The sequence below is a fragment of the Chlamydotis macqueenii genome, chromosome 8 (genome assembly GCF_036417535.1).
Source record: "Chlamydotis macqueenii isolate bChlMac1 chromosome 8, bChlMac1.mat, whole genome shotgun sequence".
Taxonomy (NCBI): Eukaryota; Metazoa; Chordata; class Aves; order Otidiformes; family Otididae; genus Chlamydotis; species Chlamydotis macqueenii.
This window is the reverse complement of record NC_141563.1, coordinates 38,102,970-38,391,327: the sequence shown is the minus strand read 5'-3', so window position 1 is coordinate 38,391,327 and position 288,358 is coordinate 38,102,970. Positions and strand designations below refer to the sequence as shown.

At 45.2% G+C, this 288,358-nt stretch overlaps 5 protein-coding genes, 3 long non-coding RNA genes and 1 other non-coding gene across 13 annotated transcripts; 1 reads left to right on the top strand and 8 right to left on the bottom strand.

Moving 5' to 3' along the window:
* Positions 1-64,826: 64,826 nt before the first annotated feature.
* LOC147600022 (uncharacterized) lies at positions 64,827-68,808 on the bottom strand. The gene is made up of 3 exons (XR_015259232.1): positions 68,610-68,808; positions 68,338-68,438; positions 64,827-65,062 (listed from the first exon to the last, which is right to left on the bottom strand). It is a non-coding gene; the product is annotated as an uncharacterized LOC147600022 (long non-coding RNA).
* A 3,557-nt stretch (positions 68,809-72,365) lies between these two features.
* Positions 72,366-75,600, bottom strand: LOC147600021 (uncharacterized). Its single transcript, XR_015259267.1, has 2 exons — positions 75,314-75,600; positions 72,366-72,962 (listed from the first exon to the last, which is right to left on the bottom strand). It is a non-coding gene; the product is annotated as an uncharacterized LOC147600021 (long non-coding RNA).
* A 4,334-nt stretch (positions 75,601-79,934) lies between these two features.
* Positions 79,935-81,778, bottom strand: LOC147600020 (uncharacterized). Its single transcript, XR_015259226.1, has 3 exons — positions 81,585-81,778; positions 80,244-80,387; positions 79,935-80,142 (listed from the first exon to the last, which is right to left on the bottom strand). It is a non-coding gene; the product is annotated as an uncharacterized LOC147600020 (long non-coding RNA).
* A 976-nt stretch (positions 81,779-82,754) lies between these two features.
* Positions 82,755-89,992, bottom strand: LOC147600019 (N-alpha-acetyltransferase 20). Of its 4 annotated transcripts, none has more exons than XM_086753520.1 (7): positions 89,751-89,972; positions 89,393-89,417; positions 89,217-89,307; positions 87,906-88,041; positions 86,685-86,830; positions 85,228-85,315; positions 82,755-82,918 (listed from the first exon to the last, which is right to left on the bottom strand). In XM_086753520.1, exons 1-6 carry the CDS (start codon positions 89,801-89,803, stop codon positions 85,230-85,232), a joined length of 537 nt encoding a protein of 178 aa, XP_086609646.1. In that variant the 5' UTR covers positions 89,804-89,972; the 3' UTR covers positions 82,755-82,918; positions 85,228-85,229. The 4 variants fall into 4 exon arrangements, 3 of the variants coding, with proteins under 3 accessions (XP_086609646.1, XP_086609645.1, XP_086609644.1); XM_086753519.1 differs by having other exon boundaries at positions 82,755-84,132; positions 89,751-89,970; XR_015259206.1 differs by lacking the exon at positions 82,755-82,918 and adding an exon at positions 86,439-86,586 and having other exon boundaries at positions 86,675-86,830; positions 89,751-89,982.
* Positions 89,993-96,145: 6,153 nt separating this feature from the next.
* On the bottom strand, positions 96,146-125,026 carry MSH4 (mutS homolog 4). The gene is made up of 18 exons (XM_086753244.1): positions 124,882-125,026; positions 122,052-122,162; positions 120,885-121,000; positions 119,444-119,617; positions 115,099-115,271; positions 114,265-114,332; positions 109,989-110,063; positions 109,510-109,574; positions 108,793-108,962; positions 105,077-105,213; positions 104,569-104,672; positions 103,717-103,841; positions 101,717-101,917; positions 100,398-100,516; positions 99,727-99,855; positions 98,064-98,238; positions 96,679-96,767; positions 96,146-96,347 (listed from the first exon to the last, which is right to left on the bottom strand). Exons 1-18 carry the CDS (start codon positions 124,951-124,953, stop codon positions 96,162-96,164), a joined length of 2,289 nt encoding a protein of 762 aa, XP_086609370.1. The 5' UTR covers positions 124,954-125,026; the 3' UTR covers positions 96,146-96,161.
* A 7,035-nt stretch (positions 125,027-132,061) lies between these two features.
* On the bottom strand, positions 132,062-162,450 carry RABGGTB (Rab geranylgeranyltransferase subunit beta). Its single transcript, XM_086754120.1, has 12 exons — positions 162,285-162,450; positions 161,975-161,990; positions 147,553-147,916; positions 146,840-146,947; positions 145,592-145,789; positions 143,086-143,191; positions 141,686-141,738; positions 141,469-141,579; positions 139,349-139,474; positions 138,252-138,401; positions 135,347-135,478; positions 132,062-134,443 (listed from the first exon to the last, which is right to left on the bottom strand). Exons 1-12 carry the CDS (start codon positions 162,448-162,450, stop codon positions 134,435-134,437), a joined length of 1,539 nt encoding a protein of 512 aa, XP_086610246.1. The 3' UTR covers positions 132,062-134,434.
* On the bottom strand, positions 146,623-146,705 carry LOC147600018 (small nucleolar RNA SNORD45). The gene has a single exon (XR_015259300.1). It is a non-coding gene; the product is annotated as a small nucleolar RNA SNORD45 (small nucleolar RNA).
* A 1,257-nt stretch (positions 162,451-163,707) lies between the features above and the next one.
* Positions 163,708-245,335, top strand: SLC44A5 (solute carrier family 44 member 5). 2 transcript variants are annotated; one of them, XM_086753243.1, is made up of 22 exons: positions 163,708-163,891; positions 202,633-202,681; positions 205,558-205,631; positions 211,080-211,164; positions 215,365-215,449; positions 218,280-218,408; positions 219,169-219,229; positions 222,023-222,146; positions 222,868-222,951; positions 225,578-225,690; positions 226,783-226,914; positions 229,417-229,516; positions 232,265-232,357; positions 233,829-233,916; positions 235,141-235,403; positions 236,446-236,540; positions 237,675-237,778; positions 239,025-239,098; positions 240,935-241,005; positions 242,416-242,504; positions 243,156-243,240; positions 245,138-245,335. In XM_086753243.1, the coding sequence occupies exons 1-22, from the start codon at positions 163,855-163,857 to the stop codon at positions 245,248-245,250; spliced, it is 2,148 nt and encodes a 715-aa protein (XP_086609369.1). In that variant the 5' UTR covers positions 163,708-163,854; the 3' UTR covers positions 245,251-245,335. The 2 variants fall into 2 exon arrangements, with proteins under 2 accessions (XP_086609369.1, XP_086609368.1); XM_086753242.1 differs by lacking the exon at positions 163,708-163,891 and adding an exon at positions 164,107-164,219.
* A 19,481-nt stretch (positions 245,336-264,816) lies between these two features.
* LHX8 (LIM homeobox 8) lies at positions 264,817-276,336 on the bottom strand. Its single transcript, XM_086753672.1, has 8 exons — positions 276,256-276,336; positions 275,885-276,031; positions 273,178-273,299; positions 271,467-271,687; positions 270,908-271,011; positions 267,519-267,614; positions 266,283-266,466; positions 264,817-265,060 (listed from the first exon to the last, which is right to left on the bottom strand). Exons 1-8 carry the CDS (start codon positions 276,334-276,336, stop codon positions 264,984-264,986), a joined length of 1,032 nt encoding a protein of 343 aa, XP_086609798.1. The 3' UTR covers positions 264,817-264,983.
* Between the last annotated feature and the right edge of the window lie 12,022 nt (positions 276,337-288,358).

Here is a 288,358-nt window from a genome sequence, read left to right as displayed (position 1 = left end):
TGCTCCCCACCGCCCACTCCCAGAGCATCTACAGCACCACAGACGTCGGGGCTCCAGGCTTTCCCTGACCAACAGAGTTCGACAAATACCACCAGCTGCACCTGGGCGCCCACTGAAAAAAAATCCCCAGAAATCACAAACGTCGGACGATTACTCCCACACCTTAAGTGCCAGCAGCTTAAGCTCTTGCTGGTACTGACTGGCCATTTGCAGCGCATCTACAGCACCACAGACATCTGGGCTCCAGGCTTTCCCTGACGAACAGGGCTTCGACAATTTCCACTAGCTGCACATGGGCGCCCACTTGGGAAAAACCCCGAAAAATCACAACAGTTGGACGATTGCTCCCACACCGAAAGTGCCAGACAGTCAAGCTGTTGCTGCTCCTCACCGCCCATTCCCAGCGCATCTAGAGCACCAAAGACATCGGGGCTCCGGGTTTTCCCTGACCAACAGAGCTTCGACATTTACCACCAGCTGCACCTGGGCGCCCACTGAAAAAAAATCCCCAGAAATCACAAACATCGGACTATTACTCCCACACCGAAAGTGCCAGCCAGTCAAGTTCTCGCTGCTCCTCACCGGCCATTCCCAGCGCATCTACAGCACCACAGACATCGAGGCTCCGGGCTTTCCCTGACCAACAGGGCTTCGACATTTACCACCAGCTGCACCTGGGCGCCCACTGAAAAAAAATCCCGAAAAATCACAAACATCGGACGATTGCTGCCACACCTTAAGTGCAAGTTAGTCAAGCTCTTGCTGCTCCTCATGGGCCATTGGCAGCGCATCTACAGCACCACAGACATCGGGGCTCCGGGCTTTCCCTGACTAACAGGGCTTCGACGATTACCACCAGCTGCACATGGGCGCCCACTGAGAAAAATCTTCGAAAAATCACGAACGTCGGACGATTGCTCCCACACCGAAAGTGCCAGCCTGTCAAGCTCTTGATGCTCCTCAGCGGCCATTGGCAGCGCATCTACAGCACCACAGATATCGGGGCTCCGGGCTTTCCCTGACCAACAGGGCTTCGACATTTACCACCCGCTGCACCTTGGCACCCACTGAAAAAAAACACCGAAAATTCACGAACGTCGGACGATTGCTCCCACACCAAAAGTGCCAGCAGCTAAACATCTTGCTCCTACTTACTGGCCATTGGCAGCGCATCTACAGCACCACAGACATCGGGGCTCCGGGCCTCCGCTGAGGAACAGGGCTTCGACGTTTACCACCAGCTGAACCTGGGCACCCACTGAAAAAAAATCCAGAAAAATCACAAACATCGGACGATTGATCCCACACCGAAAGTGCCAGCCTGTCAAGCTCTTGATGCTCCTCACTGGCCATTGGCAGCGCATCTACAGCACCACAGACATCGGGGCTCTGGGCTTTCCCTGACCAACAGGGCTTCGACATTTACCACCCGCTGCACCTGGGCACCCACTGAAAAAAAATTCCGAAACATCACCAACGTCGGACGATTGCTCCCACACCGAAAGTGCCAGCCAGTCAAGCTCTTGCTGCTCGTCCCCGGCCATTGGCAGTGCATCTAAAGCACCACAGACATCGGGGCTCTGGGCTTTCCCTGACCAACAGGGCTTCGATGTTTACCACCTGCTGCACCTGCGCGCCCACTAAACAAAACCCCAGAAAAATCACAAACGTCGGACGATTGCTCCCACACCTTAAGTGCCAGCCAGTCAAACTCTTGCTGCTCCTCATGGGCCATTGGTAGCGCATCTACAGCACCACAGACATCTGGGCTCCAGGCTTTCCCTGACGAACAGGGCTTCGACAATTTCCACTAGCTGCACATGGGCGCCCACTTGGAAAAAACCCCGAAAAATCACAACAGTTGGACGATTGCTCCCACACCGAAAGTGCCAGCCAGTCAAACTCTTGCTGCTACTCACGGGCCATTGGCAGCGCATCTACAGCACCACAGACATCGGGGCTCCGGGCTTTCCCTGACCAACAAGGCTTCGACGTTTACCACCAGCTGCACCTGGGCGCCCACTGAAAAAAAGCCCCGAAAAATCACGAACAGCGGACAATTGCTCCCACACCGAAAGTGCCAGCCAGTCAAGTTCTCGCTGCTCCTCACCGGCCATTCCCAGCGCATCTACAGCACCACAGACATCGGGGCTCTGGGCTTTCCCTGACCAACAGGGCTTCGACATTTATCACCAGCTGCACCTGGGCGCCCACTGAAAAAAAATCCCGAAAAATCACAAACATCGGACGATTGCTCCCACACCGAAAGTGCAAGCTAGTCAAGCTCTTGCTGCTCCTCACCGGCCATTGGCAGCGCATCTACAGCACCACAGACATCGGGGCTCCGGGCTTTCCCTGACGAACAGGGCTTTAACATTTACCACCAGCTGCACCAGGGCACCCACTGAAAAAAAATTCCGAAACATCACCAACGTCGGACGATTGCTCCCACACCGAAAGTGCCAGCCAGTCAAGCTCTTGCTGCTCGTCCCCGGCCATTGGCAGAGCATCTAAAGCACCACAGACATCGGGGCTCTGGGCTTTCCCTGACGAACAGGGCTTCGATGTTTACCACCAGCTGCACCTGCGCGCCCACTAAACAAAACCCCCGAAAAATCACAAACGTCGGACGATTGCTCCCACACCTTAAGTGCCAGCCAGTCAAACTCTTGCTGCTCCTCATGGGCCATTGGCAGCGCATCTACAGCACGACAGACATCGGGGCTCCGGGCTTTCCCTGACCAACAGGGCTTCGACAATTACCACCAGCTGCACATGGGCGCCCACTGAGAAAAAACCCCGAAAAATCACGAACGTCGGACAATTGCTCCCACACCTTAAGTGCCAGGCTGTCAAGCTCTTGATGCTCCTCAGCGGCCATTGGCAGCGCATCTACAGCACCACAGATATCGGGGCTCTGGGCTTTCCCTGACCAACAAGGCTTCGACACATACCAACAGCTGCACCTGGGCGCCCACTGAATAAAAACCCCGAAAAATCACAAACATCGGACGATTGCTCCCACACCGAAAGTGCCAGCCAGTCAAGCTCTTGATGCTCCTCCCGGGCCATTGGCAGCGCATCTACAGGACCACAGACATCGGGGCTCCGGGCTTTCCCTGACCAACAGGGCTTCGACGTTTACCACCACCTGCACCTGAGCGCCCACTGAAAAAAAACCCCGAAAAATCACGAACATCGGACGATTGCTCCCACACAGAAAGTGCCAGCCAGTCAAGCTCTTGCTGCTCCTCACCGGCCATTGGCAGCGCATCTACATCATCGCAGACATCGGGGCTCTGGGCTTTCCCTGACCAACAGAGCTTTGATATTTACCACCAGCTGCACCTGTGCGCCCACTGGAAAAAAAAACACCAAAAATCACGAACGTCGGACGATTGCTCCCACACCGAAAGTGCCAGACAGTCAAGCTCTTGCTGCTCCCCACCGCCCACTCCCAGAGCATCTACAGCACCACAGACGTCGGGGCTCCAGGCTTTCCCTGACCAACAGAGTTCGACAAATACCACCAGCTGCACCTGGGCGCCCACTGAAAAAAAATCCCCAGAAATCACAAACGTCGGACGATTACTCCCACACCTTAAGTTCCAGCAGCTTAAGCTCTTGCTGGTACTGACTGGCCATTTGCAGCGCATCTACAGCACCACAGACATCTGGGCTCCAGGCTTTCCCTGACGAACAGGGCTTCGACAATTTCCACTAGCTGCACATGGGCGCCCACTTGGGAAAAACCCCGAAAAATCACAACAGTTGGACGATTGCTCCCACACCGAAAGTGCCAGACAGTCAAGCTGTTGCTGCTCCTCACCGCCCATTCCCAGCGCATCTAGAGCACCAAAGACATCGGGGCTCCGGGTTTTCCCTGACCAACAGAGCTTCGACATTTACCACCAGCTGCACCTGGGCGCCCACTGAAAAAAAATCCCCAGAAATCACAAACATCGGACTATTACTCCCACACCGAAAGTGCCAGCCAGTCAAGTTCTCGCTGCTCCTCACCGGCCATTCCCAGCGCATCTACAGCACCACAGACATCGAGGCTCCGGGCTTTCCCTGACCAACAGGGCTTCGACATTTACCACCAGCTGCACCTGGGCGCCCACTGAAAAAAACACCGAAAAATCACAAACATCACACAATTGCTCCACACCGAAAGTGCCAGCCAGTCAACCTCTTGCTGCTCCACACGGGCCATTGGCAGCGCATCTACAGCACCACAGACATCGGGGCTCCGCGCCTTCACTGACGAACAGGGCTTCGACGAATACCACCAGCTGCACCTGGGCGCCCACTGAAAAAAAATCCCCAGATATCACAAACATCGGACGATTGCTCCCACACCAAAAGTGCCAGCCAGTCAAGCACTTGCTGCTCCTCACCGGCCATTGGCAGCGCATCTACAGCACCACAGACATCGGGGCTCCGGGCTTTCCCTGACGAACAGGGCTTTAACATTTACCACCAGCTGCACCAGGGCACCCACTGAAAAAAAATTCCGAAACATCACCAACGTCGGACGATTGCTCCCACACCGAAAGTGCCAGCCAGTCAAGCTCTTGCTGCTCGTCCCCGGCCATTGGCAGAGCATCTAAAGCACCACAGACATCGGGGCTCTGGGCTTTCCCTGACAAACAGGGCTTCGATGTTTACCACCAGCTGCACCTGCGCGCCCACTAAACAAAACCCCCGAAAAATCACAAACGTCGGACGATTGCTCCCACACCTTAAGTGCCAGCCAGTCAAACTCTTGCTGCTCCTCACCGGCCATTGGCAGCGCATCTACAGCACCACAGACATCTGGGCTCCAGGATTTCCCTGACCAACAGGGCTTCGACGATTTCCACTAGCTGCACATGGGCGCCCACTGAGAAAAAACCCCGAAAAATCACAACAGTTGGACGATTGCTCCCACACCGAAAGTGCCAGCCAGTCAAACTCTTGCTGCTACTCACGGGCCATTGGCAGCGCATCTACAGCACCACAGACATCGGGGCTCCGGGCTTTCCCTGACCAACAAGGCTTCGACGTTTACCACGAGCTGCACCTGGGCGCCCACTGAAAAAAACCCCCGAAAAATCACGAACATCGGACGATTGCTCCCACACCGAAAGTGCCAGCCAGTCAAGCTCTTGCTGCTCCTCACCGCCCACTCCCAGCGCATCTACAGCACCACAGACATCGGGGCTCCGGGTTTTCCCTGACCAACAGAGCTTCGACATTTACCACCAGCTGCACCTGGGCGCCCACTGAAAAAAAATCCCCAGAAATCACAAACATCGGACTATTACTCCCACACCGAAAGTGCCAGCCTGTCAAGTTCTCGCTGCTACTCACCAGCCATTCCCAGCGCATCTACAGCACCACAGACATCGAGGCTCCGGGCTTTCCCTGACCAACAGAGCTTCGACATTTACCACCAGCTGCACCTGGGCGCCCACTGAAAAAAAACCCCGAAAAATCACAAACATCGGACGATTGCTCCCACACCGAAAGTGCCAGCCAGTCAACCTCTTGCTGCTCCCCAACGCCCATTCCCAGCGCATCTACAGCACCACAGACATCGGGGCTCCGCGCCTTCACTGACGAACAGGGCTTCGACGAATACCACCAGCTGCACCTGGGCGCCCACTGAAAAAAAATCCCCAGATATCACAAACATCGGACAATTACTCCCACACCTTAAGTGCCAGCCAGTCAAGCACTTGCTGCTCCTCACCGACCATTGGCAGCGCATCTACAGCACCACAGACATCGGGGCTCCGGGCTTTCCCTGACGAACAGGGCTTTAACATTTACCACCAGCTGCACCTGGGCACCCACTGAAAAAAAATTCCGAAACATCACCAACGTCGGACGATTGCTCCCACACCGAAAGTGCCAGCCAGTCAAGCTCTTGCTGCTCGTCCCCGGCCATTGGCAGTGCATCTAAAGCACCACAGACATCGGGGCTCTGGGCTTTCCCTGACCAACAGGGCTTCATGTTTACCACCTGCTGCACCTGCGCGCCCACTAAACAAAACCCCAGAAAAATCACAAACGTCGGACGATTGCTCCCACACCTTAAGTGCCAGCCAGTCAAACTCTTGCTGCTCCTCATGGGCCATTGGTAGCGCATCTACAGCACCACAGACATCTGGGCTCCAGGCTTTCCCTGACGAACAGGGCTTCGACAATTTCCACTAGCTGCACATGGGCGCCCACTTGGAAAAAACCCCGAAAAATCACAACAGTTGGACGATTGCTCCCACACCGAAAGTGCCAGCCAGTCAAACTCTTGCTGCTACTCACGGGCCATTGGCAGCGCATCTACAGCACCACAGACATCGGGGCTCCGGGCTTTCCCTGACCAACAAGGCTTCGACGTTTACCACCAGCTGCACCTGGGCGCCCACTGAAAAAAAGCCCCGAAAAATCACGAACAGCGGACAATTGCTCCCACACCGAAAGTGCCAGCCAGTCAAGTTCTCGCTGCTCCTCACCGGCCATTCCCAGCGCATCTACAGCACCACAGACATCGGGGCTCTGGGCTTTCCCTGACCAACAGGGCTTCGACATTTATCACCAGCTGCACCTGGGCGCCCACTGAAAAAAAATCCCGAAAAATCACAAACATCGGACGATTGCTCCCACACCGAAAGTGCAAGCTAGTCAAGCTCTTGCTGCTCCTCACCGGCCATTGGCAGCGCATCTACAGCACCACAGACATCGGGGCTCCGGGCTTTCCCTGACGAACAGGGCTTTAACATTTACCACCAGCTGCACCAGGGCACCCACTGAAAAAAAATTCCGAAACATCACCAACGTCGGACGATTGCTCCCACACCGAAAGTGCCAGCCAGTCAAGCTCTTGCTGCTCGTCCCCGGCCATTGGCAGAGCATCTAAAGCACCACAGACATCGGGGCTCTGGGCTTTCCCTGACGAACAGGGCTTCGATGTTTACCACCAGCTGCACCTGCGCGCCCACTAAACAAAACCCCCGAAAAATCACAAACGTCGGACGATTGCTCCCACACCTTAAGTGCCAGCCAGTCAAACTCTTGCTGCTCCTCACCGGCCATTGGCAGCGCATCTACAGCACCACAGACATCTGGGCTCCAGGATTTCCCTGACCAACAGGGCTTCGACGATTTCCACTAGCTGCACATGGGCGCCCACTGAGAAAATACCCCGAATAATCACAACAGTTGGACGATTGCTCCCACACCGACAGTGCCAGCCAGTCAAACTCTTGCTGCTACTCACGGGCCATTGGCAGCGCATCTACAGCACCACAGACATCGGGGCTCCGGGCTTTCCCTGACCAACAAGGCTTCGACGTTTACCACGAGCTGCACCTGGGCGCCCACTGAAAAAAACCCCCGAAAAATCACGAACATCGGACGATTGCTCCCACACCGAAAGTGCCAGCCAGTCAAGCTCTTGCTGCTCCTCACCGCCCACTCCCAGCGCATCTACAGCACCACAGACATCGGGGCTCCGGGTTTTCCCTGACCAACAGAGCTTCGACATTTACCACCAGCTGCACCTGGGCGCCCACTGAAAAAAAATCCCCAGAAATCACAAACATCGGACTATTACTCCCACACCGAAAGTGCCAGCCTGTCAAGTTCTCGCTGCTCCTCACCAGCCATTCCCAGCGCATCTACAGCACCACAGACATCGAGGCTCCGGGCTTTCCCTGACCAACAGGGCTTCGACATTTACCACCAGCTGCACCTGGGCGCCCACTGAAAAAAAATCCCGAAAAATCACAAACATCGGACGATTGCTGCCACACCTTAAGTGCAAGTTAGTCAAGCTCTTGCTGCTCCTCATGGGCCATTGGCAGCGCATCTACAGCACCACAGACATCGGGGCTCCGGGCTTTCCCTGACCAACAGGGCTTCGACGATTACCACCAGCTGCACATGGGCGCCCACTGAGAAAAATCTTCGAAAAATCACGAACGTCGGACGATTGCTCCCACACCGAAAGTGCCAGCCTGTCAAGCTCTTGATGCTCCTCAGCGGCCATTGGCAGCGCATCTACAGCACCACAGATATCGGGGCTCCGGGCTTTCCCTGACCAACAGGGCTTCGACATTTACCACCCGCTGCACCTTGGCACCCACTGAAAAAAACACCGAAAATTCACGAACGTCGGACGATTGCTCCCACACCAAAAGTGCCAGCAGCTAAACATCTTGCTCCTACTTACTGGCCATTGGCAGCGCATCTACAGCACCACAGACATCGGGGCTCCGGGCCTCCGCTGAGGAACAGGGCTTCGACGTTTACCACCAGCTGAACCTGGGCGCCCACTGAAAAAAAATCCCGAAAAATCACAAACATCGGACGATTGATCCCACACCGAAAGTGCCAGCCTGTCAAGCTCTTGATGCTCCTCACTGGCCATTGGCAGCGCATCTACAGCACCACAGACATCGGGGCTCTGGGCTTTCCCTGACCAACAGGGCTTCGACATTTACCACCCGCTGCACCTGGGCACCCACTGGAAAAAAACACCGAAAAATCACAAACATCACACAATTGCTCCACACCTAAAGTGCCAGCCAGTCAAGCTCTTGCTGCTCCTCACCGGCCATTGGCAGCACATCTACAGCACCACAGACATCGGGGCTCCGAGCTTTCCCTGACCAACAGGGCTTTAATATTTACCACCCGCTGCACCTGGGCACCCACTGAAAAAAACACCAAAAAATCACAAACATCACACAATTGCTCCACACCGAAAGTGCCAGCCAGTCAACCTCTTGCTGCTCCACACGGGCCATTGGCAGCGCATCTACAGCACCACAGACATCGGGGCTCCGCGCCTTCACTGACGAACAGGGCTTCGACGAATACCACCAGCTGCACCTGGGCGCCCACTGAAAAAAAATCCCCAGATATCACAAACATCGGACGATTGCTCCCACACCAAAAGTGCCAGCCAGTCAAGCACTTGCTGCTCCTCACCGGCCATTGGCAGCGCATCTACAGCACCACAGACATCGGGGCTCCGGGCTTTCCCTGACGAACAGGGCTTTAACATTTACCACCAGCTGCACCAGGGCACCCACTGAAAAAAAATTCCGAAACATCACCAACGTCGGACGATTGCTCCCACACCGAAAGTGCCAGCCAGTCAAGCTCTTGCTGCTCGTCCCCGGCCATTGGCAGTGCATCTAAAGCACCACAGACATCGGGGCTCTGGGCTTTCCCTGACGAACAGGGCTTCGATGTTTACCACCAGCTGCACCTGCGCGCCCACTAAACAAAACCCCCGAAAAATCACAAACGTCGGACGATTGCTCCCACACCTTAAGTGCCAGCCAGTCAAACTCTTGCTGCTCCTCACGGGCCATTGGCAGCGCATCTACAGCACCACAGACATCTGGGCTCCAGGATTTCCCTGACCAACAGGGCTTCGACGATTTCCACTAGCTGCACATGGGCGCCCACTGAGAAAAAACCCCAAAAAATCACAACAGTTGGACGATTGCTCCCACACCGACAGTGCCAGCCAGTCAAACTCTTGCTGCTACTCACGGGCCATTGGCAGCGCATCTACAGCACCACAGACATCGGGGCTCCGGGCTTTCCCTGACCAACAAGGCTTCGACGTTTACCACGAGCTGCACCTGGGCGCCCACTGAAAAAAACCCCCGAAAAATCACGAACATCGGACGATTGCTCCCACACCGAAAGTGCCAGCCAGTCAAGCTCTTGCTGCTCCTCACCGCCCACTCCCAGCGCATCTACAGCACCACAGACATCGGGGCTCCGGGTTTTCCCTGACCAACAGAGCTTCGACATTTACCACCAGCTGCACCTGGGCGCCCACTGAAAAAAAATCCCCAGAAATCACAAACATCGGACTATTACTCCCACACCGAAAGTGCCAGCCTGTCAAGTTCTCGCTGCTCCTCACCAGCCATTCCCAGCGCATCTACAGCACCACAGACATCGAGGCTCCGGGCTTTCCCTGACCAACAGGGCTTCGACATTTACCACCAGCTGCACCTGGGCGCCCACTGAAAAAAATCCCGAAAAATCACAAACATCGGACGATTGCTGCCACACCTTAAGTGCAAGTTAGTCAAGCTCTTGCTGCTCCTCATGGGCCATTGGCAGCGCATCTACAGCACCACAGACATCGGGGCTCCGGGCTTTCCCTGACCAACAGGGCTTCGACGATTACCACCAGCTGCACATGGGCGCCCACTGAGAAAAATCTTCGAAAAATCACGAACGTCGGACGATTGCTCCCACACCGAAAGTGCCAGCCTGTCAAGCTCTTGATGCTCCTCAGCGGCCATTGGCAGCGCATCTACAGCACCACAGATATCGGGGCTCCGGGCTTTCCCTGACCAACAGGGCTTCGACATTTACCACCCGCTGCACCTTGGCACCCACTGAAAAAAACACCGAAAATTCACGAACGTCGGACGATTGCTCCCACACCAAAAGTGCCAGCAGCTAAACATCTTGCTCCTACTTACTGGCCATTGGCAGCGCATCTACAGCACCACAGACATCGGGGCTCCGGGCCTCCGCTGAGGAACAGGGCTTCGACGTTTACCACCAGCTGAACCTGGGCGCCCACTGAAAAAAAATCCCGAAAAATCACAAACATCGGACGATTGATCCCACACCGAAAGTGCCAGCCTGTCAAGCTCTTGATGCTCCTCACTGGCCATTGGCAGCGCATCTACAGCACCACAGACATCGGGGCTCTGGGCTTTCCCTGACCAACAGGGCTTCGACATTTACCACCCGCTGCACCTGGGCACCCACTGGAAAAAAACACCGAAAAATCACAAACATCACACAATTGCTCCACACCTAAAGTGCCAGCCAGTCAAGCTCTTGCTGCTCCTCACCGGCCATTGGCAGCACATCTACAGCACCACAGACATCGGGGCTCCGAGCTTTCCCTGACCAACAGGGCTTTAATATTTACCACCCGCTGCACCTGGGCACCCACTGAAAAAAACACCGAAAAATCACAAACATCACACAATTGCTCCACACCGAAAGTGCCAGCCAGTCAACCTCTTGCTGCTCCACACGGGCCATTGGCAGCGCATCTACAGCACCACAGACATCGGGGCTCCGCGCCTTCACTGACGAACAGGGCTTCGACGAATACCACCAGCTGCACCTGGGCGCCCACTGAAAAAAAATCCCCAGATATCACAAACATCGGACGATTGCTCCCACACCAAAAGTGCCAGCCAGTCAAGCACTTGCTGCTCCTCACCGGCCATTGGCAGCGCATCTACAGCACCACAGACATCGGGGCTCCGGGCTTTCCCTGACGAACAGGGCTTTAACATTTACCACCAGCTGCACCAGGGCACCCACTGAAAAAAAATTCCGAAACATCACCAACGTCGGACGATTGCTCCCACACCGAAAGTGCCAGCCAGTCAAGCTCTTGCTGCTCGTCCCCGGCCATTGGCAGAGCATCTAAAGCACCACAGACATCGGGGCTCTGGGCTTTCCCTGACGAACAGGGCTTCGATGTTTACCACCAGCTGCACCTGCGCGCCCACTAAACAAAACCCCCGAAAAATCACAAACGTCGGACGATTGCTCCCACACCTTAAGTGCCAGCCAGTCAAACTCTTGCTGCTCCTCACCGGTCATTGGCAGCGCATCTACAGCACCACAGACATCTGGGCTCCAGGATTTCCCTGACCAACAGGGCTTCGACGATTTCCACTAGCTGCACATGGGCGCCCACTGAGAAAAAACCCCGAAAAATCACAACAGTTGGACGATTGCTCCCACACCGACAGTGCCAGCCAGTCAAACTCTTGCTGCTACTCACGGGCCATTGGCAGCGCATCTACAGCACCACAGACATCGGGGCTCCGGGCTTTCCCTGACCAACAAGGCTTCGACGTTTACCACGAGCTGCACCTGGGCGCCCACTGAAAAAAACCCCCGAAAAATCACGAACATCGGACGATTGCTCCCACACCGAAAGTGCCAGCCAGTCAAGCTCTTGCTGCTCCTCACCGCCCACTCCCAGCGCATCTACAGCACCACAGACATCGGGGCTCCGGGTTTTCCCTGACCAACAGAGCTTCGACATTTACCACCAGCTGCACCTGGGCGCCCACTGAAAAAAAATCCCCAGAAATCACGAACGTCGGACGATTGCTCCCACACCGAAAGTGCCAGCCTGTCAAGCTCTTGATGCTCCTCAGCGGCCATTGGCAGCGCATCTACAGCACCACAGATATCGGGGCTCCGGGCTTTCCCTGACCAACAGGGCTTCGACATTTACCACCCGCTCCACCTTGGCACCCACTGAAAAAAACACCGAAAATTCACGAACGTCGGACGATTGCTCCCACACCAAAAGTGCCAGCAGCTAAACATCTTGCTCCTACTTACTGGCCATTGGCAGCGCATCTACAGCGCCACAGACATCGGGGCTCTGGGCTTTCCCTGACCAACAGGGCTTCGACATTTATCATCAGCTGCACCTGGGCGCCCACTGAAAAAAAATCCCGAAAAATCACAAACATCGGACGATTGCTCCCACACCGAAAGTGCAAGCTAGTCAAGCTCTTGCTGCTCCTCATGGGCCATTGGCAGCGCATCTACAGCACCACAGACATCGGGGCTCCGGGCTTTCCCTGACCAACAGGGCTTCGACGATTACCACCAGCTGCACATGGGCGCCCACTGAGAAAAAACCCCGAAAAATCACGAACGTCGGACGATTGCTCCCACACCTTAAGTGCCAGGCTGTCAAGCTCTTGCTGCTCCTCAGCGGCCATTGGCAGCGCATCTACAGCACCACAGATATCGGGGCTCTGGGCTTTCCCTGACCAACAAGGCTTCGACACATACCAACAGCTGCACCTGGGCGCCCACTGAATAAAAACCCCGAAAAATCACAAACATCGGACGATTGCTCCCACACCGAAAGTGCCAGCCAGTCAAGCTCTTGATGCTCCTCCCGGGCCATTGGCAGCGCATCTACAGCACCACAGACATCGGGGCTCCGGGCTTTCCCTGACCAACAGGGCTTCGACGTTTACCACCACCTGCACCTGAGCGCCCACTGAAAAAAAACCCCGAAAAATCACGAACATCGGACGATTGCTCCCACACAGAAAGTGCCAGCCAGTCAAGCACTTCCTGCTCCTCACCGGCCATTGGCAGCGCATCTACAGCACCACAGACATCGGGGCTCCGGGCTTTCCCTGACGAACAGGGCTTTAACATTTACCACCAGCTGCACCTGGGCACCCACTGAAAAAAAATTCCGAAACATCACCAACGTCGGACGATTGCTCCCACACCGAAAGTGCCAGCCAGTCAAGCTCTTGCTGCTCGTCCCCGGCCATTGGCAGTGCATCTAAAGCACCACAGACATCGGGGCTCTGGGCTTTCCCTGACGAACAGGGCTTCGATGTTTACCACGAGCTGCATCTGCGCGCCCACTGAAAAAAAATCCCGAAAAATCACGAACGTCGGACGATTGCTCCCACACCGAAAGTGCCAGCCTGTCAAGCTCTTGATGCTCCTCAGCGGCCATTGGCAGCGCATCTACAGCACCACAGATATCGGGGCTCCGGGCTTTCCCTGACCAACAGGGCTTCGACATTTACCACCCGCTCCACCTTGGCACCCACTGAAAAAAACACCGAAAATTCACGAACGTCGGACGATTGCTCCCACACCGAAAGTGCCAGCAGCTAAACATCTTGCTCCTACTTACTGGCCATTGGCAGCGCATCTACAGCGCCACAGACATCGGGGCTCCGGGCCTCCGCTGAGGAACAGGGCTTCGACGTTTACCACCAGCTGAACCTGGGCGCCCACTGAAAAAAAATCCCGAAAAATCACAAACATCGGACGATTGCTCCCACACCTTAAGTGCAAGCTAGTCAAGCTCTTGCTGCTCCTCATGGGCCATTGGCAGCGCATCTACAGCACCTCAGACATCGGGGCTCCGGGCTTTCCCTGACCAACAGGGCTTCGACGATTACCACCAGCTGCACATGGACGCCCACTGAGAAAAAACCCCGAAAAATCACGAACGTCGGACGATTGCTCCCACACCTTAAGTGCCAGGCTGTCAAGCTCTTGATGCTCCTCAGCGGCCATTGGCAGCGCATCTACAGCACCACAGATATCGGGGCTCTGGGCTTTCCCTGACCAACAAGGCTTCGACACATACCAACAGCTGCACCTGAGCGCCCACTGAATAAAAACCCGGAAAAATCACGAACATCGGACGATTGCTCCCACACCGAAAGTGCCAGCCAGTCAAGCTCTTGATGCTCCTCCCGGGCCATTGGCAGCGCATCTACAGCACCACAGACATCGGGGCTCCGGGCTTTCCCTGACCAACAGGGCTTCGACATTTACCACCACCTGCACCTGAACGCCCACTGAAAAAAAACCCCGAAAAATCACGAACATCGGACGATTGCTCCCACACCGAAAGTGCCAGCCAGTCAAGCTCTTGCTGCTCGTCCCCGGCCATTGGCAGTGCATCTAAAGCACCACAGACATCGGGGCTCCGGGCTTTCCCTGACCAACAGGGCTTCGATGTTTACCACCTGCTGCACCTGCGCGCACACTAAACAAAACCCCCGAAAAATCACAAACGTCGGACGATTGCTCCCACACCTTAAGTGCCAGCCAGTCAAACTCTTGCTGCTCCTCATGGGCCATTGGTAGCGCATCTACAGCACCACAGACATGGGGGCTCCAGGCTTTCCCTGACGAACAGGGCTTCGACGATTTCCACTAGCTGCACATGGGCGCCCACTGAGAAAAAACCCCGAAAAATCACAACAGTTGGACGATTGCTCCCACACCGAAAGTGCCAGCCAGTCAAGCTCTTGCTGCTCCTCACTGGCCATTGGCAGCGCAATTACAGCACCACAGACATCGGGGCTCCGGGTTTTCCCTGACCAACAGGGCTTCGACATTTACCACCAGCTGCACCTGGGCGCCCACTGAAAAAAAATCCCGAAAAATCACAAACATCGGACGATTGCTCCCACACCGAAAGTGCAAGCTAGTCAAGCTCTTGCTGCTCCTCAGGGGCCATTGGCAGTGCATCTACAGCACCACAGACATCGGGGCTCCGGGCTTTCCCTGACCAACAGGGCTTCGACAATTACCACCAGCTGCACATGGGCGCCCACTGAGAAAAAACCCCGAAAAATCACGAACGTCGGACGATTGCTCCCACACCTTAAGTGCCAGGCTGTCAAGCTCTTGATGCTCCTCAGTGGCCATTGGCAGCGCATCTACAGCACCACAGACATCGGGGCTCTGGGCTTTCCCTGACCAACAAGGGTTCGACACATACCAACAGCTGCACCTGGGCGCCCACTGAATAAAAACCCCGAAAAATCACAAACATCGGACGATTGCTCCCACACCGAAAGTGCCAGCCAGTCAAGCTCTTGATGCTCCTCCCGGACCATTGGCAGCGCATCTACAGCACCACAGACATCGGGGCTCCGGGCTTTCCCTGACCAACAGGGCTTCGACGTTTACCACCACCTGCACCTGAGCGCCCACTGAAAAAAAACCCCGAAAAATCACAAACATCGGACGATTGCTCCCACACAGAAAGTGCCAGCCTTTCAATCTCTTGCTGCTCCTCATCGGCCATTGGCAGCGCATCTACATCATCGCAGACATCGGGGCTCCGGGCTTTCCCTGACCAACAGAGCTTTGATATTTACCACCAGCTGCACCTGTGCGCCCACTGGAAAAAAAAAACCCCAAAAATCACGAACGTCGGACGATTGCTCCCACACCGAAAGTGCCAGCCAGTCAAGTTCTCGCTGCTCCTCACCGCCCATTCCCAGCGCATCTACAGCACCACAGACATCGGGGCTCTGGGCTTTCCCTGACCAACAGGGCTTCGACATTTATCACCAGCTGCACCTGGGCGCCCACTGAAAAAAAATCCCGAAAAATCACAAACATCGGACGATTGCTCCCACACCGAAAGTGCAAGCTAGTCAAGCTCTTGCTGCTCCTCATGGGCCATTGGCAGCGCATCTACAGCACCACAGACATCAGGGCTCCGGGCTTTCCCTGACCAACAGGGCTTCGACAATTACCACCAGCTGCACATGGGCGCCCACTGAGAAAAAACCCCGAAAAATCACGAACGTCGGACGATTGCTCCCACACCGAAAGTGCCAGACAGTCAAGCTCTTGCTGCTCCCCACCGCCCACTCCCAGAGCATCTACAGCACCACAGACGTCGGGGCTCCAGGCTTTCCCTGACCAACAGAGTTCGACAAATACCACCAGCTGCACCTGGGCGCCCACTGAAAAAAAATCCCCAGAAATCACAAACGTCGGACGATTACTCCCACACCTTAAGTGCCAGCAGCTTAAGCTCTTGCTGGTACTGACTGGCCATTTGCAGCGCATCTACAGCACCACAGACATCTGGGCTCCAGGCTTTCCCTGACGAAAAGGGCTTCGACAATTTCCGCTAGCTGCACATGGGCGCCCACTTGGGAAAAACCCCGAAAAATCACAACAGTTGGACGATTGCTCCCACACCGAAAGTGCCAGACAGTCAAGCTGTTGCTGCTCCTCACCGCCCATTCCCAGCGCATCTAGAGCACCAAAGACATCGGGGCTCCGGGTTTTCCCTGACCAACAGAGCTTCGACATTTACCACCAGCTGCACCTGGGCGCCCACTGAAAAAAAATCCCCAGAAATCACAAACATCGGACTATTACTCCCACACCGAAAGTGCCAGCCAGTCAAGTTCTCGCTGCTCCTCACCGGCCATTCCCAGCGCATCTACAGCACCACAGACATCGAGGCTCCGGGCTTTCCCTGACCAACAGGGCTTCGACATTTACCACCAGCTGCACCTGGGCGCCCACTGAAAAAAATCCCGAAAAATCACAAACATCGGACGATTGCTCCCACACCTTAAGTGCAAGTTAGTCAAGCTCTTGCTGCTCCTCATGGGCCATTGGCAGCGCATCTACAGCACCACAGACATCGGGGCTCCGGGCTTTCCCTGACCAACAGGGCTTCGACGATTACCACCAGCTGCACATGGGCGCCCACTGAGAAAAATCTTCGAAAAATCACGAACGTCGGACGATTGCTCCCACACCGAAAGTGCCAGCCTGTCAAGCTCTTGATGCTCCTCAGCGGCCATTGGCAGCGCATCTACAGCACCACAGATATCGGGGCTCCGGGCTTTCCCTGACCAACAGGGCTTCGACATTTACCACCCGCTGCACCTTGGCACCCACTGAAAAAAACACCGAAAATTCACGAACGTCGGACGATTGCTCCCACACCAAAAGTGCCAGCAGCTAAACATCTTGCTCCTACTTACTGGGCATTGGCAGCGCATCTACAGCACCACAGACATCGGGGCTCCGGGCCTCCGCTGAGGAACAGGGCTTCGACGTTTACCACCAGCTGAACCTGGGCGCCCACTGAAAAAAAATCCCGAAAAATCACAAACATCGGACGATTGATCCCACACCGAAAGTGCCAGCCTGTCAAGCTCTTGATGCTCCTCACTGGCCATTGGCAGCGCATCTACAGCACCACAGACATCGGGGCTCTGGGCTTTCCCTGACCAACAGGGCTTCGACATTTACCACCCGCTGCACCTGGGCACCCACTGGAAAAAAATCCCGAAAAATCACAAACATCACACAATTGCTCCACACCTAAAGTGCCAGCCAGTCAAGCTCTTGCTGCTCCTCACCGGCCATTGGCAGCACATCTACAGCACCACAGACATCGGGGCTCCGAGCTTTCCCTGACCAACAGGGCTTTAATATTTACATCCCGCTGCACCTGGGCACCCACTGAAAAAAACACCGAAAAATCACAAATATCACACAATTGCTCCACACCGAAAGTGCCAGCCAGTCAACCTCTTGCTGCTCCACACGGGCCATTGGCAGCGCATCTACAGCACCACAGACATCGGGGCTCCGCGCCTTCACTGACGAACAGGGCTTCGACGAATACCACCAGCTGCACCTGGGCGCCCACTGAAAAAAAATCCCCAGATATCACAAACATCGGACGATTGCTCCCACACCAAAAGTGCCAGCCAGTCAAGCACTTGCTGCTCCTCACCGGCCATTGGCAGCGCATCTACAGCACCACAGACATCGGGGCTCCGGGCTTTCCCTGACGAACAGGGCTTTAACATTTACCACCAGCTGCACCAGGGCACCCACTGAAAAAAAATTCCGAAACATCACCAACGTCGGACGATTGCTCCCACACCGAAAGTGCCAGCCAGTCAAGCTCTTGCTGCTCGTCCCCGGCCATTGGCAGAGCATCTAAAGCACCACAGACATCGGGGCTCTGGGCTTTCCCTGACGAACAGGGCTTCGATGTTTACCACCAGCTGCATCTGCGCGCCCACTAAACAAAACCCCCGAAAAATCACAAACGTCGGACGATTGCTCCCACACCTTAAGTGCCAGCCAGTCAAACTCTTGCTGCTCCTCATGGGCCATTGGTAGCGCATCTACAGCACCACAGACATCGGGGCTCCGGGCTTTCCCTGACCAACAGGGCTTCGACGATTTCCACTAGCTGCACATGGGCGCCCACTGAGAAAAAACCCCGAAAAATCACAACAGTTGGACGATTGCTCCCACACAGAAACTGCCAGTCAGTCAAACTCTTGCTGCTACTCACGGGCCATTGCCAGCGCATCTACAGCACCACAGACATCGGGGCTCCGGGCTTTCCCTGACCAACAAGGCTTCGACGTTTACCACCAGCTGCACCTGGGCGCCCACTGAAAAAAACCCCCGAAAAATCACGAACATCAGACGATTGCTCCCACACCGAAAGTGCCAGCCAGTCAAGCTCTTGCTGCTCCTCACCGCCCATTCCCAGCGCATCTACAGCACCACAGACATCGGGGCTCCGGGTTTTCCCTGACCAACAGAGCTTCGACATTTATCACCAGCTGCACCTGGGCGCCCACTCAAAAAAAATCCCGAAAAATCACGAACGTCGGACGATTGCTCCCACACCGAAAGTGCCAGCCTGTCAAGCTCTTGATGCTCCTCAGCGGCCATTGGCAGCGCATCTACAGCACCACAGATATCGGGGCTCCGGGCTTTCCCTGACCAACAGGGCTTCGACATTTACCACCCGCTCCACCTTGGCACCCACTGAAAAAAACACCGAAAATTCACGAACGTCGGACGATTGCTCCCACACCGAAAGTGCCAGCAGCTAAACATCTTGCTCCTACTTACTGGCCATTGGCAGCGCATCTACAGCGCCACAGACATCGGGGCTCCGGGCCTCCGCTGAGGAACAGGGCTTCGACGTTTACCACCAGCTGAACCTGGGCGCCCACTGAAAAAAAATCCCGAAAAATCACAAACATCGGACGATTGCTCCCACACCTTAAGTGCAAGCTAGTCAAGCTCTTGCTGCTCCTCATGGGCCATTGGCAGCGCATCTACAGCACCTCAGACATCGGGGCTCCGGGCTTTCCCTGACCAACAGGGCTTCGACGATTACCACCAGCTGCACATGGACGCCCACTGAGAAAAAACCCCGAAAAATCACGAACGTCGGACGATTGCTCCCACACCTTAAGTGCCAGGCTGTCAAGCTCTTGATGCTCCTCAGCGGCCATTGGCAGCGCATCTACAGCACCACAGACATCGGGGCTCCGGGCTTTCCCTGACCAACAGGGCTTCGACATTTACCACCACCTGCACCTGAACGCCCACTGAAAAAAAACCCCGAAAAATCACGAACATCGGACGATTGCTCCCACACCGAAAGTGCCAGCCAGTCAAGCTCTTGCTGCTCGTCCCCGGCCATTGGCAGTGCATCTAAAGCACCACAGACATCGGGGCTCCGGGCTTTCCCTGACCAACAGGGCTTCGATGTTTACCACCTGCTGCACCTGCGCGCACACTAAACAAAACCCCAGAAAAATCACAAACGTCGGACGATTGCTCCCACACCTTAAGTGCCAGCCAGTCAAACTCTTGCTGCTCCTCATGGGCCATTGGTAGCGCATCTACAGCACCACAGACATGGGGGCTCCAGGCTTTCCCTGACGAACAGGGCTTCGACGATTTCCACTAGCTGCACATGGGCGCCCACTGAGAAAAAACCCCGAAAAATCACAACAGTTGGACGATTGCTCCCACACCGAAAGTGCCAGCCAGTCAAGCTCTTGCTGCTACTCACCGGCCATTGGCAGCGCATCTACAGCACCACAGACATCGGGGCTCCGGGCTTTCCCTGACCAACAAGGCTTCGACGTTTACCACCAGCTGCACCTGGGCGCCCACTGAAAAAAAGCCCCGAAAAATCACGAACATCAGACGATTGCTCCCACACCGAAAGTGCCAGCCATTCAAGCTCTTGCTGCTCCTCACCGCCCATTCCCAGCGCATCTACAGCACCACAGACATCGGGGCTCCGGGTTTTCCCTGACCAACAGAGCTTCGACATTTAACACCAGCTGCACCTGGGCGCCCACTGAAAAAAAATCCCGAAAAATCACAAACATCGGACGATTGCTCCCACACCGAAAGTGCAAGCTAGTCAAGCTCTTGCTGCTCCTCATGGGCCATTGGCAGTGCATCTACAGCACCACAGACATCGGGGCTCCGGGCTTTCCCTGACCAACAGGGCTTCGACAATTACCACCAGCTGCACATGGGCGCCCACTGAGAAAAAACCCCGAAAAATCACGAACGTCGGACGATTGCTCCCACACCTTAAGTGCCAGGCTGTCAAGCTCTTGATGCTCCTCAGTGGCCATTGGCAGCGCATCTACAGCACCACAGATATCGGGGCTCTGGGCTTTCCCTGACCAACAAGGGTTCGACACATACCAACAGCTGCACCTGGGCGCCCACTGAATAAAAACCCCGAAAAATCACAAACATCGGACGATTGCTCCCACACCGAAAGTGCCAGCCAGTCAAGCTCTTGATGCTCCTCCCGGACCATTGGCAGCGCATCTACAGCACCACAGACATCGGGGCTCCGGGCTTTCCCTGACCAACAGGGCTTCAACGTTTACCACCACCTGCACCTGAGCGCCCACTGAAAAAAAACCCCGAAAAATCACAAACATCGGACGATTGCTCCCACACAGAAAGTGCCAGCCTTTCAATCTCTTGCTGCTCCTCATCGGCCATTGGCAGCGCATCTACATCATCGCAGACATCGGGGCTCCGGGCTTTCCCTGACCAACAGAGCTTTGATATTTACCACCAGCTGCACCTGTGCGCCCACTGGAAAAAAAAAACCCCAAAAATCACGAACGTCGGACGATTGCTCCCACACCGAAAGTGCCAGCCAGTCAAGCTCTTGCTGCTCCCCACCGCCCACTCCCAGCGCTTCTACAGCACCACAGACATCGGGGCTCTGGGCTTTCCCTGACCAACAGGACTTCGCTGTTTACCACCAGCTGCACCTGGGCACCCACTGAAAAAAAACCCCGAAAAATCACCAACGTCGGACGATTGCTCCCACAACAAAATCGCCAGCCAGTCAAGCTCTTGCTGCTCGTCCCCGGCCAATGGCAGCGCATCTACAGCACCACAGACATCGGGGCTCCGGGCTTTCCCTGACCAACAGGGCTTCGACATTTACCACCAGCTGCACCTGGGTGCCAACTGAAAAAAACCCCGAAAAATCACGAACGTCGGACGATTGCTCCCACACCGAAAGTGCCAGCCAGTCAAACTCTTGCTGCTCCTCATGGGCCATTGGCAGCGCATCTACAGCACCACAGACATCTGGGCTCCGGGCTTTCCCTGACCAACAAGGCTTCGACGTTTACCACCAGCTGCACCTGGGCGCCCACTGAATAAAAACCCCGAAAAATCACGAACGTCGGACGATTGCTCCCACACCGAAAGTGCCAGCCAGTCAAGCTCTTGCTGCTCCCCACCGCCCATTCCCAGCGCATCTACAGCACCATAGACATCGGGGCTCCGCGCCTTCACTGACAAACAGGGCTTCGACGTTTACCACCAGCTGCACCTGGGCGCCCACTGAAAAAAAATCCCCAGAAATCACAAACGTCGGACGATTACTCCCACACCTTAAGTGCCAGCCAGTCAAGCTCTTGCTGCTCCTCACTGGCCATTGGCAGCGCAATTACAGCACCACAGACATCGGGGCTCCGGGCTTTCCCTGACCAACAGGGCTTCGAAATTTACCACCAGCTGCACCTGGGCGCCAACTGAAAAAAACCCCGAAAAATCAGAACATCGGACGATTGCTCCCACACCGAAAGTGCCAGCCTGTCAAGCTCTTGATGCTCCTCAGCGGCCATTGGCAGCGCATTTACAGCACCACAGACATCGGAGCTCCGGGCTTTCCCTGACCAACAGGGCTTCGACATTTACCACCCGCTGAATCTGGGCACCCACTGAAAAAAACACAGAAAAATCACGAACGTTGGACGATTGCTCCCACACCGAAAGTGCCAGCAGCTTAAGGTCTTGCTGCTACTGACTGGCCATTGGCAGCGCATCTACAGCACCACAGACATCGGGGCTCCGGGCCTCCGCTGACGAACAGGGCTTCGACGTTTACCACCAGCTGCACCTGGGCGCCCAATGAAAAAAAATCCCGAAAAATCACAAACGTCGGACGATTGCTCCCACACCATAAGTGCAAGCTAGTCAAGCTCTTGCTGCTCCTCATGGGCCATTGGCAGCCCATCTACAGCACCACAGACATCGGGGCTCCGCGCTTTCCCTGACCAACAGGGCTTCGACGATTACCACCAGCTGCACATGGTCGCCCACTGAGAAAAAACCCCGAAAAATCACAAACATCGGACAATTGCTCCACACCTAAAGTGCCAGCCACTCAAGCTCTTGCTGCTCCTCATGGGCCATTGGCAGCGCATCTACAGCACCACAGACATCGGGGCTCTGGGCTTTCCCTGACCAACAGGGCTTTAACATTTACCACCAGCTGCACCTGGGAACCCACTTAAAAAAAACCTAGAAAAATCACGAACATCGGACGATTGCTACCACATCTTAAGTGCCAGCCAGTCAAGCTCTTGCTGCTCCCGACCGCCCTTTCCAAGCGCATCTACAGCACCACAGACATCGGGGCTCCGGGCTTTCCCTGACCAACAGGGCTTCGACAATTACCACCAGCTGCACATGGGCGCCCACTGAAAAAAAATACCGAAAAATCACAAACATCGGACGATTGCTCCCACACCGAAAGTGCAAGCTAGTCAAGCTCTTGCTGCTCCTCAGCGGCCATTGGCAGCGCATCTACAGCACCACAGACATCGGGGCTCTGGGCTTTCCCTGACCAACAAGGCTTCGACACATACCAACAGCTGCACCTGTGCGCCCACTGGAAAAAAAAACCCCAAAAATCACGAACGTCGGACGATTGCTCCCACACCGAAAGTGCCAGACAGTCAAGCTCTTGCTGCTCCCCACCGCCCACTCCCAGCGCATCTACAGCACGACAGACGTCGGGGCTCCAGGCTTTCCCTGACCAACAGAGCTTCGACAATTACCACAAGCTGCACCTGGGCGCCCACTGAAAAAAAATCCCCAGAAATCACAAACGTCGGACGATTACTCCCACACCGAAAGTGCCAGACAGTCAAGCTCTTGCTGCTCCTCACCGCCCATTCCCAGCGCATCTACAGCACCACAGACATCGGGGCTCCGGGCTTTCCCTGACCAACAGGGCTTCGCTGTTTACCACCAGCTGCACCTGGGCACCCACTGAAAAAAAACCCTGAAACATCACCAACGTCGGACGATTGCTCCCACAACAAAAGCGCCAGCCAGTCAAGCTCTTGCTGCTCGTCCCCGGCCATTGGCAGTGCATCTAAAGCACAACAGACATCGGGGCTCCGGGCTTTCCCTGACCAACAGGGCTTCGCTGTTTACCACCCGCTGAACCTGGGCACCCACTGAAAAATACCCCGAAAAATCACGAACATCAGACGATTACTCCCACACCTTAAGTGCCAGCCAGTCATGCTCTTGCTGCTCCTCACCGGCCATTGGCAGCGCATCTACAGCGCCACAGACATCGGGGCTCCGGGCTTTCCCTGACCAACAGGGCTTCGACATTTAACACCAGCTGCACCTGGGTGCCAACTGAAAAAAACCCCGAAAAATCAGGAACGTCGGACGATTGCTCCCACACCGAAAGTGCCAGCCAGTCAAACTCTTGCTGCTCCTCATGGGCCATTGGCAGCGCATCTACAGCACCACAGACATCGGGGCTCCGGGCTTTCCCTGACCAACAAGGCTTCGACGTTTACCACCAGCTGCACCTGGGCGCCCACTGAATAAAAACCCCGAAAAATCACAAACATCGGACGATTGCTCCCACACAGAAAGTGCCAGCCAGTCAAGCTCTTGCTGCTCCTCACCGACCATTGGCAGCGCATCTACAGCACCACAGACATCGGGGCTCCGGGCTTTCCCTGACCAACAGGGCTTTAACATTTACCACCCGCTGCACCTGGGCGCCCACTGGAAAAAAAAACCCGAAAAATCACGAACGTCGGACGATTGCTCCCACACCGAAAGTGCCAGCCAGTCAAGCTCTTGCTGCTCCACACCGCCGATTCCCAGCGCATCTACAGCACCACAGACATCGGGGCTCCGCGCCTTCACTGACGAACAGGGCTTCGACGTTTACCACCAGCTGCACCTGGGCGCCCACTGAAATAAAATCCCCAGAAATCACAAACGTCGGACGATTACTCCCACACCTTAAGTGCCAGCCAGTCAAGCTCTTGCTGCTCCTCACTGGCCATTGGCAGCGCATTTACAGCACAACAGACATCGGGGCTCCGGGCTTTCCCAGACCAACAGGGCTTCGAAATTTACCACCAGCTGCACCTGGGCGCCCACTGAAAAAAACCCCGAAAAATCAGAACATCGGACGATTGCTCCCACACCGAAAGTGCCAGCCTGTCAAGCTCTTGATGCTCCTCCCGGGCCATTGGCAGCGCATTTACAGCACCACAGACATCGGGGCTCCGGGCTTTCCCTGACCAACAGGGCTTCGACATTTACCACCCGCTGAATCTGGGCACCCACTGAAAAAAACACAGAAAATTCACGAACGTTGGACGATTGCTCCCACACCGAAAGTGCCAGCAGCTTAAGCTCTTGCTGGTACTGACTGGCCATTGGCAGCGCATCTACAGCACCACAGACATCAGGGCTCCGGGCCTCCGCTGACCAACAAGGCTTCGACGTTTACCACCAGCTGAACCGGGGCGCCCACTGAGAAAAAACCCCGAAAAATCACAAACATCGGACGATTGCTCCCACACCGAAAGTGCAAGCTAGTCAAGCTCTTGCTACTCCTCATGGGCCATTGGCAGCGCATCTACAGCACCACAGACATCTGGGCTCCGGGCTTTCCCTGACGAACAGGGCTTCGACAAATACCACTAGCTGCACATGGGCGCCCACTTAAAAAATATCCCGAAAAATCACAAACGTCGGACGATTGCTCCCACACCAAAAGTGCCAGCAGCTAAACATCTTGCTCCTACTTACTGGGCATTGGCAGCGCATCTACAGCACCACAGACATCGGGGCTCCGGGCCTCCGCTGAGGAACAGGGCTTCGACGTTTACCACCAGCTGAACCTGGGCGCCCACTGAAAAAAAATCCCGAAAAATCACAAACATCGGACGATTGATCCCACACCGAAAGTGCCAGCCTGTCAAGCTCTTGATGCTCCTCACTGGCCATTGGCAGCGCATCTACAGCACCACAGACATCGGGGCTCTGGGCTTTCCCTGACCAACAGGGCTTCGACATTTACCACCCGCTGCACCTGGGCACCCACTGGAAAAAAATCCCGAAAAATCACAAACATCACACAATTGCTCCACACCTAAAGTGCCAGCCAGTCAAGCTCTTGCTGCTCCTCACCGGCCATTGGCAGCACATCTACAGCACCACAGACATCGGGGCTCCGAGCTTTCCCTGACCAACAGGGCTTTAATATTTACATCCCGCTGCACCTGGGCACCCACTGAAAAAAACACCGAAAAATCACAAATATCACACAATTGCTCCACACCGAAAGTGCCAGCCAGTCAACCTCTTGCTGCTCCACACGGGCCATTGGCAGCGCATCTACAGCACCACAGACATCGGGGCTCCGCGCCTTCACTGACGAACAGGGCTTCGACGAATACCACCAGCTGCACCTGGGCGCCCACTGAAAAAAAATCCCCAGATATCACAAACATCGGACGATTGCTCCCACACCAAAAGTGCCAGCCAGTCAAGCACTTGCTGCTCCTCACCGGCCATTGGCAGCGCATCTACAGCACCACAGACATCGGGGCTCCGGGCTTTCCCTGACGAACAGGGCTTTAACATTTACCACCAGCTGCACCAGGGCACCCACTGAAAAAAAATTCCGAAACATCACCAACGTCGGACGATTGCTCCCACACCGAAAGTGCCAGCCAGTCAAGCTCTTGCTGCTCGTCCCCGGCCATTGGCAGAGCATCTAAAGCACCACAGACATCGGGGCTCTGGGCTTTCCCTGACGAACAGGGCTTCGATGTTTACCACCAGCTGCATCTGCGCGCCCACTAAACAAAACCCCCGAAAAATCACAAACGTCGGACGATTGCTCCCACACCTTAAGTGCCAGCCAGTCAAACTCTTGCTGCTCCTCATGGGCCATTGGTAGCGCATCTACAGCACCACAGACATCGGGGCTCCGGGCTTTCCCTGACCAACAGGGCTTCGACGATTTCCACTAGCTGCACATGGGCGCCCACTGAGAAAAAACCCCGAAAAATCACAACAGTTGGACGATTGCTCCCACACAGAAACTGCCAGTCAGTCAAACTCTTGCTGCTACTCACGGGCCATTGCCAGCGCATCTACAGCACCACAGACATCGGGGCTCCGGGCTTTCCCTGACCAACAAGGCTTCGACGTTTACCACCAGCTGCACCTGGGCGCCCACTGAAAAAAACCCCCGAAAAATCACGAACATCAGACGATTGCTCCCACACCGAAAGTGCCAGCCAGTCAAGCTCTTGCTGCTCCTCACCGCCCATTCCCAGCGCATCTACAGCACCACAGACATCGGGGCTCCGGGTTTTCCCTGACCAACAGAGCTTCGACATTTATCACCAGCTGCACCTGGGCGCCCACTCAAAAAAAATCCCGAAAAATCACGAACGTCGGACGATTGCTCCCACACCGAAAGTGCCAGCCTGTCAAGCTCTTGATGCTCCTCAGCGGCCATTGGCAGCGCATCTACAGCACCACAGATATCGGGGCTCCGGGCTTTCCCTGACCAACAGGGCTTCGACATTTACCACCCGCTCCACCTTGGCACCCACTGAAAAAAACACCGAAAATTCACGAACGTCGGACGATTGCTCCCACACCGAAAGTGCCAGCAGCTAAACATCTTGCTCCTACTTACTGGCCATTGGCAGCGCATCTACAGCGCCACAGACATCGGGGCTCCGGGCCTCCGCTGAGGAACAGGGCTTCGACGTTTACCACCAGCTGAACCTGGGCGCCCACTGAAAAAAAATCCCGAAAAATCACAAACATCGGACGATTGCTCCCACACCTTAAGTGCAAGCTAGTCAAGCTCTTGCTGCTCCTCATGGGCCATTGGCAGCGCATCTACAGCACCTCAGACATCGGGGCTCCGGGCTTTCCCTGACCAACAGGGCTTCGACGATTACCACCAGCTGCACATGGACGCCCACTGAGAAAAAACCCCGAAAAATCACGAACGTCGGACGATTGCTCCCACACCTTAAGTGCCAGGCTGTCAAGCTCTTGATGCTCCTCAGCGGCCATTGGCAGCGCATCTACAGCACCACAGACATCGGGGCTCCGGGCTTTCCCTGACCAACAGGGCTTCGACATTTACCACCACCTGCACCTGAACGCCCACTGAAAAAAAACCCCGAAAAATCACGAACATCGGACGATTGCTCCCACACCGAAAGTGCCAGCCAGTCAAGCTCTTGCTGCTCGTCCCCGGCCATTGGCAGTGCATCTAAAGCACCACAGACATCGGGGCTCCGGGCTTTCCCTGACCAACAGGGCTTCGATGTTTACCACCTGCTGCACCTGCGCGCACACTAAACAAAACCCCCGAAAAATCACAAACGTCGGACGATTGCTCCCACACCTTAAGTGCCAGCCAGTCAAACTCTTGCTGCTCCTCATGGGCCATTGGTAGCGCATCTACAGCACCACAGACATGGGGGCTCCAGGCTTTCCCTGACGAACAGGGCTTCGACGATTTCCACTAGCTGCACATGGGCGCCCACTGAGAAAAAACCCCGAAAAATCACAACAGTTGGACGATTGCTCCCACACCGAAAGTGCCAGCCAGTCAAGCTCTTGCTGCTACTCACCGGCCATTGGCAGCGCATCTACAGCACCACAGACATCGGGGCTCCGGGCTTTCCCTGACCAACAAGGCTTCGACGTTTACCACCAGCTGCACCTGGGCGCCCACTGAAAAAAAGCCCCGAAAAATCACGAACATCAGACGATTGCTCCCACACCGAAAGTGCCAGCCATTCAAGCTCTTGCTGCTCCTCACCGCCCATTCCCAGCGCATCTACAGCACCACAGACATCGGGGCTCCGGGTTTTCCCTGACCAACAGAGCTTCGACATTTAACACCAGCTGCACCTGGGCGCCCACTGAAAAAAAATCCCGAAAAATCACAAACATCGGACGATTGCTCCCACACCGAAAGTGCAAGCTAGTCAAGCTCTTGCTGCTCCTCATGGGCCATTGGCAGTGCATCTACAGCACCACAGACATCGGGGCTCCGGGCTTTCCCTGACCAACAGGGCTTCGACAATTACCACCAGCTGCACATGGGCGCCCACTGAGAAAAAACCCCGAAAAATCACGAACGTCGGACGATTGCTCCCACACCTTAAGTGCCAGGCTGTCAAGCTCTTGATGCTCCTCAGTGGCCATTGGCAGCGCATCTACAGCACCACAGATATCGGGGCTCTGGGCTTTCCCTGACCAACAAGGGTTCGACACATACCAACAGCTGCACCTGGGCGCCCACTGAATAAAAACCCCGAAAAATCACAAACATCGGACGATTGCTCCCACACCGAAAGTGCCAGCCAGTCAAGCTCTTGATGCTCCTCCCGGACCATTGGCAGCGCATCTACAGCACCACAGACATCGGGGCTCCGGGCTTTCCCTGACCAACAGGGCTTCAACGTTTACCACCACCTGCACCTGAGCGCCCACTGAAAAAAAACCCCGAAAAATCACAAACATCGGACGATTGCTCCCACACAGAAAGTGCCAGCCTTTCAATCTCTTGCTGCTCCTCATCGGCCATTGGCAGCGCATCTACATCATCGCAGACATCGGGGCTCCGGGCTTTCCCTGACCAACAGAGCTTTGATATTTACCACCAGCTGCACCTGTGCGCCCACTGGAAAAAAAAAACCCCAAAAATCACGAACGTCGGACGATTGCTCCCACACCGAAAGTGCCAGCCAGTCAAGCTCTTGCTGCTCCCCACCGCCCACTCCCAGCGCTTCTACAGCACCACAGACATCGGGGCTCTGGGCTTTCCCTGACCAACAGGACTTCGCTGTTTACCACCAGCTGCACCTGGGCACCCACTGAAAAAAAACCCCGAAAAATCACCAACGTCGGACGATTGCTCCCACAACAAAATCGCCAGCCAGTCAAGCTCTTGCTGCTCGTCCCCGGCCAATGGCAGCGCATCTACAGCACCACAGACATCGGGGCTCCGGGCTTTCCCTGACCAACAGGGCTTCGACATTTACCACCAGCTGCACCTGGGTGCCAACTGAAAAAAACCCCGAAAAATCACGAACGTCGGACGATTGCTCCCACACCGAAAGTGCCAGCCAGTCAAACTCTTGCTGCTCCTCATGGGCCATTGGCAGCGCATCTACAGCACCACAGACATCTGGGCTCCGGGCTTTCCCTGACCAACAAGGCTTCGACGTTTACCACCAGCTGCACCTGGGCGCCCACTGAATAAAAACCCCGAAAAATCACGAACGTCGGACGATTGCTCCCACACCGAAAGTGCCAGCCAGTCAAGCTCTTGCTGCTCCCCACCGCCCATTCCCAGCGCATCTACAGCACCATAGACATCGGGGCTCCGCGCCTTCACTGACAAACAGGGCTTCGACGTTTACCACCAGCTGCACCTGGGCGCCCACTGAAAAAAAATCCCCAGAAATCACAAACGTCGGACGATTACTCCCACACCTTAAGTGCCAGCCAGTCAAGCTCTTGCTGCTCCTCACTGGCCATTGGCAGCGCAATTACAGCACCACAGACATCGGGGCTCCGGGCTTTCCCTGACCAACAGGGCTTCGAAATTTACCACCAGCTGCACCTGGGCGCCAACTGAAAAAAACCCCGAAAAATCAGAACATCGGACGATTGCTCCCACACCGAAAGTGCCAGCCTGTCAAGCTCTTGATGCTCCTCAGCGGCCATTGGCAGCGCATTTACAGCACCACAGACATCGGAGCTCCGGGCTTTCCCTGACCAACAGGGCTTCGACATTTACCACCCGCTGAATCTGGGCACCCACTGAAAAAAACACAGAAAAATCACGAACGTTGGACGATTGCTCCCACACCGAAAGTGCCAGCAGCTTAAGGTCTTGCTGCTACTGACTGGCCATTGGCAGCGCATCTACAGCACCACAGACATCGGGGCTCCGGGCCTCCGCTGACGAACAGGGCTTCGACGTTTACCACCAGCTGCACCTGGGCGCCCAATGAAAAAAAATCCCGAAAAATCACAAACGTCGGACGATTGCTCCCACACCATAAGTGCAAGCTAGTCAAGCTCTTGCTGCTCCTCATGGGCCATTGGCAGCCCATCTACAGCACCACAGACATCGGGGCTCCGCGCTTTCCCTGACCAACAGGGCTTCGACGATTACCACCAGCTGCACATGGTCGCCCACTGAGAAAAAACCCCGAAAAATCACAAACATCGGACAATTGCTCCACACCTAAAGTGCCAGCCACTCAAGCTCTTGCTGCTCCTCATGGGCCATTGGCAGCGCATCTACAGCACCACAGACATCGGGGCTCTGGGCTTTCCCTGACCAACAGGGCTTTAACATTTACCACCAGCTGCACCTGGGAACCCACTTAAAAAAAACCTAGAAAAATCACGAACATCGGACGATTGCTACCACATCTTAAGTGCCAGCCAGTCAAGCTCTTGCTGCTCCCGACCGCCCTTTCCAAGCGCATCTACAGCACCACAGACATCGGGGCTCCGGGCTTTCCCTGACCAACAGGGCTTCGACAATTACCACCAGCTGCACATGGGCGCCCACTGAAAAAAAATACCGAAAAATCACAAACATCGGACGATTGCTCCCACACCGAAAGTGCAAGCTAGTCAAGCTCTTGCTGCTCCTCAGCGGCCATTGGCAGCGCATCTACAGCACCACAGACATCGGGGCTCTGGGCTTTCCCTGACCAACAAGGCTTCGACACATACCAACAGCTGCACCTGTGCGCCCACTGGAAAAAAAAACCCCAAAAATCACGAACGTCGGACGATTGCTCCCACACCGAAAGTGCCAGACAGTCAAGCTCTTGCTGCTCCCCACCGCCCACTCCCAGCGCATCTACAGCACGACAGACGTCGGGGCTCCAGGCTTTCCCTGACCAACAGAGCTTCGACAATTACCACAAGCTGCACCTGGGCGCCCACTGAAAAAAAATCCCCAGAAATCACAAACGTCGGACGATTACTCCCACACCGAAAGTGCCAGACAGTCAAGCTCTTGCTGCTCCTCACCGCCCATTCCCAGCGCATCTACAGCACCACAGACATCGGGGCTCCGGGCTTTCCCTGACCAACAGGGCTTCGCTGTTTACCACCAGCTGCACCTGGGCACCCACTGAAAAAAAACCCTGAAACATCACCAACGTCGGACGATTGCTCCCACAACAAAAGCGCCAGCCAGTCAAGCTCTTGCTGCTCGTCCCCGGCCATTGGCAGTGCATCTAAAGCACAACAGACATCGGGGCTCCGGGCTTTCCCTGACCAACAGGGCTTCGCTGTTTACCACCCGCTGAACCTGGGCACCCACTGAAAAATACCCCGAAAAATCACGAACATCAGACGATTACTCCCACACCTTAAGTGCCAGCCAGTCATGCTCTTGCTGCTCCTCACCGGCCATTGGCAGCGCATCTACAGCACCACAGACATCGGGGCTCCGGGCTTTCCCTGACCAACAGGGCTTCGACATTTAACACCAGCTGCACCTGGGTGCCAACTGAAAAAAACCCCGAAAAATCAGGAACGTCGGACGATTGCTCCCACACCGAAAGTGCCAGCCAGTCAAACTCTTGCTGCTCCTCATGGGCCATTGGCAGCGCATCTACAGCACCACAGACATCGGGGCTCCGGGCTTTCCCTGACCAACAAGGCTTCGACGTTTACCACCAGCTGCACCTGGGCGCCCACTGAATAAAAACCCCGAAAAATCACAAACATCGGACGATTGCTCCCACACAGAAAGTGCCAGCCAGTCAAGCTCTTGCTGCTCCTCACCGACCATTGGCAGCGCATCTACAGCACCACAGACATCGGGGCTCCGGGCTTTCCCTGACCAACAGGGCTTTAACATTTACCACCCGCTGCACCTGGGCGCCCACTGGAAAAAAAAACCCGAAAAATCACGAACGTCGGACGATTGCTCCCACACCGAAAGTGCCAGCCAGTCAAGCTCTTGCTGCTCCACACCGCCGATTCCCAGCGCATCTACAGCACCACAGACATCGGGGCTCCGCGCCTTCACTGACGAACAGGGCTTCGACGTTTACCACCAGCTGCACCTGGGCGCCCACTGAAATAAAATCCCCAGAAATCACAAACGTCGGACGATTACTCCCACACCTTAAGTGCCAGCCAGTCAAGCTCTTGCTGCTCCTCACTGGCCATTGGCAGCGCATTTACAGCACAACAGACATCGGGGCTCCGGGCTTTCCCAGACCAACAGGGCTTCGAAATTTACCACCAGCTGCACCTGGGCGCCCACTGAAAAAAACCCCGAAAAATCAGAACATCGGACGATTGCTCCCACACCGAAAGTGCCAGCCTGTCAAGCTCTTGATGCTCCTCCCGGGCCATTGGCAGCGCATTTACAGCACCACAGACATCGGGGCTCCGGGCTTTCCCTGACCAACAGGGCTTCGACATTTACCACCCGCTGAATCTGGGCACCCACTGAAAAAAACACAGAAAATTCACGAACGTTGGACGATTGCTCCCACACCGAAAGTGCCAGCAGCTTAAGCTCTTGCTGGTACTGACTGGCCATTGGCAGCGCATCTACAGCACCACAGACATCAGGGCTCCGGGCCTCCGCTGACCAACAAGGCTTCGACGTTTACCACCAGCTGAACCGGGGCGCCCACTGAGAAAAAACCCCGAAAAATCACAAACATCGGACGATTGCTCCCACACCGAAAGTGCAAGCTAGTCAAGCTCTTGCTACTCCTCATGGGCCATTGGCAGCGCATCTACAGCACCACAGACATCTGGGCTCCGGGCTTTCCCTGACGAACAGGGCTTCGACAAATACCACTAGCTGCACATGGGCGCCCACTTAAAAAATATCCCGAAAAATCACAAACGTCGGACAATTGCTCCCACACCGAAAGTGCCAGCCAGTCAAGCTCTTGCTGCTCCTCACCGCCCATTCCCAGCGCATCTACAGCACCACTGACATCGGGGCTCCGCGCCTTCACTGACGAACAGGGCTTCGACGTTTACCACACGCTGCACCAGGGCGCCCACTGAAAAAGTCCCCAAAAATTCACGAACGTCGGACAATTGCTCCCACACCGAAAGTGCCAGCCAGTCAAGCTCTTGCTGCTCCTCATGCGCCATCGGCAGCGCATCTACAGCACCACAGACATCTGGGCTCCGGGCTTTCCCTGACCAACAGGGATTCGACGTTTAACACCAGCTGCACCTGGCCGCCCACTGAAAGGAAACCCAGAAAAATCACAAACATCGGACATTTTCTCCCACACCGAAAGTGCCAGCAAGTCATGCTCTTGCTGCTCCTCACCGCCCATTCCCAGCGCATCTACAGCACCACAGACATCTGGGCTCCAGGCTTTCCCTGACGAACAGGGCTTCGACATTTACCACCAGCTGCACCTGGCCGCCCACTGAAAGGAAACCCAGAAAAATCACAAACATCGGACATTTTCTCCCACACCGAAAGTGCCAGCAAGTCATGCTCTTGCTGCTCCTCACCGCCCATTCCCAGCGCATCTACAGCACCACAGACATCTGGGCTCCGGGCTTTCCCTGACCAACAGGGCTTCGACGATTACCACCAGCTGCACCTGGGCACCCACTGAAAAAAAATCCACAGAAATCACAAATATCGGACGATTACTCCCACACCGAAAGTGCCAGCCTGTCAAGCTCTTGATGCTCCTCAGCGGCCATTGGCAGCGCATCTACAGCACCACAGACATCGGGGCTCCGGGCTTTCCCTGACCAACAAGGCTTCGACATATACCAACAGCTGCACCTGGGCGCCCACTGAATAAAAACCCCGAAAAAATCACAAACATCGGACAATTGCTCCACACATAAAGTGCCAGCCAGTCAAGATATTGCTGCTCCTCACCGGCCATTGGCAGCGCATCTACAGCACCACAGACATCGGGGCTCCGGGCTTTCCCTGACCAACAGGGCTTAAACGTTTACCACCCACTGCACCTGGGCGCCCACTGAAATTAACCCGAAAAATCACGAACATCGGACGATTGCTCCCACACCTAAAGTGCCAGCCTGTCAAGCTCTGGCTGCTCCTCACCGGCCATTGGCAGCGCATCTACAGCACCACAGGCATCGCGGCTCTGGGCTTTCCCTGACCAACAGGGCTTCGACATATACCAACAGCTGCACCAGGACACCCACTGAAAAAAACACAGAAAATTCACAAACGTCGGACGATTGCTTCCACACCGAAAGTGCCAGCCAGTCAAGCTCTTGCTGCTCCTCACCGACCATTCCCAGCGCATCTACAACACCACAGACATCGGGGCTCCGGGCTTTCCCTGACCAACAGGGCTTTGACATTTACCACCAGCTGCACCTGGGCACCCACTGAAAAAAAACCTAGAAAAATCACGAACATCGGACGATTGCTCCCACACCTTAAGTGCAAGCTAGTCAAGCTCTTGCTGCTCCTCAGGGGCCATTGGCAGCGCATCTACAGCACCACAGACATCGGGGCTCTGGGCTTTCCCTGACCAACAGGGCTTCGACGCTTACCACCAGCTGAACCTGGGCACCCACTGAGAAAAAACCCCGAAAAATCACGAACGTTGGACGATTGCTTCCACACCGAAAGTGCCAGCCTCTCAAGCTCTTGCTGCTCCTCACCACCCATTCCCAGCGCATCTACATCACCACAGACTTCGGGGCTCCGGGCCTTCCCTGACCAACAGGGCTTCGACATTTACCACCAGCTGCACCTGGGCGCCCACTGAAAATAAACCCGAAAAATCACGAACATCGGACGATTGCTCCGACACCGAAAGTGCCAGCAGCTTAAGATCTTGCTGCTACTGACTGGCCATTTGCAGCGCATCTACAGCACCACAGACATCAGGGCTCCGGGCCTCCACTGACGAACAGGGCTTCGACGTTTATCAACAGCTGAACCTGGGCGCCCACTGAAAAACATTCCGAAAAATCACAAACATCGGACGATTGCTCCCACACCGAAAGTGCAAGCTAGTCAAGCTCTTGCCGCTCCTCACCGGCCATTGGCAGCGCATCTACAGCACCACAGACATCGGGGCTCCGGGCTTTCCCTGACCAACAGGGCTTTAACATTTACCACACGCTGCACCTGGGCACCCACTGAAAAAAAACCCGGAAAAATCACGAACATTGGACGATTGCTCCCACACCGAAAGTGCCAGCCAGTCAAACTCTTGCTGCTCCTCACGGGCCATTGGCAGCGCATCTACAGCACCACAGACATTGGGGCTCCGGGCTTTCCCTGACCAACAGGGATTCGACGTTTAACACCAGCTGCACCTGGCCGCCCACTGAAAGAAAACCCCGAAAAATCACAAACATCGGAGGTTTTCTCCCACACCGAAAGTGCCAGCCAGTCATGCTCTTGCTGCTCCTCACCGCCTATTCCCAGCGCATCTACAGCACCACAGACATCGGGGCTCCGGGCCTTCCCTGACGATCAGGGCTTCGACGTTTACCACACGCTGAACCTGGGCGCCCACTGAAAAAAAATCCTGAAAAATCACAAACATCGGACGATTGCTCCCACACCGAAAGTGCCAGCCAGTCAAGCTCTTGCTGCTCCCCACCGCCCATTCCCAGCGCATCTACAGCACCACAGACATCGGGGCTCCGCGCCTTCACTGACGAACAGGGCTTCGACATTTACCACCCGCTGCACCTGGGCACCCACTGAAAAAAACACCGAAAATTCGCGAACGTCGGACGATTGCTCCCACACCGAAAGTGCCAGCAGCTTAAGCTCTTGCTGCTACTGAGTGGCCATTGGCAGCGCATCTACAGCACCACAGACATTGGGGCTCCGTGCCTCCGCTGACGAACAGGGCTTTGACGTTTACCACCAGCTGAAACTGGGCGCCCACTTAAAAAAACCCCGAAAAATCACAAACGTCGGACAATTGCTGCCACACCGAAAGTGCCAGCCAGTCAAGCTCTTGCTGCTCCCCACCGCCCATTCCCAGCGCATCTACAACACCACAGACATCGGGGCTCCGGGCTTTCCCTGACAAACAGGGCTTTGACATTTACCACCAGCTGCACCTGGGCGCCCACTGAAAAAAACCCCGAAAAATCACAAACGTCGGACAATTGCTGCCACACCTTAAGTGCAAGCTAGTCAAGCTCTTGCTGCTCCTCATGGGCCATTGGCAGCACATCTACAGCACCAAAGACATCTGGGTTCCGGGCTTTCCCTGACGAACAGGGCTTCAACGATTACCACTAGCTGCACATGGGCGCCCACTGAGAAAAAACCCAGAAAAATCACGAACGTCGGACGATTGCTCCCACACCGAAAGTGCCAGCCTGTCAAGCTCTTGATGCTCCTCACCGGCCATTGGCAGCGCATCTACAGCACCACAGACATCGGGGCTCCGGGCTTTCCCTGACCAACAAGGCTTCGACATATACCACCCGCTGCACCTGTGCGCCCACTGAAAATAAACCCGAAAAATCACGAACATCGGACGATTGCTCCCACACCTAAAGTGCCAGCCTGTCAAGCTCTGGCTGCTCCTCACCGGCCATTGGCAGCGCATCTACAGCACCACAGGCATCGCGGCTCTGGGCTTTCCCTGACCAACAGGGCTTCGACATTTACCACCAGCTGCACCAGGACACCCACTGAAAAAAACACAGAAAATTCACGAACGTCGGACGATTGCTCCCACACCGAAAGTGCCAGCCAGTCAAGCTCTTGCTGCTCCTCACCGACCATTCCCAGCGCATCTACAACACCACAGACATCGGGGCTCCGGGCTTTCCCTGACGAACAGGGCTTTGACATTTACCACCAGCTGCACCTGGGCGCCCACTGAAAAAAAATCCCCAGAAATCACAAACGTCGGACGATTACTCCCACACCTTAAGTGCCAGCCTGTCAAGCTCTTGATGCTGCTCACTGGCCATTGGCAGCGCATTTACAGCACCACAGACATCGGGGCTCCGGGCCTCCGCTGACGAACAGGGCTTCGACGTTTACCACCAGCTGAACCTGGGCGCCCACTGAAAAAAACACCGAAAAATCACGAACATCGGACGATTGCTCCCACACCGAAAGTGCCAGACAGTCAAGCTCTTGCTGCTCCTCATGGGCCATTGGCAGCGCATCTACAGCACCACACAGACATCTGGGCTCCGGGCTTTCCCTGACCAACAGGGCTTCGACATTTACCACTAGCTGCACATGGGCGCCCACTGAGAAAAAACCCCGAAAAATCACAAACATCGGACGATTGCTTCCACACCGAAAGTGCCAGCCAGTCAAGCTCTTGCTGCTCCCCACCGCCCATTCCCAGCGCATCTACAGCACCACAGACATCGGGGCTCCGCGCCTTCACTGACGAACAGGGCTTCGACGCTTACCACACGCTGCACCGGGGCGCCCACTGAAAAAGTCCCCAAAAATTCACGAACGTCGGACGATTGCTCCCACACCGAAAGTGCCAGCCTCTCAAGCTCTTGATGCTCCTCAGCGGCCATTGGCAGCGCACCTACAGCACCACAGACATCGGGGCTCCGGGCTTTCCCTGACCAACAAGGCTTCGACATATACCAACAGCTGCACCTGGGCGCCCACTGAATAAAAACCCCGAAAAAATCACAAACATCGGACAATTGCTCCACACATAAAGTGCCAGCCAGTCAAGATATTGCTGCTCCTCACCGGCCATTGGCAGCGCATCTACAGCACCACAGACATCGGGGCTCCGGGCTTTCCCTGACCAACAGGGCTTAAACGTTTACCACCAGCTGCACCTGGGCGCCCACTGAAAATAAACCCGAAAAATCACGAACGTCGGACGATTGCTCCCACACCTAAAGTGCCAGCCTGTCAAGCTCTGGCTGCTCCTCACCGGCCATTGGCAGCGCATCTACAGCACCACAGGCATCGCGGCTCTGGGCTTTCCCTGACCAACAGGGCTTCGACATTTACCACCCGCTGCACCAGGACACCCACTGAAAAAAACACAGAAAATTCACAAACGTCGGACGATTGCTCCCACACCGAAAGTGCCAGACAGTCAAGCTCTTGCTGCTCCTCACTGGCCATTGGCAGCGCATCTACAGCACCACAGACATCTGGGCTCCGGGCTTTCCCTGACCAACAGGGCTTCGACATTTACCACACTCTGCACCAGGACACCCACTGAGAAAAAACCCCGAAAAATCACAAACATCGGGCGATTGCTTCCACACCGAAAGTGCCAGCCAGTCAAGCTCTTGCTGCTCCTCACCGGTCACTGGCAGCGCATTTACAGCACCACAGACATCGGGGCTCTGGGCTTTCCCTGACCAACAGGGCTTCGACATTTACCACCAGCTGCACCTGGGCGCCCACTGAATAAAAACCCCAAAAAATCACAAACGAAGGATGATTGCTCCCACACCGAAAGTGTCAGCCTGTTAAGCTCTTGCTGCTCCTCACCGCCCATTCCCAGCGCATCTACAGCACCACAGACATCGGGGCTCTGGGCTTTCCCTGACCAACAGGGCTTGGACGATTACCACCGCCTGCACCTGGGCGCCCACTGAAAAAAATTCCCGAAACATCACCAATGTCGGACGGTTGCTCCCACACCGAAAGTGCCAGCCAGTCAAGCTCTTGCTGCTCCTCCCGGGCCATTGGCAGCACATCTACAGTACCACAGACATCGGGGCTCCGGGCTTTCCCTGACCAACAGGGCTTCGACATATATAACCAGCAGCTGCGCCTGGGCACCCACTGAAAAAAAACCCCGAAAAATCACGAACATCGGACGATTGCTCCCACACCGAAAGTGCCAGCCAGTCAACCTCTTGCTGCTCCTCACCAGCCATTGGCAGCGCATCTACAGCACCACAGACATCTGGGCTCCGGGCTGTCCCTGACCAACAGGGCTTCGACGTTTACCAGCCGCTGCACCTGGGCGCCCACTGAAAAAAAATCCCCAGAAATTACAAACGTTGGACCATTGCTCCCACACCGAAAGTGCCAGCCAGTCAAGCTCTTGCTGCTCCTCACCAGCCATTGGCAGCGCATCTACAGCACCACAGACATTGGGGCTCCGGGCTTTCCCTGACGAACAGGGCTTTAACATTTACCACCAGCTGCACCTGGGCGCCCACTGAAAAATTCTCGGAAAAATCACGAACATCAGATGATTGCTCCCACACCGAAAGTTCCAGCCGGTCAAGCTCTTGCTGCCCCTCACCGCCCATTCCCAGCGCATCTACAGCACCACAGACATGGGGGCTCCGGGCTTTCCCTGACCAACAGGGCTTCGACGTTTACCACCAGCTGCACCTGGGCGCCCACTGAAAAAAAATCCGCAGAAATCACGAACATCGGACGATTGCTCCCACACCGAAAGTGCCAGCCAGTCAAGCTCTTGCTGCTCGTCCCCGGCCATTGGCAGCGCATCTACAGCACCACAGACATCGGGGCTCCGGGCTTTCCCTGACAAACAGGGCTTCGACATTTACCACCAGCTGCACCTGGGCGACCACTGATAAAAAAAAACCCAGAAATCACGAACATCGGACGATTGCTCCCACACCAAAAATGCCAGCCTGTCAAGCTCTTACTGATCCTCACCAGCCATTCCCAGTGCATCTACAGCACCACAGACATCGGGGCTCCGGGCTTTCCCTGACCAACAGGGCTTCGATGTTTACCACCCGCTGCACCTGGGCGCCCACTGAAAAAAAACCCCAAAAAATCACGAACATCGGACGATTGCTCCCACACCGAAAGTGCCAGCAACACAAGCTCTTGCTGCTCCTCACCGCCCATTCCCAGCGCATCTACAGCACCACAGACATCGGGGCTCTGGGCTTTCCCTGACCAACAGGGCTTCGACCATTACCACCAGTTCCACCTGGGCATCCACTGAAAAAATACCCCGAGAAATCACGAACATCGGACGATTGCTCCCACACCTAAAGTGCCAGCCAGTCAAGCTCTTGCTGCTCCTCACTGCCCATTCCCAGCGCATCTACAGCACGACAGATATCGGGGCTCCAGGCTTTCCCTGACCAACAGGGCTTCGACGTTTACCACCCGCTGCACCTGGGCGCCCACTGAAAAAAAATCCCGAAAAATAACGAACGTCTGAAGATTGCTCCCACACTGAAAGTGCCAGCCAGTCAAGCTCTTACTGATCCTCACCAGCCATTCCCAGCGCATCTACAGCACCACAGACATCGGGGCTCCCGGCTTTCTCTGACCAACAGGGCTTCGATGTTTACCACCAGCTGCACCTGGGCTCCCACTGAAAAAAATTCCTTGAAAATCACAAACGTCCGACGATTGCTCCCTGTCGTAGTTCAGCCCCGATCAGGACCAGACTACGCAGTCTGTCTCTCACTCCCCCCACCCTCCGAGAGAATAGGAGGAGATGATATAAAAAAACAGCTCGAGGTTTGAGATAAGGACGGGGAGAAATCCTTAAAGTTACCGTCACGGGCAAAACACACTCGACTTGGGGAAAACTATTCATTTATTTCTAAAATTAGCAGGAGAATGAGACAGGGAACAAGATAACCTCCCCCCCCCCCTCTTTCTTCCCGGGCTTAACGTTATCTCTACTACCTTCCCCTCCCGAGCAGCACGGGGTGGGGAAAGGGAATGGGGGTCGCGGTCAGTTCATCACGCGTTGTTTTACTCCACTGTATCATCGTCGGGGGAAGAACTCCTCGCATTCCTCCTCTGCTCCAGCGTGGGGTCCCTCCCACGGGCCACAGTCCTTCGTGAAACTGCTCCAGCGTGGGTCATCTCTTCCACGGGGTGCAGTGTCTCCAGAACAGCTGTCCCAGCGGGCCCTCCACGGGCCACAGCCTCCTTCAGGCCTCCACCTGCTCCGTCGTGGGGTCCTCCATGGGCTGCAGGTGGATCTCTGCCCCTCCATGGACCTCCATGGGCTGCAGGGGGACAACCTGCTCCACCATGGTCTTCACCACGAGTTGCAGAGGAATCTTGGCCAGAAGCCGTATTACTCCTCCCCCTCCTTCTTCACTGACCTTGGCGTCTGCAGCCGTTCCTCACAACAGGCTGGCAGACGCCTCTCAGGATCCTTTTTACATCTTATTCACTTCTCATCTCCTCTCCACTTCTTGCAGCCAGGCCGGGCCGAGTTGGGCCCAGTCGGCTGCCCGGCGGGAGGCCAGAGGGTGAGGCCTGCAAGGCCCATGAGGCTCGCGCCTCCCCCTCTCTGCCCCCCGCTCAGCTGCTTCACATCTTCTCCTCCTTTTTTTCCTGTTTTCCCCTACTTAAATACGTTATCGCAGAGGCATTATCATGGGACATTCTGCTACCAATTGGCTTGGCCTTGGCCAGCAGCGGGTCCACCCTAGGCCCGGCCGAGTCCACTGAACAAAGGGGACTTCTAGCAGTTTCCTACAGAAGCTACCACCTTAGGCCCCCCCCACTAACAAAACCAGAACATTCCACCCGTCGCATCTGCGAATTACGTATTTAAGTATTATAAGTAAAATACACACACATCAACAGAAGAAAATAGAATTCCCCGCACCAAAATCAAAATAATATCCTCACAACACCAACAGTGGGTAGACAATTAACAAACAATTCACCACTTATCCCTTCACCACAATCAGAACATAAATTCCCCATAATCATTTTGCTCTTTTGTCAAGTTCAATCCCTGTTTTGCCCGCTACTGCTCCCAATTAAACTCAATCCTTATCTCAAATTCCTCGAGCCCCACGTTGGGCGCCAAAATAACTGTCGTAGTTCAGCCCCAACGGGGACCAGACTACGCAGTCTCTCTCTCACTCCCCCCACTCTCCGAGAGAATAGGAGGAGATTTGACAAACAAAAGAAAACCAGGGAAAAAAAAAACCAAACACGCGGGTTGAGATTGAACAAAAAGTAAATTTAACAGTAATGACAGAAGAAAACAAGACAGTGATGGAACACAAATACAGCACAATAACTCACAACAGAACTCCACATCCAGTCTCTTCCAACTAGCAGGGGGCCTCCCTTCAGCAGCCTCCTCACTTATATACTGAGCATGATGTCAGATGGGATGGAATAGCCCTTTGGCTAATTTGGGTAAATTAACCCCAGCTGTTAGCTAATTAGTTAACTATCCCAGCCATAGGGGCTACCGGCTTCAGTTCTCCACCCAGCTCAGGTAAATATTAACTCTATCCTGGCCAGAACCAGGACACTCCCACACCTAAAGTGCCAGCATGTTAAGCTCTTGCTGCTCCTCACCGGCCATTGGCAGCACATCTACAGCACCACAGACATCGGGGCTCCGGGCTGTCCCTGACCAACAGGGCTTGGACATTTACCACCAGCTGCACCTGGCCGCACACTGAATAAAAACCCCAAAAAATCACAAACGAAGGATGATTGCTCCCACACCGAAAGTGCCAGCCAGTCAAGCTCTTGCTGCTCCTCACCGGTCACTGGCAGCGCATTTACAGCACCACAGACATCGGGGCTCTGGGCTTTCCCTGACCAACAGGGCTTCGACATTTACCACCAGCTGCACCTGGGCGCCCACTGAATAAAAACCCCAAAAAATCACAAACGAAGGATGATTGCTCCCACACCGAAAGTGTCAGCCTGTTAAGCTCTTGCTGCTCCTCACCGCCCATTCCCAGCGCATCTACAGCACCACAGACATCGGGGCTCTGGGCTTTCCCTGACCAACAGGGCTTGGACGATTACCACCGCCTGCACCTGGGCGCCCACTGAAAAAAATTCCCGAAACATCACCAATGTCGGACGGTTGCTCCCACACCGAAAGTGCCAGCCAGTCAAGCTCTTGCTGCTCCTCCCGGGCCATTGGCAGCACATCTACAGTACCACAGACATCGGGGCTCCGGGCTTTCCCTGACCAACAGGGCTTCGACATATATAACCAGCAGCTGCGCCTGGGCACCCACTGAAAAAAAACCCCGAAAAATCACGAACATCGGACGATTGCTCCCACACCGAAAGTGCCAGCCAGTCAACCTCTTGCTGCTCCTCACCAGCCATTGGCAGCGCATCTACAGCACCACAGACATCTGGGCTCCGGGCTGTCCCTGACCAACAGGGCTTCGACGTTTACCAGCCGCTGCACCTGGGCGCCCACTGAAAAAAAATCCCCAGAAATTACAAACGTTGGACCATTGCTCCCACACCGAAAGTGCCAGCCAGTCAAGCTCTTGCTGCTCCTCACCAGCCATTGGCAGCGCATCTACAGCACCACAGACATTGGGGCTCCGGGCTTTCCCTGACGAACAGGGCTTTAACATTTACCACCAGCTGCACCTGGGCGCCCACTGAAAAATTCTCGGAAAAATCACGAACATCAGATGATTGCTCCCACACCGAAAGTTCCAGCCGGTCAAGCTCTTGCTGCCCCTCACCGCCCATTCCCAGCGCATCTACAGCACCACAGACATGGGGGCTCCGGGCTTTCCCTGACCAACAGGGCTTCGACGTTTACCACCAGCTGCACCTGGGCGCCCACTGAAAAAAAATCCGCAGAAATCACGAACATCGGACGATTGCTCCCACACCGAAAGTGCCAGCCAGTCAAGCTCTTGCTGCTCGTCCCCGGCCATTGGCAGCGCATCTACAGCACCACAGACATCGGGGCTCCGGGCTTTCCCTGACAAACAGGGCTTCGACATTTACCACCAGCTGCACCTGGGCGACCACTGATAAAAAAAAACCCAGAAATCACGAACATCGGACGATTGCTCCCACACCAAAAATGCCAGCCTGTCAAGCTCTTACTGATCCTCACCAGCCATTCCCAGTGCATCTACAGCACCACAGACATCGGGGCTCCGGGCTTTCCCTGACCAACAGGGCTTCGATGTTTACCACCCGCTGCACCTGGGCGCCCACTGAAAAAAAACCCCAAAAAATCACGAACATCGGACGATTGCTCCCACACCGAAAGTGCCAGCAACACAAGCTCTTGCTGCTCCTCACCGCCCATTCCCAGCGCATCTACAGCACCACAGACATCGGGGCTCTGGGCTTTCCCTGACCAACAGGGCTTCGACCATTACCACCAGTTCCACCTGGGCATCCACTGAAAAAATACCCCGAGAAATCACGAACATCGGACGATTGCTCCCACACCTAAAGTGCCAGCCAGTCAAGCTCTTGCTGCTCCTCACTGCCCATTCCCAGCGCATCTACAGCACGACAGATATCGGGGCTCCAGGCTTTCCCTGACCAACAGGGCTTCGACGTTTACCACCCGCTGCACCTGGGCGCCCACTGAAAAAAAATCCCGAAAAATAACGAACGTCTGAAGATTGCTCCCACACTGAAAGTGCCAGCCAGTCAAGCTCTTACTGATCCTCACCAGCCATTCCCAGCGCATCTACAGCACCACAGACATCGGGGCTCCCGGCTTTCTCTGACCAACAGGGCTTCGATGTTTACCACCAGCTGCACCTGGGCTCCCACTGAAAAAAATTCCTTGAAAATCACAAACGTCCGACGATTGCTCCCTGTCGTAGTTCAGCCCCGATCAGGACCAGACTACGCAGTCTGTCTCTCACTCCCCCCACCCTCCGAGAGAATAGGAGGAGATGATATAAAAAAACAGCTCGAGGTTTGAGATAAGGACGGGGAGAAATCCTTAAAGTTACCGTCACGGGCAAAACACACTCGACTTGGGGAAAACTATTCATTTATTTCTAAAATTAGCAGGAGAATGAGACAGGGAACAAGATAACCTCCCCCCCCCCCTCTTTCTTCCCGGGCTTAACGTTATCTCTACTACCTTCCCCTCCCGAGCAGCACGGGGTGGGGAAAGGGAATGGGGGTCGCGGTCAGTTCATCACGCGTTGTTTTACTCCACTGTATCATCGTCGGGGGAAGAACTCCTCGCATTCCTCCTCTGCTCCAGCGTGGGGTCCCTCCCACGGGCCACAGTCCTTCGTGAAACTGCTCCAGCGTGGGTCATCTCTTCCACGGGGTGCAGTGTCTCCAGAACAGCTGTCCCAGCGGGCCCTCCACGGGCCACAGCCTCCTTCAGGCCTCCACCTGCTCCGTCGTGGGGTCCTCCATGGGCTGCAGGTGGATCTCTGCCCCTCCATGGACCTCCATGGGCTGCAGGGGGACAACCTGCTCCACCATGGTCTTCACCACGAGTTGCAGAGGAATCTTGGCCAGAAGCCGTATTACTCCTCCCCCTCCTTCTTCACTGACCTTGGCGTCTGCAGCCGTTCCTCACAACAGGCTGGCAGACGCCTCTCAGGATCCTTTTTACATCTTATTCACTTCTCATCTCCTCTCCACTTCTTGCAGCCAGGCCGGGCCGAGTTGGGCCCAGTCGGCTGCCCGGCGGGAGGCCAGAGGGTGAGGCCTGCAAGGCCCATGAGGCTCGCGCCTCCCCCTCTCTGCCCCCCGCTCAGCTGCTTCACATCTTCTCCTCCTTTTTTTCCTGTTTTCCCCTACTTAAATACGTTATCGCAGAGGCATTATCATGGGACATTCTGCTACCAATTGGCTTGGCCTTGGCCAGCAGCGGGTCCACCCTAGGCCCGGCCGAGTCCACTGAACAAAGGGGACTTCTAGCAGTTTCCTACAGAAGCTACCACCTTAGGCCCCCCCCACTAACAAAACCAGAACATTCCACCCGTCGCATCTGCGAATTACGTATTTAAGTATTATAAGTAAAATACACACACATCAACAGAAGAAAATAGAATTCCCCGCACCAAAATCAAAATAATATCCTCACAACACCAACAGTGGGTAGACAATTAACAAACAATTCACCACTTATCCCTTCACCACAATCAGAACATAAATTCCCCATAATCATTTTGCTCTTTTGTCAAGTTCAATCCCTGTTTTGCCCGCTACTGCTCCCAATTAAACTCAATCCTTATCTCAAATTCCTCGAGCCCCACGTTGGGCGCCAAAATAACTGTCGTAGTTCAGCCCCAACGGGGACCAGACTACGCAGTCTCTCTCTCACTCCCCCCACTCTCCGAGAGAATAGGAGGAGATTTGACAAACAAAAGAAAACCAGGGAAAAAAAAAACCAAACACGCGGGTTGAGATTGAACAAAAAGTAAATTTAACAGTAATGACAGAAGAAAACAAGACAGTGATGGAACACAAATACAGCACAATAACTCACAACAGAACTCCACATCCAGTCTCTTCCAACTAGCAGGGGGCCTCCCTTCAGCAGCCTCCTCACTTATATACTGAGCATGATGTCAGATGGGATGGAATAGCCCTTTGGCTAATTTGGGTAAATTAACCCCAGCTGTTAGCTAATTAGTTAACTATCCCAGCCATAGGGGCTACCGGCTTCAGTTCTCCACCCAGCTCAGGTAAGTATTAACTCTATCCTGGCCAGAACCAGGACACTCCCACACCTAAAGTGCCAGCATGTTAAGCTCTTGCTGCTCCTCACCGGCCATTGGCAGCACATCTACAGCACCACAGACATCGGGGCTCCGGGCTGTCCCTGACCAACAGGGCTTGGACATTTACCACCAGCTGCACCTGGCCGCACACTGAAAAAAACCCCCAAAAATCACGAACGTCGGACGATTGCTCGCACACCGAAAGTGCCAGCCAGTCAAGCTCTTGCTGCTCCTCACCGGCCATTCCCAGCGCATCTACAGCACCACAGATATCGGAGCTCCGGGCTTTCCCTGACCAACAGGGCTTTGATGTTTAGCACCAGCTGCACCTGGGCGCCCATTGAAAAAAACCCCCGAAAAATCACGAACATCGGACAATTGCTCCCACACCTTAAGTGCCAGCCAGTCAAGCTCTTACTAATCCTCACAAGCCATTGGCAGCGCATCTACAGCACCACAGACATCGGGGCTCCGGGCTTTCCCTGACCAACAGGACTTCAACGATTACCCCCAGCTCCACCTGGGCACCCACTAAAAAGAACCCCGAAAAATGACGAACGTCGGACGATTACTCCCACACTGAAAGTGCCAGCCAGTCAAGCTCTTGCTGCTCCTCAGCGGCCATTGGCAACGCATCTACAGCACCACAGACATCGGGGCTCCGGGCTTTCCCTGACGAACAGGGCTTCGACGAATACCACCAGCTGCACCTGGACACCCACTGAAAATAAAAACCTGAAAAATCACGAACATCGGACGATTGCTCCCACACCGAAAGTGCCAGCCTGTCAAGCTCTTGATGCTCCTCACCGGCCATTGGCAGCGCATCTACAGCACCACAGACATCGGGGCTCCGGGCTTTCCATGACCAACAGGGCTTCGACGTTTACCACCAGCTCCAAATGGGCGCCCTCTGAAAGTAAAACCCCAAAAAATAACGAACGTCGGACGATTGCTCCCACACCGAAAGTGCCAGACAGTCAAGCTCTTGATGCTCCTCACCGGCCATTGGCAGTGCATCTACAGCACCACAGACATCGGGGCTCCGGGCTTTCCCTGACCAACAGGGCTTCGACGATTACCACCAGCTGCACCTGGGCACCCACTGAAAAAAAACCTAGAAAAATCACGAACATCGGACGATTGCTCCCACACCGAAAGTGCCAGCCAGTCAAGCTCTTGCTGATCCTCAACGGCCATTGGCAGCGCATCTACAGCACCACAGACATCGGGGCTCCGGGCTTTCCCTGACCAACAGGGCTTCGACGATTACCACCAGCTGCACCTGGGCGCCCATTGAAAAAAAACCCTGAAAAAACACGAACGTCGGACGATTGCTTTCACACCTTAAGTGCCAGCCAGTCAAACTCTTGCTGCTCCTCACCGGCCATTGGCAGCGCATCTACAGCACCACAGACATCTGGGCTCCAGGATTTCCCTGACCAACAGGGCTTCGACGATTTCCACTAGCTGCACATGGGCGCCCACTGAGAAAAAACCCCGAAAAATCACAACAGTTGGACGATTGCTCCCACACCGACAGTGCCAGCCAGTCAAACTCTTGCTGCTACTCACGGGCCATTGGCAGCGCATCTACAGCACCACAGACATCGGGGCTCCGGGCTTTCCCTGACCAACAAGGCTTCGACGTTTACCACGAGCTGCACCTGGGCGCCCACTGAAAAAAACCCCCGAAAAATCACGAACATCGGACGATTGCTCCCACACCGAAAGTGCCAGCCAGTCAAGCTCTTGCTGCTCCTCACCGCCCACTCCCAGCGCATCTACAGCACCACAGACATCGGGGCTCCGGGTTTTCCCTGACCAACAGAGCTTCGACATTTACCACCAGCTGCACCTGGGCGCCCACTGAAAAAAAATCCCCAGAAATCACGAACGTCGGACGATTGCTCCCACACCGAAAGTGCCAGCCTGTCAAGCTCTTGATGCTCCTCAGCGGCCATTGGCAGCGCATCTACAGCACCACAGATATCGGGGCTCCGGGCTTTCCCTGACCAACAGGGCTTCGACATTTACCACCCGCTCCACCTTGGCACCCACTGAAAAAAACACCGAAAATTCACGAACGTCGGACGATTGCTCCCACACCAAAAGTGCCAGCAGCTAAACATCTTGCTCCTACTTACTGGCCATTGGCAGCGCATCTACAGCGCCACAGACATCGGGGCTCCGGGCTTTCCCTGACCAACAGGGCTTCGACGTTTACCAGCCGCTGCACCTGGGCGCCCACTGAAAAAAACCCCGAAAAATCACGAACATCGGACGATTGCTCCCACACCGAAAGTGCCAGCAACTCAAGCTCTTGCTGCTCCTCACCGCCCATTCCCAGCGCATCTACAGCACCACAGACATCGGGGCTCCGGGCTTTCCCTGACGAACACACAGCTCTCTCTCTCTCTCGCCCACACGCTCGCTCTCTCTCTCTCTCTCGCCCACTCTCGCCCGCTCTCTCTCTCGCTCACGCTCTCGCACACTCGCACGCTCTCGCACACTCGCACTCTCTCTCTTCATCCACCTACTCCCATTTTGGTAAACATCCATTCGTTACTTCCCAAATCCAACAGGGAAGATTATAAAGGATGTTGTAGTTTAGTCACCCCGGTAGTTGTGGTAGCCAATTTGTTCGTCACATGTTACTAAGGTAGCTAAATTTGGGTGACCGTCTCTGGAAGAACGTCCTATAATGCTGTCGCATCAAACGAGACCTTGCCGTTATGTATTCTTTCAGTTACACATTACTGCTAAGATGCAGAAAAATATTACAAGGCCGATCATAAATCCAGTTAAACGATTGATCACTTTTAAAATTTAGGCTTCCAAATTAATTATCAGGCCTGTGCAGCTCACTCAGAATTCCTGTGAAAGACAAAAGAAAAAAAAAATATGCTCGGTTGAGGATGCAACAAGCAGTTAAAAGGAGGGTATTATCCACTGGGTACTGATGGGGTGTATTTTTCCTGCTTCCATGAAAAAAAGCCCACTGTTTGTGTTGCCCATCTCCCACAAAGTTGGGGCTGTCAGCAGATGCGTGACATTTCTTTTCCTTCAAGTGAATATCATTTCCGGTTAGACCACGTTGATACCACCTTGCTCAGCTCCTCGAGGGATAAACTGTAAAGACAGCATTGCTGACAGGTGCCTCGCAGTCCTCCTTCTGCAGTTTTCAAACAAGGACTGGATTGACTGACTGGCTAGGCCGGGGGGTGAAGCACAAGTCCCTACTTCCTGGACAGCATCTATGCGGTTATCTTAGCAGGCCAGCTCCTTCCCTGGTAATGGAGAACGGACAGTCTGCTGTCCCCGCTGCAGGACCGTTACGCCTCTGGCTTCCACAGAAACTGCACTCCACCCGTGGGAATAGCAACCGAGGCTTACTGTGAAACCTGCATTCGGCTCATGAAAGCAGCAACTGCAGACGAAATCAAAACGGAACAAACATTGCATCTTAGGGCCAGGAAACAAATACAGACATGGCTAGAGGGAAGACAGAACCAAACTGCTAGCCTGCATCAGAGATGCAGACTCCACAACTCTGCTGAGGAAATGACAGAGAGCTCTGGTGGGGGCGAGAGGAGTGTGGAATTAGAGGCAAATGAAGGACCGCTGACACAACGAGGTACTAGGGATGAGATCCAAACAGAGTACAGATATCCTTGGGGAACTGATGATGAAACACAGACACTGGATGGGGCGGAAGAACAGTATGAACGCTCTGACACAAATTGAAAGCCCGAGGAAGACTTGTCTCCTCAATTAACAAAGACAAAAAACTTGCCGCATACCTGAAGGATGGCCAGAGAACACAAGGACGCTTACAGGAGGCGACGTGCGAGAAACAGAGGGGAGCCGAAATACGCGGAGAAATAGAAAGCGGCTTGAAGGCGCAAAGGTATTGGGAAGAAATTGGAACAGACGGCACAGGATGCGTGAGGAAGATTAACAAAATGGAGGGTGGGACTAAATTACATCTCTGAGCATAAGGAATGACCCGATGAGATGTTCTGACAAACAAATATACAAATTACGTTCCAGAGGTAAAAGCCAGCCGAGGAGACCCTCTGAAGCCTCACAAAGAAATGGAGACAAGAGAAAAACCGTCTGAGACAAAAATAAAATTTTTAAAAGCTCAACATGAGTGACAGACATAAAAAAATAAAAATATGCAGCTCAGTAACAGTAGACGTAGAAATAAAATCCTAAAGTCAACGTGGTATAAAGCAAAAAGGAAAAAAGAATGCAAGTAGGGACAGAATGCTAGATAAAACTGGGCATAGAACAAAACAAATAGAAAACAGCACCATAAAAAGATGAAAAAATGAATAGACAAGCACAAGATGCAAAGTAAACAGGGAAGCGGAAATACAATTGAAAAATTGAGAGAGTAGGTGGGACATGAGAAAAAATTAAATAGACATGGGACCTGAATAAAAGCAAACATAAAAAAAAAATTTTTAAAACTGCAAGAAAAAAAGAAATGAAAATAGGAAAAAGGATAACAGACATATCAAAGTAAACAAACACATAGATAAAAAAATAAACAAAACAACAAGGTACACTACAGACTAGAATGGAAAAAAAAAATTACAATGACCCAGATAAAAAGACACAGAAAAAAAAAAAACGACACAAGGACCCACAAAGACATGAAAAAATAAGGAACCAATAAAAAATCATGAACCTGAATAAAAGTAGACAGAAAGAAAATGTTAAAGGTGACAGTGTACAGGACTCATAGAAAAAAAAAAAACAAAAATAAAGACCAAAAAATCCAAAAAAGGGAATGTATGAACAAAAATTTAATAGCAAGGGCATAAAGATAAAGAAAAAAAATTAAAAACAGCCAAAAAAATTGAACAGAGAAAGACACAGAAAGAAAATGTAAAAAGCAACTGGGTACAGGACAAACTACAACATTAAAAAGTAAATATGAAAAATCAAATGAAAATAAAGAGGAGAAAGGTAAATTTACAAGGTCACAGCATACAAGACATACGGCGGAACATGAAAAACCAGAGAGAGACATCCTGATAAAAGTAGACGTAAAACAAAAATTTTTAGAGTGACAGCACACAGTAAACATAAAAAAAATTTGAAAGTTGACATAGAAAATGAAATAAACAAACACCAATGGTAAGAAGTTTGAAAATAAAAAAAAACACAGACAGACAAAAATGGAACGATAGGAACAGTTACCTAGAGAAAATTACACATAACAAGAAGAAAATTTGAAAACCGACTTGGTGACAAACAGGTAATAAAAAACACAACGAGGACTGAGATAAGATTAAACATACAAAAAAAAACAATTTAAAATCAAGAGGAATAAAAAAAATAAAGGCAAAAAAAAAAAAAAAGGACACCTAACAACAACAGAACAATATTGACAAACACACTGATATTATTACTTCTTCGGATACAAACCAAGCCCACTATCTTAACACTTTCTATACATAGAAAAAATTCCAAAAATCACCGTGACTAAAGAAAATTAAGAAACGATTTGGTTAAAAAAAAAACCAGTGACTGCTATAAAAGTAAACAAAGGAAGTGGATCTTACAAAGAAAAGATTAGGAAAATAGAAAAAAAATTGAAATGTAAAAACAATGTGTTAAAACATGAACAACGGGGTAAAAAAATCACAAATAAGTGGTGTATAGCACAAACCAGAAAAACACTACAATAAATATTAAGCTGAATAAAATGAGACAGAAAATACGAAAACCTATGGAGTTTAGAGAGATTGTTCTAGTTTCATCTAAGATGGACTTACATTTCCTCTCAATACCTAATGTGTTTTTTTTTATTTCCTATCAGAACAATATTGACAAACACACTGATGTTGTTACTTGTTCTGATACAGACCAAGACCACTATCTTGTCTTTCCAGGGTCCGCTAATGTGCGGGTGCAGGAAACTGAGACGGATATACCTGGAACAGCTGACCCCATCTAGCCAGAAAATACAACCCCCCAACCCAAACCTACACAAATGAATAACGACATAAAGAAAAAATTTTAAAAAGACAAAAATGGCAAACCAAAACACATCTGTGCAAAAAAATTTAAAAGCTAACAGCAGCACCAAAGGATTAGAAATAATTGTGTAAAAACAGGGAACAGAAATAAAGTATGCATAGAAAGAGTATTTAAAAAACATGTGGTAACAAAGAAATAAGGGAAAAAATGAAAGATAGGGACAGCTAACCAAAATAAATGTAACAATAAATGGAAAAATCAATACCTCTAAGGAAACACTGAGACTAAGTAAAATATGAAAGAGCAATTTAAAAACGGGAAATGGGATAAAGGTAGAAAACATAAACAACTGAGATAATGGAAATAAATGAAAAAAAATTTGAAATCAACACAGGGAGCTAAACACATGTACAAATAAAATCTAAAAAGCGAGGAGGCTAACAAAATTCAAGGTATAAAAATAGATACTGCAAAATGAATAAAAAAAAACCAATAAAACTAGACAAACTTTTTAAAGCAGAGATGGGGGAAATAACAAAAAAATTAAAAAACATTGAGGGCAAACTAAAATGTAGATGTAGAAAAAAAATTAAAAAGCAGCAACACTAAGGAAGGTTGATAAATAATGAAAACTAACCAATGCAATAAACATAAAAAAAACTGAAAAAAGCACAGGGCATTCCCAAAATAGACAAAAACAAAAAATAGGAACAGCACACTAAAACCAAGATAGAACAAAAGCTACAAAAATCACAGCACTGGATAAACACTATACTGTTTTGGTTTTTTTTAATAAAAGTAGAGTACACATAGAATAAGCAAGGAAAAAGCAAGATCATTCAAGTAAATAAATAGAAAAATTAAACCGTAAAGATGACAAACTCAGTCATGTAGAGATACTTGAAAAAGCAAGGTTGCAAATGAAAGGCAAAAAACATTGGCAAAAAAGCAACAACATAAAGACAGCAAACAAGATAAATGCAGAACATTCAAAAAGCAAAATGATTTATAGAAACAAGCATGAAAAAAAAACCTGATGAAAACCTAAACCAGAAATGCAAAAAAAAATGTGAAAAGCAAATGCTCCAATAAATACAAGAAATGCTTCAAAAATAAATACAGCAAGGAGATTAAAAATCATAATATGTTAGAATACAGTAAGATTACAGAAATAATGAAAAAAATAACAAATAGCAATATCAAAATAAAATAGAAATAATGAAATTGGGTGAAAAATTCCCAAATAACAGAGTCCACCTAAGAGACGTACAAAATTTAAAAATCAAGGACACTAGACATTGTTGGAATGTAATTAAAAAAAAAATAAAGATAGCAAAATAAAGACGTAAACCAGATAGAAGTAAAGACAACATATCAACATCAATTGAAGATTAAAGAAATTACAAAAAAAAAATGAAATAAAACACTCAATGTCAACCAACAAAAATAAAAAAGGAGAAAGAGAATTTTGAAAGTCAGGATTCTGTGGAACAACAAGAAATTATTATTTTAAAACTGCAAAGGGCGTAAAATTAGCCACTGAAATGCTGAAAAAGGAACGGGGAATAGCTGATAAAAGGAAATCTAAAAAAATAGGTACAGCACGGCAAAAAAAGAATTAGGAAGAAACTATCAAAATCAAGAATGCTAAGGAAATAAATAGTTTTTAAAAGACAGCACACAAAAGAAAAGTAGGTACGAAAAAGTGGTGAGTGTTAGAGAAAATAAGACAAAAAGTAAAAAAAAAAAAAAAAAAAAAAAAAAAAGGCAGACAGCTACCTAAAACAGATGTATTAAAAAAAAAATGAAGAATTCGGACGCTAAGGAAACGTGACAAAAAATTTAAAAACCAATAAATAAAGACAGCAAGCAATATAAATATACAAAGTTTTTTAAATTACAGGCACTACGGAGAATAATAAAAAAAATATTTACATCAAAATAAAACGAAGACAAAAAAAAAAATCTAATGGGGAACAACATTAACAAAACACTAGACATACCAAAAAAAAAAAAAAAAAAAAGACGTGGAAGGAAAAATACAGCCACAGAATAAACATTGCAAAAGCGACAAGAACACAGAAATAAAAGGGAAAAAAAAAAAAAAACTGACCCCAAACTTAACCAGGTGTGTACAAAAATGTAAAAAGCAAGGATGCTAATAAAAAACAAGAAATAATTAGCATAAACACATCAGGACAGGGAAAAAAAGATGATGAATGAATACACCTTTTAAAGTGAGGCAGATCACGGAAAGACATGTTAAAATTTCAAACTAAAAATGATAAACTAACATAAGCATATAAAAAATTTGAAATGTAGAGACGCAAACACAACATAATATCTAATTAAGGGACAACAAAATACGGAAAAGACATAAAAACAGAAAATTTAAACAGTAAAACATAACACCAATAAATAGAAAAATTGGAAAATACACACCTACCTAAAACAATAGTAGAAGGAAAATTTATAAAATAAATGCACTTATAACAAAAAAAAAAAAAAATTAAAGACAAAAAATAAAATAAAAATAAAAATAAAATATCACAAGCTACAGGGATAAAGAAAATGAAAAAAAAAAACCAACAAAAAATAATGGTAAACTGAAACAAGAAAAGTAGAAAGAAAATTAACCATGCAAAGGGATGAGGAACAGAGGAAGAACCAAATACGTGTAGTAAACTAAATAGATGAAATCACCGAAACTTAATTTAAAAGGTAGAAGACAGGCACAAAGAGATAAAAAACACAGGCAGAGAACACGAGATGAGTGGAGCTGTAAAGGCAAAATTTAGAAAACAACAGAGTACAATTCCCAGAAGGAACAATGAAAAAATAAGACCAAGGGGCTTGTCAGAGGTACACATATATATAAATAAAAATTGAAAACTAAGGGGATAAATCAAGGAGCAAGAATATATAAAAAATATGAAAAGAGAGGGAAATGGAAGGAGATAGAGATATTAAGTTTGTGAAATTTATGTACTGAAGAGCAGGGGAATGTACTAAGAAACGGCGTCCAGAAGGGAGATACATAGAAATATATTTTTTTAAATTATTGCGGTACAATGAAATGTGGGAAGACTAAACTAGGGACAGAGCTCCAGTTAGAGAGAAACATAAGAAAAAAATTTAAAGACTAGACAGTATGGGGCAGAGTGGGCAAAATAACATGTTTTTGGGAGCCATACAGATATGTGGATGGAGAGAGGAGGAGACAGGGGAAAAGAGGATGGGAGGCAATTGCAGAAGGGATGCAAACCTGAACCCGAATGCAGAGAACAGGACAAGCAACTGACCGCAGCTCCTGGTGCTGGCAGGAGACCCTCACCGCCATGACTCCTCTCTCCTTCTCTGACGCTTGGTCCTGTACTGTGCCACCTGCCCGACCCTCAGCTGTTCGGCAAGCACACAGTGGACACCTCGATGCTCCTCATCTGTGAGGCTTCCCTGATACGTGTTGGCTCATGCGCGTGGTGGACAGAGCTACTGAGCTCCCAACACAGCGTGGTGGTGTGTGCTCTGAAAAGGACAGCTGGGAGGCACCTGCCTCTGAAACCCTCTTGGACTCACTCCTCAGCTGGTTCCCCTTCATCAGCTCCCTCAAGCACTCCTGCCCTCTCTATCCCCTTTATAGCTGGAGCCCCTTCACACTGCAGGACCAGCCTCACTGGCTCCACCTGGGGCTGCCCCACCTCCAGCCCCAGCTGGAGCCCATCAGGAGCAGGGGCCCTTCCCAAAGCCCCGCAGCCCATCACCCCCTCCCCTGCAACTGTCTTCAGCCAAAAGCTGTGCCCTCAGGGGCTGCAAACACATCCAGGGGCACAGAGGAGGCAGGAAAAGTCTATTCATGAATGCACATTGAAAAAATCCCAGCAGTGAGTTAGCTACAAGGCTCCATCCAAAAAATGCAGCAGGACACAGGGAGAAAGAGGAAAGAGAAAAGCAGGAGGAAGGACATAGAGAAAAGGTGGGGGATGAGGAATTGGAAAACGGGATGCTGCAAACGAGAGATGTGGAGCCAGAGAAGTGTGTATAGAGAGGAGAGCCAAGACATTGTGTGAATACACAGAAAGACGGGGATAGGGCAGTGAATAAGAGACAGAGGGCAGGAGAGAAATGCAGAAGGAACCACCAGAACACCAAGATGAAGACAAGACAAGGAACGGTGAAAATTATAAAGGGGGGGCGGGAACATTGGCAAAAATCAAAACTAGAAACAGAGAGATAGATAGAGGTGGATGTAGAAAGGAAATTTTGAGAAGCAGCAACCTACAACAAACATAAGCAACCAGGAACTAACAAATTAGTGACAAAGAAACAGAAAGTCTTAAAAGTATCAGGGCACAAAACAGAGGGAAGAATTAAGAATTACAGACAGGGAGATGGAGAGTGGCAGACATACCAAGAAAATTTTGAAATCACCAGGATACAGGTAGCATACTCAAGACTTAAAAAGTAGAGGAGCTGATCAGAGGGAGACATAGGAAGAAAATCTGAAAAGGGACAGGGTACGAGAAACACTATCAAAGAATTAGAATTAGGTCAGAGAAACAGGATAAGGTGGCAAAAAAAAATGTACCTACCTACTGAGTTGGAGCGACTTAGGCAAGAATTAAAAAGATAGGGTTGGAGAGATAGAAAGAAAATTACAGAAGTGGTCGGGTGCAAGAAACATAGCCAACGATTACAAGAAGACAGACAGGGAGCCCGATGGGAGGAAACTGCAGTGACTTAATATTGGATGGCTGCCGTGTGCCCTCAGAGCTGCTCTATAGCTCCCGCTCCTCAGCAAGACAGGATGACAAAATACAACAAAAACCTTGTAGGCGGACATACAGAGAGATCGCTCACCAATGACCATCACAGGCGTAAACAGACTCAACTTGGGGAAATCCATTAAATTTATTGTCGCTCAAAGTCAGAGTAGAATCAACAGAAATAAGACCAAATCTAAAAAGAACAGCTTTCCCCCACCCCCTCTCCCTTTTCCTGGTCTCACCTTCACTGCTTACTGCTGTACATGTTAGCCCTGAGCAACGCAGGGTGACACGGGATGAGAGGTGCAGTCAGTTCATCGCATGTAGTCTCGGTCGCTACTTTGTCCTCAAACTCTTTTTATTGCTGCAGCCTAGGCTCTTCTCCACGGAGTCGCGGATTCTGCCAGGAGATGCCTCCGGCGCAATCTCTCTGCACGGTCACGCCTTCCTTCAGGCACATCCTCCTGCTCTGCTGTGGGGTGCTCCACGCGCTGCCGGACGACAGCCTGCCTGAGCGTGGTCATCACCACAGGCTGCAGGGAAACCTCTGCTCTGGCATCTGGAGTGCCCCCCCCAGCCCCCTTTTTCACTGACCTTGGCATCGGCAGGGCTGGTTCGCATTTTCTCTATCACAGCTTGCGCGCAGCATTTTTTACCTGCTCTAAAACGTTCATCGCAGAGGTGCTACCGGTGTTGCTGACGGTCTCGGCTTTGACCGGCAGCAAAGGGGTCTTGGAACTAGAAGTGGCTGTGTCCAGCGCGGAGGCAGCTCCCAGTGTCTTCTCACAGAACCCATCCCTGCAGCCCCTGCCCGGCCCTGCCGCCACAGCTAACATAACCTTGTCACGTAACCCCAATACGACAGCAATCAGCCCCAGGACAGAGACGTGGGCTTGAGAAATAGGGCAAGGGAGCCACAGGGAGGGGCCCAGATGGAAAAACAATATCAACGGACTACAGGCCATACAGGAGGGAGTGGCAGGGAACCAGACGGACAGAGATGAACAAAACCAAAGAATATCAATTAGTCCCGGGGCACAGGGGGAAGAATTGAAAAAAAAAAAAAAAAAAAAAGACAGAGAGGTGGACAGAGAGAAACTGAGAAATACACAAAAAAAAAAAAACCTTAATGATCTAAACAGGAAGAGACAGATTAAAAAATAGGGTCAGAGAGCCAAATGCAGACAAAATGAAAAAAACACAAGAGTGGGCTATGGGACAGAGTGGGAAAAAATTGAAACCTAGGGACTTGGAAGAAGTCTCTCTACAATACAGGTCAGAGACAGAAGAAGGAAAAAAACAGGGACATGGAGCCAAACAGATAAAGGTGGTGGGGTGGGAATTGTAAAGTGCTAAAGTGCAGACGGGGAGAAATTTAACAATTTGGGAAAAGAACACAGACAGAGATGGAGAAAGACAAAAACAGTGTTGGGCTATAGGGCCAAACCAGAGGATAAAAAAAGAGGGACAGGTAACAGGACACAAGTGCAGACCAAAAAAAAACCAAACAAAGAAACAAAAAAACCAACAGAGAGTAAAACAACAGAAAGAGGTGGACTTGGAGCGGGAGAGAGGCAGAGAAGCAAAAAAAATAAAAAAAAAAAAATAAAAAAAAAAACCAACAGCGGTGAGAAAAAGAGAGGGTGCAGGCAGTGATGCTGAACAGATATGACACGACCCCAGGCAGACGGGACTCGCCGCAGTGCCGAGAGCAGGTGCTGCTGCGAGATTTTGACGGTTCAACCGTCTCTGTCCATCTCTCTCTCCCCCTGCCTTCTTCCTCTATACCTCTGATCACTTGACTGTCATACAGCTAAGAAAACAGACTGGCATCTTACAGTGCTTACAACACAAGGTGTCCAAGATTCAGAGCCTCACATGCACGTACCCTGCCACGCACTTCGGTGAGCGGAGTTGCTGAAGACTGCGCTAAGAGCGATTGATCCTCTCCCGGAGAGGGGGATTGTCTCATATCTGCAGCAGGAGGCAGCTACTGTCAGGACTTACTTTGTTTTATTCTTCAGCTGCTTTACCTTTCTCTGGTCTCTCCAGCTTCAGCTGCGGCGGGTCCCGTCCACAGCCAGTAAGCATCCGGCCGCGGTCCTGCCTTTTCGCCCGTGCCGCTGCGACGATGAGGACAAATGCGCCCCTGCAAACCTGAGCCAGATGCAGTCGACAGCATCCCTGGACAGGAACTGACAACCCCAGTCCTTAGTGCTGCCTCTGGGAGAGGGGAAAAAACAACCGTTACCCACAGCGATGACTGTAGCTCTCCTCAGGCAGGAACGCCTCCTTCTGTAAGAGCTGCCAGAGACACTGCTCCTCCCCTCAACTCATGCTAATGGCACCTGCATTTAGGGAGAATATCGCATGTTTAGAGAGCGTTGAGGCCAGTGGTGCTGTTAAAACAGAGTTTAGAGCCTTTCTGTAGCTACAGAACAGACTTCAGGGGAGAGGCTGGAGCTAGGTGCAGCTGCACGGGGTGAGCGTGGCTGAAGGAGTTTTGCCGAGTTAGCGAGGCACCCAGCGCCTTTGCCAGGGGCTGGAACGTCTCTGGGTAATCGGAGGGGTGGAGGCAGCCCTATCCCACCTATCTTCCCCTTTCCTCTCCACCAGCTCTCAGGAAATGACTAGAAGCTGCCCCGACAGTGTCGACTCCGACTCGCTGTCAGCCTGTTGCACCGGTGGATTGAAACCGTCCTGACGTTCTCAGGAAGACATGCCCCAAGCAGACCACGTCCTGAGGCTACAGCCCCGCAGTGTACACCAGGCCATCGCCAGCAGCCTCTCCAGCCCCCCTGTCGCTCCTCGGGCCCCAGCCCACAGCTACAGCCGTGCCCCTGACGCCTGCTGTGTAACCTGCTTCCGTGGACTCTCTGACAGCTGCTCACCAAGCACAAAGGACTGCAAACACAGCCATGAGTGCGAAAGAGATACCGAGCATTTACTTGTGACTGTGTATAAATCCTGGGAGCCCACTTTGAGGCTCTCTGCCTGTATCCTCACCCTTCCCCTGAGACAATTCGGTAGTCCTTACCAGAGGAGAATATACAGAAAACCAATACACACCCATGCGGGACAGGACACAGGAAGAGAATCATAGAATCATAGAATGGTTCGGGTTGGAAGGGACCTTCAAAGGCCACCTAGTCCAACCCCCCTGCAAGAAGCAGGGACATCCCTGACTAGATCAGGTTGCTCAGAGCCTCATCCAGCCTGACCTTGAACGTTTCCAGGGATGGGGCATCCACCACCTCTCTGGGCAACCTGTTCCAGTGCTCTACAACTCTCATTGTAAAAAATTTTTTTCTCATATCTAATCTAAACCTACCTCCTTCTAATTTAAACCCATTACCCCTTGTTCTATCGCAACAGGCCCTACTGACCAGCTTCTCCCCATCTTTCCTGTAGGCCCCCTTGAGGTATTGGAAGACCGCTATCAGGTCTCCCCGGAGCCTCCTCTTCTCCAGGCTGAACAGCCCCAACTCTCTCAGCCTGTCCTCATAGGAGAGGTGCTCCAGCCCTCTGATCATCTTTGTGGCCCTCCTCTGGACCCTTTCCAACTGGTCCATGTCTTTCTTGTGTTGGGGACTCCAGAACTGGACGCAGTACTCCAGGTGGGGTCTCACCAGGGCAGAGTAGAGGGGCAGAATCACCTCCCTCGACCTGCTGGCCACGCTCCTCTTGATGCAGCCCAGGATGCGGTTGGCCTTTTGGGCCGCAAGGGCGCATTGCCCACTCATGTTGAACCTCTCGTCTACCAACACTCCCAGGTCTTTCTCCTCAGGGCTGCTCTCAATCCATTCCCCACCCAGCCTGTATTTGTGCCTGGGATTGCCATGACCCAGGTGCAGGACCTTGCCCTTGGCCTGGTTGAACTTCATGAGGTTGGCACGGGCCCACCTCTCCAGCCTGTCCAGGTCCCTCTGGATGGCATCCCTCCCTTCCAGCGAGTCGACAGCACCACTGTGTCATCAGCGAACTTGCTGAGGGTGCACTCTACCCCACTGTCCCTGTCGCCGACAAAGATGTTGAACAGGGGCCGGGCCCAACACGGACCCCTGAGGGACGCCACTGGTGACCGGTCTCCACTTGGACATTGAGCCGTTGACCACCACTCTCTGAGTGCGGCCAGTGAGCAGGACACTGAGACAGTGAGCAAACAAGACCAAAATACATGGACCACAAGGAAAAACAAGGACAGAGAGGTGAAGCAATAAATAATAAGGACAAGGAGTGATACAAACAATTGCGGCAAGTAAGAAACAAAGAGGAATGAACGCAGGGACAGGCAGATATATAATGAAAAAAAAGCAGTGACAGTGAGCAAGACAAAGGGATGGAGTGAGAAAGAGAAGACATTAAAAAGAGAGATAGGAGGGCAGGGACACAGGCCAGCACATACAGGCACAGAGAAGAAAACAAAGCCAGGGAACACACCAGAGAAATGGGGAACACACCACACACCACAAGAAAGAGGGAGAACTGCAAAACCACAAAGAAAGAAAGAGAAAAAGCAGTAGTAGAAGAAGAGAAAGGGAGACAGAACAGGACAGAGAAACAGAGACAAGAGAAGCAATACAGGGAAACAAACAAACAGAAGCGCAGCAGTCTGAGAAACAGAGGGGGCAAGGGGAGGGACAGAAAGGGCGCAGGACGCAGAAAAGCGGATTTGGGGCCCCGAGGGCCTGAAACTCCCCGCACCTCTCGCTGTCAGCCAATTCAGACGCTTCTTTCTCCTTCTCTCTTCCTTTCCTTGAACTCCAGTCACTTGGCTGTCTGCCACCTAAAAGAGGGTATCTCACAGCTCTTCAGAGACAAGATGTCCTAGACACGTGGCCTTGCTCGCTCACGCACTACACATCCGTTCCATGCTTTGCGTTACACGTACAGACCCTGCACTGCACGCTGGGGGTCTAGGCTGCTGCACGCTACAGAGACAAATTCTTCATCACACGGAGAGGCAGCTGCCGGCCAGGTAGCCTTGGGTTTCTTCTTTTTTACCTTTCTCTGGCCTCGCCAGCTTCAGCAGCTCCTATCCAGAGCTAACAAGCGTTCCGCCTGTCTGTCTTCGTGAAGTGCCACAAAGACAGTGATACTGGGCAGAGACAAACCACGCAAGCCTCAGGCGACCACAGTCAACAGCATGCAAGAGCATCTGGAGATGCCTCTCTTTCCACGGACTGCTGCTAACAGCACCTGCGCTAAGAGAGAATCCAACGCATTTGATGACCAACTTAGAGACTTCAGGACAGGGCTTGTGAGCAGCCCAGGGCTACAGGACAGGATTCAGGGGAGGTGCTGGAGCTGGGGGCAGCTGCACAGGACCAGCGGCGCTCAGGGAACCTCAGGTGGAGCTGTGCTGTGTTGGGGGAAGCACCTGGCATCTGTGCCTGCAGCGGGGTCCGCCTCCTTCCCCTCTTCCCTTCTCTCAGCTCTCGGGTAACTCCCCGGGGCTGCCCTCACCCGGCTCCAGCAGACCGGGACCCTGCCGTGGTGGGCGCTTCGAAGCTTCCCCTCCCGCCAGCCCCAGGTGACCAGCGGGCAGGAGACAACCCCGCACCCGCCAAAGGGGCTCCCTCACCTCACTGCTGCTCCTGGCCCCCACCCGCCCCCGGGCAGTGCCCCCCGCACACCGCCCTGCCACGGCACTGGCAGAGGAGCTGCTCTGTCCCTGTGCAGGACTGGCACACCAGTTCTGTGCTTTGCACGCCGAGGGCCCGCCAGCAGTGTGCCCGTGGGGCGGCAGCGGCGTTTTCTTACCGGGAGGCAGCAACAAGCGCGGCAGCACTGCACCGCAGCACCGCATCGCCGGTACTGGCAACCGGCAGCAAGCAGCACGGCAGCGCCTGTGTGGCTCGCACCTGCAGTACCGGGTTTGCTTCGCCAGGCGGCAGCACTGAGCACGGGCGAGTGCCAAACCCCGCACGTGAGGCGCCCCAGAGTGTCTCTGTTCAGTCGGCTTGAAGCCCACAGCAAACCACACAAAAACGAGAACAAAACTACACCGGGGCCGCAGGAGTAGCACATGCTCCACATAAGCCCGAGAGCAATGCGGCGGCGTGGCAGCAAAAACTAAACCTACCTGCACGCACTGGCAAACACAGGATGGGTGCTCGGCCCTGAGTGTGGAAAGACTACACCTCCCAGGATGCTCCGCGGAGCCATCATGGCGGAGCAGACGCCTCGTGCCTCAGGACTTCAGCTCCCGGCATGCTCTGCGAAGCCATAACGGCCAACCGCAAGCCCTGTACCCCAGGACTACAGTTCCCAGCATGCCGCACAAAGCAGCCGTTCCTGTGGGGCACACCGTTACCCCTGCGCCGAGCGCCACTGCAGAGCCTCGCAACCCCCAGCGCGGACGCTGGCAGCCCCCACCGCTGACTGCAGCACGCCGCAGCACGGCCGCGCCCCCGCCACTTCCTGTACCCGCACACAGACCGCGCCAGCCCGGCCGCTGCGCTCCTCGGGGCTTTTTCCGAGACCCGCCGGTCCATCGCCCGGCCCCGCTCACCTTCTCCATCGCTGCAGGCGCAGCCGCAGCCCGGCGGCGCTCGGGACCGCTCCACGCCCCCCGTGGCTCGCACTGGCCCCTCCACGGCCACCCGGGGCGGGGCAGCACCAGCCCCTCCAGCAGCACCCACCCCTTTACAGGGAGGGGCCGCCTCCATCACCCTCACTGCCCGCACCTGGGGCTCCTCCAGCCCCAGCCCACAGCTGGAGCCCGGCAGGAACTGGGGGCCATCGCCTGACCCCCACACTGCATCACCTCCTCCCCTGGGCTCCTCACCTCCCATGGCCCCCGGCAAAGGGAGCAGAAACGCAGCCATGAAGTCAAAGGAGACAGCGCGTGTTTATTCAGTCACGCACATAAGTCCGAGCAGCGAGTCTGCTCTGGAGCTTGCAGCCTCCGATCCCCTCTCCGTGTCACTGGAACGACTGCCAAGTCATTCCAGGAGCCACGCTTGTTGGTTCGGCAGGGAACGTATGGTGGGTCGGCTGCGTCCTGGAGCGCCAGGCTGCTGGGCAGACTTGGAGGCTGCTAAAAACAAAGAGCAGGGCACGGAACACTACAAGAGAAGAGAAGAGGGGCAGCTTGCAAGACAGAGGGGCGTAGCGAGAAAGCACGAGGCAGGAAACAGGATAGCGAGAGAAGGATGGGGACAGAGAAGGACAGGGAGCCTGACAGAGGTGGGCAAAGAAGCAGTGGAGAGAGGAAGAGAGGCAGCAGAAAGAGGGAGAGGGAGCGGGACAGAGACCAGCAAAGAAGGATGGGGAGCAGGATGGAGATGCAGGAAAAACCTGAGCTGGGCAGTACGACAGGGAGGTAAAGACAACTAGGTGCAGGAAGCCAGACCGAGAGAGATGGAGAAAGCTAAAGCCATAACAAGAACAGGGCAGAGAGGGAGGAATGAAACAACAGTGAAACAACAGGGACAGGACGCCAGGACATCAAAGGTTGGACAGAAGAGGTGACAGCAAGGGGACAACACAAAACAAATCATACAGCTGCATGCTTAGAGGGCAGAGAGGGAAGAATTAAGAAACAGGGTCAAGGAGCCTGAAAAAAAGAGAGAGCTGGGAAAAAAAAACAAACAGTGTAGCAATGCATACAGAAAGAACAGGGGCAGAATGGAAAATCAGGTGCATCGGGGAGCCAGAGACGGCAAGCTGGATAAAGGAGAAAAGCGACAGGCTAGAGGGCACAGAGGGAGGAAATGGAAAACCAGAGACTGGGAGCTGGACAGAGAGAGAGGCAGAAATTAAATGGGCAAGTGCGACAGGCCACAGGGCAGAGAGGGAGCAATGGATAAATACGGACAGAGGACCAGGCAGAACACAATGTGAAATAATAGGAACAGGACCAGCCTACAGGGAAGAGGGAAGAATTAAAAAACGGGGACTGGGAAGCTAGACAGAGTGACATGGAGAAAGAAAAAAACAACAGTGACGGCTTACAAGACAGATAGGGAGCCGCAGGCAGAGAGAGATGGAGGGGAAGCAATCAAATAGCGTGCAGCTGCAAGACAGAGAATGTAGAATTTAAACTGAGCATTACAAGCAGGTGGGCTAGCTTTGTGGGTTTAGCCCCTAGCACCCATCACTGTGCAGAAATTACAGAAGTAAATACCTCTGGTCCATGCGTAAGCCTGGCGTACTGCACACTGGGTAAACAAACCCAGATTTGGGACAGCAAGAGGGATAGGGAGCAGGACAGAATGGGAAAGGAAAAAATGCTGGGAGGCTGAACAAAGGCAAAGAGAAACAAAGACAGAAAGCAGGGCACGGGAACGGAAGCAAAATAAAAAAGCAATGGCCTGCAGGACCGAGACGGAGAAATTAAAAAACAACCACGGGGAGCAGCACAGAATGACAGAGAGAGAATAAAAGGACAGAGAGCAGGACAGCTCTGGAGGAAAAATCAACTGTGATAGGCAGTGGGAGAGAGATACCAAAAAAAGAAAAAAAAATAGCGAGGGAAAGAGAAAGGAAAGAAGAGACACCCAGCTGAACAGGGGAGCACAGTTAGAAAAGACAGGAGAGCAATCGGGACACAGAGAGAAAAACAGAAAATAAAGTGGGAGGAAGCAGGGCAACAGGACAAAACCAGGAAAAAATAGGAGTGAGATCTGGACAAAAAAGGGAAAAAAGAAACTGACCAAGGAAAAGAGACAGAAAGAGGGACAGGGAGATGGCAGAGAAAAGAAACAGCAGCAGCAGGATGGAGATGGGAAAAAACCATCAACCTTAGATTGTCAGGAGGACAGAGAAGAACATGAATACAAGCAATGGCCTGCAGGACCGAGACGGAGAAATTAGAAAACAACCATGGGGAGCAGCACAGAATGACAGAGAGAGAATAAAAGGACAGAGAGCAGGACAGCTCTGGAGGAAAAATCAACTGTGACAGGCAGTGGGAGAGAGATACCAGAAAAGGAAAAAAACAGTGAGGGAAAGAGAAAGGAAAGAAGAGACACCCAGCTGTACAGGGGAGCACAGTTAGAAAAGACAGGAGAGCAAACGGGACAGAGAAAGAAACAAACAGACAATAAAGTGGAAGGAAGCAGAGGAAAAGGACAAAAAGAGGAAAATAAATAGGAATAGGAGTGAGATCGGGACAAAATGGCGGGGGGGGAAACACTGACCAAGGAAAAGAGACAGAAAGAGGGACAAGGGAGAAGGCAGAGAAAAAAAATGGCAGCAGCCAGACGGAGATGGGGGTGGGAAAAAAACCTTGGATAGACAGCCGGACAGAGAAGAACATGAATATGAGCAAGGATCGGGACCTCATTGCACTCTATAGCTTCCTGAAGGCAGGTTGTGATGAACAGGGGTTTGGCCTCTTCTTCCAGGCAACAAGCAGGACCCGAGGAAATGGCCACAAGTTGTACCAGAGGAGGTTTAGATTGGACTTGAGGAAAAACTTTTTCTCTCAAAGAGTGGTAAGGCACCGGAACGGCCTGCCCAAGGAGGTGGTGGAGTCTCCGTCCCTGGCAGTGTTCAAGAGGCGGCTTGATGAGAAGCTACAGGATATGGTTTAGTAGCTGTGGCAGCAATGGTAGTGGGAAGACGGTTGGACTAGATGATCTTATAGGTCCCATCCAACCATGTGATTCTATGATTCTATGATTCTATGAAAGGGATATAGCAAGAAACGACAAGACAGGGAGCAAGACAGACAGAACAAAAAAACATTGAAAGAGAGAGAGCATGCACTTGTGAGAGCCACAGGGGTTGGAGAGATAAAGATAAATCTTGAAAGAGCTACAAAGGCACATCAACTTAATAAAAAGGGCCAGGGAACAGCATGAAGGCCCAGAGACAGCAAGGGATGAACAGGATGGAGTGAGAGGCAGAATGGAAGAAAAACAGCAACACCAAGCAAGACAAAGGGATAAAGCAAGAAAGGGAAGAAATGAGAGAGACAGGAAGGCAGGGACTCAGAGCGGCACGTACAGGCACAGGGAGGAAACAAACGCCAGAAAACAGACCAGAGAAACTGCAAAGAAAAAAAGAGAAGGATGCAGACCAGCACAAAGGGAAATAAAAGGAAAAAACAGCGATGGGCTGCAGGACAGAGCCAGAGGGTGGAAAAAAGGAAGAGGAGAGGGGAGAACAAGAGCCCAGATAGAAAAAGAAAGGGTGCTGTACAAGAAGAGAGAGAAGGGGAAAGAGAAAGACTGAGAAAACAAAAAGAAATAGAACAAGAAGAGAGATACAGGGAAGCCAAGAAAATCACAGCAGCGTGAGAAAGAAAAAGGGAAAGAGAGGCAGCTGGGGGAGGGCCAAGGAGGCCCCGAGATGGAGAGGAGGGGAGAAGGGGCCCCGAGGGCCCGGGACTCACCGCAGCTCTCGGCGCTCCAGGGAGAGTTTGCCAGTTCAGCCCCTTCTTTCTCTGCTCTTCCCTTCCTCTTCTGTCACTCCAGTTGCTTGACTGTCCCCAACCTAAGAAAAGAGGGGGATGCGTTACAGCTCTTAGGAGACAAAGCTCCCTAGAAACGTAGCCTCGCTCACCCAGTACTTGACCGTGCCCCCTTTTTAAATTATGTGTACAGACCCTGCGGCGCTCTTTGGCGATCTAGCCTGCTGCGGCCTTCAAAACGGGATCTTCCTCACCCAGAGAGGCAGGCTGTCTCTTGCACACAGCACAGGCAGCTGCCGGTCAGACGGCCTTCAGTTACATCTTCCGGAATACCGATCCACAGTGACAGGTGGCTGCCTTCGTCCGACCGGACTGCGCACCAGCTTGCGGCTTTGCCACCCCCTTGCCCTTGAGAGAGTGGCTACCTGGAGCGGCTCCACAACCACCGCTGCCCAAAACAGCAGAGGAAAGGCACTAAAAAGCAACAACAAAGAACAAAGACAAACTGTCAAGACACTAGGAATGACATCGACAGCCTAAAGCATCAGCCAGGCAGGGCTTGCAGCTGACCTTGTGCCGCGGTTTAACCCCAGCCAGCAACTGTGCTCGCTCACTGCCCCCGACCCTGTGGGATGGGGAGAGACTCAGAAAGGTCAACGTGACAACTCTTGGGTCTTGAGATAAAAACAGTTTAATATTAAGGAAAAAAACAACCACCACTGGTAAGGAAAAGCGGAACAAAAAAAAAAAAATACAGCAAAAGAAAACCCAAGACATGCAACTGATACAAATGAACACACTTGTAAGTTTCTAACGAAAACATTTAGAGTGTTTTCATTTTAGAATGGAAACAATCTCCATAAAAGTTGGGGGTGGGGGCACTGGGCAAGTTGGGGAACACAGGCAGCGCCCCCAGGATCCCAAGACAGAGGGGTCATGGGGAGGCAGCGCCAAAAAGGGGGGCGTCGAACAGGGACACAAAACAAGAGCACAGGGCACGCAACGGGCAAAACACAGGGGAAAAAAAACTCACAAGGGAGGAAAACCTCACACGGTGGGGGGGTGTTTTAGTGAAAAGCATTTGCAAGTGATACAGGGAATTAACGGTCTGCTAAATATTGCTTGATTTAGAAGACTGACTGTCTGCATACTGCTTGATTTAGGAGACTAACTGTCTGCTAGACAATGCCTAACAATCCTCTTGGCCTTGAAACTCACTTAAGCTTATCAGGGACTGGTACTTGTCAAGAAACTGGTATTCAGTCAAGGACTAATATGTCAAGCAAAGGACATGATAACAGGAGTCGTTCAGAAACTGCTGAAATCCCCAGGTGAAAGGAGAGCATGGGTGAATGACTGAAGTTCATCTAGAGGAAGATCAGACCCCTGAAGAAGTAAACGACCACCAGAGACAGATCTGAAATGCTAACGCAAGTGGTTTTTTAATAACCCCGCCTCGCTTATGCACATGTATGTCTACAACTCGGAGAGAGTTATAAAGCAGGCATGTTTATTTGGCACCAGGTGCGTGGGGGATTGCTTCTCCAAAAGCATGCACACTGACAGCACATTTTTATCCGGTGCAGGTACACACATTCCTAGGATGCGCATCGGGATGCCGGCACCTGCGCATGCGCGTCCCCGTGCCGTTATTCGGGCGTGCACGTTCGGTGTCCGTTACCCGCGCATGCGCTGTCGGGTAGCTGTGCCTGCCAGGGGAATGGCAGAGCAACACGCGTGCGCGGTATGGTCTCGGCTCCTGCGCATGCGCGAATCACGAGCTGCAGTTCCCCCTTTTAGTCACCAGGCGGCAGCAGCGAGCTTGGTGACGTGTGGGCACTGCGCATGCGCGACTCCCGAGCTGCAGTTCCCGCTTTCCGTCACCAGGCGGCAGCAGCCCCCTACCGCTCCGGTCCTGGGTGTTCAGCCGGACGAGCCACGGCCGGTTCCTCCCTCCCGTTCGCGCCGTCCGCAGCCGGTCACCACTTACTGGGGTACTGGGCTTGCATTTCTCTGCCCTTTTCCCCTGCCCAGCCCGGGCAGTGACGTTCGTGGCCTCTCTACCAGAAAGCGCCCCCGCATCTCTAGAGCTGCGTGACGGCACCGCCCTCCCCTCCAGCGCCTGCAGTGGACGCGGAGCAGAGACGGCGCTGCTGTTCGGTGGCCCGAGCAAGTGACTGCAGCGCCCTGCAGGCTCCATCTCCGCTCCGCACTGGAGCTCTGCGCTCCTTGCCGCTCCTGCCAGCACGCGTCACAGCGTCACTGTGCTGCCTGCCGCACACGGCATGGGGCGGCTGGAGGGGCTGTTCTGCCACTGCACGACGAGCAGCTCAGCGCCTTTGGCTGCCTCATTTGCCTCCTTAAAACAATCACTTCAGCGCTCTGTCTCCTTATTTCAGACACCAGCGCTGGGAGAAATCCAGCTGTCATCTCACTTTGACGCAAAAGGCTTTTGGAGTAAGAGGCGAGAGAAAGGGGCCTGCTGGGTGCCTTGAGAGGCAGAATGGCTGTGGATTGTGCTGAGGCTGTTTTGCTCTGTCTTTGGCAGAATTATTTCCCTGAAGCTGGGGGACAGGTACGTTTGCACAGCACAAGTACTGCTGCTCATGGAGCAAAAGGCACTGTAAAGCAGGAATGAAGAACGAGGCGGGGCTATCAAGATGGGGGGAATAACATGGGCAGCCTAAAGCACCAGCCAGGCAGGGCTGGCAACTCACTTTGCATTGTGGTTTAACCCCAGCCGGCAACCAAGCACCACTCAGCTGCTCGCTCACTGCCCCCGCCCTTGTGGGAGGGGGAGAGAATGAGAAGGGTGAAAGTGAGAAAACTCGTGGGTTGAGATGAAAAGAGTTTAATAACTAAAAAGAAACAAACCACCACCATAACTTGTGAGGTAAAGAGTAAAAAAAATAACAAAGACAGAACAATAAACCCCCAGAAAGAGAAGTGATAAAACTGAAAACAATTGCAAATTATCAATTAAAACAACTGAGATGGAGTGAGGTGCAGGGAAGCAGGTGGGAGGTTTCAGTTTGGGGGTGGTGGGGGGCAGGCATCACCCCAGGGTCTGCAGGCAGAGGGGTTACGGGGGGCAGGGTCAAATATCAGGAGGCAGAGCAGGGGTGGAGGGGGGAGTGAGGGCATGAGACAGGAGGGCAGGGGGTGCACGGGGGGGGGCAGTCACAGGGGAACGTTTTGGCAGAAAGCATTTGGGAGGGTGCAGAGCCAGAGGTGGACAGGTGGGACGGACATGAGGCGGGGACGAATGGGGACGGACGGGGCGGGGGTGCAGGTAGAAAGGTGCATGGGGGGAGGTGCACGGGGATGACGTACACCAGGGGGTCCGCTTGGGATAATCCACAGCAGACAACTCACCTGGGATGACCTGCAACGGATAATCCACTCCAGGTAACTGACTCAGACCGGGTAATCCACGCCGGGTAATCCCCAGGACTGTCTCCATCTGCCAGCCTTTCACCCCAGATTATCCCCAGATTGAGGTGGTGTTTTTCTTTTTTGCTTTCCCATAATATTATGTCTGGGTTTCCGGCATTTTGCCAAAATATTCAACTTCGGGGTTTTTCGGCACTTTTCCACAGCACAACAATTGGCAATTTTTGCTTTTGGTTTTGTGCATGAAAGTGGGGGGATGTGAGGGGGTGCTTTCCAGCTGCACAAATCCAGGCTGATCTGGCTTTCCTGGGAGCCTCAAATTAGGATTTTTTTTTTCCCCTCAAACTGATTTTAATTGGGTTCCCCCCGATTGCAGACCCAGATTCAGAGTTTTGGGTTATGTTTGTGCTGCATTGGCAGCTCCCTCTGTGTGCATGGCCCCACAGGTGAAAATCCCCAAATCAAGATAGGAAAACGAGGGAAAGGAGAAGGGGCAGCTTTTGAAAGCACTTTTCTCTCTTCAATAGCGATGGGAGGGAGCAAGTTTTTAAATCTTTTCTGCAAATAGGGTTTCTTTCTATTTTAAAAACCTTACCTAGCACAGACATTCATACGTATCTATTTACACACACGTTTCATATATATTATCTATTTACACTTATATATAATATCCATTTAGACCTCTATATTTACACTTCCATACATTTACACTTATGCATCTATTTAGGCTACTATCTCTTTAGACTTCTGTACCGTGGCACTCCAATACCTTTTTGGACTTCTCTATTTAGACCTCTATGGCTACTTACAATGATACCCATTTAGACTCTGTTTTCTGTTGACACGTACGCATCATCTCTACTTAGATGGCAGATAACATCTGCTTACACTTACTATGACAGACACAGTAAGCGCAGACCGCTCGCCCTGTAGGTGCCACGTCTCTCGCTCTGGCTCTGCTCCGCAACCCTCCCCCTCCGCCCCCATGCCAGGACGGGCTCCCCAGGCCACCAACTGCCCCTGGTCCCTGTTGGCCCCGGGCTCTCCTCAGCAGCCAGCCCTTGCTGCTGCACCCGCGGGGCACTCGCTGAAGAGAGAGTTGGGAGCCTCCGGACGTAGGGCTGGGACCTCACCCTCAGTACGCTGAATGACTGGCAGGCAAACCTGGGCTGGGGGGATCTACCGAGCACCATGAGACGCTGACAACCAGACACCTGAAAAACAAAAATCCCAAATTGTATTTCAGCAGGTTAAAAAAAAAAAATGTAGCACAGAAGAAAGTAGAGGAATTCAGTCAGAACAAGGGATAGGACAGCAGTTGAGCTAATGGAGGATTCTACGTAAACAGGTCAGCTCAAAATACAACACATCTTTAAAAGCTAGAGCGATCTGAATGCTTAAAATCAGTATTAAGAATAATTGAGATTATTTTGAACACATTCATAGCGTAACAGTAACAACTCTTACTGGTGTTGGAAAACATCTCCCCCTTCCTCTCAGCACCGCTGCAGAGAGCCTCACCCCTGCCAGGCTGCAGGACAAAGGTGTACGGTCAGCAGTATCTACGCTCACGGATCCACCGCAACAGCCCTTGCGCTGCTGCTGCACATCTTGTTTGCTTGGACAATAAAGCTGAAAGTAAATCGTAAAACTCTAAAGAGTAAAATGTAAAATAAAGAACATATCTCATTAATTCACTTTATGCTAAAAAGATGTGTTTATAAAGTTTACATAAATCCAATTTAAATGCTTGTACTAGAAAAGTATGTGATGTTCCTTTCGCATTAATTTAACTCATGGAGCCGTGAACGGATATAATTAAATTATCTGTCTCTGAAATACACAGTTACCACTTGACTAGGGTTTTTTTTGTGTGTTACAGAATTAGGAGGGGCATCTGCCCTAGGGCTGCACTGCCCAGGAGAGCTGCTGCTGAACCGCCAGGGAAACTCGCAATTGAAAGTGAGATGGAATTAAAGTACTTCAGAGCGCTCCATCAAAAGATTGGGAAAAGAACCCTGTAACATTCAGTTGCCTCTTTTTAAACACATAGAACAAATACCTAACTGCTTAAGTACACCCAATAAATTGTATGCAGTTACAGTTTAAACAATGCAAGCCCATTTGTAGATTACACAATTTTAACTTTTTTTTTTTAAGTTTTATTTACAAAAGAAAAAGGAGTGAGAGAAGAGATTCCTCATACAGTTTTACTTTCAAAATAAAAGAAAAAACAAACAAACCAAATCCCTAGTTCTGCAATACATAAGGCTACCAAAAAGGACTGGCAGATTTGCCAATGCCTTTGGCCATACCGAAGCATGCAGAGGAACTCATTTTTACGTCATCTCACCCGTTACAACCGAGAACCCAAAAACCTGTGCTGCCATCAACTTTAGGAAGACAGTGCTGTGCTTAGGTGTTTGGAAGGAAATTGACTTGCTTTAGTTTTTCCGTGTTTTCTTTGTTGGTTGGTTGGTTTTGATTTTTTATTTTTGCTGTGTCTGTTTGGCTGTTGGGTTTTTTTTTTTAGAGTGAAAAGTCTTGTTGCTGATGACTTCTACCGTCAAATGCACCACCTCTGAAGATCCGCTCTGATGGGAAGTTCATAAAAATGCAACTTCTTTGAATGAGAAGGATTGATGAGAAGGATTTTTATTTCTAAACCACCACAAAAATCCTTAGAAACTCCAGCTATTTGCAACAGTCTGGGCTTTTGATAAGGTCATAAATCGATTGTTGTCATAACTTGAGTCTTACTATTAAGTGTCATAGATGCACATTGTAGAAATATTAATTAGTTTGTATGACTAATTACTTAATAACTCTTCTAAGCAGCATACAAAGAAGAGCGGACTTGAAGAGGGCATGTGGAGTCTGAAAAGCACCCTTCTCTCTCAGAGACCACCTCAGACGTTGAATTCTGTATGGTGCATGCCGGCCTCCTGAATTTCAGGGTCTTAATAACCAGGCCCCAACCTCCAGAGAGCGTCCACAGACCCTGCCCACCCCCTGCTTATCCCCACAGCCCTCCCATCCCCCCGTACAAGCAGCTGCCCTGGCTTACGCTTTTGGCGCCCACACCAGCTCACTTAGTGCCCATTTCTGAGCCCAAAAACCCAGCTTCTGAGCCTGTTCTCAAGCAGCAAAAGTGCAGGACTGGATCTCTGTTTCTGAGCCCAAAGCCACACAATTCAGTCTGTTTCTGATCCCTAAAATCAGCCACAGGAGCCTCTTTTCAAGCCCCAGAAACAGAAGACCTAGTCTCCATTGTCAGGGCCCCAAATCAGCCTTCTGACTCCCTTTGCAGTCCCCATGTGGTATGTGAGGAGTGCAGCCACCCCACAGCCCTGACCCCCAGGGCCCCACATGCAGTTCTGGGAGTGCCTGGGAACAGAAACTAAAACAATGGCCTGACTGGTGCTATGCCAAAATGCTATTGCAAATCACTCATTACTTTGCACCTTCATATTAAAAAAAAAAAAAAAAAAAAGGAATCTCATAACGTAGTCATATAGCCACCAGTCACACCTTGCCTCGAATACCACACACCAACCCACCTTACCTCGCTCTACTCACCTCTCCTCCATCGCCCTACACAGCTCGTCCCTCTGCATCTGTAAGAAAACTGATATCAAACAAGTCACCCGGATGCAGAGTGACAGCTTAACAACTCCAGAGGTCTTCTTTCGATTTAAGAGTAGCAACTAGACTCCAACTAAAGCCTGCCATTAAGCAACATAGAGAATCCAAACATTAGGCCTGACACATACAAGCTTGGACACCTTTGACATTCCATCTGCTTAACTAGCACTCTGGCTGCCTCTCCCACGCAGCTCTGGTCATCCCCTCAGTGCCTGCAAAATGCTACAGAAACCACCCTCCTCACCCGCTGCCGACAGCCACTCAATCTGAGATGACTGTACAACCTTTGCCTCAACAGTCTGGCACATCAATATGTTCTCTATAGACTCTTATCACCAATCCACCTAACACCTGACTGGGAAGGGCAGCTCCAAGCCAAACACACACGTGCACAGATCGACACTACACAGAACACTGCAAACAACGCATCTCTAATGTGAGAGAAAGCCCTCAGCAACAAGAACGACACCCGGACGGAAATTATTGTCAATGAAGAAGACCTGCAGGACCCGTGACATGAGGAGGCTCTGGGCCAACGCCAGAGAAAGAGCAGAACGTCACGGGCTGTGACAAGAAGCCTTACTGCTATTCTTCCCCTGACTAACATCACTATGCCCCCAGGCAGAGCAGCTCCAACCCAGATACATGTGCAGAATGACACTGCACACAAATGATGTGACCCAGAGACATAAGATGACTCTCGTCAAGAAGAAGGACTCCCGGAGGGAAGACAGCTTCAGGTGAGAAGACCTAAGGGGTCACGAGGAAAAATCTACAGCTCCTGCAGAAAAGTCCAACACCAGGACCCATGACAAAAAGATACTGCCACAACAGCAACTGTGAATACGCGAGAAGCCAGGCTGTAAGAGCCAAGATGAAAAGGATATAGACAAGAAGTAGTCCCAGAAAAGAGCTCTGGGAAACAGATCACTTGCCAACAGATACGCGGGTGCATCCTCGATCACTGCAGAGAGATGGCTACCCATAAACTTCAGAGATGCGAGACGCTCAAGGCAGCTCTGTGCACTGAGCTTTTATCACAAGAAATGAAGCGCTCAGCGAGAATTATGCTCATGAGTTGAGGCACACGAGACCCTCCATACAGCGACCAAAGTGCCTGCCTGGCACAAAGAACAATGGGAACATCGAGACGCGAGTAATGTATGGTATACTACACAGAACACAAACGACACAAACTTCATAGTAACACACACACAGGCTGGAACTGCCCTGCCCGGCGCACGCTTGCAATCTGCATTAAGGATCCCAGACCCTCCCCATTCTGACGCTCTCTCTGCCCAAACGCGTCCTACCCTGAACCGCCCTCTCCCCTGCGCCAAATGTAAAACCCCTCCCTAACACCCTGTGCAGAGATCGCATCAGGCCCTCAGCTTCCCTTAGAGAGGGCTGGGGGTCCGAATCCATCCTCATCACAGACCCCCTAGGCTAACAAGGATGTCACTACGATCATCCAGTTCCTCTTCATCGCCTGCAAAGAGAGAGAGGACCATCAGGCAGTTTCATACCAGTCAACACCAATCTCCTCCACAACGATAGCCTCCTTGAAAGCGCCAGTGTTCCGATCGCTCCATTTAACCGTGGATGTTGTGGCCAGTGTCACCTAGAAAACCTAACACACAAAGTGACTGTTGCATCCAAAAGTGGTCATTCGCCCGCAAACAACTCCAGGGCTCAAAAAAACCCCACTGCTATAGTTTGGTGTCACACCTTGCCTGACACACTTGGGAGCAGATGCCCCGCTACACACACAATTTTGAGAGAGTTGATTTGCCCCTTCAAAACACAGAGGGTTAACAGGTCATATAGGCACCCACAACAGAACCGTTCCCTCCATCGTCTCAGGCCACCTGACCTTCTTACAGTGCTCCGCTCCACGTCTCCCTTTGGTGGCTGGCTCCCTACTGTGCATCTGCAACAATGAAATAGATCAAAGTCAACTGGATGCTAACAAATACCCCAACAAACAGTTAACCCTCCCCATTCTGACTTAGTCGCACCACCAACCTTGTGGATCTGTGCTCTGCATTCTGATCTGCCATGCTGAGTCAGCTACATCAGCAAGTTCAAGAAAAAGAAAAACAGTAATAGCCTCTTACGAGAGGTATAGCCCTGTCACTCTTCTTTCCCTCACCCCAGCAGTCACGTCCCAGTCTCACCCTTTCCCCCAGCAGGCTAACACGGCTCCGCTCTCCTCCTGTGCCGCACCTCTGGGGTCAGTGGCACGTGAGGTGCCCACTTGTACAGTCTGTCAATCTCCAACGTCTCAGGACCCTTGCACGTAGGCAGCAACCTTTGATTGCTACATAGCAGATAAGCTTTGTGCAGGAGATGGCTGATTCCATTCTCATGAGCAGGAAACTCTGCAAGACCCTGCTTTGCCTTTTGGTGACAGCGGCCCTTACCAGGGTGCCTCGAATCTCTTCATGCATCTCTAGGAAAATCAGATACAATTACTTAAAAATGTCTGGCCAATACGATATGATCTCAAAACATGCATACCCCATGCTATCCCAAAACCAGTCAGATGCAGGCTTCCTCCCCGACAAAACTCACATCCTTGACACACACACACACAAAACAGAACAACATTACACCAAACAGCACAAAAACCTTACCCTCTGACACACTCTGAAAGGCATCGGTACACACCCACAAAATATACACTTGCGCTATCAACCCACGTCCTGGTCTTGCTCTGGGTCAGCCCTGCAAAGACGGGAGGAAGCCCAACACTACCTCCCCAGGCAGCCCCCTTTACAGGGCCAGCCCCACCCTCAGCCTCACTGGCCCCACCTGGGGCTGCGCCAGCTGGAGCCCATCAGGAGCAGGGGCCCTTGCCGAAGCCCCACAGCACATCACCCCCTTCCCTGTGCCTGTCCTCAGCCATCAGCTCTGCACCCAGGGGCTGCAAACACATCCAGGGGCACAGAGGAGGCAGGAAAAGTCTATTCATGAATGCATATTAAAAAAATCCCAGCAGTGAGTTAGCTACAAGGCTCCCCGACCAAACACTGCAGGACAGACGGAGAAAACGGGAACAGAAAAACAGGAGGAGCGACATAGAGAAGAGGCAGGGGACAGGGAGCTGGAAAACGGGATGCTGTGATCAAGCGAGGGATGCTGAGACGGACAGGTGTGTATAGAGAAAAGAGCCGAGAGATGGTGTGAAAAAAAAAGGGAGGGAAGGATGGAGGAGTAAATAAGAGAGACAGGGAGCAGGAGACAGAGGCAGAAGGAACCAGCAGAATACAAAGATGAACACAACACAAGAGACAAGGGAAAATTCTAAACTGATAGGGGAAATGAAACATAGGCATAGGCAAGAAATAAAAAAAAAAAAAAACAGAAAAAGGGAGACAGATAGAGGTAGATCTAGAAAGAAAGTTTCAAGAAGCAACAGGGTACAAGAAACATGGGCAAGAACTAACAATTAGGGACAGAGAGAGAGAAAGAAAGTGTAAAAAGTGACAGGGCACAGGACATAGAAGGAAGAATTAAGAATTACAGACAAGGAGATGGATAGAGGGAGACGTAGAAATAAAATTTTGAAAGCGACATGATACAAGAATTATATTCAAGAATTAAAAAATAGGTACACAGAGCTGCATAAACAGAGACATAGGGAGAAAATCCAAAAAGCGACAGGGTACCAGAAACACGGCCAAGAAATTAAAATCAGGTCAGAAAGACAGAGAGGGGGAAAGACAGCAAGAAAATGTACACAGCAACTAGGTTCAAGAAACATATGCAAGAATTAAAAAGATAGACATGGAGAGGTAGAAAGAAACTTTCAAAAGCGATGGGGTACAAGAAACACAGGCAAGAACTAAAAAGTAGGAACAGGGAGCCCGACAGAAGGAAACTGCAGTGGGTTGACCTTGGCTGGCCACAGTCCACCCACCAAGCAGCTCTATCGCTCCCCCTCCTCTGCAAGACAGAGGCAGACAATACAATGAAAGAGGCTGTAGGTCAAGATAAGGACAGATATCACTCACCAGTGACCGTCACAGGCAAACCAGACTCAGCTTGGGGAAACTGATTTAATTTATTGTCAATCAAAACTATAGAAGGATAATGAGAAACAAGAACAAACCTCAAAAGAACACCTTCCCCCTGCTCCTCTCCTGCGCTCACCTTCACTCCTTACTTCTCTACATCCCTACTCCTGAGCAACACAGGGGGACAGGGAGCGGGAGTTGCAGTCATAGAATCATAGAATCATAGAATAGTTAGAGTTGGAAGGGACCTTCAATGGTCATCTGGTCCAACCCCCCTGCAAGAAGCAGGGACATCCCCAACCAGATCAGGTTGCTCAGAGCCTCATCCAGCCTGGCCTTGAACGATTCCAGGGATGGGGCACCCACCGCCTCTCTGGGCAACCTGGGACAGTGCTCTACAACTCTCATTGTAAAAATTTTTTTTCTCATATCTAATCTAAACCTACCTCCTTCTAATTTAAACCCATTACCCCTTGTTCTATCACAACAGGCCCTACTGAACAGCTTCTCCCCATCTTGCAGTCAGTTCATCACACGTTGTCTCTGCTGCTCCTTCCTCCTCACGCTCTTTTTCCGCTCTGGGGTGGGGTCCTCCCCACATGGCCACAGGTCCCGCCAGGAGCCTGCTCTCCATGGGGTCACAGCTTCCTTCAGGGACATCCACCTCCTCGGGAGCTGGGTCCTCCACAGGCTGCACGTGCACCTCTGCTCCAATGTGGACCTCCACGGGCTGCAGAAGGACAGCCTGCCTCACCATGGTCATCATGGGCTGCAGGGAAACCTCCGCTCCAGCATCTGAAGCACCCTCCACCACCCTCCTTGTGCACTGACGTTGCTGTCTGCAGCACTGTTTCACACTCAGTTTCTGTGCAGCACTTTGTCCCCCTTCATAAACGTCCATCACAGAGGTGCTATCAGCACTGCTGACGGGCTCCACTTTGACTGGCGGCAGATCCAAGTCGCAGCTGGAACTGGCTGGGCCCACCACAAGGGCAACTGCTAGTGTCTTCTCACAGAACCCATCCCTGCAGCCCCTGCCCTGCAGCCCCAGCTAACATAGCCTAGCCACATAAACCCAATACAACAGCAATTAGCTCCAGGACAGGGAAGTGGGCTTGAGAAACAGGGAAACAGAGACCCAGAGAGAGAGATGGGGCAGGAAAATCTAGTGACGGGCTACAGGCCAGAGAGGAGGAGTGAGAAGGAACCAGACTGAGAAATGAAGAAAAATAAAGAATAGTGATTGGCCATGGGGAAGAGAGGGAGGAATTAAAATAAGGGGACAGTGAGGTGGACAGAGATAAATGGAGAAATACAAAAAAAACTTTAAGAGCTAAGGGCAGGGACCGAGGGAGCCAGACAGAGAGAGAATGATACAGACAAAAGTGGGCTATGGCACAGAAAGGGAAGAAATTAAAACAAAGGGACAGGGACCTGGAATAACTTAATCTAATGTCAGAAGGAAAAGGTGTATGTAGGACACAGGGCAGAGAGAGAGGAACTGAAAAATTAGGGACGTGGACTTGGACATAGAGAGATGGGGGGTCGGAATTGTGAAGGGCTAAAGGGCAAATGAGAAGAAATTTTAAAAGTCGCGATAGGAAGACAGACAGATAAATTAAAAAAATAAACAAAATAGTGATGGGCAGTAGAAAGAAAAAGAAAGCAAAGAGGTAGAAGGAGAGAGGGAGAGGTATAGGGAAGCGTAAAAAAAATTACAGCAGTGAGAGAAAGAGAGGGAGAGGCAGGGAGGGATGAGGATGCAGAAGAGGGATGAAACAACGCTGCTGGTCCAGGACCCATTGCTTCTCCTGCTCTCAGATCTGCTGCGAGAATTTGACGGTTTGGATGAGTTTTTCTCTCTCTCTCTCTCTCCCCACCCTCCCTTCCTCCTCTGTACCTCTGGTCACTTCACTGTCATCCACCTAAGAGAACAGATTGGCGCCTTACACTCTTACAACACGCGGCTTTGAGGACACACAGCCTCACGCGCACACGCTACGTGGCTGTACCGCGCTTCTGGCTGCGTACAGACCCTGCGGTGCACATCGCCGGTCTGGCCTGCTGCTGGCTATGAAGACGCCCCCCCTCCTCACCTGGAGAGGGAGGCTCCCTCTGGGCTGCAGCAGGAGGCACACACCAGCCAGATGGCATTTGTTTTTTCTTCCTTACCTTTCACCAGCCTCTCGGGTCACTCCGCGGGGCTGCCCTCAACCGGCTCGCCTCCAGCAGACCGGGACTCTGCCGCAGCGGGCGGTTTGAAGCTCCCCGTCCCACCACACCCCAGCGGGAAGCAGCCAGGAGACGGCCCCGCACCCGCCAAAGGGGCTCGCTCACCTCATCGGGCCCTCGGCCCTCACCCGCCGCCGCCGGGACCCGCTCCCCGCACGCCGCCATGCTGCTGCCGGGCACAGCGCATGCACTGGCGCGCGGGAGGGGCCAGAGCCGGCGCGCGAACGCCGGGCTGCGGTACCGCGCTCCGGCCACGGGGCGGCAGCAGCAGCGAGCACCCGGCGGGCGGCGCTGGCAGTGGGGCGGCACGGACGCTGCAGTCCCGCGCTTTGCGCGCCGAGCGCCCGCCGGCACCGCGCCCGTGGGGCGGCAGCGGCGTTTCCCTACCGGGAGGCAGCAACGAGCGCGGCGGCACCGCACCGCAGCACCGCATTGCCGGGACCTGCGGGAGGCAATGTGGCGCACGGCGGCGACTCTGCGCATGCGTAACGCCTACTCGCAGCACGCGGGAAGCTCGAGCTGCAGTACATTTCCGTCGCAGGGCGGAGCGCAGCCCAGAGCAGCGCGGCCGCCCGGCCGGCAGCCCCAGGACTACAGCTCCCAGCGTGCCCCGAGAGGCAGCCCCAGGACTACAGCTCCCAGCGTGCCCCGAGAGGCAGCCCCAGGACTACAGCTCCCAGCGTGCCCCGAGAGGCAGCCCCTGCGCGGCCGCTCCGTGCCGCCGACAGGGGCCCTGCCGGCCCGGCCGCCGTACGGCCGCGCTCCTCGCGACTTTCCCGGGACCCGCCGGTCCATCGCCCGGCCCTCGCTCGCCGCAGCCCAGCGGTGCTCGGCGACCGCTCCACTCCCCCCGTGGCTCGCACTGGCCCCTCCACGGCCACCCGGGGCAGGGCAGCACCAGCCCCTCCAGCAGCACCCACCCCTTTACAGGGAGGGGCCGTCTCCACCACCCTCACTGCCCGCACCTGGGGCTCCTCCAGCCCCGGCCCACAGCTGGAGCCCGGCAGGAACTGGGGGCCATCGCCTGACCCCCACACTGCATCACCTCCTCCCCTGGGCTCCTCACCTCCCATGGCCCCGGGCAAAGGGAGCAGAAACGCAGCCATGAAGTCGAAGGACACGGCGAGTGTTTATTCAGTCCCAGAAGTGAGGTGCAGCCAAGGCTCCCCCAGCCCCTGGAACGCCTCGGCAGCCGTTTCCAGAGCCACGCTCGTCGGCTCGCACGGTCGGTTCACTGGCTCCTGGTGGGCTCGGCTGTTGGGCAGAGGTGGAGGTTGCCAAAAATGAGGAGCAGGGCACAGGACACCAGACGAAAAGAGAAAAGTGGCAGTCAGCTGGACAGCAGGGCATTGTGAGAAAGCTTGAGGCAAGGAACGAGATGGCAAGAGAAAGACAGGGACAAGAAAGAGGACAGTGAGAGGGAGGAAAAAAAAAAAAAAAAAAAACGAGCAGGACAGAGACCAAGAAAGAAGCACAAGGACAGAGACGAGAGGCAGAGAGAGAGGAGAGCAGGACAGAGAAAAAAAGAATGACAGGGAGCAAGATGGAGATTAACTAAAAACCAGGGATGCACAGCACGACAGGAGAGGAATTGAAAAAGAACAGTGGAAGGGAGCAGCACAGAGGGATGCTGTGAGAAACAATGGCACGGGCAGCAGGACAGAGAGAGAATTTAAAAGGAAGAGAGAGCACAAGAGAAACAGGGTGAGGGGCGAGGAGAAGGACAGATAAAAGGATACAGCAACAGAGGGAAAGAGGATCAGGGAGCAGGACACTGGAACAGAATGAGAGAAAGAGGGGCAGCAAGCAGGACAGAGCAGTAGAGAGGGATAGAGAGACAAAGAGGGAGACAAGGACAGAGGGAGATAAATAATGACTGGGGAGGGGAGATAAAGACACGGGCAAGGAGCAGCAGAGAGGGATGGTGAGCAGGACAGAGGGTTATAAAGACAGAAATAAGACGAGGGAGGAGGACTGAGGAGCAGAGACAGAAAGGTACAGGGAAAAGGACATTGAGATGAAGGAAGAAATAGGGTTAGGGAACAGTACAAAAGGACAGAAAAAGGAGAGGAAGAAGGAAGGAAGAATAAAGATGGGGACAGGGAATGTGACATATGGAGAGAAAGAGTAGGACAGAGAACAGGGGAGAGGGACTGAGAGATAACAGAGAGAGATGCAGATTGGGACAAAGAGATGGAGAAGGTAGAAAACAGAAATGGGCAGAAGGACATATTTCTGACAACCTGTCACTCCTGATGTCACTTCCATGGACCCAGAAATGGGACATGGCACAAGACAGAGGAATGAGGGAGTGAAAAGGAAAGAAAAAAAAATAAAGGTACAGGGAACTTTTTAAAAAGAAAAAAAAAAAGAAAAGAGAGAGCAGAATAGTGATGGAGAATTGGATACAGCTGGGGAGCAGACAGAGTAAGAGAAGATGAGAAACAGGATACTGGACAGAAAGTGAGAGGAAAAAAGGGATGGAAAGCTGGATATAAGAATGGAAGAAAATCAGGAAAAAACAACAGTATTTATTACACAGTGTGGCTCATTAAAACGTAAATAGTCTATCACCTTGAACAGAACTGTTTACCATAGTGGCTTAGCCTGTGTCTCATCTAAGCTACCGTCTTTCTTGACAGGGTACACAGGACTATAAAACCCGTGATAAAACATGCTTACAGAACTAAACTAAATGGATTATGTGTGCAAGATTTGATATTACTTGGTCTTAATCCTATCTGTACAGTCAACACTTTTATCTCCAAATTTCATTGCTGCAAATTCCACATTTATCCATGTTCCTCCATTAAAACAAGGGAAAAAAAAAAAAAGCATTATCTCAGTGTTAGATATAGGGCTGTTTGAAGATGCTGTGAACATAATGACAGACTTCTCTTTTGCAGGTTCTTGGGAAATCCTACATTGACTTTGAAATTGAGCAAGAAAAAGTATGAGAAAACAAGAAATCTTCACCACAGATTACTCCAGCGGACACAGCATGTTAAGGTATGTATGGGTACCCAGAACACATTCGTCTTGAATCTGGTCCACGGTGGAGGGGAAGCCTTGACTGCTTTGATTGTGTGGCTTTTTCAAATCAACACAACAGTACATTTAGTACTGTGCCTGTGCCGTGAAAGGGGGAAAGACATTTCTACATTGTGTATAACAGGTTTAACTTTTATGCAAGTATTATTACATTGCCCACTCTTGCTGTCTTTCTTGGGTATTGTACACTATTTTCATTGGTCATGAATAATTGCATCTGAAGAATTTTTACTATTACTAACCTCAGGTATTTTTGATTTGAAAGAAAAACAAGAAAACACCATACACTAGGTAATCCCATTTTAATAGTCTCTCACTTGAGAGACTATTTTCAAAGGAAAAATAATGGGCTAAGTGCAGGAGTATGCAGACATTACCAACAGAACTGGCATTAGTACACTTCTTGGTATTGCTTTTTGATATTTCATGGTGAAAAACATCGACCCTAAGATTTCTTATCTGTGAGTTCTTGGGGGCTAGGGGGAGAAGGAACCTGACACTCTCAGTAAGTTGCCTGAGAATCACAGCTTACAGTTACTCAATGTCTTCTGGTCTCACAGGATGAGGCAGAGGTATAATTGACTTCTTCTCCGTATCTCTGGAAAGAGCTTTTCTCATATCTGTGGCAAAAAAAAAAAAAAAAAAGCTATTACAATAAGACAGTCGCTGTGCAAAGCCATATTTTCTCTTACAATAAGACCGTTCTTAATCAAGAAGATTTCATAGAATATCTCAAGTTGGAAGGGCCCCATAAAGAACATCAAGTCCAACTGCCTGCTCCTTGCAGGACTACCTAAAACTAAACCATACGACTAAGAACATCGTCCAGACACTCCTTCAACTCTGACGAGCTTGGTGCCGTGACCACTTCCCTGGGAGCCCCGTTCCAGTGACTGACCACTCTCTCAGTGAAGGTCTTTTCCTAATGTCCAATATGAACTTCCCCTGATGCAGCTTTATTCCATTTCCTGGTGTCCTATCGCTGGTTACCAGAGAGACGGAGATCAGCCCTTCCCTCCCCGCTGCCCGCCTTGAGGGAGTTGTAGGCTGCAGTGAGGTCACCCCTCAGCCTTCTCTTCTCCAAGTTTAACAAAACAAGTGACCTCAGCTGCTCCTTGTAAGTCTTGCCCTCGAGATCTTTTACTATCTTGGTCGCCCTCCTCTGGACACACTCTGATAGTCTGATGACCTTAATGTTCAGTGGCAACATTATCAATTGGAGTATAACACTGCATGAAACTCAACCAAATGGAAAGGAAATGGTAGGCTAAAGGGACAAAAGGCATCTGCAGCAACAGTAGATATGTCTGTCCGCAGCCCCTGCGTATCAAATGAACAGTGCAAGAACAGAAAAGATACACAGCATGCTCATGTAACTCTTAGGGGAGAATACGTTAAGGAAAGAAGATCTAGAAAGACGAAGCAGCTCGTACTTCAGTTTTATTAACAGAATTAACATTAACATACTTGAATTTCCATGTTCCTTCCCTTTTAAACTGAAAAGGCCACCCAATTCTCTGCCACTGTTGACCACTGACACTTTTAAATTTGTAGTCAGACATTTGAGTAAAACTTTCAAGTCCCTGTTATGGGAAGAAACAAGGAAAGCACTGTAATTCCTTCCCCCAATAACATCAGCAAAAAGCCCAGCCACTGGGTGTGAGCACCTCAGAAAGAAAAATTAGATTAAAAACTGCATTTTAATTTTCACCTTACCTACAGAATAAATGTCTTTGTACTTACTAACTTATTCTTGTTTTGTAGTTTATTTTGCCACAGATGCTACAAAATGTGTAAATTGCAAAGTTAAGTTTTGCAACTGATGTAATCTTCAGTATGAAATGCTATCTAAAGGAGTATGCAAAATCCCGTTCATCAACAACTATCTGAACTTGCTTCACATTAAAAAAAAAAAAATCATACAAGCAAGCCCAGGAACCCTCGACATGACACTCTTTCCATCCAACTTGAGGCAGAACAAGTACTTACCATAAGCATCTTCATCTGGCTCTCCACTGCTAGCAGAGTAGTACTCCAATACCGTACGGTACACGCTGTAGCCTAGTTGCTTATACATATTTACTGCAACCTGATTTGATACTCTCACAAAAAGATCCACGAAAAATCCACCCTTTCTTTGAAAAAAGAAAAAAACAAGAAAGCACAGTAAGGAATAGTACATTAACGTATTTCTGAATAATAGCCCCTAACTCGTGATCAGACCAAGACAGGTCTGATCACATGGTGCGCTAATCAAACATCTTTCACGCTGCAATAACAACAGGCGCACTCCTTTACCGAGGAACAAATCCAGTATAGGCACAAATTTCATTTTATTTTTGTCACACGACCATTCTTCTACACTAGCCAGTAAGTTCCGAATTACGAACAGGAAGAACAGGACAAGCTAAACACCCACACAAGCCTCATATCTGTGAGAAATTATTTTTTTTAATCTCCATTTTAGCATAAGAAATTAATTTTTTATATATATATATATACACACACACAGACGTGTATAAAAATCCACATTTTAGACTGCATCAGCTTAAGGAGTACCTCCTTCAAAGTGCATAGGTGGGGCAGTGGAATCAGCTGCAAAATTCAGTTGCCTAACAGGAGACAGTCCTTCTTCTCACAAGGCAGATTTTTCAGAATATCATACTATTTTCTGATTTTGCCAACTACAGTGGTGTTGCCCTACTAGCGTGAGGTGCGGACACTCCCCTGTGGGTTCATTTGACGCGAAATTAAAGTTTCTGCAGGTACATGTAACCAAGCATGAGATTAAAACTAAGCTCAGATTCTGTCTGCCGTATAAAGTTTCTTCAAGCTTGCGCCAGAGGTAATTGCAAAAAGCCCACAATTACTGAACACGTATGTTGGAGACCCTGTGGGAAACAGTGCTGATGCTTAGGGAAGCTCTTTTCCTGCCAAGAAAAGCATTTTTTATATAGTATCTCTATTAGAATTCAGGCTACTTCCGACTCATCCTAGCAAGGTAGCTTTCAGAGAAACCCTGAGATTTTAAACCACCAAGCAACATTCATAATTCTTGTTCTCCAACTATGGGGAATTTCAGCAAATCAGAACACTACTTAAGGCAAAATTCTGTGTCTGTTTCATGCAAATCAAATATCTATGCCACAGACATGCATCTGTAGAAAGACTACTTTAAAAGACAAATTTAAAGATAAGCACAGTACTCACTTTTCTGAAATTTCTTCCAGTAGTTCCATCAATTTAGCGGCCAAACCCAGCCGTCGAAATTCTGGTGCAACAGAGAGAGCAGTAACATGTCCGTGCCATTCTTCCCTAGCCACAGAGCCTTCCGCTTTACCCATGACTGTGAACATACAGAGCATCAGCGCGGTAGCGCCTCTGGAATAATGCACCACCCACCGCTATACTTTACGAAAGAACCAAACAGTGTAGAAACAAACATTGCAATGATGGTGGTAAAAGCTCAAAGAGGGATCTCTACATTATCACTCTGATTCAGCGACCACTAAAAACGTCATTTTGCTCAAGTATTACAGTGGTCTCTTGACCAGTTGTCGTAGTTCAGCCACCTAGGCTACCACCTTAGCCCCCCCCCCCCTTACTAAACAAAACCAGAACACCAGTGTAAAAAAAAAAATTTTTTTTGCAAACTCATTGTTTGAGGAATGACTTCCGAATCCGAGTTTTAAGCAAGTCTCATGAGTCTTTCCCTGAGCTGAATTCAAGACCTGACTAAAGTAATGGAGGACTAGAGGCCCAAAGCTAACTCACCATCCAGACAACTATTGGAGAATTCTGGTGACTATGAGAGCGTGGGACATTTTGCCAAGCTGGCAACAGAAAGCCAAGGCTTGCAAACATGGTATGTTTGGGGGGGGGGGGGGGGGAGAAAGAGGGATGTTGTTCTGGGGGGCTTCTTTGCAGACCTTTTCCTTTCTACACAGAGCCAAACCACACGGTACTCTCATAAACATCACAGTCACTGCTAATAAGCAACTGATGTGGTGGGTACAGAGAAACCTTCTGCACAGCAAATGCTGGAAGGAATAAACAGACCACCAGCTCTATTTGGAATAATTTCTGAGAAACACAAGTATTCCACGGCAAAGAAGCAACTGACATCCAGACCCAGAGCTCTCCCTCGCAGGCCCATGCAAAACCCCAGCCCAGCATCTGTACTCCCTGATGGCTGACAGCGCGCGAGCCCAGCGCGGGGTGCAGGGGCCCAGTTCCAGGATGGCAGAAAGGCGCACACGCGTTCACCTGCACGACCCTGGGCGGAGGTTACCGCAGTCCCTGCTGCGCTGGGCACGTCAAACCAGAAACTGCTGCTGCGAGGCCTGTGGACACCCTCAGACACGTATGAAGCGGGAAGATGCTACACAAGGCTCCTTTTCCCCGCCGGCTATTTGGAAAACGCGAAGAGCACGAAAAGCTCCCGCGCTATCCCCCCCCAAACACGCAACGCCGCGGGACGGCCGCGCCGGCCAGCCCGGCGCCGCACCGCACCGCACTCACTGTAACCCATCAGCTCCCCGCCGGGCGCCTCGGCGACGATGAAATACTCGGGCCAGTGGGCCAGGTACTGCAGGTAGAAGGGTGTCCCGTACTGCGGCGCTCGGTTAAGGAGCAAGCTGTCGCCGCGGCCCGCGCCAGGCCCCGCGCCCCCTCCCCGGCGGCAGCGGGAAGGATACGGTCTCCGTCAGCGGGTCCAGGTTGCTGCGGGGGGAGAGCGACGCTCACCACGGGCCCGGGCCGGGGCCCGAGCTCCCCCGGGGAGGGGGGCGGGTGGGCGGCGGGAAGGGGGAGCCGCCAGCGCGCGCCCACGGGCCGAGCGCGGCGGGGAGCGAGCGCGGCGGGGAGCGAGCGCGGCGGGGAGCGAGCGCGGCGGGGAGCGAGCGCGGCGGGGAGCGAGCGCGGCGGGGAGCGAGCGCGGCGGGGAGCGAGCGCGGCGGGGAGCGAGCGCGGCGGGGAGCGAGCGAGCGCGGCGGGGAGCGAGCGCGGCGCTCGGGGGCGGGGAAGGCAGGGGAGAGAAAGGCAGCTGGCGCTCACATGTTGTTGAAGCGGAAGAGGTCGTCGCAGGTGAAGGCGCGGAGAGTCGTCATGCTGCTGCTGCTGCTGCCGGTGCCGGCTGCCGCTGCAGCTCCGGAAGCGCTGCTGCCGCGCAAAGGCTCCTTCCGCCACGGAGGGGCGGCAGCGGCGCGGCCCGGCTCCGCCCACGCGGGCCGTGCCGGGCCTAGGCGGCGGAGTGCGGGCACCGGGAGCGACAGGAGTGGGGAAGGAACGCTAAGCCTGCCTGCGGCGGAGCGAAGAGCGGTGGGGGGCCAGTGCCGGGGGGCAGGGAAAGCTTGTGCAGCGCCCAAGGACAGCCCCGTGGCGGCCCCCAGGCAGGACAGCTCCGCCCCAAGCACAGACAGGCCGATATTGCACACCACACCACCGTAATGTGCAAGAACCACACACGCAAACGAACAGCTCCCGGAGGACGGAACCTGCTGCCGGGCACGAAGTGCTACGGTGCCAGAACAGCATAGTACAGATGTTCTACCGCGGACCTGGGAAACGCAGTTAAACACTGTGTCCTGTGACAGAAAGTTCCTCTCAAAACTGGGACAATGGATGCTGTCGTAGTTCGCCCCGCTCGGGACCAGACTATGCGGTCTCTCTCTCACTGCCCTCACCCTCCGAGAGAACAGGGGGAGATAACGTAAGAAAAAACGCTCAATGTTAGAGATAAGGACAGGGAGAGATCCTTAAAGTTACTGTCACGGGCAAACCAGACTCGACTTGGAGAAAATAGTTTATTATTAAAACCAAAGCAGGATAATGAGAAAGAGAATAAGACAACCTCCCCCCACCCCTCCCTCTTCCCGGGCTTAGCATGATCTCTACCTCCTCCCCCCTGAGCGGCACAGAGGGGAAGAGGGAATGGGGGTTATGGTCAGTTCATCACACGTCGCTCCTTCCTCCTCGGGGGAAGAACTCCTCACATTCCTCCCCTGCTCCATTGTGGAGACTCTCCCACGGGCTGCAGTCCTTCATGAACTGCTCTGGAGTGGGTAATTTTTTTTCCATGGGGTTCAGTCCCTCCAGAATGGCTACCCCAGCAGGTCCTCCATGGGCTGCAGGGGGATCTCTGCCCCTCCGTGGGCCTCCACGGGCTGCAGGGGCACAGCCGGCCTCGCCGTGGGCTGCACCACGGGCTGCAGGGGAATTCTGGCCAGGAGCCGCATTACTGCTCCCCTCCTTCTGCACTGCCCTTGGCGTCTGCAGCTGTTCCTCAAAATAAATTCTTCACAACTGGCTCAGGCAGATGCCTCTCAGGGTCTCTTCACATGTCATTCACATCTCATCTCCTCTCCATTTCTTGCAGCCGGGCCGGGCCCAGTCGGGCCCAGTCGGCCGCCCAGCAGGACACCAGAGGGTGAGGCCTGCAAAGCCCACAAGGCTCGCGCCTCCCCCTCTCTGCCCCCGCTCCAGCTTCTTCACATCTTCTCTTCTTCTTTTTTTCTGGTTTGTTTTTTTTTTTTTTTCCCCTTCTTAAATACGTTATCACAGAGGCGTTATCAGGGAACATTCTGCCACCAATTGGCTGGGCCCTGGCCAGCAGCGGGCCCAGCCAAGTCCACTGGACAAAGGGGAACCTTCCAGCAGCTTCTTACAGAAGCTGCTACCGTAGCCCCCCCTCACTAAATAAAACCAGAACAATGCCCAAAAGAAGCCAGGCACTGAGACCTAACACTGTAAGGATGCACAGAAGAAGCTCCAGAAGAGGACCCCACGGAAACTGAACACTCAAGAGAAGAGCTGCTGATGCAGCCTGGATCACCGCTGCAAAGACGACTGTCCAGAAACAACTATGACGCAAAACACGCATGACGGACCCACACTTCTGGTTTCTACTGCTGGACAAGAAGTGCACAACTGGCACTATGACAGTGAGACAATGCAGTCAAGACCCTACCGATGCCTACAAAGATGCACACGAAGCTCATTCAGCCCAAAGGGCAAGGGGTGAGCATCAAGACCTAAGAAAAGTATGGTCCAGGACACAGAACACAGACTACACAAATGACACCACAACACAGACACTGGCTGGAACTGCCCTACCCAGCACATGCTCACCTCATGTGGAATGAACTCTACACCCTCTCTCTGTACCAAAACATGACTGATGCTGAACATCCCTTTCCACTGCACTGACTTTAAACACCTCGCCTATCCCACTCTGGTATCTCTCTCCACTCCATCCACCCATACCGTTTGCATTTCCACCTTGCTTTCAGAGGGCTGGGGGTCAGAATCCAGTCTCAAGAAGGACCACGTCATGTAACTGGGATGTTGCTGCAATCAACACATGCCTCTTCATCATCTGCAAAAACATAGTGCTGGAGGTCACTGCCATGCCAGCCAACACCAACCTCTTCCACAAAAACTCTGTCCTCAGAAGCACCATGGACTCCACTCACCTGTTTAGCACCCAGAACCAGATGATGTGGCCAGCATCTCCTGTGCCACCTGGAAAACCAAAGAGGTAAGATGACCGCTATGCTCGTAAGCATTCACCTACTCCCGAGTGCCACTCCTCTTCCCTCCACCAGCTTACCTCAAATGCTCAGCCATTTCCGAAGAAAGCCCACTGCTGCACCTGCAAAACCAAAGGGAAACACATTACTCCCTGCCTGGGTCTCCATCCATCTTTTCTGCCCTGTATCTATCTGCTCACCTCTACATCCCTCTTTTCCCCTCTTCCCCTCCCTGTCCCTCTGTCCTGTCTTCCATTCTTCTTTCTGGCAATCCATCCCTTCCGTTCTATTCCTCTGCCAGATCCCCTGTCCACCTGTCTGGATACAGAATTTCACAGAATTAATCCCTCAATATTGTCTCCGATTCTGCCTTTGTGGTCAATGTGATACAATGTGCTGAATGGACAATGTTAAAGGAAATTAATAATCGTTTGTTGTATGACCAGTTTAAAAAAAAAAAAAAGTGTTGGAGTGAAAATAAGAATCTGGAAACAGGTAATTGGGAAGGACCATTCCCTCTTATGATGTGGGGGAAAGGATACGCTTGTGTCTCTACAGGAGCAGTGAACAAGTGGATCCCTGCACGATGGGTACGACCAGCGCTCCAAGCTGCCTTGCGTTCGTCGGATTGTTAACAAGCTGTGTGGCAGCTCCATGGACATCAGTCACGGAAAGAACAAACGTGTGGGTAACTATGGCTGGTACCACAGGGCGGGGTGCCATTTGTCTGTATCATCTTCAAATAAGCCTTTCAGAACATGCTTGGTCAGCCTGCCAGACAACGGTAGGATGGCAACTATGTGTAAAACAACAGCAGCCGCAAGTGCTGAGTGCTAAATTACAAAAGATGGAACTTTTGGGGTCACTAAAGATGGACTTCTGCCTATTTTCTTTAACTATTCAGGAGCTAATGTTACTAGAGGGGTAATGATTGTAAATGCTTTAAGACCTATACATTGCAACATATAAAAATCCAGACAGCATAGAAGACCTAACTCACCTCTTTTTCTCCATCCCTTCATCCATCTCCTTATACTTCTCTTTGTGCTTCTTTGTCTAGCTCCACATCCCACTTTTTCTCTTTACATTCCTCTGCCAAGCTTCTTGGACCTCTGTCCCCCTGCAGTTGCCCATCCCACTGTCACGTAGGCAGGACTGCCATGTAGTGCACCTTGAGTTGTGATTGTGATGCCGTCACTGAGCCACACTTCCTGATGGATCTGCCGTACTGCAAATTAGTGTCATCAGCCCCATTCTGCTCCTCTCCCACGTGTGTGCAGCAGTAACCTGCACTTGACTCTGCTTTCTGATACACTGTTGTGTCATGGGACTTTCTAGCAAGGTCTGTTTGACATGGACCCCTTGTATGTGGTAACTCATGAATAGTGGCCAAAACCAAGCCTATAAACAGCAATGGTGAAGTGTTTCTGGTGTGTGTGTTAGAACCATAGAATCAGATATCATAGATCGCAGACAGGTGTGATCAGGAATTTTTGCCTCTCAAATACCAGAACTGAATCCTGTCCCCGAAGGAAAAAGCAGAGAGGAGTCTGGCAGTTAGTTGTCACATGAAGAGCAGCAGCAGGAGCTGAAGAACCCACCAAACTGAAGAGTACTGCTCCAGTAATGACTCTGAAGGTGTCACGGGAAGGGCGAGGGTACTGGCACTGGAGGCCCATGGCAGTCACTCCTGAATGTTGTTTATGTGCACTAATTAAACAACGGTTTTATTCCTTGCAGTCATGCCTGTGGTTCCTTAATACTCTTCCTTTTTGTGCACCCCTGGGCTCTTCCTTTAGCTCTCAGCAAGTTACTGTCAGGATCTGGGATGCACCTCTGCTGCCTGAGCAGTCCTGGTTGTCTCTTTTGGGGCTGGAGGCCATGGCCTCGTGTTCCCCGTGGTGTCGCTTATGGTGGTGGCTGCTCTGTGTCCCACAGGTCAGGTCTGAGCACTGCACAGGGGGCAGGCCCGCGGGAAACCGTGGGGATGGTCAGGAGGGGGTGGGTTAAGGAACGCTTCGGGGCTGTGCCGGAGGCGTGGAGCAGTGCGGGGAGGGACAGGGGCCGTGCCAGAATCGAACCGGGGCCGCTGGCGCGGGAGCCTCCGGCCTTTGCGCAGGAACCAATGGCCGCAGTGCGGCCTCCGCAGGCGGTTCCGGTCGGGGCCCAGGCGGCCAACCGCATCCGGGGCTGCACCCCCAGCAGCGTGGGCAGCAGTCGAGGGAGGGATTCTGCCCCTCTGCTCCGCTCTGGTGAGACCCCACCTGCAGCGCTGCGTCCAGCTCTGGAGCCCCCAACATCAGAAGGACGTGGAGCTGCTGGAGAGGGTCCAGAGGAGGCCACGCAGATGCTGAGAGGGCTGGAGCAGCTCTGCTGTGAGGCCAGGCTGGGAGAGCTGGGGCTGCTCAGCCTGGAGAAGAGAAGGCTCCGGGGAGAGCTGAGAGCGGCTCCCAGTGCCCAAAGGGGGCTGCAGGAAAGGTGGGGAGAGACTCTTCAGCAGGGCCTGGTGTGACAGGACGAGGGGTAATGGTTTTAAAATAGAAGGAGGTAGATTCAGACTGGACATAAGGAAAACATTTTTTACACTGAGGGTGGTGGAGCACTGGCCCAGGTTGCCCAGAGAGGCGGTGGATGCCCCATCCCTGGAAACATTCCAGGCCAGGTTGTCCGGGTCTCTGAGCAACCTGATCCGGTTGGAGATGTCCCTGCTCCTGGCAGGGGGGTTGGACTGGGTGGCCTTTGAAGGTCCCTTCCAATCCAAACTATTTTATGATTCTATATATCCCTTGTCCTCTGGTTCCTGTTGTTAAGAAACCTGATCAGAAAATACTTTTTTCTGCCATGATCCTCACTGAGGTAGACAACAAACATGTTATTACTGACGGATATAAGCAATACAATCGGCAACGTTCCGGGCCTGAAGAGAGGGGAATTGTCTTTAATAGCTTAAATCAATAAAAGAACTTCTTAGGTAAAAAAGCACAGTGCGCCTACTACAAATGTTATTCTGTCGCATTGGTGTGTTTATAAAGGTAGATACATAAAAAGGAAATATATAACTATATATAAAATGTACTTGTTGTTATTAATTAGATATTGCACTGTTGTGTATTACCTATTTTATAGATTATGCATAATAAATTATATATACACACAGACACATATATATATAAAGGAAATATATAAGAACTGTTGAACAAAATTGGTTAGAAGGAAGTGAGAAAAGATAAATTCCATCAAGCTCGAATACATGGCTGCAGTCACTCAATGAAGTTATAGTGAAAAAAAAATATCAAGGAAGAAGGATATTCAACTTTTTATTGATTTCCTGTTACTCACTTTCTAAACAAACACTGATGAACAGCATCAGTACCACAGTAACTCGCTGTTACTGTGTTACAAAAAAGCTCTGTCTGCCCAGTCTGGAGAGGAAGCAGTCCTGGACTGCCTATGTTATGTTGGATTAAACAGAATGACTGAGAAAGCTAGAACCCTCCTTGAGTAGGGAACAACAGAACTTATGGAGGCATATTCAACAGAGCAAGTAGAGCTTGCCTATGCAAGACAAGTGGACCATCTGTTTCAAAGACTGCTTTTTGTTAGGCAAGATCTTTAGTATCTGATGTAAGAGCTATAGTGCCAGATACATCACACAGAAAATATGAAATATTATACAACTTTTTTTTTGTCTCTAAAATAATGAAAGGGATATAGTTCATTATCAAAAAGATCTGTGTTCCTCATACAAAGGAAATGCTTTTATTTTGTATGTTCTGGGTGAAAAGAAACATGAAGGATATGCATTTCAGTAGTGAGTATAATTTAGACTAAAAATTAAGAATTTACAAACATGTGAAAAGCAGTGTTTTCTAATACCATGGAAAAAATAGAATCATCTTGCAGTCATAAAAATTATAGCAACAGCCTATGTTACACATTACTGTTGCTCATCCTTTCGTCCTGGCGCAGGACAACTGGCTTCATACTTTTTCTTCAAGCCTTTCAAATATATACGCAAACTGTCTGGATCCAATCGAGAATTTCTGGCAGTCTGAACCAATCTCATTGCTAAATGGTATACAGCTCTCTGTTTCATCATCTCAGGAGTGCTTTTCTGCCTGTACTGTTCTTAAAAACATACACATGCATTAAAATATTAAATCAATTATGCTCTATTATTGAAATACTAGTATTAGCTATTTTCCAGCCTATTTCTGATCTTGGCTTTTACACCAACATTACATCCAATACTCCTTAACCCTAAGGACTGCTTTGTGTTGTAACCTTCAGTATAATCTTTTATAACTGTTTCCAGAAATACAAATTTTAATGAAATCTAGTTTCATAAAACCCTAGGCAGTGCTTATCCTATATCCTTTCAGAAACTGAAAAAAAAATATATTTGAGTTTTATAAAAACTGTGAATTACAGTATTATAATTTTCTACTACATACCAAAATTTGTTTTGCAATGCGATTTGTGATTTCCTTTGCATCCAGAATTACAGACGATGGTAGGGAGGAAACTTCTGCAGCTTTTAATCCTACACGTATAAAACACAAATCAACATTTTCGATGCATTTTTTTTTTACTACCTTCCACACTATGTCTGCCAGAATTAACTTAGCCTGTTTTTGAAGGGCGAAGTTTTCATTTTTACTGAAATAATTTTGATATACATTTTCTCTTTGTGTCTTTTTTTTTTAAATAAAAATATGGTTTTGAGTGTGTTGTAGTTCAGCCCCGATCGGGACCAGACTACACAGTCTCTCTCTCACTCCCCCCACCCACAAAATAAAATGTCTACTTTGTTGTAATGCTACCTCTAAGATACACTTCCACTTGAAGTTACTGCTAGTAATACAGTAACTGGATAGGATGAGACACATTAGGGGTTAAAGGAAAAAAATGGCAGTGGTGTTAACAGCATTCTCTCTTTAGTTTTGTAATTTGGCAGGCCAGAAAAATACTGAGATTGTGCTAAATGCAGTCTCCAATAAATACAGACATCCAGTGGATACGGATGTCATGTTCCAACTTCTTCTCTGTTGTCAGTGGCCAAAGAGATGTAAAATATTTTCCTCTGCCCTAACATTACTTTTTTTTTTTACTTTTTCCTTTGCCTGTAGCCCTGGCTGTTCTGACAAAAACCTGTGCTTTAATACTGTAGAGCTAAAAATGAAAAAGTCAAGAAGAGCCCTTGCACTCTTTTTTAGAATATAACTTTGCTCAAGTAAGGTAAAGCCAAGACACCAACACTGAGTTACTAAAGGTTTCCTGTTCTCTGAGAATACTCTGTAAATACGATTTTTTAGTGGTGTTGTAGCATCTAAAATTGAGCTTGTGCTGCCGAAGGCAAATAAACTTGTTCTGAAATTCTGATAAACGTTTTAAGTCCAGTTAATTGAAGCTTGACTGGAATAATTTTTAGCCTTCAGTTATTGCTAGCTTGCAAAAGTAATGTGTAGCTAACTTTCTATTGATTAAATGTCACCTAAATCAAGGATCCAACTTCAGGATGTAGTATTTGGAAACACATAGATTTCTGTAACTCTTTAAAACATGTAGTTATGCTGTACTGTCACTCATTTCTTTAGGGACCCATAATCTGTCAGTACGTACAGTCATGGAATCATAGAGTCCGAGAATGGTTTGGAAGGGACCTTACAGATCACTGAGTTCCAACCCCCCTGCCATGGGCACGGACACCTTCCACCAGACCAGGCTGCTCAAAGCCCTTAGCAGAAATCTTTCAGCAGAAAAATAGTTAGATGCCTAATAACTGAAATATTATATTATATAATCTTTACCAAGTGAAAGTCATAGTGGAATCCATTACCATAGTTCTTTTCCTCTGTATATCCTTTAGAGAGTGTGTAAGTGTAAGCAATTTTCTCCTTATTTCCAGCACTGCTTCTTACATGTTGCACTTCAAAATGGTAATTTTCCACATTGGGATATAAAGCATCTATATGACACAGTTCCAGGAAATGTGTGGCAAACAATGTAAACGCCTAAATAAGGAAACAAGAAAGAAAATTTATTTTTGAAATAATCCTAGAATAAATTACAATAAATAAGAGAAATTAAATAATCTCACAGATGTCCAGATTTTCCTCCAAAACACTGAAAACCTGTCTTTAAATTACTAAAGCAAATTAAAATCTTTAAGCAATGAGTTCTACCGCTGGCAAGGATATATCTTCCAAGTGGAGCTTCTCCCACTCCTTTCTCAATAGAAGGAAAAGAATATCAGAAATAACAGGAAATCCATGATGCCTACAAAATTTGACTAGGGTTAATTTGAATGATTGTCAAATGGTTGCCTTAATACTCGCAAGGAATGTTTTGCTATAAGTACGAGCTACAGAAAATACGTGAGCTTTTCAAACCAAACCAGAGAAGTACTCTGAATAAACTCTGATGAGAAACTGAACACCTATACACTTACTTCAAAAAGCTGACAACAAGCTGAGTTTGATCACATAACTAGTAATAGAGATGAAACTTCCAACTCATCTAAAACCATCTTCCAGTTTTCTAAACAAGCTTCTAACCTCTAGGACCAATTTGTAAGTTGTGTAGAACTACCACTGCACTTTGGAACGATAACAGCTGGGCAAAGAAATTCACCTTTAACATTCAAGCATCCAAAGCTGTACTAAGCAAAACTAAAGAGACTGGGTTATTCTCTTTCCGGACAGAAATGCAAGCTTGCGAGCAAGTTGGAAAGAGATGGTGACCAGCGTACTGGTTTTGGCTGGGACAGGCTGATTTTCTTCATAGTAGCTTGTGTGGTGCTATGTTTTTGATTTGTGAACAAAACAGTGTTGATAGCACACCTACGTCTTAGCTATTGCTGAGAAATACTTGTACAGCATCAAGGCCTTTTCTCGTTCTCACGCTGCCCCACCAGTGAGCGGGTGGGGGTGCACAGGAAGTTGGGAGGGGACACAACCAGGACAGCTGACCCCAACTGACCAAAGTGATATTCCATACCGTACGACGCAGCAATAAAAGCTGCAGAGAAGGAAAAAGGAGGGATGTTCAGAGTTACGGTGTTTGGCTTCCCAAGTACCCGTCACATGTGATGGAGCCCTGCTGTTCTGGAAATGGCTGAACACCCCTGCCAATGCACTGAATGAACTCCTTATTTTGCTTTGCTTGCATGCGCAGCTTTGCTTTCCCTATTAAACTGTCTTTATCTCAGCCCAGAAGTTTTTGGACTTTTACCCTTCCCTCACTCACTGTGGGGGAGTGAGCAAGCAGCTGGGTGGGGCTTGACTGCCTGCTGGGGTTAAATCACAACAATTAGTGAACAATTTATGTCAACATTTTTTCTCTATCACCGTAATTCTTACTATTCACCAGTTGTGAAAAATATCGTACTTTAGGCAAGAGACCTCTACAACACTGAAGTTAAATTATGAGAAAATACTATATTTACTTTCAGTATGACAAAATCATTAAAAGGTTTAATCTTTTTTTCAAAACAGAGTTACCTTTAAACTCAACAGATATTCACAGGCAGCATAACAAATGCCAATACCTTCTTCAGCACTGGTACCTCTGCCAAGTTCGTCAATTATGATGAGCGATTTGTCGTTAGCATTTTGTATGATGTATGTTATCTAGGAAAATATTTAATGCGTTATCATTCCTACAAATGCGTTTTTTTAAAACTGTATGCTGCTGCTAATAGGAATATTTTGTGTTACTCAGATGAAACAATGCAGAAATTTAAAAAAAAATATTGTCAGATCCTCATATTTTACTGTTTCACAGCTTTCAAATAGCCATCATTTCTAATTAAGCTCACACTACAGCACTTTTTCTTCTTTCCACTGAACATATCACTTTCCCTTAAAATCGCATCAGTTTGGGAGAGGGAATTGAGAGGATTTAGGTTGTTACACATAATCATTTAAGGTGTAAGAAATAACAAAATGTTGAAGCTACTGTCCAACAGAGCATTGATTTTTACTTGTACTGGGATATCTCTTCATTTAAGATATGCCTGGCTTTCTGTGGTTTATCAACAAGGTAACAGATGAAAGCTGATTTTTGGACTACTTTTCAAAGTACACTCTTTCAGTTGAAACATACTAGTAAAATTTCTATTAGCTTAAGAGTAAAAATGGGCCTTGGACCCTGGATTAGCTATGTTTAATACCTCTTTCATTTCCTTCATGAATGTCGATGCATTTGTTTCTATATCATCATCCATACCTATTCTGGTAAAAATTTGCTCTGCAATTCGAAAAGAACAATACTCTGCTGGGACATAAGAACCTACAAAACAAGTAAAATACAGGTTTTCTTGTATCAGTATGACAAACGCCAATTTACCTGAATATGTCAGTGGAGAAAAAAAAATTGGTCTTTATGCACTGTAGAGAATGTATCTTATTCTATAAAGTTTCATAAGAGTACATTCTATGATTATTTTGTAAGAAAAAATTATTACATAGATACCATAATTAAAGAAGCTTATCAGTAAAACTGTAAGAAATCATATGTCTGAAGCTATGTGTCAGTCTAAAGGGATGCAAAAGTGAGAACAAACACTAGGATTAATTTACATTTCTGTCACCATTGAGTTACTAATCCCAGGGAATCTTAGTTTCCCAAAAACAAGATTATATTGCCTTTATCAGACTTTGAGGCTTATCAGTTTTATCAAAGAGAAAGAATAGGAAACTTGCCAAAAAGACTTTAGAGTCATCTTTATTCACATTAAACTCATGTTTTTGAGAGCAATTTTGAAGAACCTACAGTTGTTGGCAATTGGACCTACAAAGACACAGTGGACAAATTTTATTCTCTACTGCTAGGAAGTTTCATTCTAGTAGAGTGAGAGTCAGACCACTGTCTTGTCTCCTATGCTACCAGCCTTACCTTTAAGGTAAAAATCACGAGGAATTCCTGAAGTATAGGGACGAGTGTAAATTAGACTTTACCAATACTTGTTTTACTTGTACAATTTTAGTGTTAGAACCCTGCAGTATTTATTATTACTTTTATTTGAAGCAGTTCATTATTTACCTATTAATTCTACTTGGCTGCAAGCATGTTTCCCTACATAACTGAGGTATGCTCAAGTCCATCTGTTCCTTTTGGATGACTAACAAATACATAGCTCGATGGACATACTTCAAGGACACTTGCTATCAATCTAGCATAAAGTGCTAGACGGGGTTGAGGCGCTCCAAAGAATTAAAGCATACAACTGTGCTTCTCCTAAAGACAGACTAGGGAGGCTTCCAGATATACAGACAGGGCCGCGTAAGTTTCCAATGGCAGACCCAAAACCTTGCAGTGGCTTCTGTCAGCAACATAAGAAGTGGTAGAAGCAAACAGACTACAAATTACCTGTTACTACTTAGATGGAATCTTATTCTAACGCCAAATCATATAACTTCAAAAATGTTTTTAACTAGGGAACAATAAACATGCTGGAGAAGATTACGAATATGGTACACTCTTACTCACCAATCTGTGCCATAATTTGGCAGAGCGCGATCTGTTTTAGGTATGTTGATTTTCCACTCATATTTGGTCCTGTAATAACGACAAAATTGTTCCCCTCTGTCAGATATGTGTTGTTAGACACAGGTTTTTCCATAGCTATCTTTTCAAGAATGGGATGCCATCCCTGCTTGATTGCTAAAGTATCCGTAAATTCTGGACGAACTAAATGAGAAAAAGTATATAAAATATTGCAGAGTTAGTATGGAAACCTTTACGTTATTAAACTAGTGCCTTTTGAAATAAAGTAATTCTTACAGAACAGAAGTCAAACTCTGTGGTCCCGACTCCCTGATTTTTACTTTCCTATAGTGAGCAAGACTAACATGCAGCACTTGGGAAGAATTACTAGCCACTTACAGGTATCTATTCTGACTATCATGCAAGTCTTCATGATTTATTACTACAAAAGAATCCCATAACTACCGCTTCATTTCTAAATTAACATTCAGTGTTTGTGTTCTGTAGTAAGTAGGGCTGGACTCCAGCAACAAAGAAAAACACAAAGAGCAAAACTTGAAAAGTAAATAAAACAGAAAACCCAAAAGCCAGTCTTATAGTTAATATATTTTTAATAATTTACTTTTATACTGCTATGAACATATAAAATACAGGGGTCATGAACTCTGTTATTACTACTTATGTACCTTATTATTTAAGCACAGGAAACAAGGAAGTAGCATTCCTTGTATTTTTGTTATATTTTATCATATTGACTATCTGGGTGTACACTATTCCTACATAGATCCATTTGATACTGTGACTATCTGTATGTATTTATGTCAAAATACAGTTATTTTCTGAACCTATTCCGTATGCCTCCTCTTTGTCTACCTCAAAGGCAGTACCCCAGGCTAACTGAGTTTTATTAAATTTAGTGGTCTGTTACAATCGAGCAGCCTTCAAGAAAAAAGTACCCAAACCGGGTTTTTTTGGGTTTAAACACCGGGGAACTCCAATTACTTGGTGTAGATTTTAGTCATTTAATGATTTAGATGAGAGAGTCATGTGGCAAAGGTGACTGAAAACTACAAATGGCAATCCTTTTCTTTTGGTGGATACATATTCACACCTGGCTGTGTAAACTGCAGGTGTAGATTTACGGGAGAAGCGAAGTGGCTTTGGTCTTATTATTACTGCTGAAGAAAACCTGTGCTCTGATTCATTTGGCAGTAAAAGGTTGTGATACCTCAAACGTATCAGTTACAGTTCAGTTACATCTCCATTCATGTGCTATGACTGGAATCATCACCACATGAATATTCACAGTCCATACTGTAAAGTAAACTGATCCTGCTCATGAACTGCAAATTACATAGCAGCATCAGTAATGAGGAGCTAATACACCTCCTTAGAAGGTTTCCAGACCTGATTTGGTATCTACAGCGTACCGTACTTTAGATAAGTATCTCAGGTCAGCATTAATTGAAGACGATGTGCTCATTTGTACACGGCAGAAGTGGGCTAGGGAAGCAGGATGAACAACATACAGGTAAGCACATGATCCTGGATTCTTTAGAAAACTCGTACTTCCAAAAATGTCTACAAGTGCTACAGAAATTGAAGGAGATAAACAAAGGTAGCCACATATTTTGTTTTATGGCATATACTTAATGTTGATCTGCTTATATTATCTTGTGCCCTTTCAGAACAGAAGTGTAAACTCAGAATGGCCACAGACTTTGTGTTTTTGAATAGGATATGCTTAAACTGGTCTTGAAAAGACTGGCTGTGAAGGCTTACAGCAGCTAAACGGCAGACTGTAAATTCAATCAATGGAAACAGAAAGAACATCAGCACAAAACTGGCAAGGACAGACCAGAGACACTCACCTAAAGCCTACTGTGACACAGAAAAATAAATGACATGGGCTTAGCAATTGGAGAACCAGACAAAACAGCCTGGATGTTCTCCACCAGGAGGGTCTTTATCTGGCCTATGATGGAATCAAAGAAGAAACTTACCATAATCAGAAAGAGTGCAGGCATGGGCAAATGAAAGCAGCATATCTAGCATTGACACAATGTCAGACAGCTTGTATAGGCAATGAATGTGTTCATAGATCTCGTTCAGTAGTTTACACACTATTCTGAAATAAGACACTGATTTAGTTGTTGCACAGTATGCACTCACGTTATACAACTTACAAGCAAATGTATAAATTTCTTTGAAGCAAATTAAGATCTTATACCATCATCTCAGATCAAATTTTGCTATCAGACACAAGATATATAGCTCAAATACCAACAGCTCAAAAGAAAGCTTCACAAAGAATGAACTAAAATTACAGCTATGGAATCAAGTATGTTTTATTAACATGACAAACACAACTCTAATTCCCTTAGGCCTTCATGTTAATAAAACTCCCATATGCTTTCTAGAAACAATTTCCGTAAAATTGACACAAAACATGACACTCAGTAAGTCTTCTGAAGTAGACAGCAGATCAATGTGACATGCAGCAAGGACAAATTACAGAAATAGTTGTACTGTAAATGTAATGAACTGACTATAAGTAACGATTCCGCATTACAAAACTAATGCCTTCATTGTGTAGATAATTCACTCATAAAAATTTACAAATATGATGGCCACTCTTAGAAAATGCCTATATATTTGTAATCATGTTTAATACAACAGACATTTCACGGGAGTTTTTTGTCTCAGGAAGTACACTTGATAATTGTTGCTTTGGATTATTTCTATAAGTAGCCACAACTTAACAGAGAGACAGCTTTAAGAAAACGTGTAATTAACTGTTAACTGGGCAAAATAAATGTAGTTAGTAAATACTAAATACTTTTAAATGGTCTTACAGGTAGGTCATGTGATATATTTCTCTCAGGGACTCCTGACATCTTTCATTCATTTTTATTAGATCTGCTGAAGTGAAGCTATATGTGTTTTTCATTTTAGTGATCTACAGGGAATTCAAGCCAACAATAAGAACGTGCTGTATTATCAGACACAAAAACAGTTTCTAAAAGCAAACTAGGAAAAATACAGGGGGGAAAAAAAAAGCCTTGTTTCATTTTTCCCGTATAAATTTTTATGAAAAACCCATATAAGAGAATGCCGTTATCAGCAAGATATACAACTTTATATTTACACACAACACAATTGCACATTTCTGACTATACTAAGTACAACTAGAAATAGGGCAGTTATAAAAACTTACCAATTATACTTTCATCTACTTCTAGGTATCTTCACTTAATTGTTGCTTAAATTACTGTACAATGTGTACTTTATTAACGTATTATACATTTTACAAACATCAAGTATACAAACATATTATGAAAAAAACATATCTAGTACAGATACCTTTGTAAACTCTGAAGGAAGTTGGCCATTGGGTAATGTTGAACAATCAACGTTCATCTGGATAAAAAATCCACGAGCAGAGCTGAAACTTGTTTTCATTGGTAGGTTGTACTTTTCTGCAAGTTGTGTTATCATACCTACATATCACAAATAAAGATTTGACCCAAATTACACACATTCATGTGCATACACACACGTACATGATTGTGTTGGTACCAAGATGCATACTGTTAACGTGATTTATAGGCACTGAATGTGTCAGGTAAGTAACATGACATAAGGCCCACCCTAGAGGTGGGTCTCCAGGTAGTTATTTAAGCAATGTATTAATGTAACAGATCTGGCTGCATAAAGCTATTGGGAAAGCAAGCCAGTGGAGAATCAGATAAATTTCTGTGATCTTTAAAGACAGTTCATATATCTGACCAACTCCCAGGTAGGCCTAACTACGGAAAGGAACGCTTGCTCAAGCACTTAGTGTCAGTGTCTGATCAGGAGGCAGCATATGAACTGTAGACTATGTGCTCTCAATTTTTAGCCAGTTAATGACTCTAAACAATTTTCTTTCCCCAGACTGAGGGTATGCTTTACATTTGTAATCCTCTCCTTAAATCCATCTTGTTCCTAGCTGAGAAGACACCATACGTGGGAAACTGTTAGATGATGGAAGAATTATGTACTGTTAAATCATGGGAATTCTGAATGCTGTAAAGAGGGTAATAGTGTGGTACTCCTGTGAGAAGAAAGAATGGAGTTACTTAGTGGTGGTTCCCTGCTGCTCATTGCTCTAAGCTTGCCCACTCTTATGATCCAGCTACTCACAACCTAGACTAGGAACTTCGGACATTCTGGATATAGAATCACAGAATGGTCTGTGTTGGAATGGACCTTTAAAGACCATCTAGTCCAACCCCCCGTGCCACAGGCAGGGACATTTTTTCACCAGATCAGGTTTCTCTAAGCCACATCCAACCTGACCTTAAATACTTCCACTGATGGGGCATCCACAACCTCTCTGGGAAACCTATTCCAGCATCTCATCACATCACATCATAAAAAATTTCTTCCTTGTATCTAGTCTAAATCTACCTCCTTCTATTTTAAAACCATTACCCCTTTGTCCTGACAATACAGACCCTGGTAAAAATGTCTTTCTCCCTCCTTCTCACGAGCCCCTTTTACCTATTGAAAGGCTCCCCAGAGCCCTCTCTTCTCCAGGCTGAACAACCCCAACTCTCTCAGCCTTTCTTTACAGGAGAGGTGTTCCAGCCCTCTGATGAGTTTTGTAGCCCTCCCTCTGGACCTGCTGCAACAGGTCCACATCTTTCTTGTGTGGGAGACCCCAGAGGTGGATGTAGCACTCCAGGTGGGGTCTCACCAGAACAGAACAGAGGGGGAGAATCACTGGTTCACCGTGCTGCTTTTTATGTAGGCCAGGATACAATGAGCTGTCTGGGTTGTGAGCACACATCGCCAGCTAACATTCAAGTTTTTGTCCAACAGCATCCCCAAGTCCAGTATTTCAAAGATATTCTCTGCAATTCATTCATGCTCCAGCCTATATTGATACTGGGGACTGCCCTGACCTAGGTCTAGGGCCTTGCACTTGGCCTTGCTGGACTTCAACAGGTTTGCACAGGCCCACTCCTCAAGTTTGCCATGGTCCCTCTGGATGGCAACTCTCCCCTCTGGCAAATCAACTGCACCACTCAGCTTTGTGTTGTCTGCAAACTTGCTCAATCCCACTTTCTACATCACTGACGAAGATATTATACAGTATTGGTCCTAGTACAGACCCTTGAGGGACCCTACTCATTACTGGTTTCCACTTGCACTATGAGCCATTGACTGTAACTCTTTGGATGCAGTCATCCAGCCAATTCCTTATCCATCTCTCATTCCTTTCTCCATCCATTAAACCCATCTCTCTCCAATTTAACCATAGGGATGCTGTGGAGGACCATATCAAAGGCCTTACAGAAGTCCACACAGACGATACACACGCTGGAAGGGAGGGATGCCATCCAGAGGGACCTGGACAGGCTGGAGAGGTGGGCCCGTGCCAACCTCATGAAGTTCAACCAGGGCAAATGCAAGGTCCTGCACCTGGGTCATGTCAATCCCAGGCACAAATACAGGCTGGGCGGGGAGTGGATGGAGAGCAGCCCTGAGGAGAAGGACTTGGGAGTGCTGGTGGACGAGAAGCTCAACATGAGCCGGCAATGTGCACTTGAAGCCCAGAAAGCCAACCCCATCCTGGGCTGCATCAAGAGCAGTGTGGCCAGCAGGTCGAGGGAGGGGATTCTGCCCCTCTACTCTGCCCTGGTGAGACCCCACCTGGAGTACCGTGTCCAGTTCTGGAGCCCCCAGCACAAGAAGGACATGGACCAGTTGGAGAAGGTCCAGAGGAGGCCACGAAGATGATAAAAGGGCTGGAGCACCTCTCTTATGAGGACAGGCTGAGAGAGTTGGGGCTGTTCAGCCTGGAGAAGAGGAGGCTCCGGGGAGACCTGATAGCGGTCTTCCAGTACCTCAAGGGGGCCTACAAGAAAGATGGGGAGAGGCTGTTCAGCAGGGCCTGTTGCGATAGGACGAGGGGTAATGGTTTTAAAATAGAGGGGGGTAGATTTAGATTGGAAATTAGGAAAAAATTTTTTACAATGCGAGTTACAGAACAGTGGAACAGGTTGCCCAGAGAGGTGGTGGAAGCCCGATGCCTGGAAATGTTCAAGGCCAGGCTGGATGAGGCTGTGAGCAACCTGATCTGGTTGGGGATGTCCCTGCTCCTTGCAGGGGGTTGGACTGGATGACCTTTGAAGGTCCCTTCCAACCCGAACCATTCTATGATTCTACGATACCAGTATTTCAGTCTTGCAGTCACTTAAGAGTTCAATCCAGTAAAGAGGAAGAGAGAAAATGGGCAAGGGGAACATATCTGTTCACACATTCTGGAATCCTAACAGCTACCAAATTTTGGAAGGTTTAGGAAATAAAGAACAATTGCATCTGTACTTTTCACTGCGTACTATGCAAAATTTAAGACTAGAAGGAAACAGGAAGCTCAAAATATATGACAGATGGTAAAGTTTTTGATGCTCTTTAAAGTTTCCAATTATATAGTAAACTAGGAAGATGGTCCTTTAGCTAGAAATCAACATTTAATACTAAAAAAAAGGAGATCCATTCCAGAAGATAATTTTTTCCCTTCTATTTTGATTTAATGATAAACAGGAAGGTTACTAAAGCATGGTAACAGACATTATGCTAAAATTCCTTTTGTTCATATTTTCCAAATCTTAATAGCTCAACTAAGAAGTAGTCCACAGATAGATCAAGACTGCTTAAACATAAAGAACAAAGAACTCAGATATTTTATTTCAAGAAGTTAAACCAAGGATTTTTTAGTTGAAATAATTCTGTTACATTACTTCAACTTTTTTGTACTTTTAGAGGATAAGGAGCAACAGAGTTTTAAATACAGGAATAACAATATAATTGCTCATTTTCATTAAAAGAAAACGGAGTTTTTTATCTACAAAAGGAGAATCTCAGTCTGTATCTCAAAAGTACTGCAGTTACTTATCAATCTGTTTATACTAATATTAAATACTTTTTACATATAATAAGGTTATAATACATGCGATTACGTGGCTCCTATATGCCAGGTGCAACGTAATTTGAACTTGAAATAAATAAAAATCTTGGTTTAGAAATACCTGCTATGTCATCAACAATTTCTGTGTACGTTCTACGAGCTATGTCAAGGAATTCATTGATGTTAGGCTTAACAGCATAGCATTTCTGGGTCCTCATACTCAGACATCCCTTTGTGTATCTTGTATCGTCATTAATTACAGTTGTAATCTTTTCAAGTATAATTCTGAATCTGCAATATTAGTTGTATCACTAATTAGCTATATAATACTTTCAAATTTTTATTTGCAATATCATCCCACAATTACAAATAAGAGTATTACAAATAACTGAAGCAAATTATCTACTGTTAAATCAAACACTGAATTTCATGTCTATTATTGCCTCAGAATGAAGTATGACTACACCTAAGTCTGATCTAAGATATTATTCAAATCTTTGGGAGATATAAATTATTTCTCAAATATACAAGCAACAGTTGTTTTTTGCATTATTATTACTATGGGGACTGTAGGACTACTTCTGTCTTTTCAGAATTATTTCTAACGGAGTGCAGTTCATCAGCAATTGCACTATCATAGCTACTTTTCTGGTTTGCTTTTTCCCCTGTATTTGTCAGTTGAAAATTAGAATTTTTGACAATTAAAAACACCTTTTAGGCAAAAGAATTGAGCTACATGTAACGACAATAAGCAAAGATGCAACATCTTTAATCTTACAGACATTCTCAGGAAAGATGAGAGTTTCTGACATACTAGCTAAACTATTACGATAAATACCTTGTATCTTCTAGAGAATTGTAATAAGCCTTTAGCAGCGGTGTGTTACAGCTTCTTAAAGCAGCCTGTTGAAAATTAAAATAGGGACACAAACAGTTACTTCTTTTTGTAGCTCTTTTAAAGGACTGAAAATTCTTAGATTCACTGAGGCTTATTAGTGGTTGCATAAGCACCTTACGAAATCTGAGCAGGAGTTTCATTTAAATGTTTGTTATAAAATCAATTATTCAGGTAATGGTAGGAATCCAGTTCTTAAGAGTATTAGATTCAAATGTACATTTTCAATTGGCTTAAGAATTAACAGACTATGTTGAAAGTACTGTGTTCTACAAGATATAACGTAATTTTTTTTTTGACTCAATGATCCTTACCGGTCTTTTCCAACTTTAACAAACTGCACTGTATAAAAACAAGGACAAAACAGTCTGTACTTTATTAAAAAAAAAAAAAAAAAAAAAAAAAGGACAGAGTCAGCTTACTTTTAGAGGCTCCACAAGTTCTAGAGTATGCTTCAGGTAGATTAAATTAGTTATTTTTGATTCAGCCATTTTAACCTGTTGAAATATTTTACAAACATTGGAGGTGTTTGTACATCTGCCTGTTTAAAAAGGTTCTTAAGAACTAGCTGAACTCATACTGTTAACTGTAATAGGTTTATACTTTTAATGAAAATTGCTAAAATACTTTATGAGCTCGCTTTGACAACTCGATGTATAACTGCATTAAAAAAGGTTTATCTAAATTTTATATTACCTACTGTGATAGTTTGCCCATCAGTAGTTAATATTTTCGTATGTCTGCACTGATAATGATTGACTCTAAGAACACTTTGCTACCCTAAGCCATGCAAACTTTTTAATCTTCTACATATACGTAGCTCTACACAAGCTCTGCATAGCTTGTACTCTTTCAAAGCGAATACATCATGCATGGTAATTAAGCATAGCCTTTTTCATAAATGCTGTCAGACAATCCTATTTGGTTGACTTATCTTTGGTTAATGTATTTATAACCTTAAACATCTGCCCACGTAATTTAAAAAAAATCCAATAAAATATAATAACATAATCCAATATAATACTGGCTGCTCTTCAAAATGTTTTGTCCACATACACGTTCTACCTTGCTATGTATGCCCCACTAACATTTATGATAAATCATTTTGCTGCTGATATTAAGGCATAGTTTGAGGCATAGTTTGAGGCATAGTGCTCACTGTCCGAGAAGATTTTAAGAAATCAATATAAGTAAACACATGGTTTGGTTCCAAAGAAAATCTAGTGTCAGTTTGCAACGTGAACATAGGAGTATGACTGCATGTGAAATCTTTTCTCATTCATATATAATAACACTCTATTCTTGTGGTAGAGGGCATCTCTTGCCTTATCCTACCTTCTATATAAAGTTGTTTTCTGTAAAAGATAGAACTAGACAATGCTAAATGTATGAACGGAAGAATCATAATACGCAAATAAATATGGGGCCTAAGTCCCATGATGGAATCGGACATTAAAAGGACAGATATGGTTATATATGAGGAGCTGGTATTTTGTAATGAAATGTACCCTTGCTAAAATAGCTCTTATAGGAACTTCAGCTGAACTGCTGTTAAAAATGGATCTTTGTACATGCTGCACTTTAGGATCAAAGGGAGAAAATGAATTAATCCAGCCACAGTCAATAGTTCTTCTGTATAGTGTTACTTCTTTATGACTCATTAATGACTAAAATGTAAGCCTATCCTTTACAGCATCTGAAATTAATTTGTCCACAGCCACTCTGATATGTAAAGCACGACAATTCAGAGAAGCGGTTGACTCTGGCTTTGTGCTAGTGACTCAAGTCCTACAGATTTCAGTGCTACGTCAGTGGATCAGCCCTAGTTTAACATTTGTATTTCCTGAAAATTCATTTAAACCTAAAATACTGGTACCCTTTCCCTGTAAGAGAAGAAATCAATCTGTCACATGCCTAGAACTTTATCAGGCACAGAATCTATTGAATTTGTTCTTCAGATGGGTGGCCAAGTAATTCAGAGCAGGTGGTCCTAACTTCCACCAAAAGTTGGATGTTGATCCAACTTCTAAGGATCCTTCATGATTGAGACAAGAGGATCTTTTAAGGAAATCCGGGAGGTTTTTTTTAGCTTTTGAATGTCCAGATACCTTTAATTTGCTTTTACGTGCAGATTTTGTAAGAGGAAGTACTTGATTTCACCAATGTCATGATTTTTCAAGTAATACATCTCAGGAGATTGTCAGCTGACAGTCCTCCTTAGCATGAGAGAATGCTCAGGCTGAACACTACTCACACTTCTAGTGATTGAAACTGTAGGCTTTTCAGACAAACACCTCATCTGTTGACTGGTGGAACATTTTGCAAAGAAAATTTCTATGGAGAGTGGAACATACTGAATGGGTTAATCTAGCATTAGATAAAAGCAACTGAGTTAGCGCTTGAATAAACACATCTGTTGCATTAATAGTAAGCTTTGCTATACTGGAGTCAGTCAAGACTGAAAACACTGCAGTTCCAAGTTTGGCGTACATGGTCCAATGAATACATAAAGGCATCCAGTCAGACAGTTTTAGTCATACAGCTGATCTCTCATTCATGTTGCAGATTTCTACAAGGAAAGTTGGGAGGAATAAACATCCAGCTTTTTGGATATGTCACTAAAGAGATCTATTTGCATTTATTACAGTCCTGCTGGAGTCTGTAACTTATTTCTTTACCTAGCATTTGACAAGACATTTATCTAAGCAGGCAAGTCAGCATGTGAGAAGATACTGAGAGGTGAAAGAGTTGTAAATATCTATGATGCTGGCATACCAGTATAAACACAGGCAAGCATAAGCCTCAAAAGCATTGTCAGAAATATCCTACTCAAGCAGAGTAGACAAATGTAACTTATAACGGAATGGTTACAATATGCTTAGTAGAAAAAAATCTGCGGTTTGGTTATCTCAAGCTCACTCTGTCATGTTTGGTCTCAACCAAGATCCAGTAGTAAGCTACAAGTATTTATCCTGCTTTAGTATTTGTACTGCATGCATTAATGTACAGATTGATGTATGTGGCAAGTTCTAATGAAAAAAAAAAAAGCTTTCTTTGAAACATGTTAATAGCCACTAGAAGGGAGAGAGCTTTTATACTCCCTTCAGCAATTTTTGTTTACAAACTAGTTAAGAACAGGAGCTGACCTCCAGTCTAGCAAAGACACTAGCACACTGAAGGAAGAGAAACCTTAGTTTAATTAATTTATAACTATCTCCTGGTTAAAAACATTACCATGTGATTTTCAAGGTGAAACATTAAATGTCTCGAGCTCCTAAAAGACATCAAAAGGGAAATCAGCTACAAATACTGAGGAGGAAACAGGGGTTCAAAGGAACTTGAATCTGAACATGTATTCAGGAATTCTCTCAAAGGCGACCTTTAATGGAAGCCTCCTCTGTTGGTCAAGTTCCTGAATGCACTCAAAGGATGCAACATGAGGCATAAGGCACTCACACAGACTGAAACCATGGCTGCCACTGTCAAGTGGGTAAGGAATAAAATACCTTCCTGCGGAAGTCTTAACAAAAGCAGATCAGGTAAAGTATTGCTTGTCTTTCAACTAAACTATGTTGTTGTAAGCATTGATACCTTGATTGTCTAATTATGCTTTTATGAATAAATGCTTTTATCTGCATTTCATTTTGGTCCGCCTTGCAAGCTGTGTGATTTAAGGTAACAGGTAAGAGCAGGGCACTCTTTAATCTCTAAGTTAGGACCCTGAGAAAACATAAGAGTAATCAATTCTTCAATATGTCACTTATTCCTTGCATTCAAAGGTTAACAGAGGAGCACTAGTAAAACTGAGAACTGGACGCAGAAGGGACTTCCAGACACTAGTCATAATCCAGATATCTCTCTCTCTGTGCTTGAGACGTAAGGTTCTCTGCTTCTGAGAACAGTCACTGTAAGGGAAACTTCTGTCCCATTTGGTACTCCTTATGCTGTGCAAGTGACTGTATTGTTGTCTGTCAGCTGGTTCTTGTTCAGAGGAAACACTAAAACTAAAACTCCTGCATGAAAACGTTGTGCTTAGCTCATAAACTAACAGATAAATCTCATTTCTGGCTTTGTATGTTTACAGAATTGACTTAGTAACCAAATAGAGATTTAAATTTATCTGCACTATAAGCACAGCTGAGCAAAGTCAGAGTGCTGCTTAAGAACCTTTTTCAAAATAACGTTTCAGGCAACAAAGACTAATTTCTATTGATTTGTATTACACGAAAAACAAGAAATTATTTAATTTCTATTAAGAAAAACGCTTTATTTTCTTAGCCTATCAAAAACTGCAATAACTTCAAAAAATATGAGAGTAAATTTCTGTTATACACTTTCTCCTTTTATGCTGATGTGAAGAAAATTTCCTTTTTTCATCCTAGTACGGGTGAATAGGATGTACACTTATAAAGAATAAAGGTGGGGAGTGATAAAAAGGTGAACATTTTTGGAAGTTAATTTGCATAAATTAAAATGAATCTGATACTGAGGCAAACTCAAATTTTTCCAACATTCTCCTATGAGAATGTTCTACTGCTGTAAAATAAGATATACTCTCAATCTACAATAGCATTATTCCATATCTTTTTAAGGTGCAGTCTTTTTCTTATTGTATCATGTATATTTATAGATATCACATTTATACATTGCATGTTATAGCCAGATAACTCATCATCTAAGGTATATTTCAAAACATACTGTATCTTGCTTCGGAATTTGTACCAAAACTGAAAGTAGTTGTTCTGTATCCAGGAACTTTGAGATAACTGTAAAGTAAAAGTAAACAATCAGAAATTGAACTGAAATTGTAATAAAATCTGTTTTTTTAAATGCACACAATTACTTAGTGATACTTATGTTAACCTTTTTCTTTCATTTTGTCTTCATAAATTACTCCCCAGGTAAGAAAACAGGTTAAAGATAGCTGCTATCTAAATTATTTTGTCATAACTATACTTACTATACCTAAGCATGTAGTGATTATAGCAATTCAGCAATATGCTTTTTGATACATTGAATCATATTTCTCTTGTGATGAAGATTAAGATTACATGATCCAACTTCAGGTAGACTATCTCATCCTCTGGTATTGTAATTTTTTTACATTTGTCTGGACCACTACATTTTATGAAGTAATGGAAAAAAAATATATGCATACACAACAAGTATCACATCAGCAATGCCTTTATTTGTTTTCAATGTATACATACATTATGTACACTTGTATACTTCCAACACAGCGTGTATCTAGTCATAGAGACAAACTCAAATTCTTTGATAAAGTGGATAGAAGTCAGTGAGCCAGTAGCTTTTTCAGAGAAACTCACTTTTCTTAGAAAACTACTTGAGAAAAGCATCACTATGATAATAAAGATTACTTTAAAAAATTATGTGTCCACTATGTAAGTGCCATCTGACAAATAATTTAAAAAATACTTCTCAAACATATTGAGTCACGCTGCATACTTTCATAGATTAGAAAAAATGTTTAAAAAGAAACATAATAGTCTGTATTAAAAAATAAACTCCTACCTGCTTGAAGACCAAAAAAGAGCTCCTCATCCTGGAGTAACTCCTGAACACAGTCCAGTCTTGTGTTAATTGTTTCGGCATCGACTAGTGGCTCCAGGATACTGGATCTAAGTCTTCGACTTCCACCTGGAGTTTTAGTGTAATTTAGGACACCAAAAAGCGTGTGACCATTCCTTTGAAAACAAAACAGATGTAAAGAATACATTCACAAAAATAAAGATGGTAAATGTCAACTGACATTTTCAGGTTAAAGTATCCTACAAATTTGAGATGTGGTTTTGAGATGCTTAGCACTTCCCTATTTCAAGTGGATATTGTATGAACTACAGCAGTTTAGGAAGTCAGGTAATTTAATGTAATTTAAGATAATATTAGACCTTACCATATAATTTTCAAAAGTACAGAAATACATTTGTACTCAGGATTTCCCTAACTTTTTGTAGTAGCATTCCATTCCTACTGCAGTGGTTCCGTTCAGATTTTTCGTCTCAATTGAACTAATTAAAAACAAACAAACTAACCCTGCAGAAGGAAACAAATTTTAATCTGAGACCAAATACTAATTAGAACATTTCTGAAAATTTTTTAAATACTTAGAAGTACAAGACAGAAATAATCTTTGATTTTATTTTCTTAAAGAACTGACTTACATAACATGCTTATAGACATGAAAATAATATTTATAAATCATACCTTTTACATGTTACATGTCCCAGGGTCTCACACTTAAGGGTTGATTGCATCTGTTTATTTTAAACAGCTTATAATATTTACATCTAGTACATACCTAAAAATTTTAGAAACCTGAAACCTTCAATGCTATTGGCTTGAAATAAGGCCAATTAAAACACTGGGGCCATATAAACATATTGATTAAAACCAGAACTTGAACAGGAAGAAATCATAGAATCACAGAATGGTTTGGGTTGGAAGGGACCTTAAAAACCATTAAGTTCCAACCCCCTGCCATGGGCACGGACACCTTCCACCAGACCGGGCTGCTCAGAGCCCCGCCCAACCTGGCCTTGAGCACTTCCAGGGATGGGGCATCCACAGCTTCTCTGGGCAACCTGGGCCAGTGTTCTACCACCCTCACAGTGAAGAATTTCTTCCTTGTATCTAATCTAAATCTCCCTTCTTCCAGTTTAAAGCCACTACCCCTTGCCCTAGCACTACATGCCCTTGTCAAAAGTCCCTCTCCAGATTTCCTGTAGCCCCCCTTTAGGTACTGGAAGACCGCTCTAAGGTCTCCCCGGAGCCTCCTCTTCTCCAGGCTGAACAGCCCCAGCTCTCTCAGCCTGGCCTCACAGCAGAGCTGCTCCAGCCCTCTGAAACAAGAATACAAAACAAACAGCATAAGGATAGGCAGAGAGTACAGAAACTCCTGAAATACCACAGTATAAAAGAACAGAGCAACAGTGAGGAGAATTAAAAAAGGGGACACCCTGGTTTCGGCAGTTAATTTTCCTCTCAGTAGCTGGTATGGTTTAGATTTCGTGTGTAAAGAATGTTGATAGAACACCCTGATGATACGAGTTGTTGTTAATGAGACAAAGGACACTGTCCTGCTTTCCCAGATGCAGGAAGCTGGGAGAAAGACAGAATAATTGACCCAAACTGGCCAAAGAGAGTATTCCATGCCATAAACATCATGCTCAGTATATAAGTGGGGTTGGCCAGAGCAGCTATCTGCCTCCCTGGCATCCATCTCTCTCTCGTTTGCTGGCATCGTTCCCCCTACCTTGCTGGCCCCCTTTTTTGCTCCTTTGCTTGTTGCTTGGTTTCGTTTCTGTGATCACTGCTCGGGACAGGCTGTATCGGTCACTGGGATATCAGGTGGTGAGAAATCATACATTGTTCACTTTGTGTATTTTAATATCCTTGTATTCTGTTATTACTGTAGTTTTCCTTTGCTATTTTAGTAAAATGTCTTCATCTTAACCCACAAGTTTTCCTTCCTTCCCAATTCTCTCCCCCATTCTCACTGAGGAGGGGGAGGGTGAGCGAGAAACTGTGTGGTAACTCAGGCTAAATTATCACTGGGGAAAATTCAAAAACAGTTTTATTACGAACAAATTTACCACAGGATGCAACTCACGACAACATGTAAGAGGAACTCTACATTTGGCAAGAGTATACCCATTGCCTACCTTTAAGCAACTAAGGGCTTACTTCCAGTAAACAAAGAGAGACAAGCCCCGTGAGAATTAATACTGTCACAAGAACTTGATTTAGGTGTTTCTGATGTGTGCCTGTATTATTAACTTTTACCTGTTAATATTCAATACAAAGATGTCAAACCAGGCTTTAGGGTTAAGATCTATACAATGGAAACAGCTGTGTGGCCTGATTCAAACTTGCCACTGGGTCAGCAGAAATTCTGCAGCAATAATGCTAATAAAAGAGAATCTTAAAGCAGTTTACTGATGCTCGGTTCCTCCCACGACCTTCTTCCTCTAAAAACCATCTGTGGAATCAGGAGCAGGTTTCAGAGAAACATTGCTCTGAGGGTACCAACCCTATAGTGGCTGGCTCCTGCACTTACATATTAAGTAACTGAGCAAACAAGAAGGAACTGGGGGCAGAGCATGACAGATGAACAGAAAGAAACTATAGATACTTCCCACTTCTGAAGAACAGATCTAACTGTGTATTCTGCAATTGCACATAGATTTTTTTTTTAAAAGGGAAAGGGTCGTGGCAGAATGGTAAGAACAAATGATCCGGTCAAAGATGTCCCTGCCCCACAGCACGGAGGTTGGAAGGAGATGATCTTTAAAGGTCCCTTCCAATTCAAGCCACTCTATGATTCTATGACATCTCTCCAAGTGGAAAGCTCTTAACGAGTAATACTTGGAGAGTGAGGAAACTCCAAGCTCCCCTTTTTATTTCAGGCTGATGAGTGGACTTCTGAACAAAGGTGTATCTCAGAACTTGACAGGCAGGAAAGTGCAAGTTCCAAGTCTTTCTCTTTCTAACCAGAAGCATAACAGTCTTGAGAAGCTTAGCCTTGCAGCTTCTTCTGTCTAGATGGCAAATAACTCCAGAAGGAAGTACTCCAAGCGTTGTCTCATTGTGGAGAACTACCATGCAATCAAATATCACATCATATGTGACCATCATTATAGAAATTACTTTGTTTGCCACTATTTCTTAGAGCTAAAGGAAAACAAAACAACCTTTTAAGCCTGGAGTGTTTATCTCGTGTAAAAGTTCAACAAGGCCAAGTGCAAGGTCCTGCACCTGGGTCATGGCAATCCCAGGCACAAATACAGGCTGGGCGGGGAATGGATTGAGAGCAGCCCTGAGGAGAAGGACTTGGGAGTGCTGGTGGACGAGAAGCTCAACATGAGCCGGCAATGCGCCCTTGCGGCCCAGAAGGCCAACCGCACCCTGGAGCGTGGGCAGCAGGTCAAGGGAGGGGATTCTCCTCCTCTACTCTGCTCTGATGAGACCCCACCTGGAGTACGGTGTCCAGTTCTGGAGCCCCCAGCACAAGAAGGACATGGACCAGCTGGAGAGGATCCAGAGGAGGCCACGAAGATGATAAGAGGGATGGAGCACCTCTCCTATGAGGACAGGCTGAGAGAGTTGGGACTGTTCAGCCTGGAGAAGAGGAGGCTCTGGGGAGACCTTATAGTGGTCTTCCAGTACCTAGGGGCTACAGGAACAATGGGGAGAAACTCTTCAGCAGGGCCTGGTGTGACAGGGACGAGGGTAATGGTTTTAAAACAGAGGGAGGCAGATTTAGATTAGATATTAGGAAGACATTTTTTACACTGAGGGTTGTAGAGCACTGTCCCAGGTTGCCCAGAGAGGCGGTGGATGCCCCATGCCTGGAAACGTTCAAGGCCAGGTTGGCCGGGGCTGTGAGCGACCTGATCTGGTTGGAGATGTCCCTGCTCCTTGCAGGGGGTTGGACTAGATGACCCTTGAAGGTCCCTTCCAACCCTAACCGTTCTATGATTCTATGATGAATAAAACCTAGGCATTTTAATCCAACATAAGCAACTTCTTGTGGAAATGTTGCCTCTTTCATTTCACAATCTGTGAAATTTTGCATCAACATAATTTTTAACTTTGAATAAAATACAGACGTCAACGTAACAATGACTATGTATAATCTCTTTCTGCAATTCACTTGTAGGATTTGCTATGTTAGAAATTTTGTGCTAAATCTAATGTATTTCTCTGTCCAAATATTTTTTTAAAAAAAACTCTGAATGGTATATAAGTTCTATCATAGAAAAATAAATATGATGGTCAGCTCTTTGACACAAATGTCAAGGAACTTGGTGAAATACAACTTTATAAAAGTGTAATTTGTAAGCTTAAATATTCTTACCGAGAATCTCTGTTATTAATTACTAGTTCAAGATTTTGCGCTGACGATGAATCTATCATAGCTGTTTTCTCACTCCCCTGGAAACGCACCTTGAGTGATTTAGGAGCATAAACTGAATTTTGAATAAATTCAACATATTTCAGCAAAGCTGCAGCAGCTGCAAGACAGTAGTACCTTGGAAAGAAACAATCTTTACTGAATGTTGAACAGAACAAGTTAAATACCACAAAACCAAGCAGTGCACTACAGAAATCACATTCACACTTCTGCTTGACAACTACTGAGATTGATAGCACTGAAAAAGTAGTATGCTTTAAGTATGCACTAACCCATGTACAGCGCACGTATATGCATGTAAATCAAATATTCATCAATGTTTTTAATCTCTGTACACTTGACAGCCCACACTATAGCTCAACATGAGCTGGCAATGGACACTTGCAGCCCAGAAAGCCAACCCCATCCTGGGCTGCATCAAGAGCAGTGTGGCCAGCAGGTCGAGGGAAGGGATTACACCCCTCTGCTCCGCCCTGGTGAGACCCCATCTGCAGCACTGCATCCAGCTCTGGAGCCCCAAACATAAGGACATGGACCTGTTGGAGCGAGTCCGGAGGAGGCCAGAAAAATTATCAGAGGGCTGGAGCAGCTCTGCTGTGAGGCCAGGCTGAGAGAGTTGGGGCTGTTCAGCTTGGAGAAGAGAACACTCCAGGGAGATCTTAGAGCGGCCTTAGAGCGGCTCCCTAAAGGGAGCCCACAGGAAAGACAAGGAGAAACTCTTTAGCAGGGCCTGTTGTGACAGGACAAGGGGTCATGGTTTTAAAACAGAAGGAAGCATATACAGACTGGACATAAGGAAATTTTTTTTTTTTTTTACACTGAGGGTGGTGGAACCCTGGCCCAGGTTGCCCAGAGAGGCAGTGGATGCCCCATCCCTGCCAGGTTGGCCGGGGCTCTGAGCAACCTGATCCGGTTGGAGATGTCCCTGCTCCTGGCAGGGGGGTTGGACTGGGTGGGCTTTAACGGTCCCTTCCAACACTAACCATCCTATTATTCTATGTAGCTGGTATTGTGTAGATACAGTTACACATGACTTGAAATGAAGACCCAGGTCACCAAGTTCTTAAAATTGTTGGTAAAAGGAATAGATTTGCTGAGGCCAGAATGAAAGGCAATCGTAGCTGTTAAGTTGTATCTTTAAGGAAAGAATGAAAAAGTGGAAAGCTGTGAAAACCCAAAAAAAAAATAAAAAAATAAAAAAAAATTCCATAACAGTCTTCCTATTTAAGCTTATAGATGTATCATAATCACTGGAGGACAAAACAAAAGAACAGCTCTGTTATTTTCTAACTTTTACAACAAGCCACAGACTTGTGTACTAAGGATGTAAAAAGCTCTTAAAAATTATCTGGACACAGTATACTTTTTCTTTATTTAAACATACTTTGATTGAACCTCCATGAAAATCGTGCTGAATTCAGACGCACACAATTGCTCTATGTATTCCAAACCCTTTGCTTCATTGAAGTATTTTCTTTGGACAGTTGTAAAAGTCACATTCTGTGAAGATGGGGAGCAAAGCAAATAGTTTAAAAAGTTAAAGAGAATTTTTCATCAGACACGACTTCTCTATTTTTCTAGTGATATCTGTTTCCTAGAAAATTTATCAACTGATTCAGCAATGTCTTTGCAGAAGAATTCATTCTAGCTTACTAGCACAAGAAAGTCACGCTATTATCACGCATCTTTCCTTCTCTCTAGTACTGAGCACACAGAAAAAGGCTCATACTGCTGTTTTGAGTACATATTGCTTTTCCTCTCAAGAACTAGCTACTCCAAATTTTTAATTTAACCTGGATTTGGTTAAAATTAATCATTTTTCGGGAAGAGTTATTTTCATGCTAGCATCAATGCTCACATTCAAATTGCAGTTCTCCCTTGCGAAGGTTTAAGCTTAAGGGATCATTATCAAGCCTTCAATAGTAAATAGGGAATAAAGGTATGCAGGTCAATGTAACTGTGTGCAACGCACGAGTGATCTATGCAAGAAAAAGAGGAGAGAGGTCAGGAAGTAGAACAGGACTCGTGAAGAGGCCATCAGCAGCGTAGACATGGAAGCAATTCAAGTAGTAATTAATACAGTTCTTTAGAAGGTCTGAGGCTGTAATACTCATCGATTACACGTACTAGTTAATCTCATCCTCTTTTACCCTGCCAGTGCTCTTTCTCCTATTCTGTGACACATTAGCCCCATCTATTTATCAGGCTGAGAAAACAAAGCAGCAGCAAAGGAAAGTGCTTGATTTTTTTAAATCTCTGAATCTTTCCTAGGTCCAGTATTGCTCAAGTTACTTCAATGTCACAAATTCAAAGCTTTCTACTTCAATCAGTAAAATACTTATGTCTGTAACTGTCAGGATTAGAACTAGCAGCACTGGAGCTGCATTTAGATCATTCTTTACCACGGTAAAATTAGGCCCCCAAATAACAGAAAACTGCAAAATCTGACTGCATTTAAGGTTTTAGAAGTTGTGGAAAACTCTCAAATCAACAAACATATAAAAGTGATCAAGAAGAACTCTAAAATATGGAATGCAATTTAAGAGATTACCTTGAAATGTTCTGTTATGAGGCTGAACAGTTTAGTTGTGTTCCCTGCATCACAAGCAGTGTTTGACATTATTATTTCTAGTGGTGTTAAAATTTTGAGTTTAGTAATAACCTAAACAAAAAAAAAATCCAAATAATTCAATAAAAATCCATATATAATCTATTTTCACACAATAATGAACAAGCAATAAATCATTACAGAATCCTTATATTTTACAATCACAGTTCCAGTCTTGTAAATAAAGGCCAAATTTTTTTCTTCTAACTTCTACGCTAATGAGTCAAATTTACCTGTATCTATAGATACAGATACATAAATACACATGAAACTAAATTAAAAAAAATAGAGGTATCTATCCCGTTATTTAAACACAGAAACATGCTCGTCATCAAAGCAAGAGATAACTATCCAAAACTATATCCTATGGCTATAATGGGAAAAGGATTTAAGTTTGCAACTGATAGCAGCTTTCTGTGCTTGCAGCTGAAAAGTTAATGGTGCTCTGGAAGATGAAACGCAACGGGTCAGGACATTAATAACCCTTTGATTGAGACCTGTTTTAGACTTTGTTCTAATCTCCTAACACTTCACACAGTCTTCCCTTTTTCAATATGACTCAAAATAAGCATATTTAAACCAACTTTGCTTTGATTCTGTTATATACACCTGCTGTAGGCATTTAAAGTACACTATATGCATTTCTATTTGTTTACTGTATAAAAAAGGAAAAACATCATTATGTATTTATATTCATTTACATCATCATTCACAAATTCTCAAGGGAGAAACACGGAAAAAACAGACTATAGTTTAAGTGCTTAGAAGTTAAGATGTGAAAGAAGGGACAGATTACAATAGAAAGGTGAACAAGCAATAAAAAAATACACAGAATGAATCATCTAAGGGTACTGGGGGGTGGGAAGGAGAGCTGTCACTGTCCGTCATATCTGATCATCATTAGGAAGTTTTTTTCAGAGGCATCACAGTTAAAGCAAACCTTGAGGAATGTAAAGAACACAAGAAAACTTTACTGAATTCATTTACAGAGTATTCAAAAATAAAAAGGTGCACAAGAAAAATACAATAAGCTTGATATCACTAGCAGAACAGATAGTGACACTGTAACAAAATAGCCGATGAGCAGATAGACAGTATTGTTAAAGGCATTTGAGATTAAAATAAGAAACTAGGCCATGCAGTGCATTTGGGAAATAGCAGTCACATACTAGCCGCTCTCCTCTTTTCTTTTTTTTTTTTTTTTCCTTTTTTTTTTGATTGGATGGTCAATACAGTATGAGGCATGTCCACAGAACGGAGAACTCAGTAATCTAAATAGAAAATTAGAAAGATACGTGTACAAATAAAAATGTCATCTTTTAGAATGGTAAGGGAGGAAAACACTGAAAAATCCGGCCACGGCAAGACGTGGTTATAGAAGATGTCAACTTCTCAAGTTACAAGCCTGAGTAACAGAGAAGAGAGCCATGTTATCAGAATTTAAAAACAAGGTATGAAAGACTTAAGAGAAATAATTGTATTTTATAATTAAATTCAAGACAAAAGCAAAAGTAAAGGTGTGGGGGAGGAATATGGGCAGCTAAAATACTTCTCAGTTTAAGAAAGATAAATTTAATGGAAAAATAATACAGTTCTTAACCCTGAAACAGTAAAACAGGGGAGACTCTAGACTATAAACGCAGCTACTGTTTGCTAAAAAGAAAGCCTTTTACTCTTAGAAGTAACTGTAATCTTTATGAAACCACTAAAATTAGTAAACAATTTCCATAAAAATAATCTGAAGTTTCCTTGCAGAATTCTAGTCTTATAATTCTTTTGATTACATGGAACTTCTTTTTTATCTAGGTACAAGCAAATGAGTTTTTAACTTTCAAGCTTTTAAGTAATGCCACATCATCATCTGAATGTCTACATTATCTCATGCACCCACATTTTCAAGGTGCACATCTCATTTTGATACTTAGTACTGTGTATTACAGAAGTATTTCTGTAGCTTCCAAGTTCAAGATGTACTTAAGTGTGTTAAGAGCAAGACAAGCTTTAAAAGCACTAATGATAAAAAATTATACATTATACAACACATATTTTAGTAAATAGATTTAATAGCTGTTTATATTCTGAGTCATACCTACTTATTCTCCCAATTAAATTTTGGTTTTATTTCTTTTAATACTGTAAAGATGCTAGAAGCCACAGTATTTTCTAGCATGTGTAACTACAATAAAACTATTAAATAAGATGTTTTATTAATGTTGGTGTTGAATAAACCAGAGAGATTACTCTCCAAATCAATGTAGAGTATACAGAGCTGGTAGGCAGGACACTTGGCTGTAAATTGAGAGAATTTTATTTCAAACTAACTGAGAAAGAATATTTATGCAACCATACAAAGCCAGCCCTTTGTAGTTACCCTACCCACCTCCCCTGCCGCGCTTTATGGAATTCTCCTCTCAGAGTTGTTTTGCCTGACGAAAAACCTTTGCAAGTTCTACTACCAATTGCCCAGTACTCTTCAAAACAAGGCGTCTCACTCCCACATAGTTCAAACACACTATTTTTTTTCAGAAAGTCTATTTTTCACAGAAAGGCTATTTTTCTCTTGCAAAACATTCCTTTCTCTTTATCTAAAATCTGAGGCACAGTAAAGAAAACAGCAGTCCTTTCAACCGTGCACATTTTCTAGAACTTGTTACTTTCACCTTTTAGACACTTCTTCTACAAACTTAAATTTTAATTTCCCATTAGTCATAAGCTTTTCTAAGAAAGAAAGTCACAATAGTTAGCCTGTAAGGGATACAGTACACAACAATACCTTGGCATAAGTTGTATTGTCTGCAAATTGTGATAATATAACTTCAGGATTTTTTAGGTCAATACTGGCCATTCCTACTTCACCTCTGGCAAGGCCTCTTCCTTCTACTACAGCTACAATAACTGATGCAACAGTATGAGCAGAGACTGCAGATGATGATGTAACTGCAAAATAGTTGCATATATTCAGTTACAAGCCACTACTTCACTTTCACAGAATCATACTTTGACATTCCAAGTGAAACATGTGTTTATATTCCCATACCACAGAAAGACCTTTCAATTTACCAAGCTTAGTTAAAAATTACAAATCCCGGTTGCTGAACTCCTTACTTGCCACACCACACAGACAAAGCACACTTCCCAAAGTAGGAACATCATATTCTTACTGATAGAATGCATTCATTTAAATTGTCAGAACTAATAACATTTCTGATTGCCACTCATTAATCACAGTTGCTGAGTCACTATCTCTGTACTAAAGATTATGTTTAATACACGCCAAAATGCATGGCTATTATTAAATATTTGCCATTTTAAATTCAAAACAATGCGTAGCTATTACTACTAGTTGAAATCAGATGTACTAACTGCAGAGAGATACTGTAAGTTAATATTCCACTAAAAGCACAACTCTGATCACGGTGGGTTAGATCTCGTCAAGTTAGAGGAAACAAATGTCTTGTATCTATACATATGTTTAATCTGATTTTATGTTAAACTTACTAAACTCTTCTAAAATATATATCTCTCTCTACAGTACGCTTGAGACTCAATAATTTCATTGCTATTCTGGTGTTTTTTTAAAAAACTCCCATTTTTATTATCTTAAAACCAGTTTGGCCAATAAGGACAGCGTCAGAGATGAGGTATCACCTGCAATCAGAATTGGGGGGATAAGAAGTTAGACAAACTGAGCTGACCCTCCCACTTCTCCGCAGCTTCTCTCTGGGTGCTTGCCATCACAGATCTGTACAACAATATATCTTAACCAATAGTCACAGAGTCCACACACACCAAATGATGCTCCACTATTTAAGAAGCACTGCTTTTAAGTGCTGAGCCACAGTACTTCCTAAATATGACATTTAACTAATGAGGTGATGCATTTGGTATACTGAACTTATTTTAATCTAGGAAAGACCAAGAATATGTATACAGTGCTTCTTTTTGTATCTCAGCTAACTGGTGTTAGATTATTTTAAATTCTATTGGAGAAGCTACTGATGTTTTGTTTGGAAACCTGTGACCGAAGACTGTGAGACTGTGCTATTCAAATGAGCAAATGTGTAACTTGCTGGGCAATACTGAAATAATGACCACACTACGAAAAGCAGCTGCTACCTACACTTTGGTATAACTTCTCAGACATACTGGAAAGACCCTTCGTGATCTCAGTCTTCTTAACTTTCAGCTGAAAGCCAAACTAAATCTTATAACAGCTGAATTGAACAGATTCTTCAACTTAATCCTACTTGAAGTCACTTAAATGTTCAGAAGAGGTTCCATTATTAAATAATCATTAAGTCTAAAGTATTGAAAATAAAAAAAATACTTGCATATACAAGGCATGCCACATTCACACTTCCAAAAACATCTAAACAGTATTGGACTTTGACAGCATAGACGTATTTACTGACCTGAAACACCAATAAACTCTACCTGCTTCATAGCGATTATTTACATTCTTTTCCACCACTACCTTCCATTGTTCTTCAGAGAACTGGCTCTCAAAAAGCAATGGAATATGAGTATTCTCAAAATAAACTGATCCTTCTGACAAGACATAACACACCGAACCTGCCATTTTCTTCTGAGAAAACTCAATTTGTACCCCAAGAATCAAAACTAATCCTACCAGGAATCTGGAAGGGGAAGATCAGAATCAGAGTTTATCGAAGAACCTGAAGATTAAAAGGCTGTTTGAACTGCAAATGGCCACCACCTGAGTGAAATCTTTGATGCTGCACGCAACCGAGTTTGAACCTTCATTTATTCCACCTAAGTTTTTAGGCCAGAAGATGTCTGGAACAGCATTCACAGAAAGTTTCTCCTGAGGCCTGCTGAAAATTTAATTGTTATTCTGAATCTTATACTCAGACCAATCCCTGGCCCATCATCAGCAGCTAATCATAATATTAACTCTTACTCTAAAAGCAATTTAAAGGTGAAGATAATAATAAGTATTTTAGACTAGGTATGGTTAAGTACACAAATTTTATCTGGAAGATGGTTAGTTTCTCAGTTTGTCACACTAGAAAAAAATACAGTGACCAACCACTGTTCTTCAGAATATGATATTCTGGACACGCTCTCTTCAGTACAGATCAAGAAAAGATTGATCAACAGCAGGCATAAACAAATATATAGATGCACACATACAAACACAGAATCATAGAATTGTTTAGGTTGGAAAAGACCTTTAAGATCACCAAGTCCAACTGTTAATCTAGCACTGCCAAGTCACCACTAAACTACGTCCCCAAACACCACATCTACGCATCTTTTAAATACCTGCAGGGATGGTGACTCCACTACTTCCCTAGGCAGCCTGTTTCAATGCTTGACAACCCTTTTGGTGAATAAATTTTTCCTAATATCCAATTTAAACCTCCTCTGGTGCAACTTGAGGCCATTTCTTCTTGTCCTATTGCTTGTTACTTGGGAGAAGAGACCAACAGCCAACTCATTACAATGTCCTTTCAGGTAGCTTAGAGAGCAATAAGGTCTCCCCTGAGCCTCCTTTTCTCCAGGTGAAACAACACACACATAAAGCCAAAGGAAACTGAACATGTGGATTTGTTTCATTGTCAGGTTGCATGAAGTCTAGAGAAATCTGCTCTGTGGGTTTCAACATCACAGTTACTCTGATTCCCCAATTCCTGGAGAGGTCACAAATAACACTGTGGATCACAACAGCTGTAGGAAATGACAAACTTCATGTCACTTACATTTAGCAAAACAATAATTCAATTCAGTAGCAACTGGAGAGCCAGTTTGTATACAAGGAACAGCTAAATTTTTTAAAATTAATTTTTAAATAATTCAATTGCTTCAGAAAATTACCATTAAATAGCTTTAACAACACTAAAAAAATGAACGGATAATGATCAGTTAGACTGTGAAAGAAGTCTGAATCCCATTACTTCTGCAATACCAGGGCACAAATATACCGCTAACATGGCACAAGGCATCATTACTGTGCGACACAACTTTGGTCAGAAGAAGAACTGCAAAATGTATACCCAATAAGCTACTGTGTAAGTGTTCTTCTGAAGAACTAGTGTTCTATGCCTCTGAAGATGCCAACATAAAATGTGTAAAACTTGCATCAAAAAACTTGAGAATGATGTCATGATATGTGATGTACAATGCATTACAAGTCTAAGAAGAAACTGATCAGAAATACACACAAATTTGGGCTCTTCAGTTCAGTCACCACACAAACCAACATGTCCACAAAAATAATTTCATTTTTAACAATTTGAAAAAAGTCTAACTACATTGGTAATTTATACATGCATGCAAAGTAAGTAACAAGAGGTCGCAATATCAAAACATCTACGCAGTATCTAAAGTAATATTTTTCCCTATGGGTGCACCTTTCATTGGCAAGCATCCTCTGTAGTACAAAACACATTGTGTTTTGAACTTATTTCAGTATCTTGTTTCAGAGGGCTGGAGCAGCTCTGCTGTGAGGCCAGGCTGAGAGAGCTGGGGCTGTTCAGCCTGGAGAAGAGGAGGCTCCGGGGAGAGCTGAGAGCGGCTCCCAGTGCCCAAAGGGGGCTGCAGGGAAGGTGGGGAGAGACTCTTCAGTAGGGCCTGTTGTAATAATACGAGGGGTAATGTATTTATTATTTCAAAATAAAGGGAGGCAGATTTAGATAGAATATTAGGAAAAAGTTTTTTACACTGAGGGTGGTGGAACCCTGGCCCAGGTTGCCCAGAGAGGCGGTGGATGCCCCATCCCTGGAAACATTCCAGGCCAGCTTGGCCGGGGCTCTGAGCAACCTGATCCGGTTGGAGATGTCCCTGCTCCTGGCAGGGGGGTTGGACTGGGTGGGCTTTAATGGGCCCTTCCAACACTAACAATTCTACTATTCTATGATTCTCTCTTACTGTATCAAAATAATGTTAGAAATGTAAGCAGGACTATTTCCTTTAAGAGTTGTTAATCTTACCTGAATGTCCCATAAGAGGGGTATGGCTTCTGCAAACTTGTCTACTAGAAGAGAGAGGTGTTTTTCCTATAAATGTGCTATTCAGGCCTCGCACAGAAGAAGAACTCGTGAGATTCAGTGTGCTAGCATTCTCTACACAAGAACTTTTGTCTGCAAAATAAGATTCTGGAGGGAGAGGGAGGGAACATCTACTTTTGAAAACAGACACATTAAAGTGTACAGCATTTAACTGAAAGAAAGAAAAACTGAAATAGTTTTCATTCAGAAAGCAATATATATACAGCTTAGAAAGTCTTATTTTTCTTACCTGAAATACAGATATCTAAGCAATAACTTTTAACGTCATCTATAAAAGCTCTCAAAAATATAGAATTAAATAAAAATCAGTCTGTTTTGAAAACAAGCCTGTATTGATATGGTTATTTTCCACAATGACATTACTTGCAGTGCCAATAAAAATCTTTGTTTACATTGCTGGACTGAAATAATACAATAGAAGTCACTTTACAATGCACAATTTCATATTCTAATAAATTCTAAATTTATGAAAGAATGCTATAAATCAGCTCTGTCTTGCATTTGTCCATCAGTTTTAAAATCTGTCTCTGAAACTGCACACATCTTTATGAAAAATTTGTTTTAAAGCTGAGCATTCTTTTTAAGAAAAGGACAATAAAAGAAAAAGAACCATGCTCAAAAACTCCTCCACTTGAGAATGATCTCCCTTTGAATTTATGGGGTTCAACTCTCAGAAATTGTACAATAATCTGGGAAGCGTTTTTACACTTCAGTTTCTTTTACACACGTATCTGAAGACTTATCTACATTTTTAAGTCCTGCAAAGTCTCTTTTCCTCAGATCATTCTTTAGTTTCAATAAATTATTTAAAGTATTTTACTTATTTTCAGTTCTCTTGAGAAGACTGAAACCAACATATCCTTAACCTAGCTTGGATAATCACTTCTTAAGATAAAAAAAAAATAATTAAAAGATAAACAGAATTATTTTATTTAAAACTTACAAAATTCCAGGTATTAAGAGACATGCAAACCCAAATGTTTCTGTTCCTTCTATTACGTTAAAAACTGATCTACAAGACAAAATACTTCAATATTGCTCTCAGATGCCCCATTAACCGCATGACATTTTCTCATGGTTGGTGCAAAGATATTTCCAGTACCAGATTTTTTGGGGAGGGTGTGTTTGTTTGTTTTAAATCTTACAAAATTGTGACAGTTGGAAAAAATACTACAGTTCAGACTTTTTTAAAGAGTGGCAAAATCAGCACTGCAGTGCATATAGATGATTTTTAAAAACAGCACTCACTTGGATTTTGGCCTAAGTTCACTCAGAAGTTTGTCAGAATAGACTTTGTTATTATCTTACAATGTACTGAATCTGGTATAATATGGCAAAAACATCAATTTGAAAGACTAGATAAATCAAACCATCTACAGATATTTTTTAAAACCAACATTTAACAAATAAGTTAAGCCCTACTCCAAATAGCATCCTAAGTTTTGTTTGGTTGTTGTTTGGGTTTTTTTTAGGATTCATGACCAACCATGTACATTTCCCAAAACCATGTTACCTTCCTCCCAATTTATGCATAATGGAGATCTATGTACTTCAGAACACATTTCAGCAAGTGTTAAAAGGCTTTCCAATTCTTTTTATAGTTTTTTTTTCACTTAAAAAAAAAAAAAAAAGAAAATTTAAAATTTTTTTTTTCCTGCCTGCCAAGCTACAGACTCTGATAGTAGGATTAGGTCTTATGAACTGTCCGATGCACCCATGTTCACTATGCAGGAGTTGCTGAGTGGTCTCGTTCTCAAGAGGGGAGATTGAAGACTGGTGCTAACAGCAGCTTTATGTAAAGGACGGTAAATAGAAGCGTTGCATTGTAGGAAGGACCACAACACTCTTTAAACACATGAAGGATAACAGCACTTAAAACTATGTCAAAGGCCAGGCAAAAAAAAAAAAAAAACAAAACCAAAACGAACCCAAACTGAAAAAAACCTCCAGAACAAACAAAACAAAACAAAATCAAGTACACCAAAACCCACAGCCAACTGAACGTGGCTCAGGTATCCAGTAAAGCAGATCTTGTGTTGCAGTTCAAGCCAGTTTATTGATACCAGCACGGGACTCGAGTATTGCTATCTAAAAAGTTTATATAAAGAAAACAATAAAGACTTATGAAAAGAAGCGTGAGGAACAGCTACCACTGCTCTGACAGGCTGAACAAAAAAAAAAAACGGTCGCTAAGATGAAGAAATGCAGCTGCCTCCTTGTAAGTACAGCTTGTGACAGCTATTTCAAAGCCCAACCTGAGCGAAGAGGGCAGAAGGATAAAAGAAATTAATAAAGACCCAAACAGAGATGGCAAAGCCGCACCCCACCTCCTCTTCCGGAAACCGGCGGCTTCACCCCGCTACCACTGGCAGTCCGGCTGGGAGCAAGGCCTTCACCGCTGGAGCTACCCGGCCTCACTCCGCCGCTGGAAAAGTCACCAGTGCTGCCTGCCGTACTGCGTGGCGTCTGCAGCAGCCCAAGGGTACAGCGGGGCGCCTGCTCCACTCGCCTGCCCAACCCCGATGTGGAAGAGCCAGGGCCCGGACAGGACTCCGAGGCGCTTGAGGCGGCCGCCCGCTTACACGTGCCCGCCTTCAACATCGCCACCACTCCCAGCGCAAGCACCGCGCAACCCTCAACCACCGCCCGCCCGCCAGCACCGCCTCCCCCAACACGGCGGCAACCGCGGCCCTCCCGCGCATGCGCACGTCTCACACCCACACTACGGCCACTCAGCACCGAGGCCCCAGGGAGCTGAGATGGCGGCGGCCTCAGCTCCCGCACGCTGCCGAGACGGCGGCAGAGTACCGCATCTCCGCGCCCGCTCCCCCCGGTGCAGGGACGGGGTGCTGCGTTAAAGAAAAACTGTGAAGCTGCCGTTACTAAGACAGGTGTAAATGATACAATAGTGAATACGCTTGCTGGGCATGCAACAAGTTTCATTATCAATATGCAATTACAAACAATAAAAGGGTGAAACAGGAACACAATGCTGCTGTGCTCTTTAAAACAGTAGTAAAGCATTTAAACATAATTTGTCCCACATTTATTCTTCAACATTCAAAGGCTGTTCTAGCGGGATCTTCACAGACGTTTTCCCCGCTTCAGAGTTCAGATACCAAAAGATCCAAATAAAAACCATAAAGCTTGTGTACATCTAGAATTGTCTTAAATATATGTCCTTTTATGCATGTTTTACAACACAGTAACAACATTTTGTATATTGGCATGTAGTATACACCACTAGAACTGTTTCAATTAACATTTTGGCTAGGCAACATCTTGTCTCTGGGTTTTATTACACATGCACTAAAAACCACTCCAAACTCAAGCCAGCCTTTATTATGCCACAACTCTTTGTGGACAGCTGTATTTTGATGGCTATTCAGCTTTACAATAGAAATTCTATCAGTTGCAGCTCCCCAGCTGACATCTGTAAGGCACTGCCCCAAGCCTCCCAGTTCAGAAACGGCAGGTGCTCTTTCAGCACTGAGCTTCATCAGACTGCTTCGACAATTTCAGCATCAGAAACTTCAGTTTCACTGCAGAGCAACGGATGGAAGACAGCAGATGCCGATTTCAGTTACTGTGACTGTCCTAAATTTCAAGTTCTACACTGAAATTTCCATATGCATTCAGGCTCCTGAAGCTGCTGTTACAGCTTTTCCACTTCTCTGACAGAAATCCAAGTGTATGGCAAACAAAAGGAATGTCAATCTTCCACCTTCCTTCCTTTCTTATGGTCACAAATCATAAGGCTGAATTCACCTAAGCAAGCTGTCTCAACAAAACTGCAAGGAAGCATCTTTGGAATAAAGCACGTAACTCTGGACTTAACCATATTCTTAGAAGGTAAGAGAACAGCTGTTGACTCCCTCCCTCTCCCTTCCCAAGTTTTTCTTGTAATAAACATATCTACAGACACATAGGTTTTCGTACCTGAATTTGTCATTATTCCTTCACAAATTGGCATACAGCATCTTGCAAAATTCATTGCTGGGAATGTTGGCTACACTACAGTACTTAAGATCAAGTACTAAGATAATGTCAGGATCTTTCCATATAAAGATTTCCATGGGGAAAAAAAAAAGTTATGAAAGTACAAATTTCTGAAAGCTTTTAATAAAGGACCTGTAACTGAAGACTCAGAAGAGTAGATTAATTACTGCAAAGTTTCTAACTACATAAGCTCAGAAAAAAAAAAAATCTTATCAGTACTTTTAACAAACTAGAGGTAGGAAGTAACAATGTAATCTGCACCAAAATGACATAAGTCTTAACAGAGACACACTGGGCAACTGATTTTTTTCACAGTACATGAAGCAGAAAATGTGATTTTGTTTGCATTAAGTAAAATTGTGATGGCTCTCTTTCCACAAATACAGTATTTTTTAAAAACTGATGTAAAGAATGGAGGAATATTCTTAAGAAGATTTTAGTTTGTCCACATGCTTGCTCCTTTTTTAACCTATAATCTTCTAATATCTTTACAAATCACAGCTGATTTCTGAAATGAAGTTGACCAGACCTTCTTCAGAGAAAAACTCCAAGAATATTACTAGGATTTCAATTGACAGTGAAACGTTCTACACTACCATGCAATATCACCTACGTATTAATTCCCAGGGTGTCTCAGTCAATAAAAGTCTAGAAATTCTGAAGAAGATTATTTTGTCTACACAACATGGAAAAAATGGCAAACTCCTATGTACTGAACGGTGTTTCCTTAGATGAGAAGTGGCACTTGCAAAGGTAACCTGGAATGAGAAAAATTTATTTTAAAATTTTCTGTTAAACTTTACAGTTAGGTAAAACCTGATCAGTGCTCTCATTCCCTCACACTCAACACAAAGCCTACTGCAACTTTTTTCCAAACCTTGTAAAAGAAATTAATTCCAGGCTTTGACCAAAGAATTCATCAGGCAACTAGACAGCTAAAAAGAGTAGGGTTTTTACCTTATCTAAAAGCCTGCAGAGAAGGCTTAAAAAAATTCATTAGACATACTTCAGCATTCAAATACACATTCTCTCTTTGAAATCTGCTACAAGTAAAGGTCTACCAAAAAGTTACTTTATCCAGTTATAGCGTACTCTCTACTAACACGAATAGGCTTGATAAAACTAACCAGCTGGCTTTTAAAACTGTGTTTGAAACACCTGTAGACCTTTCTTAAGCACACATAGAAAGATTATAAAAGACTTCCTCCCTTTCATTATTACCTTTTACTGTATACTTCAACTGGAATACCATTCAGTCTCAGCCAGGGTGTGTGGAATGTAAATTAAGGGGCAATTTTAGGGCTTCTGTGAAGACAAAGAGGACTTCATCCTTCAGAGAACAAGTATTTTCCACAGCTAGTTTTATTCTCAATTACATCATAATCAAGTGTTGGCAAACTTGATTTAAGACAGCTTTACTGTCTTAAGAGCTACAAAAGCAGGATTTCAATGCAGCAACAAATTTAGGATCAACTCTATATTCAGCTACAAGTCACTGTCCTATAGAGACCTTCTCTCAAACGCCTAATGTTAGCAAGTTTCACTATACAAACTCCAAGCATGTTCCACTTCAAATTATCAGCGAAACTTTGTCTAAGAGACTCATCAATAAATGAAGACATTTATATACTTAATGGAATCGTAATTTTTGTTTTCACTGGTATCAATTACTAACATAAGACAAAGCTTGTTTCTCAGCATATAAAAATGGTGGCAAACATGAACAGGAAGAATTAAATACACAGGTGTGTGGCATTAAGTGTATGGCTTAAGTAGGGCTTTGTTTGGGTTTTTTTTCATATTCTTTTAAAGTGCTTCGTGTGATCCACCATCAAAACATCCTTATGTAAGACAGATGCCGGCATGATGGGTATCACAAGAATACAAAAATTCAGCACACTATTGCTTTACTTGAATATTGAAAACACAAAAAGCAAAGGCCCATTTATTTAGATACAGATCAGAAATGTTTCTACATCTCTTATATACAACCAAAGAACATGTTACACATTACATTATTAGAACCAGCCTGTTCTGGTACAGTTTACAAAGTGATAAAACCCACAGCAAAGCTACTGCTTTACTTTCATAATGTAAACACATCTCAGAGAAGAATATGCTAACAGTTTCAGAGATGAGATGACTTAAATCCGTAAAACCAAAGCAACTGGGCGTATCAACCTTTTTTCTCTACGAGGCTTAGCTTACAAGCTCAGGCTGTACATTTATTCTTCGAAGGACATCTTCTGGCATACAAAAGACAGGATTGACAGCCTTAATTTGTTCTTCTCCTAATAAAGACAGTCCAGCAATTCCAAACAAGGTGTGAAATGGATCCACCTGGGAGAAGAAAGAAAGTTTGTGTCCATTTCCAAAAGTTAATTCCAAAAAGTTCCTTTGTATGTAGTGAAGCTTCTGTTAGCTAACAAGGGAACTGCAAATCTCCACAGCTAGAGAAGACAATGCAACCAAACAAACTTTCGTTTGTGCTGACGTGTTGAAAGGTAAGACAGTTTCCACAGCATGCATTTACAACACTATGAGTCAGTTGTCTGCTGCTAAGACGAATTTCAACTCTGAGTTTGGCAGGAAGCCCTCAGGGTCTCCATTAGCATGCAATGTCATAGGGTAGCAGAAGCACAGACAATAAAAATTTTAAAAGTACAACTACCACTTCCAGAAATTCCCCATTTGCTCTTCAGCAACATTATAATGCTCTTTAATGGTTTCTGAATACAGAGCTGTGCTGTAAAATCTTGAGAGGGGAGCAGCAACCTACTGTGCTAGAAAATCAAAAGGAAAAAATACAAGGAGGAAAAAACCCAGAAGAGATAGGAGCAGTTATCTGGTATCTAAGTATTCCTTCACTGTATGGACCTTCCTTAAAAGCACGTATCACCACATAACTGCAATAGACTATGAAGTCTCATCACATAAGCATCTTGTCAGTGGAGTTAATTAGCCATTTTACAAAATCCTACCCAAAAGTACCTGTGCTGTCTGGTGGAGTGGACTTCCCGTTTGCCTTAGTGGAACTTCTGGATCTTATTGCAAAGGTTCTATACCGCAGTAAACTAAGCTCAATTACTGTGTTATAGTCATACACAGGGTCTCCAACCATTGATCACAGGCTAGAAGGTTCAGACTACACCAGCATAGCAAGTCTTGCTCCTCAGTGCTTTGACATTCACATTATAGGTGTGGTTAAAAGCTTATTTGCTCCTTCCCAGAATGAGTATGTGGCCATTAGAGGAGGAGTAAAATAAATAAGTACATAGCAAAATATTAATAATAATAAAAGGCACACTTTCAGAATGGTAAGATAGAATTTCCTCGTACAAATGGACAGGCCCAGAAGGGGAGACAGTCCCCAATACAAAGAGTGCAAACAAAGTTACAGATTCAACCTTTTGATGAACAGTACATATGTTCAGGGAAACACAGATTCCTAGAAGATGTATCTACTGCTATGTTGTCTGCTCCTTTCTGCAATTTTCTTTAAAGCAAATAAAAAAGAACAAACCTGTAGAATTACAACTAAGAGCTAATAAGCACAGCTATCCAGTTTAGTTATTGAGAACTAGCTGCTTGGAATTTAATAAAAGATGACAGAGTTGTCTTACTGTCAAGCAGCTCAAAATGCAAAATACAATCACAGTGCCAAATCTAGAAGCTAGAACTAATTAAAACAAAACAAAACCCAAACAAAAAATCAACCCAAACCGACAAACAAAAACATCCCACAAAACCAAAACAAAAACAAACACACACACACCAACAGGGTCTGCTAGGAATGAGTTTCTGCAGGAACAAAGCAAAAATCTCTAGGCGACAACATTTCTACAGCAGTTCCCGCTTCAACAATGGATGACAGGTAAAAATAATATGAAATGACTGCTAACATAATATGCCAGAACTATCCCAAAAATGCCTGCATTAGATATAGAGGAAAAGCCCTGAAAAGTTGCTCTTCTAGCAAGACAAAAATAGCTTAAGTTTAATCTCAAAGCCAGAAAAGCATTAAGACTTTTAAGTGTTAGGCTTTTCTTGGAGAATTCTGAAAAGGAACAAAGTCTTTCTATGAGCTCCTTCAAAACACAAAAACCTTCCCATTTTAAGAATACCAAAACACTTTCCAAATGACAGACCAGAGTAAAGAGATTTCTCTCCCTCCCCCAAGTGGGCATAATGTGTCAGCTTGCAAAGAAATAGAAAGCTACTTCAGTTTTTAACGGATTTGTGGAGAAAGCAGAAGACACGGTGAGCTGCAATAAAAACAGCTAAGACTTCCCCCTTACCATTGCCAAATAAGCAGCCAAGTGTTCTATAGGAATTGCACTGAGGTCTCACAATACTTTTATCTGTCAGCACCCTTGAAAGATACAAACTTTATATGCCATTTTAAAAAATTCAATTAAAATTTCAATTCTTCCCACTTGAAACCAGAGATAACAGACCAGCTAAACCATAACTGCTCTCTCAACCAAACAGAAAATCCACACCACCAGCCTCTTTATAATGTTAAAAGCTTCTTCCTCCCTCATTTAGACAAATTCAGCGGCTGGGCTGGCACAGAACAAAAGTTAACGTGTAAGGATTCTTAATAGAAACTTATGGCTCATTTAGATGAGGCAAAAAATCTCCAAGAGAGTTGAAGATTACTTGACCTGTGCTGGACTCTAGCTTGCACATAATTTTACAAAAAAAAAAAAAAAAAAACAAACAAAAAACAACAAAAAAACCCCACCAAAACAAAAACCCCACAGATCCCCAAAAAACACCACCAAACACATTCTTTTCACATTGCTCTTCCAAGTGATCTTGTGAGAAACTACTGGTGTGGTATGTGTTACAGGAACCAAACCAGAATTTGTAAGGAACAGCAACTGACTTCAGTGGGGTATACTACAGTGTAAGAGCAATATAAAATATGTGCTCCCCATGTAAGCCTTGGAAAGCAACTCCACCTTATGCTTTAATTCAAAGTAAACTGCAGGCTCTGCAAAACACTTACACCTGGATCACGAGCTGAGTTACGCTCAAACAAGAAAACTTATCTTTTCAGCTGAAATTTTCAGTGAAGTACCTTTTATTTAGTAAAAAGTTTATTTACCATATCTCCTGGTCTGTCAGCAAATCCTCCAGTCTCCTCATCCTGGCAGGCCAAAATAAAGCAGCGCAGTTTCTCTCTGTCAATCCAATGTAACCTGCCAATCATCTTCAAAGATGCTAGCACCCACCATGAATAACATACATCAGGTAACTGTCCAACAGAGAAGGAGATCATTATTTGCTTTAAACATGACATTGCAAATTTTATTGCTGATTCTGCAAATTTCTAGGTGTGCTGTCATAATACTGTTGCAGAGTACTTAAAGAGTTTCTTTCGGGTAAAGGAGAATAAAGTTCCTGGATGTAGCCTCTCTTCAGACGACCTTCTGTTCTCAGGAAGGGAAAAGTCTCTTTTTCAAACCTCCTCCCTTCTTCAAGAAACAAAACCACAAGAATGTGACTTTAAAACAGCCTTCACCTTCTGTGGGAGAGGCTAAAAAACCACAGTGCCATTTTCAGAAGTAAGTACAAAGAACTTCATATAAATTAGTTTCATTTTAAAAAAAAAAAAAAAACTTGGTTGGTTGGTTATCTATTTGCTAGTAGAGATTATTCTAGGTTACAGAATTTCCTAGTGTGATGTGGAACACTACTACACCCAGGATTTACACCCAGTAAAACAGTAGATTCACCCAGTAAAACAGTAGATTCTGTACAAATCTTGCAGAAGAGATCATTCCCAATGTCAGAAAATATTCAAGCTCTGATTTAACAGGATACTGGTTCAAGTGGTCAGCAAGACATACTTCAGTATGTGTACTTTTCTAAACTGAGAACTCAAACTAAGCATAGCTAAAGATCGCACGACAAGTGTTAGTGACAAAAGGCCAGGCTGGATGAGGCTCTGAGCAACCTGATCCAGTTGAAGAAGTCCCTGCTCCTTACAGAGGGGTTGGACTGGGTGGGCTTTAAAGGCCCCTTCCAACCCAAACTATTCTACGATTCTATGATAAAATGAATAATCAAAATGAAGGACTGACTTCTTCAAAAAGTTTACTAAATATTTCATAGAAGTTATGAAATTTTCCAGAAGTACTTCAGCTTTAGAAAAAGTAATCTCTATTAAGGTTTGAATAAACAAAAGAAGCCACCTAATACCTTCTCTGGTCGTCCGTTGAGACCGCCAGAAGGTAACTGACGTTCACAAAGCCACCAACCCAGCAAGTCAACATTTATTTGATGCAACTGGTCTGTTATAGCCAGAAATCCTGTGCAACAATAGATCTAAAATTACAGACATAAATTTTTTTGTGTATTTAAAAACGAAGTACAGTTTAGCAGACTAAATGCAGGAAGATCTCAAAACAGGAATACAGTCATGCAAACACAGTACAAAATAAGCACACATTTAAACTTTTAGTTTCTAATGAGTTTTACTTTTCCATTAGAAAAGTATGTTATTGTTACAGCTGCTTTTGTATAAAAGTACCAGTTACACAATGTAATTCTAGAACAGTAAGATTTTACTAATTTAAGACATCAATGCAAGGTTTGGAAAAAGATCAGGCAGAGCCATACAGTTTTACTGTAAAAACAGAAACTATCAAGCAAGAGTACTCAAACTGATTTTTGCAAGCTGGATATGGCCTTTATGAAAATTTTGCATCCAGCCCATGGTTTGTTCCTCTGTGTCCCTCTTACTCTAAGGCTTGTGGAGAGCAAACTAAACATCATATGAAATCTCTAGCAGAAACAGGTTAACCCTGATCATTAACTACCCTGGCAATCCCACATACACCTAGTCATGTCAGGCTTACTTTCAATGTGCCATGTAATATATGTGCATTGATTAATCCCTCCTCATTTTTTCCTGGGAAATAACATTTACAGTGCAACAGCATACTCCAGTCACGTTTCATGTGGTCACTAAGAAAGTAGCCAAGCACAAACTGCAAGAAACCACAACATCAACTGAAGCCTGCTCAGCTCATAGTCACCTTTTCCTAATGAAACACATCCCCAAAAAGACAACAAAAAACCCAACAAAAGCACACATCGACAGGGATGTGCCTATCCAAGAATACTGCAAAATAAATGTGATATTCCCAGAAAACTTTTGAGCTACTGTGCAGGTGAAGGAGTTGCCCTTTACAGTATTTTAAGGAGAATGTAAACATGCACAACAGATCTAAAATCCTCCCAGGAAATGCCAGCTGCAGAGTGGGTTGAGCTACTTAATCGGACTTCCTTGAACACTAGAACATGGTCCAGCCATTTAGATAAGATGAGTAATGCTACCGCAGATAAACCTCATAAGATAAGGTATATATACCAGGTTTAATTTTTTTTTTCTGATTTAAAAAAGAGGGGGGAGTTGGGGGGGCTGAAGTAAAAGCCCAGCACTTTTCTCGACAAAATACCTCTAGGATTTTCATGCACTGAGGTGAATCCTGCCTATGGCATTTCTCACCATAATTATGCAAACATGCAGTTGCAACAGCATTAAAATATTTTATTAAAAGTTTATTTCTATTAAGAAATTCAGGTTAAGTGCAATAATCCCTTCCATGAAAAAAAAAAAAAAATAGGAAAGATAGTTTTAATGTAAATTTTCTGCTGGAAGAAGTCGTTGAGATTCTCTTCCTCGAGAGATCCCTTAATTTGTTCCAATTATACTACTGCATTCTCTTCTCAACTAGAATTTACTGAGCATTTTGCAGAATTCACTGTCACTAGTAAAACACTCTTTGGTGCCTACAACAAAACATGATAAGTGTTGCCTGAGTCAGGTATCTCATCTTAAAACTGACTTTCCTCAAAAAATTAAGCAAGTCTCCCCTTGAGAAGGTTCATGTCTCACTTTTATTTGAGTTCATCAGCTGATAAATATCAAACGTATTATACAATTGAAGTTTGTTTCATTATGATTTGTGGCAGACACAGTGATAGAACGCCTTTATTAAGACCCATTTCAAATTCTCTAAAAATCCTCATGCTAACTATTCCAGCATCACCATGTGAAGACTGAAATATAGTCCTAAAAGTTGTTCCCTTATCATCTTTTGGTTTTTTGCCCAGACTATAACCTTCTGAGTCTGTACTTCTCAGATGTATCAACCTATTTGTTCACCTATTTTAACTAAGGTACTAAAATTAGGCATTTGGGAAACAAGAAAGGTTCATCTATTGACATAACTGATAGATATTGTAAATAAACATTTATAGGCAGTATGTGATGCTTGCTAATTTAAAACACTTCCATATAAAGAAAAACTCACCTGCCCTGCATGTGATTCGGAACCTGGTCTACAACCAAATCCTCCATCAAAGTTCATACAGGACAAAACAAATTCTACTGCTTTTCCCACATCAATAGCATCCAGCTTTCCCTGCAAGTCAGAAAAGCAACTAATGCACTTTGTATTCTACCAAGCTCATTAACTATAGAAACTTGAGCAGATTCTGTGCTTGTGCAAGTAATGACTTAGGACTTACCAGAAGCGCAAGAGTTGCTGCAGCACAGAAGGAGAACCTTGTATCTATTTCCCCTAGAATGTGGGGGGTAGGGAATGAAACAAGAATATTTTTATTAACAACCACAAAAATACATTTAAATCACTCCTGAAAATATGGAACAAAATGTTAAAATACATTTATTTACATTGAACAACAAAAATCAGCCAAAAACTGCCCCCATACTGTTTCCTTTTCCAGCCCATTAATTATTTCCTCAGTAATTTAGAAAGTGTACATTACAACTCAAGTGATCTGTATGTTTACTGCACACAAAAGCGAACAACTAATTTTGAGCTGGTGTATAGTCAGATATATCCAAATAAATTCAACTAGTGGTAATTTACAAATAACGCATAATGTTAGAGTTTATCTGTAGTGCTCTACTAGATAATTGCATAGCGGCGAATTCAAAAATACTCAGACACAACTCTTGATCTGCCTTAAATCCAGGCAGAAGTAGAAGCCATTTTTGTTTTTAGAGGAAGACTGATGACAGTTGCAAGTTTTCTTTTGCATACTAGTGTCTGGAAGCTAAACCAAAACCGCTACATGGACAGCAGAATGATTGCTTGCCAAGTCCCTATCAACATAACTCTCCTAGCACAAACTCCAAGCAACTTATACTTGGAAGTCAAAATTTAAAATCTAACCCAGCTGTGAACATTTTTTTTTTTCCTCAAACTGATGTAAGACTTCTTAAGAAATCCACAAGCTGAAACATATAAAACAAACACGTGCTGTTCTGTACTGTCAGGTATCACACACCCCCAGCTGCAGTGTAACTGCCTTTCAGAAATAGCGTAAATCCAGCGCGCATTCAGTACATCTGTTTCAATAGTTTAACAAAAAGGATGCAGCAAACTATGAACCATTTTCACATATAGCATAACAGCTACCTTTACAGTAGTATACATATACTGACATGATCTCAATTGCTGAATTTTAACAAAACAATAACATGAGCGATATGCAATAGTTTTTATTAAATTTTAAGTGTTTCATGGGGATAAGTATTTTTAGAGTAACTAAGTACTGGATAAAGATCATAACTGACTGCCATTAAACGGCAAACATAAAACATTCCTTACAGAATAACATATCTAGTATATCAAAGTACTGTCAACTTACAAAAGCCCAAAAGTTTTCTTCTTTAAGAGCTGGACAACTTATTTTTAATCCAAGAACAGAACTGAAACGTAGAATATTTTTGAAAGGAATGAACCATAACTCTGTCCTTCACAAAATCTCACTTTTCATAACTCAGAAAATAAAAGTGTTCATATACAATACATAAGCAAAAAGATCATGCAAGGAAACATTAAGTTCACAGACTTACACACATCAACCTAGTCACTACATTTTAAAGATTTAGAAATTACCCCATTCGTCTCCAGCAAACGATCCATCTTCTTGTTGCAAGTTCTGTATATACTCAACAATTTTATTTACATCAACAACATGGAGACTATCATATAAGATAAGAATCTGGGAAAAAAAAGGCACAGTAACAATCAAAGAGGAAAAATTTTTAAGTCATTTCTTAAAAATAATAAATCCTGGATTTCTAAAAGACTGTATTTAATTGACTCTGACTACTATTTGGTAAAGTTTATTAAAATGAAATCTCATTCACTGCAGTTCACCTATCTCTGTCTAAAAACTTTAAGAAAGTCTCAAATGAAAATATAGGCAGTTCACAACATGAACTCTTTCATGCTTTGCTACTTTCCAACTTCCATCTCTCCTTTCAAAAGCATAATTAGGTTTATTTGTTTTTATGTTAGCTTTATGTAGAACAGATTTGATTATGGTTAATTTTGTAATGGTTAATGACATCCCAGACTTACAGATTTGTAGTTTGTGCACTGCTGCTACTTAAGCAGCTGGTTACTAATAACACTTACATTCCAAGCTTGTCAGCAACAATTAATTTTGAATTACAAGACTTTTATTTACATTCCATTTTTAAATATGAGTAGAACCAATTTGCAATAATTTAAGAGAAAGTACTATGAACAATATGAGTAGACACAAACTGTACAGTCAATATTTTCTGGAAGAAAATAAAAGGTCATAGTAGGGAATACAAAGTTTCCTGAGCTGGCACTGATTTGAACCAGTAAACCCATATGACACAATGTCACATGAAAACAACAACACTATTTCTGAGCCCCAGCCGGCTTTGTGTTTTTACTCATACTTGCATAACCTGTAAAGAGAGTAATTAAGAATTTATTAGAAGTAGCATAACAGAAAGAAGAGTTGAAACTAAGCAACTTTGTTGCCAACAGCTATGACTCTGAACACCTAGAGTTAGCTGGAATCTTTCAATTGTTAGATAAAATCTAAGTCTTATGAAAATGCAAAAAAAAGAACGTACAACTCCCACAGAAAATATATAATATAGCATGCTCCTTAAAAAGCAAATCTGAACAAACCAGCAATTGTCATCAAAGGAAGATGTGACATGACTTTTAAAAAATTCTGGATACGTAGATAGGACCGAATGGTGTTTGTTCACTAGGAACGTGCCTGTTCATTAAGACATGCTGGTTAAGTTTACCACAAAAATTCTACATCAGCGCTTGCTAACACTTTTCAGCTTCATACAACTAGAGCTGCATTCAGTTAACACAAAAATATCTCCTAGTAACATTGAGTATTTATTTAAGAACTAACATGTCTCACGAGTAAAAGTGAACAACCTCAAATTGTACCCCCTTCTCCTTATACTGGATTAGAATTTGTGAAAGGAGTTTGACTGGACAGTTTGGAAAAGCTCAAATGTCATAGCCTAAAGAAACTTTTGCTTCCTGATTCTCAGAGCTGAAGTGGTGATAAATACCAACTTTAGAGCAGATAATACATGCCAATACTCATCACTGACCCAAGAAAACAGTGTTCTTCTGTCCTACCTAAGGGTTTCCAATCCAATACCTTAAATCCAACATACTTTCTTCCTAAAAGAGGCTGTCTTATTTATTTGCAATACCATTTAAATATTTCTTCTGTAAGACTGACTAGAGGTGCATTATGCAAGCAATTGTTCAGAAGCATTTGAGCCTTTTCGGTATTTTTTTCCATGGGAGTTTGCACAAAAGAAGGAAAGAAGGCGGGGGGGGGGGGGGGGGGGGAGAAAAGAAAAGAAAGAGAGACACACAAGAGGGAGTGAGAAATTAAATCTATGATGGAGATAGTTATGGTGAAAAAAACAAAACTGAGAATTACTTTTTCTCAGGGGAAGAATACACACCAAATAAATAAATAAAACGCTCAACAGACTAGTATCATTTTTAAGTTATACACAAAAAAGCAGATTTGAGGAACACAACAAGAACTGGCTAGTACAATGTTTCTTTTGTACAGTACTAAAGTGTAAACACACTACATATAATTTTCACATATTACGTATATATATTTTATACAAATATATAATTATTCATTAATGTTATAATAGGAGCAACCATAATATTTAGTAATACATACATTAAAAAATAAAATCCGAAACTTTACTCTTATTCTGGTCATAGATATCTTTCACCTCAATGTACACTAAGAATAATTTATAAAATCCAACATTATCTACAAAAAACTACAGTAAAACCTGTAGCTAAGAAGTATTTCAAGAAGTCTGCTACAAACTTTATCTAGAATGCAGTCACTATTAAATGATCATTAAAAGCACAATGTTCCCAAATCTGACAATTTTTTTTAGGAAATGATACAGCTAAATCCTACAGTTTTGTCCATTGTATATTTTTTTTAATAAAGTACTGAAATAGTTTTTGCCATCAGCATCCAACAGTACCTGGTTCGTAAATCTGTAAACATAAAAAACATTAATTACAAATGTTTTTTTTTCTACAATTACCCTGTTACATTTACCTGGACAGCACTGAGGGTATACAGAAGATGAGGATCATGACCTATGCTGGCACTTATTCCACCACATTCATGTTGACATGATTTGATGAATGCCAGAATTTCTTCTTTGTTCATTCGGTGCAGCTGCCCCATGAGATCCATTGCTGTCAGCCCCCAGTAAACACCACTCATCCTCAAATACTCCGACATACAGTATTCCTAAGTAGTGCATTATTTTAGTTCTTAATCAGATAAGCACATCATAAATATAGAGCAATGAAAATACATTAGTTAACATTTACCAGCAGTTTGTAATACGTCAGGCATCTTCCATACCACTAACAACTTACTACATATCAGTCACTCACAAATATTCTGTACGTCATGCATGTGTGTATATACACACACACACACATACATACATAAATGTGCATGTGCCTGTGTCTACACATTCCCTTCCTCCTCAGGATTTTCTTATCCAAGTATCAAGCTCAATGTCAAATTAAGCATGTACAAGTTGTTAAGCACCAATTCACTTCAGATCATCAGTTATTATCTTGGCATCCAAACTACCACTCAAATTACCACCCCAATCAGTCTCAAAAATGGCTAGTTTAACATTTAATGAAACTTACTTCCAAATGCCAAAACTACTACAACCTGAAGTTGCACTAGGAAATGAAATTTCATATTGAATTGGTGATTACACTGATTACATCGCCTACACTACCCATACACATTATTTTCTTCATGCAGTACTTGTTAAGCACAAAACCAACAATCATAAGCAACATTGCTTAGAGTTCTTTTGTGGGCAGTAAAGGTTAACTGCAACTTCTCTTCAGACATAAGCAGTTATTGACATTTTGCACTTGCTGGAACTGGAATTCGATTGTTGTGGGCTACATCTAATGACCTATGACTATAAAACTGACGCTAGTTAAACTGTTTATCAAACCTAGTAAGCACAAAGCAGCACTGTGGTGAGATTCAGTATGCTGTCCCATGAAAAGAGCAACATGCAATGAAGAAGCAACAAGCAGTTCATTTCTCAGGTCTCATAATAATTCTAGAGCTAAACCGTTAATCTTCAAATTTATACTCGGATAAAACATGCCAAAACTCATCACAGACCTAGGGAAATTACCAAAGAAATATTTCTTTTATACTTTGGATTGCAGGGCAAGAAACTTGTGAGCTTGTGAGCATGCATCTAACCCTTGACTTTGATCTCTAGCCACAGCTGTATTGAAGCAAATCAACACCTACATAATCATCTTTCTTTGTTCCATATGAAGCTATATAGTCTGCATGCTTCTCCGAAAGTAATGTGCTTGGGGCATCGGGTTTTATTGTAACATCCTTCTGCGGCGTCCCCTGTAAAAAGGACCAACACAAATATCAGTTCTGTTGTCAGTTCAAGATGTTTTAGTACCTAGGTACAATTTAGTCAGCACTAGCAGCTTTGGAAACAGACACCTCTTTGTTTTGAACGTGGGGCAGATCCCGTACCTTACATTGCCACTTTTCAGTCTGGCTAAATCCTTGCCAGGGGGAGGCTGCGAAAGAAATCTTTCAATAAAGCTGAGAAAAATCACCAATTCTCCAGAAATAAACTGGAAAACCGGAGGTGAGGACGCCGTGCTCCTCGCTGCAGAGGCCCCGGCCGGACCCGACCGCGAGCCCGCACAGCGCGGGGCTGCCGCCCAGCCTCCTTTCGCCGCGCGCTCCCCGTCCCGCCATCGCCGGGCGCGGCCCGGGCGGGCGGCGGGCGCGCTCCCGGATCCACTCTGCAACCGGAGCTGCGAGTGCCACCAGCACCGCCACGGCCCCCGCGGCCGCCACCAGCCCGCGCCGGCCTCCCGGCCCGCTGAGCAGAACTGCGCGGCTGGAAACCTGCGCGTCGCCCCGACAGGCGAAGGCACGGGCGCCGTCAGCCCAGCGGGCCTGCCCCTTTCCCCGGCGCGGCGAGCGATACCCACCATGTTGGCTGCCGGCAGCGGAAGGCGCGTCGCGCTGCGGGGCGGAGCAAGAAGTGACGCCCGGCAGGGCCCCGCTATAGCTGCCCGCGGGCCGCCTGGCAGCGTTTGCGGTCCCGGCCCGACAGAGCGCGGGGGGCAAGACCGGAGCCCGCCGAGCAGCTCAGACCGGTACTGTCTACCGCACCTGCCGGTGCGGCCCAGCCGCTGTCGGCTCCCGGGAGGGCGGCGCGTCGCTCCCATCGGGGCAGCGCTGCCCGCCTGCGGCGGGGCGGGTCGCTCAGTTCTGCGGCTCTGCCGAGGCCGCGCCGCAGGGCTGGTGCGGCACAGCGCCCGGGGCCCGCCGCAGGGGCCTCCCTCGGGCCTCCTGCGTGTGGGAAGGCGGTCAGGCTTGCCGTGACGAAATCTCCTTTTATTTCAAAGCAGTAGGTAATCAGTACCCTAAATAAGGCAAAACCACCACTCTCTTTAGAAAATTGCTTTCTTGATAGAAGAGAGGGAATAAATACTCCTAATAGGTACCTGCTTGCCTTTAAGCAATAATGGCATCAGCTCAGTAGTGTGAGATACCTCAATTAGAGCCCCATTATGCTGAGATGTACAAACAGGTCAAACTGGTTCAAGCTATTCTTGTGATAATTTCCAAAAATAAAGAACAGAACATGGGAAGCCATCAAAACACTGAATGTGAAACCTCCTGTAGTTCTGTCAGGCATCTTGAGTTGAGAAATCCCCAGGAAAAAATGAAGCAATCTGCTGGGACAGGCAGTCCTTAATAAAGGACCTTAGCTGGTCTGTTATCTCTGGTTTCAAGTAGGAAGAATTGAAATTTTTCAGGTAAAATGGCATATAAAGTTTGTCTCTTTCAAGGGTGCTGACAGATAAAAGTATTGAATGGATCAAGACCAGCCCTGAGGAGAAGGACTTGGGAGTGCTGGTGGACGAGAAGCTCAACATGAGCTGGCAATGCGCCCTTGCGGCCCAGAAGGCCAACCGCACCCTGGAGCGTGGGCAGCAGGTCGAAGGAGGGGGTTCTGCCCCTCTACTCTGCTCTGATGAGACCCCACCTGGAGTACGGTGTCCAGTTCTGGAGCCCCCAGCACAAGAAGGACTTGGACCAGTTGGAGAAGGTCCAGAGGAGGGGGTAGATTTAGATTGGATATTAGGAAAAATTTTTTTACAATGCGAGTTATAGAACACTGGAACAGGTTGCCCAGAGAGGTGGTGGATGCCCCATCCCTGGAAACATTCCAGGCCAGGTTGGCTGGGGCTCTGAGCAACCTGATCTAGTCGGGGATGTCCCTGCTCCTTGCAGGGGGGTTGGACTAGATGACCTTTGAAGGTCCCTTCCAACTCTAACTATTTTATGATTTTGTGATTTCTCTTAGTAATTAAACAGTTGTAAATCACATTTATTATGTTCAGTAATGTCAAAAGATATGTGGTAGACTGTCTTTGATGGATGTGTCTTGAACAAGGAAATAAATAACTAGAAAATTCAGCTGTAAGATAAATGTTTGAAGTTCTTCCACTTGAATCAAGAAGATTTTGTGTGTTGCGAACCAGTGTGATATGAGACATGATGAAAGATGTTTGTATTGTAAAGCACGCTCCATAGACACCACAGCAGATTCTTTAACAGCTGGAAAATATCTTCACTTCAGAAAATAAAATGTAACACCACAATCCAACATTATTTCTAGCTTCTCTAGAAGTGAGAGGTGTTTCTAGTAGAATAAGAAGCAACTGATCTCAATCACAACTACAAAGCAAGGTCGCTAGTACTATGAGCCTCTTGAGTACTCTGCAGGTTAAATCGTACTGTTGCTGTCCTGTCCTGAAGAAGCAGCAGAATTAATTTTGTTTCATAACAGCAAGATTTAAGAGGCCTTCTTGAGTGAGGAGTTACCATGTCATTGCTCATTTTCCTTTTTAGACTTTGCACAGCACTGAGACTGCATGCTTATAACCTATCCTGATAAACTGGTCAGAGACTACACACAGCGTAATGTGTTGAAACAAAATGAACATTCACATTTATAACAGATCTTTAAATAATTTAACTTTGGGGGTGGGGAAAGCCACTGTATAACATAACTGTTAACTCATGTTGTATTTTCTGTTAACACACCGGTTTCCTTTCGCACCATTTATGATCCACATCTTCTGACAGTTAAGAACATATTCATCTCCTTTCTTCTCAGCCTTTGTTTTTATACTAGCTACATCAGAGCCTGTTCCAGGCTCTGTTACACAGTAAGCCTACAAGAAAATACAATGCAAAATATTGAGGAATTAACCTTCTATTTTTAGGCAACCACAAATTATGGTAGACTATGTGCATCAAACTGGTCTGTAAAACCTAAAACATTAAATTAAAAAAAAAAAAAGCCACAAAAAAACCCAAACAAACAAAAAAAAACCCACAAAACAACCCAACAACCCCCAAAACAGCTGTCTGAGGAAGAATCTGAACGTATATGGGTTAATTTTCCTTATAAATCCATAATAATACAGAAATGGTCTTTTAATCAAACAGGACCGTTCTGTAACCCTTAAGTCATTACTCCCTCAGGCTTCATAAATCTGATGTGAAAGCTGAGGATCTTTTAAATTTGAAAATAAGAGCACTGAGTAACATTTTATGTTTACTGTCCTTCATTTTATGAGGCGTAGTTGTTCAGATTTTAATGCACTGCACATGAATCTTTACTTCCTTCTATGTAAGAAGTACTGCTCATATGATAAGATCACAAATAGAGTTTAATTCCCATCCAAGTTGAGTTTCTCCTTATACAAACCTCGTATTTTTCTTAAACACCTAAACCCTCTCTTGAAAGGAAAAGAAAAGGTATTAATTTTTGTACGTGACTTAGGATGGGGACAGTTTTCCAAGTAATATCTTCTCTTTGCTTATTTAATGTCTCTCATTAGCCATTCTCTGACTTTCAGTAAATGCCACTGTTTACAAAACAAAATGGGATAAGTTGTGAGTACACGTTAGTGTTTTTGGGAAAAAAGAAAAGGAAAAAAATAAAAAAAAAAAAGGAAAAAAAAGAACAGAAAAGAAAAGGAGTAATACTGTTAATATGGTTTAGGAACAATCTACCGTGCAGCAGTTACACTCACACACATCACTGGTTCCTCTGTCATTCTTCCTAAGTGTTGTTTCTGTTGATGCTCATTTCCTGCAATGATTACTGGTATTTGCTGAAATAAAATATTTAGACCATTAATGTTTTTAAGTGCACAGATTCTAGTTTAAGGGATGTGAGAAAAGATAGACCTTACTCCTAGGGAATTTGCTCTGATGGCAGTTCGAACCCCTGTACATCCGTAAGCTGCACTTTGGGAAGTACATACAAATACAATAACAATAGAATCATAGAATCATCGAGTCATAGAATGGTTAGGGTTGGAAGGGACCTTCAACGGTCATCCAGTCCAACCCCCCTGCCAGGAGCAGGGACATCCCCAACCGGATCAGGTTGCTCAGAGCCTCATCCAACCTGGCCTTGAACATTTCCAGGCATGGGGCATCCACCACCTCTCTGGGCAACCTGTTCCACTGTTCTATAACTCACATTGGAAATTAGGAAGAAAATTTTTACAATCTAAATCTACCCCCCTCTATTTTAAAACCATTACCTCTCGTCCCTGTCACACCAGGCCCTGCTGAACAGCCTCTCCCCATCTTTCTTGTAGGCCCCCTTGAGGTACTGGAAGACCACTCTAAGGTCTCCCCGGAGCCTCCTCTTCTCCAGGCTGAACAGCCCCAGCTCTCTCAGCCTGTCCTCATAAGAGAGGTGCTCCAGCCCTTTTATCATCTTCGTGGCCCTCCTCTGGACCTTCTCCAACTGGTCCATGTCCTTCTTGTGCTGGGGGCTCCAGAACTGGACACCGTACTCCAAGTGGGGTCTCACCAGGGCAGAGTAGAGGGGGAGAATCCCCTCCCTCGACCTGCTGGCCACGCTTCTCTTGATGCAGCCCAGGATGCGGTTGGCCTTCTGGGCCGCAAGGGCGCATTGCCTGCTCATGTTGAGCTTCTCGTCCACCAGCACTCCCAAGTCCTTCTCCTCAGGGCTGCTCTCAATCCATTCCCCGCCCAGCCTGGATTTGTGCCTGGGATTGCCACGACCCAGGTGCAGGACCTTGCCCTTGGCCTGGTTGAACTTCATGAGGTTGGCACGGGCCCACCTCTCCAGCCTGTCCAGGTCCCTCTGGATGGCCTCCCTCCCTTCCAGCGCGTCGACCGCTCGGTGTCATCGGCGAACTTGCTGAGGGTGCACTCTATCCCACTGTCCATGTCGCCAACAAAGATGTTGAACAGGGCCGGGCCCAGCACGGACCCCTGAAGGACGCCACTCGTGACCGGTCTCCACCTGGACATCGAGCCGTTGACCACCACTCTCTGAGTGCGGCCATCCAGCCAACTCCTTATCCACCGAGTGGTCCGTCCATCAAACCCATGTCTCTCTAGTTTAGAGAGAAGGATGTCGTGCGGGACAGTGTCAAAAGCTTTGCACAAGTCCAGGTAGATGATGTCAGTTGCTCGTCCCTTGTCCACCGATGCCGTCACCCCATCATAGAAGGCCACCAAATTGGTCAGGCACGATCTGCCCTTGGTGAAGCCATGTTGGCTGTCACCAACCACCTCCTTGCTCTCCATGTGCCTTAGCATGGTTTCCAGGAGAATCTGCTCCATGACCTTGCCAGGCACAGAGGTGAGGCTGACCGGCCTGTAGTTACCCGGGTCTTCCTTGTTCCCCTTTTTAAAAATGGGGGTTATGTTCCCTCTCTTCCAGTCATCGGGGACCTCACCAGACCGCCGCGACTTCTCAAATACGATAGCCAGTGGCTTGGCAACTTCAGCCGTCAGTTCCCTCAGGACTCGCGGATGGATCTCATCAGGACCCATGGACTTGTGCACCTTCAGGTTCCTCAGATGATCCCGAACCTGCTCTTCGAGTACAGTGGGTGGTTCTTCATCCTCCCAGTCCCTGCTTGCGCCTTCTACAGCTTGGGTGGTGAGACAAGAGCTCTTATTGGTGAAGACTGAGGCAAAAAAGTCATTGAGCAGCCTATACAACTATACTTCCTCAAAAGTATTTTCCTGAGCCTTCAGGTGATTTCCTCAGCCAAAGAGATACCTCTCTTTGGTATCTGTTATGCTAACTCTTGACAAATATTTCTTATGTTAATTTGCCTAATCTCTTCTTGTAAAATTTTAGCATCGATATCATCCAGGGGCAATGAGTTTCACAAATTAACTACGCACTCTGTGTAGAACCATCTCCTTTCATTTATTTTGAACCTGCCATCTGCTGACTTAAATTGATGCCTTCTAGTTATATTGAAAGTGAACTATCAATCCTTTTTCACATTCTCCATGACGCTGACATTTTAGTCCCTTCTCATACAGAAGCTACACCTCACACAGAAGGTACATATTACGATCTTTGTCATCCTTTTAGGAACTTTTCCATTTCCACAATACTCTTTTGAAATGGAAGGATCTGGCTACATAAGGAATTAAAGAGGCAAGTGCAATTTGGATTCAGGCAGTAGCATAATTATGCCTTCTGCTTTTTTCTTCATTCCCTTAAAGGTCTCTTCTGACCTTAAGTTTTATCATTTTGATCACTTCTGAGCATTATGCTGATGTTTACAGAACTATGTATTATAAAGTCAAAAATCTTTTTTTTTTGTGAGGCAGTAACTAGTTCAGAAGGTACCAGTTCTCTGAATTTCGGATTGCTTCTTTCCCTTCACATGTGCATCCCTTTTCCGTTTCTGAATTGCATTTGCCATTTTAACCATCACTCAGTTTCACAGCCTTCTCCTGCAGCGCTTTGCACCAGTCTCATCTTTTCTACATGGAGTAACTCAGTATTACCAGTAAACTCTTATCACCTCAGTATTGACCCCATTTGCCAGTTTATTTATAGAGATTCCCAATAGCGCAAGACTCAGCAAGGCTGTGCTGTTAATCTTTCCACTATGAAACCTAATGATTTTTAAAACTAAATTTTGGAAGTTCAAGCATTTTATATCAACCAGGCATCCGTTGTTCGCAGACTCGCTACTTCAGATTTAATGATTTTATGAGGCATGACTTCCTTTCATAAAAACCCTTCTCTGGCATATCACGCTTATCTGTATCCACTATTTCTGTGTTTCATCTTACTTGTTCTTAATTGACATGGTGTATCAGGCTCACTAGTAGGTATTTCCCCACATCTCATCTGGAGACCTTTTAAAGCAATGGTGTCCAATTTGCCGCTTGTAATTTGTCATTTAATAACCAAGTGATTATACACTGCAGTAGTCCAGCCTTTAGTTTCTCTAGAATTTGTGGCTGAATAAATATAGCCCTCACAATTGCTGCTTTTGTTTCTTTGTTCTTTAACCGCTTTTATTAACACCCTCTGATTAGTCTTTGAAGAAGGGTCTACTATGGACACTTCCCTAACTTCTTTTTCAGGTAATATAAATGCAAAAAAAAAAAGAAAGTAATTTAACATTTTTTCCATGGTTACACATAAACCTAAACACTGCCAAAACAGTGCTGTACCGCACCTAATTTAAACTGCAAACTGTCCTTCTGGAATCAGCTCTCAAATTCTCCAGCCTGTGTCTGAGACTAGAACAAAATAAAACCTTCTAATTTCTCCACCTAATCAGCTGACAAAGTGCACCGGGGGAACATCAGGCAGTTGTAATCACAGTAGGAAAATCTGGTCATAAATTAGTAAGTCATCATCTGTATAATTTGTCTCCTGATTACATCCACACCTAGTAACACTTGTGTGTGTCAACTTGCCTACTGATTAAATTTAGATTATTCAAGTATGCAACTTATTTTATACAGAACCCATAATTACACATAAAAATTCATATAATGCCTTTTCTTTGTTTCATTTTATAGATTAAAATGAATGTTTACTTACCACAGCTTTCTGGTATGTGTGAATTCATAAGACCAAGTTCCCAAGCCCATTTTATGAGTGGAAGAGGATACTGAAATAGACAGGGAAAATAATCACCTTCTGATTCATCACAATGAACATTTTACATTTTATACAGACTAAGATAAAAGTTTACTTTTCCCCTCACAGCATGGTAATTCACCTCTCCAGTTTTGTCATATTGTGCCGCAATAGGAATACTTTCCTCCACAACAAATTTACGAGCAGTAGCTTGAAACTCTCTGTTCATCAGTAAGTTCTACTTAAAAAAAAAAAAAAAAAAAAAAGTGGTCACAAATTCTCTACTATCTTTAATTTTGCCACTTGTCAGACTATGAGAAAAGAGAAAACAATAGTGTCCTTCCAGGACAACTGAAACCACCACTTCCTGGGGCCACCACCACAAAGCTTGCTCTTCCTCCTGGGAGAAAACCTGCGTTGTTCTCTCATCAGCACCTACAATGCACACACTTACTTCTGACAAAGTTATCCCCAAAATATTGAAAACAGAGTATAGAGGACTGTGTATCAAAATGTATTACCAAAAGAAACAAGAAGAATCCTGTGCTAATTAAATGGAGGAAGAGGAGGAGGCAGATGGCGTCTGAAGATCCTGGCTATTCCGTTTCAAACATCTAGCTGCTGACCTACTCAATTTGCTTTATGTATATAATACGCCAAGATGAGGATGAATTTCTTTATAACATTTTTTTATAATCAAGTTTAACTATGACTACATTTAGTTACTTTAACACTGTAAATGGCAATGTGAGGTAATTATTCAAAGCTAAAATATTTCGGCAATAAAAAAGCTTAAGAGGTGTAAGTCAAAAAAAGAAGAAAATCTTATAAATGCTGCACACATAGCTGACTTATCTGAGCTGAGGAAGGAAGTCATTTTGGTTTTCAAACTTTTTTTTTTTAGATTAGAAATCTATTTAGAATAAACACCTTCCTTTTAAATTCATGTTGAACTACAATAAGACTTTTTTTTTTCTTAACTCTGCAATTTCCCCTTAATTCCTGTATTTCTTTCAAAAACTGTAATAGTTGCCACAGCTAAAGCTAGCCCCAGGTTTGCCTATATCTAAGTTTTGAGCAGGTTTACTAGGATGTGGCCTCCACCCACACCCTATAATGGTTGGAAGCATTTGCTAAAGAGAAATACAACGTAAGGTGTAAGATCTTTACAGCTCAAGTCTCCTAAAGCTACTGGCCTGACTGCAGCACAACTTTAAATGTAGAATTCCTCGTTACAAACGACATCACATCACGTATAATACAATTACTACGGCGATGGAAGAATTCTTAGCTACCGTAAGTTCTGTTCCCGTGGTAAGCAGCGCTCACGTGAACCGACAGCTGTGCCAGCTCACAGCCCTGAGCACGAGTGAGCTGCTGTATCCACTTTGGAGTATTGTCCAATTGATTAATCTAAAATAATTAAGCATGATTAAAATTAATGTTCAGAGACACAGCAATACATATTTCTCTCATTTATACACACACTCATCAAACCTGATTTTCTTGCCCACCAGTGAATATTCTAGCTGTCCAGTATTTACCTACATGCAGATTTAGCAAGACTAAAACCAGCCTACCTATCAACCGGTATCTGTCGGAATCTTTTGATAACGTCCCAGACTCACGTCTGCTTTCTTTTAATAAGCTGCTGCACTTGACACTTAGTGATGATTGTTACTGTACCCCAAACAGGACAGAACTCAGCAGACCATCTGAAGTTTATTTTTCTTCATAGTATTTATCATAAATTTATTATTTTTCATTGTAAGCACCTTCTTTGCTTTTTTTTTTTTTTTAAGTTTAATGCTCAAAAATATTATTGTTACAGCTGCTTTCAGAATCCCAGAACGGTTTGGGTGGGAAGGCCCTGTTAAAGCCCACCCAGTCCAACCCCCTGCAAGGAGCAGGGACATCTCCAACCGGATCAGGTTGCTCACAGCCCCTGTTGTCCTCATCATAGTTTAGCCCTGCACAGGGCCAAGCTACAAAGTCTATTACTCACTCCCCCCACCCTCCAACGGGACAGAGAGGAGAATTGGTGAGAAAATAAGGCAAAACTTTTGGGTTAAGATAAAAACATTTAAGAGAACAAGAGAAGAAAACAAAACAGAGATGGAAAACAAATCCCAATAACAGAAAATACTTAAGCACATAATTTACAGTACAACAGCTCACAGCAAATCCTGATGCCCAGCTTCCTCCCACGGAGCAGGAGGCTCCCTCCAGCACCCTCCTCACCGACACACTGAGCAGGATGTCCCACGGGGTGGAACAGCCCCTGGGCCAATTGGGCTGAACTATCCCAGCTGTGGGCTAATGAGTAAAACCTATCCCAGCTGTGTCCCCAGCTCCAGGGGCCACCAGCTCCAGCTCCTCTCCAGCTCAGGTGAGAATTAACTCTCTCCTGGCCAGAACCAGGACACCCGTCCAACCTGGCCTTGAATGTTTCCAGGGATGGGGCATCCACCACCTCTCTGGGAAACCTATGTCATGCTTCACCACCCTCAGTGTAAAAAAAGTTTTCCTTATGTCCAGTCTGAATCTACCTCCCTCTACTTGAAAACCATTACTCCTTGTCCTATCAAAATAGTCCCTGGTAAAAAAAGTCCCTCTCCAGTTTTTTTGCAGGTCCTCTTTAGGCACTGGGAGCCGCTATCAGGTCTCCCCGGAGCCTCCTCTTCTCCAGGCTGAACAGCCTCAGCTCTCTCAGCCTGGCCTCACAGGAGAGGTGCTCCAGCCCTCTCATCATCTTCGTGGCCCTTCTCTGGACCCTCTCCAAGTGGTCCATGTCCCTCTTATGTAGTGGGCTCCAGACCTGGACACAGTACTCCAGGTGGGGTCTCACCAGAGTAGAGTAGAGGGGCAGAATCCCCTCCCTCGACCTGCTGGCCACACTGCTTTTGATGCAGCCCAGGATGGAGTTGGCTTTCTGGGCTGCGAGCACACATTGCCAGCTCATGTTGAGCTTCTGATCCATTAGCACCCCCAAGTCCTTCTCAGGGCTGGTCTCGATCCATTCTCCACCCAGCCTGGATTTGTGCCTGGCATTGCCACGACCCAGGTGCAGGACCTTGCACTTGGCCTGGTTGAACTTCATGAGGTTTGCATGGGCTCACCTCTCCAGCCTGCCAAGGTCCCTCTGGATGGCATCCTTCTCCTCCAGCAGGTTGACTGCACCACACAGCTTGGCGTCATCAGCAAACCTGCTGAGGGTGCACTCTATCCCACTGTCCATGTCACCGACAAAGATGTTGAACAGGGCCAATCCCAATATGGACCCCTGAGGAACGCTACTCGTCACCAGTCTCCAGCTGAACATCAAGCTGTTGACTGCAACTCTTTGTGTGCGACCATCCAGCCGATTCCTTATCCACCAAGTGGTCCATCCACCAAATCCGTGTCAAATCCGTGTCAAATCCATTTTATGAAGCTACACTGTTGCTCACCTTTCCTTGTTACCTCAAATAATTTTCTCACTACCTCTTGTCACATCTCCTTCTCGGGTAGATGAATGAGAAATTTTTGACAATGTCATGTCAACAGGGTTTTCACCAAGCCAGTCTGGAGGGGAAAACTCAAAATGCAGGCAACCTCCACCCAGTGATCCATGCCTACTAAGTATTTGGGAAGAGAGTGATATGAAAGATGTCACGGTTCTCTGTCAAAGCCTGAACCACTTGAACTTTGAGGTTCAAAATTGTTTACATAAGGCATGACAATAGAGAGAAGTTTCTGTTAGGAGTATCTAGCATTTTTAGCATTTCTCACAAAAGCAAGAAATACAGCATCTGTCTTTTTATCTTCTCAAACCCTTACTACTCTGTCATATTTCTTACTTATTATTCTCTGACCACTGTTACTACAGTAAAAAATTGTTTACTGTGCAGTTCACTGCATTATCACCCTAGAATACTCTCTTTTATACTAACCACCAGAATACATCATACTGACTGCTGAAATCTATAAATTAGTGAGCAAACACAAGAAGAATATTACATTACAAAACAGAGCTCATTCCTTAAAATTAGCATCTGTATTCTAGGCTGAAGTGTATTTTTTTAATAGTAGTTATAAATGTTTTACAGTTTATTTTTCTAAGTTGTTAACAGGAAACTGTATTTTAGCATTTGCTAATGAACCTTCATTTTAGAAATGGAGAGCAACTTGAATTTTCTGCAGTGATTTATGTAATGTAAGTTACTGAAGCTACTGCAGTAAACAAACATTGTAAAATGTAGGGTGTAGGTCCTGAATTCATGATCTACAAAGTGGAATCCTTTTCAATGTAGGACAATGCAACAAGCATGGCAACTTCTGCTTAATAAAGTGATTAAATATTTTTTATTTGATTTCCGCTACAATAGTAACTTCAAATATCTTAAACCCAACATTTTTTCCTAAGCTTCTGTATAATATAATTTTTGTAGTTTGTCTTGGGGGTTCTTTTGCTGCTTTTTCGTGGTCTGTAAAGCAATGCATTTATTTGGGGAAAGAAAGGAAAACACATATATGGGAACCTTTGAATTATCTAGAAATGAAGATAATGTGATGCTTGAATTAAAATATTTTCAAGTATATTTTTAGCTTGTTTGATTCCTGAGTATGACAAATATTACTTAATTTCAAAATTACAATCTTTTTTAATTACAAAGCCATATCTGCTCAAAGTCTGAAGGCGTTGTTTGACTACTATGTGTAAACATAGAATTATTTTTTTTCCCTAATGTCGAAAAAGCATACTGAGTTACATGTATGTGACTATCTAACATGAACCATAAAGAAAAAGAAGGGACTGTGATGGCATGCCTCCCCCCTCGACCGGACCTTTTTCCCATAACCCCACTCAAGCGATAACCACCAGTGATGGTTGTGGTGGCTGCATCTGGCTCAAAGTGGATTTGGGGGGACAGGTAACCACACAATAGCCAAGCAATGGTGATGCACCCATCCAGCCACAGTGCTGGTCAATTCCCACCTCAAGCCAAATTTGGAAGAAAGTAACATCTGCAGTCGGTGTGCAAATATGACTATGAGTCAATTCTCTTACTCCATAAATAGTGAGCAGCCCAAGAGCCCTTTGAGCTCTCCTGCATGGCAGCAGGCTGCATGCCAGGATTTCTCTTTGAGTAGGAACGGCTCTCAAGGTCACTCCTCAGGGTTGAGAGGATCCCTGTTGTGTCAGATGTTTGGTAAGTGAATTGGGAGTAAGAGCACTGAAACTTTGAAATCTTAGCTAAGTGATATAAAGGATTGATTGTGCAACCTTCAAGCTCTGTTGTTTGGTATATTTCTGCTTGTAGAATCATATCTTAATTAATGCACTGTTTCAATGAACACATCTCTCAAAGGCATTGAACACTTGTAGGTTAGATACCAGAACAGCGAGGTCATAAAACCAGTGTTTTGTCAGAGAGATGTGTGTGGCTCTGTCAAAACCCCTCCAATGTAACATGAAGTTCCACAGAAGCGAAGCTTTAAGGGCACAGTGACAGTAAAGGTGCTGCAGAAAGACCTTTGTGGGCTGGATTTTAACAAACATTTATATGAGCAAATATCTGTTGTGGTTATGCAAGACCATACCAAGTGCTAACCTTCAATAGCATGCAAGAACTTAACCATGCAAATGGATATTGATGTAAGATACAATGTAGACATTAATTTTATAGTAAAACCTGTATAATTATTTTTAGCAAGTGCAGCAAATGACAAAACACAAAGTAAATTCTGCCTTAAATCATAAGAGTTCAGTTTTTTCCATAACAGCTTGTGGAACTTGTGCCTACATCCTGCAGACAGAGTTCAATCATGATTGCAGCTGTTGCTGTTGCTGGATTGCGTAAGGTAGAGTTCAGAAAGACTAGCTGAGATTATAGCTCTGTCGAGGCATGCGCAGCGAAACAGTAAAGAAAGAGAGAAACCTTGTGTTGGAGATCCTGGAAGAAGAATAATGGGATTGAAAATATGGTCACACAAAGGCGAAGGTTGAGATTTTCATCTAACATTCGCAGGACAAATGACAAGGCCCTTTGTGACACTGATAGCTTCAACTTATTTTGACATGAAAGTAACAAGTCTCATACTAGGTCAGATCAAAGGTCCATCTAGCATAGTGTGCTGTTTATGGCAGTAGCAATGAAGAATGCTTAGGGAAGGGTTCAAGAACAGAGCATTTACCAATAATGTGGTGATGTTTTTTTCAATTTTTTTTTTTCTACCATCCAAAAAATTTCCAGTTTAGAAGTTTCCTGAGCTGTAGGTGATGCCTTTGTATTTAATAGAGCTTCATGGATGTCTCTTCCATTGACCAGTTGCTTTTTGAATGTGTTGGGAACCACAGCTTAGTTTCTTACACTATGAAGAACCGCTTTGGTTTGCTTGTTTTCAACCTGACATCTGACTTCGCTTGTTGTCCTTACTGCTTGAGTTGGAAGTGGCAGTGAATCATCAGCCTGGAGAAGAGAAGGCTCCAGGGAGACCTTAGAGTGGCCTTCCAGTGCCTAGAGGGGACTGATTGGAAAGATGGGGAGAAACTCTTCAGCAGGGCCTGTCATGACAGGATGAGGGGAAATGGTTTTAAAATAGAGGGAGGTAGATTCAGATTAGACATTAGGAAGAAATTTTTTACACTGAGGGTGCTGGAGCACTGGCCCAAGTTGCCCAGAGAGGCGGTGGATGCCCCATCCCTGGAACCATTCCAGGCCAGGTTGGCCGGGGCTCTGTGCAACCCGATGTGGTTGGATTTGTCCCTGCTCCTGGCAGGGGGGTTGGACCGGATGGGCTTTAATGGGCCCTTCCAACCCAAACCGTTCTATGATTCTGTGTTAAGTATAACATGTGTTCAATACAACACATAATATAAAGACTATACTATGTAGTATGTATAATATATACACAATAATTTATATACATGCAAAAATATATTTTGTATGCTGTATATTATATATACACTATATAATATATGATACATATATATTTTATAGATTTATTTGTAGGGCTGTCTATACAAACTCCATTACCTATGTTTTTTATTGTGTAGTTTACTGAGATTCTGAAGTCCATTCTTGAAAGTAGGCTATATATAAACCCACGCCTCTGCACAAAGGGAACAGAAAAACACCGAGCTGTAGAATAGTACTGAAGCTTCTCTGAAGATACTACCTCACCTCTGACTAGCAAATCCTGTCATGCCCTGGTACCTTCAGGTTGCCATGCCTTATCAGAATGAGCCAGAAGACGTTAACCCACCACCTTGCTTCTTACAAAGCTGTCCTATCCAGCTTTTCTCACATTTGACTCAACCTTGACACAAGAAGCTCTTCTTTCTGTAGGTAAGATTGTCTGAATTGTTCTTCTATTCATCAACACTGAGATGAAAGAAGGATTTATTCTTAGATAGAAAAGTATGTCATCCCTTTTCCACACCAGGTGTCTACCGTTGGGGTGTGTTTCCTGGAACACAGACAGGCATTTGGGGTAGCTAGACCAGGTAAGCGGCTTAAGAGGATAGGTGGACTAGGTGTAAGAAGGATCTCTCATTAACTTTGCAGACCATCGGTGGTGCACAGAATGCATCAACCTCTGCCTGGGTAGTATTCTGATGAAATGGGGCAACCGGAGGAAGTGACTACTCATTTTAAAAGTTAGAAGGACAAATAAATCCTCACAATTTAATGCAGAGGGTGAAGTAACTTCCCTCAGTATTCCAGGACTAGCAGACAAAGCTGCATATGTGAAATTCAGTACCTGTTAGAGCAACCGGCCTGAACTGAGACCTCTTGTGAGGGTGGATGAGGTGCTGGATATGCCTGATTTCGTTTTCGTAAAGCTGGCCAAGGTGGCTAACTCTAGAAGACCTGGTGTTGGACTGACTGTGGTGGAAGCACAGGCCCTCGCTGCCTCTAATGCACATGTTTCAATACAAGCATAGTAACAACTTCCATGATCTATGCATATTAATTTACTCATGAATAAAACAATAGTGGGCTTTTGAGCGTCTTAAGCCAATTTTTGAAATTGACCTAACTCTCGAAAAAGGGTACCTTTGTTTGCAAGCCTTGGAAAGTACCTTTTACTCAAATTGCTCACGTGTAAAAATGTAAATGACGGCCTACAGGTGCACTTCTGTCAAGAATGACATAGGGTTATTTCAATATCTTTTCAGTGCAAAATGTTCTGTGTGTTGGACTTACTGATGTTTCCCTAACAGCACACTAACAGATAAATAGCAATGCGACCTCTGCATATAGTGTCCTTTTGCTGTCGTGATGATTTGGGCTGTTGCGACTGAAAAAGAATCTCAGCAATCAGGCTAATTGCTCTTTAAGTGGCCATTGGCCCCTTCAGACAAAACAAAGGGAGGTGGATGACAACCAAAGGAAAGTTTATCACCAGCAATCTGCATTTGTCAGGACTGACCCCGGTTTTTGACTGAATCATGACAATGTCCCCACGCAGAACCAAAACTGAAGTGTTGCCGTTCCTGCCGGCCAGAGGAGACAGAAAACCCAGCCGTGCCAGAGCACACCGGCGCGCCGCGGGCTCTTCGCAGCCCCCGGAGCTGACGCCGTTTCCCGGCGGGGGCCGCAGGCCGCTCCCCGCGGGGGCCCGGCCCGGCGAGCTCAGCACGGGCGGCCCGGACAGCTCCGCCGGGGCGGCGGCGGGAGGCGCCTCGCCAGGTCGCGCCCGGGGCCGGCGGGGCCCGGCCGCGCAGTAAGCGGCTTCAGGACCGGCTGTTCGCGGGCTACCAGCGGCAAAACCTCTCGGCTGAGGCTTCCTCCCGCCCTGACAGCGGCACGGGCGCCCGCCGCGTTCGGCGGGGGAACGGCCCGCGCCCCGCGGCAGGGCGCTCCTCCCCGGCAGCGCCTGCCAGCCGGGGGAGAGGATGGAGACCTCCCCGCCGCGGACCCCGCCAGGTACGGCGCCCGCTGCCACCGGCTGCCGAAGTTGCCGCCGGGAGCCGGGCCCAGGCGAAGTTAGCGGGGCGCGCTCCGAGGCGGGGGGCGTGCGGTCCCGCTGCGGGCCGTCTCGCCGCCCCCGCGCCTGCCCTGGGCGCGCCCCCTCTGCCCGCCGCCCCCCGCCCCGCGCGGCTCGGGCACCGCCCCCGCGGGCTCAGCGCAGGCGTCGGCCGCGGAGCCGGCGGGACGGGCGGGTCAGCGCGGGGCGCGGGCGGCATTCCCGGCGGCCGCGGCGGAGCGGAGCGGAGGCTGCCCGGCCGCTGCCGCCTCTCATGCCTTCACGGCAACAAAGAGCGCGCTGAGCGGCGGGCGGAGGCGCCGGGCCCTGGCTGTGCCGGCGCGGAGGGCACCGGGAGACGATGGCGAGAAAGGGAGAAGCCTCCGCGCCTCTCTACGGTGAGCGCCCGGGCGCGGGCGCGGGGGCGAGGCGGGGCTGGCGGCGGCGCCGGTGCCGGTGCCTCCCTCCGGCCTGTTTACATTGCCGGCGTGCAGCAGCAGCGAGAGTTTGTTTCCGTCGGCGGGTGCTGAGAACGGGGTGGGCGTAGGGCCCCGCTTTGGGAGGGAGCCCCCAAAGACGCTGGGGCACCTCGCTGCTCGTGCTGCGGCTCGCCCGGCCCGGAGGAGGCGGGACGGTCGGGTCCGGGGAGGGGAGGGGAGCCGGTGGGCGCAGAGATGGGGGCGGGCAGGGCCAGAACCTCATCCACCGCCCCCTCCCCGGGAGCAGGTGCGTTGTGCCGCTTTGTCCGCGCTCGGGGGAGGAGAGGGCTGCGGTGCCGGCCCGCCGGGGAAGGGCCGCCGGGAGGCAGGTGCGCGGCGGCAGGGAGGGCCGGGCTGGGCGCGCCGGGCCGGGCCAGGCCGCGCTGGTCCCTGGGCGGGCGGGAGCGGTGTGTGGGGGTCCGTGGTAGCGGGGTGGGGCTGGGGGCTGCTTACGCGCGGGCCGTGGGGGTCCGTGGTGCCGGCGGCGGGAGGCCGCTCTGCCGGAGATACGTGTGGGCGGCTGGCGTTCCGGGCGCGGGGACTGGGGGCTCCGCAGCCGTAGCCGGGGTGCCGGCAGCCAGCGAGCTCCGCGCCCTGGCCGGATCCTGCGGGCCGGGAAGGGGCGGCGGGGGCAGAGCCTCGTCTCGGTGCTCGAGCTCTGCTTTAATTGCGCCTTGGAAGCGGGTCTGTTTGCGGCAGAGGACACGGGGTTTGCAGAGCTTCTTAGCCTGTTTGAAGGTGTCGCTACAAAACCGATTTCCTCTTCCAATGTGCGCGAGATTTCCATGGCAAAACAAATCTGCAGGATGAGCAAACCCCCTTAGAAACAAGGCTGCTTTTCTGTGAGTGCCAAAGGCTGCCTGTAATTGGCTGAGTAACGCAAATGGGCAAAAATGGCTTGGTAAAGCAACCTTTGCCTTGATGTGACGGGCACGCTGGGTGACATGTTTACAACTCGCAGAACTCTGTTTTATAATTCACCTCTACGGTCTGAACCTTGATCTAGCTAAAGGAAAATTCACTGCTTGGCTTCCCTCGACAAGGAAAAAAAAAAAAGCCTTTAGGGAGGGAAAACAAGCCAGAAAGAAATTAGAGGGCTTCAAGGGTGAAATCTAAATAACGACAGACTCACCTATTTAACTTCTGAGAGAATCTGTTCCTGCTCCTATGGAATTCAAATGGTTCTGCAGATTACTGCAGAGGGAGTAGGCCTAGGACTGTAGATGTTCGGCACTGATGGTAGAAAGATAGGCATGGAAATATTCTCCTGAAAGGAAAGCGGGAATACAGTATTCAGAAAGGGAAAATACCTTTTGATCAGGGTTCGATAAGTGCTATGGATGCTTTCTCACTTGCCACAAGCAGGAACAGTCTGGTAAGAAGGTCATGACAGGACATACCGAGTGTTGTATTATCATAATACAATAATTTTTAAACTTAATTTTTCAAAGCATATTACTCAACTGAGAAAGTGTGATCCTTTAGTTACTCAACTTAAGGGAGGAGAGCAATGTATCATAATGAACTTGTAGTTCTGAATAATTATTCTTACTAGAATTTTTGCTATTTTAGCTGTTTCATGTCATCATTGTGTTTACTTCTTTTTATCTCATTTGCGTGTGTGGATTTTGTTAGTGGTAGTGTGTGTTGTGCTACCATGTTTTCAGGAATCTTGATTGCTCTAGTCTTGTATTGGGAAGCATGGTTTGAATTCAGATTTGTGTTCCCTGTTAGATCACATAATTTTTAAGACTTACAAAAGGAAAGTGCATGATTTCCAAACTTAACATATACAATATGGTTTTCCTTTTAAATTTAGTTGCTGTAGTAGTTATCCTCTGGACTTTGTTGTCTCTGCCAGTAACCGATTATGTCTTAACCTACAGGTTTATTTTTCAGAGGTGTAGATGTCCTAAACTCTCCTTGGAATCTCAAGGGTTCCTCAGAGTTTTAGCATTTATAAATGACCAAGGCAAATTCTTCTCAAAAGTTTTGGTCCTTTAACTTGTGGCATCAATCTGATTCTGTAGAAGAGATGAGTCAAGCTCACGGTTGACAGCTAACGTTAGGCTCTGTGAACACTCTTGTCATAGCTCCGTTACCACTCTTGTAGTTAAAAGAGCTACCACCTCAGATTTCTCTTTGAGGTAACAAGTATCCTGTCAGATGGCTGCCTATTATGAGTTAGACTGCCTGCTGGAAGTCCAAGGTTCGGGGCAGAATGTTTGACTGCTAGTGTGAATATGGCTCTGTAAAAGGTTTTGGTAAGTCCATAGGCATTTTGAGGCCTGTTCCTCTTAAGCTCTCTCATTTTAGCTGCATTGTCTGTCTGCATGTACGTGTGAGAAGGACCATAAATTCACCTCCGAAAACAAGCTTCTTAGTGGTTCCTTAAGTTTAGTCTTCATTGGGATAGCTGTAAGCTGGCTCCAGGAATTGCGTCCTTAACTTAAAATGTGTTAAATATGAAAGTTTTGTCAAGAACAATGACATTGACTTTTTTGAGGCCTCTCTCTCTAGCAGCAGACTTTAAATGAGAAAAAACAAAGTTCTCTCCCAACAGGAAGGTTGCCACTGAAGCTAAGGAGCCAAATTACTAATTATATCATTTTCTCATTATAGCTTATTTTTGAGGTTGTGGGATCTTTATTTTTTAACGAAAGCAATATTTTCTTTCCTATAACTGCAATATTAAGGGCTGTCATGTGACTGTTGAAATAAATGGTGACGTTATTTTTTACTTCACTGGAGTAAATCCGACTCTTAGCAGTGGTTGTACCATAAGCAATTTCCTATAGTAGTGAACTGTAGTTCTGGTGTTAGCTTACACATCAGTGAAGTCCAAAGGGATGATGATGTTGTCTTCCAAGAAAGCTTTTATCACTATTTTAAGAAAGATTATTGAGAGAAAAGTGAAGTGCCAAATTTTAGTACTTTTAAACTCAAATTTAGGTAGCTTGCTTTTTTATATCTGCATATTTAGACCCTCTCCAGGAAGAACTATTTTCCTATGATATGTTTTGCCAGTAGTGAGTGCAACCAAAACTTGAGTCTAATTGGGATTCCTAGTTACTACTGTGAAGTAATCATGTCAGATTTTTTACTAAAAATAATTGTATTTGTTTATTTTCCCAAGTGGAGGAGGTTCTTCTGTTTCCCTTGGAAGAGCTTTTGATGAACTATGAAACTTTATATCAAGATATGTTATTTCTTGTAGGTTGACCTGCATTTCCCTTTCTTTATTTCATCCAGTTACACGTATGTACCGTGCAGGAAGGCCATCCTCGGTCTAAGGAAAATGGGCTATTTAGCCATAGCAGTATCATACGATGTGGAAGCTATTGGCTGTGACAGAGCTGCAGATAAAGCCTCCGTAGCTCCTGCTGGTAAATTCTTGTGTATCATGTTACATAATTAATTTTGCCTTCTGAGGTTCAAATTTTGTACCAGTGAGGTACATTCATATTAAAGCTGAAACTTGATTTAACACTTTATTGACATTTTAATATACTCAGAAGTGTTAAAAGTAGGTGAAACTCAAATTCAGATGGTTTAAACCTTTCTTCCTCTGACATAAATTGGGACCACTTTATCTAGGCTTTGCAGTGTGTGTTTTAGAATCACAGAAGGTTTTGAGTTGGAAGGGCCCATTAAAGCCCACCCAGTCCAACCCCATGCCAGGAGCAGGGACATCTCCAACCAGATCAGGTTGCTCAGAGCCCCGGCCAACCTGGCCTTGAACGTTTCCAGGGATGGGACATCCACCACCTCTCTGGGCAACCTGGAACAGTGCTCCACCACCCTTATTGTAAAAAAAAAATTTCCTACTATCTAATCTAAATCTGCCTCCCTCTATTTTAAAACCATTACCCCTCATCCTGTCACACCAGGCCCTACTGAAGAGTGTTTCCCCATCTTTCCTGTAGCCCCCTTTAGGCACTGGAAGGCCGCTCTAAGGTCTCCCCGGAGCCTCCTCTTCTCCAGGCTGAACAGTCCCAGCTCTCTCAGCCTAGCCTCACAGGAATGGTGCTCCAGCCCTCTCAGCATCTGCGTGGCCTCCTCTGGACTTGCTCCAACAGCTCCACGTCCTTCTTATGTTGGGGGCTCCAGAGCTGGACGTAGTGCTCTATGAGAGCAGAGTAGAGGGGCAGAATCCCTTCTCTCGACCTGGTGGCCACGCTGCTTTTGATGCAGCCCAGGATGGGGTTGGCTTTCTGAGCTGCACGCACCCACTGTTGGCTCATGTTGAGCTTCTGATCCACCAGCACTCCTAAGTCCTTCTCCTCAGGACTGCTATCAATCCATTCTCCCATGGATTCTTTTAGGTGAGATAAATCATTTACTCTTTCACCACATGTAGTGAACCTAGATACAGAGCTGCAGCAATGTCTGATTTAGCTAACATCCTAGTTTTAGATAAAACAATTCACGGTGGAATATATTCAAGGGGCTGTGAAGAAAACCAGAGAGAGCATTTTAAAAGCAGCACTATGTAGTACGTTTCCTGTTGTTTATTACTGCCTGATCCTGTGGTAATGTCCTCTACAACATCCTTGTGCCAAGAGTTACAGTCAGTCACTCAATAGCCAAGTGGAAGCCAGTAACAAGTGGTGTCTGTATTGGGACCAATGCTATTTAATATCTTCATCAACAATATATAGTGGGATTGAGTGCACCCTCAGCAGGTTTGCGGATTACACCAAGCTGTGTGGTGTGGTTGATGTGCTAGAGGGAAGGAATGCCGTCCAGTGGGACGTAGAGAGGCTGGAGAAGTGGACCTGTGTGAACCTCTTGAAGTCCAACAAGGTCAAGTGCAAGATCCTGCAGATGGGTCAGGGCAGTCCCCGGTATCAGTACAGGCTGGGAGATGAAGGAATTGAGAGCAGCCCTGTAGAAAAGGACTTGGGGGTACTAGTGGATGAAAAATTAAACAGGAGCTGAGAATGTGCACTTGCGGCCCAGAAAGCCAACGGCATCCTGGGCTGTATCCAAAGCAGTGTGGGCAGCAGGTCGAGGGAGGGATTCTGCCCCTCTGCTCCGCTCTGGTGAGACCCCACCTGCAGCACTGCGTCCAGCTCTGGAGCCCCCAACATCAGAAGGACATGGACCTGTTGAATGTCTCTATCCGTGTTACCTTTTGCAGTGTTTGTGGCAGCTCCTGGTCACGTTCAGGCACAGTAGACAGCATTTGGCCCCGGGTCAATATTCCTGGCTTAAAAATTCATTCATTCTTTCCTCTTGGATAGAGCAAGTAGTAGCCAAGATAGGAGATCTAGTTCATAGTACTCATTGGACTATGCTGACTTAGATGAAATAGTAGGAGCTCATTCAGGTGGTGTGCTACAGAGAACATCAACTCTGTGAGGGTGACAGGAAAGCAGTGACGAGCCTAGTAAGTAACTGGGAAGAAATAGGTTTATTATAAACCCATGTTTTACTTTTGCTGGGATGACAGGAAATAAATACCTGGCAGCCGTTAGAGTTAGAGGGATGTGTTAGATATGTAAGTTTTCCTAGGCAGCAGATCCCAACAGTAACTGAGTATAACTTTGGACAAAAGGTCTGTGCAGCTTAAACTTTGTCTTAATGTTTTTTGCTTTTTTCCCCCTCCGTATTGTTCAGTCTGAATTTGTTGGTACCAAGCTTTTATGGTCCTGAAATTACAGTCTCTGGAATTTACCTCTATCCAGGTAGAGATATATATATATATATATATACACCTTTATCTGCCATTCTGAATAATGGAGCTGCAATCCATATATAACGTTGGGGTTGTTTGGGTTTTTTTTTTGTGGGTTTTTTTTGTTTGGGTTTTTTTTTTTTTTTTCATATCACATTAATCTGCTGTGGTGCTTCACAGCAGCTGCGCTGCTATAAGCACCCATAAATAAAAGTAGCCAGGAGGAAGTCTCTCTAGTTTGTGGGATAATCGCATATAGCCTACTGCTGAGGTAGAAATGCAGTGCTGCTTGCATGCCCATACAAATTATGGGGAACTTTTATAGGCAGGGATGGGATGCTTTTGACTGTTCCTTCCAACTAAGGAAAGGCCGCACAGCAATATTTGCACATTTCCAACCTCGATCTGTGTAAGTGAAATCATCGTTTCCCTCCTAGATTGTGCTGAAGAGAGCTGCAGCAGGTGACCGTGCTCCTTAAGTGCACTCTGTTGAGCAGTCACTTTGAATTCAAAGCTCTTTTATTGTACTAAAACATGAAATGGTGCCTTTGACCTCTGACAGCTGCCAGGACAAGGAAGTTTGTCCTGAAGAGATCCTCTCTGAAGAGGACCAATGACTAAGGTTCTCAGAAGATGTTCGGTGGGTTACTTCTCCAGCAGGAAGTCCCAGGCTTGTACCTGTTTCTCAAACTAGGGGATAATCTATTAAAATATATAGTTTAGTGTGTGCTTCTGATGTGACAAGGGTTGGGAACCGGTTTCTGCTTTAGGATTGTGTGTCGCCAGAAAGAGGAACTCTAACAGGAGAGGGCTAGGATTCTGCTTCATTATCTCTGCTGCACAGCTGATAATATATAGAAGAAATAAGCATCTTTTTGTGTTAACAGATTCCTGCTGGACCAATTGCATGCAGAGCATCTAAACTTGTACAAGCTGATGTGCCATGAAATCTGGTAGCTGAATTGGTGTCTTTCATAATCAGTGTACTTTGAAAAGAATATACTGTATAATAGCTCTGGTACCTATTATTTAAGATTATTTGTACTGGATGTCACAGTAAAACTAATTGGTTTTTTTCATCACTTAAATTGTTCTACAAGAGTTAGAATTTCTTGGACGTGATCAGGTTGCTAAAAACCAGCTAACAGTGTAGCTAAATGCAGTATTTATTTTTAGATTTTTTTTTCCCCCAGCAGAATGATAAATAGTTCTATGCTGTTGCTTTGCTCTGACAAAAGGCAATGAGCTGTATCTGTGAATACCCCTTTTTGTTGGTTTCGATACAATGCAATATCTGTCCTAGCACCTAGACAACTGCTCTAAACAGGAAATCAGGAAAACAGCAATAAGTGCTATGTGCCTGTGACCAGTGCTCTTGAACTCTTGTAATATTTTCCTCCATAAGTAATTTAAAGGTTTGAGTGGGATTTGTGAGATAATAAAGTGCTTGGAGATAGACATATATATGAAAATGTGTATGTAATAGGGATGTACATATCTATTTCCTTGTTAGCATTTTTCTGGCATCTGTCCATCTTCCTACTGCACCTGGACAAAATAACAGAATTATTATAGCCATGAATACATAATTTCAGTTGGAAAGCAAGTAACATAACATGTGCATACATTGTATTTCTATTTATGTAGTTCATGCTGAGTAGACGCTTGCTAATTTATGCTGATGGGCTCTTCACAAATGCAGGCAAGAGGAATGCAACAGTAGTCCAGCATCTTGCCACAAGCTTGAGGCTAGCCACCGTTTTGGACACCGGTCTGAGGGACATCTTGTTGACAAGCAGCTGTCTTGAAGTTTGTTTTGCAGTTGTAGATAAAACAATAAAAAGAGCTTATGTACTGGAAACTACTGACTCTCTTCTTCCGATCCCTTTGTAACAAAAGGTTACCTTTTCAAGTAAGGGAATAAAAAAGTCTGTAGGTAGTGAATGAGTGATTTGGGATACTGAAAAACAAAACAGGAAGGGAAATCAATGAAGGTTTCTTAACAAAATGAAACCAACCGCAAAACAAGGAAATCTGTAACTGAGGATAGTAAACAAATAAACAAACCAACCCACTAGAATTCTGAGCCATAAACTATCGATGAAGTTGTATAGCACACCTGGAAATGTGGCTTCTCAAGCAGAAGGAAATAAACCCCTCACCTGCCAGGAGCTCTTTCCCAAGACTTTTCCCTGTTACGTGCACTGTAACCACTGCCAGAAAAGATATGTGAGGAAACCTCTGAAAGTTGTTTATTTATACTCTATTTCACTCAAAGGTGTAAGGAAAATACAGTAAGAAAGGATGATACAGTAAAGGAGCAGTTTCAGGAAGTGTTTCTTTTCTCCCCGTAGAATGACTTCCATTCGTTGATGCTAGCAGCTGCTCATAATGTAGCTGTATTTGCAGGTCAAGGTGGGAGCTTACACCCATGCAAGTATCAGTGGAGTGAATACCTTCTCTCCAAGTGTTAGGACATCCTAGCACTTGATATAATGGCAAAGTATAAACACGAGTGTTAGGAAACCTCAGCGGACTCACTGAGCAATCTGAGGTCATGCTGGAATTGACCTAGGATAAAGTCTCAGTGACACGCAGGAGCTGGTTCGTAGTCTCTCCTGCTCTCTTGTCTACCTTGCAAGGCATGTAAGTACATGATCTGAAAAGAATGAGAGAGACACTGTTTTGTGAATCAGCAATCCAGGAGACCTCTGGTAACAGTAACCTTTTTTTGCTTCTGGTACTCTGAGCCGGACCTGCCAGCTATCTGGGAGGTTAACAGCATGCACACGACTCAAAGCAAAACATCTTTTTAATGACCACACCTGATCTGTGAACAAAATCCTTCATGTTTGGGGACGTTAGTAAAAACTAAAGGGGGGAAAAAAAAAAAAACCCAACTAAAAAAAAAAATTAAAAAAAAATCAAGCATTATAAATGAAGTATCATTATAAATTACTCTATGCAACGGTGCAGGCTCAAGTGCTGGCATGCAATTGTCTGTACCATTTAGTTGTTAGCGCCTTGTCCTGCTTTCAGCTGGGATAGAGTTGATTTTCTTCTTCGTAGCCAGCACATTTTGGATTTTGTATGAGAAGAATGTTGATAAACACACTGATGATATGAGTTGTTGCTGAAGACACCGAGGACCATGTCCAGCTTCCCAGATCTCGCTAATGCACAGGAAGCTGGGAGGGGTACAGCCAGAACAGCTGACCCGAACTGGCCAAAGAGAGTATTCCATGCGTAAGTGTCACGCTCAGTATATAAGTGGGGGTTGGCTGCGGTGCGGGATCATTGCTCTCTTGCTCCTTCAGAGCTTAGTTTTGTTTCTGTGATCAGTGCTTGGGATGGGCTGTATCGGTTGGGTGGTGAGAAATTGTGCGTGGTTCATTTTGTGTATTTTAGTACCCTTGTATTTTGTTATTCTTTTCCTTTGCTATGCTAGTAAACTGTCTTCATCTCAACCCAAGAGTTTTCCTTTCTTGCCAGTTCTTTCCCCCATCCCGCTGGGCAGGGGGAGGAAGAGTGAGCAACTGTGTGGTGACTAGGGCTAAACCACAATACACCTTCAGTAGCGAAGTTCTGTGGTTCTATCATTAACTGGTTAATTGTTTTACAATGAATTAAGGGAAATTCCAGAAATTCCTGAAGCACGTTGAAGATAACGTCTTGATGCAGGTACTAAGGGAGCTGATGAGGAAGGGTGCCCTCCTAGATCTATTGTTTGTAAACAGAGGGGGACTTGTGGGCCAAGTGGCGATTGGTGGCTGTCTTGGTCACAGGGACCACAAAGTAGTTGAGTTTCAAATTGTTGTCAATGGGAGAAAAACTGCCTGCAGAACTCTGGCCCTGGACATGGGAAGAGCAGACTTGGGGCTGCTGAAGGAGCTAGTTAGTAAGGTTCCCTGGGAATCTGCTTTTGAAGGTACTGGGGTCCATGGATGCCGACAAAGATGTTGAACAGGGCCGGGCCCAGCACGGACCCTTGAGGGACGCCACTCGTGACCGGTCTCCACGTGGACATTGAGCCGTTGACCACCACTCTCTGAGTGCGGCCATCCAGCCAACTCCTTATCCACCGAGTGGTCCGTCCATCAAACCCATGTCTCTCTAGTTTAGAGAGAAGGATGTCGTGCGGGACAGTGTCAAAAGCTTTGCACAAGTCCAGGTAGATGATATCCGTTGCTCGTCCCTTGTCCACCGATGCCGTCACCCCATCATAGAAGGCCACCAAATTGGTCAGGCATGATCTGCCCTTGGTGAAGCCGTGTTGGCTGTCACCAACCACCTCCTTGCTCTCCATGTGCCTTAGCATGGTTTCCAGGAGAATCTGCTCCATGACCTTGCCAGGCACAGAGGTGAGGCTGACCGGCCTGTAGTTACCCGGGTCTTCCTTATTCCCCTTTTTAAAAATGGGGGTTATGTTCCCTCTCTTCCAGTCATCGGGGACCTCACCAGACCGCCACGACTTCTCAAATACGATAGCCAGTGGCTTGGCAACTTCATCCGTCAGTTCCCTCAGGACCCGCAGATGGATCTCATCAGGTCCCATGGACTTGTGCACCTTTAAGTTCCTCAGATGATCCCGAACCTGCTCTTCGGGTACAGTGGGCAGTTCTTCATCGTCCCAGTCTCTGCTTGCACCTTCTACAGGTTGGGTGGTGGGACAAGAGCTCTTATTGGTGAAGACTGAGGCTAAAAAGTCATTGAATACCTCAGCCTTCTCCATGTCCTGGGTAACCAGGACACCAGTTCCCTTTCGGAGGGGGCCTACATTTTCCTTGGACTTTCTTTTGTCCCCTACATACCTATAGAAGCTCTTCTTGTTGCATTTTATATCCCTGGCCAGATTCAGTTCTGCCAGGGCTTTGGCCTTCCTCACCTGATCCCTGGCCACTCGCGCAGCCTCTTTGTAGACCTCCCAGGCTACCTGTCTCCGTTTTCACCCTCTGTAGGCTTCCTTTTTCACTTTCAGTTGGTCCAGTTTGTACAGGCAAAGCTTTCAAGCTGGTCAGCACTGTGAAGGACAACAAAAGGGCTTTTAAAAATTCATTGACGGCAAAAGGAGGATCCAGATATAACATTGGTCCATGAGATTGGTCACCTCACAAATAGAGACATAGACAAAGTGGAGATATTTACTGCCTTCTTTGCCTCTGTCTTCAACCCCCATGATGGGCTCTGGGACCCCTGGCACCCTGTGTTGCAAGACTGTGACTGAGGGGGTGATAAACTCCCCAGCTGACCCTGAACTTGTTCAAGACTTGCTGCTCCAGCTGGATGCGTATAAGGCTACGGGGCCCAATACGATTTGTCCCAGGGTACTGATGTTATTGCGGGACCTCTCTCTGTTACTTTTCAGTGGTTGTGGGGTTCTGGAGAGGTACCAGTCAACTGAAAGCTGGCAAATGTTGTCCCAGATTTCAAGAAGGGTAAGAAGGAAGACCCTGGTAATTACAGGCCTGTCAATCTCACTTCAGTTATGCAGAAGGTTGTTCTGGGAGTTACTGAAAAACATTTGAGAGACAATGCAGTCATTGGTCATAGCCAGCACGGATCCTCAAAGGGAGAGTCCTGTCTAAGCAAGTTAATTTCCTTTTATGACAAGGTCATCCATCTAGTTGACCAAGGGAAGCTAGTAGATGTGGATTTTTTGGGTTTCAGCAAAGCTTTTGATACTGTCTATCTCTCACAGTATCCTGGACAGAATGTGCAGCACGCAGATAGGTGAGTCCGTAATACGTTGCGAGAACAATTGGCTGACAGGTCGGACTCAAAGAGTAGTAAGTGAAGTGACATCAAGCTGGCGACCAGTCACCAGTGGGGTTCCCCAGGACTCAGTTTTAGGCACAGTGCTCTGATGTTTTTATAAATGACCTGTATGCAGGAATCAAATGTACATTAAGTAGGTTTGCTGATGGTACTGAATGAGAAGAAGATGTGGACTCCCTCAGGGGTAGAGAGGCCTTACAGAGAAATTGGAATACAGTAGAGAGCTGGGCAATCACCAACCCTATGAAATTTAACAAGAGCAAGTGCTGGATTCTGCACCTGGGACGAGGTAATCCTAGTTACACCTACAAATTGGGGGATAAGAGCCTGAAGAGCAGCGCCATGGAAAGAACTTTGTGGGTTTGAATTGACAGCAAAATAACACTTTTGCTTGAAACTACGATTTTAGTTTATCACCTGCTGCTTCATTGTTTTCCTCTGTTTTAGAGGAATTTTGTGAGTTATCCTCGCCATCCTCACTGTACTTGTTTCAACATTACAGATCTGACCTACAGGAAAATAAAAGTGAGTGAAAGACAAGGCGTTGGATGTTTTCTTGTGTGCTACACTTGCATTGTATGTCACTGTCAGAACTGTATTTTTTTTTTTAAAGATAATTGCAAGTGGCCAAAATATAATCATATTTAGAATACAAGTTTCTATCAGGATGAATTTGTACTTGATTTCCAGCTGTGAATTCTGTGTAATGCATGATTTTCCCCTGTAGGGAAAACTGCCACTTTCTTCTGGCAAAATCTCAGTAGTGATAAACATTGATCAGCAAGTTGTTGGAGGTGATTTTGTTCATTTGTTTTGTGGCTGTCATAGAACTAGGTAGAAAGCACATTGCAGCACATTTTCTATACAACTGAAAGTTATTTGCAAATATTTTCCAAATCTTCTGGTGAGTTAAAATGCTAAATCTGTAATAAAATAAACATTTTGACTATGAGAAAATCTTCCTCTGAAAGCACTGAATATGATGAATGTTGTAATGGACTATCACATTAGAAAAAAATGAGGAAACATGTACTGTTTCCTCTTAAACAAGTAATACAATCAAAGCAAGTGTAAATGTAATTGTATAGGTACAACTCTGATAAGGTATCGGAGTATCCCAGAAATAACAGGTCTTACTACCTAATGGTCAGAACTCTGGCTTGATGTACTTATTTCTGGTGATGCACAGTGCAAAACAACTGCAACACTTCTAACACCGGCCTGTATGAGTAGGATGGAATGTGAACTGTGGGACAGATTTTTGCTTGCATTCTCTAGTGAGTGGGCAGTCTTTAAAGGGTGGGGGGGAAATCCAGTGATGGAGTAAAAGAAAATGCTGTCTCTCTCTTTTTTTTTTTTTTCCTTTCCATCTGAATGAGGGCTTTTATGTGTTTTGTGAAAACACGTAACTGCTTCAGTGTTCCAGCACAAGTTGGATAACAACTAAAGTAGGACTTAGCAGTGTAGATACCAAAATCACAGTGAGAGAGATGGGGGCCATATCTTGACATAAAACAATTGGCTAAACAATTAGCTAAAAATGTGTCACAAGACTATAGAGGTCACTGGCAAACTGACTTCACTTTAATATTTCCAGATTTCTGAGTGCAATAATCCACAACTCTTTAAGTTTTTCACTTTTTTTCTTAATCTATAGTGAAGCATGAAGAGAGACTGAGGATAATTATTGGTATGTCTAAAAAGCCTGGGACTGAAAAGCATTAGCTTCCATCCTTAGAACAGAAGGGTAACTTGTAACAGCCTTCTGGCATGTGATCTTAGAGAGTCAGTCTGCTGTGCCCTAGTATTCCCAGCCTGTCATGGTTTATCTATATTAATAGTCTCAATTTTTATAGAAGCTTTGATTAGGTTTAGTGATTGAGATCTCACATAGAAGGTGCTCTAAGAGGAAAACCATTTGTTATCCTTTATTTTGTCTACTAGTAGGAAAGCGCACGATTGTGGTTCAGTTAATTTTTTTTTTTTTCTTCAAGCAAGTTCATGGTTGCATTTCCTAAAGTATTCAGGATGTATATGTATTACCACCATAAACAGCATTTTGCCAGTACATGCTTATTATCTGTATGGTATCCTATTCTATGATTCTGTCAAGAAATCATATGGGGCTAACTGTGTTTCTTTGTAAGCATTCAGGAATCATTTAATTGCTGTATTATCCAGAAGTCAAACTCATGTAGTAACATATTATAACTATTGAATTGTCATTTATACACGTTTTACTAGGGTTATAGTTTGACTTATTTGCATTCAGTTGATGGGAATGTACTGTTTAGTTAGAAAATGCTGAGGTGCGTTAGAGGAAACTATTGCTAATCATAGAATCACAGAATGGTTTGGGCTGAAAGGGACCTTTAAAGCCCACCCAGTCCAACCCCCCTGCCAGGAGCAGGGACATCTCCAACCAGATCAGGTTGCTCAGAGCCCCAGCCAACCTGGCCTGGAATGTTTCCAGGGATGGTTAAGAAGTCGTCGTATTATGGCCTGAGAATAATTGTATCTTGAAAACATGCTTGGATTTGATCCTTTCAGTTCATACAGTTCTTAATTACAAAATTGCTATGCTTTAGATTCAGAAAATTTTAATTCAGAAATTGATTTTTGGAATAGTTTATTCCATTTCTGAGCTGTCAAGATAACTTAAGTCCAATTTTACTTAATGCCCTTAGGTTACCTACTAAATATAACTCACGGTAGACTTGTCTTTAGTGAAGGACATATGGGTAAGTGTGCTGTTGTTTTTGGACACCTGGTCAGTCTTGTAAACTCTCCTACACTGCTGTTACAGTTTGTTCTTCCGCGTACCCTAGTGCATCATCTCATTCCGATCTCCCTTGCCTACCAAAGCAAGCATTTCCACTTGCTTTGAAGTTCACCCATTTTTTTTTCCCCATTCTTTTCCCCTCCAGAATAATTTTTGTTCCAGTTAATCAAGCTCCATTAATTGCAGTTTAGATGGAGATCTGGTATTGTATCTTTTAAGCCAGAGGGCAAATATTGCCATTGCTGCATTGGCAGGAGAGGAAGTCTGGAAAGCTGAAAACATTAGAATTCTAAAACAGATCAGTTGCATTTTAAGTGCAGTAAGATTTTTAAAAACAAACCAAAAAACCTCAACCAGCTAACCAACCAACCAAAAAAACCCTGCTATCCCCCGAGCAGCACTCACAAAAAGATGAACACTGCTATTGCACAGACCACAGATTTTTTTTTAGCAATAACATTGAGCTTGTTTAGGTGATTGGGGAATCTGAATGGACAAACACTTGTAATCGTTTTACAGTGTAAAATTTTACTACTGGTGGCACGAATTGTACCTTTCCTGGAGGCTGCTGCAAATCTAATTTCCTCAGGCTTAGCCTCTTTTTGCATTTAGAAATTCTGCTCAGGTGGACTTGGAGGGCTACAGATATTGTCCAAAATTTATGGATCACTTACAGTTGGATACTTCTGGCCCCCGTGCTCCGCTTCAGAAATCCTGAACATAAGCTCAGCCTTGGTAGCTGTTTAGAACAGTCACATAAGCGCTGTGCTGTGTGTATGTGGGTGTAGGAGGACTGCTGCTCTTGGAAGCGTAGGTTTACTTTGCATGTTCTACTCATTCCATTTGGTGCGTGTGTTGCAAGTCTGTGTTTCCAGGAAATGTCAGACCTACTGTGTATTCACTTAGCAAGAACTAATATATATTCAAATAAATGTATGATCTCAATATTGACTATAATCTCAATGTGATGTTATGTGTGATTATTAGTTGAATGTGAATGAATGTGAAAATGTACAAAGAAAAATATAAATTAATGGAGAAGAAGAAAATAGTACAAATAACAGCAATGAGTTATAGTTGCCATAGAAAAAGCCCTCTCTTTTAGCTATTTCACAGTATTAATTAGAGTAACAGGTTCAGCAGATGTTTTCTCTTTGTTTCTCTGTGTTTGTATGTTGTAGTTCTAACTGAAATAGTGTTTGATTAGAGTTTGAACACGTGCATTTTGGAAATACAAATCAAATTCTGGCATATCAGAGTCTCAGTAAAAAAGAAAAATGTTTTAGAGGAGTATGTATTGATTGTCTTTAAAACAAACCAAACAAATCCCCAAAATATATTTTTGAGGCAGTAATTCATCTGGAAACTGGATGAAAGTATAAACCAACATTCACTGCCCTGCTAAAACTCTGGCAGCAAACGTGTAGCCTCTGACAACAGAAGAGTCTAGGGAAGCATAAAAGGGTACGACATTACCATTACCTTCAGAGCGTTAATCTGATGACCAAATGGTTGCAGAACTGGGCCCAGGATACTTGTCTCTCCGTTAAGACAATGTCAATGAGAAGTTTGAACCATATTGGTTTCTAAAGCACATCTGTTCAGTGCGACACAATGGATATAGCAATATGTCTATATATTTTGGTCATAATCAGCCCATAAAATTAGTCCCTTGATCTCCAAACTTGTTTACATGGCTGCTATACTTCAGCTGTGGTGCTACTATCACGCTTGCATTCTCCTGTCTTCTCTCATGCCCTAGCACAGCCTTGCAGTGAAAGTGCAAGTGAACTTGCAAGAATGCTACTGTTGGCCCAAGGGAGAGGACAGGAGTGGATGGCTAGGGGATACGGCCAACCTCCTGAGTTTCAGCCTGTTATTAAGCTGACCAGATAGGTGCTTTAATTAATTGTGAAAGAGAAAAGAATATACTGAGGAGTACGAGTAATTGAAAACTATCAATTGCATATACATCTACAAAATTTTAACCTGCTCAACTCTTCCTCTTGTGAGAAAAAATTGAGCTATAGCTTTTGATTTTGTTTGTTTCTAAAGGTTAAAAGGTTATTTTTTGATTATACAATTTAGCTTATCAATAAACTAATACAGTCTTCAAACATAAAGGTGATCTTCATTCAAGTTAGAATTTGCCTTGCACGTGTCTGTTGTGATTGGTTAATTTAATACTTCAGGAGCAAACACATTTTATTAAACTAAGATTTCTGGTAAGACTTGCAACTCGCATTGACTCTCTTAACCCCTCATTTCAGATACAAAATACATGTCTCAGTGGCTGGCCTGTCACTCCTCATTTCCATGGACAGACACTTTGAATGCAGGCATAATTAATGTGCTGCAGCCACAAGTAGTCTGGCTTTGAAAGAAGTAAGACCATTGTGGGGGGGATGTGTTGTACTGTCACTTCTAACACGTTTACACTGAGATAGTTTATCTGAACTACAAGGTCAGACTAACAAAAGTGTTCCTTGTCTTGGAAGTTTGGTGAGGCATCAAACAAGCTATCTAAACCCAGACAGACAAGCTGCAAATGTTTGTAACGTTTGTGAATTGTTCAGTTGGTACCCTAGAGAAGAAAGGATCAGTATGACCTTCTGACTCCTCTTGTGTTCCTCCTGTCTGTTGCTGTTTAGTGTCCGACAGCTTATTGGAACTTCTTTCTGTGAACACCTCTAGTGATGAAAGACTGAAGTTGACGTAACTTTTAACAGTGTTGATCTAGGAGCATATACTTGCCTAGTTAATAACTGTTTTATGATGGTCAAGATTATTTGCCCACATCTTGCTTGCTAATAAAAGTAGGTTAAATGAGTATTAAATCTTATTTAGAGACTGAATGTCTTGCTGTTATCACATGAGGTTTAATTGTGAGCTTACACCACTTGGAGCTGTTTTGCAAAGCTTTCAGAAGCACTTACTGCTGTAAAATGTCGACAGAGTGGTTCCCATGTGGGTTGTTCTGGCTAGAAGACTAAGGAAGGTCCTGAATAAAGTGCCCTCATCTTGGGTAAGGGTACGATATGCATAGTCTAGATAAGAGCCCGGATTATTCAATTGTAGACTAGGCTGGATAGTAATTGTCTCTCCATTCTTGGGGCAGGGCATGGAGCAGAATGCAAAGCAAGATTCATGGCAATAAAACTCACAGGAGCATGTTACTGTAGTGAGGAGAGACCTGGGTTCAAGTCTCTGCAGTAGAAACATTAATTAATTAATTAATTAATTTATCTGGCTGTTTATTTATTTATTTATTTTGGCTGAGAGCTGTTTGATATAAAGTCAGTACTATCACAGATTGGAAACCAAGCCTTCTCCAGCAAGAACATGTACCTGTCTACCGGTCCTGTTTTCTCCTTGGCTGACTGACTGTGATCTCACAACTTTTACATTCCTGTCCATGTAGTTGTCTGCTTGTAACAGGATCCCTCAGTTTTACCTCCTGTCTTTTTTTAGGCCCTTAATTCCGTTTACAGACCTGCCCCTTCGTCTTAAGCCAGCCTATACTGGACTGCTACAATGGAGAAAACTTTTCAGAAAGTACTTAAAGGCGAGTCAGGAAGCTTCTTATTCTTATCTTTGGCATCTTTTTCTCTAGCATAAGGTCTGCTGCTTAAAATATTTGATAAACTCAAGACTTTTGTAATTTCAGTGCAAATGTTTGTAGCTGTGTGTAGTGATTGCAAGAGAAATTTAAGTTGCTCTTTAAGAACTCAATCTTTTTTTTTTTAGAAAACAGAAGATACAATTTAGAAGCAGTAGAGTTTGGTGTTAATCGCACAAAATGGTGGTGAGCCCACCTCCATCTTAGACAATACGCTTGTAAAACACACAAACTGAGCAAGCCTGTGGTTAATTTTTCTCTTAAGAAAAGGATTTACCATCTGTTGGTGTGATATCACACAAGTCTAATGAAGCCTGTGGGAGCTGCCTGGAAGAAATTAAGCAAGTCAGGACACCAATCTGATCTTAGCTGATTAGAGTAAAACCTGTAGCAAATCAGGTGAAGTTAGTGATTTGTTGTGGATTTACACAATTTTATTTAGACCCGAGTATGACTGATACTACTGTAAAATTAGAAATGGAATCAAATGCCTGAGTGTGAAGGCCCTTTCAGACTTTTGATATAATCTCAAAACTTGATCATGTTCTAATTGAGACAAAACTGTTGACATGCCTAATAAGGGAAATAAACAGTTGATAGAAGAGTGGCAAAAGGTTGGCACGTGAAGAGGAATTCCGAAGCTTACGTAACTGCATTTTTATTTGGATGCTGATGCTGGAGTTGGTCTGAGGCAATTCTTCTGCAGTAGCCTCAGACTGTAGTAGACACCAAAAGATCACGGTTCCAGATTTGGGCAAGCAGTATTTTATGTTACAGGGCCTGCAGCATGGCATTTACCTTTTTTTCAATAGATGTTTCATTTCTATCGCCTTCACATCTGTCAAAATTAAATGTTAGGGGTCCTTAGATTTATTCTACCTACAAAAAACTGGTTTGCTGGAAAACCAACACAGTTTAATCTAATTAAAAGTTAATTAAATCTTGAAAACTCTTTAAAGGCTTAGACCAGTCTTTGACTGTTTCAGGCCTCATCATGCCCTGCCTTTTACAAGCAAAAATCTACTTTCCCCCTCTTGCATGAGAGGCATGCCTGTCGTGTCAGCAGCAGGCATAGTGGACATATGCATACTGAGGCTTTGGTGCTATTCTTTCAGGTGCCGCTCAGCTTTAGTGCAGTTTTAGCTTTATCTCTCCATTACATCTTTAGAAGTCTTGTTTCTAAAACAGCGTTAAGTCTTTGTGTTGGTCTGACTACTGTCAGAATTCCCTCTCATTATAGCAGATCTTGGAGAATACCAAGAGTTTTAAAATGTCATACGCATTTATCACAACAGAGGGAGGAAAAAAAGTAGCGGTATAGAAGATTATTGGAAATGTTATCCTCAATGTTCAGGAGAAATATAAACAAAACTGATTAGATTTCATTGATAATTCCAGTCTTTATTTCACTGAGGTATGTCGTTGAATATTTGTTAAAGTCTTTGCACTTTCTTAAGAAATTTGCCTTTGGCCTGTCGCCCATGGAACTCGACAAGAATTTCCCTGCTGGAATTAGGGTGATTCCGAAAGCTTTTGAAAGTGAGACTATAGAATAAACCATTGGCTTTAGAACGACAACTTTCAAATTCATAATGCTGACTTATACACAGGAAAGGAATGTATATCAAAATGAGTAATTTTCGCCTTAGAACATGAACAGACCTTTTCTGACATGTCCTTTTATTAATCTCTCTGCCAACATAGGGTTATTTCTGTGTGATAGTTCTTGGTTTTCAAATGCCTAATCCAACTGAAATCAGTTACAAACTCCTGTTACTTTTGTTGGGAAGAGGAGCATGTCCAGATTTTTTAGTCTACATTTTTTCTTTAAGTCATATAAAACTTTGTATGAGCTGGTTTTGGGTTTTTTTTTACTCAACTAGTTGGACCTTTTAAAATGCTATCCTTAATAATATTGTTTATTATACTGCAGTGTTTTACTTCTTTTCATGATGCGCAATCGACTGTTACAGGATTTTTTTTTTTTTTAAATACCTTTGTATGACATTACCCCACTAACATTTTGCAGATTTGATGGAAATTGAAACAGAATATTCTGAAGGAAATGTATTCTTTAACAATCTATGTAATCTTTTGTTCTTGCTGCCCTATCCTTCCCTATATATTACTGATGGCTATCTTTGAAATTCATACTCCTGATTCAACTGACATAATGGTTGTTTCATTTATAACATACAGATAGTTTGTAAAAATCACTACAATTAGCACTTAAATTTTAACTTTAAAACGTGAAATTTTCAGGTGTAAAATCTAAAGGTTAAAAAAAAAATCTGTGGAAACTGTGTTAACTGTTGAAAGAACAAGATCTCCACATGATGTTTGTGGTGAGATTAAACCAGTTAATGTCATAGACTTGTAGTTACTTTTACTAGTGGCCTGATGAAATGCCTGAATACCTTTTCTGTTTTTCCATCTCTCTCAACTGCTTTAATTAGTGGAATACCTCATCCTAAACATTATACATCTTTTAAATCTTTAAATTTAAAATACCACAACTGCTATGGATTTTCAGAAGAGAGAAGATTGAATGAAAATTAAACTCAAGGATTTTAAAAGCAGACATGGATCAGACACATAAAAACTAGAATATTGGTTGGGGAATGTAATCTGGAACTGGACTAGCAGAACAGTTTGAATAAGCTATCTGTACTTTACAGATTTCTCATAATTAGCCAAAGTGGAACAACTGGCTAGTTAGAGTTGGGATGACGGAGCTGCATCTCTTGGAAGACAATTGGCTTTAAGATTTTAAGTTTCAGTATTCTGGCAAGTAATGATTTTTTATAATGCTTTGATTCCAAATGTTTTTTTTTTTTGCTAGCTTGATCCATGTGATCTTGAATGTGTGGAAAAATAGGTGATATTAATTGGGACTAAAATGACAACAAAACAAATTCTGACAGTAATTCAGTGAAGTGGCATCCTAAAGCAAAAGCGTGTGATTTGAATGGTTTGAGAACACCACCATAAATGATACTAAATTACGGTCTGTTTAACCTGAGGTCTGTGAATAATAGATGTATAAAACAGTTTTCTGTTTTAAAGTTGAGCCGAATGAAAAGCTGCTGTCCAGGAGCAGCTCTGTTGCATATATGGCACAGGAGAATGACAATAAAGATGTGGTTAGGAAGAGAAGGGAGAAGAATTTGGGATTCGGGATGGAGGCTTATTTAAGTATGTGAACTAGGAAAATGAGGACTGAAGGACATACAGCACAGAAGGAAGAGGATTACAGGGCCTGGAACATTGGAGGTCACAGATTAGTGAAATATAAATAATGAACCCTTGCACATGTGCTGCTTGTACTTTAGCCAGAGGAATTCCATGGAGATCTGCCTATTACTGAGGGATTGCTGTCTTAACAGAACAGTATTTTCTGCTGAACTAGAAAGGAAGAGTGTAGTCTGCTGGCTAAGTATAGGCGATGGAAGCGTTATCATGCAATAACACATGGACACATGTCACCCTGGAGTGTTAAAATCTTGCAATTTAGAGCTGCAGTGAAGAAAATCCTTCCAGTCACAATTTTAAATCGATATATGTGTATGCTCACAGGCACACACAGAAACAAATTGTAGGTAACATACAATCATTGCAAAATTGCTAGTTAATAGTATTTTTTTTTTAAGCTTTTCCAGAAATTTGGAATATTTAGTGAATGCTGATAATAAACTCACGTATTTCACATTTATATGTAGTATAGTACAGTTATAGTGTCTTTCTCCTCACTTTCCTTTTTTAAAGAGATGAGTGGATTAACAAAATGCTAAGGAAAACATAGAGTATAAGCATGCACTGTTTAGTTTTGCAATATCTTTTGTTTGTATCAAACAGAGGCTCATCAGAATGAATACTGCGGTGTGGTGGTTCACTGTAAAAGAAAAATTCAGGCTGCAGACCATGAAATTTATGTTGATGTGCAATTCCCTCAAGATCTCAAGAGGTTACATTAATGTGCTAGGGTAGTGTATTCTGTAAGCTAAATTCTAATTTAAGCATGGCACCTAAAGACCATGAAGAGAGTGCTAAGACCTTCTGTCTGCAAGTAAATGTGTCCTGAGTGAATTCTATCATTGTACCACTGGGAAAAACAGAGTAGGATTCTTCATGGCACCAGTAACTGAGTTACTAGCCACAGAAACCTGTCTTACTGCTATAAACTTCAATGTAGCAAAGCATGTTAGCAGCACCTTCATGGCTAAACGTTAGCTTTATGTGCTTTGCAGTATTTGGCAAGAATCAAAGATAGACTGCACTTAAGTACATCTTTTTGGTATCTGTGTACTAGCAACTGACTTCATACATGGCAGAGAAAAGTGTAAGTAACCTGGATGGTGACGTGTGCCACTTTAAATACTTTTTTTTTTTTTTAATTTGGACATATAACAACAACTACTACTACTACTACTTATTATTATTATTATTATTATTATTATTATTATTAACTACACTTTTCAGAGCCAGATACTCCTAATTGAAAAAAGCATTGCAGTGGATTCAGCAACAAAAAAGTAATGTCGAAGGCTCAATTTTCAGGATTTACTTTGCTTCTAATTCCTAGGATTTCACAGTTCTCGCAGGATACTACAACTTTGTCCTGATAGTCTTTTACAAGAGAGCAGGAATTCTAGTTTCCAATTATAATACAGGCAATTACTAATATTTACCAAATATAAGATACAAATTTATAGGAATACATGGAGATTAAACTAGAGACTGGCTTTTAGGTATCCAGGCCTAATATTAAGCGTTTTAAGTTGAGAAAATAGTACCAGAAGTTCCAAGCAGCCAGTTCTTTTATCCATTATGATTTTATTGCTTATTGTTGTTCTTAAAATGTTAAGGGACATCTGCAGTGCATAAAGCTGCTCCTGGGACTATAAAATGCTCCTTTCTCTGTGACTTTTTTAAGGAGGTGAGGCATGTTTCACTTCTGAGGCTGGGAAGGACTTTTCTGATCTTTCAGCAGAATAAAACAAATCCTTATTTTTATGACTTCCATCTTCTCTTACGTTTTGACAGCTTTCTTAACAAAATTTCTCAGTGTTGCTGAGATTAATATGTATTCTGAGAATCTCCCCAGAATCATATTTTACCTCCTACTTTGGTCTGGCTTTGATTTGTCTTTGAGATGTTTCTTCTACAAAAGTTACTCGTCAGTCTGTTAAATATTCATGTTAAATACTGACATCCACAGTGAACTGTGATAATTTTATTTTGATTTTCCCCCCTCATGTCATTTGTGTATGAAGTGTAAGTAGTAGTCTGCAGCTGCTACACAGCCTGTAAGAGTACCTCTTCCCTCTTAGATAACGGTGTGGATCTGAACCAGGCTTTGGATCCTGAACATTCTCTACTTACGATGCTACTAAGGGCCATGCCAGCATTCCTATAATGGAAGCAGACATTGGTCTGGGTTAGTGTTGACTGGCCTTTCTTTTGAACAGCACATTGTTTAGACTGTAGAAAGCATTGTAGAAATGCTCCTACAGGTTTTATCTTTTGTAATCACCTGTTCACTAATTCCACATACCTTATGGCTGATCCATATCTAATGATTCCTATATATGGGTCTTACTCCTGTGATCATTTCAGTCTGGACTGAGCATTCAGGACTGTTATTTATGCCATTGTGTCTGTGAATTTACATCCAGGACTATATTCTTCAGCTGTTTTTGTTCTAAATTGATATACCAACAGCAATAGAAAACGTGTTCCTAACTGCATCACAAACTGGAAAATCTGCAAAGCAGTAATAATAAAAAAGGTCTTATACATTGAGCACATCATGTATTCTGCTATAGAAATGGAGGGGGGAATCTGAGGCAGCTCCGTGTGCTTTAGAAAGTAACTTGACACCTGCTTCTGCAGGAACATGTGGATTTATAGAAAGACCTTTCGCATAATGTACAGTGCTATGCATAGAGGGTTGGGGATGCATGTCTGCAGAAGATCATTTTAAGTTAGTCTGTGTACAGGTTAAAGACTCGCCATGTATCACTTTTTTTCAGATATCTAGCTAATATGAAGTTTTTCAGATTTAATACTCCTACATTCAAAATCATGGAAACAATTTTCAGATCACCATTCACTGTATTTTTTTAACTTGTAACATGTAATAATTAGATGTATGGAGACAGTATTTTCTGTGTCTGTGTAACAGTATCTCATTAATTGGTTATGTTGGAAATGCCGACAAGTTCCTTTTAGGAACAAAAACCTTTAACTGATGTTGGATTACTTAATAATTAACAGTTTTATTACCTAGGAATAGAACCTGGCTCAATGGATGCAGACTAACTTGGCATAACATGATGTGCCTTTAGGGGTCTATAGAGGCAGAGAAAATCAGTAGTCACAGTCCCCTTCTTTGTCTAAGAACACATTTGGCTTTGTTTGAACTCAAGCTTTTTATTCCAGAGGATTTTTTTTATGAAGAGACAAAATAGAGAACATAGTGGAAGTCTGTTTTTTTATTAATAAGCAGAAAAAATTTCTAATGAAGGATCACTTCTAACCATTTCTAAGCAACTGTAAAGGATTTATTTGCTCAAATAAATTCTTAAATTAAGGCTGCCTGTGTTACAGTTTTGTGAATATATTCACTGTTCCAGATACAGAGAGCTATTGTTAACACCAGTAAGACTGCAGAGCACATCCTACAGTAAATGGCAGTAGTCTCAGCAATGAAGGCAAAATAAATGAAAACATGGCTGCCTATTAAAATACTGGATCTAATTAACATAATATTACAAACTCCACTTGTAACTGCATATCTAATAGTTCAGAAACAACCATGGAGAGCTGGTGCTTTGTTCATTATACCAGACAGTGTGCTGTACATAGACTGCTTTCAGAAGGCAGGCATTCATAATAATGCATCTTATGTAAAGTGTTATATAGACATAAATTTTAACCTCTGTTAAAGCAGCAATAGGCATGAGTCACCAAAACTCCATCTGAATAGTTTTATTTATATTATTCTTTTTTTTTTCTTTTTTAATTACAATAATATCTCTACAAGGTACGTGTATTTATAGAGAGAATAGCCAGTGAATTAGCAAGTGTCTAATGATAAGGCCTTTTAATCTTATCTGTGAGTCACTAATTTTCTGGACTAATCTGTTGTTTACCTAACATTGTAATCAGTCTAAAGCATAACCAGTTATTTTTGTATTCAAATAACATACCAGATACTAGTAACCAAGTGCAAAATTTGGTCATGCAGTTGGGCAGTTAGTCTTTCATACAAAACTCTCTGCACAGTTCAAAAAATGCTCTTTGTAATGGGAAAATAAAACATTTTCTAGCTTTTGGAAATGCTTTACGCTATCAACATACCTGTGATATGTTAAATTGTCCAGATTAATGTAGTGTAATTTAGCAGATATTGCTCTGCATACATGATCTATTGGTATTTCAGCAATGTTTGGGTAGAAAAACTCTTCAAATCATTGTGGAAGGTATTCTTTAAAGAGAGAATGTTTTTCTAATGTTAAATATGCTTGAATTTCTGATATGTTGTTCTCTAAGGAAAATTAGTCCCTCCTTACGTAATCGCCCTGCTGTGGGGGCACGGCTTGCCTTGGGGAGCTGGGCAGTGAGCCCCATGACTTGGCTGGCAGCGCAGGGGCCTTGCAGGCCGGGGCCTGCCCCGTGGCGCCCAGGCAAGGCCATCAGGGCTGCTCTGGGGACCAGCAGCAAGCCCAGGCAGGGCTGGACACGGCTCAGCGGGTCAGGGTGAGGAGCAGGCTGGTGGGTGAGCAGGGTCTGACGGCTCCATGACCTCAGGGCAGGCTGGTGGTGACCGGGGAGGGCGAGGCCAGCCGGGCGGCTGGCGTGTGGCGCACGATGTGGGCTGGGTGCCCGGCGCAGGCACGGCTGCAGTGCAGCAGGAGCTGTGGCTCAGGCTGGGCTGCCGCGGGAGGACAGATCGGCCCTGGCTGAGGCCCCTCCGCAGCGCTGCCCCACGGCCTCTCCAGAGCCGGCGGCAGGCGCGCAGCCCTCCGCCGCGCCGGGCCGGGGCCGGGGCCGGGCCGGGGGGCGAGGCAGAGAGTGCTTGCGGGGCCATGGCTGCCCTGGGCCGTGTGCGCTCCAAAAAGCTATGCCGAAGGCATAGACCTGAATTAGGGCAGAGTACATCTTGCTCTGTTTCCAGCTTCTCAGTCTCTTTTTAAGAAATAGAATGGGTTTATTTTAGATATGAAATGTGAGATGGGGTGGGGAGAACCAGATAATGTGTTGCAACAGCTTGCCAATAAAGGTAATTACTACAATAATGATATCCAAAGATTTGTTAAGGAGACTGAGTAAAATTTTACTAATTTCCCAAGCTATGCAGGGAGGTGTTCTGGGTGTTTTTCTGTTTTTTCCTGTAAGGAGCTAGTCATAGCTGGGCGCAGTTTCCAGGTCAGAGTCTCACAGGGGAGGGCTAAGGCTGGAGTTTCCAAATGCCGTGCATCACATTACTAGAGACAGTTTTTCCAGAGACTTCGTGCTACATTGTAAGAATGTAGATGAGTCCCCTTTTCCCCCAGAATAAAGGACTATGGGGGCAAGTATTTGTATATTCTGTTGAAAAACAAAGGTTGAGAGACAGTAGATTGTTGAGTGAATTGGGATGCCTGGCTTGCAATTCTTAGAAATTATTGTAATTTCTTAATGTTATTCAAAGAAGCAGAACTTCATGTGTATACTTCTGCCAGTAGGTTACACCAAGGAATACCCTCATGTCATTTCTCTGGTTTTGAACTGACCGACACTACAAAGTTCTTATTCAAATACTTATACTCAAATAGAAGGGAAAACGTAATGCTATTTCCAGTACTCCATTTACATCTAAAAGAAATGTTGACCTTTCTAAATAAGTTTTAACTTGAAGGTACTGTATAGACTGTAATAGTTGTTTTCTAATGGATACCCGTTAGTATTGAAAAATAATGGGCAATAAAAGCCAATTGTAAATTACTGTGTGATCTTAGTTCTTAAGGGAATGTCTGTGAAAATCTATTAATTGTCTCAATTTTTAAGTCATTAATTGCATAGGACCAAGCTTCTGTCTCACAGAAGGTTGGAGTTCACTAGAGTGGTAAATATTTAGTGGAATACATCTTGTTAGTCCTAAAAATGTATTGTAGAGGAGTATTAATAATCTAATTTCCCCTTAACAATAAATTGCAACTTATTCTAGAGGGTTATCTTGCTTATTTTATGCCTTCCCTTTGATTTCAGTATCAGGCTCATTTAGTTTGTAGTAATAGTGACGGGGGTTTTGTTGTTGTTGTCTGAAAAAACAAGATTATTTTCAAATTCCTATGTTCACCTGCAGGAATACAGTTCCTTCTAAAAGTAGGGTCCTAGTTGTAAAAGTGAATTCACCAGTTGCTGAATGTGCTCAGCAGGCACATTGCTAGAGGACTGCTGAAACGGAAGAGCAGTACACGAGTACCACGCCAGGAAGAGGGTAGTACAGACTAGGAGCGGAGTCTCCAAGACATGAAAAGCCAAAAAAGGGAGATGAAACTGAGGTAACTGTCTTTAAAATTTGGATGTTTGAAATGTTGTTTTCAAGACGCAAGCTGCATTTTAAAATGTTAAAAAAAAAAAAAGGAAAAAAAAGAAGAAAGCCTTCTGAGAACTAGATACGTAATCATGACTGAAAAATTAAACATTAGTTACATTTGGAATTATGGAACAACATGAGACACATGACAGCTATGCACATTTTATGTTGGACATTTTATCTACATGTTATAGGATTTTTTATGTCTAATTTTCAGAGACACTCACTAGACAAATTCGGCTAACCAAAACCAGGCAATGATTGGCCATTCTTAGTTTAAATCAGCGGCCATTAGAAAGGGCCTGCTATACAGAGGACAGATCTTCAAAACTGTGCGTTGCTGTTAAGGCTCTGATTACTGCAGTTTCAAGATGGCTTTTGTGAATTAGACACTGGTTTATTCAGAAAGTTGTGGGTCTGACTGTCCCCTTGCTTGCAAAGTTATTGAATGCCTTTGTACAAATAAAATAGTGGCCAATAGATGATGTGCACAAAGTCCAGAATAATCCAGCTTTTGTTTCCTCCAGTTGACATTTTTTATATCTGAAAAATGTATATGATTGTACTTCCTTACCCAGTAGAAACAGTGCAGTGGTTTAACTGTTAATGGTAAATGCTGATAAATAATACCCTTTTTCTGAGGTTATGAAAGTGTTATTTTAATGATTTATAGAAAAGGTCTCAGATGGCGTGGTATCTGCATGCAGCATTTTACAGCATAAGATACACTAGAAAAGGTTGCAATGGCGGGGCTAGTGACTCAGCTACAAGAAAAAACTCATTGACTAACATTTGTCATCCTAGATCAACTGGAGTAAAGCAGCCTAGAAGTAGAAACCTCTGTCACTTTCTGATCCTGGTAGGAAGCATCTGATTATTTCAAAACATCACTTTTTTTTTTCCAGTTAAAGCATCATCAAAGACTGTATTTTAGATGCTCTTTTTTTCTAAAGCATTGATAGTATCTTTCAAGACCAAGCACCCTTCTTAGCTGGATTAATTGGTCAAAACGTTGGGAAAGGGAGAAATGTAACAAAACAGTTACATCAAATGTAACTGTATGATAACAGTTTGCTTTTCTCTACAGTGCAGTGAGTCTTCTGGGCCCAATCTCACTTTGACAAAATGTCTCATAGAATTGCAGAATAGTTGAGGTTGCAGAGAACTACTCTTCCCACACACTTTGCTGCATTTTGGAAGCATCTTGGTAGCTGTGTCTTTGTTTGGAAATTCCATGGATCTTGTGACTGCAGTAGTCCCAGAACAAGAATAAGAAATGGAAGCCTGAAGACAAAAGAACAGACAGTATTTCATCTCTAAAGAAGAATTTGGAGGAACAGTTAATAAGCATGTTGAAGTGGAAGCCTTAATGGAGCTAGATTGGTCATCCAAACTGCTGGCAGACTTATTGTTTGCTGTTTAGAGAAATGTAAAACCTCCACTAGCTATCAGTATTCTTAATTGCGTAGGAGAATTGCAGTTTAGTAATCAATTAAGTTGAGTATATTAAGTGTATACATTTTCAGCCCTTCAGCCAGTGGGTAGTTGTTTGACAAGTAGTATATTTCAAAACGTGCCTAATAGCTTATGTTATCACTACTATTAGAAGAATGTTAGGTGCAGACCTTTGAAATTTTATCATATCATGGTGGTCAAACAGATTTCTGTTTTATCTAGTCTTAAGTGAACATGGACAACATGTTAATTGTATGGGCACCACCTCAGGAAAAACGATTGCACAATTCTCAAACAAACTGATAGTCAGCTGAGTGTATGATGTGTTGTCATTCACTTTGTCTTGTGGCTGTGACATGGAGAACATCATGCTTCTTCAGATATGTGACTAATTAGGACAATGCAGTAACATTAATTTTAAAGTTTTGGATTATTAGAGCCTAATTTAGTGCTTGGTTTTCCTACCACAGTGGGAAAAAGGTCAGCCTTCTCCATTGGCCTGTCAGTGACCTCAGGATTCCCAGGCAGTTCTCTTTGTGGTATGTACATATGTAGTGCTTATGGTGTGGACTGCTTGGGAAGCAGAGGAGTCTGTATGGCGGGTGAAACTGATGCAGAAGTACTGCAGAAGTACAGAAGAAGTACTCATTGGTCTTCTTGAAGCCTCCTTAAACCCTTTTCTTTCACTGTGTTATGTTTTTGCCCTCCTCTTCTTTTGTCATGTCCTTCAGACTTGTGGAGGTGATACTTGGTTTGTGAGCAGTGCTGAATGCCCTCAGCTCCACTGTAGCCAGTGGCAGTCATTTTTGAAACTCAGACTGAATGTGGATGGAAAACTGTGACTTGCATGTGAAGATTCATGTCTCTGCAACTGTGTAAAGGAAAGGACACTTACGTGATGGGGTGACCTATTTGTCTCATCTGCCACCTCCTCTTCTTTCTTCACCTCTCAATTTTTTGCAAGTCATGAGCCACTATCAGTAGTATAAAGGCAGAACTGGATTCAAACATCATTTGGGGTTCAGCACTTGCCTAGTTCATTAGCGTGCCCTGCATGAGCATTGCTTCCCTAGTTAGCCCCTTGAACATTCCGAGTGGTGGCTGTCCACAGACAAATAACCTGAGCATAGTGGTCGGCCAGCGATCACAGTGTAATTCCAGCACATCTGTTGCATATGCTTTTGCCTTTCCAGGAAACCAGGGAATGCAGTGGAAGGCTGATGGAGAACGAAGGGAGGAAGGGAATGTGTGGACATGGAAAGTAATTGGGAGAATTGTGGGAGTGTTAGAGAATGTAGAAGACAGAGCATTTCAACTAGTGTGACTTTTTTTCTGCTGTTGAACCAGAAGTTCTTTTCCTATGTGTTAATCTTTCTGAAAATTCCAGAGAGGGGATGAATTCGCACTAGTCTAACACAGTAGCACCATGAAGAGTTGTTTCCTTGGGTGTGTAGCTTATTGGAGAATTTATTGCATGGTACATTAAATAAAAATTTACCTGTTCTGGTTGCTATTTGTTACTGCAGTTTCTGTTTTGTGAGTTGATCAAAAACCTCTTGCAAAATGTTTTGCTTCAAAATCTGGATGATTGTCATATGACAGAGCAAATGATTTTTCATTACTGTTAATAACCAATACAATCCAAGCCACCGGTTAGATCTTTTTTAAGCTTTGCATTCTGGGAATTTCTAATAAAATGAATGATAAGAGTACTTTTGGCATCTGGCAGGGAAAAAACCTAACGTCTGTGTAATAGCATAATAAGAATTTTTTGGTTCAAACATTTAAAGGAAGGAAAAATTATTTTTTCGTATTGGAAAGAAAGAACTCACTGGTCTGGGTGTATGTTACATATTAAATATGGGAGTAGGGACAGGATTCTACTATGAGCTATCCAAACGTACACATACTTGTGTTCTTTCTGACAATAACTCTTACGGCTGCATAGTGCCTTTCTGTTCATACATAAGGGAGGTCTTCCGGCCTACTCTTCCGCAGTGTGCGTCTGAATTTAGATGTCTTGCATCTTGAGTTGGAGCAGTCTATTTGTTTAATGAGCGACAGGCACCATCATCCTATCTTCTGGCATCTGTGTTTTTAAGGAAAGAAAGCCTTGTTTGTTTGTTTTTTATAGAAACGCAAGGGAATGATGCAGGGCTGTGAATTTTGCCCAGAATTATGTACCCAAGAACCTGTAGAAAACTGACCTAAAGTTGCACTTATTTATTCAGTGTTTTTCTGCTAGCTAGTTAATAATCCTCTGCCTCAGCATGCTGGATGCTGCTATCCTTTTCTGATGGACTTCTATTTTGCTGTTGTTAGATGGTCTGTGTGACACAGAGCTGTGGATTCCACTGTAAGAACCCAGAATCCCTTTTTAGCTCTGACTTTAATACCCTAATTTTGTCATTTCTTAATTTATTTTATTGTCCCAAATAGCTTCTACTTGTATAATTTTGCTCAACCTGAATTAATGTTTCAAATGCAAAGGCAAATATTTTTCTTAGTTTTTGGATATTTACTTTATTAATTTGTACTGCTCAGGGTACCAGAGCTCATATGCACGTGAGGGCACATAATGAAAAAACCAAGGAGGTCTCTCCTGTCGTGCAAGGTTTCTAACAAACATGACATACATAATCTAGCCTACAATTTAATATAGGATCAAGACATTAAAACTCTAGTACAATTATTTAATGCAGTGATATTGCTGACTCACATTTCAATGTGTGGCATCCTTTCACTGAGACTTTTATGCCGAATTCTCAAATTTTAAAAGGTCATGGAATCACAGAATAGTTTGGGTTGGAAGGGCCCGTTAAAGCCCACCCAGTCCAACCCCCCTGCAAGGAGCAGGGACATCTCCAACCGGATCAGGTTGCTCAGAGCCCCAGCCTGACCTCATAACAAACAAGTTTCACCTTTCAAAGAGGAAAAATACCCTGTATGCCTGTAAACCAGGTACAAGACTTACTGGGAGAGCTGGTTTTATATTAATGTCAATCTTTTGAGTTGATAGACTGCTTCTACACATTTGTGTCCTACAGCAATAATGTATTAGTTTATATTACTAGGATCATTAGCCTGTTTCTGTATAAGGAAGATTACATCTGAGTTACAATGTAGCTTAAGATTGCCTGAAAAAAACCCTTTAAGTGAAATTAAATTGACTGCTACTAAATAGCAGTACATCCCAAACATTTGTTTGGATTCTTTGTAAAAGAATTAGACTGTAAACCTTGCAAAGATTAGACTTTCATGTATGTTCAAGAAATTTCTGCTTCTGAAAGGGTAGCTGAATTGTGCAAGAACTTGTGTTATTTTTTTTTTCCTACTCAGAATAATAGAAGGGCAGAAGCATCAAAATCTTCATATGATTTTTAGAGAAATATCAACTGGGATGAATCTCATTCAATCCTAGTGCACACCAGGCATTTATTAGCAGCCTAATTTGTTGGCTTGTGCACTCATGTCTTTGTGCATTGAATTAGCAGATTGCATACACTTGCCCGAAAGGAGGCATTGCTGTTGCTGAGGCCTGTTATAGGAATACTTTTAATTACTTGAACATACCTGTTTACTCCAGCAGAGGGAAGCAGCCCATGCACACACAGCTCAAATGCCTTTCTAATAAAAATAGTGTTCTCTTAAAAAGGCGCGCCTGTTCTAGCCACAGAGACGTGTAATTGTTGACCAAACAGCAAGGAAGAAACCTGAACAAACTAATGGTTGTTAAAGTAGAAATAGCATTTTGTCAGAGTTGAGTAAGATATTGCTGGCCAAATGCCATGTTAGAATACATCCGTGTTTAGCACTGCCTGTTCAGGGCCTTCTCTTCACGTACTGGATTGAGATTTACTGAGCGGCCTTTGACAGAGGTGTGGACTTGAGCAGGAGCGCGGTGGAATCATAGTCGCTTGGCCTCTACGACTTCACAAATGATGCCTCTGGTATGAACTGTAATATGAGATCATTCTTTGTCATTGTGTACTACATAGTGATAGGATTGACTTTAAAATGTTATTTTTGTTCTTCCTGCATGTAATTCAGCCCTGTCTTGTAAAATTATCGTAGGAACGCATATACAAGTATATGTGTTTCTCATTACAGAATTCTACAATTGATGTTTTATTCGTGTTCCACACAGAATGGAAATTTCATACTGGTCAGGATCACCACATGAGGATTCTCTTCCTTTGTGGCTAAAAGGAGAGGTTGCTTGCTTTTTTTTTTTTTTTTAAATGACTTCAGGCTTTTGAATTCACTTACTGACTGTAATGCCTTGTACTTCCTTTCACTATATAGGCATTACAATATCTGAAGTAACAGTGCTAAGACTTTCTCGCGCTAACTCTTCTGTTCTGCGCTATGCAGAAATAAGAAACGTACATTTTATTAAGAAAATAATTCAGTATTATTACTGCTTCTACAGATGAATGTTCCACTTGACAAGAATGAAAATCTGATATACAGCAGACAGTTTACATTTTAGACTTAAATGTGTCAGAGTAAATCTTGTTTTCCCTACTTGCATGGCTTGTACTTTGGGGGAGCTAGCCGTGTGTATAGAGGAAGAAAGATGTGGCCAGCTGTGACGTGTAAAGACTACTTTCTCTCACAGTAGCGCAGGCTACAAAAGCACAATAATTACTGACAGTGTGATACCTTATTCTCAGTTAGCAAATCATCAGTAATCTTTTTTGTTGTATTGACTTCCAAGAGATTATTTTTCAAATGGTATTCAGGTGCAGACGTTTCCCTTTCTGCTTATACATTGTAGACTAATGCAGGCTGATAGGAGTCGTTCCTCTTTGTTCATGCTGTCAGACTGGCTTGGAGTAGGTGGGCAAGGCACTGTTCGCAAAAAGGCCTGCCTACTTTGTGAATTTCCATTCTTATTGGAGAAGTCGGTAACACTTCGTTTTATTTTTAAACCTATTTAAGTAGCATTTTTGTGTATCTGTGCTTCCTGAGGAAAGTGCGCTAGCAACACAGAAGTCCACAGTTAATGTCTCACACAGGCAGCTTGCTAAAGTGATCCAGGTACGGTAACATGGATAGAGATGAAGAAAACTACTACGGAAAACACGGTAATTTATCTGCTTTCTTATGACAATTCGTAAGCGCCTGATCTAAATCTCATTTATTTCAACTGTCTTATTTCAATTTACCTTAATGGGCTTGGATTCAGCCCCAAATAGTTTTCTATAACTTGTTAAATTATTAGCGATTTCCTATTTTTTTTCCAGCATGACATTTGCAAGATTATTTAAATTGCAGATTAAAGGTAGGCTTTATATACAAATAGTAGTTTTTTATTTTAGATAAGTAATTTAGATTTACTTCTTAAAATTATTACAGGGATAAAGTGCAGCAATTAAATTCATATGCTATTTGGAGTCAGAATCGGTAAATGAAATATCTTGTGAAATATTTCTTGTAATGATATTATAATTCAACATACAAAAGTTTCCTGTTATAAAGCAACCTGTGAAATAGATCTCTCATCTGCAAAGAGTGAATATAATCTCAGTTTTTAATCTTAGCAAAAAAAATGTCAATCATTATCCCGCACCACTGCTTTCTTTCTTATGCCTACCAAATTCCTAAAGCTTGGAATTTGCTTTTTAAATGTGTTTGGGCTTTTATGGCTAAGGAAATGGTTTGCTTTTACCAGGAGCTATGTAAATACTGATAACATAAATAATTCCTGCCTCACCCCTAAAGAATCTTCTCAATTTTTAAAGACTGAGAGTAATTAAGTAGGGAACTTTATATCTAATTTAGAAAAATGAGAATGAAACAAACAGCATTTTTCTTTTTACTGTTGTTCCGTGAAATGATGATCAGAGTTGCTGTGTCATGTGTTTTGTAGGGAGTATTCCAGTGATGCTACAGACTACTTCTGTCCGTGAATTTTAGTGTATTTTTAACTTAGAATATAGTTACCTTTTCCTGTGTAAACTGCCCTATTCTGTAATAGATTTCTATCAAGAGGTTAGTGATAGAGGGAGCCAGTTTGAGCTGTGTTGCACTGCACTGTGCCACAGTGAGAACACTGACTGCTGGCAGTGGGGAACAGTTCTTGGAAGAAGTTTGCAGTACTGCAATAATTTTATTGCTGTTAGTGACTGTTACTATCTCATAGCATCCCTCCTCTTACTTGATGGAGATGATAGTCTGGATTTGAATCAGAGCTCATTTTCTGGAGTGCTTTATTTTTATTTTCTTGCCTATTAGTGGAGATTACTTTTCATTGTAGCAGTATTGTGGAGTTCATCTACTGTACTTGACCATGTATACGCATAATTTTTGACATCCATTAATACACATCATTTTTGACATGCATTTTCTTTGTTCCACTTGAGAAGCACACAGATATGACAAAAATAACAGAACTTGAGTTATTTACAATAATAGTGTTAATAATAATCTTATTATGGAAAGGAGGACACTTGATGAAACACATTACATCTTGCCCAACTGGTTACTTTATAAAACCCTTCTGCTTAATGGAGACCTTCTGGGAGCTCAGGAGATTGTCCCTGACAACAAGCTTTCTTAGTACAACAGAGACTGACTGGAGAAACACCTGTAAGCACAGTATAAGTGTATGGCTTCCCTGCTGAAAGTCTGTCGTGTAAAATCTAGCTTGTTTCCATACCAAGGAGATCAGATATCACTCTTTTCTATCTGGAGAGTAACCAATGCATATCATGTGAGAAAAGATAATAACGAACAAGCATGTTAAAATACATTTGGGGCACGCTAGGTCTTACCTGGCTGTAATCAGAAAATTAAAGCAACATGGGGCTAGATGGACTTCGGGAGATCCAGTTGACTGTCTGTGTGCTGAGACATGGTACGTTTTCCTATTCTATTCTCAACAGGTATTTGTCTAATCCATTCCTAAATGGCTTAAGGTGAGGAAAATTTAGAAGTATGCTTGGAAAAGCTGTTGCAATGTATAACTGGATAACCCATAGCGCATGGCTTCCAAAAGGTTTCCTAATGCCTAACCTAAACCAGCTTTGCTGTGAATGAAGTTAGCTCCTCTCTCTGATAGAGGAAGCTGAGAACAACTGATCACTGTTGTTTTTATATGGTATTTGAAGACTGTTGTGCTCCTTCCCTTAATCACAGTAGTTGAAGTTTGCATTCATTTATGGCTTTTTGTAAACCTCTCGGTGTCTTTTTAATCATTCCTTCTACTCTCTCCAATTTGTCTGTGTCTTCTGAAATTCTAGTGCCATGATCTAGAAGTAGTTTTTAATCTGAGGCCTTACATGTCCTAAGCACAAGGAACGGTGACTTTTCCAGTCGTGCTCACACTTCCTGAATGAGTTGTGCTTTTTTTTTTTGTTTTTGTGAAGACATTGCTTTACTGAGTCATTTTCTGTTTGTAGTCTGCTGTAATCCCTTAGGGTTCTTCTCGTCAGTGTTGTTGAAAGAAATTATACTGGATGGATTTGTGAATGGCGTTTGCCTTTATAACTTTCATCAGTTTACAAAAATCACTTTGAATTGTTAAATTGTTTATCAAAATCCCTTTGATTCTGTCTCCAGAAGTGTTTTAATACTTGTCACCTGCACAGTTTCAAAGTGTTCGTTTTAATTCATTGTTCAAGTCGTTGAGGGAAATATTGAACAGCTTTGGAGAGTAGGTTCTTCCAGTAGTGGCACTGAGCTAACTACTGACATTCAAGAGCGAGACTCAGTGAAAGTATTTGCCCCAAAAAGCAAGCAGACTGTAAGAAAGAATTATTAGGAATGGACTGAGATAAAATAGAACAAGTTATTATACGATTATATAAATCACAGTCAATATTTGTGGTGAGTATCCTGTGCAGTTCTGGCCCTTCCTTTCCCAGTGATATATACTAGCACTGAAAAAAAGGTGCAGAAAAAAATATAAGCATGACCAAAAGTGTGGAATGGCTTTTGTACAAGAAACAATTGAACAGACTAGGACTCTTGAAGATAGACAAGTAAAGAGGAATATAATAACCTGTAGAATTATGAGTAGCATGCCATGCTGCCCTACAGGTATAAGCTGACTGATCGCAAGCTTAAAACAGACAAAAGGAGGCAGTACTTCAATTTTTCATTAACCTGTAGTGCTCCGTGATGTAGGGCATTGCAGATTGTTAAAGTGTGTGCAAGTTAAATAGAGATTTATTAAATGAATGAGAAAGAAATTCATCCAGGTGACTACCTTTGGTTCAGAAAAGTGCAATTGCTAATATCTGTAATCTCCGTTTTGGGGAAATACCATTATGGTTGCCTTGATTTTGCCTTTCTGCTCAGATATTCACTATGGCCCTTTCTTAGATACAGGGTATGGGTTCAGTGGATCTTCTTGTGATCTGGTGTGGCTGTCCTTACGTGCTGAACTTGGGTCTTGTATGACCAGTGAACAAAGGTTCACTTCAGTATGCCTACAGCCAGAGCTTGTCAATAGTGAGTAACGTTACAGACTCTGAATTGTTCCGGAGATAAATTGTTTTGTAGAAGTACTTATTTTGTAGAAATTGCTGTACAAAAAGGCTCTTCAAAATACAGATTTTGGCCCAGCATTAGGTATTGTGTATGGTACACTTGCTTTCTGGGCCATGGTCAGTTCCTGTAGTACCTGTGTAACAGCATAACTTACATCTTCCGCTCCCCAGAATTGCTGTCACACATCCCTCCTGCAAAGTCTTAGCTTTCCCAATCTCTTTTGTGTTAAATATGTTTGTTGTAGAAGCATAGTGAGGTGGACCTGAACACCTCAGTTGAAGGGCAAATAGAGTTTTATTATCTGCTGTGTTTATTGTACTGATCTGTGTGTCTTTTGATAAGGTTTTTCTGATACAAGCCAAGAACAAAGCCTGGCTTTTAGTTAATAAGTAAATTCTGCTTTTGAGAAGTTGCTGAATTAATCTCTAATTGAAGAAAATAAATATTTTTTCTGTTGGTGGGGGAAAGCTTAGGCTGGTAACGCCCTTTAATACCAGGTATATTCAAAAGAGGAGATCCTTAAGCCAGTGAGAAGGCACTCTGAAACAGTAATTTGTATTGTAGCATTGACATTTGAACTAAGAAGTAATTTTTCATTGTACAAAGTTTGATTCAGTATATCTCCATAATTACTGAACTAAAAAAATATCCCATAAAGCTGAATAGCTAGCTTCAAAATGAAAAACCCAAATCCTGGTCTGTTGAATGAAGGGCTGCTTCTTTCTCTTCATACAGTAGCTTGAAACTTGAAAATATAAATTCTACCATAAATTTTTGTTAGTCTTTCCCAGGTGAAATCATACTGTAATTCACCTTATTCAAGTCCACAATTGAAGCACAGATTGATGAGTTAGTATTTGGCAGTTTCTTAATAATAGTCTATGTAGGGTGAATCAATTGGAACTATGTTAACCAGGATAGCCATGGGGAAAAATGTATCACATCTGACTCCTTCCGTCTCTAAACTCTGGCCAGATGTTACTGCCTGTGTCTAGGAGGGACTTGACCTTCTAGTTGTTCTGAGATTCATGTAAAGTAACAACCATGTTCAGGGATGTATGCATAACCAGCTCTAACATTAAAACCTGTGCTGCTGCCTACACTGGGATATGTGGTGGGTGCATTGACCTGAGAGTTAGAGGAGAGATTTGAATCACGCGCTCTTCTGCCTGCTTTGCAGCGCTGTACCTCATCTCCAGCTTTGCAGAAGCTATAGATTTTATTGTAAATAAGGACATATTTTTATACTGTTTTATTTTAAATTCAGGTGAACCAAGGAAATTTGACCCGAAGTTCAGAGGACCTATTCATAACAGGTAAATATCCTACCTCATTCTATTTAATTCTTTTGGTTTTGCAGTGAACAGGGGTTAAAAGATTTTGTTAACAGAACTTGTGAATTTGATTCTGCAATTCTTTTAAATCCATAAAGCAATACTTACCACTCTTGAGGATGTATGGTTACTGGGGAATATTTAACAGTGTGCTCTTAAGTTCTTTCAATTTGAATGCCAATTCTGTATGCCTCGTATTGTCTATTACTTGCTGTCTTACCTTGTGCCGATATAAGTAGGACCATTTGAGGTGTTGTTACGTTCTGGGGTGTAATGGCTATGTGATGCAGTCTGTCTAGTTTCCGTACAGCACAGGACTGGAATCCTGGCACACTCTATTCTTCTGCTGCTGCTTTTCCTGCTCCTGTAGTCACCTCATCAAAGGACTTGTTTAGTTTTCTCCAGAGTATGACCTGAGTGTGGACCATTACATTCATACTGTGACTGGGTAAATCCCTCACAGAAAATCGGTAGTGCTTGAACAGTGATAGCAGTGATGTACTGTCTGTCAGTGGTGTGACTGGCTGCTGGAGTGGCTCAGCCCTGACACCCCTACTTGAGTGAACAGTTTTTACATTTGCGAAGTGTCTCTGAAGTGAGTGAGACCACCTATGGCACTGTGGACTGCAGAGTTGGATCCTAAAATATTGCAGTTTAATGGTATTTTTGAGCAATCTATTACTGTGCCTTTCCCTCATGTACTTAGTCAAGCAGGGAGGAGGAACTCAGAAGTAAGGATACTAGTGGTCACCTTAATGTCTCAGCAGAGTTGAAAGTGGTAACCTGAAACTCACACTGTGAACACAGACATTTGCAAAACATTTTTTACCGTGAGAGTGGTGGAGCACTGGCCCAGGTTGCCCAGAGAGGCGGTGGATGCCCCATCCCTGGAACCATTCCAGGCCAGGCTGGCCGGGTCTCTGAGCAACCTGATCCGGTTGGAGATGTCCCTGCTCCTGGCAGGGGGGTTGGACTGGATGGGCTTTAACGGTCCCTTCCAATCCAAACTGTTCTGGGATTCTATCTTGAGCCTCATTTTGCTCTGTGGTTGCACAGTGCCAGGCTCAAGACTATTTGTAGGTGCTAATGTACTGCTAGTGCTGTTTATCTAATAAATGTCATAGTTTCTTGCTAGTGCAGTATCTTGAGGGAAATTGCACTTGTGACAGATTGGGCATGAAACTACCAAACAGGGAAATGCTGTAGCCAGTCATTAACGATTAAGTGCATGAACTGTCAGTGAATAAATGACTTTTATGGACTCATACTCTGTGCAGAAGTTTTTATCTTTGCATTCATTTTTTTTTTGCTAGAATGCCATTGCACACCTGCAAAGCCACATATAACACAGTAAGAGAAGCCAAGAAGACAGTATGTTTCTGAGAGATGGTGGAAAGCAAATCAGGCTGCATAGATTAAGCTAAATGACAGCAGTAAGCAGTAAAATGTGATGTGGGAGCCTGAACTGTGCACTTAACCAAATGAAGGTCCTTTATGAAGTCATTTGAAAATGATGAATCTGATTATTTTATCAGCAATTTATCTCTATGGAAACTCTTGTGTTCAAATATATAGACTCACTGTGTTTTAGGTCGTATTATGGAACTTGGTTATCTAAAGAGTATCAAAAACCATCAAAATTTCCAGTACAGGCTTATTAGCAAAAGCATTTTTAATGTATCTGTCATCTATACCATAAGAAATGTAAAGTACTTTTTCTCATTAATCTTTGAATGTTTATGCATAATTATTATATAGAAGTATGATAGCACTATGTGCCAGAAAGATTGTAGAGCCCGTATGATAAGCAGTGTTCTCAGTTCCTGTACTCATCGTCATATTTCCATTAATCCTTCTTCCTTAGGGTTCAGTTTAACAGTTTAGTCTCCTGAGTGATTTTGCTCTGCCTCATTAGCCTGAAACAAACTGAAAAAGTAGATTTGCTGTAATAGATCGCTGAATTCATATTGAATTTGTTTTCAGTCAAAGCATGGCTGGATAATTTCTGATTACCTTTCAGCAGTAAGCATGGGCCTTCAGTACCTCCTGTTTGGGAAGAGGCAAGTCCCGTCGTCTCAATTCCTACCGCTTTGGAAACTCCCAGAATCTTCACAGTATAACCTTGTATCTTTACAGAGTTATTTTAATTTATTAATTTCAGATGTTTTACATTTGTTTTCCTCTCCTGTGGAGCCTTGTATTTATGAGGTAATATTATGATCTCACTGAAACTGAGCTACTTGAGCTAACAATGATGTTAAATTGAGCCAAGGTTTCACCCGTAGTATCTAGTAAAATAAGCAAGTGTTTTGTATGAACAACAATTAGTCTGTATGAACCGTTCCAAAATTTTCTGAAGCCATACAAAAGTGGATTTATGTACTTGTTATATATTTTTAAAAATATTTATATAATGGCAATACTTGGCAACAGTGAGTTTTACTAGGTACTGTAGAGAAGTTTGTGTATTGCAAAGAACAGAAAATCCTGTATTCTGGTAAAGTGGTTATGGATACTTGTTCACGGTGGCTCTGCAAAACTTTAAAAGGAAGCTTTAGCAGAAATAGGTGTAACCTTTAATTGCATTTAGGTATCATAAATGAGACCTGTGGGAATTGGACTGGAAGAGGTTTTTGAGACTATAGGAGTTGTAATTATATTATTTATGATGCTATATTTCTCCTGAGACATCTCGAATTAAACATTGTACCTCGTAAAAGCTGCTCTGACGGGGTGAGAGCCAAGCTTGAACAATGTCAGAACCGCTTCTGAATGGAGGCTGGGGAAATGAGCAGCATTGTTTTAGCACAATTTCTACTTTAAGCAGTTTTTTAAAAAATGTTTCTCTCCATCCCTAGGCACTGTACAGACGTTATTTGCTGTGTGATCTTCATAGTCGTCATTCTGGGTTACATTGCATTAGGAGTTGTGGGTAAGTAAATGCAGGTATAGTAGTGATTTCTCATACAGAGGGGAAGAAACTTTGTGAATGTTAGAATTTTTAACTGAGATGTCCCTTTTGCTCATATCTAGGTAAAGCTTTCCAATCAATAAGCAATGCCTTGCCTAGAAACAAATAATGATTTAACATTCAGTGTCTATTGTAATGAGGGAGAAGTTCAGAACCATGTGTTTACTGATGAAAAACTCAAAATTAAGTGTGTTCAAGTGAAAATGGCATGGTTTGATAATTTTGCGATCATAAAGAAACTGGTGGAAAAATTCACTTTTCTTTGTCATTAGCAGCAAAAGTTAGAGATAAACACTTTGGTTTTTGGAGGCTTATTGTTCTGTAAAATATTACTGAGAGGGCATATGTGAACAGTAAGAAGAAGAGAAATTGCTTCATTTATTGTGGGATCCAGAGTTTTTTGCACATCAGGATATTCGTAATAGCCATTTTATTTTGTTTGTGTGAGAGAATTGTATGAATGTCTGTGTGTGAAAGGACAATTGATGCTGTATCTGCATGTCTGTCTGAGCTCCCTCAATTTGCTTGTAAAAGATTGTTTTGGTCCTGCCTTACACAGAAGAAAAGCCTTTAGTTTTCTTTATAATTCTGTAATACCGTTTTCTGTTCTGTAGAGAGAAAGGGTTGTGCAGTCTCCATCCTTGGGGATATTAAAAAGCTGTCTGGATGTCATCCTGGGCAACCTGTTCTAGGTGACCCTGCCTGAGCAGGGATTTTGAACAAGATGACCTCCAGAGGTCTCTTCCAACCCCAACCATTCTCTGAAAAGCTGTTGTCTGTAGCATGAAAAGATGACTGTAAGCAAGACTACTTTAATCTAGGTGATTCCAATAACTGTCAGAGAGAATACTCTGTCCTCCCACTAAATTGTAGAGTAGCATAACAAGCTCCAAGCCACAATGCTGAGCTGTCTCCTCTCATCTTGCCGGTAGTAGCTGAGCACTGAACACATGCTGAGAAGTCCATTCTCTCTCTCAAGCCCTGGGAATTCTTTGTATGTATTTTTTCATTCCCTTATTCACCTGCACTTACTGCCCCATGATGGAGCTTTATGTCTTCAGGAAGATGAGCAACTGAGGAAACAAATGGTATATACTAGCAAGTGAGAGGCATGGAGGAGCTTTACGAGGAAGTGCAAAGCCTGCGCTAAGAGGTGAACAATAGGGTAACAGATGATGCTTGTGGGTGGAAGAATTATTTCTTTTCAAAACCCTTTGTTTTTCTCTTGTCTAATCTCTTTGAGCCTCTGTTTCCCAAAAATGAATAACTTGAGATCTATGAATGTAAGAAAAGTGAGCAGAGCAGAAAGTGAATTCAGAAGCTGTTCAAGCTGTACTTGATTTTATGCCATACTTGTAGAGATTACAGCAGCTATAGGATTCTCTTTGGGATTGGATCTGGGAAGAGAGTCCCTAACTGCTACATGGCATGATTGTACAGTCAGCTTCAGACTGACTTGAACTGCAGTCCTCTGACAATTTTTTCACGAGGTCGGTGTCTGTGATTGTGATGCTTAAGTTAACATCAGTGGCATCTATGTGGAAACAAGTCCAAGATCTCTTTGTTTTCTAGTCACTACTGGATTCTGTGTACGCAAAATCATGCATGTACCCTCTCATCACAGTTCTGGCTACTGTTTGGATCCTGTGGACCCTTTCCTTTGCTATGGAATGAAGCATCTTCCTGCCCTCATGGCCTAATTGAATTGTTCCCACTTTGCTTAATTCCAGATTGACACTAATGTTCATTTGACTTGTGAAAGTATTTGGAGCAGAAATAATCACGCGACTCCTCGTTATAGGAGATTGGAGAGGGACTTACCAGAATATACATGCAATATATATCTCTGCTTACTAAACCTGTTCTGGAATAGACTGCAGAAGAAGAGGTAAATTATTAGTCCTAAGAAGAAACAGTAGCTGCTGGACTGCGCACAGCTGTTGCAGACCTGCCATGCCTCCTGCATGGTGCTGGGGAATATGCTGTGTCTGAAGGACGTCCCTCTAATGTCTGTGCTGTTGTCCTCTTTCTACCTGATTGTCTGATTCTTCATTGATGTTCTTCTCTCTCCTTCTGTTGCTGCTCAAATGCAAAGTCAGAACTGAAAAAGCTGGACTCAGATCAGAGGAAACATTTGTTTTTTTCTTGAGCGCACAGATGCTCTGATGACTGGTGACCTGCCCCGGTGCAGACAGGCCATTTTCTGAAGTGCTGCTACCTGGACTAATGGAAAGGAGAGCATTGGCAGTTTCTAGCTGTACAGTATTTTTGTGCTCCCAGATATTGGCTCTCTTTCCAGCACTGTAAGAATCTCCTTAGTTTTTTGGCTAGAACTTTATGTCAAGTTTGTATGTGCAGTTTCCAAAGAACCCCATATGCTAGATGTTGCAGAAGTAGAAAGCAGCAGAAGACGACTGGCCAGTTTGGTGCTTCTTCATGTCTGTGATCTCAGACAATGTAGTTACTGCAGTGTGAGACAGTGAATTGGTTGTATTCCCTGCTCTGCACACACAGTGGTTTCCTACTGGACACAAGGTATCTGAACAGCCTTCTCTTGCAAAGTTTATTAAATACTGGTTAGAACTAGAACCAGATACCGAATTTGTAGCTGGTGACCTCTTCTGCCTTTCTTACGTAGAAGATTTGAATTTTCAGTCCATAAACATTTAATTCGGCTCCGAATCCAGATCCACGTGATCCCTGCTTTTCATCTTTCCTTGTACTGTGCTTCAGCTATTCTTTTTACTCTAATTTATTTTTCAGTAAAAGATGAGATCATTTTTGGTACGGTTCCAGGGGCCAGCCCTATTCAAAATATATGATAATCAAAGAAGTTCACATTAAGAGAAAACAGATTATAATAATCAATCCTTAGTTGTGAATTATGCCTTATGGCTTATTATAGAAAAAAAAAAGTAGATTTCCACAATTTCTTGAATATGTGTGAATACTGCTGCATCCCTGTTTAATTTGACTTGAGAAGTAAGCAATAAATGCAGGTTCATCACACAACTGCTGTGACTGAAAATCTGAGACAAATTTTGCTCTCAGCATTTTATGTATAGCTCACATAGGCTTCAGCTATATGTGTGTTTGTGTAACAGTGGGGTAGATTTTCTTTTTATGTTTCAGGGGGGCTGAAATGCAGTCTGAGTAAAAGGTAATCGGTTCTTGAAAGATTAAACCAAATGGGTTTTGGTACTAGCCTTTCTTAGTTCTGCTTCAGTGATGGCTGCTGAGTGACTGTACTGAATAGAAATAGTTATTCTATTTCTAGAAAAGATATACTTTCTTATCATTCTTTTAACTTTGCAGATGAACTAATAGTGCTAATTTAACATTCTTTGTAGTTTCCTTCCTATCAAACTGACTTAACTCTTCCTGTTTATTTCAGAGACACTGGGCTTATCAGGTGATACTTTACAAATGTTTAGCCTTTTAATTTAAGATTATTTTAATTCAGAAAAGTGCACATAAAAGGCAGCAAATCAGTTATCTTAGAAAAGAGGCTTACATTCCAAAGGACAGATTAACTTAGAGTAATAACTCGTGCTGTATTGCTCCAAGGGATGCTTACACAATACCAGTGTTACCAACATGGATTTACAAATTCTGTATCATGGGTTCTATTACCTGTTTCAATACATTAGTGAATTGCTTGTGTTAAAAAGCCTTAAGAAGAATTTGGCAGATCAGTTTCTCCATACATTAAAACATGTAAGGGAAGCAAAATAATGATATGAAAGACTGCCCTTTCAAAAATACACAGCAGAGGGAATGAGACAGTACATAGAGATTTGCAGTCCATTTTTAGGTATGACAGGATGCCATTGTTCTAATCACATTTTGTCCTTGAGAGGGAGCTTTCCACCCTTTACAACCATTGACACAGCCAACAGAGCACAAGAAGAGAAGTGCATCTGATAGACATTCAGTGACAGACATGAATGTTCAGAAAGTGTATGATACCGAGCAGCACATTAATTTAAAAACTTCAAAACACAGGAAAACTAACATAGGTTAAAAAGAAATAGCAAATTCATTTTGGTAATCCAAAGCCATCCCAGGTGAAAAGTAGCATTGCAGATTCTTTGTAACTATTTGCGAGTCATTGAAGGTATGTTGTGCATCTGTCCTGAGCATTTCAATAAATTTGCTGTCTGCTACTCTGAGATCTGTCTGTCTCGACAGCACGTGTAATTATTGTTAAGCCCTGTTATTCTTACCAATGTGACCTTGAGGAAAAAAGACAGCTTCACAAATGACTAATATCACAAAGTTAGGGGAAAATGGAGTAATTAGAGAAGCAAGTTCAAGGTGGTTTGCATACATCAAAGCCTAAAGTGTATGCTCAGTGGGCGCCTGACATGCAGTGTGTAGTGCAAGAGAGGGAAGACAGGAACTAAAATCTTTTTAATACCTGCAATCTTTTCCACATGGTACAAGCACAAGGAAATGTTTGGGAGAAGATCAGTGGTCTTTCCTAACACTTCTCTAGCAAGGTGATTGTAGGGTGTCAGCTCGGGGCAGTGATACAGAATTATATTCTGGCATTATATATTACTTTCAGATGATGTTTTAGAATCAATTACGTTTCCATTATTTAGGGTGAAATAACTGATCAGTAGTCAGAACAGTTCAAAGGGTAGTCATTGGAGGAAGCTTAGTCAGGTCTGCACACTGCAACTTACAAGTAACAATACTGATAGTGATAGCTGGTGTGTACTTGATCCTCAAAGGGAAATAATGGTGCAGGTGGAAATGACTTGGAGAAGAAATCCTGCTTCAAAGTGGAGAAAATAAGTTTAGAAGTTCAATATAAACCTCTCTTCCCTTTCAGTACTATGGTTCATGCTAGCATAAAGTAAGTTGCCAGGTGCAGACCTAATAACTGAAAAATGGGACAGCTACCAGGTGAGATGTCAGGAAATGTTTTCATCTACAAAGTCAGAATTTGTTTCCATTCTTAGTGCAAATGGAGTCCATTAGATTCAGGCACACCCCGTGTATTCCTACACACCCGGGTAATCCCATTAATTTCAATGCTATTGTGATTGTCTGTAAATGCTCAAATTCGTCTGCTGTCAAACAGTTAGCTCCTCTTCTTTCCCCTTTTAATCAACAGTGTTTTTTAGGTCCATTATATCATGTTTTGGATACAACCCAGATATGTGTGCCCTAAAGGTAAAAAGTGAACTGTTTGCTTTCTTACTGATTCATCCATATCTTAGTTCAGTTTGGTTTGTTTCATATTTTAGTTTTTCATTAGGAAATCTACAAACACATACTCTTCAGTGGTGATTAACAAAGATTAAAATGGTACATTAGAGGTGATGCATTTTCATGTTAGGCAGTTTAAACCATTTGTACATTTGACTAAAATGTTAAAAGATACGCGTATTTTTGCAGCTTGGGTGCATGGCGACCCCAGGAAAGTGATTTATCCGACTGACAGCTATGGACAGTTCTGTGGTCAGAAAGATACCCTCAACGAGTGAGTACTAAATCCGTTCACATATCTTTATTGCCCGTGCACTATGAATAAGATGTGAGGTTTCAAATCTCTCTGCTAGGGCTTCTTGTGGGAAGCTGAAGAGACAGCAACACTTACTGTATTTATTCCAAATAAAGTTCAGATATACATTAGTTGTTCAGACCTATATTATTACTATAATGCAGTTGTTTTCATCATTCAAAGAATATTTCTGGGAAAGTATCAATATAACTTAAAGTTGCATCACTAATCGCATAGAAAGTGACTAGCTGATACAGCTTCTAACTGCCAAAGTTTGAATAGTTAAGAACTCATTGAGTAATTCTTCTGTCCACCTTGGGCTAAGAGTAGTCCTAAAACATTGTAGTCTGGGTCTGTTGTTCTCAACATGCACCAAAACCCAGAAGAGATCATAAGGAAAAGCTCTTGTTTTTTTCTGGTGCTTAACTAGTGCCAGTAGAGAGGAGACTGAGTGGTTTGGAAAACAGGCAGCTGTAACCATACCTTCCTTGAGGATATCAGCCAAATGGCTCTCTTTACTTGTCTCTTTTTCCCAGTCTTTGAATTTTGAATTGTAGGACTTAAATGAATTTGTTAATATCAACAGAGTACTTCTACGTTAAAATAGCTGCTCAGGAAAGAAAGATGTCACGTCAGTGTTTTTCTCTGAAAATCAAAGTAGTTTATGAAACAGAATTTTAAAAATAGTTTGCTTTTTCCCTCACCTTCTCCATTTTAAAAAGTAAATATTAGGCACCTTTTATGACCCTGTGTTGTAGTTCGCCCCGCTCGGGACCAGACTACGCAGTCTCTCTCTCACTCCCCCCACCCTCCCAGAGAATAGAGGGAGATAATATAAGGAAAAACCGCTCAAGGTTTGAGATAAGGATGGGGAGAAATCCTTAAAGTTACCATTATGGGCAAAACAGACTCGACTTGGGGAAAACTATTCATTTATTTCTAAAACTAGCAGGAGAATGAGACAGGGAACAAGATAACCTCTCCCCACCCCTCACTCTTCCCAGGCTTAACATTATCTCTACTACCTTCCCCCCCCGCCCTGAACGGCACAGGGGGGGAAGAGGGAATGGGGGTCGCAGTCAGTTCATCACACGCTGTTTTACGCCGCTGCTTCATGGTCGGGGGAAGAACTCCTCACATTCCTCCCCTGCTCCATCGTGGGGTCCCTCCCACGGGCCACAGTCCTTCGTGAAACTGCTCCGGCATGGGTCATCTCTTCCACGGGGTGCAGTCCCTCCAGAACAGCTGCCCCAGCACGGGCCCTCCATGGGCCACAGCCTCCCTCAGGCATCCACCTCCCCCGGCATGGGACCCCTTTTTGTCCATGGGCTGCAGGTGAATCTCTGCTCCTCCGTGGACCTCCATGGGCTGCAGGGGGACAACCTGCTCCACCATGGTCGTCACCACAGGCTGCAGGGGAATCTTGGCCAGGAGCCGCATTACTCCTCCCCCTCCTTCTTCACTGACCTTGGTGTCTGCAGCTGTTCCTCACAACAGGCTGGCAGACGCCTCTTAGGATCCTCTTTTTACATCTTATTCACTTCTCATCTCCTCTCCACTTCTTGCAGCCAGGCCAGGCTGAGTTGGGCCCAGTCAGCTGCCTGGTGGGAGGCCAGAGGGTGAGGCCTGCAAAGCCCACAAGGCTCGCGCCTCCCCCTCTCTGCCCCCCGCTCAGCTTCTTCACATCTTCTCTCTTTTTCTTTTTTTTTTTCTGTTTTCCCCTTCTTAAATACGTTATCACAGAGGCGTTATCACGGGACATTCTGCTACCAATTGGCTCAGCCCTGGCCAGCAGCGGGTCCGCCCTAGGCCCGGCCGAGTCCACTGAACAAAGGGGAGCGACTTGTAGCAGTTTCCTACAGAAGCCGCCACCTTAGGCCCCCCTCACTGAACAAAACCACAACACCCTGTGACTGCTAAGAAGCTGGATGCTATGCAGGAAGCAAACCAGAAGCTAGTGTTTGATAACAGCTCTTTGCTGCCTCTTTCTTTTCCCATGTAGTTTTCTGGGAAAAAAAACTGAGGAAGCCACTGTCCAAAGGGCAGTTGAGAAGGGGAGGAGTAGCAGATAGGGAGTGGAACAGAGGTGGAGCTAAGACTTGATATTCTCCCAAGGATACAGAGGAAACAGACTAGATGGTGTAAGAAGACCTATTCCACCCTCCGAGTAAGATTCTTCACAGCAGTTCTTGGAGATTCTAGCCTCCTGAAGAGGAAAAACTAGGAGAAACAGTTGTACTGTTGTGTGTCTTCCCCTCACTGCACTCCTTCTCTGCTCCCCTCTCTCCTCACCCCCAATTTGTCCTTGTTCCCTCTCTGGTTTGTAGGAAGCAGTGGGCAAAATGGTTGGGAGTCTTAGACACACAGCATCCATGCACTGTGTGGCATGCAGCCAGATGCTTCTCTCTGACTCTTACCAGCCACTCCCATTCCCTCTTTCTCTTTGTCACTCAAGTCTTCCCGTGTAGTTATTTCTTACAGTGCGATTTCCAGTTTGAAATTCACAAATGTTCTTTTATATATGATTGCTGGAGAATAATACAGCTACTGAGAATAGTACCGCTACAATTTTGGCGCTTGTTTGCTACATTGATAAGTTTCTTATAAAAATACAAGTCAAAAAACATATAAATACAATCTACTGGAAAAGCAAGAGTGTTTATGGCAGTAGGCCAGCAGGCCCCTCTGAGCAAGTCCCTCCAGTCCCTTAAATTTGAGGTGTGAGATGTGCTTGTCAGGCCTTCATTGATAGCATTGTCACATTTTTCAGATGCCCTGAAAGTAAGTTCTGGTTTTATTTAGTGAGGGGTGCTATGGTGGCAGCTTCTGTAAGAGGCTGCTGGAAGTTTCCCCTTTGTCCAGAGGACTCGGCCGGGCCTAGGGCAGACCTGCTGCTGGCCAGGGCCGAGCCAATTGGCAGCAGAATGTACCCTGATAACGCCTCTGTGATAAAGTATTTAAGAAGGGGAAAAATAAATTTAAAAAAAAAAAAAGATGTGAAGAAGCTGAGCGGAGGCAGAGAGGGGGAGGCGTGAACCTTGTGGGCCTTGCTGGCCTCACCCTCTCCCCTCCCGTCGGGCGGTGGACTGGGTCCGACTCGGCCCGGCCCAGCTGAGAGAAATGCGGAGGAGATGAGATGTAAAAAGATCCTCAGAGGCGTCTGCCTGCCTGTTGTGAAGAATTTTTCTTGTGAGAGGAGCAGCTGGGTGCAGAAGGAGGGGAGCAGTAATGCGGCTCCTGGCCAGAATTCCCCTGCAGCCCGTGGTGCAGCCCATGGTGAGGCCGGCTGTGCCCCTGCAGCCCGGGGAGCCCACGGAGGGGCAGAGATCCCCCTGCAGCCCGGGGAGCCCACGGAGGGGCAGAGATCCCCCTGCAGCCCGGGGAGCCCACGGAGGGGCAGAGATCCCCCTGCAGCCCGGGGAGCCCACGGAGGGGCAGAGATCCCCCTGCAGCCCGGGGAGCCCACGGAGGGGCAGAGATCCCCCTGCAGCGCGGGGAGGAGCACAGAGATCCCCCTGCAGCCCATGGAGGACCCCAAACCGGGGCACGTGGAGGCCTGAAGGAGGCTGTGTGTTCCAGAAGCTGTCAAGTGTGTGTGGATTCTGGGGTGCAAACCCCTCAGATTGTCCCTTATTTATGTCAAAGGAGGTTTATCAGCGTTATTAGCAGATGCTATTATCATTCTGGCTTTGGTTTCCAAACATTAAAAGCTTTTGATTGATTTTGGTGCCACCTTCTGATCAACAGAAAATAGGCAGCTTTTCTGGTGTAGCAGTTGCTGATAGTAATTTTGCATGCGGGACATACACAATATGTTCAGTGTACGCAAAGGGACAACAGTGTTTTGCAGGGGTATTTTACAGACCTAACTTCGTAGAGGCAAGACTACAGATACCTGTAACAGTGTCTATGGTTCTTTCAGCTGAAAACCTTGCTGTGGAAAAAAATTCTCAAAAGTAGCGTTCTTTAGTACAAATACTTCTGGTTTCAGAGACGTCTCAGCACAGAACATTCAGGGTCTGCTTGGGATTTTTTTTTTTTTTTTTTTGTCTTGCGTTTGCAATATGACCATTCACAACAATAGAATTTAAACACCGATGTATGCTGTAAATTTGTGAATAGTAGGATGTATAAGCACCCATATTTATAACATTAATTATCTTTTATCCACTTCCATAGGAACAAGACCATTTTGTTTTACTTTAACATTCTGAAATGTGCCAGCCCCATAGTGTTAATAAACCTACAGTGCCCTACAACACAGGTGAGTGGAATACAGAGCTAAAATATTTTCCCTGCCTCTTGGTCATGGTGCTTAAGAACTATAAATGCATTGTTTGGATTTTAAAATTACTGTTCATATCCTTCAAAATATAATATGATTGTTTTACAGATGACATGTAGCACACAGTCTCTGTAGCGTGTGATGATCAGAAAAAAATAAATAGAAATGTACAAGACTGTGTATTTTGGATAAGAGTTGGCAAAAAAAAAAGTCTGTTTAGTTGAATACAGCAATTCGTTACTTATGAATTCATCACAGGCAGCTATCTAGTAGTAGTCAGTGCATGCAGAAAATAATTTCGATTGACGTCTGGCATTTTACAAAGTAGATGTGTTCAAGAAAATGTGCATACCCCCAGTGACAGGAGTATCTGGGTGTGGTTAGAGCCTATGGCACTTTCAAAAGTGAAGATTGGGAAAGCTTGTTCTTGCATCACGCTACAATTTGTACTCCCTTAGCTGTGCTGCAGCTTCTTGTGAAGCTGTGAAATAAACCCAGTCACTGAACTTGTGTGGGTTAAAATTATCCTCCTAATCTTTTTTACATGAGACCATTTTACTGACCTGGTTTGTTGAACAATTGCACAACCAGTTATTTCAGTTCATGTTAAGAGGCAACAACTTATGCAGTGGAATAGGTTCAGAGGAATTAGGTGCAGGACTGCTCTGATCCAATTTTGCTGCCAAAATGATTGTACTCTATAGTTAAACTGCAGGTGACAGCGTATGATCTCAGCCATATTGAGAACATTCAGTGAAGTCCAGTATTAATTTGGATGAGGATTGTTACATGGTAACCAATCCACTGATTACAAATGCTAATTGTCTATTTATTTGACTATCATTTAAAAATGTCTGCCATTTCAGCTTGCCCTTACTCCTGATCCCTATCCTTGATAGATGTTTCTGGCCTATCAGTTAGTGTGAACATATGGACTGTTTGACACAACTGAAAGATGGAAATCTCCAGCAAGGAAGAGCAAGAACCCTCTTAACACTGACCAGTTGCTGTCAGAATGGAAACTTTCTCTATCAGCAGCAGATTTGCTTCAGGAATCCCCATCTGTCCACATGCAGACACCAACACTCTTATCCTGCAGTCTTTAGACTCTGTTACTGGAACAGTTCAGCCTGTTCGGAAATACTGAGGTCATCGTATGGGATTTGATTGGTGCTGCAGTCAAGTTGGCAGTGGTCATGAATCAAGGTGAAATAGTTGTTGAAGAAGAGTTTGGGAGGGCAGAGTAGTTATTTTGTTTATTTTCAAACTACATCATCTCCAAAACTGAGAATGTTTTTGGATGCTGTTTGCTACTGCAGATGGGTAATTCTCCGGTCTTTTGTGAAAATGCTGAAGAAACGTTTGTTTCATAATTTCTCTTTCGAACTGCAGACAGGAGCTTTCATTCCCATCCCATTCATACCAAATAGCTGGAGAAGAAAACCTCAAGAACTGGCGTGGGAAGAGCTTCAGTTCTTGAGTAAGACTCTGGATTTGCAAACTGTTATTACAACTCACTGGATCAACAGACAGCACATTTCAGTGCCTGTTTCATAGATGGGAAACTGAGGTTGTAGTGAAGCGTGTGCTTGCTAGTCATCTGTTGTCCCAGCAAGGTCAAAGCTCTTCTTTCTTTATTCCTTGGCCTGTGGGTAGTCTATAGGACTGTATTACTCCTCTGGAAAGACCCTCTTGCAGCATCTGCCCTGTTACAAGGATTAGTACAAGATCTTTTCCCAAAATTCCTTTAGGTGGATCATATATGGCAGAAAGCCCTTGAAGTGAAATAGTTTCATGCATGATGTCTCTCTGGTACTTGGATAGCAGAGCTTTGCAAAGGGTGTTTGGATAGCGCAGCTTTGGAAACAGAGAACAGCCTTCTAGAAAAGACTGAATTTTGCTGAAAAGATGGACTTCAAACTACCTCGCAGTATTTAGGAACACTCAAGAGACAGAAGAGCTGTACACTTGCATGATTCCAGTGACCAGCAGAGCTTTCAGAGTCTGTGTAGTGGGGCTCCTGCTTCTCCTTTACGCAAATCTAAATCACAACTTCTGAGTGGCTGCATTCATCAAACCCCAGCCCTTACTTGATTTCTCACATAAGTCTGGCTTATAACGGCTGTACCTTGAGTGGCGTGAATTTTATTCCTGGCATGTGCACCCCTCTTGCTTTGTAACTAGGGGAGATTCATTATTAGTCAGTAGTAAAGTCGCCTTGGAGTGATTTACACCTAACTTGACTTGAACAGTATCTGCGGAGATGTACTTGACAGAAGAGACGGTGTAGAAGGGTGGAACAATTTTAGCTGCATGAGGCTTTTTTTTTCAGTAAAGTTGCCCTATAAATGTTACAGAAAGAAATTACGTGTATCCTGCAAAAGTAGCTACTGTATCGCTTTGCTCATATACACTACTGCTGATGGAAGTAGAGGAAGAGCCAACAGATTTTTTCCTGGTGTTCAAAAAAAAAAAAAACCAACTTTTTTTCAACAGACTGAAAGCTCTGCATATCTACCAGAATGTTTAGAACCTAAGAAGATACAGAGAATGGCTCGATATGCTAGATATGAAGAGAGACTTTGAAATTGTATTCTATCACAGAATTTTAGAAGTATTCGTCTAGGGAATCAAAAAGAAAACATATATCCCTTTCTAAATACTGTAGTAAAAATTGCTGAAGGCAATTCCATAAAGCGGTACACTTTTATAGATGGCCTTTTTCTTGCTTTTTAATTGCCCGGACTTTTCTTACCCTTCTCTACCCCTGATGTATCTTTACTTTTTTTTTTTTTTTTTTTGCTTGCAGCTTTGTGTCTCAAAGTGCCCAGACAGGTTTGCAACCTACATTGATGTTCAGGCTGCCTACAGATATAAACCAGATCAGTGGAATTACTTCAGGCAGTTCTGCAAACCTGGTTTTAACAATCCTCGCAAGGTGTGTATGTATCAGTAGGTGATGGAATACATTTTTTCTTCAAGCAATATGTAATATGTGTTATTTTACTGAGCTACATCGAAGCTTTGCTGTCCCATATATATGGTTTGACAGTGATTTAATCAGAGGTGAAGGTCTTGCATGCCCACCAAATCCCCCACTCTTTAAATAATTACTGTTTGCTTAAAAGAATATCTGCAGCTGCCCATAGTAATTGCAGTATTATGGCAAGCACTGTCCTTTAATACTTAGGTACTGCACAGCAGTAGAGCAGAGTATCTCAAACCAGTTCTTAAGGCTCCTGAGTCATGTATAGCTACTCAGTAATTTAGCTAGGAAAATTAATCTGTCCTTCATATAACTGATTTTGCACTCAAATGTACTGCATTATTTCTTCCATCTTTAAAACGCCTTGCAATTCAGTTATATTAATTGTGTTACGTTCTTACTCTCTTTAAGAGAAAAGGCAAAGAGGAGATGAGGAACAGTTGCTCAGTCACTTCTGTCTTAGATGATGATCCAAAGTGAACAGTTCTTTTGTTTTTTGTCACTAGAAAAGGAAAGAAGAATAGTCTTTTCCCAAATTACAACGACAGTTTGAATTCTCGCTTACATCATGAATGTATCTTGCAGCTGCACCAGTCAAGTTTGGGGAGGAGGCTACAAAGCCCATTTTGGGGCATTTTCTCAGATTGGGTGAGAAACAAAAGACGTGGTTATTCTGCTATGTATTCAGCATTCCTGTTTTTCCCCTTTTTAGTCTGTTGCTCAAGTCCTACGTGATGAAGATTGTCCTTCGATGATCATTCCAAGCAGGCCTTGTGAGTGGTTCTACTTCTTACACACATCTTAACAGACTATAAGCGTTGACATTAAAGTACAACTCCAGTCTAAAAAGTTTTTTGTGGCAAGGTCACTAGGAGCTATCTGTTATCTGACAGTGACACCCATTCAATTTTAAACAGTTTGAAAGTATAAAGATTTTTATTTTTTTTTTTCTTCTTTCTCCTAACTGCCATCCATGAACATTCAGCATGTGATCAGGTCAAGGTGAGCTCGCTCTTGCTCTTGAGTCATCACTGATAACAGAAGCTTTACAGCTCAAATTGTGCCTTCCAACACATGTGAGCAAGCAGCCCCATTGGCATCAAGAAAATGCCACAAATCGGAAGAATCATATGGCTAGCTGTTGAAGTTCACATGATACTTGAGCCCAGTTACAATGCAGCTTGCTTTTCAGTTGCAGTGCTGGCTGTGCAGGGCATACAGAGGAATTAAGGGGCCAAAAAATGTTTTTGTCACTGTGGTCAGCAGGTATTTCTGAGTAGATAACCACAGATCTCAGAGCTCATCTCAGCTGCAGAAGTGTAATACCAAGAGTATCTGTCACTGACCCAGAAGCTCATGCAAATAAAAAGTTGCTGTTTATTCTTCCATCCTTTAAAATAGACATCATGTAAAAGAGCGACAAGTTATAAAAAAGAGAAAATATGGATTAAATTTTTAAAAAAATAAAGAAGTAGTATGAAAACTGATGTACTGACCCAAAAGACAGAAAATAATTTGCAAAGAAGCTGTTATCTTCTTTTAGACTACAACAAGGGGCAAAGATTACAGAGGGAGGAAAAGAGACATGTTAATTATTTCTTAAGAATAATTGGTGGGGGTAGGTATTCTAGACTGAATACTGAACACTGGCATCAGTATTTATTGGAACCTGACAAGGAAAGCACAGAATTGTTATATAAAATTAAGAGTACAGCTGTGTAGGAGGACTGATCTGCTCTTTCCATTGGAATGAAAACCATTACTTTTTTGCAGCAAAGAGCAGGGCAACGTAAATGAGTATGTAAACATCTCTCCTTTTCTCTCTCTTTTATAATGTCTTCCTCCCTCTGTCTAACCAATAGTTTCTGTCTTTTTTCCATTGCTTCCTCTCCAAGAATATCTAGTGATAGTGGCTGGTACTGGAGCTCATCTGGCATATGAGGAACTGACACTTGCTGTTATGTATTGTTTTGGGTGCTAATACCATTCGTGACCAGTCATGTTGAGTCTGTCCCTGGGGGCTGGTTTGATTATTACCATGAAATGACATATTTGAGAAGCTGCAGTTTTTGTAAGCTGCCCAGATACTGACAGAGAGTAAGTTCTGCATTTATTACAAATTCTTAAACTGCTACAGATACTACTGTTGTTATTTGGTAGCCCCTACAATCTCTGGTTGAATGCTATGGTTCCACCATGCCTGAGCTTGGACAAAAAGCCCCAGAGCATAAAAATAATAATTTTTAATATAATGATTCTTCCAAGATTTGTCAAAGTCAACATGTCATTTAGATAATCAGTTGAAAAACAATTGACTGTGTGTCGTAGTTCAGCCCCGATCAGGACCAGACTATGCGGTCTCTCTCTCACTCCCCCCACCCTCCGAGAGAACAGGGGGAGATAATGTAAGGAAAAACGGCTCAAGGTTTGAGATAAGGACAGGGAGAAATCCTTAAAGTTACTGTCACGGGCAAAACAGACTCGACTTGGGGAAAACTATTCATTTATTACTACAAACAGCAAGATAATGAGACAGAGAACAAGATAACCTCCCTCCACCCCTCCCTCTTCCCAAGCTTAACATTATCTCTACTACCTTCCCCTCCCGAGCGGCACAGGGGGGAAGAGGGCATGGGGGTCGCGGTCAGTTCATCACACGCTGTTTTACGCCGCTGCTTCATGGTCGGGGGAAGAACTCCTCACATTCCTCCCCTGCTCTGTTGTGGGGTCCCACCCCTACGCCACAGTCCTTTGTGGAACTGCTCCGGCATGGGTCATCTCTTCCACGGGGTGCAGTCTCTCCAGAACAGCTGCCCCAGCGGGCCCTCCACGGGCCACAGCCTCCTTCAGGCACCCACCTCCCCCGGCATGGGGTCCTCCACGGGCTCCAAGTGGAACTCTGCCCCTCCGTGGAGCTCCATGGGCTGCAGGGGGACAACCTGCTCCACCATGGTCGTCACCACAGGCTGCAGGGGAATCTTGGCCAGGAGCCGCATTACTCCTCCCCCTCCTTCTTCACTGACCTTGGCGCCTGCAGCCATTCCTCACAACAGGCTGGCAGACGCCTCTCAGGATCCTTTTTACATCTTATTCACTTCTCATCTCCTCTCCACTTCTTGCAGCCAGGCCGGACTGAGTCAGGCCCAGTCGGCCGCCTGGCGAGAGGCCAGAGGGTGAGGCCTGCAAGGCCTGTGAGGCCTGCGCCTCTCCCTCTGTGCCTCTGCCCCCGCTCAGCTTCTTCACATCTTCTCTTCTCTCTTTTTTTTTTTCTGTTTTCCCATTCTTAAATACGTTATTGCAGAGGCGTTATCACGGAACATTCTGCTACCAATTGGCTCGGCCTTGGCCAGCAGCAGGTCCATCCTAGGCCCGGCCGAGTCCACTGAACAAAGGGGAGCGACTTGTAGCAGTTTCCTACAGAAGCCGCCACCTTAGGCCCCCCTCACTAAACAAAACCACAACACTGTGAATCTGAAATAATTTAAATATGTTAGAAAAGACAAGCGATAGAAGTGAAGCTTGACATGAAAGGTAAAATGCATGCTTTGTTTTGGTATTTTGAATAGTTCTTAAGAGATGCTTCCCAGACTTCTCCACGAAGAATGGTGTGCTAACTGTGGCAAATCAGACGACGTTCAAAGATGGAAGAGGGAAAACAAGAAATGTAACTGAGCTCAGGGAAGCTGCAAAGTAGGTTTGACCCTCCTTAAGTGCTTGTTTGTTGGATTCTGAGATTGTGAAATAATTTAGGAATTGAAATAATAATCAGAATCTGTTGTAGCAAATGGCTGAGGATACTCAGGCAAAACTTGCTAGTAAATAGTCTCTCTGTGCCTCAGCACTTGCAAAGTTCCAGTGGGGAAAACCAGCACCGTGGTATGCAGAAATGAGCAAGGAGCCAGAAGTTTTAGTTTGATTGTCTCAGTGACTGTCAGTTCTTAAATCATTCTTATTGTTTTTCCTAGCAAAAACTAGTATTAAAGAAAGCTAAAGGAGGTTCAAAGAGAAATCCTCATGCTGCAGGACTCAGCATAAAGTCAACCTTTTGCTTCACTGAGCTGTTTTCTGCTTCTCTGCTGTTAGCAATTCTGGAGTCACAGTTGTTTGGCTCTTGGTACATTGCAGGCTTTAATAGTATACACTTGTGACATAGTAAGCAATTATATCTGGTGATAGTACTCATAAAGCTTTTTTAATAAAATTTTTCATAAGCTGTATAGACATTTTTACACAGGTTTTTTCTTTGGTGTAACTGTGGTTGATGTTGACTTGGTTACAGAACTGAAGCTGGAGGATGGTAATATACTCTTACCACTAGCAAAGATATTTCAAATTCCTTTACTGACCCAATTTGTTGTTTGCGTTAATTCTGTTTTTGTACCTAAAGTAACGCTTTTCTTTTCTTTCTCAGTGGCATCAATAATGTCCTGGATGCAAGATCAGTTGGAATGAAAATTTTTGAAGACTATGCCATTTCTTGGTATTGGATTTTAATGTAAGATTTTCATAAGTATTTTTAATTTTTCTAAACTCACTTTGGAGCATGCAGGGAATTGAAAAATAGATCATGCATGTGCTTGTTACCAATCCTACTTTTAAATTAAAGGAGCAACTGTAATTTCCTTTCCTCACATGATAATAATGTTGTTATGGGTCTGTACATGAGGTAAGGATAGCACAGCATACACACATAGAGTGTCAGTTGATCTGGCGTAGCTTTTTAATATCCTACCAGGCAGAAAAACAGGAGGTGCTGTCTTCTGTTGCAGGACCCATCCACATGGTAATTCCAAAACAGAAAAATCTTAATTAAGACACTTTGAAACCAACTGCACTTGCTAAGTGTCATTAGTATATATATAAAACACATAATTTCTAAATTCCTGGTAGCAATATGTAGTTAAATCTGTTATAATCCATAAATCCAATATAAATCTATAAATCCAAAGCAGCAGGCAAAGTAACATCAAGAACAAAAAGTATTGAACAGTATTAACTTTATCTTGCAATTGACACTCACTAATCACCAATTAGTTAAAACACAGCACTGGAACAAAAGAAGTAGCTATTTTGCTGAAGTAAATATGTAAGTATATGAGCATTCTTAGCCCATTAATATTGTTTTTGATGGACCAGGTTGTTGATCAATTCAAACAGGAGCAGAAGTCTTTGCCAGGTGAGAGCCTATAACACGTACATATTAAGCATATATTATTCAAGCTTGAATGCAAATCCACAACAATAAATAATTAAACTTTAGATAATAAACTTAATACGAAGAATTAATCAGTTCAGAAACAAGTTGTCAGTGTTTAAAGGTGTTCAGTCACAGCTTTCTCATAGTCTGATACTGTGCTCACAATAGTGGCAAGAAACTTACTGGTATTCGGCAAGTTCGGTTCTCTCTAGGTCTCTTACTGAAATCAGACCTATAGTGCAGATTCTGTCAAAGGAGATAGCACTGAACAGATAGTCTGGAGAGATAATTGACCTTGTTTGAACAGAAATTCTAAATACTGAAGCCAGTTTCATTTCAAATATGATATTTTTATAAGGAATTGTTGCTACTTTTAAAGTAGTGGGATAGAATTTTCTTCACACTTTTCACCAAATGATAGCATGCATCAAACGATTTCTGGAGAAACATATTTAAGTGCCAGAGTCTGGGTGATGACAATGAAGACCTGATAGTGAAAGAAGGCTGGATTAAAAATTAAGTACGAAATTGCTCTGGTCTTTTTACTATACTCCAAAAGAACTGCTGCTTTCAAGCCTCAGTTTAAGGAAATCAGTCTGTTGAGGACAAGTGTTACCATGTACTCAGTTTTGGTGTTACTAGGACTCATGTATATCTAAAGATAACTTTGGATAAAGGTAACTTACTGCTTTCAAGAATAGAGTCATAAGCTCCAAAATGACAACTTTTTTTTGATGAATACATTCTGAATTTCAAATAAGCCATTCAGAAAGGGAAAAGTACATCATGCTAAGAAGACTTTAAAGGGCTAGGACTTAAGACCAGCTTACAAAGGTTTAATTAAGCTGATGTTCTTTTTCTTGTCCCTCTGCCCATCTGGTTTAGTTTGGCCAAAACATCTGGTTTTGATTGTTTATGATCAGACTGACCCATTTTTTATCTTTGGTACCTGGCTAAATAAACTGGGATTCAGAAGAGAAGTTACTGAACACAGGCAACATGAGGTTTTTATTTTTTTTTGAGTCTGTGCTAATACAAAATTCTGATGTAACATCTACTAAAAATTCTGAGAAATAAAATGTTCTGTGAAGCATCTGAGCTGGATGTTTGTTGGATAGGATTATTATTCACATTGCCTTTTTCGCATTGCTTTATTCACATTGCTTTAGAAGGCCTCGCTAAGTAAAAAGGCCTTTTGCAGTCATTTTTTTCCGTTCTGACTTGCTTACTGGGAGTGAAATGAAAGCAAATGTTTCCTTACCACAGACTTGATAAAGAGAAGACACTCTAGATCTCTTTCCTAGGGACCCCATTGATAGGTCTTAACCATTTCTTCTTATGCATCACAGTGCCCTGATCATTTCCTCTTCTGATGGGTAGAAATAGTCACTGGTTTTCCTCCTAAATTTAAATTTATTTATTTATTTATTTATCTACCTACCTACCTACCTATCTATTTATTTATTTATTTTGTAGGAACGCTCCTAGAATGTTACTTTACTAACATTGTGTCTTTACAAGTAGAGATTTTTAATGGAGGACATAAAACGGCAACCTCCCCGCACACAGTGTTCCTCCGGTTTAACTTTCTGTACTGTAGACCAGACCATGGCCTGAAAAAGGGAGTTGTTGAGCTGATGTAAATGACCAAAAGGGCATAGTACTAGTCCTGTTCAGCCAACCTGAGAACCTAGTCTATACATTTATGGCTCTACCCTGTGTGATCATCATATATAAGCTATTTGTTTCTAATAGCAGACAATAGCCGTGAGGATGTATTTCGTAAGGAGGATTTTGAAATACTTTTTTACAAATCATTCTCTTATGTGAGATGGAAGCGACCCTTATTTGGAGTAACAGGCATGCAAGAAAGTGAAGATTCTCACACTTGTTTTCCCTGTGTTTCTGTTTCCTGTCTTTCTAGTGGGCTGTTCATTGCAATGATTCTGAGCCTGCTCTTCCTTGTGTTATTGAGGTTCACAGCTGGGGTTCTCTTCTGGATTTTCATCTTTGGTGTGATTGGAATTATAGGTTATGGTAGGTGTAATCTTCTAGCCTCTGAGGCTATTTTTTCTTATTGCTTACATTTGGACAAAGAAAATTAGTAATTACATCAATTACATGGTACAATGGGGAGAATTAATGCCTAGTTTTAGACACAGTTAAAAGAGAAGGCCTTAAATGGCAGCAAAATTTAGTAAGAAGCCGGCTGTGCTAATACTTAGCACCAGATGTAATAACCTGGTTAATCTACTCACAGTATGCTTAGTCTGTATTCAGTTCTACTCAGAAGCTCAACGTGAGCCAGCAATGTGCACTTGAAGCCCAGAAAGCCAACCACATCCTGGGCTGCATCAAGAGCAGCGTGGCCAGCAGGTCAAGGAAGGGGATTCTGCCCTTCTGCTCCACTCTTGTGAGACCCCACCTGGAGTATGGTGTCCAGTTCTGGAGCCCCCAACACAAGAAGGACATGGACCAGTTGGAGAAGGTCCAGAGGAGGCCGCGAAGATGATAAAAGGGCTGGAGCACCTCTCCTATGAGGACAGGCTGAGAGAGCTGGGGCTGTTCAGCCTGGAGAAGAGGAGGCTCTGAGGAGACCTTAGAGTGGCCTGCCAGTGCCTAAAGGGGGCTGCAGGAAAGACAAGGAGAAACTCTTCAGTAGGGCCTGTTGGGATAGGACAAGGGGTAAGGGTTTTAAAATAGAGGGAGGTAGATTCAGATTAGATATTAGGAAGAAATTTTTTACACTGAGGGTGGTGGCACACTGGCCCAGGTTGCCCAGAGAGGCGGTGGATGCCCCATCCCTGGAACCATTCCAGGCCAGGTTGGCCAGGGCTCTGAGCAACCTGATCCGGTTGGAGATGTCCCTGCTCCTTGCAGGGGGGTTGGACTGGGTGGGCTTTACAGCTCCCTTCCAACACTAACCATTCTATGATTCTATGATTTTTTTTTTTTTTCTGTATATGTGATGTTATAATTGACTTGTCTCACAGTAATGCATTTCTGGTTTTTTGCTTACCTGACATGCTGAAGACAAGACACTTGTCGTGCGAAAGTTTTTTTTTTAAAAAAACCTTGTCTTTGTACTCTTTAGAAACACTCATTTCGTGTTGATTGTTTTTTTAAAAGGCATCTGGCATTGTTACTGGGAGTATGATCATCTTAAAGGAATACCTGGATCTGACCTCACTGTTTACGATATTGGATTCCAGACAGACTTTAGAGTGTACCTGCAACTGAGGCAAACATGGTTAGCATTTAGTAAGTGCCCTTTAAACTTGATATTATCTGTTAATGGATATTCAGGAGAATCAATCACTGTCTTGCTACACTTTCTGCCTTGTTAAATCTCCTCCTTTACGTTTGTTGCTCAGAAAAGTAAGCAGAATTCTCTTTCTTTGTATTGTGCAAAAATCTACTTTTTTGCAAGGAGACTAGTATATTTGTAAGAGCAGATAATGCAACAGCACTAGTGATGAGAGTGGAAAGTGCTTGTGTTATTAGCATTCTTCTTCCTCTGTGTTCAGTCTTTATAACAGGTACATAGAAGACAGCACCTAAATTAGTCCTGATGAAGTTGCTTAAGGAGGGGCATTTAAATCTCCCAATCTGTTTATTCTCCCTCTTTGAGGGCCTCAGAAGTGTGATTAATAACTCTCTACAGATCTTGTAGAACTCTTTACATTCTGGTCACTGAATTTTCTTGGAGGCTGGTTTAAGACTGTGGAATGAACCATCGCAAATTTCATCACTTTTATTTTCAAAAGTGCTTCATTGCCTTCTCTTACAAGGGCAGTGTATTTAAAACAAAATCCTACTGGAACAAAATGGCCCGCAGCATACACATCCCGCCTCAGGGAAGGAAGAGCAGAAGAGAGAACAAATACCTGTCAAATATTACTTGCACTGCTGTTACTGCTCTATTAGAAGGCACGCAGACACTAACTGAAGGTGAATGGGACATAACCTAAAACACTGCCTCTCCCTAATGGTGACTAAATTAATAGAGCAGTAGTTTACTGCTTCAATCTCCTTTCTCTGCTTTGTGTCTTCATTTAACTCTGTGTTGGATCGTTGAGTTCATGAGGCACCTTCTACATATTGTTGAGGCAGAGCTTTTTAGTATGCTATCCCTAGAGAATATTAGGACTTTATTATGTTTTCCCTTGTAACTCTCAAACTCTTCACCTGCCTCATTCTTAGCAGCCAATATATCATTTATCTAGAGGTCAGTGTCACTTTCAGATGAGGAAATTGAGGTATTCAGGAATTAAATTACTTTTCCAAAGTCGCCCAGCAAAGCAGTTAAATATCCTTGAAGAGAATGTAGGTCTTCTTAGTCCTACTCCTAGTCTAGAAATGTACTGACATTGCTTTCGTTTTTCACAATGTTTGGGACAAACTACGTTAACAGAGCTGAACTGGAATGAGACCACCTTTAAAGAAACCTGATTATGTATTCCTTCATGGGCAACCATATCAAAAATAGGTGCTGAAACACATGTACAAAACTTTGTTCTGAACAAAGCCTGTGGCTCTGAGCACCTCAACGGTCACTTGCCACCTGCAGTTCTGATGGCTAGGGGTACTGATAATACTTGGGACTGCAATTTAACGTCATCTGTGACTATCTGGTCTGAATTCTGAAACTATGTCTAAGCTGTGGGACCTGGATCCAATTCCAATGTCCCTTTGCAAACCTCCAGACAAGCCAAGGCTTAGGGATACTATCCCTTCTATCTTCCTCTCGCTCCACAAAATTTCTTGATTTCAGCTGGAGGAGACAGCTCCTGCTGTGTGCTGCCATCCACAACTGCTGGGCTGGTTTAAATGTTGTCTAAGCATCTGAAGTACCCAGAATTAATCAATGTGTCTCAGAGTCAGAGAAGATATGCTTCAGGCCTTAAAGACTCTGTCTTCCTTACATGAAGTCCAGAGAATATTTTTACTTTCTACTGCAGAAGTAGGTTTTGAACTGACACAAATAAAAATCAGACTGAAGCAGACTCTTTAAACCAGATCTGGGTTTTCAAACACTGCTCATAACTAAGGGAGAAAATGTTCTGTGACGTGGTGCTCTCAGCTCTCTGACCTCAAGCAAGTTTGTGTGATTCCAGCAGCACAACTGGAAAGTGAAAGTAATTTGTCCAAAACTGTCCTATCTTAGCCTTTTCTTTTTTTTTTTTTTTTTTTTCCTTTTCCCTACTCAAACAGGGTAAAAGGAGCTTATGGCAAGTTAATAAACAAACCTCTTAATTTAAGTACATCTAAATGTACTTAATAATATATATTAGAAACATGCACTCTTCATGAACAAGTTGACTCTTCGTCTCCTTTTTATTTATTTTATTGTATTTAAATACTAGAAATTAGCAGCATTAGAGTATAAATGTGCAAAATACTTGTTTATGAAAAGTAGAATTTGTTATGGGTGAACTGTATCTAAGGCCAAATACTACAGTCAAATTTAAGTAAATTATTATCTTTGAGAATGATATGTTCCATTTTTCTTCTAAAATTATAAATGCCCTGCACATTCTCACTAGCTCTCTGTATGTAGAATTTCCCTACACTGGAACTTACAAAACTGTAAAATGGGGTTGAAGATTGGTAGGTGCAGTGAGAGACAGAGAACTGCTCTAGCAGAGAATTTTATGGAGTTCATGAACAATACTGTAAAATACATGGGAAAAAAATACAGTTTGCAAAGGCAGCTTATTGGTTCGATTCCTGATAAATCTTTGTGTGTTTGTTTGCTTACAGTGATAATACTTTGTGTTGTTGAGGTCATTATCATACTGATGCTGATCTTCCTAAGGAATCGGATCCGGATTGCTATTGCACTGTTGAAGGAAGGTAGTAGGTATGTTTATCTGATTTTAATATATTTCATATTTTATTAAATAATCCCTGGAGTACAGTCTTTTTGTGCTTCATCTTGCACTACCGAGGGCAGAAGTTGGGGGTTAAAGTACAACACTAGGTTCGTTGAGCCGAACAGGTAGCCGAACAGAGAGTCAGCTCTCTGTTAATGAGGTTGTGCTTGTAAGAGCTTTATCTTTTGCAGTAAGACATTTCTTATCTCTCAGCTCCCTGCCTTAAGAGCACATACGTTGTTAATGGTACCACGTGTCCTCAGTGCAAGAAGCTGTGTCAGCAGAAATGCGAAGTGTGGTACACTGTTAATAGGAGCCTGCGACCTATAGCTGCCAGCTTCCCTCTGTCATTGGACTGTCTCTGGAGAGACATACTAGTGGAAGAGGATTGGTGTTGTTTTGGTTGTGGCTTTTATTTAGGAAAGACTTGGTTCTTCTGACTCAAATCAAACTTTTGTGTGGACATGCATAAATCTGCAGAGAGAAAAGAAGACTTCCATGATCAGACATTGTCATGGCGCAGTCCAAGATACTTCTGTTCAGCTCTGAGTAGAAGAAACCGGAGCAGGATATGAGAGTTGAAGGCCTAGGAGACCTCTTCATTTTGTGTTTCCTGACATCTGCGTAGATTTTGTTCACAGTGGTTCCTGTTTTATGCAGTGCCAACATTTATTTTTTTTTTAAACTAGGAATATAACAAAGGAGAAATGGGCTTGAAACATCAGGCCCTTGCATTTCATTGCAAATAGGCTAAGGTTTCCTAGGCCTTTGAAGTAGAGCTCTGTTGTTGGAGCACATAGAGTTACCTCTGAGTTTATCTGTGTGCACTTGCTTGTAGTTTTCTGCCATCTCCATTGACATTGGGGTTCTCAGGAATTAGAATTTGGGATTTTTGTAATGGGATTAAGAAATACTGAAGTTCTGTATTCAGCCAGGTACCTGTTTCCTGTCTTATGCTACTGTGCAATTAGAGCATAGCAATTAATTTTGGGAGCACTGAATTATACTCTTTAATTCCTATTCATTAAAATCCAGGAACACTTTTAACACTCTGTAACACTTTTGTTCAGAACCTTGACAAGTAGAAGGACTTCAGAAAGTTCATAAACTTCCTGCTGAGGAGTAATGACATTCTGTAGTTTTTCAGCACCATGATCACTTGAGGGTGATGATTTTACTCTCATGCATACTGCATGAGGTGAAACCCTGTATGTAATTACTGTGAACCTAACAGACCATGCCCTGTATTCAGGAAGATTAAAAATAAGCTGCTAATGACTGGCAATCAATTTACATTTTTCAAGACCTTTGACTACTCTTTCAAAAATATTACAATTATAATGCTAATAATTGACTTGAAATCCATAGTTAGAAACAATTAGCAGTTGGTACTCAGTTTGTTGGAGTAACTGTCCATGGTGTTAGTGGTGACTAGGGGGCCTACCATTAACTACTGCACACAGCTAACATGTCGTGATTATTTCTCAGGTAACATAAGGCTGTGTCCTTCCGTGTGACTCTTAACGGACTTTTACATCTCTAGGCTCAACAGAAATTGACATCTTGCTCTTAACCTCTTGATTGCACACAGCAATTCTCATGCATTCCCCTCAGCATTTACTGGTTTAGCAGCAGGAACTGGGTAATTTGTCTCCTTTTACAGTCTGAAACTGCCTCCTATAAAACAAATAGCATCAGAAGTGCCACAAGTCGTAGGAGAAATACTGTAGGAAATAATAAGAGACAGAAGGGCTTGTGATAAGCTTACAGGGTCACTGGAAAGAAAAATGAGAGTAATGGGAAGAGGTAGATGACAGGGCTGTAAAGAGAACCAACCTGTAAGCTTGAGTGAACAAAACACATGCTCTCAGAAATCACATCCAGTGAGATGCCAAGCGGGAGGTGTTCGCCTCTGAGGTAGCTGCAGCCAGTTTAACAATGGGGACTATATCAACTCACTTTCTTCCAGAGGAGTTGTCCCTGCCAGAATAGGAACTGCCATGCTCAAGTTCCTGCTCACTAGTTGCATTCTAGCCACAAGAAGTTTTAGCAGAATGTCAGCCTCTAAAACATCAGCCTTGATGTTAAAAGGAGCCTGCTAAGCTGTCAACAGTGAAAGGCCATTATTCTTTCTGCCTGCCAACAGCCAAAGGTGAGCACTATTCATTTATGGCACATGCAAGGAAAGTCACATAGTCACAGAAAGATGTTAGCATATCCTGACATTACAAAGACAAGTTGAACATCCCTGCCTCGAAATAGTACCTAAGGCAGGAAGGGTCTGGAAACAGAGTTCTCAAATACAAAATAGCAAGAAGTATTTTCAGGTGTGTAGGAGCTGAAGGAAGAGCAAAGGAGCTGAGCAGAGTGGAAATAAAGGTAATGTCTGCAGTGGTCAGCAAGGAGATGTGATTGAAATGGGTTTGTGACCTGCAAAGAGCTGGATCTGTGAAGGCATAATGGAGGAGGAGAAAATAGAAGACAGGCTTGAACATGGCAAATTGGTAAAGTTGACTGTAGTGCTGCCGATAAAAGTGGAGTGGTAGAAATGACAAAGTAAAGATGTGAAGACAATTCAAAAAAGAACCTGCAGTATTCCGAGATTCCAGCACTAGATTATGCTACCACTATGAACAAGTAGCTCAAAGTAAAAAGAATGATGCTAGAAGAGGACTGATAAAAAGCTTGTTTCTTAAATTGTTGTAGCTTACTGACTTGTTTTGTTTCTTTCATAGGGCTATTGGCTATATAATGTCTACATTGTTCTACCCAATCGTCACCTTCGTACTCATTGCAATTTGTATTTCCTACTGGGCTGTGACAGCTGTGTATCCTTCTGTCTGTGTACCTCTCTGGAGGAACAGTCTTCTGCTCTGCAAGACCAGATCACTCTCTGCTCTTTCACCTTAACCAAACTAGCATTAAGAGGGCTATTTGGTCACTGAGCGCTTGCTGCACTGATGCGCTCTTCCTCACTGCACATTTACATGTGATGTACAAATTGGACAGTGAATTTAATTTAATTAAAAAGAACTGGACTAAAATTCATGCCGAGGCAGGAGGATCATACAAGGCTTTGTGTGCTATGTAAGTTTGACTTTAAAGGGTAAAAAGGGCCCTCAGCAAAGAGCGAAAATGGCCTTTAATGTGCTGCATGCTTTATAGGCCTGATGTTAATGGTCTCTTAGCTAGCTGGGAATGGGCTCTAGGTGTGTTTTGTTCAGAACAGTGTAGGAAAGGAGTGAGAGAATATATAGCGCACCGAGTCCTCTCTAAATTGCGTAACAACAACTACTGTCTGTTTTTTCCTGGAACAGCAAGAGTTTGGCAAGGTATCAGAAAAGGGAAGATTGCTTTTTGAAAACAAATTTTTATTTCACGTCCAAAGAGGGTCAGTTATTGCTGCTCAGGACAATGTTATGCTCTCTATCTAGTTCCACCAAAATATGAACTGTCAAAGAACTACTGCATAATCTGCCTTGTCCAAGGTAGATCTGTATGAGAAACTGAGTCACCTTTTAAGGTTATTCCTCTTGCCCACTCTGGTCAGGGGTTATTACAGCTCCAGGATGGAGTTTGTCTTAGTTCTCTAAGTAATGAGAGTATTCAGTCTTGTCTGTCAACTCTTCATATACATACACTTCTCCACTCTCATGAGACCCGCCCTGCAGAATGACATCCAGCTCTGGAGCCCTCAAGAAGGATGTGGAGCTGTTTGAGCAAGTCCAGAGGAGGCCACAAAAATTATCAGGGGGCTGGAGCACCTCTCTTATGAGGCCAGGCTGAGAGAGTTGGGGCTGTTCAGCCTGGAGAAGAGAAGGTTCTGGGGAGACCTTAGGGTGGCCTTCCAGTGCCTAAAGGGGGCCTACAGGAAAGATGAGGAGAAACTCTTCAGTAGGGCCTGTTAGGATAGGACAAGGGGTAATGTTTTTTAACTAGAAGGAAGCAGATTCAGACTAAACATAAGGAAAAAAATTTTTACACTGAGGGTGGCGGAACACTGAAATAGGTTGCCCAGAGAGGCGGTGGATGCCCCATCCCTGGAAACATTCCAGGCCAGGTTGGCCAGGGCTCTGAGCAACCTGATCTGGTTGGAGATGTCCCTGCTCCTTGCAGGGGGTTGGACTGGGTGGGCTTTAACGGTCCTTCCAACAGTAACCATCCTATGATTCTATTTCTGCATAGCAAGAGCTGTTTTTCTGTTACCTGCACAAGTTCTTTAGAGCTAGTGGTTACTGCGGAATCCGAAGTTGCTCAAGCTTACAGTTCTACAATTCCTCCTTAAAACATTTCATTCAGTTTTCTGGCTACATCGGGAGAGCCTGTGTATAAAGTAATGGCTAATCAAACACTGTGCAAGTATGCAAACCTGACTTGTGACCCAGAGGTAAGTGTAGCAAATATTTATGTATAGCGAGAGCTATACTAATTGCATTTTTTAATCACTATTAAATGCATTGCAAGTAGAAAATTTGCATATTTTAAGTAATGATTCCTCATGTTGAATCTGAAAATAGTACTTAGTGTTCAAATAACACTTTGTTCAAAGCAATTTACAGCCATAAACTAATTTTTCTGCTACACTGTCCTGTGAGGCGGGAAAATAGTAAGTGTTCTAATTTACAGGATGAGAACGGAAGACAGAGAAACATAGGTTTATTTGGAAAGGTGTTCCTGAATTTATTAGGATTCTATTTTGTGGTCCTCAAAAGGCAATGGGAGACTATGAAAGCTGTGCCTCAAACTTGTCCCAGGACTAGCCATGTTTTGAAACAGAAACGTAGCTTCTTTTGGCACAGCAATGACCTTTATGAAGCTTCTAAAATATTTATCTTTCAAAAAAATTTTGTCTTCAGTCATAGAATCATAGCCATAGAATCACAGAATAGTTAGGGTTGGAAGGGACCTTTAAAGGTCATCTAGTCCAACCCCCTGCAAGGAGCAGGGACATCATTTGATGCAGCAGTCAAATGTTTTGAATTGACTGTGGTGTTGAATTTAAGTATTTTTTTAAAACTATAAATATTTATAAAATGTTATATCAGGGTTATTTTCAGGTGTTTAAATTTCAGTATATTACTGTGGTTATGTACATCCCAAACAATTCCCTACCCTGCTGATGTCTGAACACTAAAAAAGAAAGGGAATAGAAATTGGACTAGTTCTATTTCATGCCCAAGCTGAGCAAATACATGAAATGAACAACAGAAATAGGGAAAAGTAATTCAGTATAAAGACTACTCCTGGCATAGCTCAGTTGATTTTAATTCAGCTGTGGTGATTTACCCAACCTGCAGATTTGACCTCTGGTTTTCAAATTGTTAATTTTTTAAAATGTAAGCAGGTTTTCTTTAATAAAACTGAAGTGTTAATGTATCTTAAAAGTAGATTTCTGATGTTCAGATTCAATTTATGTAGATTTAAGCACCCGCATAAGGCATTAATGTGAATCCTTGGATGTGTAAACAGGTTACATAGTATTGGAGTGCAGTGTTGAATGAGCTAATGAAACACGAAGCAGAATTATGTTATTTGTATTAAGCTGCTAAAGAGATTGTGTACGCAGGATTCATTGCTTATCATTTTGTTGTTTGTTTTTCTTTCTATACAGACTTTTAACACAACCAATGTGACTAAATTGTGTCCGGGTGCTCAATGTACTTTTGCTTTTTATGGAGGAGAAAGCCTGTACCATAAGTACATCTTCATCTTCCAGTTAGCCAATGCCTTTGTCTTTCTCTGGCTAGTGAACTTTGCAATTGCACTGGGTCAGTGTACCCTTGCTGGTGCCTTTGCCTCTTATTACTGGGCCTCTCGAAAACCAGCTGATATTCCACTGTGGCCGCTCTTCTCCTCATTTGGACGAGCAATACGGTAAGACTGTGGAGCTGGATGTGAGCCTTGTCATGTATCCAAGAAATGCTCTTTTTATGTCTAGGGAAGCCAGACATAGAACATCAAATGAAAATAGTTAGTCAGCATTGTGTTTTAACCCCAGCAGACAGCCAGAGCCCCACCCAGCCGCTCGCTTTCTCCCTCTCAGTGGGATGGGGGAAGAGAATCGGGCGGGTGAAAGTGTGAGAACGCGTGTGCTGAGATAAAGACAGTTTAATAGGGAAAGCAAAGCTGGAATAAGGAGTTCATTCACTGCTTCCCGTCGCAGGCAGGTGTTCAGCCATTTCCAGAACAGCAGGGCTCCATCATGCGTAGCGGTGACTTGGGAAGACAAACTCTGTAACGCCAAATGTCCCCCTCGTCCTCCTCCTTCTCCCCAGCTGTTACTGCCCAGCACGGCATCAAACGGTGTGGGATCTCCCTTGGGTCAGCTGTGCCGCCTGTGTCCCCTGCCAGCTTCTCGTGCACCCCAGCCCGCTCGCTGGCGGGGCCGGGTGAGCAGCAGAAAAGGCCCCGACACTGCTCAGCGACAGCTGAAACATCGGTGTGCTACCAACAGTTTTCATCACAAATCCAAAACATAGCACCGTAATAGCTACTGTGAAGAAAACGAACCCTATTCCATCCAAAACCAGTACAATCAGGAAAATGTTGTTGTTAGGGGGAGGCTGAATCCTGTAGCCCAACAGTGGCAAGGCTGCTGCAGCTCCGTGTCCCCAGGTCCACCCAACTACAAGGCTGAGTGGGCATTCCCAGTAGGCAGACACAGCCAAATACACGTGTACAATACAACTGGCCACACAGATCGACAGACACACACGGCACGCTCACAAACACCAGCGGCACCGATGGCTTCATCCTGTTCCTCTCTCTGGCGGATCGGGCTGATGGTCCATTAGTGTACGTAATTCCCAGTAACAGATCTTCCTCCAGTTATAATTTTATTTATATATATACACACACATATGTAATTGTACATATACACATATGTGCAGCATAGCAGTAACTTATTTTGTTTTAGATACCATACAGGTTCGCTGGCATTTGGAGCCTTAATTCTTGCAATTGTCCAGCTTATTAGAGTAATACTGGAGTACTTGGATCACAAACTGAAAGGTGAGGTTTATGAATCTACTCTAGGTTATTAAGACCTCCTTTGGTAAATTACTTCCTTACTTTCCCAAGATGTTTTTTCAGCAATGAAAAGATATTAATTCCACATTATTTTTAGCCATTTTATTTCTGTTTGAAGCCAGTGAATTTGTACTGATTTGCTCAAATTGAGTCTGTGTCCTTGGGAGCTTATCACAAACTTCATACAGGATGTGGATCTGGTCTAATTGAAAGCTAGTGAGCTAAATTTGGTTGAGAAAATGAGTCCATACCTAGCAGAGGTATGGACAAGGCCAAGTGCAAGGTCCTGCACAAGGGTCAGAGCAATCCCAGGCTCAAATACAGGCTGGGCGGAGAACGGATTGAGAGCAGCCCTGAGGAGAAGGACTTGGGGGTGCTGGTGGACGAGAATCTCAACAGGAGCTGGGCTGCATCCCCAGCAGCGTGGGCAGCAGGTCGAGGGAGGGGGTTCTGTCCCTCTGCCCCGCTCTGGTGAGACCCCACCTGAAGCACTGCATCCAGTTCTGAAGCCCACAATATAAGAGGGATATGGAGCTGTTGGAGAGGGTCCGGAGGAGGCCGTGAAGGTGATCAGAGGGCTGGAGCACCTCTCCTGTGAGGCCAGGCTGAGAGAGCTGGGGCTGTTCAGCCTGGAGAAGAGGAGGCTCCGGGGAGACCTTAAAGCGGCCTTCCAGTACCTCAAGAGGCTTATATGAAAGACGGGGAGGAACTCTTCAGCAGGGCCTGTTGTGATAGGACAAGGGGTAATGGGTTTTAAGTAGAAGGAGGTAGATTTAGACAAGATCTAAGGAAGAAATTTTTTACACTGAGGGTGGCAGAACACTGGCCCAGATTGCCCAGAGAGGCGGTGGATGCCCCATCCCTGGAAACATTCCAGGCCAGGTTGGACGGGTCTCTGAGCAACCTGATCTGGTTGGAGATGTCGCTGCTCCTTGCAGGGGTGTTGGACTGGGTGGGCTTTAGCGGTCCCTTCCAGCCCAAACAATTGTATGATTCTAAGAAAATAAATAAGGTTTCTGCTTTTGTCACAATTTTAAGATTTTCTTCTGAATAGTCTTCTGTGTTCTGAAGGCTATTCATGAGTTCCATGTATTATGTACTCTCTCCTTTTTTCAGGTACACAGAACTCCTTCACTAGATTTCTACTCTGCTGCCTCAAATGCTGTTTCTGGTGTTTGGAAAAATTCTTAAAATTTATAAACAGAAATGCCTACATCATGGTATGTGCTGTCTCTGCATATGGTCTCCCTATCTGGGACACTAAAATGCCCTAGCCACTACTAGTTGGTCAACAGCCAGCAGTACTAGAATCTGATGAATAAATAATGGAATTTATGGGAGTTTTCAGGAAATGCATGTGGTTCTACCATGAAAAAGTAAGATATTTTTCTTTCTTCTTCTAAACTCAGCTTCTTTTTATGCCTGTCCTTGTCCATCCCAAAGTAAGTGGGAAAGGATGGCCTAACTGGTTAGCTCCTCCTCGGATTCAGCAACTGAAATCCTCATTTCAACAGGAATATTAGCTTGTTTTATATTGCATGTTGATGACACTTCTGTTTGGAGATAGTGTTTGAATAAGGAGGTCAGAAGGCATCTGCTATATGTATTTTCTCCTGGAAGTTAAAAGCACAAATTCTTCTAGCAGCAGCGGTGGTACTTCTCTAAAATAACCCTTCTTAGCTTCCAGAAGAGAAATTCCGGATTTTCACCTGAACAAACATACAGATTTCAGCCTAGGATGTTCTGACTTGAAGCATTTTCAGTGATTGAATGGTACGGTCATGGTCTACTTGTCTTAAAGGAGGTGGCTGTAATGGGTACGCTATATCCCATGTTCATGCAATTGATGTTTCAAATTAATGCCATCTTGAAGAGGAAGTATTCTTTCTTACTGTCTTGTTTACAGTTGGTAAACTGGCTGCCCTAAGAGCTGTTCTAGTATATCTTACTCTTGTGGATGCTGTTCCAGGAAGAGGAAATTGTGGTGTTGTTCCTGAGTAACTTTAGCTGCTTTACTTTATGCTGGTGTAAATCCACTGACTACTGATATTGCTGATTTCTTCTTAAGTGAGAGCAGCATCAGGTCCAAGGAGATACCTGATTGACTCACATCTGCTCTACAAGTGCCTGTTCCTTTCCACTGACTGTCAATCTAGTGTAGGTAACTAGCAAAGTGAGAAGAATCTCTCAGCAAGTACCTTATTTGGCAAACTAGGTACTGAGTCTGCTGCCTGCCAGATCACAAGGGGGGCGTGCTCATCACCAAGTGGTTTGGGGGGATAATTTCTGTTGCAGCCTGCTGGGAAGCGTTGAGAGGTAGCTGGTGACTGGAGGAAGTGCCTTATGTTAATCTGAGTTTCAAGGCCCCATATTAGAGAGGACTGTGCGTTACATGCAGTAAGATTCTGGCATACAAGGATGTATCTTAATTATTTTAAATACTTAACAGGTACTATTGTTTTGCAGATTGCCATATATGGTAAAAACTTCTGCACCTCAGCAAAGGAAGCATTCTTTTTGCTCATGCGGAATGTGGTGAGGTAAGGGGCCATCTCCCTGTCCTTGGAAATGTCAGGATTTCCTGCTATTGCACTCTAACACTTCTTTCCTCCTTGGTGTCTCCGCCAAATATTACTGTAAGCTATTTCTGTCCTCAGACATGGCCCTCACTTCTAACACTGGGTGTGGAACAGCAGGCTGTCCAGCACAGTAACCTGTGCAAAGCTGATATAATCTAGCAGTTTTGTTGTGATTGCTTTTCTAAATTCATAAGCACTCAGTAGGTTGTAATAGTGCCTCCAACGAACCAATTGAGCCCCTGAGAGATCTACTGATACACAGGAATGAGATGCTCATCGTCTGCCATGTGTCTGTTTCTTGAGCTCTGGTCCACTCACTGTCTGCTAAAAGGAAAGCAGAAAGACCTAAGTCTTCAGATTAATCCAGAAAGTTTATGGGATGTTAGAGAGTGGCAGTAAAGAAGAGAGAGCACTTTGCTTTCAAAACCAGTATCTTTAACATAACCAGATCTTCCCTGGTGCTGGGAACTCTCCTGGCCCTTTTCCCCACTGCCAAGACTGCTGCCAAGCTCCCTGTTCTCATCAGTGCTTTTCTTCATTGCTCCTGGCTCTTCCTGTGCTACTGTGAGATCAAAAAAATAATGGGAGAGTAACTTAGGAGCAGGCCACACTGGTGCAACAGCAGACAATCTAATTAGCAAGCAAGAGACACAGTAAAACTGATTAGGTGGTTTAAATTATTAAGTGAGGGGCTGGGAGGAGGGTAGGAATGGAGGAGGAGACTGAAAGAGGAAAACGGAATGGATGCTTAAGAAAGAAGAGGAAGGAACTGGAGATGGCAGAATGGAGTGCATTCACCCGGTTACCCTGTGTTAGTATTGGTGCAGTGATGTCCACACAGCGTAGTGCCCGTGCAGTAGGAAAAGAGAAACTGCCTTCGTTTCCTTGCAGAACATCACCTCGCTGTCCTTTGTGCTTTTGTTCTTAATCAGTAAGAGTAATAGCTAAAAGCCAGGCATATAATTTTATTGTTTCAGATGGAGATTTTTATCTTGTGTATTTTGCTAATTCTGATTTCTGACAGGTGAATTATGATTTGTTCCCTTTAGTATTTATTTATGTTTATCTTTCGTGGTAGTCAGTGATGTATATTACCATATCCATAGCCTTCAGTGCTGTCAAGAGGCTGATGACACAAAGCTCATTTTCCATCCCATTACTTTACTGCAGTTTCTGGTAAGACAGGCTGGGAGGATTTCGAGCAGAAACTCGCTGCTGTTGCTTTTAATGAGGACTGCGGATTTACTGTCAATTTGTCTGTCCACCTTCATTCATTTATCTGTGATTGTCTTCCTGCTTTAAGGCCTCCTGCCTTCATTGTTGTACCATGATATCTTAAAATGGTGGATTTGACATGCTATGGGGTCAGGAAGTGTGGCCAGGTAGGACCAACTGAAAAGAAGACCTATGAGTAACCTACACAAACATTGCTTTTGTTGTGATGTGTACTTTGCCTCTTCTGGGCTGGCTTATCTGTGACGCTAGAAGAAAGGCTGAAATAAAAATATTTTGATGGTTTGTTTTGGGTTTTTTTAAACCATCAAGAGCAATAAACAGACTTCAAGTGCTGTAGCAGTATTGCTGCGTTAAGGCCCAACTCAACAAGAGACTCGGTGCTTTTTTGCCTTATGGGATTAGGGTGTAACAAAGCCCATCTCAGTGTTGCATTTCTGCATTGCTGTGAAGCCAGCAGAAGACAGCTTCTTGGTCACGTTTGGTCAATTCATAGATTTAAGGAGAAAGAATATAGATGTCTGGTTTGTGCTGATTATGTATCATTTGTCCTTTGCTGAACAGAGTTGCAGTTCTGGACAAAGTTACAGACTTTCTTTTATTCCTGGGGAAAATTCTCGTTGCTGGTGGTGTAGGTAAGCTAATATTTTTTTCCAGACAGTATGTTCTATTTCCTAGTACCTACAGTATGCCTGTCGTATTCATATATGTTTAGTTAACAGCTGGAGGTTCTCATTGATCTAACTATTTGGGAAGCTGTTCTGTGTTTCTAGGATTTGCAAGATTGAACTAAAATATATTTTTTTCTTTTTTCCCCCCTCCTCGCCTCCTGCAGTGTGTTGTTGACATCATCTTTTACATAATTGCTTTTACTGCTCTTGCATGTGTTGCTGCCGCAAGGACTTCTGCAGCCAAAGCATCATAGCTGGACCAAACCAAATTCACATCCAATAAGTCAGCCACAGTTAGTTCTCCTTTCATAAGAACTGAACAAAATTGCAAATAAAATTCACTTGGTGGCAGATAGCACGCATACAAGAGGAGGTGGTGCAGGTCAGCAGGAGGTGGGCTCGAAGCTCTGCTGTATTCAAGCCCATTATAGCTATAAGCTATAGAAAAAGAAATATAATATTTCCAACATACTTATAGGATTTTCTTAGTTATCAGTATATATCAAAATACATTATTCATGTTTTTCTGGTCGGAAAAGTTTTGTTTTGTTTTATTTTATAATGAAGCACTTCCAGAAATTCAAGTTGGCAGGATTCCCGTATGTTTTTTCTGAATTGCCACGGCAGTTTCCAAACATTATTTTGCAAGTAACCGTATTTTATTTTCTGTTTACAGATTATATAAATAGTATAAAAGATTTCTAATGAAATATATTTTAATCAAAAAGTAGTACCAAGGACAGATGTAAAATATTTTGTCATTACTGTAGAATGACTTTCAAACTGAGGTAGCAAATTTGATTTGAAACATCTTTGAAATGTAAGCCATGAAATACTGAAATTAATTCATGTTTTTTTATCCTCTTCGAGAATAAATTCTTTGGGTGATTTTTGTTGTAGATGCATTGGTCTGTTCTAAACTTACTGTCATACTGATCACTAGCACTGCCATTTCTCCTTTTAATCTGAAATAGTTAAGTATTTCTTCAAGCAATAAAATTTAAAACAGCTGAAATTTTCTCACTTTTTTATTTTAGAAAAGATCCACCCAATGATGTTTGTTCTCCCATGTCATTGTCTTGTTTATCATTTTTTATTAATTTTGCTATTAAATCCAGTAGAATGGTGAAACAAAACAATTTGTTAAAGTCTTTCTGTGCCCATTAATATCTTTATGGTAATGATTCACTTACATATCTCTTTCTGTCAGAATACGGATCCAGCAGGTAATTAATGTTGAGGAATTTATCGTTTACAAACTCTTATTTAAACCAACCTTGGATCTGTTTTCTGTTTGTTTTGTCTCATCCATTCTTTAGGTGTTAGGAAATCAGAGTTTGTACAGGTATCACTAATCTTCTGTGCTTCTTGCAGGTGTTCTTGCATTCTTTTTCTTCACGCAGAGAATACCACTCTTTGCAGAGGAAGCACCAACGTTAAATTACTACTGGGTACCATTGTTGGTAAGGCAACCATCTCCTCTCCTGGGCACTGGGGGCAGTGTGAGGGGCTCAGACTGCTCAGGGCATGGTCTGCTAACAGCTCCTGCTGTCATCCTCTCAGTGGCATACTGTCCACTGAAGTGAGGACTGATCTGCCACACTCTGGCCCTCTGGATGCTTCAGGCAGAAGTGGCACTGCAGTGACTGACTGCACCTGCAGAAACATTAGGTTTCACATCTGCTTTGCTCAGGTTTCCCAGACAGCAAAGGCTGATGGTAAGGCACCAGTGACAGTGTGGCTTCCAATGGAAGAGACTTGTGATGCATCTCTTCCTCTTTTTGTAGCCTCCCTGGACTCTGGAACATCTCCAGGACGAGTGGTTCTTTAGAATAATTTTGTAGGAGTTCAGAAGATACTTGGCATGTATTCTCTTTGGGGGTTGAAATGGCTGCAGTTTGGCAGCTGGAAAACTAGCGGCTACTGTATTTAAGGATACAGTGTCTTGAACCTGTGATCCCTTTTCACAGCAGCAGTAGCCTTTGGTAGAGTTACAGAGCTGCCTTTAAATCCTCCCAAATTTGCTTAGCAGACTAGGCTTCTGACTTGTGTTAACACTGCCACGTTGGTACCAAACTAAATTTGGGGTTTTATTGTGGTTTGGTTTTTTGTAGACAGTCATTATTGGCTCCTACCTAGTTGCACACGGGTTCTTCAGTGTCTATGCAATGTGTGTCGACACGCTTTTCCTCTGCTTTTGTAAGTACTGCATTTCTTTCACTAATACCTGCAAGTCATGGGAAGAGGAGTAGAAAACCACCTTATCTGTTCCTTACAGATTTCTGGTGACGTGCTAGCAAACTGTGCGAGAAATGAACTGCTTCTGCTTTTCAGGCTGGCTCCTTGATGCATTCTTCAGTCCAGAAGTGTTTTAGTACTCAAATTTAATGAGTTTAAGTAATGGAAGGTAGCTATATGGCTCATGGGGATGTCTGGCTTTTGTTTTTCAGATGTTCCTTAACTTTCATTAACAGTTTGCTTCTGGGTGCTTTGTAAAGAGCCCTGTACAGCAGTGATTCACTCAGACCTCTGTCCCTTGGACCCCCCCATGGCAAGCAGTCATGGGCTCTTGCTGAGGGGCTGCTGTTCATTGTGTCCAGTCAGAGAATACTAGAATCACAAAAGAAATCTGTTGGTCTCAAATTAGGACGATTGTAAGACGAGGATGTACTTATTACAAAGCACATTCCATTTGCTCAATTTACTGAATTAAAGAAATAAAGATAGAATTTTTCTATAATGAAAGTCATTCTGGTAGGTCCAAGTAGATGTGACATGGCAGTGATTGTTCTTGCAGCTGGTGAACTATTTGATAATACTAAGGGAATTCTGAAATAGGCACAGGCGTGATCACAGTGGGTCACTGAGGCAAGATAAACATGGTAATACTGATTCTCCTCTTACCATCGTGTAAGTTCTTTCTTTCCTTTCAACACTCACCTTCTTAACCCTGCTTCCCAAGGAATTAAGGTTAGCAGTGATTCTGAAAATACTGGGCTGCCAAAGAATCACAGGAAAAAAGTCAGCCAGAAAACGGAAAACTGATGTCTTGCCGAGAACGATGTCCTGTTTATCTCGAGTTACAGACTTTTGTTCTAAACAAACATGATCAGGTGTAGAACTAATAACACTCCAAGAAACAAGATAAACCATAAATAAATAAATAAATAAATAAGTGATTACTGTTATTTAGCATAAAATGGAAATTGATCAAATTAATAAAATTTAGAAAGTTTGTTGGTGCACTCAAAAATTAACAGATTTTCTTTTTAATTTATTCCAAAGACACATGGTATATACTGCCATGGAGATATATGAAGATTTACTTCCTCTGACCTCTCTGGCCAGTCCTTACAACCAGTGCTCTCTTTTTGGCTTTGCAGATGCAGTTGTCTGCAGGGTTGCAGTTGCAGTGACTGTGCTTCACTGCACACTCTCTCCAGATTGCCCATCAGTGTGGAATTGATCACTGGTCTGTGACTACTGTATGACATAAACACTGGGCTGAACCCCAACCAGTGGTTTAGTCATGACCTTCTGTAGGAAAAAAAAGTAATATGTCTCCCTTATTATTTTAAATTAATAATCCTTTTGCTTGCCATGCTTTCATTCAGTAATGGGCAGTAGGAGATCCTCTAGACTATTGTGCACTTGTGGCATCAGGTTTTCGAAAGAACTTTATCTTAGACCGTGGAAGAGGGTCCAGTTTTAAAAACTGCTTAAATCCACAGCTCTCTCTGGGACAAATTTTCTAGCAAGAAGTAGCCAAAATGCCAGGCTTCCGTGGAGGTGTGAGTGTTTCTGAAAGTTTCCACCTATACTGGCAAACCAAAACAAAGAACTGGAGAATAAAAAGAATATATTGCTGTCATTTAAAAGTGGCTAGGTGTTTGTGTCTCTGCTTTGTGTGTCTGAGAAAATAGAAATTGTATAGTGTCCTTCATCAACCTAACAATCCAGCCAAATATCCTTGAATGAGATCTGTTTTTTAATGTTGGGTCTTTTGCTGTCTTCTTTCTTCAATTCTCCATGTGTGCGCGTGCACACGTGTGTGGTTGTAATGCTGATTGCTCTTTTGGCTGCTGTGTAAATTCAGGTGAAGACCTGGAAAGAAATGATGGATCTACAGCAAAACCCTACTTCATGTCAGCTAGCCTTCACCGAATTCTAGGGAAGAAGGAACTAAGCCCGAAGAAGGCAGTGGGATAACATACACTAAACCTCAACATCAAAACCGCGTCACTTTCAAGCAAAACGTGTATAAAGTAGGCAAAAGTAAAAACTGTAAATGATGCTTCTGGTTAATGGGTGATTCTTTTTTCCTTTTGCTTATATCTAAAAAAATGAGCAACATTGGTGACATTGAGCTAGTTTAAATGCTTAAACTAACAGCAGTGAAGACAAGGCCACGTTTTAGTTTATAGAGTGCCTATGAAAAGGAAAATGTAAATTTGAAGCTTTTTTAAGTCTATAATGATGTTTTAATAACTTTTTTAACACAAGTTGCTGTCTTATATGACAGCAGTTTTGATAATGTTTCTTTTTATAAGTGTATATTTGTAAAAGAAATCCAGGCAATTTTTTGAAAGCACTAACATATAACCTAATTAGCCATAAAAAGATAGTTCGAGACTCTCTAGTTAACCGGGAGATGGTACTAAATTTGTAAATACGGTGCTATGATTGTATTTTTTTTTTGTACAAGCTGGTTCACAGCTATTTAAACTGTGAGTATAATTGTGTTAATGATTCCCTAAACTGAAAATGTAGTGATATTTTAATCACACCCACAACTGCGTCTTTTAAGAAACGATGGTGCCCTGCAGGTCCCAAAGGCGGCAGCCAGGGAAGACTGTGGTTGATACTGCTTAAAGTGACATTTCCGTGAGCTGTGCTTAAAGATTATGTAACTGAGAGAAGGTCCCACTGCACTTGAAGTGATTTGTGGTTCACACAAACGAGGTTTCATCTGGTACAAGATGGTGAATGTATCCTTTTTAGCTGATGTCTGAGGGAGATGCGCTTGTGTTAGTATCCCCCTGTCTCTAACAAGTCTCTGATTGTGTTCTACTTTATGAGGAGGTTGAGCTTCACTGAAAGGAAAACCAAATGCTGTCTTTTTTTCCTCTGAAGAAAGGCTTGGCTGTATCTGTGCAGAAGGAATTCTGTTGCCTCTGCTTAGCGATGACGGTGTGGGCGCTGAGGGCCAGGCGTGCTCTTTCTGCAGGTCTCCAGGCTCTCAGTGCCTCACACAGTAAGGTATTAAGATATAGAACTCGAGTCTTCTCATGATACAGGATGAATTATTTAGCTACTGAAAGATGCTCCAAAATATTTAGTTTGCTTTTTGATTATGGAATTTGCCGGGTCATTACAACAAAATCTGTTGGTAGAAAGCACGTTACCATTCTGTTCAGTTTTATGACCCTGCCGTCAGCAGAACTGTCACTGAGGTTAGTAACAGCTCTGCGCATGGAGGGAGTCTTACACTGGAGTCCTTCTCGAGTCTGTCACTGCCGTGAGCTGAGCTGGAAAGGTTTTACTTTGTTAGCCTCATGGATGCCTAAGGACCCAGCCATCCTGAGGCCTGCCCCTGGTTTTCGTGGTTTCCACCGAACTGAATAAGGTATTCCGCTACAGTCTGCTTCCCAGGAGTGGCATGTGCCATGCCTCTGCCAGATCTGTTACAGGAGTTCAGTGCCTGGAAATGCTTTTCTAGCCCCAGGAGTCTGTCGGTGTCACAAAGAGAAAGACACATTCTTTTCTAGAGGATTTGAATACAAGTTTCTGGGGAGAATTTACTGATGATCCACATCCCAAAGTGACTTTGCTCTCTAACTTACATCTCCAGTTTGTGGTTATTGTAATCACTACAAAGGCAGAAATACTGTCCTCCACGCAACAGATCTGGGGTCACGGTGATGCACGAGTGATTACCACCCCCGTGCTTGCAGTCATGGGCATGGTAGGATCTTGAAATCCTGTGAACTGAGGTGCAAGTGACAGGGTTCTCGGATGCATGCTCTGTGATCCAGTGGGCGCTGTAGCCCTTTCCCCTGAAGCAGAAAGGAGTGGTTCAGTTTAGGACTCACATAATGTAAAAGAAAGGCGTACAGTTTCAAACGTAACTACTGATTGTGGGCACCTTCCGTTTTTGATAACCCCTCTTGAGATACCTTAGAGTAAACTTGACTTTCAGAAAGGGCTGAGAAACCTGTGTTTGGAGAAAATCAGACTCCTTTCATCATCATCGTCGTCATTCCTTTCTCATATGTGCATGGTGTTAAATATACGCCCCACCCCCCCGCCATTATTCTAAGCTCTTCTGAGAATTAAGTCAGTGATTTTTGAGGGTGTGTGTCACCATTCTGTGATTAAAAAAGCTGCTGGTCTGATTACAGTCCTTGTGCTAAAGCTTTTTTTTTTTTTTTTTTTTAATACTACTGTGTGATTAGTTTGCAGCTAAAGAAACTGTATTAAGTAATCTATATTTCTACTGGACTTGGGTGTCTTACTGGGAGCTCAGCTGAAAAAGCATATTTCTGAATACAGCGTGCTTTTTTATCATATGAATGTAACTGTAGAGTTTACTAGGAGTAAATCACAATAGAAATAGAATACAGTTATTTGATTAGAAAACTTTTGTAACAAACCTATGCATTTACTAAAGGCATTTCTAAAAGTAAAAGTTTTAAATTGTATTATTATTTATATACAGTAAAAATATATCTATGTATAAATTTTCTCCACTCACTATTTTGTGAAATTATTTAGAATGTAAGCGATCATCATTTCTGAGAAGAAAATTTAAAAGCCATTTTCTTAACGATATAGTTGTGAGAACTGTGAAGATACAAAGCAATACCATGTAGATTTTGTAATCAATAAATTGAATAAATAAATCATAATGTTTTAATATTAAAATTGGCTTTTAAAAAATAAATTGCTCTTAATGAATTAAGTAGGAAATAATGCAAGTATTTACTTGGGAAATAATAACTTACAATATTTTACAACTAGTTGTAATGGTTCCTGACTAATCCTGTGGGCCAGGGTCTGCAGACTGACAGCACAGAGCTGGTACCAGTAGTGACGTTTATGGATTCGGACATTTACTTTGTTGCTTGATTTTAGTAGAAAATGTAAAATTCCATTCGTCCCTTTAGAGAGTGGCTCTCTGTAACACAGTAAAATGCCACATGTGCTTTGCTCCTGAGCCCACAGGAGTCGCTGACAAAATGCCTGCCCGTTCCCTGGGGCACAGGCCAGCCCTGCGACAAAAGGGACAACAGGCTGGCGGTTGTTCCGGAGACGGTGGAACTGAGAAGCCGGAGGGAGCCCATGGTGCTGCCGCTGGCAAAGGGCTCGGCAGAGGGTGGCCCTGCCTGGCCCTCGGCTGGGCACCTCCTCTCCTAGGAGAGGCAGGGCGGCTCTGCAGAAAGACTCTTACGTGAATAGAAAGAACTCTCTTGAAGATCTGGAACAAGCAGAGTGTAGAAACCGAGAGACAGTAGAAAATACCCGCTATCGCAGCCACGCAGTCATGTTTGGTTTAGTTCTGGTTGGATTAGTTGTGTCCCCCTGTGACATGTTAAGGGATGGCTTTCATTTACGTATTTTATACCAAAGTTTTAACGTCAAGCCTTCAAATTTTGTAAAAAAAAAAACAAAAACAAAAAAAAACGAAAGAAGGGAAAAAAGTGGCCCCAGAAACAAAATGAAGAAACAAGAAAGGTGGGATCATTTCTTACGCTGAGGGTTTTTTTTCCAAGCAGTATTCAGCAGCTGATTCTTGGGTGTAACAGGGATGCTGAATGGTCTTTTAAACATTCGTATTTAAGAGTATGAGATATTTTACTGTTGCGTGTTCTGCTGTAGAACAGGAAAAAGATGTTGGTGGACACTGTCAAGCTGATTCTGGGACAGTCAGTAAGTATTCTTCTGCACATGGCTTGTCAGAGGAGTGGTTATGAAGAATAGACTGACTGTTTTTTGGTGACGTAGAATGTCTCCCTCTGACCAGTTGCGCAGCCCGGACAGCTGTGTCCTCTCTGACAAAGTGCCTTACTGGCTGTTTTTTGACCTAGCTTATATTTTGAAGTTTATTCACACCATGTTGACTACAAAACAGAAAAGGCTAGATAGGAAAAACAATACTGGCTTTGTTTCAAATTAACCGATATCCAGTGAATTGTAGAAGAGATGTCAGATGTCTTTGAACTGCGTGATGCAGCACGCACAATTTCCCGGTTGCTGCTGTCAGATCAGGAAAGCAGACTGCGCGCTCCGGCAGAAAACACGACAGTTGTGGTGTTGCAAATAATTGAATATAAACATTGCAAGACTGTTCCATTTTTAGTGGTGGTTTTTTTATAGCTTTAATTTACGGCACAGTGAACTTCTGGGTTGGGCCTGCGCTGCTTTTGCTTACAGAGATCACACATCGCACCTGTGTAACTGTGGGGAGAACGGGGCTCCTGCTACTTGGAACAGATGGGAAAAGAAAAAGCGAATACATCGTATAGTGCTGTAACACAGCTGTTGGCGTGTTAGTACGTGTAACGTTCATTCTCCATTTCAAGATTCATAATTTGCTATTCTGGAAGAATTTTATAAATTATTCTAAATTTTTTAACTTTTGATACGGGCGATGATTTTTGAGGTAACACGTAGTTTGTACTGCACTGTAATCAAAACTGTTTCTCCATGTTTAAGTAACACTAGTGCTACGACTATTGAAATTGTCTGTTACTCTGTGCTACAGAAAGTCCACAGGTACTTGTCCCAAATAACAAGCTGTAAATCATAAAAAAGGCTCTTTAGGAAAGGGGAGTTACCGTTTCATTAATGTGATTGTTAAGGTTACTATTACCTTGCCAAAACCAAATTAACATGAGCAGGACAGCGTGAGCTCTAAAACCTGTTTGCTTCTGCTATGCAGAAATAGGAACGTACTGTTTAAGTATCTTTGATAACTAAAGCGTTTACTATTTAATTTTGTTGTTACTTCACTGTTTTACAGCTCTTGGGGATTGTTCTAATAAAGATTTAGATACAAAACGCAGCGCCTCTGTGTGTGCCGGGCTGCGGCGGGCCTGGCCCTCCCGCCCCTGCGCGGCCCCTGCGCGGCCCCTGCGCGGCCCCTGCGCGGCCCCTGCGCGGCCCCTGCGCGGCCCCTGCGCGGCCCCTGCGCGGCCCCTGCGCGGCCCCTGCGCGGCCCCGGGGCTCGGCCCGCCAGCGGGGACGGTGCCGGCGGGGGCGCGGAGCGCGGCGGGGGCGGGGGCGCGGGCGCGGAGCGCGGCGGGGGCGGGGGCGCGGAGCGCGGCGGGGGCGGGGCGGGCAGAGGGCAGGGAGGGGGCGGGGCGGGCAGGGAGGGGGCGGGGGCAGGCGCGAAGGGGCGGGGCGGTGCCGAGCGTGGCGGAGGCGCGCAGCGGGGCGCGCGTTTGCTGGGCGGGGGAGCAGTGGAGCCTCGGGCAGGGCGGGGGCTGCGCGCTGCCACGTTTGGACTGCGGGAAGTTCGTAGTTGTATTTATAAAGGCTTGAGGATTGTTTGTTGAACTTTATTTATTTTTTTTAACAACGTAGTAATAAAACATGGGGTTTGGGGCTGAACCTGTTTCCAGACCTTCTTACAGCAGGCAGGGTGTATTTTAAATCAGCCAAATCCATACGTTGCAATGCAGTAGGTATCTCTTTCTGGGTTTAGGAGACTCACTGAAAGTCGTGTTTCTTTTCTCCTGTGTTTGTTGGAGGTCAAGGAGACTTCCACCGCACGCCACGGGGGATAGAACTTCCCTGGGAAAGGCGGCGGCAGTGCTGGGAGCCCGGCTGGGGCTGCAGCAGGCGAGTCCTGGCCGCCTGCGACGGGCGGGGAGACGGGGCAGCGGCCCTGCCTGCAGTGCGTCTTTCTGCCAGACAGGGGAAAAAAACCCAAGCAAAACCGACGCAGAAGCTTTTCAAAGACGAGGGTGGATTTCAGCAGAGGCAGCAGTGGAGCAGTGCGTTAGCTGGAGGCAGGACAAAGGGAGCTTTTGGGCTCGAGGTTAACAGCTGAAGTACGCGTTGTACTTCGTCCCATATGTGGGGAGCCTTGTCTGAGGATGTTGCTGGCGTTCAGCGATCACTGCGATGAAACCTTGAGCTGAAGTCTGTGAATTAGCACACAAAGCTGTGATGCTGGCTGCTGTGGCCCGCTGGGCAGTGCTGTCCTCTTGGGTGGGGTGCCAGCTGCGGTGGGAGGAGGAGACATCAGCGAGAAATGCATCAGTGGAGAAGGTATGGCTGCACGTGTGGGGTTCAATGACTGAATAGTGAACAGAGGCACTCAGGCTCACAGGGTAGAAGCTCGGAAGCTTTAAATTCAGAGTTGCAGCATATACCGTTTAAGGAAAACGAGCAGTGTTTTGGGCTTACACCGTAGGAAGAGCAGGTTAAAGGCTGTCAGCTCTGGTGGGGAGGTTGCTGGGTCTGTGTTGTCTGGGCAGCTGCAGCGCTGGTCGGGGCCGTGAGCAGTGGTACTGCTACAGCACAGCGCTGGCATGCAGAAGCTGTCTGTGCCTCGGGTCGGGGGGAGACGCTGCTGGAAAGGTAAAGTCGTGACAAGGGAAATGCGTACAGAGAGGACAGTGGCTCAATTCGGAAGGTTTAGATGTGGGTGAGTTCAATCCAAACTGAACAGTGACAGGTGAGTTGTAGCGGTGCTCTTCTGAGGGACACGGTGTTCCCCGAGCCCAGTGAGCAGCCAGGCTGACCAGGGCCATGGCGCTGAGGAAGAGCTGCAGGCTGGGCAGAGGACAGTTGCTTGGAAGAGCTGAAAGACATGGCTGTTCTACAGTAAATCTTCATGAAAGCGTACTTTTTACGCTTTGGACGCAAATTTGGCAACCAAAGCCTGCATGCTTTTTATTATGTAAAGCCTCACTGTAAAGCTCAGTTCTGACCATGGCAATAAACAACAATAATAACAGTAAAGCGCTGTGTATGTTAAAGCACAGCGTCACCGTGTGAATCCAGGTGATCATGTGTACCCAGATGCTGGGAGATACATTTTGTAATATAAAAGTTATTGTAAAGGGATTTTGGAGCATAGAGAACCTTTACTATGTGTCTCATATGTACATAGTTATTTTAATTAAATCTGGACTTTTTTTTTTTTTTTAAACTGCATCAGCATCTCCTGTTAACACACATGGTCTGTTGGAACTGACTGCAGCTATTAGTTACGTTGTCCTCCTTCAGAAAATGTCAGGCTTACTTACAAAATTGCTTTCTTGCCTCCTTTTAAATGTAGTTTCAGATTTATATGTTTTGTATCTCACATGGTTTTCCTGCCATTCATATTACAGTTAAATCTAACGCTGGCCGCATGCCATAGAAACTTTAATCCACATCCAGATGAACTCAAAACCTAGCCTGAGTTTTTCTCTCACGTACCAGCAGTCTGATCTCCAGTCTTTTCTAGGGATCCTGCTTTTTTGGCAAGGTTTGTTCTTTCTAGTTCCCCAAGGGGAACATGGTAACATGCACCTCTCCCTGCAGGCGTGGGGAGTGGGTCGGTGACCCGTGTCACCGCGTGCTGGGCTGTGGCATGGCTATTCATTTTCAGTCAGTTGGTTTGTTCTAGGCAGCACCAAGCTTCTGTGCTCCTTGCTCAGGGAGCTCTTCTCACCAGGGTCAGTGCCCGCTGCCCGGGAAAGGGGAGAGGCCGCCTTACTCCACTCTGGCACTGTTTGGCGTCGTGGTGCTGCCGTTACACTGCGTCAGAACAGTGGTGCAGTCAGCAGTGGTGTGGTCTGACTGGAATTTCCGCTGAAGAAGGAAACGGTAACGTAACTAACTGACCTGTTGTAATGAAACAGACCTTGGTCGTAAATATGGGCTGAAAATGTTTCTGCTTTTGTCTTGGCCGGTGTTTGATGTGTACCACCTGTGATGTCGTTGCAGATGAACGTTGCTGTTGGTGCATTTTCTAAGAACTGGCATGCTACATTGCAAAGCCACACATCCGCAGATGGCTTGGACAGGGAAGGGAAGGGATTGTTTTATGAGAAGTTCATAATGTAGTTTCTGGTTGCCATCATTTTCAACACATCTGACCAACTCAATTTCCTGCCTTGAATCAACTTGCATTTCATCAGGTCCCAGGTTCTCATTTCTGTTGGTTTGGCTGGGCTCTGAGGATGATCTGTTTTAATTTTGGAGTCTGAAAGAGCCTGAGTTTGGAAAAGAATTGAAGTAGTCTCAGGAGAAGTTTGCGTGCTTAATTTGCTCCAAATGATGATGTCAAAAGTTGGGTTTATTTTACACTGGGTTTTTTTGGTGTTGTGGTGGTTTTTTTTGTTTTGTTTTGGGGTTTTTTTTTGGTTTTGTGTTTGTGTTTGTTTTTTTTTTTTAGTGTATGCAGTTCCAGTTTCTTACAGAAATACCAAGTTCTTAAATAGCATCATCATACTGGTATGAGGAAGCTGACAAGTGAAGCTGACAAGTGAAACCACTAACAATGGTCCAAAATAGTTTAACAATTCATAGTATAATACTCAGCTGTAGTGGTTCTGGTTATCTTTGTGAGTTTAATATCTGTGACTTTTGGTGTCCAGCAGTGGCAACTCTTTCTGAACGTATGTCAGGACACGAAACTTGTAACTGCGTGTTTGAACATACCTTGAGGTATGCCTTAGCATTTCAGTACACCACCAAGAAGCCTGTACAAATTCCAGCAGAGACCCTGAAGATCAGAATGTCTGCTGAAAGGTAACAGTTCTATTAATTTAACTATGCGTAACATACAGACACACTTTTTTTTTTTTTTTTTTTTTTTTTTTTTGTCTTAAAATCATATTTTGGGTAAGTGCCTTTATCCATGTTACAGGACTGCCAGTGTTTCTGCTGATTATTTCTGAAAATAGTAAAAAAGGTGGCTCTGAGTTGTTCAGCAAATTACAGTTCACATCCTATTTAAATGATATTTTTATGGTTAGCTTTTTTGGATGACCTGCTAACTCAGATTTAAAAAAATCAAATGTTTCCTTGTGTGTGTGTGTGTGTGTGTGTGTGTGCGTGTGTGCGTGTTTTGGTTTTTTTTTATACTAGAGTAGCTGTCTTTCAAATGCAATGGCTTAGTTCTAATATAAGAACGTGTTACTTTTTTAAATGCTGGTGTACTGTTACTTGCTCTAGATTTCCCATATTTCGGTAAAAAACTTTGTTTGTAGGAGGTTTGGAGCAGGAGACAGCTTTTTCCCATGAGGTCAACTTGGGAAATAATATTGGTGCAGTTTGTGATGGCAGCTGTTGTAAGATATCATTCAGAGGGAAAGGGGGGGGAATTGGTTCCTGTTGAGATGTGGGCAGGCTTTAAAAAAAAACAAACACAAGACAGCAACGTCCAGAAGAGAGCTGATACATCGGCATGTGTGTGCCCAAAAGGGAAAAGCTTTTTATGAGAGGGATGAGGAAGAAGTCCAGGGAGAGCTGTGTAAAGAGAAGAATGTGCAATTTGCAGGCAGAAAAGGAAGTTGCGAGGTCTGTTTCCAGGACTACTGTTGATTTGCTGTATGCTTATTTGTGTGGGGAAAAAAATAAATTAGCAGGAGTAGAGAAGATGAGCGCTGGAAAGGAAACAAATGATGGATGGAGAGTCAAACATTTGACTTTGGTTACTCTGCCTGTGCTGCTAATCCTGGTAGTGAGAAATACTAAAGCTCCTGTGTCTTACATCGCGCTTCAAACAGTCAGCTGTTTCAACCAAAAGAGGAAATGCTTACTTAATTTTTTTTTTTTAACTTGAGGGCTTCACAGCTATAGGTAATACATGAAGTTAGTACACTTTAAAGCACAAACCAAATGAAAAGAGAAAAAAAAAACAATCCACACAAATATATATAACTATGATGTTCTTAAAGCATTTGTTTACAGAATAAACGGGTCTGAGCTGTGCCTTGATTTTTTTTCCCCGATAGCTTTTACACTGGTGGATACCTGTCTGCCCATGCAGTCCCTTCCCAGAATGATGTAAATACTCTCTTATAACAATGATGCGTTGGATAGCTTTTTTGCTATGAACATGAATGAATAATTGCTCCCACGTAAGAACATTATATACTGACATGCAAGCGGTCCCCATGGGAGGGTGGCTGTACTGAAGCACATAGCATGACATAAAGAAGGAAAATATTTGTCCTTGTTCTACTGGATGCTTCAAGAGCATGTTCGCAGAAGTTGCTTTTTTGCACACACAGAAGTCACCCAAACCTTCTCTTCTGCATGTTTCCATTGATACAAAAAGTGAGAGAGATGGGATCAGGAAAGGGTGCATCTTTATAGGTCAGTATTTAGATTAGATGGTGTGTCATTTTTTTTTTTTCTCCTTTTTCTTTCTTGCAGAAGTAGTATTAATTCCTTATTGCTGTCTTTGCTGAGTTCAAGCCTTTCAAAACAGTAGACCAGAGTATTTACTGACAAAGCCCAGGTGAACTGATTTAACTCTAGCTTAGAGATTTTTTTTTTCCCCCTAACCCTGATCCTACTCCTGAAATAACCTGTAATTCTCTCGTGCTGGAAGTACCTTTAATATTAGTGGACTGACTGTAGATGTCCTCATCGAATTGATTTACCCCGTTTTGAACAAGAAGGGAGGGATCAACAGTCTGTGTGAAGAGGTGGTATTGCAGCAGCAGCCTGGTGAGAAGAAAGGTGTTAGATCTCAGAAGACTTATGTTGTGTCACCTCATTTGATGACAGCCAGTCAGCAGGTTAGGAGTCAGCACTGATTCTACACTCACTGTCCTAGTTTTCATCTCAGGGGAGCATATTTGGAAAATACAGGGGACACTGCACAGATGTAAGTTACTAGACAAAAACATAGCTGCCAGACAATTCATCCTTCCAATCAAAGATGTTCTGAATAGACAAATAATGGATTTTTGGTTCTAGGGCAAGTTTACACTTGAAACCTCCTGACCTTTACCATCCTTTCTACTCCTCGGAAGCTGCGTGGCTGGGCTGGGCTCCCAGTTTAAGCAGCGTGTCATTGCCTTGATGCAGAGCATGTATTGCATTGCTGGATGGCGTCCTTACACACAGAGCCGTATCTGTAAATTCTTAGAAACTATGCGGACATTATTGCAGCATCTGGGAACAAAGAATTAAGCCCTGGGCTTCTAAGCCTGAGTTCAGAGAGTTACTGCCTTTGTTGTGAATACTCTGCTATCTTGGAGTTCTGTGGTTTTGCAACAAGGCAAGCAGCACGAGAGAACCAAGCCAAGTTGCAGGAGGTATAGTCAACACTTTTCTCAACCAGCAAAGATGTCATATAGCATCTTAATCTCCCTGCTGAACTAGCAAAATACAAACTTAGAAAAAAACACCATGTCCAGGGGAAGAGGAAAGGTGGCCGCACCAGCATTCTAACTGGTCTAAGAAGCAACAGAACATGAATCTACCTGTTTTATCTCTCAACATAATCATAGGCTTTGTTTGCCGTACACCTTATTCTCTCGGTGTAGGAGAAGATTAATGCTTTTCTTCTTAGATACACTAAGGCATTAACTGTGGAACGACAATACTAAATAACATCTGCACCCAGGAAAGTTTGCATTCTTAGCTCTGAAAAAGCTGGGATTTAAATATTCTATAATCCCCTCATATTCGAGGTCACCGTAGTAATTTTGCAACACTGAAAGGGCTGAGTGCTGCAGCACAGCACAGCACAACAACATTAGCTGCCTTCTAGCTTTACTGTTACTTAGGAAAATACCATGTAAAGCTACCTGCTTTGTCCAAGATGGTATAGACGTTCTATGTTAGGAGAGTAGTTAAGTGTCCCACAGCTGCCGGCTGCTGGCAGAAGAGCTCAGTGAGGAGGCAGAACTGTCAGCTCTTGAGAAGTCTTCTATGTGACTGCAGCCTTGGCGGTTCAGCTTAATACCCGAGAGCAAATTTTTGTCAGTCCAGAAGGAAGGGATAGTCAGGGCACGCTTGTCATAACCAGCGACTATAGCGAAAACATGAGAGTTACATTTAAACAAAGATAAAGCCAAATCAGCTACAGAAGAATCTTGTTTGCAAGAGACCTATCGAGAGGCTAAAGACAAAGGGTGTCACTCTGCATTGCCGCTGGCATCCTTCCACATCAAGAGACGAGTCACCAGTGCTGGACTGCTGGTTACAGTACAGCCAGGCTGTGTTGTATCAACAGACTCCTGCACCTAGAAATATAACAGCAGACTGCACATTTTAGGTCAAAGCAGTCTCCTCTGCTGCTAGTTGGTCAGAGGACATAGTGATAAACAACTTCAGTTGCTCTGCTTGGCTTAGGAGGACCTCTTCTGATTGAAGTGTAGATTTTGAAACTAATTGAAAATAGAAATTGGAGATAAATGTTTGGGTCAAAACACTCTTCCAGAAACTAAGAACAAGCACTGTGCCACTTTCTACACCTAGAAATAAGAAGGGATCAAACACTGCTGGTCCTGTACCAGAAAACTGAACTCAAAGGAGTTTACTTTGTCATGTTCCACATTTTTTTTTTTAATAGCTTAACTTGTATTCTATTCAAGGTTTCACCAACTACAGCCGTACTATGTCAAAAACAGAAGATGGGCTAAATCATCAAAAATTTGGATAGCTTTCAAATAAAACAGAAAAAAAAGTGCTTGTTGTGTTTTAAATACTTTTTCATATGTGCAGTGATTTTCAATTTTGCCTTGGCTTGTTGATCCACCTCCATAAGATGCAAATATCTTCAGGCGTCTGTCAAATATCAGCACTGCATTTAATAGAATTTCTGGGTAACTTGGGATAAATGCAAGCAATGTAGAAGTTGCTGCCCTCAGTGCCACGAAAATAGATTTATTTTTCTCTTGAAGACTACATGTGATGCACAGTTTCTTTAAAATAGAATGTAGAAAACATTTGATAGGGAGTTGTTTTAGCATAGAACTAAAATGGCTCAATAAGTCTTTTCCTTTACCTTCAGTTTATACAGCGTATCAGTCTACAATAATGCTTTTCCCCACAGGAGAGAAAAATCAATATCATGCATTTGTATTGCCGTTATTACTACCAGACTTCCTGAAAAAAAAATAAATCTGTAAACAATTTTAAAGTGGTGGTCTTATGACAAATGTAGACCTCCAGAGTTTGATATTATATTATTCTAAGTGACACAATCCCAAACATACCTGCTTTTTCAAATTCAAGAAGTTTATGAAAGCACACACTGAGTACCCGCAGAATTCCCGTTTCTTTTAACCTCCAGGAACAGAGAGGCTGCATGAACGTTGCCTTGCTCAGAACAGGTTCTGGACTCAGCGTTTCTTGACAGGGTGGGCATTAATTATAACCTTACCTATAACTGAAAAGGCATCCTCGTGTAACTTAAAGGAAAAGCTATTCTGCTTGAACCAGAATAGCTACATGAAACAACAGAAGGTCGCACTCTAAAATTAATGTTGGAATTGCATTCCATGTCTGTGTATTAAAGCCAGTTAAAAGTACACAGTAGCACAGTAGACACCCACTACACTATCTTGTTCTGTCATGTTCTACCCAAGAACATGTGAAATACAGACTGAGCAGATGGGTATGCTTTCAGGAACATTCATTTTATTTTAAAAGGAAATAGGAGAGTTAAAATGTGCAAACATATACTTAAGTGTAAATCACTTTATTAACAACTTCAGAGGAAGTGTGTGTTTGTTATTAACCTTGTACTATCTTAGTCTGGCCCTAGATGTCACTGTTCTGGAGATTCATCCACTCATAACTAAGCCATGGATTTTCAGACATTAACTAAACCAGTTCAGGTTTTTTTTTTCCTGCTCTTCATTTAAACTAATGACAAATTGTTTTCTTTTTTTGAAATTGCTTGGTTATCATGCTGTTAGTGACTTGTATGACAAGTCTAGTGGCTTAATTTTTAATTCTAGAATGAGCAAGAGTTAAAAGTTAACTAGCCACAACAATAATACACAGAATTAAATTGACAGAAGTTAAATTTTTGAACTTGCAAATTTTTTTTCTGCTGCAGATGCAGTTAGTTTTCCCAAGAAGTTGTCTAGGAAGTATGTATGGAGTAGCTGGATATTTGGAGTTTAAATACATGTTACTGTAATGGTGAAAGCTGTGGGCGAAATGAGAGGCATAGAACCAGATAAACCCTTAGTCAGGGCTGGCAGGGCTACGGGCAGCAGGCCACCTTCTAGCCCTGCCCAGGATGACCGGAGCGGTGGCCTTCTCGGAATTTCTAGCTTGGTATTCATGTCACTAGCACAGCAGAGAAGAATGATCATCTCAGCTGTTACAGCAGGTTACATGCACATTTGTACAAAAAGCAGAAGGCTTGCAACTTCTACTTTAGATATACTTCCATCATAAACCAGTTGTAATTCTGCATACAGCATAGAATCAATTTTATCTGTCAGGGACTATTGTGACTTTTGAATCAGTAATGATTTTAGGTGCAATGTAATTAAAAAAAAAAAGACAATGAAAAGGGAGACACAGATGCATGTGTCAAGATATTTCTGGAAACCCTGTGTTTTATGAAGACATTATTCCTCGTACATCTATTTGACTACCCATCCTACTAACTTTGCATGTCCTAAGGAGTGATTTATTGCAAGATGAAAACACAGGGGTTCAAGAAGGCATATCACAAATCCAGACCTGAGCTGTAAGATTTCACAGGTGAGGGGTAAGACAAGAATAATCAGTTTATTCAGAAATTAAAGCTATTCATAACAGTTATCGATACCTAAGAAAAATGAATTAATAAAGGAAAGGTGGAAGTGTAATAAGATCAGCTTGCTTAAACTGTAGGCAATTCTTCAGCTTCAGATGTAATCATAGAAAGGATGCAGAAAAGTAGTTGTGGTTACTGTAATGCAAAAATAGCCAGTGAATACGCAGAGGCCAAACCAGACCTTCACCAGTTTTGACCAAAGAAATCCTACCGACCAACCAACAACAAAAATTGATCCGAACAAGTCACTAGCACAGATAGTACCAAAGCTGCTAAAAAGCAAGCTCTCTAGATGATTTCAAACTTCCTGGTTTTGGGTAGCTTGGGCCTGCTGCAGTTTGTGCTAGGACAGCTGGGGCAGATAACAGCTTCTCCAAATCATTAACTAACTTCTGAGACACACCAGGAGAAAGAAGAATTGATAAAGTGCCTAGAGCCCAGGAAATAGGCACTGTATCAAGAAGAAAGTCAGGGAATCCAATAATGCAGTTTAATTTCAGTCTAATTATTTTATTCAAGAAATTTAAAATCTTAGCCACACCACCACCACCACCACAAACAATGAGACTGTCAAATCAGCTCTGCTTCCTTTTAGCGAGGGTAACAGCTCTGCGGGTGGTCAAGACGTTGTACATGTTACAGTCTGATATAAGCAAGATAGGGAAATAACCTAGCACAGAAAAGTTGGAAAATGAGTAGCTGTAAGCAGTTCACACGATACAGTCTTCTGTTTAAAAAGCTGAATTCCCAAAGGATCAGGTTCTAGTCAGTATTTCAGTTAATTACCTGGATGACAGAATAGCTCCTCAGTGAATTTTTGACAACACAAAAGAAGCATTACTGGGGAGCTCAGAACTGGAATTCAAAATTATTTTGGAAACTTTGAGAAATAGTAAGATAGAAGTTGGGTGAAATTCATTATGGCAAAATAGAAGCTGCTTACCTGGGCTACAATGATCTATGGCGTATGGTATACAGGAGACAAGATAACAGCTGGTCACAAACGGAACGTGGAGGGTAGTGTTACTAGAAGAAAAGCAGTCGTCATCCTGGAACACACAGCAATGAGCAACTTCTGTGCACTAATCCTCCTGCTGAGCATCACTAAGGGCTTGGCTAAAACTGACTTTTGTGCTTCAAGAAGATTGGATGGAGAAAACAGCACGGAAACTATTAAACATCTAGAAAACATGACTTGCTATGAAAAACTCAATGAATCAGATTTGTTTGGCAGAGAAGACTGGGGGTTTTCTTTTGATGATTTTTTTTTCCTCCTAAGAAAGCATCAGATTTCCTGTGAATTCTGTAAAAATTTCTACTACTGGAGACATTTAAAAACAGATTAGTTAAACATCTCCAGTAGCTAAGGTATTTCATTGTGCCTTGGGGTTAAAAATGGACTAGAGAATGCCCAAGTACTTTTCAAATTTATCTTTATATTAACACAAACTCATTTTTCCAGTTAGTAGTTGGAATTTCACAACATCTAGATTCCAGTTGTCACAGTTTAACCCTGCTCGGGACCAAGATACACAGCCTCTCGCTTGCTTGCCCCACGCTCCAAGGGAATAGGGAGAGATAATATAACAAAAAAGGATCAAGGTTTGCAATGAGGACAAGGAGAGATCCTTGAAGTTACCGTTGTGGGCAAAATGGACTCAACTTGGGGAAAACTATTTATTTCTTATTAGTAAAACCAAAGCAGGATAATGAGAAAGAGAACAAGATAACTCCCTCCCACCCCTCCCTCTTCCCAGACTTAACTTCATTTTTCATGGTCTCTACCTCCTCCCCAATGGCACTGAGCAGCACAGGGGGGAAGTGGGAATGGGGGTTACCGTCAGTTCATCACACGTCGCTTTCTGCTGCTCCCTCCTCCTCGGGGGATGAACTCCTCACATTCCTCCCCTGCTCCATCGTGGGGTCCCTCCCACGGGCCACAGTCCTCCGTGAAACTGCTCCGGCGTGGGTCATCTCTTCCACGGGGTGCAGTCTCTCCAGAACAGCTGTCCCAGCGGGGCCTCCACGGGCCACAGCCTCCTTCAGGCCTCCACCTGCTCCGGCGTGGGGTTCTCCCCAGGCTGCAGGGGGATCCCTGCTCCTCCCTGGGCCTCCCCGGGCTGCAGGGGAATCTCTGCTCCTCCATGGGCCTCCATGGGCTGCAGGGGCACAACCGGCCTCGCCATGGGCTGCACCAGGGGCTGCAGGGGAATTCTGGCCAGGAGCCGCATTACTGCTCCCCTTCTTTCTGCACTGCCCTTGGCGTCTGCAGCCATTCCTCTCGCAATAAATTCTTCACAACTGGCTCAGGCAGACACCTCTCAGGGTCTCTTCACATGTCATTCACATCTCATCTCCTCTCCACTTCTTGCAGCCGGGCTGGGCCTTGCAGGCCCAGATGCCACCTGGCAGGAGGCCAGAGGGTGAGGCCTGCAAGGCCCACAAGCTTGCGCCTCCCCCTCTCTGCCCCTGCTCAGCTTCTTCACATCTTTTTTTTCTTCTTTTTTTGTCAAAATTTATTTTTCCCCTTCTTAAATACTTTATCAGGAAACATTCTGCCACCAACTGGCTAGGCCCTGGCCAGCAGCAGGTCTGCCCTGGGCCCGGTCGAGTCCACTGGACAACAGGGAAACTTCCAGCAGCCTCTTACAGAAGCTGCCACCGTAGCACCACATCCCCCAACAAAACCAACACATCAGTATTTCATTGAATTGCAGAGCTTGAAATATTTCCAAAAGATCTTGAAGATGCTGTAGCAATAGACTATTTCTTTACTCTACAAACTGAAATACTACCAACTTCTAGTAATAAACGGACATTCTTTAGAGATTGTGTGAAGTTTGTATTTTTCATCTATATTTCTCCTTCCTCTTATAGCAGGATGAATATAATAAAGTTTAAGTTTTATTTTGCAGTGTAGTTACTTTTCCCAATACACAATAATATGTGACCAGTCCCAACTTGCAGTGGTTGGTCAGGTCAGGGAAGGAGGAGGAAGAGGAGTGGAAGCTGATAGCCAGCCTTCTCACAGTGCTTTTGAAACACAACGAATTTATTTAGCTTAGACTTACTTCGTGTCAGGCAACCTGAAGCTGCTTAGCCCTTCAAATTAGAGTGAATCATTACTTTTCCTTAAAGGGACTTGATGCAAGTCAAGTTGCACTTTAAAACAAGACAATTGAATAGTATTTTAAACTGCTAAGTTATGTTAAGGTCTAAATCAGCATTACTTAGCATTTAACTGGTAAAACTTCAGCAGAAAGGTTGTCCTACTTGCATATCACCCCCAACAAGTGAACAAATCCCAGCGTGCCCACTCCTGTGCCCACAGCTGTACATTGCGCAGATACACGGCATTAGCCGAGGGGCCCGCAGACATACATCGTGCGGATACACAGTGCTAGCTGAGGTGCCCGCAGACGTACATCGCGCAGATACGCGGCGCTAGCTGAGGTGCCCACAGACGTATATCGCGCAGATAGATGGTGCTAGCTGAGTGTGCCAGTGTGCCACCCAGAGTGTTTCTGTGAAGGTATGCATGTTAGAATAAAACATTAAGGTCAGTCAAGTTCCACAACACACCATGTCTTGAGATGTTTTCTTGAAAAAAAAATTTTAAAAAAGTAGCAGGATAATATTAGCTTAGACAAACCACTGTGCCAGTGCAAATAGGTTGAGCTAATCTGAGTAGCAAAAGCAGACATCTGTGAGTAGCACTTAAAACGGTGCCAACGTTTAATTTACAGAATTTGAATAATTCAGAGCCTGCCATTAAAGCTAGGCTTTCAAAAGTCATAATCTTTCCATGGTGGCAGGAGGAATACTACCTTTTCCATATTGAAATGGTTTGACCAGGACAGCTAAGTAATTTCACAGAATAGAGACACTGACTCACAGTTGGAAGAGAAAATGAGGACATGGACACACACACATCTTCAAAAGTACAATTTCCTTCTGATGCAAGTAAAGTTTAGGCATGTAGATGGGATCTACCCATCTTAAATCCTTGAAGGAAACTAGTCTGTGAAGACAAAAATCAGTTTAATTGATAGTATGCACTAGCCTTTTTTAATCAGTATAACAAAACACTTTGCAGTTAACTCCTAGCTCATTAACAGTTTAAAACACAGTATACTTTGTGCATTTGACTGAATTGCAGTCTCTAATCATATGCAGTTTGATACAGGTCAGTTAAAATATTGACCTAGAATTTACTTTTAAAAGGCAGACTGTTTAAATATTGCATATTAGTTACCAGCCTGCTCAACAAAATCGCAAGATAAAACCACTGAAGAAAACAGAAGCTGAAATAGTAAAAATTCAAAATGTTAAAGCAGATGTGAAGTTAGGTTCCCCACCTCCTGCCTTGAATCACAGTTAAAAATCCATCCTGTACATCTGATATTTCCCTCATCCTGCAGGTGCACACGCTCACCCTCAGGAGCAGCACTTGTTTTGTGTATACTTACTTTGAAGTGGTACCTATTTGGGATGTTTTAAGACCCATCTAATCTCATTAAAGGATTTTTTAAAAAATCAATTGAGACAGGTATGAGCACTCCTGAGTTTGATGTAGTGTACCCGAGAATACCAGGGACCCTCTCTTAAAACTGAAGATTCCACCTAAGCACTTTACAAGTGATCACAGTTCAGCCATAAACACAGCAACATTTTTGCTTACATGCTACAGCAGAAACTTTATTCAGTTAATTTTGAAAATATTTGCAACCAAAATTTATTTTTGTAAACTCACAGAAATAAGCTTTAACATATAGGCTGTATACAACTCAAATACAGGTAATACATTTAGCAATAACTTACAGATACAAAGTAATGATAAACTACAATTTCACAAAGAATTGTAAACATTTTGCACAATTGTCAGTCCTTTCTTTTAGGCAAAGTGCTCTTTTGATGACAAATAAATTAACACACACATAACTAGAGTGGACTACTTCCAGACAATACAAAAAGGTGTTTTATAAGGCTTGTAAACAATGTGATAGTTATTTATGCAGGATCCATAAAAGTGTCTTGCAGGCTAAATATACTTACATACCTGGTCAGCAAAAATGATCTTGAAAATGCTTTAGATGTTAAATAAAAAGCTAGCATTAATATCTTTCCAATGATATTTTTAATACACAATAAATGACTTAAAGTTACATCCTTAATAGCTTATATCCCTGACAGAAAGGAATTAGGTGTGACTTATTGGCAGCTGTGTCATTGAATGTGGTAGCAAAGGCTGGAGTCCAAGAGCTGTAGGTGAATGAGCTACAAAAACAAATGTTTACTGGTCAACTTCACAGCAGGTAGAAAAATATTATAAGCTAATAAGTCCTATTGGGTAATCACAATTCCCTGGTCCCAACCATGCAGCATGCTCTGCTTTCCCTAGCCCAGCATTCATACTCCTCCACCCACAACCCACCTTACACCACTGCTTTGGAGAAAAATAAGCTCAGGCCACCTGTGCAGCTCAGAGACTAGTTCTCCCCAAAACTTCACACAGTCTAGGAGCCAAAGGTGACTTGTTGGGTCATAAGACACACAATGACCACAACATGCTTTTGACCACCAGACTCCCCCGCCACAAGTTATTGCGAGGGAAGATCAAGTTTTCAAGGAATAGCTGGACTGAGTATACCTACAATCCTTAGGGTAAGTGTATGGGAGTGGGAGGGAAACAGTTCTCATTAAAATTACTGTCATAGTTTAGCCCCGCCTCAGGACCAAGCTATGCAGTCTCTCACTCACTCCCCCCACCCCTCCAGTGGGATGGGGAGAACTGGTAAGAAAAGAAGGCAGAACTCATGGGTTGAGATAAAAAAAAATTAAGATAAGACAGAAGAAAACAAAACAGAGATGGAAAACAAACAAACCCCAATAACAGAAAATACTTAATCACAAAATTTACAGTACAACAGCTCACAGCAAATCCTGATGCCTAGCTTCCTCCCACGGAGCAGGAGGCTCCCTCCAGCACCCTCCTCACCGACACACTGAGCAGGATGTCCCAGGGGATGGAACAGCCCCTGGGCCAATTGGGCTGAACTATCCCAGCTGTGGGCTAATGAGTAAAACCTATCCCAGCTGTGTGCCCAGCCCCAGGGGCCACCAGCTCCAGCTCCTCTCCCAGCTCAGGTGAGAATTAACTCTGTCCTGGCCAGAACCAGGACAATTACATATCATTAAAAATATGGCACTGATGTTTAAATAAGTGTTTGATTTCTTACTACTAGCACTCAGAGTTTGAAGGAAGCACAAAAAGTGGCCTTCATACCCAGATCTTCAGCTGTGTTCTTACAGTGAAGGGCTACTCCTTGAAGAGGCACACTTCATAATGAGGTGTAGATAACAAGTACAGTATTAAGATATTGTATGAAGAATACTGGAAATCAACAATCCATTAAGCTTCTTTAATCAGTACTTGACAAACTGTCTTTGCTACAGTCAACAATGATTTTACTTGGATATGCCAAGTTCTTATACCTACCGTCCATGTAGCTGTGTAGAGCGGTTAGCATAGTCCCATCCTGGGGTACGTACGCAGAGTATGCCATTTCTTCTAACATGGGTGGAGACAGCCTGGAGGGCTGAACTGCTGTGACAGGAGCAGTAGATGAATGATTAGGACTAACATGTTTCTTATGGCGTGCTCTGCAATTTTGAAACCACACCTGAAAAGGGGGGAAGTTTACATCATGTTGATAGATTGCATTCTGTTTCAACATTAGCATAATAAAAACCTCAGATTTCTAACTTCAGCTAAATTCAGTTAGTTAGTTGGGCCTTTAACATAACACTGACAGTCCCAATGAAGAAGTCTTCATTCCAGACCTTAACAGTGCCCCAAACAAGCGTAGTTAAGTCAGGAAAGTTTCTGCAGTCGTTAGCAGCCCACAACAGACAGGCACGGCAAGGGGCTGCACAGCCCCCGCGGCAGGCGTCCTGCTAGATCCCCGCACCGCTGCTCGGACCGCTGTCCTGGCACGTAACGGGACGCAGCCATCTCCATCCCCAAACGCTGCTGACAGTGAAGCCGTTTTTCACAGGATACCCGTTTTCTTTTTCACAGAGAAGTGTGCAAACTTCCATTTTTTTAAAGGCTTGATTGCAGCTGCCAGACACCTCATTTCTATAGAAACAGTCTGTCAGTGTTCCAGGCTGGAATGAGCTAAGGGAACTGCAAACTTATTTGTATTTATGTAAACATACAAGTGTATAATTTATATTATATAAAAATTCATGTTTATGTGTCCAAAGAGCACACATATGTTTGCTGAGAGGCATCTTCAAGCAGAGTTTCAAAGTCTGTGTTTCTCTCAGGTTTTGGATGGCATGGGTATGTATTTTAACTCTGCACTCTAGAACAGATCACTAGATATTCACTTGCTCTTAACGTGTCATACCACAAGCCATTGTGGAAAAGGATGCAGGTCTTAAGAAAAGGCTATTAAAGTCAGAAATTTGTATTTAGAAGAGCTTATTTCCAATTTCTATACTATTTAGGCTGAGAAGTTTCTTCCTGGAAGAGGAATACAGCAAGTTTTCCAAATTAACATGTTTGCTTTAGACATATTCCTGACCAAAGATGTTGTCTGAAGTGATGGTAAAAGTGCCAGGTTAGATCTGTTTCCATCCCAGAATAACTACACGGAGAAAATTGTTGTTAAGCATTTCCAATGGATAAGGACCAGACTTTGTTAGTCAAGTAACTTAGCACAGTTACCTGTATAACACGCCTGCTCAAGCCTGTTCTTTCTGCCAGTTTCTGAAGTGTTTGTGCATCTGGATTGTTGTCCTGAGCAAACTGTGCTTGCATAACCTGAAAAGGCAAGATAAGAGATTGCAGTTTTTTGTGTGCAGCCCTGAGAGCAGCATTAGACACTCCTCTCAGACTGTGGTCCTACTCCTTGCCTGTTTTTAGGAAAGTGTTGTAATCACTAGTCCTCAAACAGTCTCCAATACATTATGGGAAAAAAAATAAAATAAAATCCCTCAAAGCCAAAATACAAGCCCCTTATTACACTTAACTGAGCTGAGACATTTACCAAAAATGAAAGAAATGAATTCTGTTTGGCAGTAGTAAAAAAAATTAAGGAGGTGCTCTGTTATGATTGCATTAAAAGGACTGTGGGAGAAAATTCACTGCAAAACAATTCAAACATGCTTGATCGATAAAGTGTCTGTAGCAGCACACAGCATAAGGAAAGAATGAACTCTGATCCACCTCTCTGAACCTGTCAATCACTGTCTGCATCTCAGAATCACAGAATGGTTAGAGTTGGAAGGGAGCTGTAAAGCCCACTGAGTCCAACCCCCCTGCCAGGAGCAGGGACATCTCCAACCGGATCAGGTTGCTCAGAGCCCCGTCCAACCTGGCCTGGAATGTTTCCAGGGATGGGGCACCCACCGCCTCTCTGGGCAACCTGGGCCAGTGCTCCACCACCCTCAGTGTAAAAAATAAAATTTCCTTATGTCCAGTCTGAATCTGCTTCCTATTTTAAAACCATTACCCCTCGTCCTATCACAGCAGGCCCTGCTAAACAGGCGTAATAATATCTTACATGGAGCAGCTTAACCCTCTCCAACTGCACAGAGGATGCAGGCAACCAGGAAGCATTTTGTGCCTCATTTACCTTTAACTGACCTGAGGAACACAAAGGCTCCACACCTTGGCTGACCTGCACTATGTAATGGTTTGGTTACACTCCTCTTTTTACAGAAAATTGAAGTGCACACTTGTCATTAGGATATTAATTAAGTTTTTTTTTTTAGGAAGTAGATGCCAGCTTGGCCTGCATTCCAAACAGTTTTAGAGCCTGTTAAGAGTTTACCTTATTTAAGAAGGTAAGGCTCCATGGACTTCTGCAGGGTATCTTCAGCAACTTAGTAACCTGTAGTTTCTAATGTCTGGATTTTGTCCCTTGATAGTCTGCGATTTTTGCCTGGCTTCATCTTTGAAGGTTCAGACTACTTCTGTCCATATTCAAAAATGCTGAAACTATTTATACTTTCCTACTGTTTCTTACAAAGACATCAAAAAGTGCATACATCCTTTTGTAGAAGTGCTTTTGTAGGAGTGTTTTACTACATGCTGCCACTCTGACAGCCGCTTATGCCTCTAATGCTTCGCTCACTGGAAGTAAAGTCTTGCACCGGCATCGAGGAGAGGGACAGAGACAGATGCACTGCGCAGACAGCAAGGGCCATGAAATAACAAGAGGCCCCAAGATCTCAAACACCTGCTGAAGAAGGTTACAGTCTATTTAAAACAGGAAAAGAAGGGAACATGGAAGTTTCAATGACAGCAAATGGAAAGAAGCCCTGAATACAGTTCCTACCCTCCCATTCCGCTACTGCTGGAAAATAAAGTTCCCTTTCGCAAAAGTTCAAGCTCGATGTCCAGAGCTCTTGCCCTGTGCCCTTGTCAGATTATTGCTAAAATGCTTGTTTTGTATTAAAAACACATTCTGTCTCCAGTCATGGCTGAAATAGCAAACCAGGCTTTGAACAGCCACATGCCATGTTATGCAGCACTGCTTAAATGCCTCACGTGCATTATTACACCTCAACTTCAGCTTTTCGCAACTCCTTTCACCGTGAATGTGAAGAGGACAGGCCAATAAAACAGAACTCAGGCTGAGACAGTAGAAAACAAATGGTGTAGTGGCCATGTGTGACGAGAAATTCAAAGACGTTATAAACTGAAAGCGGGGATGCATAGCCAGGATTAGGTAGAAAGCTGCAGCTTCCCTCTCCTACAGGCTGAAACCTCTAAGTCTGGTCTCACCACTACCCCCTTTCATTGGGAGCTGGCCCTGGTCATGGAGGTTTTCCCTAGAAAGATAATTTAAGTGAAATGGAGATCCAGAGGCTGAAACGACTCATGTTTGAGGCAGTCCAGAGCTAACTTATCAAGGTAGCAACAAGACAAGAAGCCTTGGAAGCAGAGCAGGTGCAGGCAATCTCCCTCCCACCTCCTTCAGGGCAGGCTTGACCCTGCAGAGGGATTTAATTTGGTACTTCCAGACTTCCCAGCTCCCACTTCCCTTCGTCCTGACCACAGAAAGGAACAGAACTAGTGGCTGAGCTAGTATAAAGGGCTATTGGAAAAACATACTTCAATAACGCATGTTCAAAAATAAATTGGACACAACAAGAATTGCTGCCAAGTACTTCTAATGGACTTTCCCTGCATTTCACTTCGCTCAGCTCTATGAAAAAAGGTTTTTGTTTTTTTTTCCCCCCCTAAAACATGCAGCATTAAATACTGCAGCTGGGTCTTTAAATATGACACCAAGACTATACTGACTTTAGTATATCTTTAAGAGGCAAAGCTCAAAGACACTTTGAGGAAATCAGCACGTGAAGCATTTTAGAAGGGCTGCGAGAAGGGGAAGAAGAGAAGGAAGGAAAGCAAAGATGAGTCCCTGTTGATAGTCTCTCTTCTGGGTGTACAGAAGTATAGCCAGGACTACAACAATCTAAGCAGCAAGTATTGAGGAGAACCATCTTAGGAGGGAAAAGGGCAATCAAGAAATAAATGCACAACTATTCCCCATCTTCTCTATAAACCAAAGTAAAACAAGAAAAACATTAACAGGAGTCAACCTGTGTTCACGTGAATATCAACAGGAACCCATGATACTTACCTGTTCTGAGAACGCAATCTTCTGCAGCCCCTATTGTGCATTCCAACAAAATTCAAGCTTCCATCCTGTTAATGTCTTGAAGCCATATACAGTACCCATCCTTAGTATAACTCTTCACATTACATAATTCTAAAAATATTTTGTCTTTATTATGTGTAGCGATGTAAATGTCTGATTAAATAGATTTCATTGAGCAATCAAAATAGAACAACCTTTTTGTTTCCACTCTGCAGAATTACTGGCTGCCCCCAGGGAAATAAAAAGCTTGAAGAGCAACTATTTCCTATTAAACTGCTGAAGCTAACAAACAATTCCAGAAACATGCTGTGTCTTGATAGTTTATGAAATAGTTCAAAGCATGCAAGCTTTTTCTTCCCTCCCCATATGCATCCGATTTCCTATGGGTTCAGCACCAGTGGCCTGCGTAAACCTGAACTATGCAAGTTTTTAGCACTGCCTCTACCTGGAGTTGATCTGCTGTGAAGCTGGTTCGAGCTCTTTTTGCTGGTTTTGGATGGTTAACATCTTGTTCTGTTAGTAATGCTCCTTCCACACTAATCCCATTACCTGAAGCATTAAAAAGAAAACAACACCGTCTGCTAAACAGTCAAAACAAAGTAACTCGTAAGCCAGATTCTCCTCCAACTATAACCAACAGTAGCTGGCCAGCTGAATTTCAACTTTAAAAAAAAGCCATATTCTGATCAAAGTTAAGTTAATCTGGCACCACTGCCCATTACACCCCAACTGACTCCCTTGCAAGTGAGGGAAGGAATAGATCCAGCATGACAGTTTATCAACTAGCTATGCTCTTGCTCTCTTTTCCTTAGGATAAAAAAACAAGTTATACAAACTTAAAAAAAAAATTAAAACATTGAATAATTTGCACATTATTTTAGTTCAAGAACCTGTGCTTCCAGCCTTAGTAAAGCTGGGTAATTATTTCTTAATAAGGAAGACGAAGCAAAACCCAACAATTTAATTAATGACAAACATAGTTCTTAACAAAAGCAGTATGTTACCATTTTCAACTTCTCTTTTCAGGTTGTCCAACATGCAGTCGTAATGTACTCTACAAAGGACTTTCTCTTCAACCAAAGCGAACTCCTCTCCAGTAGAAAGCTGTCTTTTGCAGGAGAAGCACGCAAAGCACGCCAAGTGGTATACGTTTCCTTTAGCCCTTCGGACCCAGTCAGTAGAATGAATGTGCCTCCCGCAGCGGGAGCAGCGAGTGCCGTACCGCCTGCAAGTAACAAAGGCAACAGGAGGGTGAGGGCACAGACGCTAGCCGGGACACGCGTGGCTCCGGGGGGGTGAGAGGCCACTGGGACGCGGCAGCGCAGCCGAGACCCACAGCAAGGAGGCTGACCACAGGGGACGAGGGGACAAGCATAATTCTGGTTTTATTGCAGCAAAATCAGCAAGTTTGTATCTGACAGCTTAAAGCAAGACCACACTGCAGAACTACAGAAGTTATTATTTTCATAAGACAAGGAGTAAAATTGAAACATCTTAACTGCTACACGAATTCACAACTCTTCATCTTTCCTTTTACAATTACTCTTTAAAATGCTCTGAGTGGGAGATGGGAACAGTTGACCTTGTGTTCAAAATTCTCCTGATTATTCAAATATATTTCACATTACCCTAGCAGTAGTCTGGATTATTATTTTCGGCTACATCATCCTTCACTAATCATTCAGTCCCCTTCAGCAGAAGAAGGGGAAAACCTGTATCTTCACAGTAATTTCCTTAATTACCATCTCATTATGTTTTTAAAAGAAATTCAAATATCTGCAAGTATTTACATTACTTCAGTAGAATATTTCTCTTTGAAGAGGAAACTAGACACCAAGATATGTTGATTATGTAGATAAGAATTTGTCCTGAAAATCTTTGCAGACTTCTAAGTTCTTTTTTTGAAGTCCCACAAAACTTGGTTTTTCCAGAAGTTGATGGTATTCAGCCTGCCCCTTCCCTCTCTCTCTTTTTCAGTGTCAAAGCTGAGTAGTAGAACATAATCCACTCACTACACATGCGAGAATCCCAGAAATATTTTGGTCTGGGGAAGCACTAGCAATCACACCAAAATTAACAGCAAATTTTTTTGCTACTGTCTGGACAGAAGATTTTGTGTCACGAGTACTTTCAATGCCAGCACGAATAAATAATATTCCTTGCAGGATTAGACCTTAATCTTGAAGAAAGCTTCATGTTCTAAACCAAATCGGTCACGGAAAGGTGCAAGTGCTTTTACAGCCCACAGGATTTATTCTGGGTTGTTTGTTTAGCTCCATGCGTACCCCAAGTCCCACACCAGTGGAGCGCTAGTCCAGGATGTCGTCTCAGTTCTACCTTGTATTCTCAGTCGGCATTGCCCACGGATGATTCTTTACACATACAACAGATTTACAACCTTACTGTGGCAGGGGCTCTGGCTTACCTGACCCCCCAAACCCCATCCTGTGCGTACAGAATTAAGTTATTGTACAAATGCAGCAGCTATGCATAGCAAGAGGGGGCAGAGGGGGAGACTTATTAGGTAGTTACACCAGACAGATTTGGGGTTTCCTAAGTCGCTCCGCAAGGAACATCAGAGTTCAACTACTGAAAATAAACCTAGCAAATAAAAACCAAAAGAGCCTAAATGGACATTTTAGTTGCAGCTTAAGTGAAAAGTAACAAGTAAGTGTGATGTGTTATCTAATAAAATGATATTGCTGTACGATATACCTGAAATAATCAAGTTTGCAGAAGATATCTTTGTCTTTGATGTAACAGCTGGTATGCCTTCCTAGAGACGTTCTGCAAACACTGCATGAAAGACAGCGCACATGCCAGCAGAGGTCGTTTACCTGCAGAAACACAAAAGAAAAATACCCCTCAACGTTTGTGCTACCAATATTACATTTCATTTTTACAAGAACTATTTTTTCCATCCACACAGACAAGACAAAAAATTACACATACCATGATTCACCAAAAATTTACCTTCAAGGCAAAACATTTTTCCTATAGAACTGCATGCATATTAACAGTTAATTAATTTGATGGAGGTCTTCAGAATAAGCTTTCATGGTTTTGTAATTAAAAGCACCAGAAGAGGAAGCAAGATATTCGAGTTCCACGCCGATATTTTGTGCCCAGTTCTGTTCTCAGAGCATTAGAGTAACAGAGCGAGTTTTGGCCTCGCATGACCTTGGGAAGGCAGCTAACTTACATACTTTTATTTCCCAGTCTGTAGAAAGTCCTGCCTAACAAAGAACAAACTTTGCAAAATGATTTGAAATTTTAAAATGCCAGTATTGAAGGGGGAAAAAAAAAGTCTATCAAATGGGAACACACCATGAAACACATCTTCATTTGCCAAGTTTCTGTTAAAGCAGATTTAGTGAATGAAGCGAATTTCAAAATATCAGCAGTTGTTTTAAAAGCAAATTCAACAATTCTTTAAGAGGTAATGCCCATAGTGAGACTAGACATAGTCATGGAAAGCAGCAGAAATCAGCAGTTTTGAAAATCCACGTATAATTTTCGGGGAAATAAATCGAGTGCAATTATTGTCATTGCTTCATTCCTATGAAGGGAACTCTTTTTCATGCAGACATTGTGCCTCGTACATCAGCTAAATAACTTAAGTAATTTAAAAATCCAAGACTCCTAGTGACCATAAACATTAAGTAATAGTCCTCTGGATAATCCCATGCTGCATAGGAGGAATTCTGTAAACCAAACTATGAGTAAGTCCAGATTTTTTTTTTTAATTTTCTGAGCCAATTCCTCATCTCATACCAAACAACCCATACATTGCCTATGGCAAAGCAGCAGATTTGAGATAATCCAGGACATGCCTTTCATCAGAGCACTGCCAGACAAACCACAGAGAAAGCGAGGTATTGACTCCAGCACTCAGCTGGAATCACCCGTTCCAGTCATTCTTCAGGTCATAACATTACCGTTTGCCGTTGCCCAATGCTCTTCCTATTATCCTTGCTGGCACCCATCTTCCCTACACCGACAAATTTACATCGCAATATAATGTGAAACTGTTGATAATAGCTGTCACCAAAGGAATCCTCCCGAGCTTTTCCCAAAAGGGCTGTGCTGCAGGCAGGCACAGGGCAGCGGCCCTTGGGCCAGCCCAAGCCCACCCCGTGGTCTCCAGGACCCCCACCCGTGCAGGCAAGAGGGGCCCACACCCAGCCAGGCTGCTGGGGCAGAGCTCTCCAAGGCCTGGGCTGACATGCCGGCCACACGAGGCTCGTCTCACCGCCCGCTCGGCAGAGGCTAACGTTCCTCCGCAGAGTGGGACACCGACAGCTTTGTTCCTTGTCCCAGTTGATGTCACCCATCCGAATTCTCCCTTGTTAATTTACAGGGCTGAAGTTGGAAGACATACTGACAACAATCAGGAAAATACCAGTTTATCAACACAGATTCCTTTCTCTCTCTGCCGATGCAGGAAGCAATAACAGCTAATTTAAACTGAAGGCTAAATCATTTAGAGGTCTTTTGCTCCAAGCCACATTATCCCAGTTTTTCAAACAGAAGACGGCAATGGTCAGTAAATGCGATACCAAAATGTCACTGGAGTTAACGGGGCTGGAACCAAGTCCAAGTGAGCTCTGCTCCCAGTCCTTCCGCACTGTTCACGCGCAAGCCCAGCCTGTTGCGAAGGCGGCTGGGATTCACCAGAACAAAAGTTACAGAGCAGCTGCCCACGTCGGCTCCTGCCCCGTTTTAAATGAACGCCCAGCCAGCACGCACGTTCCTTTGACCTCCTCACCCCAACTGAGATGTAAGCAAGCGATCTGACACCGCCACTGAGGTGTTTTCAGCCTTGTTATCGACTTTCATTTTGCAGGATATACAATGGCTTGCTTTAAGGCTGCATCTAATGGAATCGAGTGACTTCACTTGAGAGGAGAGAGGGCAAAACTCTGATCCAAGATAATTTTAACGGCTGTAACACAGAAGGAAAATAGCCCCCCTTTCCGACCACATGAACACTTTTTGTTTAAAGTCGCATGGTTTTGTTTGCTTTTAAATTCTCGTACTCAGTCGCGAACGCTAAGGCGGGCAGAGCTGCTCTGCAATCACGCAGCCTGTTTCCCTCACAGGCGTTACCGGACCAGCTTTTACGGAAACGATTTCCACGATTCTCAAGAAGCACCCTTTGCCTCGACGTTCGCGACACCACACTCGATTTGTTTTCGCTCGTAACAAACGGGTTGCACCGCCACCGCGTAAGCGGCCAGTACTGCCCGCCGCACCGCGCTCTCCCGCAGCCGAATGTCGCGGACGCGCGGGCGGCCCCGCTTCCCGTCTCGGCGCGCCCCCTCGGTAGCTCCGCCGGCGCGGGGCGGCCCGGTCCCTCGGGGCGCCGCGCCCCTCCGCGGGCTCTGCGCCGGTGCCGAGGGCAGGCGGCCCGCGCCCTTACCTTCAGCAGGTACTTGTCCACGATCTCCAGGCCGCAGCTGCTGCACACGCACTTGCCGGAGCCCGAGGCCATGGACCGCGGCGAGGAGGAGGGCGAGAGGGCGGCGGAGGAAGAGCAGGAGTCCTCGTCGGCCGCGGCGGGGCTGGCCTGCGGGGAGCGCGCGGTCAGTGCCCGGCTGCCGCCCGCCTGGCCCCGGACAGGCGGGGAGCACCTGCCCGGGAGAGTCCGGGGCGGGCGGGCGGCGGGGCCGCCGCCGGACTCGAGCGGGGAGCGGCGGCCGCCCCGGGCATCCGCACCCCGAGCGCCGCACTCCACCCCGGGCACCGCGCTCCCCACCCCCCCCGGGCACCCGCACCCCGGGCACCGCACACCTTCTCCGCGGGGCCGCCGAGCACGGGCAGGTCCTTGTCCTCCAGCCTGCAGACGAACATCGGGTCGCTCTTCCAGTACATGGCACGGCCCTCCCGCACACCGGCGCGGCGGCGGGGGTGCGGCCGGGCGGCTCCGGGCACCCCGCGCCAGGGCTCTGCTCTCAGCGCCTGCAGGAAAAAAGTTTTGTTTTCAAGTGGGTGGACCCCGCCGCGCGGGGACCTGCCTCGCTGGCCTCACCTCCTGCGCAAAACCCGCCTTCCGAGCATGGCGGGACGGCTGCCCCCGCCAGCAAGCCCGCGCCGCGTTCGCGCGGGGGGAGGGAGCCACAACAACAACAACACAGCAACGAAAAAACCCAGAGGATCCCCCCCACCCCCCGTTTGTCTTCATCGCGTGCCACGGCTGCCCCCGCCGCCCCGGCCTCCGCAACGACTCCAGTGACATCCCCGTGCCCGCAAGAAGGCAAACAGACGGAGGGCGAGAGCACGCGTGAACGGGAGAGGCTTCCCCCCACCGAAGCCCGCAGGCTGACCGCATTCCCGTAGACTCCTCCAAACCCACGCCCGACTCTGCCTGGCGCCCCCGCCGACCCGTAATAAAACCTTTCCCATTACGCCAAAACGGGAGCACCTGAACCGCCCGGCTCGGAAACCGGGCCCCGAGGTCGGCGGGCGCTGCCAATCGGCCCCGCACCGCCGGCGGCAGAGGGGGCCGGCTGCCCCCGCTCCCTGGGACAAAGCGAGAGCGCGCCCGTCCAGGTGAGGCGAGCAGCCGGGTGCGAGCCCCCCTGCGCGTGCCTCGCGAGCCAGGTGTTTCTAATTAAACTTGTCGTTGCGGTTCCATCTCCTCCCCGCTCTTTGTTCCAGCTCCGCCGCCGCAGTGACGGAAGCCGGCGGAGCGGCCCGCGCGGTCCTAGCCGGGATGAGCTGGATAAACGGGAATTCCGCTCTCGGGAGGCTGTGTGAACGGGGAAGCCCCTATGTTCGTGTGTGTGTGTGTGTTTCTGTTTGTGTCCCCAGAAAAATTACGATCGCTGTTCTAAACCGCGGGGCCCGATTCTGCGGGACTGTCACTGAACGAGCGGTGGTGCCGAGCCCCCGTAAATCCGGAACGTCCCCGTCAGCCACTCATTTGTCCAGCACTAAACCCGACCTGACCCTGCACGCAATCTCGTTTAAATTTTGTCCCAGTGTCCCTGACAGCCGCTGCCACAGCGAGGCGAGTCCTGGGGTGGTTTGGTTTGGTTTTTCCCTGGCCTCGGCGTGGCGGGCACAGCGGGGGCGGCGGGCGGGCCAGGACGCGGCTTTCGGGCGTCCCCTCGGCGGGCCCGGAGCTGCCCCCGCCCCGGCCCCTCTCCCCCGACGGCCCCAGGCCCCCGTCCCGTCAGCGCGCTTCCCGCGGGGCCTCCCGCCCCGGCAGGCGACCGGCTGCCAGAGCGCCCCGCCATAACCGGACCCCTCGCTCCTGGCCCGGAGCCCATGGGACCCCCGCGCGGCTCCCCGCGCGTGCCCATGGGGTGCCAGGGCTGCCGTCCGTCACCGGCCCCTGAAAGGACGCCCTGCCGCGGGGAGAGGGGCGGACCGGGACCCGCCGGGAGCCGCCCCGCCGCCTGCTCGCCGGCCCCGCTCCTTCCTCCGCGGTCAGCGAGTCGGCGGCGGGGGCTGGTGCGCGCTTCGCCGGTTAGGTTTCGGTCGAACAGCTCCCTTTCTGTACGCACGCAGCTTTTCCCTCCCGAAACCAGAGCAGCCGGAGCCGGCGGGGTCGGCCCGCGCTGCTCCGCACGGCGGTTCTCAACGCGCAGCAGTAATTCGTAAAGCGGAGGCTGGAGGAAAACGGCGCACGGGAGGTTTCTCCGCGCTTCTTACTATTTTCGGTCTGCCGACGACGACCCCACGACCGCCCCCCACCCGCGGTCCTCTCCTCGCCTGGACGGCGGCACTGGGACCGCCTTGGAGGTCTCGCGGGCGGTGCGGAGCCGGTGCGGGACCGGTGCGGAACACGGCGTTCCCGGCGGGGGCGCGGCCGGGCCCCCCTCGGGGGCTGCGCGGAGCCGGGGCGCGGAGGGGCAGGGGGACCGGGGGGCCCCGGGAGCCGGCGCGGAGGCGGGCGGAGGCAGAGCCCGGTTGCTGCTGCGGCCGGGCTGCTCCCGAGGGGGGATCGCTCCCGCCGAGTTTGCGGGAAGAGGGCGTTATTTCCGAGGAGAGGTGGGAAACGGCATGGCGCGTGCAGGGTGGACGTGGAAGGCGCGGGGGCTCCACCCGTGCTTCGCCTGTGCGCTTTTATCACCCGTCCAGTCTAAATGTCACCGTTTGGGTCACGCGCCCTCGATACTTCAGTGAGTATCCCCAGCATCGTTTTCTGAGCAGACGAAAACACGCAGGCTTCAGGGAACTGCCGATCCCTGCGCGCCCTCGCCTCCCCGGCGCCGTCCCCACGCACACCGAGGGATGCGCGGCTCGGACGCTGTTCCAGTCCCGCGCTCAGCGCCCCGCGTGGGGCGCCGGGCCCTGCGGAGGGACCGGGGCGGGGGGCGGTCGGAGGGCTCTCGGCAGGGAGGGACGGGCGGCCCCGGCCCGGCGCTGTCGAGGCTGAGCGGAGCGGGGGACGCCCGCGGGACACTCCGACGGGTGCACCGCAGCTGGTTCTCTCTCTCACAGGTAACGCAAGGGTGGGGTGCGGGTAGGAGCGCTGATCAGCCGCGCACAGGAGAGAGCCCTTAAATGTCTGACGGCAAGGAGCAGCTCGAAGAAAACACCGAGCTCGGCTTGTTCCGACGAGAGGGTGCTGGCGATCGACGGCTGCACCGCGGTGCGGGTGCGCGCGGCTGGGTGCTGCTCTTGGGGGGTTGCTCTGGCGAAACTGGCTCTCCCGCTACAACTCGGGCTGCGGAGAAATGAAACCCGCGCTGCGGGCAGCTGGCGGGAGCGGGCGCTGAGCCGAGGCCCGCGGTGCGTCGGGCCGCCTGTCCCCGGCGGGTCCCCTCCGCGCCCAGCACCGCGGCTTTCTCCTCGCCGGGCCCTGCCCGAGGAGGGGGGCGGCGGCCGAGGTTCTGCTGGCGGTGCCCCGCACGTCTGGCGCGGGTGAGCGGCGACGCGCGGACCTGGCAGCGGCGCCTGTCCCGCACCGCCCCGCAGCCTTCTCCGCAGCGCCCCGCAGTCCCGCGGCTCTCCCCGGCGCGCACCCCCGCCGCGGCCGCGCTGTCCGCTCGGCGGCCGGCCTGCCTCCCGCGGTCTCGCCCCCGTCCCCGCGGCCGGGGCAGGGGGGCTCCGCCGGCAGCGGCTGCCTGGGGGAGACACCCGCGGCGGGGGGGGGGGGGGCGAGCTGGGGGCTGCCGCAGGACGAGGGTCGCTTGGTGTGCACCGCTTCTCTCGCCTCGGGCAGCCTCTCACACGCAGGGCTGCCGGCATCCAGAGGTTTTCCATCCCGGAGGTTTTCCAGCCGTAGGCCGCAGCGGCCCGGGCAGCGCTCTGGGGCTCGCTCGTGGTGGGTCCGCATCCCCGCTGGCTGCGGGCGCTGGCGAAAGCCAAGGGGTTTGGACTAGCCCCGAGTTCTTGGTTCTGGGCTGCTTTAACGAGAAGAAAGTGAACGCAGCCCCTTACCAGTAACTTGTTTTTCCAGTCGGCGCAGTGTGCTTCTCCTGGGCCAGGCCGTTTGTCCCTGGTCTGTGGGCCCGCGGCCTCGCGGAGCTGCGCGTACGCAGCTGTGGTTCACGGCTGTTCCGGTGCGGTGCCCTGTGCTGCTTAACTGTGAATGACCAAGGGAAAAGTTTCTCTGTCCTAACTGGATTCCTGAGCCAGTGGTTCCCTCACCAACATCCAGAACCTGATGCAATTTGCCTTCTTTTGTTTGCTTGTTTGTTTTCCTCTACAGGAAAGAAAAAAAAAGGGGCTGGAGGGGAGGGGGAGGCAGAGAGCAAGAAGGGAGTTCGTGTGATGCAGTCCTGCATCTTTCAGAGCACCGGCCCTTGCGCCGCAGGAGGAAGCGCAGGGAGTCATTTTGGCACCCCAGTGTGTAACACCAATAATTTTGCTTCATTTACTTAGATCTGCTTATTTCACCTTTTGGTCCCTGCACCACGGACAGCCTATCCGGCTGAGACCTGCGCCTGTTCGGATGAACCGTTGCACCTATGCGTTCCCGAGACAGCAGTGGGTGTTTTATCTAGACGCTGACTAAAAGCGTCTGTGCTAATCGTGTCACGCTGCCAGTCGGTCAGGGAAAGCGCTGCGGACAGAGGAAAGGAAAGCAGCGCTCAGACTCTGTCAAAGAGCATTTAACCCTTTGCCTACTGGAGGGCAAACCCGCAATGGAAACCCCAGTCGGTGGTTTACAAATACCTATCCGCAAAGCTCCCGCGCATTTTCAGTTGTAGGCTGTCCTGTGAGCGCGCTGACGCCGTGCCGAAGGCCCGACAGGTTCCCCCGAGCTGTCCCGTCTGCCCGCTCGCTCCCCTTCGCCCCTGGTTGTGCGATGAATAAACACTGCTCTGGCAGGAGACCTGGGCCGTCGGAGGGAAACGCGTGTGCCGGCGAGGACGGTGCCGCCGAGCCGTCGTGGCTCGGAAGATTCACGGCTCCCTCGGGGCCGCCGCCGCTGGGCACAGGGACCCTTTCTTCCCCCTGCACTCCCGCGGGCTGCGGGAGGGGGGGTCGTACCGCAGGACCCCCGCCTTGGACGGGCTTTTGCGAGGCATCCGAGGGGCTACAGCAGGAGGAGGGCTCCCCGGGGCAGCGATCTGGGACCCCGGCAGCCTGCCCGGCTGCTCCGAGCCCCGCTCCGCTGGGGCCGTCGGGGAGCGGCCCGGCTGGGGTCTGCGCCGCGGCCCCGTGCCCGTGCGGGGGAAACCCCGAATCCCCGGCACCCCCGGGAAGCCAGCTTTGTGGTGCCACGCTTCTTTGCAGGGCCGGGGCCCCGCCCCGGTGGGGGCGCGGTCAGCGCGGCCGCGGTGCTGCGCGCATCGTCTGCGCTGTGCAGCGCGCCTGGCACCGGGAGCGGACCCGCGCTGTTCTCTCCTGCTAGTCCCGCACTGCTCCCTCACCTGCCCCACGCTGACCCGCCCCCGGGTCTCGCAGTCCCCCTGGTCCCTCTGGGCCCCCAGGAGTCCCGTCCGTCCCGTCCCGTCCCGTCCCGTCCCGTCCCGTCCCGTCCCTTCCCCCGCCTCAGAGCGATCGCTTTTTGGAGGAAAATCGCGCTGCCCGGGATCAGTCCCGCCGCTGCGGTGTGCAGGGCCCGCGATCGGCCCCGTCCCGCACTCTCGTCCGGGCGGCGCGAGCGGGCACACCGCAGCCGTGGAGCCTCCTGGCCGCTGCCTGGCCTTTTCCGGGGATCCCCAAGTGGCCGGGTTGCAGTTTTTGGGAGCTCAGCTGCAGACGCGTGCAGGGGACCTCTCCTCAAGTGGCACTCGGCTTGGTGGGAATCAGGAACGGAGGGGTGTGCTGCCTCGGACGCCTGGGTACCCCTGTCCCCAGGCGCCTGTTGAGCATTTTGGCCGTCACGCTGAGGTCTGAGTGACTTGGCCCAGTGTGATTAAGGCACTTCCTCTCCTCAGAGCCTGTTGAGATGAGCGCCTCACCGCACGCTCCGCGCTGGGACTCTCGGCTGGCGTGCCGTACGAAGGACTGCTCTTTGCCACAGGAATCCCAGGGCAGATTCGCTCTGTTTGTAGATGTAAGCTGTCAACGCCTTCCCCAGCTCATTTGTGACTTTGCGTGTTGATACAATTTGTATTAAACCAAAAATGTCTGTTAAAAACTGAGCGCGTTTGGGACTACCTAGCTAGAGATGTTTTGTTTACTAAGTGGACAAGTTGGGAAGGGAGCCCATGAAAAAAGGTGATTCATTCATCCGAAAACCACAAGGCACCTCCAGAAACAGGATCCCAGTTTGCTACCCACAGGTTACAATTGCCAGAATGTTTGCATGTGTCTACAGGCAGGGCATCAAGATTTACAATTTTGCGACTGGTGCGTACAAAGTGCTACTGTGATTCTCTGAAATAAAATACGCTGCCTTTGAAAGCGCGGAGGCTGCAGGTGTGCAGTGTAGTGTTTAAGCAGAAATAGGGGATCTTATTCATCTCTGTGTTTATCATTTTTACACTGACACGGCTACATTAACTCTTGACTGACACTCGCAGAACTAAGCGGGGAAATTTTACTTGGTGCCAGAGCTCCAGAGGAAAATGGAATACGCGGGCAGCGCGCGTTCCTGCCCAGACATCTGCAGGTGCTGAGCTCAGGGCCTGAAAGCATCCCGTGCTTCTGGCCAGGGGACAAGACAGGGGAAATGCCGTGCAAGTTTAACACAGCTCCCTTTGGCCACCTGCTTGTTCCGAGCAGTTTTCTGAGATTGTCTAATCTGTTCACGCATGAAAGCACTCCAGCTAGGATTTAAAATGCGTCTTTGATCGGTGAGCACACTGGGGCTTTAGGAAGAAGCGTTGTGCTGTGGTACCTTGGCTGTACCTGTGGGGGTCTGGATCCAGCCCTGCTCCTACTGCGGTCCGCAGCACCCCTGGCTAGCGTGTCTCTGCTTCTGAAGGGCAGCATGGAAGCGTTTCACTGAGCATTTGTAAAAAAAAAACAACAAAAAACCAAAACCAGAAAAGATTGATTACTTAAGCAGCGCATTAAACAGTACCCGAAATTCACCGGTTGCACATACAGGAGTAGTCTTGTTCACCCCACTGCTCTACACAAAACTGCTTGTCCCCTTTGCGGACCCCGAGAGCGGTCGTGCTCTCTATGTGATAGTCTCAAAACTCTTTGTACTCCACAACAAAGGTCTGACAGAGGATGATTTTTTTTTACTGATGATCTGATGATAATTTTCTGTTCATTGCTTCAGCTTGGGATTGGAAGGAAAAGAGGGTGACAGAGGGAATTGCTGGAGATTTTAAAGGCAACAGTTTGTTTTAATCTGTGCAAACAAACATGGAAAGATGAGTCAGCTCTGGCTGGTTACCTGGAAAAAGCTTTGCATAAAGCAGCACTTGACGGTCTAATGTTTTGCTGTTCCTTAGTACCATCTGAATGCTGGTGCTTGAGCAGGAGAAAAATTATTTATCTAACTCTCAGGGAGAGAGGGTCTACTGCAATGAAAGAAAACTTAGAATTCAAGGGAGCACTGAGTTGCCATCAGGGTTATACAGACTGTAGTGTTGATGCTGTTCTGCTCCTGTGTTATAAATACCCCAAAATATTTAAATCGTCAGCACCAGTCCCTGATGGCATCGAGAGGCAGGTTTACAAAATGAAGAATCCAGTGGGTCCGTGCTCAGCACTACACAAAACTGCAGACCTCGTATTGCCCTGCTCCTGACCGCTGAAGGGCTCCCTGTACGTGGAGCCCAGCCGGGCTGCAGTCCCTGATTTTGGCAAGCGGAAAGATGATGTCCTGAAAGCCTGCCTGCCTGGTGCCCGCCGCAGCAGTAGCTGTGCTGTTGTCAGGATTTGCTTGGTTTTGCCTCCTCCATGGCTGTTAGCAGGGTGGGAGACATGGCCCCTCTCTGTCTTGTTTTCCTGTTTACACACTGCAGGGATTTTTGCTATGCTTCCACATCTTCTTTGCGCTGTTATTTTGGGAACCTGCATTTTCTTGTAAGACAAAAATCTTGGGGAGTTCAGAAATGGAAATTACATTTATCCTGTCTTTGCTGCATTCCATCTGCAGTGCCTGTCTAACCACAAATAAGGCTTCTGGAACAGGCAGAGGCACAGGTTAGGACTCATCCCTGCAGTATGACGGTGACTGCTCTGCTCTACGACAACACTTCTCAAGCGGACACAGAGTCACCGATACACTTGCCAAACTGACAGACAAGATATCTTCCTCACTGCCTGCCGCCCTGAGTATAGTTAAGAGCTCTTCCTGCAATGATTCTTCGTTTGTGCTGTTGTTGGCCACCCGAAGAACTTGAGGTTAGCGTTGGCTGCATCTCTGGTGCATCCCAGCGGAGCAACATTTGCTCTCTGGTGCTCAGGTACCAGGCTGGCAGAAGATCAGCAGCTATGGGGCAGATCCCCTTTCTTGGACTTCTCGTGTGCGCTGCAGGCAGCTGCAGGCTCCAGCGCTCGTTGGGTTGCAGGAGCAGCCCTGCGGTGCAGGCTCACGTGTGCTTTTTCAGGGTGAGAGGCTCGTCCATCCATGCAGGGGGAGCGGTCTGGGCACCACTTGGAGAAAAACGAGATGAGAGAACAATGAACCACATCAAGGCGGTGGGAGAGCAGCTGGACCATCCAACACATCCTTGGCTTCATGCTGTGTTTCTTTTTTGCTCTATGGCAGGGTTACAGCTTCTAGGCCAGGACTTACCCCATGGCAACAGGCATAGGTGGGACTTGTGTACATCAGTGGGCAGGCAGCTCCGGTGTCCTCTGTGTGTGCAGAGGTGGGCTGATTTGGAAGACCTAAGGAGGGTTAATAGCCCTCTCACCTGTAGTTGTCGGGTGCAGGTGGTACGGTGTGCGATGGGAAGAGCCGTGCCAAGGCGGGGCCACCCAGTGCTGTCACATCGCCTGCAGCTCAGGCGTGACCGTGGCACGGGGGGATGCGCACACCTCTCCTGCACTGCCACTGGCACTGCAGTCCGGTCCCTCCCGCACAGCTGCAGTGCCCTCCGGCACGCGGCGAGCTCCAGCTCTTGCTGCAGCGCTGTGCCCGAGCCTGGGCCGGCTGCGCTGCTGCTGCTCTGCACGCAGCAGTGCTCAGCGTGGTCTCTTGCTGGTGTCTCCTGAGTGTTCTGAGACCCTCCTCAAACGGGGTCTGTGGGCCACGCGGCTGGTTGCCACCCGGGCAAATACAGGGCCTCAGCTAAAGTAAATCTGGGTTCTGTGTGGGTGCTCAACAAGGAGCAACGCAGCCTCGGAGTGAGGTGCCCTGCAGAAGTGTCCGTGCCAAACAGGAGGGAGATGTCAGCACAGGCAGACAAAGCACTTCTATCTTTCTTTTTTTTTTTTTAACAAGTGTCAGCCCTTCCTTACCCTTAGGCTAATGCCTTTCTGTGTATTGTGCATTGTAGTTATTGTTGCCTTGCGCTAATTATTCCAAATAGCAGATCCTGTGGGATTGTCCATGCACAGCCCGTGCAAGCTCCTGACCAGAAATCCTAAGGAGCGGCGCAAGTGTTTACCTTGGGGTTAGTGGGGACGGTCTGCTCTACACCTCTCTCAGCTCACACCAAATAAAAAACTTTGTTTTGTTTTTATCTAGATGTAGCAATTAAAGATTAGGATTTAAAGAGAGCGCTTAAAATGACTTAATTGCGTTTTATGCACTTCTTATTTAAGACTGCAAGCAAAATTAATCAGAATGGCATTAATTCATTTTAATTTGTTAGTGTTACTATTGATATGATTAAGACCTCAAATACAATAACATTTTAATTTGAGTAGAGAAAATATATTTTAGAATAGATACATAAGAGAACTAGAATTTATTCTCAAGATCAGTCTTAAGAAATAACGTTACACACGTTCCTGGACCCTGCTTTTTGTGCAGCTGGTATCGCTAAAGACATTCTGCTCAGTGCCACAGGAGCATCCCTTGTTTCTAGCTCTGCTGTCTTTCAGGGTTTGCTATGGTAATTAGACTATTTTTACTGTAAGTGAAAATTAGAATAAAGTATGTTTTCACCAGTTTGATTTGGCAAATGGACTTGTTTTTATCCACTGTGTCTAAGCACCAGATGCATCTTCATCATAGGAAGAGTTAACGTAGGGCAGCCTGCTCTGGAAGCGCATCTTCACCGCTTCACTGACCACAGCATCTCTCATTTCGTCACCGGGCATGAGGCAGGTAATTCCTTCCACCTCACTTCCAGAGATCAGTTATGCACTGGCAACATAAAATTCATCATTTGGAAGGTCAGTTGAGATCAGATGCTCCCACAAAGTGTATTCCTTAGGGTTTGTATTAGTCTTTAGCAAGGTTCACATTAAGACGTGCAAGGAGTTTCCGTTCAGCTTCCTGCCAGCGGAGAGAAGAGCTCTCATCTTTTCCAGGATCATCTGAAGCACTCTCCTCCTACGCTGAGAGCCCATGGGCCGTACTGGTGCAGGATTTGTCTGTTCACGACCCTCTTTCCATTGTTTTAGATGTGAGGTGACATCCAGGCAAAAGCACAGGCTCATGGATCTGAGGCAAAGTGCTTTCAAGAGCATGATCGGGAAGGGAGGAGGAAACAGAATTTGACCAGCGCAGTGAACAGAAGTGGTGCTTTAAACATGTTCTGGCCTACGACGTATGCTTCCTTCCATTTAAATTCCCAAATCAAAACAGTTATTTTAGGGAAGCATTGGAAGAGTAATGGATCCAGTTAAGGGGTGTAATATCTTCCTCTGGAATGGGATACTGGAGGAAGGGGTTATTTTAAGGTTATATGCCTACAGCTCGCAATACTAATAAACAGTCCCGGGGAGAGATTATATAAACACACATGCATCTAAGAGCAGGTCTCAGTCAGTTTTTCACAGTCTCTTCAGCGCTCTGCCCTGCAATCTGAAACCACGGATTCCAGCAGCAGTGTCTCTGCGCCTCATGTGAGAGTTCAACAGTCCGCAGTGTGCATCTGAAGAAAGGTAATCTGGACCCCCGCGGCCCCACAGTGGGCTTACCCTGCCCAGGCTGAAGACAGTGAATCTATTGACTTGGAAGGGGACAGGCCTGGGCCCCCTGCCCTCAGCTCAGGACGTTATCGAAACAAACCAGTCCCTGCCTATGCGGCTCGCCGCGCCGCCAAGGGCGGTTTCTGCCGGCTCAGCCGCTTGCCTCACACGTGGGTGTTCGGGGACGGCAGGTTTAGCACAATATCCAGTTCCAGAGTTTTGAATGGAAAATGTGCTCTAACACCCAAGATACGTTGTGGCCGGATTTTCAGAGGTGCTCCGCAGTGTCGTGCGCGGGTGCCGGCGAGCCCCGTGCCTCTGCCCGTGGGGAGCCACGCTGGCGGCTGCTCCTCGTCGCGATGGGCTGGGAGGGTGCTGGAGGTGGCTGGGGCTGAGGGTGCCGGCTCTCGCAAGCACACTGGTTTTTCCTGGGCTGCCGGTGCGCGTCAGGCAGCAGCGAGCCAGAGCGTGGCCCAGGAACTGGCTCCTTGCTCAGAGACACAGGGAGTACAACACCGCGGTACGGCTCTGTGCACACGCTGCTCTGACAGCATCTGCATGGACCTGCTTGGCAGAGAAATGCCGCCTGTTTTACTGGGCTAGGCAGAACTTCACCTCTGGGATATTTTGAGGCTTTTTGACTTACTGTGTACACAGCAGAGCAGTTTGGAGTTAAACCGTCCCTCCCTGGAGTCACAGGGATTCAGTTTGCTGCATTTTCGGATAGCTCACCCTCCTCTTAATTCTGTCTTTCATTTCGAAGAAAGGCCACCTTAGACAAATGGTTTAGTTCATGTCGCGTGTTACACTTCTGGATGGAAAAGCTGCTTGTGTATTTAGCGATGACAAGTGCAGGAGTTCTGTCTTGAAAAATCAAGTAGCAGCACTATCGGTACAGCAATCCTGTGATCCTTGCTCTGTCAGAGTGCCCGCTGCCTTCACGCTGAGCAGTGACCACGAGACTGGTCTGCTCTCCGCAGATCTTAAGTTTCATATGCAAGTATGCATGTACACAGATGAGATATATGTTTGTCTGGAAAGGAGTGCTTATGCTGACATTTTAGATATGCTGAGTGAAAGAGTGTAATCCATAGATATAGGTAAACGCTTCAAAGTGCAGCAGTGCAGGTACGGGCCTTTTAATTTGGTAGTGAAATTTATTATTTCAGCCTTTCGTTCTGGAGCATATTTTTTTTTCCTTCTGCGTTTCCTTTGGTCTCAAATTCTAAAAAAAGAAAAAATGATCAGTCTGATCTGTTTATTGAGGTGTTGATCTTATATTTTACAGTTTATTGGACAACATTAGTTTCAAAACTAAAAAAAAAAGGTGGAAATATAATGTTTTACTGGAAAATGCTTTCTCTTAATCTTTATTTTAAAACTAACATTTCTCAAAAGTAACATATTTTTCCCCGAATTGTTTCATTTCTAACAGGCTGATATTTTCTGAGGTACAAGTGTCCATCAGAAAATTTCTGCCTGGTGCTGGTGTAAAGTC

Excerpts from the sequence above, each read along its gene's own strand:
- LOC147600019 (XM_086753518.1), bottom strand. The coding sequence starts at position 89,803 with ATGACGACTCTCCGCGCCTTCACCTGCGACGACCTCTTCCGCTTCAAC. Across the intron at positions 89,418-89,750 it reads CTCTTCCGCTTCAACAACAT|CAACCTGGACCCGCTGACGG; the intron begins GTGAGCGCCAGC and ends CTCCCCCCGCAG. Across the intron at positions 88,042-89,216 it reads CGGGGAGCTGATGGGTTACA|TCATGGGTAAAGCGGAAGGC; the intron begins GTGAGTGCGGTG and ends GTATGTTCACAG.
- MSH4 (XM_086753244.1), bottom strand. The coding sequence starts at position 124,953 with ATGGCCAGTATTGACCTAAAAAATCCTGAAGTTATATTATCACAATTT. Across the intron at positions 115,272-119,443 it reads ATTAATAACAGAGATTCTCG|GAATGGTCACACGCTTTTTG; the intron begins GTAAGAATATTT and ends TTGTTTTCAAAG. Across the intron at positions 96,768-98,063 it reads TACAGAGGAAAAGAACTATG|GATTAAAAGCTGCAGAAGTT; the intron begins GTAATGGATTCC and ends TTATACGTGTAG.
- RABGGTB (XM_086754120.1), bottom strand. The coding sequence starts at position 162,450 with ATGTGCATTAGAGGCAGCGAGGGCCTGTGCTTCCACCACAGTCAGTCC. Across the intron at positions 141,739-143,085 it reads GTTTGCTGGAGACGAATGGG|GGGAAATAGATACAAGGTTC; the intron begins GTAATTTCTAAA and ends CCCACATTCTAG. Across the intron at positions 141,580-141,685 it reads CAGCAACTCTTGCGCTTCTG|GGAAAGCTGGATGCTATTGA; the intron begins GTAAGTCCTAAG and ends TCTGACTTGCAG.
- SLC44A5 (XM_086753242.1), top strand. The coding sequence starts at position 164,168 with ATGGGGGCGGGCAGGGCCAGAACCTCATCCACCGCCCCCTCCCCGGGA. Across the intron at positions 205,632-211,079 it reads CATTGCATTAGGAGTTGTGG|CTTGGGTGCATGGCGACCCC; the intron begins GTAAGTAAATGC and ends GTATTTTTGCAG. Across the intron at positions 237,779-239,024 it reads ACAGAAATGCCTACATCATG|ATTGCCATATATGGTAAAAA; the intron begins GTATGTGCTGTC and ends ATTGTTTTGCAG.
- LHX8 (XM_086753672.1), bottom strand. The coding sequence starts at position 276,336 with ATGTACTGGAAGAGCGACCCGATGTTCGTCTGCAGGCTGGAGGACAAG. Across the intron at positions 271,688-273,177 it reads TGCAAACTTGATTATTTCAG|GCGGTACGGCACTCGCTGCT; the intron begins GTATATCGTACA and ends TGTTACTTGCAG. Across the intron at positions 265,061-266,282 it reads TCTACACAGCTACATGGACG|CTCATTCACCTACAGCTCTT; the intron begins GTAGGTATAAGA and ends TTGTTTTTGTAG.